Genomic DNA, 206,145 nt, shown 5'->3' on the forward strand with positions numbered 1-206,145 from the left:
TGGTCACTTTGTCTTTCCTGGGCTTGCATGTAGTTCCCCAACAAAATCATGTTCTGGCGAAGTCTGCCCATCAAGTCATGATGGGACCTGTGTCCCAGTCTCTGGTCCTCTGCATACCAACTGGGTGACTTCAGTGTTCATGAGGATGACTCAGCCAACACCTTGGCCTCTTCCAATTCAGAGATCATCATCACAGTTCATAATCTTTTGTACTCAACGGCAATACCCTGGATCATGTCCACCTTAAGAAATGCTCCCTGCTGGAGTCAGATACTCACTTGGCCCATGGACCGCTCTCTCTTCAGACTTCCCACATTAATACTCCATGTATGCTTTTCAACAGTACTGTGAAAAATGTGTGTACTCTGGGCAATGCCACTTCAGGAACTTACTCTAAATAATCAGTGATGTGCCAAAGACATGTACAAAGGTGATGAAAAAATGAACACAACATAATATCCAACAATTAACGTTACATTATTATGGAATAATACACTATCAATAAATTTATTTTGGAAGAACTTTTAATGGCATTGCATATATGATTATAATATTAGCAAATGCTTGTATCACACAATGTGCCAGGGACTATTCTAAATGCTTTACATGTTTTAAATCATTTAGCTTTCACAACAACCCTATGAGGCAGCTGTAGCATTATTCTGTTTTATAAATAAGGAAACTGAAAGCCAGAGAAGGTAGGTAACTTACTCTATAGTGATGGTTCTGACAGTGTGGTCTGTGAACCCCTAAGGGCCCCCAAGACCCTTTCAGGGGGTTTGTGAGGTCAAAACTATTTTCATAATAATACTGTGCTATGATGTTATTCGCTTCTTCCACTGCGTTGACACTGGCACTGATGCCAAAGCAGTGGGGGTAAAAGTGTTGGTGCCTTAGCACAAATCCAAGGCAATGGCACCACACTGTGCTGGCAGTCATTGTGTCCGTCACCCCCATACACTCCTGGCTTGAAAAAACACAAAAACTGTCCGTGATGAAGCAGTAAAACAAATTAATTGTATTAAATCTCAACCCTTGAGTTTACATACTTAATATGTCTGAGGTAAAGTGGGAAATACCCATAGGGCACTTGGCCGCATCCTGGTGTACAGTGATGGACCTGGGGAAGGGTGCCTGTGCGGCTCTTTGAGTTGTGAGATGAACTAGCCACTTTTTCACAGAATAGCATCTTTACTTGAACAACTGCCAGACAAGCTATGGTTACTCAGATTTGGATGTTTGGCAAACACTGTCTCAAAAATAAATGAAGTGAGCCTCACTTCCGGAAAAACAACTACAGTTTTTGTTGTCTGTGATGAAATTTGAGTTCTCGAGCGAAATTTTGAATTTTGGAAAACGTGTGCCACTGTGAACTTGACATTCTCAAAATCTTTTAGATGGATGATATTAATAAATTTCTATTATGTATCAAAATTGTATATTGTAATGTGCCAACATTAGGAAGATCTGCATTATGCAGTGAACCAGTATTCTCCAAATAATCCATTTCAAATGCAAAAAAAAAAAAAAGCAATGGATTCAAATGTAACAGAGTACAAAAAGTTCACTGATATGGTTTTGGATTCCACATTGTGACTAATCTTTTAGAAACTACTGTGTATCAAGGTTTGGTGTAGTATCAAAAATATCCACAGCTGTTGGAAAAGGGGTTTGAAATATTCCTCCCTTTTTTAACAACATATTTGTGAAGCTGGATTTACAGCAACATTTTGCAACAGACTGAATGCAGACACAGATATGAGAATCCAGCTATATTCTGTTAAAGAGACTTGCAAAAATGTAAAACAGTGCATCCTTCTCATTACATTTTTGTTTTGGAAAATATAGTTATTTTTCATGAAAACTGAATTATGTTAACATGTAATAGGCTTATGGTTGCTATTTCTTAATGGATTAATATTTAAAATTTTCTTTTTTAGTTTCTAATATAGTAAATATCAATATATATAATTTACATAAACAAAAGCTCTTGGGAATCTTCCGTTTTTAAGAGGGTAAAGACATCCTAAGACCAAAAAGTCTGAGAACTGTTCTACAGCCTGGGAGTGATGGAGCAGAGGAGAGTACCCAGGAAGTTTGGCTGTAGAATCCATGCTCTTGCGACTGAATTAGACACAAACCTCTCCTCTTGGGGTCCTAGCTGAACCCAAGTCCCCCTGACTATTCAAGGTCTTCTTTCCTGCTCAAATTCGAGTGGCCAATAATGAAACTGAGTTTGGTGCAAGCAAGACAGGCTTTTATGCAATGGACAGAGAACAGAGAAGGGGGGGTTCTAAAAGAACTTTCTCCCTAAAGGGAGGGGTGTAAGGGAATTTTAAGGGTTAGGAGGCAGACAGTCATCAGGGCTCTAGGAAAGGGGTAGGGATTTTCAGGGGCAGCCGTGGCATGTGCAGTCTTCCACATTCCTTTGCACATGGCATAAACTGTTCTGGTAAAGTGCAAATGCCCCCTTTGGGTGGAGATCTTAGCAGGGTAGTGAAGCAAAGGTAACACTCGGACTGCTTCAGGTTTCATCTACGCAGGCGGGTTGCTGAGGTCAATTCAGAGCTGGTTTGGGGAGGCAGTTGACCACTGTGTATCTTGCAAAGTACAGCTGCAAAGCATCTCTGCCAAATACAAGGTACATTTGAAGCAAACACAGATAAATCAGGGCAAGTGTCCTTCAGTTCTCAAGGGTTGGTATGGAAACACAGAGATGAATCAAGGCAAGGAAAGCAGCGACCTTTAGCCTACTTTGTACACCATCTTGGACCTAATCTGTTCAGTATGTTTTTTTCTCTGGCCTTTGTAACCTGTTGATAAAAGAAAAGTAGCCTGTCAGTTTCTGCTCCTGAGGCCTGGCTGCATAGCATGGGTGACACTTAAATGTTTAATTATACCTATTGTTTCCAAGATTAACACGAGGCCTGGCCAAGACAGAGGTGAAAATGTCTTAGTATTTATTTCTGGAGGATAGAAACCAGATTTGCGGGGAGGTGTTGCTTTTATGAATGTTTGAAAATGTTTCAGAATGTTACTTCTGTAGTACAGGGAAACATGTAAAAATAACTTTACTTCTTTGAACTCAATTTCTTTTACTGGTAGCTTCTTCCTTGCTTAGTTTCCATCTCTAATGAGCACGACTCATAACCTATCATTTAAAGCACTATCTTGCCAATAACTTCATCTCCTAAGCTCCGTTTTACCCCACACTTGCCCAGCTAAACCCCAAGCATGGATTGGTTCTCAACCATCTACCTTTTCAGCTTTTTCATCTAGACTTGTCAGGTTCAGAGAGGTTAAGTCATTTGAGCAAGGACACTTAGCTAATTAGGGGTCAGAACCAAGATCAAAACCCAGTCTATCTCACTGGAATGTGAGCCACCACAAAACAGCTATTTCTCATTATCAGCAGCCTTCTCACCGTTTCCCTGCAGCAACGACTTCATCACACCTTCCTTTACTCCCCTATCACTCTCAGCAGAAGATGTCACCATTACAGAGGGAGGCAAGGCCCTCAGGAAGTCTGAACGCCTTCCCTCCCACCTCCTCCAGCCACTCCTGGCAGCAGTTATGTCCTCTCTCCTGTCTCTTCTGTCTTCAGAATCTGCTCTGCCAGTGCTTTCCACTTGGCATGTACACATCAAGCCCATGCTATCAATAACCTTACCTGAGACTTTATACTTTGCTGGTTGACGTTTTATTTTACAATGAATATTTCCTTCATAATAACAAAAATATTATAGGTTATTTATGGAAAGGGAAAATGCTCATGATGTATAAAATGAAACAAGCATCCTTCAAAGTTGCCAATTTTTATTCAAATACATGTTGGTGAATTAAAGGACCATCACATAAGGATGATGTCACCTCTGTCAACTGGGTTTATAGACGAATTGTGTATTCTTTTCACTTTTCTGAGCTTTTTTTTTTAAGGTTTATTATTTATTTATTTTATTTATTTTTGGCTGCATCGGGTCTTAGTTGCGGCACGTGGGCTTCTCTCTAGTTGTGGCGTGTGGGGTTTTCCTTCTCTAGTTGTGGTGTGCAGGCTCCAGAGCACATGGGCTCTGCAGTTGGCGGCATGGCGGACTCTCGAGTTGAGGTGCACGAGCTCGATAGTTGTGACTCAGGGGCTTAGTTGCCTGTGGCATGTGGGATCTTAGTTCCCTGACAAAGGATTGAACCTGCGTCCCCTGCATTGTAAGGTGGATTCTTTACCACTGGACCACCAGGGAAGTCCTTTCTGTGCTTTCTGAGTTGCATGAAAAGAATACGTAACTACTTTTGTAATCAGAAAAGCTCACATGTTGTCTTTCAAAAATAAAATCACCGGGACTTCCCTGGTGACACAATGGTTAGGAATCTGCCTGCCCATGCAGGGGACACCGGTTTGATCCCTGGTCTGGGAGGATCCCACAGGCCATGGAGCAACTAAGCTGGTGCGCCACAACTGCTGAGCCTGCGCTCTAGAGCTCGCAAGACACAATTACTGACCCCTCATGCCACAACTACTGAAGCCTGCACACTTAGAGCCCATGTTCCACAACAAGAGAAGCCACCGCAATGAGAAGCCCCCAAACAGCAATGAAGAGTAGCCCCCACTCACTGCAACTAGAGAAAGCCCACGCGCAGCAACAAAGACCCAATGCAGCCAAAATAAATAAGTAAGTAAATAAATTTTTAAAATTCTTTTAAAAAGATGGAGCTGGAGGAATCAGGCGACCTGACCTCAGACTATACTACAAAGCTACAGTAATCAAAACAGTATGGTACTGGCACAAAAACAGAAATGTAGATCAATGGAACAGGATAGAAAGCCCAGAGATAAAGCCACACACCTATGGTAACCTAATCTATGACAAAGGAGGCAAGAATATACAATGGAGAAAAGACAGTCTCTTCAATAAGTGGTTCTGGGAAAACTGGACAGCTACATGTAAAAGAATGAAATTAGAACACTCCCTAACACAGTACACAAAAATAAACTCAAAATGGATTAAAGACCTAAATGTAAAGCCAAACATTATAAAACTCTTAGAGGAAAACATAGGCAGAACACTCTTTGACGAGATCTTTTTTGACCCACCTCCTAGAGTAATGAAAATAAAAACAAAAATAAACAAATGGGATCTAATTAAACTTAAAAGATTTTGCATAACAAAGGAAACCATAAACAAAACACAAAGACAACCCTCAGAATGGGAGAAAATATTTGCAATTGAAGCAACCAACAAAGGATTAATCTCAAAAATATACAAATAGCTCATGCAGCTCAGTATCAAAAAAACAAACTACCCAATTAAAAAATGGGCAGAAGATCTAAATAGACATTTCTCCAAAGAAGACATACAGATGGTCAAAAGCACATGAAAAGATGCTCTTCATCACTAATTATTAGAGAAATGCAAATCAAAACAACAATGAGGTATCACCTCACACTGGTCAGAATGGCCATCAAAAAATCTACAAACAATAAATGCCAGAGAGGGTGTGGAGAAAAGGGAACCCTCCTACACTGTTGGTGGGAATGTAATTGGTACAGCCACTATGGAGAACAGTGTGGAGTTTCCTTAAAAAACTAAGAACTACCATATGATCCAGCAATCCCACTCCTGGGCGTATACTAGAGAAAACCATAATTCAAAAAGATACATGCACCCCAATGTTCATTGCAGCACTATTTATAATAACCAGGACGTGGAAGCAACCTAAATGTCCATCAGTAGAGGAATGGATAAAGAAGATGTGGTACATATACAATGGAATATTACTCAGCCATAAAAAAGAACAAAAGAATGCCATTTGCAGCAACATGGATGGACCTAGAGATTGTCATACTGAGTGAAGTAAGTCAGACACAGAAAGACAAATATCATAATTTATCGTTTATATGTGGAATCTAAAAAAAGGGTACAACTGAACTTATTTACAAAACAGAAGTAGAGTCAAGGATGTAGAAAACAAACTTATGGTTACCAGGGGATGGTGGGGGAGGGATAAATTGGGAGACTGAGATTGACATATACACACTACTATATATAGAATAGATAACAAATAACCTGCTCTATAGCACAGGGAACTCTACTCAATACCCTGTAATGGCCTATATGGGAAAAGAATCTTTCAAAAAAAAAAGCGGATATATGTATATGTATAACTGATTCACTTTGCTATACACCTGAAACTAACACAACGTTGTAAATCAACTATACTCCAATAAAAATTTTAGAAAAAGAGACAATCAAATCCCCCACTCCTTTTTTCATCCACCACCCTGTCTCTCTCTCTCTCTTTTTTTTTTTTTGCCACGCTGTGAGGCTTGTGGGATCTTAGTTCCCTGACCAGGGATTGAACCCCAGGCCCTTGGCAGTGAAAGCATGGAGTCCTAACCACTGGACTGCCAGCGAATTCCCCCAGTCTCTTTCTTTTTCACATCTCCGCTATTCCAAAGAGCAGTCTTCTCCACCTCCAAACCTTCCGCTCACCCCTCAGCCCATTACAATCGCTCTTCCTCCACCTCCTGCATCCCTGAAGAAACCTCTCTTGCCAAGGTCACCAGTGACATCCTCCTTATCGACTCTAACCGTTATCTTGCTTGCTCTCTCCATAGCATTTGGCCCTGTTAAGCATTTTCTTTTTGAAACTTGTTTCTTCTCCTGGTTTCTGTGATGGCACTCTCTCCACTCTCCACCCCCATTTTTTGGCTCCTCTATTTCAACTTTCTTTTCAGGATTCTCTTTCTCTGCTTTTTCCTTAAACATTAGTATTCCTTGGGAGTTCCATCCTGGGCTTTCTTACTTCTCACTCTATGGCCTCTCTCTCTCAACATCCCCAACATCTCATTCTCTGGATCTCCAACATCCGTCATATTTTTACGCTGCTGACGTCTGCATTTGTAGCTTCAGCCTATAGGTCAAAATGCATTCCAGGGCTTCCCTGGTGGTGCAGTGGTTGAGAATCCACCTGCCGATGCAGGGGACACGGGTTCATGCCCCGGTCCGGGACCGTGGAGCGGCTGGGCCCATGAGCCATGGCCGCTGATCCTGTGCGTCTAGAGCCTGTGCTCTGCAACGGGAGAGGCCACAACAGTGAGAGGCCCGTGTACCACAAAAGAAAAAAAAGAAAAAAAGAAAAGAAATGCATTCCAGAGTTTCAAATCCATAGAGCCATCCAGATACATGAATTTTTAATTAAATGTCCCACAACACCCAACCCATCTTCTTCCACATGCCCTTGCCTGTTCTTGTTTTTGTTTTTTTCTAAGGGGGTGAATCATCTTTTGTTTTTCTCTTTTCTTCCACCCTTACTGCCAAGCAATGTTGAAGTCCTGTCCTTTTTACCTCAAAATACCCCAAATTCATCCTATCTTATCATCCCCCTACACACATTAGAGTCATGAAAAGATAATCTATGAAAGAAAGAAAAGGAAGGAAGGAAGGAAGAAAAGAAAAAGAAAAGAAAAAAAGAAGTTGGACAACAGGCTTCTAATTGGCAACAATAGATACAAAACCACATTGGAATTGTATGTAAAGTCTTGATGGAAAATAAACATCAGCCTGGAATTCTATTATATGCTCCCATTTTTCTATGGGTTTACTCTGCTGTTTTTTTTTAACTTCTTAAATAGGCAATTAGCTCATTATTTTTTAGTCTTTATTGTTTCCTTGTTTGGTCAATTTTCATATAGTTTTATAAAATATATTTTTCCTCAGATTTTATTTTATATTACAATGTCATATTTTGACAATACTTGTGAGATATTCTTTTTTTAAAATAAATTTATTTATTTATTTTTGGCTGCATTGGGCTTCGTTGCTGCGTGCAGGCTTTCTCTAGTTGAGGCGAGCGGGGGCTACTCTTTGTAGTGGTGCGTGGGCTTCTCATTGTGGTGGCTTCTCTTTGTTGTGGAGCACAGGCTTTAGGCGCACGGGCTTTAGTAGTTGCAGCGCGTGGACTCAGTAGTTGTGGTGTGCGGGCTCTAGAGCACAGGCTCAGTAGTTGTGGCACGGGCTTCGTTGCTCTGCAGCATGTGAGATCTTCCCGGACCAGGGCTCGAACCCGTGTCCCCTGCATCGGCAGGAGGTTTCTTAACCACTGCACCACCAGGGAAGTCCCATGAGATATTATTTTACTGACCTTCCTGAGAATGGAATGGAGTTAAAATATGCATAAAACACAAGGCCATTATCTGATGTCAGGATAGAAAAATCAGAGCTATATGACAAATGAGTTAAGACTATAATGATGAAACAACAGAATGAGGTATTGTTTGAAATATTGATAGAATCAACACTATGCACCTCAGAGTTATGAGGAAAGTAACTTCCTATCCTGAGAGGACAAATTTGATGCAAAATAAATTATTATAATGTGAACACACATTAGAGTAATCCAAGATGTGTTTTTCTAATAGATTCCATTAGGACACCTAACAATCGTTGGGGATGTAGTCATATGTCACTTCTGGTTCTCAGAGATATACTGGTTCAGTACATCTTGGGCGGGGTAATTAATCTGCATTTTTAATCACCATCACAAGTAAAACTGACTTAGGCTGTTTCAGAGATAACACTGTTTTCATATTGTGTGAGAGATGAATGACAATTTATACACTTCCTTTTTTTTTTTGGCTGCGAGGCTTCCTGGATCTTATTTTCCTGACCAGGAATTGAACCCGGGCCCTTGGCAGTGAAAGTGTGGAGTCCTAACCACTGGGCGGCCAGCGAATTCCCTATACAATTCTTTTTTTTTTTTTTTTTTTTTTTTTTGCGGTACGCGGGCCTCTCACTGTTGTGGCCTCTCCCATTTCGGAGCACAGGCTCCGGACGCGCAGGCTCAGCGGCCATGGCTCACAGGCCCAGCCGCTCCGCGGCATGTGGAATCTTCCTGGACCGGGGCACGAACCCGCATTACCTGCATCGGCAGGCGGACTCTCAACCACTGCGCCACCAGGGAAGCCCTATCACCTATACAATTCTAATAGCTGCTTTTTAATGTATGTAGAGAGAGACCTCCATGAAATTCTATAATAGATGTAGGAAATTTCAGCATTTTTTGCACATTTTATTTATTTTTTTGGCCATGCTGCTACAGCATGTAGGATCTTAGTTCCCCAAACAGGATTCGAACACGTGCCCCCTGCATTGGAAGGGCAGAGTCTTAACCACTGGACCGCTAGGGAAGCCCATCTGCAGTTTTTTGAGAAAAAAACCCTAAACCTATAGCTCATCAGAAACAAAATAAACCTCTCCAACCTACTGCTTTTAGGAAATGTTGCTTTGCAAATTTTGGTAATGAAAGCAATAAAATCCTTAGTTCACTTAGTACACTTTTTATGATAGAAGATTGGGATTTAGCTCGTTACTGCACATGCAACACTCATTCCCTCTTCCAATAGTAGACAATGATTTTTGGATAAATTGGTATTTACTGTTTGTATAATTATGACTATGTAAACTCTGTTCACTATTAAGCCACTATTAAATTTGACTCTTATGCACAGTTTTGTTTTTCCCAGAATTTATAATTGCCTTGGACTCTTTTGTTTCTTTGTTTCATTTTCATTCCCTCTGTTAGAAGTGTAAACCTCTCAAATTGGTCAAACAAAGTAGGTAGCCTGATGACCTCATGTGCTGGCCTTCTGTTCCAATCTGGCTGGTTGCATGAGGCCTGCTGCAAAAGCTGTCCTGGCTCTTACCTGCACCATCATCCAGGGAATCCCTTTGTTTCTCTTCTGTGTGGATCCTCTGTCTCCTAGATACCATGTTCTGATTTTCCCTGGTTTCATGCTCTGTGTTAGTGGAATTCATCATCCACTAGCTTCCTGAGGAAGGGAGCCCAGAAAGTAAATTTCCTGTCTTTGCATGCCTGAAAACATCTTGGCGGAGTATACAATTTTAGATTAAAAATAATGTTTGTTTAGAATTCGGGGGGCATTGTTTTCTAGTTTTTAGGAGTATTATTAAATCCAATGCCATTCTGAATATGCAACTGAGTATCTTTTGTATGCAACCTGATTTTCTCTCTGGAAGACTTTAGAAGTTGCTCTTAATATTTACTCTAAAATTCCATGATGAAAAACCCTTGGGTGTTTGATTTTTTTAAATTTTTGTTTCTTTGTTATTTTAAATGTAATGTACTAGGCATTTAATGGGCCCTTTCAATCTGGAAACTCATGTCCTTCAGTGCAGGAAATTGTTATTGAATTATTTCTTTAATAATTTTCCCACTGACTATTTTATTTCTTCTCTTTTTCTAAAACTCCTTCTACCCAGATATTCTGTCTCCTAGACTGAACCTCTTATTTTCTTACATTTATTTCATACTTTCTATTTCTTTGTATTTTTATTCTATTCTCCAGGATATTTCTTCAACTTTATCTTAGAATCTTTTTTATTAAATTACTAACTTCTACTTCCATTTTTTTCCCTTTTTTTTCCCCTTCATTTGTTTTGCCAACGCCGCGCATCTTGTGGGAATCTTAGTTACCTGATCAGGGATTGAGCTCAGCCCACGGCAGTGAAAGTGCCACGTCTTAACCACTGGACCGCCAGGGAATTCCCTCCACTTCCATATTTTAATTTTAATTTTATTTATTTATTTATTTATTTTTGGCTGGACGGACATATGGGATCTTAGTTCCCTGACCAGGTATCGAACCCATGACCCCTGCAGTGGGTGGGTGGAGTGTTAACCACTGGACTGCCAGGGAAGTTCCTCACTTCTTATTTTTAATTTCCAAGAAGTCTTTATTATTTTCTTTCTTTTTTTTTTCTTTTTTTTTCTTTTTTTGCGGTACGCGGACCTCTCACTGTTGTGGCCTCCCCTGTTACGGAGCACAGGCTCCGGACATGCAGGCGCAGCGGCCATGGCTCATGGGCCCAGCCGCTCCACGGCATGTGGGATCCCCCCGGACCGGGGCACGAACCCGTGCCCCCTGCATCGGCAGGCGGACACTCTCAACCACTGTGCCACCAGGGAAGCCCTATTATTTTCTTTTTAAAAAAAATTTTGTTGAAGTATAGTTGATTTACAGTGTTGTGTTAGTTTCAGGTGTACAGCAAAGTGAATCAGTTATACAAAAAATATGGAACAGGGACTTCCCTGGTGATGCAGTGGTTAAGAATCCGCCTGCCAATGAAGGGGACACAGGTTTGATCCCTGGTTCTGGAAGATCCCATGTGCCGCGGAGCAACTAAGCCCGTGCACCACGACTAGTGAGCCCACGTGCCACAACTACTGAAGCCCATGTGCCTAGAGCCTGTGCTCCGCAACAAGAGAAGCCACTGCAGTGAGAAGCCCACGAACCACAACGAAGGGTAGCCCCCGCTCGCTGCAACTAGAGAAAGCCCGTGCACAGCAACGAAGACCAAACACAGCCAAAAGAATAAAATAAATAAATAAATAAATAAATAAAATGACATCAGCTAGTGAGAAATGGCAACTACTCCATACCATCAGCCAACCCCAGGCCTTGGGTCCGCTTGCCTCACTTTCTCTTCCTTTAAAAAAAAAAAGAAAAATTTGGAACACCACGAATTTACATGTCATCCTTGTGCAGGGGCCATGCTAATCTTCTCTGTATCGTTCCAACTTTAGTATATGTGCTGCCAAAGCGAGCACAAGTCTTTATTATTTTCTGAATGTTCCTTTTAAAAATAGCATCCTTTCTTTTATCATGGGTGCAATATTTTTTCTTGATTTCTGAAGATATTAATTGCAGTTTTTTGGACATTTTCTTCTGTTCCCTTCATTACCCTCCAGGTTCCTTTTCTTTTGGCTTCTGACTTTTACGTTTGAGGCTGCCTTCAACTCTCTGGCGAGCCTTGGCTGTCTGTTCCAACTTAAGCATGAGGTCCAAAAGAGCTGACTGGAAGCCCTGTAGAGGTGCCAGAGATGGTCAGCTGGGGGTGACTCACTGTGTGGTGAGTGAGGGAGAGATCAGTCTTCTAGCTCCTGTAAACTTTGTCTCCTGGGGCAATCATTATCCCCAAAAAGGAATTTTCAGTCCCCTTGCCCCTGCTTCCAGAGGACAAAGAACTTTTAATCTTTAAAGTCTTTACAAGTTCTGAGACTCCAATTATTTTATTCCTGTTTGGTTTTCCATTCCCTACCTCATGAGTAGAGTGAAAAATATTCAAACTTAATGATTTAAAACTTTACACATATTATGACTTTCCATTTTTCAAAATTATATCTCTCATCTTCTCCTTTATGTTTTAAAATTTCCTTACTCTCATTTTGATGTGGTTTCTGGATGAAGCAGAGATAAATGTGTGTGCTCAATCCACCATGTTTAACCAGAAGTTCCTACCTTCTTACGTCTTAATTACCTTTTTTCTCTAACTCATGACGTGGTTGTAAAAATTAAAGTTGGTAGTGCATGCGTAACATGACGTTCAAAGAGATTTTTTTTGTTGTCTTAGAGTTTGAGTTGAGTCCTCAAGGAGAGAAGAGCATGTAGGTACTCCACATTGTAGAGAAAGACTTTACTGGACAGACAAAAGAGAACAACTCCTCTAACAATGATGGTCCCTTATCATCATCTTCAGCCTCTATAAATGAGAATATTGACAAGGGAATGGAGAGTTACAGAGATAGTGTTTTTGGTCTGTTCTGTAATGCATTGTTATTTCCCCTTCCTCATTATTAGGTAGGTGAGCAGAGGCTACAGACCAACTAAGGAGAGTACCAAGAGATTGCAGGTGCTTGCAGGAAACTCAGTCCTTGGCTGGATGGTTCTTGTGTAATGGAATTATTGTCCTAGTGCTGCTACAGAGCTCAAGCAAAGCACTGTGAGAGAGTTTTGGAAAAACTGACATGAGTGTACTGGCATTTGGGAGATGCATATGAACATAGAGATGAGTATATGCTGATAGTTTGGTGAATGGGGCATATTAGAGATTGACTGGAGCCTGGCCCTGGAACAGCAGTGCTCAAGAGTAGCCTGTACTTCCAGCACCTGGCATGGGAAGGATGTGGGAGTTTCTCATGGGCCAAGAGGACATCATGGAAAGTACCTGGGCTTTAACCATCTAGATGGGACCCTGTCCGAGAGACCCCTGCAGGGCAAGAAGACTCTAAAAGCAAGGTACTGTGGGCTAGAAGCTCAGGGTACTGTGCAAGATGTCAGTTGGAGATGCACTGCAGACATCAAGGGCTATGCAGAGTCGAGGCCCCATGAGTCTCCCCAAATACTGCCACCCAAGAGAAAGCCAGAACTTAGGCACCTGTCATACAGAAGGTTCTAAGAGCCCTGGTCATATAAAATTACCCTTTTTCCTTTCTCCCACCATTCCAGCCCTCTAGAAGCCAGAGGCAGGAAGTGGAGGGAGGGTGGAAGAAGAGCGAAGATAAAGGTACCCCCCATCCTTTGCCATTTCAGGTCTCTGGGCTGTGGGTCCAACCTGAGCTGGGGGTGTGTGTGACCTGGGAATTGAATATAATGAATATGAATAAAAATTGAAATTTTTAAACTGGACTGTTCAAGACTTGTATTCCATGAAAATGACAAGAAAACCATGAGGTGTACTTGAGAAATGTGTTCCAGGGTGGGGAAGGCAGCTGACAGAGCAGGGTTGAAGGCAGCAATTGATGGCAGGATAGGGTGAGGGGAGATTCTTTGCACCTTATCAAACCCAGACTGTTAAATAAATCAGCTGTAACTTAAAGTGCTAGGCATTCATTCAATCAGCATTTATTGAGTGCCTATTCTGTGCCAGATTTTATGTAAGTTTCAGGGAATAAAAATAATGAGTGAAACCAAAGGAGCCCCTGCTTTGGATAATCAAGTGAGGAAGACATACTGTCTAGGGTAGAAACTGCATTTAGCTGCTAATAATGGAGACCAGAAATAAGACTGGAGTTTTATTTTTCTCTTGTGTAAAAAATGTCCATGGGTAAGTGGTTCACAGTAGCTCCATCATCAACAGAGCCCATCTATCTCTATCACATTCTCTAACTCTTTATCTCTATCTCTATCACCATTCTATCTCTCTGTATCACCATTCTCAGGCTGTGGTTTTCATTCTTAAGGTTAACTCATGGTCCAAGGTGACTGAACGGAGCTCCAGCTTTCATATCTGCATTCCAGACAGAAATCAAGAGGAAAGGGGAAAGGGTAGAAGAGGATCAATATCAGCTTTTTTGCCCCCTTTTAAAAAGCCTTCTTGGATGTCTCATCCAACAACTTTGGCTGACATCTCATTGGCCAGAATTTTCTCACATGACCACTCTTAGATGCAAGGGAATGTGGGAAATATAAGAATTGTTTTATTGAGGAAGAAGAGGAGAATGGAGTTTAGATAGATAACTACCAAACTGTGCAGCAGTACATCCCTTCAGCTATTCAAAATCTATCAGTTCCTCACGTGGCTCTTTGTGGTCCAGCAAACTATAAACCAAAGACAGCCCCCAACACACCTGATATACAATGGTGGAACAGGAAAAGTCAACCACAAGCAAAACTCTCATTCAGAAAAGGAAAGCCTAGGAAACACCCAGCAGTCATTAGTCACTAATCTATTGACCATTGAGTGGCTTGTGTATGTTCTCATCCCTTGAACCTGGATGTGCCAGTGGCTGCTTGACCAGTAGAGCATAGAGGAAGTAATGCTCTATAGCCTCTGAGGCTAGGTCCTGAAAGTCAATGCAGCTTCTGCCTCGTTTGCTGGAACACTTATGCTGGGACCCCCTAAGTTAGCACTCCAACTGCCCTGAGGCCACCATCCTGTGAGGAAGCCCAAATTTGCCTACACAGAGAGCCACTGAGAAGCTCCAAGAATATGTGAAGAAAATGTGATGCACACTCAGCCCCTAGCTGCTCCAGCTTCAGCTGTGTAACTATAATTACATGAGATACCCTGAGCCAGAGTGCCCAATGAAGCCCTTTGGAGCCAAAGGAACTGTGGGGATAACAAATAATTGTTATTTTTAGAAATGGAAGTATAGTTGGTTTACAATGTTGTGCCAGTCTCTGCTGAACAGCAAAGTGGCTCAGTTTTATACATATAGACATTCTTTTTTAAAATATTCTTTTCCATTATGGTTTATCCCAGGAGATTGGATATAGTTCCCTGTACTGTACAGTAGGACCTTGTTGTTTTTCCATTCTAAATGTAATGGTTTGCGAGCTTCCCTGGTGGTGCAGTGGTTAAGAATCCCCCTGCCAATGCAGGGGGCACGGGTTCGAGCCCTGGTCTGGGAAGATCCCACATGCCACGGAGCAACTAAGCCTGTGTGCAACAGCTACTGAGCCTGTGCTCTAAAGCCTGTGAGCCACAACTACTGAGCCCACGTGCCACAACTACTGAGCCTGCGTGCCACAACTACTGAAGCCCATGCACCTAGAGCCCGTGCTCTGCAACGAAGAGTAGCCCCCACTCACCACAACTAGAGAAAACCCGCGCGCAGCAAGGAAGACCCAGCGCAGCCAAAAATTAATTAATTAATTAATTTAATTCTTTTAAAATGTAATAGTTTGCATCTACTAATCCCAAATTCCCAGTCCATCTCCCTCCCTCCCTCCCTGCCTTGGCAACAACAAGTCTGATCTCTATGTCTGTGAGTCTGTTCCTGTCTTATAGATAGGTTCATTTGTGCCATATTTTAGATTCCACATGTAAGTGATATGATATGGTATTTGTCTTTCACTTTCTGACTTACTTCACTTAGTATGATAATCTTTAGTTGAATCCGTGTTGCTGCAAATGGCATTATTTTGTTCTTTCTTATGGCTGAGGAGTATTTCATTGTATATATGTACCACATCTTCTTTACCCATTCCTCTGTCGGTGGACATTTAGGTTGTTTCCATGTCTTGGCTATTGTGAATAATGCTGCTATCATCATAGGCATGCATGTATCTTTCTAAATTAAAGTCTTGTTCAGGTATATGCCCAGGAATGGGATTGCTGGATCATATGGTAATTCTATTTTTAGTTTTCTGAGGAACCTCCATACTGTTTTCCATAATGGCTGCACCAAGTTACATTTCCACCAACAGTGTAGGAGGGTTCGCTTTTCTTCACACCCTCTCCAGTATTTGTTATCTGTAGACTTTTTATTTATTTATTTATTTAATTTATTTTTGGCTGTGTTGGGCCTTCGTTGCTGCGTGCAGGCTTTCTATAGTTGCGTCAAGCAGGGACTACTCTTTGTTGCGGTGCGAGGGTTTCTCATTGTGGAGGCTTCTCTTGTTGTGGAGCACGGGCTCTAGGTGCACGGGCTTCAGCAGTCGTGGCACGCAGGCTCAGTAGTTGCGGCTCCCGGGCTCTAGAGTGCAGGCTTAGTAGTTGTGGCGCACAGGCTTAGTTGCTCCATGGCATGTGGGGTTTTCCCGGACCAGGGCTAAAACCTGTGTCCCTTGCATTGGCAGACAGATTCTTAACCACTGAACCACCAGGGAAGTCCCTTGTAGGCTTTTTAATGATGGCCATTCTTACCAGTGTGGGGTGGTACCTCATTGTAGCTCAGATTTGCATTTCTCTAATAATTAGTGACGCTGAGCATCGTTTCATGTGCCTACTGACCATCTGTATGTCTTCTTTGGAGAAATGTCTATTAAGATCTTCTGCCCATTTTTCGATTGGGTTGTTTGTTTGTTTTATTTATTTTATTTTTGGCTGCATTTGGTCTTCGTTGCTGCGCGCTGGCTTTCTCTAGCTGCCTCGAGCAGGCGCTACTCTTCGTTGTGGTACGTGGGCTTCTCATTGTGGTGGCTTCTCTTGTTGCAGAGCATGGGCTCCAGGCATTCAGGCCCCACTAGTTGTTGTGCACGGGCCTAGTTGCTCTGGGGCATGTGGGATCCTCCTGGACCAGGGCTGTAACCCACGTCCCCTGCTTTGGCAGGCGGACTCCCAACCACTCTGCCACCAGGGAAGCCCCGGTTATTTGTTTTTTGTTGTTGAGTTATATAAGCCGTTTGTATATTTTGGAGATTAAGCCCTTGTTCGTTGCATCATTTGCAAATATTCTCTCCCATTCTGCAGGTTGTCTTTTTTTTTTTATGGTTTCCTTTGCTGTGCAAAAGCTTGTAAGTTTGATTAGGTCCCAACAAATGATTGTTATTTTAATCCACTAAATTTTGAGGTAGCAATAGATAACCAGAATAACAGTGTATATCAAATCTGGGGGTCAAGGACCACCTGCCCCAACACAGGAGTAAGTTCCTTGGGTGGTCTATCTGGCTTCCCCTGGTTCTGCCCCTTGGGAAAATCCTCACTGTTTCCCATGGTCCCTTGCTTTGTCCTCAGGGAGGTTGTTTCTTGTCCATCATCCCTCATGGCCCATCTGAACAGGCCCCTGTGGGTGAAACCCTCTTTAAGGGCTACACAGCTTTGGTAGCACCTCTAGAGGGAGCCACTTCTGTGTAGGAGGTTCAGGATGTTTTAGCTTACAGCCATAGCTGTTGCAGGCCAGATATGGGTTTTGTGTGTGTGTTTTTGTTAACATAGCTTCCTAAAATAATTAGTAAGCTTCCAGTCAATTCTTAAGCATGAGTTACTATGGTCAAAGATCTTACACATCATATTAGGCCTAAAAACTCATATTCCGCATGTTGGTTTCTGTGCTCTGACCATCTTCCCTAATTACTCCCCAGGGTTTGAAGGAGAAGATAACATTTTTAATCTGGTCTTTGCTGGGAGTCTTGCACTGGGTAGGCACAGACCTCTTAACAGAAGGTGCTTGAGAAAGGGTTGGGTCCACAGTGTTAGATCCTGGCAGGGTGACTATTTAGCAGCTACCATTCTGAACTGCTTCGATTTGAACCTGTGTCCCCTGCAATGGCAGGCAGATTCTTACCACTGTGCCACCAGGGAAGCCCTTCTTAATGGCTTTCTAAGATACAATGAGCAACCATTTGACCAGGTGGTTTGCAAATACTGAGGGTTGCCAGCTTTCCAGGCTGCAAAGGAGTGGATCCTCCCCACACACTTGCCCAACAAACTTCCCCTAAGCTAATGCCACATTCTAGATACTGTTAAGGCACTACCCCACTTCCAGTACCAACTATGTGTCAACTTGGATTGCATTTATGTCTGTTACAGAGACTGGAAATAGCAGAGACTAAAACTAGATGGAAGTTAGTTTTTCCTGACAGGTGATAAAGTCTGGGTGTAGACAGCTCAGGGCTGACGTAGTGTCCCCAGGGATTTGTCAGGTTCTCAGACTCCCTGTAACTGTCTCTCTACAATCCTTAGCCTGTGGCTTCCATCCTCAGTGTGCCTCCAAATCACAAGATCCTTCAATCATCGCTCTAGACAGGAAACAGAAAGAGGGGAGGTGGGAAAAAAGGACTAAAGAATTAAAGAGAGTTGTATGCCAGATGTCTGACCTTCCTTCAAGGAGTTTTCTGAAAGATCAATCCAGCAAACACTACTCACATCATTTTTATGTTTACATACATAGTTAGAATGTAGTCACATGGTCACAATTAGCTGCAAGAGGTGGTATATGTAATATTTAAGTGGGTTATGCTGCCATCCAAGATAACAAGGGCATGAGTAAACTTTTGGGGTTGATGAGTATGTTCATTATCTTGATGGTGGTGATGGTTTTATGGATGTATACTAAATCAAAACTTATATTGTACGTTTTAAATACGTGCAGCTTATTGTATGTCAGTTATACCTCAATAAATCTGTTAAAAATGTTGTATGTGTGGGGCTTCCCTGGTGGCGTAGTGGTTGAGAGTTCGCCTGCCGATGCTGGGGACACGGGTTCGTGCCCCGGTCCGGGAGGATCCCACATGCCGCAGAGCGGCTATACCCGTGAGCCATGGCCGCTGAGCCTGCGCGTCCGGAGCCTGTGCTCCGCAACGGGAGAGGCCACAACGGTACCGCAAAAAAAAAAAAAAAAAAGTTGTATGTGTACAAGAAAAGAATATGCGATCCCAATTATTGGCTGCAGGGTTTTAGATAAGTTCAATATGCCAAACCTTTAACTGTGCGGTTCAAATCGCCTATATCCTTAGTGAAAAACACTTTTTTTCTTGATCCATCAATTAACTGAGGGAAATATGTTAAAATTTCCCACAATTGTAGTGGATTTGTCAATTTCTCCTGGCAGTTCTGACAGTTTTCTTTTATAAATTTGAAGCTGTATCATTAAGAAATATAGGTTTATAATTATGTCTTCGTTGTGAATTAAAACATAACAATGTGGCGAGTCTTTTTATCTCTAGTTCATACTTTCAGTCATAAATTTTATTTTATCTAATATTAATATATCTACACAAGGTTTTTTTTGTTTGTCTAGTATTTGTCTGGCACATATGTTTTCTGTTCTTTTACTTTTAACCTTTTTTCTTATGTTTTAGTTATTTCTCTTGTAATCGACATATAGCTGGATATTAATTTTTATTTAGTCTAACAAACTTTGTATTTTGAACGGAGAATTTACTCCATTTATATTGATTGTGATATGTTATCACTGGATTCATTCCTACAAAAAAAAATTGGTGCTTTTAACCTGTCCAGATTTTTCTGTTATTTATTCTTCCCCTTTCTTGTCTTCTTTTGGACTATTTGAGGTTTTTCACCCCTTATTCTTTTTTTTTCTTCTTACATGTTTGGAAATTACACACTCTGGTTCCATTAATATTTAAATTAAAATTTTTAACATGAACATTTAACAATCAAAATTAATTAAGGGGCTTCCCTGGTGGCGCAGTGGTTGAGAGTCCGCCTGCCGATGCAGGGGACACGGGTTCGTGCCCCGGTCCGGGAAGATCCCACATGCCGCGGAGCGGCTGGGCCCATGAGCCATGGCCGCTGAGCCTGCGCGTCCGGAGCCTGTGATCCGCAACGGGAGAGGCCACAGAAGTGAGAGGCCCGCGTACCGCAAAAAAACCATAAACAAACAACAAAATTAATTAAGGGAATTCCTTGGCTGTCCAGTGGTTAGGATTCCGTGCTTCCACTGCAGGGTACACAGGTTCAATCCCTGGTCGGGGAACTAAGATCCCGCATGCAGCACTGTGTGGAAAAAAAAAAAATCAATTAATGTATCAAAACAAAAACATTAGAATAACTTTCATCAATCCCTTCCAACCAATATGCAGTTATGCTCAAGATTTTAGTTCTATCTTTTCCTATTTTAATTTTGTTTTTAGTTATACATGCACATAATTTGGAGTTAAACAGTTATAATACTTGTAAACAACACCTCCTGGCCCACACTCCCCATTTCCTCCTACCTAGAAGCAACCACCTTCAAGTCTTGTACCTGCTATTTTATTAATTATCTCTTTTCATGTCTCTATAAAACATACAGTGACTAGATTTTTTACTTAATAGTATTATGCACTGATTTCTAAAATGGAAGATAAGAACTCAGCTGTTTAAATCCTCCTCCTCCCTCCCCCATTTTCCCCGTATAATTATGTAACAATTTTGGTTAAAGGACTATTCATAATTTACATTATTTTGACTATGCAAATGATATTCATAGATGAGTCAATATGATACTTTCTCTTCCTTGAAATGTTTTTTGTTCTCTAGCTATTACTAATTGACCCCAAACTCTTCTCCAGCTGCCTGGATCTCCTGAAAGTATCAGTCAATCTTACTTTCTCCTGTGACCCCCCTTCACTCTCATCCTGGGGATTCTTTGCTGGAGCCTCTCTGGCCTCTTTGCCCTTTCCCCTGTGACCTCACCTGGGATCTCATCCTGGGGATTCTCCTGGCTTCTTCTCTGTGTTGCATCCTATTTCCCATATTCCACTGGACTTCCTTCTTGGTTTACTCTTGCTTTGGTGGACCAAAGCCTCCAGTTTTCTTTGAGAGAGTTGTTCTAGCCCAACCAGCCAATGCCAGGATGGGCTTATTGGCCTGTGGCAGTGAGGGAGATCACAGACCAAGCGAAATGTGAGGATCTCACAAAACAGTGGAAAAGATATGTGTGCTGCAGGATTGGGGGCAAGGGTGAAGCTTAGGTGAAATTTAAAATCAGCAGTTCTTAGAGGTTCAAAATAAATAGGGATCTGTGTAAAGAGGTTAATATCAGGTCTGGACTATGAAGTAAACATTGATGTAGAATACTGTGTCCAGAAATCCCTTGTCTAAAGCTCTGCACCTGGGCTGTAAATCAAGGCTGCTTCTTTGTCTCAATGTGACTTGGATCCTTCAGGCAAAAGAAGAATGATTCATTCTTACTGATATCCTTTCAAAGAGCAATGTTTCTTATAGTTTATGATTTTAGAGAACAAAGTTTTTCAGTGAGTAAGAAAGCAGTAGTCACAAAAAGGGGTCGTTATGAATTTTACTGCTACATAGCTTGGGGAAAATAGTGTTTCTTCTTAACTTTACTGGCTGTCTGTGTCTATTATCTCAGCTTGATGAATGGCAGGCCAGAATTGCACTGTCTCAGTCACAGGTACATTTTACTTTCTCAGGGTATGTGGGAGACAATATTTTTGAGCCTTTTTGGGGAGCTGTTAGCTGTAAGGTTCTCTGTAGGATGATCTGGCCAGGTCTTTTCCTGGGGGAACCCCCAGTGTAAGTATCATTAGATCAGATTCTCCGAAGCAAACCTATTCCAGTCTCCTACTTGGAGACTATAGTTCTGATTGCTAGTGTTCTGGGTACTGAGCTAGGGGAAAGTGCTGGGGTTCTCAGAATATAGGATGTAAATGTTCTTTCAGTCCTCCTGTTTTTAGAATAATATTCCTGCCCTCTCTGGAGTATAAACTTCCAGATTTCTGCTATGGTGGAGAAGGAGAAGTCAAATTGCCATGTGGACCAGGGATACACCCTTCCTTAAACAGATTTTCAAATAATTCTCCTGTTTTTCATCCCACATTTACCATCCCCTTCAGAGGTATCTGGCGTTGCTGATTCCTGATAATCATGGGGGTTCTGCATCTGCAGTGTAATCAGCTTGTTTTTCAGCTTTGCCCACTAACTTAGAATTCAGTTTTCTTTGATCTGTCTAGTCAGTCACACACATTCATCTGCTTTTTTAGCATCTGATATTACACTGCTGTTGTCTTTTCCCTTCTCTTTGTTTTTGGGAGCTTATGTCTTTTAAAAAATCTCTTTATTATCATTTCAGTAGATTTCAGAAAGGAACAAAAATAAATGAGTGTATACAATGTACCCTCTATACTCCCCAAATCTGTCTTGTTTTTAAACCATGTAAATCAGATATTATCACTATTGTCATATATAAGCAGTGTTGATTTAGCTTTACTCATGAATTTACTAATTTTTTTTTCTCACAAATTCTTACTTCGCAGATCTTCTTTCTGGTATAATTTTTATTCTTCCGGAAGAAAGTCCTGCAAATTTTCTTATTGTGAAGATATGTTGGTAGTAAACTCTGTTTTTGTTGATGTAAAATGTCTATATTTCACCCTCATACATGCCAAGGAGTTTGGACTTTATGATACAGGCAATTGGAGAGAGTGAAGCGTTTTAAGCATTTGAATATGATTAGCTTTGTTTGATATAAAAAAATTTCATTTGGGATGGGGCAAGAATGAGGAATCTGTTGCAAACAACCAGGCTAGATGTGATGGTGGCTGGAATAAGGGTTGTGATCTTGGGCTTGGGGGGTGGATTTGAGAGATATTAAAGAGGTGGAATGGACAAGCCTTGGTCATCACAGGGGATAAAGAAGAGGGATGAGTAAAAGACAATGCTCAGGTTTCTGTGTGTGGGTTAGTGGTGGTAAGTTTCCCTGAGATGCAAGTCCAGAACAAGAGAATGTTTGGTATAAAGCAGTGAATTTGGTTCTCATTGTGGGGCCTTGGAAGTGTCTGTGGTATTTCCAGTGGCACTCTGGAACTCAGGTGGAAGATCTGAGTGATGCAGAGTTGTTAGGCCAAGGTGATAAATGTTTGCGGATGAGGTCACACAGGGAGAGGGTGTGGATTGGAGAGGGAGTGTTAGAGTTGGGCGTGTGAGGACTTCTAGTTTCTGAAGAGTAAGTCTACCTGAATGAAAGTTTTGTCTAGTGGGCTGAAGGGACTTTTGGTTGGAGTCTGTACATGCACATATGGTAGTTTCAGTGCCTCGGTTTTCCCTTAGGTAGCAACAATTTAAAATAAACCACAGGAGCTTCCCTGTTGGCGCAGTGGTTAAGAATCCACCTGCCAATGCAGGGACCACAGGTTCAAGCCCTGGTCTGGGAAGATCCCACATACTGCAGAGCAACTAAGCCCGTGCGCCACAACTACTGAGCCTGCTCTCTTGAGCCCACGTGCCACAACTACTGAAGCTTGTGCACCTAGAGCCTGTGCTCTGCAACAAGAGAAACCACCGCAATGAGAAGCCTGCGCACCACAACGAAGAGTAGCCCCCACTCGCTGCAACTAGAGAAAGCCCACATGCAGCAACGAAGACCCAACGCAGCCAAAAATAAATAAATAAAATAAACCACAGGAAAGCTTTTCCCTTCTTTGTTACCACAGTCCCATCTACCTTTAACAAGGCAGCTGCTGGGGAAATAAATAAGATAAATTTAAGCTCCAGGCAATAATATATGCCACCAACAGCACTAAGGACAAAAAACTGTGAGGGCTTGATTGGTCAGGGTTCAGTACCATAAACAACATCCAGTCTAGATATTTTAAGGAGAAAGGAATTTATTGAATTAGATGTTTACAAAGTTGTTAGAAGGGCTGTATGAGAGGAGCTCTACCCTGGACTTCCATGAATAATTCTCAGAACATGGCAGAACCAGTCTGCCTGGTAGGCTGATCTTTGCCACAATTAGAAAGCTGGGAGGCTATCAGGAGGTTACTGGAACTATCCAGTTCAAGAACACAATACTGGGAGTTCCTTGGTGGTCCAGTGGTTAGGACTTTGCACTTCCACTGCAGGGGGCACGGGTTCAATCCCTGGTTGGGGAACTAAGATCCTGCAAGCTGCACGGCATGGCCCTGCAACCCCACCCCCACCCACCCCCACCCCCGCCGCTGCCACACAAAACACAATTTATTTAAAAAGAAAAAGAACAAATACTGCTCCATTGTAATTCAGTGGGGGAGAGGTTGGTCTTTTCAATAAGTGGTGAATATGCACTTCGGGGAAAAATGAACTTTGATCCTTAACCTCACACCATATACAAACATTAATTCACAATACGTCACACAGGGAGATCAACTCAATGCTTCGTGATGACCTAGAGGGGTGGGATAGGGAGGGTAGGAGAAAGGTTCAAGAGGGAGGGGATATGGGGATATATGTATGCATATGACTGATTCACTTTGTTGTACACCAGAAACTAATACAACATTGCAAAGCAATTATACTCCAATGAAAACCAAAAATGTGAAAACAAAAAATAAAAAGCAATAGGTCATAAACCTAAATGTGAAAAGTAAAACAAATAAGGCTTCTGGGGAAAAAAAAGTTTCTTGACCTTAACCAGGACATGAAAAACACTAACCTTAAGAGAAAGGTTGATAAATTGAGCTTTATTAAAATTAAAAACTTCTGGGAATTCCCTGGCCATGGTTAGGACTCTGTGCTTTCACTGCAGGGGACGCGGGGTCAATCCCTGGTCGGGAAGCTAAGCTCTCCCATGCCTGCCAGGCATGGCCCAAAATGACAACAATAACAAGAACAAAATTAAGAACTCCTTGGATGAACTTGGAAAACATTCTGCTAAGTGAAAGAAGCCAGACATAAAAGGTCATATATTGTAAGATTCCATTTGTATGAAATATCTGGATAGTTAAATCTATAGAAACAGAACAGAGGTTGGTGGTTGCCAAGGGCTGGGAGGCTGGGGAATGGGAACAACTGCTTAATGGGTATGGCATGTCCTTCTGGGGTGATGAAAATGTTTTGGAACTAGATAGATGTGGTGGTTACACAACAATATGAATATGCTAAATGTTACTCAGTCGTTCACTTTAAAATGTTAATTTTATATTATGTGAATTTCACCACACCAAAAAAATTAAGAATTTATGTTCACCAAAAAACACCATTAAGAAAGCAGAAAGGCAAGACACAGACTGGAAGAAAATATCTGGAATTAACATTCTTAACAAAGGACTTGTGTCAAGAATATATAAAAAACTACAAATCAATAAGCGAAACAAGATAAAACAAAAACAAACAAAATGGACTTCCCTGGCTTTGTCCAGGGAAGTGGTTAAGACTCTGAGCTTCCAATTCAGGGGGGTGAAGGGTCAATCCCTGGTTGGGGAACTAAGATCTCTCATGCCTGAAAGGTGAGGCCAAACAACAACAACAAAATAACAAAAAATCCTGGACAAAGCACTTTATAAAAGAGATGATACAAATGGCCAATAAGAGTTATGAAAAGGTGCTTAACATCATTTTTCATCAGTGTAATACAAATGAAAACCACAATGAAATACCACAACACACTCACCCAAATACCTAAAACTAAAAGGATTGATAATGCCAAGTGTTGGTGAAGATACTGTAGGACAACTGGAACACTCATAAATTGCTGGTGGGAGTATAAACTGGAATACTTAGGAAAGCTGGTACTACTTAGTCAAAGGAGACATACATATCTAGACCCACTATACTTGAGTATATACTCAGGAAAAATTAGTGCACCTGTCCATCAAAATAGAGATACAAAAATGTTCATAGTAGTTTTTACTTTTTGTTGTTGTTTTTGACCACACCACGTGGCTCGTGGGATCTTATTTCCCCGACCGGGGATTGAACCCGCACCTCCTGCAGTGGAAGCATGGAGCCTTAAGCACTGGACCGCCGGGGAAGTCCCCGTAGTAGTTTTTTTAAATTTATTTATTTTTGGCTGCGTTGGGTCTTCGTTGCTGCGCACAGGCTTTCTCTTGTTGCGCTGAGCGGGGGCTACTCTTCGTTGCAGTGCGTGGGCTTCATATTGCGGTGGCTTCTCTTGTCGCGGAACACAGGCTTTAGGTGTGCGGGCTTCAGTAGTTGTGGCACTCAGGCTCAGTAGTTGTGGCTCTCGGGGTCTAGAGCTCAGTCTCAGTAGTTATGGCGCACGGGCTTAGTTGCTCTGCGGCATGTGGGATCTTCCCAGACCAGGGCTCTAACCCGTGTCCCCTGCATTGGCAGGCAGATTCTTAACCCCTGCGCCACCAGGGAAGTCCCCCATAGTAGTTTTATAACCAAAAACTGGATACAATCAACAGTAGAATGGATAAATTGTGGTTTATTCATAAAATGAAATAATACATAGCAATAATACTGTAACATGATTAGATCTCACAAACAAAATGTTGAAAGAAGCTAGATACACAAAAATTATATATTACAATTTCTTTTATAAGCAGTTCTTGAAGAAGTTCTTGCCTGTTCTTGAAGAACAGGCAAAACAAGTCAATGGTGGTAGAAGCAGAATAGTAGTAACTATTGTGTGGGAAAAGCTAAGAGGGAAGCTCTGCGGAGCTAGGAACGTGCACGCACACATGATTATACCACCCACTGCCACTCCTTGTTGCAGCCATCTACTGCCCTCACCCCACTCTGTCACTCTCTCCTACACAACTCCTGTTATAATTCTTGATTTCAATATCCTTGTAAATGAGCCTTCTAATCCCCTGGCTGCTTGGTCTCCCAGTTCATTCCTCTCTCCCGAATGCCTACTTGCTACTTTCTCTCTCCTCAAATTTCTAGTTCTTTCATCATCCTCATGAGCTCTTAGGGGATGATCTTGTTTCTTTATTTGTGACAATACTGAGAGACCTTCCACAGCTTCCTCACCATGTCCACTTACTCTGCCTTCTGTCCTTTATTATGGGTGAACTATCCATGTTCCTCTATTTGTGAACTAGACCCCACCCTTCACCTTTTTAAGCACTTGGCTCCAGGAAATTTTCTCTGTCTCTTTACTGCAATGTCAGTTTTTCCCCTCTACAGGATCTTTTCTACCAGTGTACTAACATACTGAGATTTCTTCATCTTGAAATAGTCCTTTCCTGTCTTTTTCCTCCAGTTACCACCCCATTTTTCATCTTCCCTCCTTTGAAAATATTGTCTATAGTCACTGTCTCCTTTTTAAAAAAATTTTTTTTGCAACCCCTACTCCATTCTTTTGTACCCACTACAGGAAAGTTTTTGTTGCCCTCAATCCACCTAATCTGTTCTTATCATGATCACCCATGACCTCCATTTGGCTTAATTCATTGGTCAGTTCTTAGGCTTCATCTTATTTGATCTTCTAGTGGCATCTGACAGGTCATTATTCTTTCCTCCTCCTTGAAACATTCTTTATTTGACTTCAAGGACACAACCCTCTCCTGGTTCCCTCCTTCCTCTTTGATCTTTCTCAGTCTCCTTTACTGATTCTGTTCACCTCCCTGACCTTTAAACTTTAGAGTTCCCCATGGCTCAGCCCTTGGACTTTTTCTCTACATTCCCTTGGTAATCTCATCCACTCTGACCCAGATTTTATTTTTTTATTAAAGTATGGTTGATTTACAATGTTGTGTTAGTTTCTGGTGTACAGCAAAGTGCTGCAGTTATATACATATATAGTATTTATATTATATATATATATTCTTTTTCATATTCTTTTCCATTATGGTTTACTACAGGATACTGAATATGGTTCCCTGTGCTATACAGTAAATTCTTGTTGTTTATTTACTTTGTATATAATAGTTTGTATCTGCTAATCCCAAACTCCAGATTTATCCCTCCCCCACTCCCTTTCCCCTTTGATAACCATAACTTTGTTTTCTATGTCTGTGAGTCTGTTTCTGTTTTGTAAATAAGTTCATTTCTGTCATATTTTAGATTCCACATATAAGTGATATCATATGGTATTTGTCTTTCTCTTTTTGGCACTTCACTTAGTATGATAATCTCTAGGTCCATCCGTGTTGCTGCAAATGGCATTATTTCATTATATATATATATATATATATATGTATATATACACCACATCTTCTTTTTTTTAATATCACATCTTCTTTATCCATTTATCTGTCGATGGACATTTAGGTTGCTTCCATGTCTTGGCTATTTTAAATAGTGCTGCTATGAACCCTGGAGTGCATGTATCTTTTCAAGTTATAGTTTTGTCTGGATATATGTCTGGAAGTGAGATTGCTGGATCATATGGCAACTCTATTTTTAGGAACCTCCATACTGCTTTCCATAGTGGCTGCACCAATTTACATTCCGACCAACAGTGTAGGAGGGTTCCCTTTTTTTGCACCCTCTCCATTTGTTATTTGTATACATTTAAAAAATTTTTATTTATTTATTTAGGTTGCGCCAGGTCTTAGTCATGAATCGCCGGCTCCTTAGTTGCAGCACATGGGTTCCTTCGTTGTGGCAGGCAACCTCCTTAGTTGTGGCATGCGGGCTCCTTAGTTGTGGCATGCGAATTCTTAGTTGCGACATGCATGTGGGATCTAGTTCCTCAACCAGGGGTCGAACCCGGGCACCCTGCATTGGGAGTGTGGAATCTTATCCACTGTGCCACCAGGGAAGTCCCTGTAGACTTTTTTTTTTTTGTGGTACGCGGGCCTCTCACTGTTGTGGCCCCTCCCGTTGCGGAGCACAGGCTCCGGACGCGCAGGCTCAGCGGCCATTGCTCACGGGCCCAGCCGCTCCGTAGCATGTGGGATCTTCCCGGACCGGGGCACAAACCCGTGTCCCCTGCCTCGGCAGGCGGACTCTCAACCACTGCGCCACCAGGGAAGCCCATCCCTGTAGACTTTTTAATGACAGCTATTCTGACCAGTGTGAGATGGCAACTCATTATAGCTTTGATTTGCATTTCTGTAATTAGCAATGTTGAGCATCTTTTCAAGTGCCTGTTGGCCATCTGTATGTTTTATTTGGAGAAATGTCTATTTAGGTCTTCCGTCCATTTTTTGGATTGGGGTGTTTGTTTTTTTGTTATTGAGTTGTATGAGCTCTTTGTATATTTTGGAAATTAAAACCCTTGTCAGTTGCATCATTTGCAAATATTTTCTCCCAATCTGTAGGTTGTCTTTTCATTTTGTCTATGGTTTCTTTTGCTGTGCAAAAGCTTATAAGTTTGATTAGGTCCCATTTGTTTATTTTTGCTTTTATTTCTACTGCCTTAGGAGACTGACCTAAGAAAACTTTGGTAAGATTTATGACAGAGAATGTTTTGCCTCTGTTCTCGTCTAGGATTTTTATGGTGTCATGTCTTATATTTAAGTCTTTAAGCCATTTTGAGTTTATTTTTGTGTATGGTATGAGGGTGTGTTTTAACTTCATTGATTTACATGTGGTTGTCCAGCTTTCCCAACACCACTTGCTGAAGAGAAGGTGGTGTTGCATATTGTATACTCTTGACTCCTTTGTGGAAGATTAATTGACTGTAGGTATGTGGGTTTATTGCTGGGCTCTCTATTCTGTTCCATTGATATATATGTCTGTTTTTGTGCCAATACCACGCTGTTTTGATTACTGTAACTTTGTAGTATTGTCTGAAATCTGGGAAGGTTGTACCTCCAGCTCTTTTCTTTTTCCTCAGGATTGCTTTAGCAATTCTGGATCTTTCATGGTTCCATATACATTTTAGGATTGTTTGTTCTAGTTCTATGAAAAATGTCATGCTTAATTTGATAGGGATCGCATTAAATCTGTAGATTGCTTTGGGTAGTTTGGCCATTTTAACAATATTAATTATTCCAATCAAGAGCATGGGATATCTTTCCATTTCTTTGAATCATCTTCAGTTTCCTTTATTAATGTTTTATGGTTCTCAGCATATAAGTCTTTCACCTCCTTGGTCATGTTTATTCTTAAGTATTTTATTTCTATTTTTTTGATGTGACTTTAAAAGGGATTTTTGTTTTTTTACTTTATCTTTCTGATATTTCATTGTTAGTGTAAAGACCCAGATTTTAAATACTTTCTAAAAGCTGATGACACTCAAATTTATATCTCTCATATATATATATATATATATATATATATGTATGTATGTATGTATGTATGTTGAGCTGCTGAACTTACCCCAGAACCTGCTTCTCCTGCAGTCTTCCCAGCTGAGGAAATGGTAACATCATTCTTCTACTCCCTCAGGCCCCAAAGTTTTGAGTTTCTTTTTCTTGTACCCCACATCCTACCCTCTTAAAAGGTAAGTGAGGAGACTTCCCTGGTGGTGCAGTGGTTAAGAATCCACCTGCCAATGCAGGGGTCATGGGTTCCATCCCTGGTCCAGGAATATCCCACATGCCACAGAGCAACTAAGCCCGTGCAACACAACTACTGAGCCTGCACTCTGGAGCCCGCGAGCCACAACTACTGAGCCTGTGTGCCACAACTGCTGAGCCCACATGCCTAGAGCCCGTGCTCCACAACAGGAGAGGCCACTGCAATGAGAAGCCCGCACACTGCACCGCAATGAAGAGTAGCCCCCGCTCGCCACAACTAGAGAGAGCCTGTGCAAAGCAACGAAGACCCAACACAGCCAAAAATAAATAAATAAATTTATTTATTTATTTAAAAAAAGGTAAGTCACGCCACCATGTCATTTGTCACCTTCTTGTCTTACTTTGACAGAAAACCAAAGTCCTTCCATTAACCCCCAAAGTATCCCATGATCTGATCCACTCCTCCCACCCCGTTACCTCTCTGGAAAATGCTCCCACCTCAAAACCCTGTAGTTGTTCCCTCTTCCTGGTATGTTCTTGTCCCAGATACCTGCATGGCTCATTCACAACTTTTCAGCCTTTACTTAAATGCCACCTTCTCAGAAAGGCCTTCACTGTCTACCCTATCTAACATTGCACCCCTCCTCACACGTCTTGTCCTCCTTCCCTGCTTTGCTTTTTCACATTTTAAAAAAATTAATAGACTTTATTTCCTAGAGCAGTTTTAGGTTATAGAAAAGCTGAGCAGAAATTACAGAGTGTTTCCATATGCTTCCTTTCCCCTAGTTTCTCCTGTTATTAACATCTTGTATTAGTGGTACATTTGTTAAAATTAATGAATCAATATTGGTACATTATTAATTAAAGTCCATATCTTACGCTAGGGCTTTTGACAAATGTATAATGTCATGTAACAACTATTACAGTGTCATAAAGAATAGTTTTTTTAAAATTAATAATTTATTTTTGGCTGCCTTGGGTTTTTGCTGCGCGGTTTTTCTAGTTATGAGGGCAGGCTACTCTTCATTGAGGTGCGCGGGCTTCTCATTGCAGTGGTTTCTCTTGTTGTGGACCACGGGCTCTAGGTGCACGAGCCCAGTAGTTGTGGCACATGGGCTTAGTTGCTCCGTGGCATGTGGGATCTTCCTGGACGAGGGATGGAACCCGGGTACCCTGCATTGGCAGGTGGATTCTTAACCACTGCGCCACCAAGGAAGTCCCAAGAATAGTTTTACTACCCTAAAAATCCCCTATACTCTACCCTTTCATCCCTTTCATCCCTCCCTCCATCCAAAAGCTTAGCAACTACTGATCTTTTTTTGTTTCCATAGTTTTCTTTTCCAGAATGACACATAGTTGGAATCATACAGTATATAGCCCTTTCAGATTAGCTTCTTTCACTTAGCAATGTGCATTTAAAGTTCTTCCATGTCTTTTCATGGCTTGATAGCCCTGCTTTATTTTTCTCCTCGGCAATTTCTTACATAGTTCTGTATATTTTTCACTTATCATATTTATTGTCTTGTCCACAGGAATGTATGTGTCACAAGGACAGGGATTCTTGTCTGTTCTGTTCACTGCTGTATCCCCAGTGCCCACAACAGTGTCTTATAGACGGTGCTCAAGAAGTATTAGTTGAACTAAAATATTTCTTAAATACAATTAGTGTATCTAATTGAAGAACAAACCTATCCCGAACCCTCCTGGCAAGGGAATACGTGAAAAAGTGTTTAGCTGTCTGCACTCTAAGAATTTCAACTCCACTGCCTTCGACCTTGGGCAAGTGACCTAACCGAACCTGTCTGTGCCAGTTTCCTGCTCAGTAATATGGAGCTAATAATAGCACTTCCCTCACAGGGTTTTGGTAACGATTAAATGAGTTACTATATCTAAATTCTCATAATAGGTCCCACACATAGTGCGTGTATATGAGTAGTAATTATGGCTCCATACAGGAAGACTCACAGAAGGAGATGAGAATGGAATGCCGGTTGGCTACATCCAGTATGCGATTCTAGTTAGTTGTTCAGAGGTGGACGAGGCGCCGTGAGCTGGAGCAATTGCAGGCAACCTTGAGAAGGACGGCGCCGGAAAGGGGGGCACTAATCCCATTTGCCCATCGCTTTACAAAGCACTTTTACATTCTAAACGCTTGAAATCCTCACAATCATGTCTGGTGGGCATTATGATCCCAATTTTATCCATGAAAAAACTGGTTCGGGGAGCTTGAACGACTTGCCCGATGTAACCATGTGATAAGTGGTGGAGGTTCTGATTCACACCTCAATACAGTCGCTATTACCCACGCAAACTCTCAGGGCGCGCCAGAGTGTCCGGGGTCCAGGGGTCCTGGACAGGGTAACAGAACCACCTTAATAACAACATCCAGGTTGTCAGCGGCTGTGTGCAAGGCAGGATGTGCAGGCTCGCAGGCCGGCTAGGGTGTGCGAGAGCTGGCACGCTGGACTTGCAGACGAATTCTGCAAGCGCTTGCGGATTAGAGAGTATCAAGGTAACTCAAATTTCCTAGCATCCCCTCCCCTTCCCCCTCCTCCAGGGGGCGGGGTAACAAAGCGCGGGAAAACCGGCCTCGACTCCACCCCCTACCCCGTGCTGTGGGCGGGGAAAGGAGACCTCTTAAATGGGTAATGGACACGGGGCGGGTTTCCCCCTCCCCCATCCCCGTGCTTAGGAAGCGTTCCACAATGCCGCTTTAAGACCCCTTTGGAAATGGCCCAGGCCACGCCAGCACACTAACGTCACCTCTCCTCTACTTCCGGTCTGCAAGCCCGTCCCAGGCTTCAGGTGCCTGTGCCTTCCACACTCCAAATCCCGCCCCCACTACAAGCCCTCCTGCAGAGGGAGGAGCAGTGGGTGACGCCATCGCCCAGGAGCTAGCCCGTGCGAGGACCCCATCCATTCAGATTATATGACGACTTAGACAGTGGGAAAACCGCGAGGAAATGGTCAACCAGATGACGTGATGCTTTCGGTGACGTCCTATTCTGTGACTTCTGCACGGCATGACTGACATTTGGGGTTTAGCTTGAGAAAACACCGCAAACGGATCAACACATCCGGGCTCCACTCGGAGCCAACGCGGTTCTCCTCAACCTGCCCAACAAATAGAAGCAGAGTTCTCTAAATTTGCATAAGTGAACTGCAGGCTTCAGGGATCGCGGCCAATAGGGAGTGAGAGGGCGGAGACGCACCTGGGATAGTCACCTCCTCCTGTAGGAAAGCAGGGGATCAGACTGGCTTCTTTTTAAACGACAGTGGCGGAGGCCAATCATTTTTGAGATGCACAGATGGGGCAGTGGGCCCCGGCGTAACCAATGTGAAGAAGCATCTCCAGAAGGACTAGGCTTCTTGCCCAATGAGGCTGGGAAGCCTGTGCGGAGCTGTTTCCGAGCGGCAGTACTTAAGACCAACCCAGTACGGAGCTGGGCGGGGCGTAGTACTGAACGACGGGGGTATTGACCAATGGCGAGTGCGAAAGCGGGCAGCCCAGACCTGGAACGCGAAGGGAGCTGAGGGAGGGGGAGGCTGAACGGGAGAGAAGCAGGAAGTAGCGGCGGTCGTGGGGAGGGCGGCGGCGGCGGCGGCGGCGGCAGCAGCAGCGACTGGAGCTTGGAAGAGACCGCCGGGTCTCGGCCCGCATTGGGAGCGGAACAAGTAAGTGTGCCTGGGGTAAATACCCGCCTTTGTCCCCGCCCCCTGGGGGGGCGGGTTAATACCCCCCGCCCCTCCCCCACTTGGTCAACTACCCCCCTCTCCGCGCCGCCCCCCGGGATGGCTTCTACCGGGGCCCCGACGTCGCCCTCATTCCTTGGGGCCCGTGGGCGAAACTCCTAGCCTATTGAAAGCACAGCCCTTAGCAGGGTAAACGTGGAGAGGGGGTAGGGGTCCCCAACTCCTGGCGCCCCCAGCCCGAGAGGCGTCCGAAGCGCGGCCCGGGGACTGGAAGCTGCGGGATGTCGCGACCTAAAATGGTGTCCGTGTCCGGGGGTGGGGGCAGGGGAACTGGGCCAGGCCGGAGTGGAGCCTGCACCCCGACTGGGCACGGGTCAGCGTCCGGGCCCGGACGGGACCCAGGCTCGTGCCCCAGGCCGCGGCGTGCCTTCCGATTCCTCCCCAGTCTCGAGAGAGCCTCGGGAGCCCTCGGGGGGAGGAGGCTACGCTGCGCAGGGAGGGAGGGGAGGAGGTCGGAGTTGGGACGGACCCCGGCTGGAGAGCTGCGAGTCTGGCAAAAACTGTCCCCTCCCCACTACTCTCTTTCCACGCCTCCCCTGCTCCGGTGTAGTCTTGGGCCGGGAGGTGCTGCGCGGCAGCTCCCCGAGGGCCTGGTCTGGCCAAGGCCCGTCCTTCCCTTAGTACGCTGGTGAGAGCTAGAAAAGCGCGGCGCGCCTCAGTTTACCCTCTGGCTTCTCACGTGTACACCCCGCCCCTTTTCCGCAACCCTGGACATGCTCCCCGCGCCGGTCCTCGGCAGATGGCAGGGACTTAATTCCGGCCGCTGCCCAGCTTGGCGGCAGCCTAATCACCCCCGGCCGCCGGCCCCTCGCCCTCCTCTGCGCAGCAGGCCCCGGGCCAGGGAAAGGGACGCGGAGCCCCCACCCGACCCAGGCCAGTTCACCCTCTTCCTGTTCAGCCCCTTCCTTTGGCTTTGGGGAAGAACAGAGGGAAGGAGGGGGGCTGGAGCCCAAGAGACAGGGCGCAGCAGCCGCAGAAAGGCCTGAGCCGTGGGGCGGGGAAGCCTCTTCGGCCTTGAGCTCCGCTGCTTGATCTACTGTCTGCTCCTGGCTCTCCGATGACCTCTAAGTCACTTGGACGCCAACGGGGGAGTTGCTTGGGGGAGGCAAGTTTGCAGATGTTTTCTCATAGTCCCCACTGATCTGGGCTCCACCAGCCCACTTTTCTGAGGGTTTGAGCGGAAGGTAGCTCTGGTCTCTCGGGGTCGGGAGGGAGCCGGCCAGGGGAGGGCCCTAGCGATCCAGCTGGGCAGAGGCAAGGGGCGGAGGGCTTTGTTTAAACCCAGATCCTGTAAATTAACTAGAGGGGGATGAGAGCAGCACTCCCCTTTCGTTCTTCCTCTAGTTGGTACCCTCTCCCTCCACCCCCATTTTGGTCCCAGCAATGCCAGCTGCCACCTGCTGGGACTATCTCCAGTTACAGTCTAAAGGCTGGAAAGAGGTGAGAGAATTGGCCCTGGGAAATGGCTTGCCTTGTGGGCAGGGAATGTGGAGGGAAAGAGAATCCTTCAGTTGCATTTTCCTAGGTATAGAAACACTTGTGGGGAGAAATGGGTAGGGAACACACCTGGGTCCCCCACAAGCTCTAGGCTGGCCTTCTTGTTGGTTTAGTGCCACATAAGTCCTGTGGGACCTTTTTTTTTTTGTACTGGGACAGATGGGGGTTGGGTGAGACTTCCTGGGCCACTGTTGCCAAGGGAAAATGAAAAGGGTGAGGAGTGTGAGTTGGGGATAAACTGGGGTGAGGAGCTCAGAACAGAAATGACAGGGGTGAGGGGCCTGGCTTTTCCCCATTGTGGCAGCTGTGCTGGATAAGCTCATACCCTGGAGTTTTAGCCCTGAGAGAGCAAGATGGGGAAGGAGGGAGGGAGGGAAGGAGGAGGGGTTGGCTTGGGAAGGGCCAGGCACTCTTGGGAAGGTAGGTGAGCGAGCAGCAGGTGTTTGTGACAGGAGAGGCCTAGGCTGGGGCCCTTGTGACCAGACTGCTGTTATGGTTTTCCTGTTTCTTCTCTTTGTCTCTTTCTGTTCCTGTGTCTTATTCTTTCCATCTTGGTCTCTTGGGTAACTTCCCTGAGCCCACTTCTCCCTGTTAACCAAGCTAGATCTCCAGGTGCCAGTAATGACCCCAAGTGGCCCAGACTTGAGCTTACATGAACCCTGACTCTTGTCTCTGACCCCAGCCCCAGATTTGCAGTGCTTATTCCCTCCCAGCTCCTTTTCGGCCTGGCATATCCTTATTGTCCTAGCTGTAATAATAAATCATACTCTGGGTTCTGGCTCTCACGTTTATGATTCATATCATGCTCAGAACAACCCTGTGATATATAGATTACTTGTCCCCTCTTTCAGACAGCAAAAGTAAGGCGGTGGAGTAACTTGCTTATACAGCAGGCCATTGATAAGGTTGGAACTAGAATCAATTCTTACATCTTGTCTAAAGTCACATGCCCCTTTGTACACATGGCCTTTCAGATCTCTGTGGACCCCCAGAAGATCCATGAAGAATATGAATGGATCCCATGCTGCCATGAATGAGCCCTTAAACCTAGAGCATCATGTACATCCTCCTCCTTAATAGTAGTATTGATTAATTGATTCTGTGCTGGGCACAGGAGGGGTTGAAGTGGTTTCAACTAAGATGCTCACTGAACTCCCCCCGTCTCTACTCCCTTATCTCTTACCTGTATTTTTTTTTAAGATTTTTTTATTATTTATTTATTTTTGGCTGCATCAGGTCTTAGTTGCAGCATGCAGGATCTTCACTGAGGCATGCAGTATCTTTCGTTGCGGTGTGTGGGCTTCTCTCTAGTTGTGGCACGCAGGCTCCAGGGCACATGGGCTCTGTAGTTGTGGTGCGCGGGTTCCAGAAAATGTGGGCTCTGCAGTTTGCAGCCTGCAGGCTCTCTAGTTGAAGCGTACAAGCTCAGCCCCCACGGCATGTGGGATCTTAGTTCCCTGACCAGGGATCAAACCCGTGTCCCCTGCGTTGGAAGGTGGATTCTTTACCACTGGACCACCAGGGAAGTCCCTTTTATCTGTATTTCTGAGAAGTCTCTTTTCCTTTGCTTTCTCCGGATTTTGGTGTCCTCCCTGGAATGTGCATACTACATTCCTTTCAATTTTAGGGTTTGGCAAAACAGGTGCCTCCACCAGCTCTCTAGGATTTGCACTATGGTGGAGGTGTACCCAAGTCAGAGTGTGCATGGGTTCTGAGAGCGGGTGAATTTGGAGACCTTGAGGGAGGAGGTCCAGCGTTCCTGCTTCCAGAGGTCTCAGTTTCTCTCTCTTTTTCCTGTTTTCCTCAGGTCTGGGACCTGTTGCCATGGGGGACATGAAGACCCCTGATTTTGATGACCTCCTTGCTGCCTTTGACATCCCCGACATTGATGCAAATGAAGCCATCCACTCTGGACCAGAAGAAAATGAGGGGCCAGGAGGCCCAGGGAAGCCAGAACCCAGTGTAGGAGGTGAATCTGGAGAAGCAACAGCAGCAGCTGCCGGGGATGGCCCTGATTTGCCCGCCCAGGCTTCTGACCATGGCCTGCCACCGCCGGATGTCTCAGCAGTCAGCGTCATTGTCAAGAACACTGTGTGTCCTGAGCAGTCGGAGTCCCTGGCTGGGAGTTCAGGAGGAGAAGGGGCCCGGGCTGGGGGAGTGACTAAGGAAGGGTCTATTGGACCTCGTCTGATGCAAAATGGTTTTGGGGGCCCTGAGCCATCCCTTCCAGGAACCCCGCACTCTCCAGCTCCTCCCAGTGGGGGTACCTGGAAAGAAAAATCCATGGAAGGCAAAGCTCCCCTGGACCTCTTTGCTCATTTTGGGCCTGAGCCAGGGGAGCACCCTGATCCCCTTCCTCCCTCTGCGCCCTCCCCACCTCGGGAAGGGGCCATGACCCCACCTCCTTTCTCCTCTCCCTTTGAGCTGGCTCGGGAGAATGGCCCAGCCCTGCTGCCCCCTGGTTCTCCCCCACTGCTGGGGGCCTTGAAGCAGGAAAGCTGCAGCCCTCTTCATCCCCAGAGCCTACCAGGCTCAGGCTCAGGCTCTAGCCCTGAGGCCACGGGCATCCCTGCCAGTGTCTCCCCTTCCCGGGTTGCAGGGGTGTCCTTCTTCAAGAAGTCTCCAGGGCACCAGAGCCCTCTTGCCTCCCCTAAAGTGCCCAGTTGTCAGCCCCTAAAGGAAGAAGAGGATGAGGGACCAGTGGACAAGTCTCCCCCAGGAAGTCCCCAGAGTCCCTCTAGTGGAGCCGAGGCTGCAGATGAGGACAGCAATGACTCCCCTGCCTCCTCCAGCTCCTCTAGGCCCCTCAAGGTACGGATTAAGACCATTAAAACATCCTGCGGGAATATCACAAGGACTGTAACCCGGGTCCCCTCAGACCCTGATCCCCCTGCCCCCTTGCCTGAAGGGGGCTTCCTGGCAGAGGCTAGCCTCCTGAAGCTGTCCCCCGCAACCCCGACCCCTGAGGGTCCAAAGGTGGTGAGTGTCCAGCTGGGTGATGGCACGAGGCTAAAGGGCACTGTGCTGCCCGTGGCCACCATCCAGAACGCAAGCACTGCCATGCTGATGGCAGCCAGTGTGGCCCGCAAAGCCGTGGTTCTGCCTGGAGGCACTGCCCCCAGCCCTAAGACAATGGCTAAGAATGTGCTGGGTCTGGTGCCCCAAGCGCTGCCCAAGGCTGAGGGGCGGGCAGGGCTGGGGGCCGGGGGGCAGAAGGTGAATGGTGCCTCGGTGGTGATGGTGCAGCCCTCTAAGCCGGCCACCGGGCCGGGGGCAGGGGGTGGCACGGTGATCTCACGGACCCAGTCTAGCCTGGTGGAGGCCTTCAACAAGATCCTCAACAGCAAGAACCTGCTGCCTGCCTACCGGCCAAACCTGAGTCCACCGGCTGAGGCCGGGCTGGCCCTGCCGCCCACGGGCTACCGCTGCCTCGAGTGTGGGGACGCCTTCTCGTTGGAGAAGAGCCTGGCGCGACACTATGACCGCCGGAGCATGCGCATCGAGGTCACGTGCAACCACTGCGCCCGCCGCCTAGTCTTCTTCAACAAGTGCAGCCTGCTGCTGCATGCCCGTGAGCACAAGGACAAGGGGCTCGTCATGCAGTGCTCACACCTGGTCATGAGGCCGGTGGCCCTGGACCAGATGGTGGGGCAGCCGGACATCACGCCCCTGTTGGCTGTCCCATCTGCCCTCGGACCTCCAGCCTTGCCTACCTTGGGCAAGGGTGACGGGGCCATCACCTCCTCCGCCGTTACTGCAGTTGCCGCTGAGGCCCCTGTGCTGCCACTCTCAGCCGAGCCGCCTGCCGCCCCTGCCACCTCTGCTTACACCTGCTTCCGCTGCCTGGAGTGCAAGGAGCAGTGCCGGGACAAGGCTGGCATGGCTGCCCACTTCCAGCAGCTCGGGCCCCCTGCCCCTGGCGCCACCAGCAATGTGAGTTACTTTTCCCAGCCCCTCCCTGGGACGGGGACAGCCAGATGCCACGGGGACAGGATCTAGGAAGGTGTGGGGGCTTGGTTAGGAGAAGGAATGGGGGACAGGCCACTCCTCACAGACTCACCTGGTTTCAACCCCCTCGACAGGTGTGCCCAACCTGCACCATGATGCTCCCCAATCGCTGCAGCTTCAGTGCCCACCAGCGCATGCATAAGAACCGACCTCCCCATGTCTGCCCTGAGTGCGGGGGCAACTTTCTGCAAGCCAATTTTCAGACCCACCTCCGGGAGGCCTGTCTGCATTTCTCTCGCCGCGTAGGATACAGGTGCCTCCCACCTCTCCTCCCAATAGTCCCTCAACAATATTCCTCCTGTACTTGGTGGTCTCGTGGCTCCTGGGACCAGCCTTTCGGATGGCCTCTCACTGTGGCGAGCCCCATCTCTCCTGTTGAATCACTCAACCCTGGTGTGTTAGCAAACGCAGCCAGAGCGCTCTCTGCCTTGCCTTCATTCCCCACGGAGAGGGAGCAAGTGGGGCCCCCTCCAGAGCATCAGCTCTGCCTCTCTGCCTCCGCAGGCCTCCCTTGGGGAACTGGGTGCTGCAGTTCCCTCCTTCCTCCACTTGCTCGTGTTCCACCGCTGATTAACTCCTTAAGAGTCCACCCAGTCCCCGAGAAATGAGTGTGGGGTTGGAGGTGGCCGTGGAGATGCCCCCAGCTCACCACGGCGCCTCCTACTTACTCCCCAAGGTGCCCCAGCTGTGCAGTGGTCTTTGGGGGTGTGAACTCCATCAAGTCCCACATCCAGACGTCACACTGCGAGGTTTTCCACAAGTGCCCCATCTGCCCCATGGCCTTCAAGTCTGCACCCAGCGCCCACGCCCACCTCTACACCCAGCATCCTAGCTTCCACACGCAGCAGGCCAAGTGAGACCTGGGGAGGGAGCGTGAGGAGGGGCGGGTGGAGGGGGCTGGGCCTCGATGGGGCAGGATGTCTGCACTGTCTTCTCCACCCGCCCAGGATGATCTACAAGTGCGCCATGTGTGACACGGTCTTCACTCACAAACCCCTCCTCTCCTCGCACTTCGACCAGCACTTGCTGCCCCAGCGTGTCAGCGTCTTTAAGTGCCCATCTTGTCCTCTGCTTTTTGCCCAAAAAAGGACTATGCTGGAACATCTCAAGGTACAGGAGTCGAGGGACGGAGGCGGGGTGCTCAGCTGTGTTGACTGGGGACCCCTCCGGAAGTGGGAGCAGGGGAGAAGCCGGGACTCTGGCAAAGCCAGGCCCTCCCCCACACCAGCCATCCCCCCTTGTCTCCCTCTCACAGAACACCCATCAGTCTGGGCGCTCAGGGGAGGAGACTCCTGGGAAAGGGGCCGGGGGTGCCCTTCTGACCCCCAAGACTGAGCCTGAGGAGCTGGCTGTGTCTCGGGGAGGAGCAGCTGCCCCTACTGAGGAATCTTCTTCATCCTCAGAAGAGGAAGAACTGCCCAGCTCCCCTGAGCCCCCTCGCCCAACCAAACGGCCCCGGCGAGAACTGGGGAGCAAAGGCGTCAAGGGCGGGGGTGGGGGCCCTGGAGGCTGGACCTGTGGCCTTTGTCACTCCTGGTTCCCTGAGCGTGACGAGTACGTGGGTCACATGAAGAAGGAGCATGGCAAGGTGAGTGGGTTGCCCCCGAGGAGCAAGATGGGCTGGGGGGGCAGCACTGGGATTGACCTGTGTGGCAGTGGGGCTGGGGTCCTGCATGGAGCCTGGCTCTGAGACCCCCCCAACCCCTGCTCTCCTAGTCAGTGAAAAAGTTTCCCTGTCGCCTGTGTGAGCGCTCCTTCTGCTCCGCCCCCAGCCTGAGGCGCCACGTCAGGGTCAATCACGAGGGCATCAAGCGAGTTTACCCATGCAGGTAACCCTTACCCCCTGACCCGCTTCTTTTCTGTCTGGCAGGGTGCCCCCAACCCTGGTTCCCCAAAATACCTTCCCGCCTGCCTCTTAGGTCTGAGTGGACTGACATTTGAGGCCTCCCTCTGCTCAAGCCACGAGCCTTGGTCTTTGGGCTGTGCCGCTGGAGCCCACCCCGCCCGCTCTCCCCTTTAGGTATTGCACAGAGGGAAAACGCACCTTCAGCAGCCGCCTGATCCTGGAGAAACACGTCCAGGTCCGGCACGGCTTGCCGCTCGGGGCCCAGTCCCCTGGCCGGGGGAGCGCCCTGGCTCGGGGCCCTGGTGCCAGAGCCCAGGTAGGTGGAGGCCCACCCTGCTGCATGAGGGCTGTGGGAGCGGGAGCCTGCGTGGTTGTAGCCAAGGCCTCAGGAAGCTGGGCAGGGGTGCCAGGGACGGTGGGGGGTGACAGGGAGGCCCAGTTGCTTCACTCTCTTCTCCAGGGGCCGGGACGGAAACGCCGACAGTCCTCTGACTCTTGCAGTGAGGAGCCTGACAGCACGACACCTCCAGCCAAGTCCCCCAGGGGCGGCCCTGGGGCGGGAGGCCACGGCCCCCTGCGCTACCGGAGCAGCAGCTCAGCGGAGCAGAGCCTCATGGTGGGGTTGAGGGTGGATGGCGGTGCCCAGCAGTGCCTCGACTGCGGCTTGTGCTTCGCCTCCCCTGGCTCCCTGAGCCGGCACCGTTTCATCAGCCACAAGAAGAAACGGGGTGTGGGGAGTGCCAGTGCCCTGGGCCTGGGGGATGGGGAGGAAGAAGCCCCCCCTCCTTCCAGGTCTGACCTAGAGGGGGGAGATTCACCCTTGCCAGCTTCTGGGGGCCCACTGACATGTAAGGTCTGTGGCAAGAGCTGCGACAGCCCTCTCAACCTCAAGACCCATTTCCGCACACACGGCATGGCGTTCATCAGGGCTCGGCAAGGGGGCAGTGGGGACAACTAGGGCCCAGGCCTGGACTCACTAGCCCCTTCCCTCTTCCTTGGGAGCCTGGTTCACTGCTGCTGCCTGGTCCCTGGGCTGGGGAGTTCCCCATTAGAATTCATGTTTTGTTCAATTCCTCTCCTGCTAACCCCCAGGGACAAGCTTTTGAGAATGGTAGTTATTTGAGGTTCCTGCCTTGGGTTTGGCCCTTGGGTCCTAGTAGAGTGGGTCCTCCATTCCTTCTTTCTGAGCCCAACACTAATTATTTTCTTGCTGCAGTTCCCCATGTGGGACAGGGGGTGGGAGGACGCGAAGGCCCAATGCTGGGGTGGTCAGGGGCACTCTCCTCAACCCCTGTGGGCCCATGGCAGCCCTGGCCTTGCCCTAGTGCCCCCCTCAGACTCCTTGGCACTCAAGCCCTCCACCCCTGCAGTGCCTTTCACTTATCTTTTTTTTTTTTCCCCAGACAGAAATCCGGGGTGGGGGGCGGGGGGGTTGTGGAGACGAGTCCTGTCAAGGGGGTCCCAGGGAGAGGAGGGGACAGGCTCTCAGGAATCCTTTATTCTTGTAGTAATAATAATACTAACAGTGGGGGAAATGGGAAGGAGAAAACCAGACCATTAAAACTGCTTGTGGTTTAATCCCCATTCAAGCTCCTCTTTTTATGTGACTTAGACAATGTGGACGTGTCTGGAATGGGGTGAGTGACAAAGCTGGGAAGGCCCTTCTTCAGGGAAGAGGTGGTATTGACCGGGACAGACAGGGAAAAAGCCATCTTCCTCCACCTCGTTCTGTGTGGTGCCTTTTGTATCCTGGACATTGAGGCATCTGTTCACTCCCTACCCCTGAAAAAAAAAAACTCAGAAATGACACAGGTGGCTAACTAAGGACTTTATTTCAAACAAAAATTAAAAATAAAAAATTGAGAGCTATTTCCCTGGGTGTGGGGAAGGGATAAGGGCAAGGAATTCCCCACGGCTAGGCCAATACCCTCAGACTGAAGGGGCTGTGATCATTCCCTTCCTCACTCCTGGGATGGGGAACCTCAGCAAGTGCAGGACCCTATGCCAAAGCCCACCTACCAAGGGGAACTCGGGCTAGGGGTCAGTCCCTGGGAGGTGACAGAGTCGGGCAGCAGCATGGCCAAAGGCCAACCACAGGATCAAGTCCTTAGTACCAAGAACCTACTCTTTTCTCCTTCCTGGGACCCAGGACACATTAAGAGGATGGCCTGAGGAAAGAACCTCTTGAACCCTAGTGAGGAGAAGAAAGGCCCCGGTGTCCCTCACATTTATCACTTGTGTTCTCTGGAGGGCAGTAAGCCCTGGAGTCTGTCAGGTGGTAATACTGACACAGCTGACGGGGGCGGGGGGGCGGCAGGAAAGCCCCAGCAAGTCGACCCCACGGCTGGTTCTCCCAACCCCCCTGGCAAGCTCTACAGTTACCACATGATCCTCTGTATTTCTTGCCTTCCATTTCCCTTGGTGGATGGCTGGGTGGGTGGGGCTTCCTGGTTTAGGGTTTCTCTGACAAGGGCCTTCCCAGGGAGGGTCCCCTGAATCCCCTATGGCTCCAGGGCCTGAGAAGGAGGATGTCACATGATGCCGTTGGTGAGGTACTGGAAACCATCGTAGAGTTTGGTGGTGATGGACCGCATGCTGCCATCCACCATCTGCTCCACCAGCAGCTGGAGCTGCTCCTCAGTCATGCTCATGTGGAACCTCTCCTTGAGGTTGCGGATGGTACTGGAGCCATGGAAGCAAGGAAGCTGAGAACCTGGGGGCAGCAGCAAGGGAACAGGGTCATGGATGGGAAGGAGGGAGCGGCAGTGGTAACAGCTGCCACAGCCAGTGCAGAGCCGGGCTATCTAAGGTGCCCCTTCCTTCCCACCTCAGAGAGATCCCTGACAGTGTGGATGCAGTGCTGCTTGGGCAGAGACAGGAGAATTGGCAGGAGGCCCTTCTTGAGCCCTTCTTTACCCCACAATCCTAAGCCCCTCTAGGTGAGGGCGCGACGGCAGAGGGCCAACACATCTCCCCCAGTAAGGGCGGAGGGAGCAGCCTTAGGACCCAGAGGGAAGGCTGGGAAGCGTCTAGGGAATGGGCCCTGAACTGGGCACTTATCTGGTTGCAGGCCTCTGCCTATGCTACATCTGACACTCACAGATGACCTGGGCCACCATCATCACGGGGCCAGATGGGGATGCTCCTGAGCCAACAGTGACAACCTGTGGGGTGGGGGCAGGGATGGGGAGGAGGAGACTGGCAGCTCAGACCGGGTGGACACCACAGCCTTGAGGAAACGGGGACGAGGGCCCAGGGATCCTGGACAAAAAGACTGTAGATGGCAAGGCCGTGAGGAAACAGCAGTGAAAGTAGATAAAGATGAGAAAGGAACCCGTCTTGGCTCAGAGCAGAAGGGGTGAGTATCGGGACAGGGAAGGGGTCTGAGGAGAGGGCAATCAGAGGTCAAAGGCCAATAAATGAAAACACCTGAGATGGTGAAGAGCCCAGCAATGGAAGTTAAACAAGGGGTGGGGAGATGAGAAGGGACCAGGAGGCTGGAGATGGGACTGTTCTTTCCCTGAATGCACCTAGGAGGTAGTTTCTGCTGCCTCGCCCTCCCACCCCCAGGACTAGCTCTGTCAGGAATCAGGAATGTGCTGAAGGAGAAACAGGGCACCGGATCAGAGCTGGAAACCCTCTGGGAGGCCCCACCCCCAATCTTGAGGTGTAATCAACTTTCTGGAGGTTCCATGCCCCAGGGCCCCAACGTAAGTGGGAATCCCGGGGCACTATGGGTACCTCCCTATAGCCAAACGCCTGGCTTCTCCCCAGCCCCACCTTGCTGCATGATCTCCACGATCTGCACCACCTTATCCATGTGTTTCCGAGCAGCAATCAGCCCCTGCAGCATCAGCATCTTGTAGTAGTTGAACATGTCGCCATCCAGGCCGCCCATCACCTGGGAGAAGAGGAGAGAGCTGTGTGCGCAAAGGGGCTCAGTGTCAGAACTACCTCCCTTGGGCAAACGTGCCAAACTCCGTTACTTCCCCAACTCTTATCAGGCAGGAAGCCTCCAAGGACATCCAACCTCACCCTGACTTCTTGCCATTTCTGTTGTTTGTCCCCATTTGGGGGAAGCCCATCAGCTCCCCATCCCACGACAGAAAGAACACAGTGAGGCACCTCTCCTTCTTGACTCACGTCTACAAACTCTGTGGTCAGCTTAAAGGCTGATGTCTCAAAGCCCAGGTTTCGGGGTGAGCTGGACAGGATGAAGCCAAAGTCGATGTGGATGATGTGGCCTTCTGCGTCCAACAGGATATTCCCATTGTGTCTGAGGAGGGGGCAGAGGAGAGGAAGAGGCAGTAGTAAGTCCCATTACTGAGGTGGGAGCTTCAAGCTGCAACACACCGGCCACATGACACCAGGCAAGGGCCCTGCCACGTTTCCTTTTGCCTGTAACTCTGGGTCCAACCTCCTAGAACCCAAAGCTAGCAGTGAGAAGAAAGGAAATCAGAAAAGTAAACTGCTAACAAAGCCTGTGGGGTCTCACTTGCTATCATTAACAGCTTAATAAAATAGGTTAAGATTATCCAGATTTCCCAGTAATTGTGTTTCTAAGCACCCAAGCCAATCCCAATCTAGCAGAGAACTGGGAAGCTAGGAAAGAAGGCCTCTGCCCTCCAACCAGCTGTTACAGAGGCCAAGCACTTCGCTTAGGGGGAGGCCTCCAGTCACAACCTAATTACCTGTGTTCTGTTTGTAATTCCTATCGGCCCATTGCAGATCAGAAGCCCCACCCCACCGGAAGGGAGCTGAGATCCCGAGCTGAGTGGAGTTTAAATGTGAAATAGTTTGGGGCTTTGAGGAGTCAGTTTTAAATATCTGGTAAAACCACTTATGTAAAAAAATTCTCAGGAGGCAATTCCTACAGGCTAGCTGCTGGAAGAACAGTTAAAGGGAGATAAATCCTGGGTCTCTGTGATTCCCACATGAATGGCCAGTCAAAAGAGGAACAATTAGCATGCAAAGCGTGTGAGGCCTGGCCCATAACGGACCTCCTCAGTGTCAACAGAGGCTTTGTTAGGCTAAGAGCTGTCTTCGGCCACCTTCTCTGGGGTTGGTCTGACTGGCCAAAAGACAGGGGACAGAGGGAGAAGCCAGTCCCACCCGAGTCCTTCCCCCTCTGGGAAAGCATGACAAATTTAGCAACACATACAATCTTGAAACCTAGAAAGTTTTAGATGTCCTAGTCCAGCCTCTCATTTTACAGGTGAGAGGTGAGGAAACAGAGGCCCTGAGAGGAAAACTGACTGACTTGTCCAAGGTCCCAGGCCAGTGAGAGGCAGTTTCTCTCTCTCCTTAAGTGCTGGAGTTAGCTCCAAACGCAAGTCTACGGGGGACTCATTCTGAAGCAGTTAAGGAGACCTTCAACTGCTTCCAGCTTGGGGCCCCCTTCACTGCTGCCACTTCTCTCCAGTGGATGAGTCCATTCAAGACTTGACTACATCTGCTCTTTTTTGAGTTACGAAAGATTTACCAGCTGCCTGTCCCCCTCGCTCCCTTTTAAAGGATGGACTCCCATCTTCCAAATATATTAGTCTCCTAAGGAAAAGCCCAGAGGCCTGACTAGCACCTGCTTCCCTGCCTCCACTTACTCAACCCAGGGGTTCAGGCTCCAGGCTCTCTGGGCCCTGGGTTCCAAATGCTGACTCTTTAGGGACAGTCTAAAGCTTGCAACCAGATTCCTTATAAATAAGGACATTTCCCTCAGTCCTCAAATGCAAAGCCTCTGCTGGCTTTATCTGTAAGGCTGGCAGGGTGGAAGGAGCACAGGTTCTGAAAGTTCCCTGACCCTTATTTCCCTCCTGAGGAAACACCTGTCTGACAGCATTTTCATCTGGTTTCAATATAAGAATGTCAGGTCAAACAGGCCCGTGAAAAGATACTCAACATTGCTAATTATTAGAGAAATGCAAATCAAAACCAAAATGAGGTAACACCTCATACCAGTCAGAATGGCCATCATCAAAAAGTCTATAAATAATAAATGCTGGAGAGGGTGTGGAGAAAAGGGAATGTAAACTGGTGGAGCCACTACGGAAAACAGTATGGAGGTTCCTTAAAAAACTAAAATTAGGACTTCCCTGGTGGCACAGTGGTTAAGAATCCGCCTGCCAAAGCAGGGGACACAGGTTTGATCCCTGGTCCAGGAAGATCCCACATGCCGTGGAGCAACTAAGCCCGTGCGCCACAACTACTGACCCTGCATGCCACAAATACTGAGCCTGTGTGCCACAACTACTGAAGTCTGCACACCCTAGAGCCCGTGTTCCACAACAGAGAAGCCACCACAATGAGAAGCATGTGCACTGCAGTGACGAGTAGCCCCTGCTCACCACAACTAGAGAAAGCCTGTGTGCAGCAAAGAAGACCCAACACAGCCAAAAATAAGTAAATAAAAAATAAAATAAAATAAAACTATTTAAAAAAACCCCTAAAATTAGAGTTATCATATGATCCAGCAATCCCCCTCCTGGGCTGTATCCGGAAAAGACAAAAACCCTAATTAGAAAAGATACATGCACTGGACTTCCCTGGTTGTGCAGTGGTTGAGAATCTGCCTGCCAATGCAGGGGACATGGGTTCAAGCCCTGATCCGGGAAGATCCCACATGCCGTGGAGCAACTAAGCCCGTGCGCCACAACTACTGAGCCTGAGCTCTAGAGGTGGTGAGTCACAACTACTGAAGCTCGCATGCCTAGACCCCATACTCCACAATGAGAGAAGCCACTGCAATGAGAAGCCCGCGCACCGCAACGAAGAGTAGCCCCCACTCACCGCAACTAGAGAAAGCCCACACTCAGCAGCGAAGGCCCAACACAGCCAAAAATAAATAAATAATTTTTTTTTTAAAAAAAGAAAAGATACATGCACCTCAATATTCACTGCAGCATTATTTACAATAGCCAAGACAAGGAAGCAACCTAAATGTCCATCAACAGATCAATGGATAAGTAAGATGTGGTGTGTATGTGTGCATGTATGTGCGTGCGTGCGCACGTGTGCACGCACACACACACAGAGAAGAATATTACTCAGCCACAAAAAAGAATGAAATAATGCCATTTGCAGCAACAGGGATGGACCTAGAGATCATCATACTAAATGAAGTAAGTCAGAAAGACAAATATTATGTGGTATCACTTCTATGTGGAATCTAAAAAACTAATACAAATGAACTTATTCACAAAACAGAAACAGACTCACAGACACAGAAAACAAATTTATGATTACCAAAGGGGAAGGGGATGATAAATTAGGAGTATGGGATTAACAGATATACACTACCATACATAAAATAAACAGGGGCTTCCCTGGTGGTGCAGTGGTTAAGAATCCCCCTGCCAATGCAGGGGATATGTGTTCGAGCCCTGGTCTGGGAAGATCCCACATGCCACGGAAGCAACTAAGCCCGTGTGCCACAACTACTGAGCCTGCGCTCTAGAGCCTGCCTGCCACAACTACTGAAGCCCACGCACCTAGAGCCCGTGCTCTGCAACAAGAGAAGCCACCACATTGAGAAGCCCACACACTGCAATGAAGAGTAGCCCCTGCGCACTGAAACTAAAAGAAAGCCCGCATGCAGCAATGAGGACCCAATGCAACTAAATGATAAAATAAATAAATTAATTTTAAAAAATAATAATAAAATAAACAACAAGGATTTACTGTATAGCACAGGGAAGTGTAGTCAATATCTCGTATAAACCTATAATGGAAAAGAATCTGAAAAAGAATGTGTGTGTGTGTGTGTGTGTGTGTGTGTGTGTGTGTGTGTACCTGAATCATTTTGTTATACACCTGAAACTAACACTATATTGCAAATCAACTATACTTCAATTAAAAAAAAAAGAATGTTAGGCCATCACAGGCACTTAACAGATGCTAGATTTCTGATAAGCGGCTCTGTTTAGCTGATCTTAATGTGCTGCCGTGTCACTGGAAGCACAGGCCACTGAATTAGTGCTTTCCCAGGACAGCTGCCCTATGCCCTCGGAGAGGCACAACTCACAGGAGCATTCTAGGTATTGACCCTGAGTCACTGTCTGGAGACAGTCTTAAAAAACAGAGCCTCAAGGGTGTAATTATCTTTGTAAGGTATGTTGTTCATCTATATGCAAAGTTGAGCTTCATAAACGTCTCATGATATCGAGAGAAATGACAGCTCTGGGCAAAACAACAGATACTTAAGAGTTTGGGAAATCATATGTTGCAACAAGGAGGAACGTTTAGGGCTGGAAGTTTCAACTCTGTGTCCACCATGTCTCTCACATCCATCTGCTCCTTTCTGCTGTCAGTCACCACCACTGCCCTCAGGTCAGGCCTCACTACCTCTAGCTTCACTGCAAAGGCCCACTTACATCCAACCTCACCCACAGTGCCAAGGGGCACATTCACTCAACACAGACTGGATCATGGCATTCCCTCTGCCTGCAGAATAAAACTCATCATCCTCATAATGAAGGCCCCACTAATCCGGCCTCAACTTATCTGACGTCACTGCTACTACTGTGCCATGCACTGTGGCCCAAGCTTTAATCACCTCGAGCGGTTTCCTCTGCCTGGGACATCCTTCCCCCACAGCTTTCTCTGTCCTCATTCTCATTCGTCCTTCAAGACCCTGCTTGCTCAAACCCTTGCTCCTCCCATAAATCCTTCACTTCTTTGGCCCTTACCCTGGTATTTATCAGTCTGCCTCCTAGCCTTAATGGCACATGAACGTGTCTGTCTCTGCTTAAAATATGTTGTTTGTTTCATCTTTACATTTTGGCAATGGAAGGTTGTGATGAATAAATGAAGGGACAGAGGGAACCCTGAAGAAAAGGTTAGGACAAGGGACAGGAATTCACCTACCTGTCCTTGACTTGCAGCAGGTAGCAGACCAAGCAGTAGCCAGCACAACTCTGCACAAAATTGCGCTGGGCACTGAGGAATGCCTCAGTAGTGTAACTGCCGTGCTCCTGCAGGAAGTAATCGAGCAAGGAGAGCTGTGACTGTTTCTTCACCTGGTGGATAGACACAGCATTGACCACTGGTTCAATCATGCCACTGTCAGCCGAAATCACAAGAATCTTGTATGGCTTGATCCACAGGGGTACTCGCTCCTGTTCCCAAATGGACTGTGAGGAAACACAGAGGCACTGTGACTCTCTCTAAATGGGGGGAGGAGGCTAAAATCCCCTCTGTCCCCAACCTTGGACAGTTCCCATCTTTAGTGGCCTTGAATTCTAGGCCACCAAGTGAGTAAAACCCCCTGATCCCACTGAGAACCAGGAAGTTTTGAAGGAAGTCCAGGGTCTGACAAGACACAGGGTGGCATGTGGGAAAAGGTATCTCATAGAGAGATATCCAAATAAGGGAGGGAGAAGAGGAAACCTCGCTGTCACCTCCCAAGCTGGGTGAGTGGGAGCTATTAACCCAAGTTGAAAGAACAGGGAAAAAGACCAAAAAGGATTTAGGGTCAGCGAAAGTTTCTCCAGAAAATGAAAACATTTATATAAAGAACTGATTAAACAGGTGAAGTTGCTTGTAGGCAACTAACCTGGGGGTCAGGGATTGACATCTCAGCCCACTGCAACCCACTTGCTGCAAATCAGTTGGGAGCTCCGATCAGTGATCAGAACAGGTGCCAGTCACAAAAGGGCCACAAGAGGTCGCTGTGGAGCTGCTCCCGGGGCTGTACTTCCTGGTAGGAGCACCAGCTTAGTTTAACGTAAATCCAACTTAGACCTGGGCAGGAAGATGGTCCCCAGCAGAGCTCCCTGCAGAAGGACCTGTGTGATCACCTCAGGTGGGCTGCAGATGGGCTGAGTTTCTCTTCTTTCTCCCTCCCTTCTCTTACCTGCAGTTGCTTCAACACCTGGAAGGCCAGCAGCTCCTGCCGAAGGTCATCCCCACACTTGACAATGACTGACAGGAGCCGCCAATTGGGGAGATGACCATAGGGGGAGCCCTCTCTAATGCGCCTGTGAAGAGAAGCAAAAAGGTGTCAAAGGGTGATGCCAGGTTGAGGACATAGTAGGCTTCTATCAAAAATCCAAATCAAACTCCTCACGAGGTAAGGACTCAGACCGCCTGGGGGCCTGATGGATTTTGCGGGCGGGTGGTGGGCTGAGAGACAGTATGGATGGTGGACCCCACCCAACTCACCGCACTTTCTCCTGCCAGGGCTCTTTGAGAGCAACTGCAGAAGGGTCTTCTGGGTCTCGTTTGAAGGCTGTGGGGGTGTGAGCCAGCTGCTCCGAAAGGCGCCGTCTAGCAGGAAGAAACTATATCATTTGCTTGGAGGAGTTACCCCAGATCCTCATGTCCCTGTCTATGTCAGCATTTCCTGCACTGTTTCCTCGATTCTGGGCACACAGAGATAGAAACCTGGGCTGAGAGAGACTCATGGAAGGAAACACACCACTGATATCTTTTTGCTAACCTGGTGGTTTGTAATCATGTTCAATGAAGATCACCAGGCCCTGCCCATTCTCCTACCAAGATTCTGCATTCAGAACAGGTGCAGCTCCCGCATCTTCATTTCCAACAAGATCTCCTCCCTCTCCCTGGATTCTGACACGTGTGTCCTCAGACCCACTGTGGGAAACGCTGTTGTAATTCCTTCCTCTGGTGCTTTCATTCCTTTGGAGTCCTTTTAAAATTTAACTTCTCTCTGTATGTAGTAGCCCAGTAATTTCTCAACCCACACCTTCAATGCCTCAAGTTTGGTGGCCTCAGGACAGGACAGAGTAAGGAGAGAGAAGAGGGAAAGATACAGGCTGACAGAGAGGAAGGGGACAAAGAGAAAGGCAGTGCCTAAGAGAGGGATGAAAAATGACAGGCAACATGGTCTGGCCATACCGGATGTCGCCTGCTGCAATGAACACAGGCTCCTTGCTCTCCTGGCTGGTGATGCTGTCCACGGAGAACTGGGAGATGTTGTCACAGCTGTTGGTGTGCACTTCAGGGAGCTGGGGAGAGCAGGGGACTGCAGGTCAGAAGCGCTAAGCACAGGGGTTGCCTCTTTCACCTCCTCCTCAGATCACCCTGCCTGCTGCCATCTCCATGACATGATCAGCTCTCCCTTCCAAACCCGGCTCCAAAAAGACTCCCCTGGTTACGCACCATCCTGACCACTTGGACCCCAAACTGCCTAGGCCACCCACACACAGATCCTCTAGGAGTGTTTTTCAATGTGTCAACTACCTGCATCAGAATCACCTGGAATGCTGCTAAAACGTAGATCCCAAACCCCACCATCAATCTGAATTAGAATTACTGAGAATGGGATCTGGAAGTCTGAATTTCTAACAAGTTCTCCAGAAGACTTCTAACACACTCAAGTTTGCAAACCACTGCCATGACCATCACAAAAAGCTGAACTTTCAGCCTTATATTGAGAGCTCCCAAGGCCAGGGATGCATTCTCCCTTAGGGTCCAGAAAAGACCCTCTCCAGGCTAGGTTCCTCTGAGCAATTTTTTCAACCTAAGTCATTCAGTCTTATCTCCCCATCTCTCTCTAACTATAAAATATTCTACCAGACCCCAAGGTCCATATCAAGTCCCTCCTTTACTCCTTCCTTTGTACAAGTGCATTTCTCCTTAACCCCATTGATCACTTACTGCAAATTGCCTTGTTGTGTATCTTATACATAGATTTTTTTTCTTAAATGTCTGCATCCAGTCTCCCCATTTGGACTGTAAGCTCAAGTACAGAGAGTCTGCCTTTTCACAAAGTGAAATCTGGTTGTGCTACAGCTCTAATAAAATCCTGCTCTGGATCCCTACAACCCCAGAACAAAATCCAAGTTTCTTTCCACAGCTTACAGGCTCCTTCTTACAATCTGGCCCATGACGGCCTCTCCAGCCTCATTCTTCACCACCTCCTCATCTCACGACCACACATCACAGCCACACAAAATTTCTTTCTATTCTTAAAATGGGCCAAGCTCTCTCATGCCTTCCAGTCTTTGCACTTGCTGTCTCCTCTGCCTGGAATACTCTGTACAGCTAATTCCTACCTACCTTCAGGCCTCAGCTGAGATATTATTTCCTCCAGGAAATATTTTGGGGTGTGTCCAACCCCAAGTCTGGAATAAGTACTATCTCCACCCTCAAGGGCTCCCATGACACCCCATCTTCTCCAGCACAACCTGGATCACACCACGCTACATCTACCTGCTGACTGGCCTCATTCTCTCTCCTATTAGGTCATAAGCCCCTTGCAGGGAGGGGCCAAGCCTTGTTTACTAGCACACAGCACTCAGGGCTGGCACAAAGGCCCTCCATAAACATTCCTTGAATGAATGAACGTATGACTGATTCTTCTCTGTGTTCCTAAGACAACTTTATATCGCAGGTGTTCAATATATATTTTGACTAAATTTTTCACTCCCCTGGGCTTAGAAGTTCCTTCTTACAGTAAGCCTGAATTCTTCTTGCAGGAAAACGAGCTCCACCTGAATCTGTTCCAGACCAGAGCTGTTCAGAGCTGTCCCCTCTCACACCTGTCACTACCTACGGCACTCATTTGGGTACTTGCTTCAGCCTGCCTCAGGGTGTGGTGTGTTGTCTCAAATACATTGAAAGTTCCAGAATAGGTGCTGTGCCCTTGGAGCTCCCTCACCTCCACCTGCAGCTCGCCTATGTCATCCACCGACCAGGCCTCATCATCGTTGTCATAGTTGGGCACAGTGCTGAAGCTGCCTGCCCGCTGCTCATGGGTGATGCCGCATTCGGGCAGGTTCTCTACAGACCGGGTGCTACGAATTCGGTTCTCCGGGATCCGGGCGGGGACGTTGGTGGTATCGAAGTTTTCACATTCGAGGACTTCCACATAGATCAGGTAGGGAGCCTGCGGGTAAGTGAGAACAGTATTTGTAACTTACCTCCACCACTGTTCCCCGCAAACCTCAACTCTGCTAACACGGTTCTTCCTGCTGCCCACTCCTGCTCCAACCTGAATCCATCAGTCCCCTGACACCAGGAATGCCATATTTAGGGCAGGAACTTATCCTATGGGTGCTGCTACTTTGTGAGCTCCAATTCTTAGCGTCTTTCAGTTCTCTCCTTAATTAAAAACATACCTGACGTGTTTCCCTCTTCAGCCATGGCTGAAATACTGTAAAATACTAGATTTTTCCCCTGAAGTAATGCTTCTTAAATGTTGGTTTGCATGAGAACCACCTGGGGTGCATGTTGAAAACTGACTTACTTGGGGCCCAACCCAAATCTAGTAACTCAGTCTGGGGCTGGAGCCCAGGAATCTGCATTTTTTAAAAGGCATCCACCTTCCCCAGGTGGTTCTACTACAAGAGGTGTCCCCCAAACTGAACAGGACACAGTCTTGTAAAGCAGTGGTCCACACACTATTCTGCTTATGTACTTCCTAGAAGTATTTTGAAAAATCATGTATCCCCTCAGTTTTAAGTTGACAGCTAAAGCTTTTCATGGGAAGTTAGTTGCCAAAGTATATACTTTCTGATATCATGTAAATACTGATATTTTAAAATAAAACTGTTACATCACTGTCTTAAAAAAAAAGAATTTGGCTGAGAGAGTACACAGGTCTTTAAAATGTTTCAGCTGAGCTTCAAAATGTATAGATGAGGCACCCGGGCAAAACCATTCCAAACCATCAATTATCACCCATTCAGAGAGGCCTGAATGCCTCTGTGGGCTTGTCCTAAAAACAGACAAAAAGACTGGGTAAAAGTTGGGCATCGTTCCAAGCAGGATTCTAATTTTCAATACGTCTTCTGCAAAAAAAATCTGAACCATTAGTGCTCATTTCAACCAGCAGACTAATTTAGCTAATTCTCTCCTTCTCCCTACCCACTGTGATCAGAAAAGGTCTTAGAAACAAAGATTTCTCTACTCTCACTGTTGCTGTACCTGGAAAGCCTAAGAGTTATAGAAAGGCTGGAGAAGAGCCACCAAAAGGACTGTAAGGAGGGGAGGAGAGCGGCTCTCTCCTGAGACATGGCAAGAGGCAAGCTGAAAAGATCAGGCCCTTTGATCCAGAAAAACAAGGCCCAAGAAGGGGGACAGGAGGGCCCTTGGAATCACAACAGTACTCAGGTGAAGTCAAGGCTGACATGTGCACGTGAGCTATGGAGGGAGTCTAGGATGCTGGGGGGGCACCCCTGGGCACATACACACACCCTGGACAACAACAGGAGTAGAGTCAGATGAGGGGTATGGTTTGGGCCAGAGCCCACCTACCTTGTCCTTAGAGTTGAGGACAACAGCTTGGGTGTGGGGCACGCGGACCACGTGGTGGTCAAAGCCAGCAGTGGGCAGCCAGACTCGGGCAGGGAGCTTATGGTTGAGCAGGGAGAGCTCTGAGATCAGCCGCTGTGTTTTCTGTTCCTTGGTGGGGAGTGTGGCCAGCCGCTTGCCAATCGCCATCAGGGACTTGATGAATTCTCGTTCAGGAGCCAGTCTGACAGGCTACAGGGGGTTGGGGTGAAGTAAAAGATGGTGAAGAAACCATAGAAAAAAGTGGCTCAGTCACTCCTGGCCATGCAGGGCAGGAGTCTCAGTGTCTCTAGAACTCCAGGGAAGGAGCTACCTTTAGGCCCTCGTAGGAGATCCCACCCACCCCTGTCAACTTGAACTGGGAACAGGTGGAAAAGCCAGCACAGTCCTTCTCCACAGGCTATTTCTTGAGGGTAAGGGCGGGGGGGGGGTGGGGGGAATGTGTGAATCCAGGTGCACCCCTCTTCTCTTGGACTTGAGTTTCTGAGGAACTGTCCCAAGGCTTCAAGATGGGTGGAGGGATGACATCCAGAGAGGTTAGCCAGGGACCCAGAGAGAAATGCTTACACCTGAAGTGCTTCACCCATCTCACGAACGAGGCTGTCCCTCTCCCCACCTGGAGGCCTGGGCTGGGTCTCCGCCAGGGCCCACAAGGCTAAGGAGGGGAACGGCGAGTCAGTATCTCCCCTTTCAAAGGAGGACTCAATCCTTAAGTGACTTTTGTTGCTTTCCACGGTATCCCCCCACCCCCACAATCTCTCAGAAAGGGTCAATGCACATGCAGGGGATGAGGGAAGGATGAGCTGACTTTGCACTAATGAGTGAACAATCAATGGGGAAAGAAAAAGCAGATGGAAGGAGGTAGGGGTGGGCAGGTGGGTGGAGAAAACAACAGCTCCTTTCAGCCCCTGATGATGGCCCTGAAGACCCGTCTTTTTCAGTGAATCCTCCTTGGATCCTCTTCCCCTACCTCTCAGGGACTAGGCTCCCCATATTAGCTCCCTCTTGTGAGCTTGGCTGCTCACGTTGGGCACTTCATTCTCAGAAAGGGCAAAGTCAGTCTGGGGAGTAAGGCGGGGGTGGGGAAAAAGATGGACTCAGCTAGACAGGAAGAAGGGCTCTTTTCCCAGCCTAAGTCCTTCTACCGTAAGGGGCATTTTATCAGGATAGCCGCCACCCGGTTCCATCTCTCCTCGCCTAGATAAGAACAGTATCTCTTCCTCTTATAGAAACAGTAGTATTTCACTCACCAGCCTTCTCTCCCTGTGTGTCCTGCTTAGTTTCCTAAGTGAGAATTTCTACCCTCACTCCCTCACACTGCAAAAAAGAACTTCTTTTGAAAGCTGGTACCATGCCCACCTCTGCATGTGCACAGAGCCAGGGTTCAAAGGGACAGCTCATCTCTCAGCCTCTACCCCACAGGGGGCTGGCTGAGGTCCCCATACAATAATGAAAAACAGGGTGTCTGAATCAGTCAGGAATGCTTTGGAAGGCAGGGTTGAACAGAGATAAAGACAGGAAGACAGTAGAACTAGACCTCTGTGGTCCCTGGAAATATCCCAGGGGCTTAATAGAGAAAGAGAAAGAAAGGAAAAGGAAATTTGGAGACTCACTCCTTTGTTCATCCTTATCTCCTAATCCATCCACTCAGGTGGCAAATGGTCACGGTCCCAAGGACCCTCCACCCCAAACAATTCATAGTTATCTCAGATTAGAAACAACAGAATTCCTTCCCATCCTCAATTCAGCATTTAGGTCGGGGGCCCCTAAGTTATGTCAGCATGTTGGAAATATGACCCCAGGTCTCCAGAGAGAGGCACTACCACACGGGAGGAGACAGGAATCATGACTGAAAGGGGACCAGCACAGAACAAACTGATTGGGTAGACAAATCAAAAATAAAGTGTAAAAAAATCATCCAAACTCCCAGAGGGTCCAGCATTTCCTCTCACGTCTCTGCCCAGCAACAAGGTCTGAGACCCTGTGGGACCAGAGGGTCAGGGGTTAGTTCAGAGGGAACAAGAAAGGAGAATGAGGATTAAGGAACGTCGTGGGCAGTGAGCTGGGAAAGGGAAGAACTCAGACCTGGAAGAAATGTTGTTGAAGTTAAAAAGAAAACCGGCTGTGGGGAGGCAAAACTTTCCTTCAGGCCAAATCCTGTTTGCTTTTCGGGTCAGCTCACCCAGCACAGGGCCTAGCATTTGGAAGACACTGAATAAGTATTTGATGGTCTGATGGCAGAAGCCATGGGGAAAGGGTTCTGGGTGGGAGAAACAGGATCCTCAGGGTTTCCTGCCAAGCAGTTTTTGGCTCCAATCCAGGGGTAAATTCTACCTCTCTCCCAGCTGTTTGCTCTAGAGACCCAGGAGCTGGGGACTGAGTTGCACTGCATCCCAGCTGTCTCTGGGAGAAGGATCAGCTGAGCCCCATTCAGCCTGGGCTCAGAGCACCAGCAATAAACAGCAGGGGGCTCCTCCAGGTCTGGAAGGCCTGGGAGGGAGGAGCTGATGTCCCAGGAAGAAAAGGCACCTTTTAACTCCAGCCTTGGCCTGGGGACTCAGAAGACCTGGGGACGGAGAGGAAATGCGGCCATGGGGGGAGCCTGCCACCCAGTCCCAGCCTGGCCCCACTTACGGAACTGAATGAAATATCAATACTCTCGGTGCTGGAGGAGAGCTCCTGGGAAAGGGCCGGAGGGCAAGGGGAGAAGAAGGGGGTGGGGAGGGAAGGAAGAGAGACAAAGGCAAAGAATTTAGCTCCAACTTGGATCATAACTGCTTCTCTTGTGTAGCTCTACCTCTCTGCTTTAATGAAAGAAAGTCAACCCACAAATGCCACTTGCCCAGAATCTTGACACTTGTGGAAGATGCTGGAAAGCTAGTGCAAACCTTGAGGTCAGAAGGGTTGAAGAGACACTGTCCTCTGCTTTTCACTTTCTTCCCTTCTATTCTTGCCTGCACAAGTCTTCCTTCTGGGACAAATCCTAAAGCTGGATCCCTCAGGGAGGTATCTGCGCAGCCAAGCTTCCCTGCTTTCTCTTCATCCACTCACATGCTCTCAACCAACCCCTTCTCCATGGAGACCACCATCGAGAGACTGAATTTAACAAGCTTCATGGCCCTCACGCTGGAAATCCCATGTTCCTCCAGCTTCTTGGAAACGTCAAGGAGGAAGCAGAAGAGCTAAACTTTCAGTGCCAGGTACATCTCCTCTCTAATCAGCCTCATTATCACCCTGGGAAACCTAATCCCAACCTTCAATCATGTGACAAGGGATACCATGGACCCATGAGCATGAAACTTCTGGGCTAGATGCTGCTGGGAGTTAAGGATGAATAACTTTCTTACCTACCAAACTTCTGTAGGCTTCCTATCAGGGTATTTCACATGATACTCAATAAATTACAATTTTTTTGACATAAGTTGGGGAGCCAGGTACCAGCTGAATCCATCTGAAAAAGCTGAGTAGCTGAGCAGCAGCAGCTGTCCTAGTCCCAGCCCAGGGGATTTAGCTAAACCTCACCCCATTCCTATGTCTTACTGGTGTGTCTGTAAGCAAAACAGGGGAAAGGGCCGGTACTGAAGCTCATTCAGCGGCTCTGCTGCAGCTCGTGCACAGGCCCATCCTGGGTTCTGTCCACCAAGGTCTCCCAGAGCAGGAAGAAGGGGCAATATGTGTGCACAAATGTGCAGCAAGGGAGGGGCCTGGACTTGAGAGACAAAGTCCCGGGAACTCCCAGGGCAGGAGGGCAGTGGTCACTGAGCTACTCTGCAATCCGCGTTTCAAGCAACTACTTAATTCCAGTGTTTAAGTTCTATTCTAGCTGGAGGTCCTCTAGTCAGGTCTTTGAAGAACCTAGGGAGAGGGGCACTTTGAGGGAGAAGCCAAGCTGAACACTCTCCCAAGGCAACAACTGCTTTGGGCAGGGGTGGGAGGGAGAATTGAGGCAGCGAGGATGCTAGAGGCTATGGTGACTTCCTGGTTCAATTTTTACTCATGAGCTAGGTGGGGAAGGAACAGCAGGCAGGATATTGGTTCCATGAGCCACGCTCCAGCTGACCATCCTACAGACAGGACGGTCCTGATTCATTAACAGCCTTGGGGGAAGGGAGGTATATCATGACCTGCTCCTCTCTCCTACTCTGTGGGCTTGAGTCACTCAAACTGAGTCAGCTCCAAGGAGAAAAGCTTGAGGCCAAGAAGCTGACATCACACTCTATTAGGCTGAAAGGCCTGCTGGGGCTTACAGTGTGATATGCAGCATATTTCTCTGTACAAAGGTTACAGCCTTGAGAAGACAAAGCTGATCTACAAGTGTCATTATGTGGGGTGGGGGGCTAGCAGCTAAATTACTGCCCCCTGCACCCCCAACCTTATTCCAGAATATTTACCATTTGGTTACAACTGCAAAACTGCCTGAACAGGGTTCTCTGACTAGACTGATAGAAACTGCTTTGAAGGAGTGGGCTTGGAGGGGAGGAGAACGGTGGGAGATGGAAGGAATCAGTGCTAGAGCCCTCTGAATGTAGGGGAGAGCGTAAAGGATTCCTCATTAAAAGAAAACAATGAGATCTGGGTAGAGAAGAACTCTGTAGGGGATACCCCAGGAAGGAAGAGACTTGTATGAGCACCTGGGCCTTTTCTTTGAGGCCTCTCTTCACCCTCCTGAGCTTCCCTACTGGTGGCAGGAGGGTAGGATTAAACTCCGAACCCACAGGAAAGTGAGAGATGGGGAGCGGTGTGTCTCTCTTTCTGGAGTCTCTGCTCAGACCTGAGATAATTATGTTTTGTTTTAGGAAGCTGTACACTTCCTCCTCACATGCAGGAATCAACATTTCAAGAGAGTCACGAGCTCCACCAAGAAACTGTTAGAACTAATAAATTCAGTAAAGTTTCAGGATACAAAATCAAGAGTCACAAAGTAAACAATTTCCTAGTTAATGCGATCTCCATACTATCTTGTAAGTTCCTGAAGGACGGCATTTTATCCTACATCCTCCACTGCCTCTAGTGCAGGGCTCCACACAGTATACAAGCTCAAGAGCTATATGCTGAGTGAATAAATGTTGCATGATGGGGAGAAGGAGTATTAGAAAGAAAGAAAAACAATTCCCTTGGTATTTGGGAGACAAAGGCCTTGAAAGATGTATACTCAAAATGCCAAAGTGGTTTGGAGAGCCCTCTGTGCTGAAGGCTCCAGTTCTTAGACTCCTGGTGCCTCTCACTCTCACATTTCCTGAGGAGCCGCAGTGGATTCAGGTGTCTCTTTCTGCCAGCATCAGATAACATGGGAGTGCCTGGGGACATGGTATCTCCTTCCTTTCCTGGATCTATTGACCCAAGATAAAAGGAGTCAGGTTGGGAAGAATGGCAGCTGGAGAAGCCAACCTGGAGGATTTAAGCACTCACGGAATAACTGTGTCTCAGCATCACCCCAAATCCCATCCTAGGCAGGAGTTAGATGCAAGGAAGAGGGACTGAGGACCAACACAGAGTAAGAAAAGCCAGAGGACTCAGTTTTTCTGGTCCTAAGATGAGAACTACAAAATGCCTGCAGAGAAAAGCCAAGAGGCACCAAGGGATTCACCTGCAGCTGCTCCCACTCACACTGATACAGGCTCCCTCTGATACCCCAAGAGGAGGAGCTCCCAAATACTTCACGACCTTAGTCCCACCAGCTCTGGATGATTCTTCTTGCTGTGCAACAGTCTCCCTTCATGACCCTGGGCTGCCCTGCCAAGCTCAACCAGAAATGAAAATGGTCTATTCTGGTTCTGAGAACACTTGGGCTCTGCCTGTGCATGGATGTGGAAACCTTCATGGCTAAGGCCTAGGCTGTTCTTCCCCATACGGACTCTGACAGCTGAGGCCTGGTCTGATATGTACTGGTTGAGAGACCTGGGGCAAATCATCTAACCGCTCTGTTTCCTCAATGGTAAAATAATACCTGTCTCTTACGGTTGTTGTGAGGATTAAATGTAAAGTATTTGACATGATGCTTGGCACGTAGTAAGTGCTCAATAAATGTTAGTTCCTTCAGCTTCACTATTATTCTCATAATAAAATACCGAATTTCCAGAGAGACCAGGCTCTGTAGTCTCCCCTGCTCTTGCCTTTTCCCTTCCCTAGTCACTCTGACTTCTCTCTAGTTGAAAGAAGTCCCATTGTATCAAAAATGTGGGTGGGTTATGTGCCCCACAGAGGCAGATGCCAGCACAACTATATGCATTTTCCAACAACGCAAATTCCTCACTCTTCTCCCTTCTTTTCTAGGCTAGGCTGGCAGCCAGGATGGGGGCATGGCTGGTGATGAGTCGGGGGTGGGGTGGGGACTGGGGCACCATTGTCTGGCTGGGACATCAGGTCACTGATACTACTGGTTGTCCACCGGGCAACTTCCCCTGCTATCTGTCCAGACATGGAATGAAAGGTGGGTATAACCTACTGATGTGCTTATCTCATCCCTGCTCTATATCCTAAATGGGATACCCTGACTGCTGCTTTCTCTTCTTTAGGTTTCAGGTCCTTGACTAGACACTGGGTATGCCCAAGATTTACTCTATTACCAGGACTGCTTCCCTCTTCCTTTTGTGCTTCTCCCAAATGATATGGGAAAAAGACAAGCAAGACATCCTTTCCCCCAAGGAAAGGCAGGCAGGAGGGCATTCTGCAGATGCCTCAATGATAGGGAATGAGCCTTACCCTTATGTCAACAAACAGCAGGATCTTCAGGGAGTGGGGGAGAGGGATTATGAGGAGGAGTGGCTAGGAGAATGAAGCTGAGGTTCTACTTAACATCTCCCCTCCCCCAGCACACACAAAATTCACACACAGGGTCCCTCCTCCTCCCCCATGGTTGCTGCTCTGAAAGGTCCTGGTAGATATCCCAGGTTTCAAGTCAGGCTGGGGAGGGTCTCTGCCACAGTTCTCAGTAAGAGAATGGCAGTGCAGTTTAGTAAAAACACATTGGACAGAGTCAGGAGTATCAGCCTTGCTGTTAGCTATATGACCTGAGGAAAGTCACTTTATCTCTCTGGGTCTCCGAGTTCTTCCTTTGTAAAATGAGGCAGCTGGAATACATGAATTCTAAGGTCTTTTTCCATTCTAACATTCCATGCTTTTATCGGTGAAATGAAACAGAGGGACGGAGAGAAAAGGACAGAGTAACCCTATGTCAGACATCCTGTCTCCATGCCACCTTGCTTACCCCTATCCCTCCCGGGAATTTTACCTCATCCTCATTCTCCACTTTAGGATTGCTGGCTGTTCGTTTCAGGTTGCTGCTGAGACTTATGCTGGCGGTGGCATCTGACTTAGAGCGCTGGTGAGTCCTTTTAGAGGGAGACAGCCCTGTGTCAGGGGCTGGGCTCAAGGAGGGCAGCTCCCTCTTTCGGTGAGCTGGCTTCAGCTCATCTGAGAGGATCAGCTTCCGTAGCTTGGTCCCGCGGGAGTGTCGTTGAGTGGAAATGTGCATGTCTGAAGAGTAGGCCCCCAGCAACAGGGCACACTGGAGAGAAAAGTTAATGCTCTGACGGCAACGGTGGACGATGTAGGGCTTGATGGCATCACCCACGTCCTCATCCATGTGAATGTACATGTTAAGCAACTGGGGCAAATAGAAGTCCACGTCTTCATTACGAAAGCAGAAGAGCCGGTTGCCAATGTATGCTTGCACTCCAGGCTCCTTGGAGTTATACAGGTATGAAATGGCCATGGAGATGTCAAATAGTTTCGACTCAAACAGCCTCAGCAGCCAAGACTGTTTGGCTGAGTTGTTCTGCCGCCGCCTTCTTGCTCCCTTGGCTGTGCCTGAGGCCACCGTGGCCCCCATCTCATCTTCCTCCTCCCTTATCTGGGAGGGTGGATCGTCCAGGCAACGGATCTCACTGTCCACACCATCCCCATTGACCAACTCCAGTGGGGTGCCTCTGCTAGAGATGGCCACGCCTCCATGCAAAAGCTTGACTTTCTCCAGCACCTCCTGGCAGGCCTTCTGGGCCACCTCAGGGTCAATCAGTGATAGTTCCCCGACCCCCTCCGTGATGACACTTAGCAAGGAGCCCCCATTGTTCCCTGATGGGCCAGGAGTGGGCTCAGAAGTTGGCTTCAGCGGGGCAGGCTCCACTACCGTATCTCCCATGGCCACAGCCAGACTTCGAGCTTCCAGGCTACGGAAGGAAGGAGGGAGGGAGAAAGGAACAGAAAGGGAGACACGTACACACACTGGTTAGTGGTGCCATCCTCAGGTCTTCCCTTCACCATGAAACCTTCCCTGGCACCTCCTCTCTTTATGTCTTCCTGGACTCATTCAAAATCAGATGAAAAGTCCTCTCCTCCTAGGAAGCTTTCCCTGACTACCTCTCTCCACTTCTGATTGCTACATTACTCTTCACTCCTTCTGCACTTAGTCACTCAGCTTAGCCTCTATTCTTAACTTGTATTTGCAGAATGCTGCTTTATATGTGTTTTGTTCATATAGGTTTACAAATTCTTCAGGTAGACTGGGAAGCAATTCTGGTTTTAATTCCCTTGTCCCCAACTCTTCAAATGCTTTTCTATCTCCATATCTCCCTTTAAATGCCTGCCAATAACCTTTTCCTTTTCCTCTTTGAACTCTATTTTCTTCCTCATATAACACTCCATACACTGGTCCTGAACATCACACCTTTATTTAGTGTTAAAATCTTTTTTTTTTAAAGAAGATGTTAGGGGTAGGAGTTAATTAATTAATTAATATATTTTTGCTGTGTCGGGTCTTCGTTTCTGTGCGAGGGCTTTCTCTAGTTGTGGCAAGCGGGGGCCACTCTTCATCGCAGTGTGCAGGCCTCTCACTATCGCGGCCTCTCTTGTTGCAGAGCACAGGCTCCAAACGCGCTGGCTCAGTAGTTGTGGCTCACGGGCCTAGGTGCTCCGTGGCATGTGGGATCCTACCAGACCAGGGCTCGAACCCGTGTCCCCTGCATTAGCAGGCAGATTCTCAACCACTGCGCCACCAGGGAAGCCCCTAGTGTTAAAATCTTGATGTATTTTTCTAGTTACAGATAACTTTCTTACCTTCCATTTTATACTCAAAGTTCCCAAGAAATAAGGGCCAGCAAATACCACACCAGGCTTCACTGAGAAGAAAAAGCTCTAAAACAACCATCATCCCTGCTGAAGTGTGCCATTTCTCTGTTCATCTGACTTCATGACATCATTCTCCCTTTCTCAAGTGCTGTGAAAGCTGAAGGATAGTGGAAAAACTCCTGAACTTGGAGTCAAATAGGCTGAGGTTCAAAATCCTGGCTCTGCCATTATGAGATGTGTAAACTTATACAAACCACATATCTTCTGAGTTTCAGTTTCCTCAACTGCAAAATGGGAAAAACATATCTACTTCTTATTGTTGCTGTGTAGAATAAATAACTTATGTGTGTAAAGTGATCTAACACAGTCCCTGGCACACAGTAGTACTTAACAAATGCTAGTTGAATCCTAATCACCTAAAAGGTTAGTAAACAATGTGTGTGCACACACACATGTTTATATGGGAAGTGAATTGCAGTTAATACTCATTACTTGAGACTCTTCCAAAACAATTATCCCAACACTGCTTTCCCCATTCTCATACACACACTCCAAGAACTGGAGGGGCTGTGAGAAGGCAAAAAGATATCAGGCTGGAACTCATGTGTCTAGAATATCCAAAGAACAGGGAGGGGCAGGAATCACATAACCAAGAATCCCTCTCTGGAGGGACTCTCAGAAGGAAAGTCAGTGAGAGAACACTGTTGATAAAAGCCATTGCCTTTCTAAAATGATTCTTCAGAGCCTCACCAAATCCAAATCAGGAGAATCAGTGCAGAACAGGAGGAAATTTCAAAGCAAGGACTGGGAGAGGCACACTGTTAATGTCAGATCAACCCAGCTCTGGACTCAGAGGCCTCTTCACAAAAATACAAATAGAGTGAATCTAAGACACACTCAAGAGCATGAGCAAGAGGAAGGCAGAAGCAACTGTGGAGCTGGAATGCAGGTAATTTCCAACTGATAGTGACACCAGCTTTGACACTAGTGAACGTGGGTGCATATACTTTGGGTAAGTGGAAGGAGGCTCAAGATACAGACTCTCTAGTCACTCTGCAAAGCGCCGGTTTCCACTGCCACTCTTCCAGTGCCTCTTCCTGCACCTCTGACATGTTAAGACTCAAGGTTACCTTCATTTGCCCAACATTATATGGTACAGCTCTCTGACTCCCAGCAGTCAACCACTAAAGTTTTGCAGGAAGACAGATGGGGAACTCAAGTTCTCAGAAAGCATCAAAAATGGCTACTTTGGTTTATCTTTCTCCCAACTCTGTCAAGCAAGAAGTTCATCCCCAAATTTAATTTCTCTGATGCAGTTTTGAGCTTGGGATCAGCAAAAAGGTGGCAACTCTTTCACTATGCTCTGTCCCAAATGAGGCAGTGCCCTCTGAGCAGCAGAACCAGCATGGCTGCCTGTGCGGATCTGTCTCTACTTGCAACTATGGGTTGCACAGGAATAATAAGAAGGAAGCTTTAGTCATTCCCTGCCGCACCTTTGTAGGACACTGCACCAGAGGGTCACTCAAATTCAACTGGGACCACTACCTTTTAGGTCTGCTTAGAAACTCACACAACAGCCTCAATCACTTTATATAACCAACTCTTTTTTCTCAATCTCTCTATGTTTGGCACATTTTTCTCTTTTCCTCTACTCCAGGGACTTCCAAGTCACCAAAAGCTCCTAAAAATCCACTTTTCAAAACTTGCAAGGGAAATGAAGTTCAGACATTCTCCACAAACAGCATCTCAGACTTCACTAGGAAACACAGAAGATTTGGAGATGGTCACAATTGGGATTATTACTGGCACCAGGAAGGAAGGAAAGGAGACCATCATTTCTTTTATTCCAGGGCTCAGTTAGAAATCTCACATCACAGTATTCAGGGGACTTCCCGCTGAATAGAACAGGTCCCAGATTTGGCAGCCTCTACTCTCCAGGGAACAGACAATGTCAAGAGAAGGAGGAAAACCAAACTCCTCTCCGGTATAGGCAGCTCTGCCACTAGAAACTACCAAACTGGAGCTAGGCCTCCCTCCTGGCCTTTCTGAGCCTCAGGAACTGCCTGCATCTGAAGCAAGTCATGGGGAAAAGGAGAAGTTGAAGGAAATTTAGGTTGTTTTGGCAATTTAGGCAATAAGAAATAAGAAATGGATTCTCCCAAACCTAAATCCAGAGATGGTCCTCAACATCAATTCATTCATTTTCAAATGCAAAGAAAATATAGCTTTGGTAAGTAACTATTCTAGAGAGAGTGAAAGGACTAGAAAGCGAAAAAGGAAGAAACAGTTTCTGTATTCACCACCCTTCCCCTTATAAGTCAGAGAACAAGAAAAACACTAGAGAAGGAAATCCAAACCTTTAGGATCAAATGACTCCTATGGCTCTCAAGGACATTCAGACAACTGAGGCTCCATATTTCACCCTGGGAGCCTAAACTGGCCTTCCAGGGAGAGTGGAAGGGAACTGAAGAGGCCGACCCGCCCCAGACTAGCAGCTGGCTTCTAGGAAAGGGGCGTGTGGGGCAGTGTGGGGGGCATGTTGAAAGCTGACTGGCTCCACACATTATGTCTGGGCAATGCAGGGAATCTTCAGCTGAGCATCAGAGGGTTGTTCAGGGCAAAGCAGAGAATAGCAGCAGTGAAACAGGACAGAGAGGGTACATATGCATGTGTTCTGTGACTGAGCATTTAAGTAAATGTCTGCAGAAGATTCTGGGGGGAGGGAATGCTAACACTTAACATGGCTTCCCACCTCTCATCACCTCAAAAGATTCTAGGCAAACAACCCTCCATGGCCTCCGTTAAAGGACTTGGTGGATTGTTCTCTGGTAGGACAGGATATAAAGAGCCCCAAATCAATTTCCTCACTCAGTTAATCACCATTCCCTTCTTAAAATCTTTTTCCATGAACTAGATAAATACAATTGCTTCAGACTAATCCCCACATTTTTATGTTTCTGTATTTTCATAGAATGACCCTTAAGAGATCATCTAATTTAGTGCTCTGCCTCCAAGTGGATAGGTGAGCTCAATTTTCCACTTCCTTTTAAAAGATCCCTTTGAAAAAAAATAAAAAGACCCCTTTGAGATGGATCACGTGAATTGGAAAAAAGAGCAGTGGAGCCAATATCTTCATCCTACAAGGTAGATAGTTAAGAGAGGTTATTAAAAGTGAATGGAAAGAACAGAAGATTCAAATGTTATTTAAAATTACACAGGGGACTTCCCTGGTGGTGCAGTGGTTAAGAATTCGCCTGCCGATGCAGGGGCACGGGTTCAAGCCCTGGTCTGGGAAGATCCCACATGCCGCAGAGCAACTATGCCTGTGCGCCACAACTACTGAGCCTGCACTCTAGAGCCCGTGAACCACAACTACTTACTGAGCCTAAGTGCCACAACTACTAAAGCCCGCACGCCTAGAGCCCATGCTCCGCAACAAGAGAAGCCACCGTGATGAGAAGCCTGTGCACCACAAGAAGAGCAGCCCCAGCTCACTGCAACTAGAGAAAGCCTGAGCGCAGCAACAAAGACCCAATGCAGCCAAAAAAAAAAAAAAAAGTTAAACAGGCTTCCAGTAGAAATAAAAATGACAATATATAAGCAAGAGGTGTGAATCTTCTAAAGTGCAATCTTCTTTTGTAACAATTAATAAACCAAGAAACAAAGGCACAAGCATTTTATCTAAGGCTATGGCAATAACTGTCAGAGAGAAACACTGACAGTTCATCAGAGGCAATGCAACTCTAGGAGTAGGGATGAAGGGAAAGGGAGTGTTGATTTTCATCATAAACTCTTTAAGTACAATTGGATTTGTTCAAATGCATGTATGACTTTAGTAGTAATGTTTAAAAGAAGTTGCTCTTCTAAAGAGACTCCTAATCATCCTAAGCTGCCTGTTTTGTGGTTGAGAATTTCCTCCTCACGTCTCAAGGTTTAACTCAAACCTTTCTTTAAGGAGGTCTGAGCTCATCTTTCCCCCTTAACCTTAACGGTAAAAATGGAGATTGAGTACAACCTTCTCCTTGTAGAAACAAAGAGCCAAGCAGTCAAACAGGCTCAAGCCCTACCAGGAACCAGGTAAACACTTACCCAAGGCCCCAAGGCAGGGTGGCATCAGGGGAGAGGGCATTCTCAAGCTACCAACAGGAGGGTAGGGAGAGCAGTGGTCTCTGGGTAGTTAAGTCAATATTGAATCAAGCTGAGAATTCTGTTCAGGGCTATAGAGCTAGTATATGCAGATTCCAGCCAGACAGCCCAAGCCAGCTCTGGGAGCCCCTGCTGTAACAGACAGATGGCAAAGAAAGCAACCTGTACACTCACCTCTCTCTGAATTGTTCCCTCCTGCTGCAAGCTCCAAATGCACTTGAACTAGGCCCTCTCTTGTCTCATGCCAGTTACTGAGAGGTCCCTCTCAAACTTCTTCCCCAAATCAAAGAATCTCAATTTGCTGCTTTAGATGGCATTCAACAAACATGTTCTTGTGCAGTGTGGACCCAGCTCTGAGAAGGAAGCAGGGAAACTAGAGGAAATATGACTTCTCTTTGGGGGTGCTTCCAAGGAGTGAAGCTGCTCCTAAAAAGTGGAATTATGAGATTGGACACTGGCTAACGAGGAAGGAGACAAAGGGAGAAGTGGGATGAGGCATCATGATTACTTTCAAACAGGCGTGGAGTAGGAAGATGAATGGACCTTCATATGCTCTCTTCGCTATCGCAGGCCAAGAGACATGGCATACAAGGAAGCAACTAGTTTCCTAAGGCCTAATTCACTCCAAGTTTTCTTTTCCAGCCAGTTTCTTCAAAGGACTTTCCCACAAACATACTTTCCATCTACAGAATCTGGAGTTATGGCTCAAGTACAAGAGGAACAGCAAAGGTGGTCAGAAACTTACAGCAGTGGGGGAAAAAGGCAAGGCAGATGAAAGAAGCTGGCCTGGAGCTTGTCTTTCAAACTGATTTACTCCCATGGTTGTAAGACTAGAAAGGCCCAACAGAGAGACCAGAATGAAAGAAAATTCTCAGAACAACTAAATCACTACTCATAAATACCTTGTGTCTGAGGAACCCAGAATGTTTTGTAAACAAATAATTAAGTCTAATTTTTTTCCCCCAACCCACATCCTGCTATAAGCCTCTTACTGCACTGATGCCTACAGAGTGGACCATTTTCCCAAAAAAAGTCACTCTAAAGGTCAAGTGAGGAAGTCACATGCTGAACTCAGGAGTCCTGATTCTGAATATACAAGCTCTTTCCACTGTCTCATGTTCCTTTTCCCAGTTACCCCCTGACCAACCCCACTGCAGGCCTAAACTCTTAAGGAATCAACCAAAACCATTCTAGTGAAGCCAGACAGTAAACTGATTCCTCTTAGGAGTGGGAGGAGACTCTATTCTGTGATCCCTTTAAGACAAGCCTAAAATTAAATAATCCAAAACAAAATTTCTCACAACCTCATTCAGTTTCCATGCAGGACTGTTCGTTCCTCCAACAAAGTGTAATCTGATAGGAACTTCTTTTAAACTTGCTCCATCCTTCAGAAACACCCTTCTGTCCAGAGAAAAGCCTGAGACAGCTGAGGCTCCCCCTCCTCCCAACACATTTTCTTCTTAGCTCAAGGTTTAGCTGATCCAGAAATAAGTGATATGTAAAGGTAAAGACCATAGGGAAAACGGAACCAAGTGTCACAAGGATCAGCAAAACCCTTGAAACTCGAGGGAGGTATCGAAGTTGGAAATCCTGAATGGGAAGGGGCACTGTCAGATCTCTCTTCTACAGGAACAAACCTCCAGAGGTTGGGGGAATTGAGGAAGGGTAGAGGGAAGTTAAAGAAAGTTACAGGAATCATAAAGCACTCCAGAGAAGAAGGGTAAGGCTTAAGGTCAAAGGAGAATGTAAGTAGTACTTTGGGAATGATGATGAGAGCCTAGATCCGTTCAGGAGAAGGGAATAGACAATTCTTGGAAGCCAGGAGCTGGATGGATGGGTGGCAGTGAGGTAACGGAATCAGAAGCAGCAGAGGAAGAGAGGGCCACAATCTTTAGATCAGGGAAAAGGGAACCCAGTGCTGGGGTGGCATATAGACATCGGAGGAAAGGGACAAAATAGGAAAAGGGGTAAAGGCGGAGGCCATGGGAAAGATTCGGGGCTGGGGCACAGATAACGAGGAAAGACAAACAAGGATGGACATTATAAAAGGCGTCGTGATGTGGAAAGGGTTGACGACTTAAAATAATTCGGGACGGAGGCAACAGGGCTAAGAGTGAGGGAGGGGGGAATCCCCGGGCAGAGGGAGGAGCTAAACAGAAGAGGAAGCCAAAAAGCAGAGAAGGACCCCAGACTTGGGAAAAAAGGGTGGAGAAGGAACCCGGGGTGCAGCTGCCACGGGGAGGGCAGTTTTGTAGTCAAACCCAGGTGTGGGGGCGGGGAACGCTGTGCGGGACAGGGTGGGAGAGGGACCCCTTCACACACAGGGCAGGGGGCACTCACGGGGTAGGAGCAGCTCACCTCCGGGGGACCCCGGCGGAGGGGGTGCGGGCGGTCGGGGTCGGGCTGCCGACACCGCCGCCTCAGCAGCAGCGGCGGCTCCCGGGTTCCATTGGCCGCCTGCGCTTCCCTGACAGCGGCCGCGGCTGCACCAGGCCCCGGCTGCCGGGGCTGCCCTCGGCGCCGCCTGAGGGGGCCTTCGCGCTGCCTCACTTTCGACAGGGCCTCACAACTTTCTCTTCCTCCCTTGCACAACCAAGACCAAAAAAAAAATCCCCAGCAGATCTCGATTTTCTTCTGCGTTCAGGCCCTTCTTCGTGGGCTATGCTTTCTTGCTTCTCCGACGCTCAGGACCCTACCGATCCCATAGTAATCTAGGGAGTCGGGTGAGCTGCCTGGAACATGCCTGTTCAGAAATAGAGAAGGGGGCGGGGAAGAGATATTTGGCATCTGGGGAGGGAGGAAAAGACGGAGGGAGGAGTTTACGGGTGGGAGGAGGGGCCAATCTTTGGGAGGCGGACCTAAGAGGCAGCGTTTACGAGGCTAAGGAAGCCGAAAGGGAAGTAAAATTTGCTGGATAAGGGGAAGGGGCTCCCGGGCTACAGCAGAGAGCGGCAGTGTGGCAGGCGGGCATGGGTGCCCTGTTAGAGGAGTGCAGACTTACCGTGTACTTCAGAAAGCACAGGAACATGCAAATTATATGTAAATGAGCCCGTTCGGCTTAGCAACCAAGTTACCGTAATTGCAATCAATGGCTTTCCCCCTCCGTTATTCCACACGACTTCCTTAGTAAATCAGGTCAGGGGATGGACGCTGGGGATCCAGCTGGACAGCAGAAAGACAAAGGGCAGGCGGGGAAGATAGTCACCTTCACTATCCTTTTCCTACTCATCTTTAAGGACGATGCCAAGATTACGCCCCTTATCGCTTGGGGGGAATGGCGCGGTCCAACCGCGTCAGTCTTTCGCAATTAGCGGCGCGACTCGAGGCGGCGGTTCTGCCTCCGAGATCACCACCTGCCTGGGCAGCCTTTGGCCTCCAGCCTCCGGACCTCGATCCAGCCAGGGAGGGGCTGGACAGGGCCAGGTCGGGAGAGGTGAGTGAAATGACAAAAGCTTGGAGGGTATAATCACTCCTTCCAAACGAAACAAAACCCTATAAAACTAAACAAATAAAAAATACGCCCCGCAAATGGACTTCTGGTGTTGGTTTTGTGTATTTATCAGATAGCTTATTGACTAGGAACCCTTTACGTCAGACCTCTGTCCCAACCCTCATAGGGCCTTACTTAATATTCTACATTGGGGCTAGTTGTTTGAGCCCAGATCCTGGATGCCACCTTCCCTGCCACTTAAAGGCTGTTTGATTTGGAATGACTGATTTAACCTCTGTGAACCTCCATTTCTATGTCTGCAAAGTGGATCCAAGAATATTAACACTTTACAGGATTTTGTGACGATTAAAAGAGAATACAGGTTACTACTATACTTAGTACTATATTACTATTACTGGGACAATAATATAGGATAGATGACGGAAGGAAAGAGGGTCACTGCTTCAGTGTTCGGGAGGCGGAATAAAGATTAATAGCTTGAAAATACCTATGTAAAACGTGCAGTATGTACAAAAGTAGAACAAATGGGGTACCTGATTGCTGAAGGAACATATTGTTAATTAATACAGAAGGCCACTCTGTATATGATGAATGAATGAATGAATGAAAGGTTTCTCAGAAATACTGTGAGTCAGCTCAAAGAAGAGTTGCTAGAAATGATCCAGCCAAAGAAAAAAGAGGAGAGAGCATCCTGAAAGGAATTTGCTCATATCATGGGAGGGCAAGTTGATAAGCTAGATTAAATCAGGAGTACAGTAATGAAAGATGAGCAGAGAAAGAGGCCAAGAGTGCCAAAGATAGTTTAAATTTGTCACCGCTCGTCTGGAGTGGGGAATCACCAGTACATCTGTCAGGCCTAGCAGCTCTTGGCCAGCTCCCAGTCAGCTGTCTGTCTGGCAAGTATGGAGAGGTGATGACCCTGCTTTACCCTAGAGTTTAAAATGTCACACATCCATCCCCTCAAGGGATAGGGATCCCAAGGGCTATAAGATGGCTTTTGGAAACATTGTAAAAAGAAATGTGACAAGCTTACTTTTTATAGTAGGAAGTTTTTTATTTTCCAGTAACATCTCTGTTCAAACTAAGTAGGAACTTTTTGTAGCTACAGCACTTATAAGTCCTTTATTAACTGAGACCCACCCCCACCCCATACACACAACACACAGTATTATTAGGTAGAAGATTTTGTTTCAAGTTTTCTGTGTTCATAGCTCTAAGGGCTCTTATGTGTAAATTTCTGTGCATCTCTTTATGACTTTGTCTTTCTGCCTTCTTTTGGAATTTTCTTTGTTTCCCTCTATTTCTGGTTCTCCAACCTCCTCTAGTCTGAGCTCCTCGAGGCAGGAAAGGATTTATCTTTGTATCCTAGCTGTATCCTTAGTTTCTACCACAGGAAAAAATGTTTATATTTGTTGACACAGCAACAGATTGAATGCAGAAGCAGATAGGAGAGAATCCAGTCAAACATTAGAGAGATTTCCAAAAATGCAGAACAGGGCCAATTGTCTGATTGTTTGTTGTCGTAGTTGTTCTGGGAAAATAGTTATCTTTCTTAAATGAATTAATAAAATAAGAATATTTACAAACAAATGTTTTGACTAAATTATTCTCCTCCCTTCCTGTTTGCTTTTCTTCTTTTCTCCTGTCTCCTTAATTGTCAGATTATAAAACTGAATGCTATTCTGTTTCCCATATTTAATTTAAAACCATAACATTTATAACATTCTCTAAAATTCCTCACCACACTGAAACTATTTTTTAGATTCTCTTTCTATAGAAAAAAACACCACTTACCTCTATCTTAGGTCCCAGGGAGCTGCTACAGGTATAGATGGTTGTACATGGATGACCCATGTACATGGTGATTCTATAGGAACCCCATACTGTCCTGTATGCACGTGAAGCCTCTTACTTTGGTGGGAAGGCATGTACGCATGTGGCACCTTGGGGTATGAGGGCAGGAAAGTATCAACAGGGTCAAGTAATGTCATTTATTTATTTAAATGTCATCAAACTGGGGAAAGAAGTTGGCTTCTTCATCTGAAGTTGGTAAAACTAGAGGACCCAGGTCATAATACAGCTCCAGTTATATTTTAAACACCCCTATGGTTAAAGAAATTATAAAGAGTAATTTTTCTCCTGAACCATAGATATTATGGGGTTTTTTTCAGAGAAAAGAAAAAGAAGTTACTAGCAGTTATTGCTTGTGAGCTCCTACTGTGTATGAATACAAACGTTACCTCATTTATTCCTCACTACAACCCTTGAAAGAGATTTTATTTTATGGAGACTGAGCTTCAGAATGGTTAAGTCATTGGTTTTTTTTGTTTGTTTGGTTTTGGGTTTTTTTTGTGGTACGCGGGCCTCTCATTGTTGTGGCCTCTCCCGTTGCGGAGCACAGGCTCCAGACACGCAGGCTCAGCGGCCATGGCTCACGGGCCCAGCCGCTCCGCGGCACGTGGGATCTTCCCGGACCGGGTCACGAACCCGTGTTCCCTCCATTGGCAGGCGGATTCTCAACCACTGCACCACCAGGGAAGGGAAGCCCCTAAGTCATTGTTTTTTGAAACTGTTTTACTTCAACCCACAGTAAGAAATAGATTTTATAATCAGGACCACTGAAGAGCACATAGACATGCCTTCACAGAAATAAAGGTTTCATGAAACAATACTTACCCTTACTATAGTCAATGCATGCTGATATTTTCTATTCTATTTCGCTTTTTAAAAACACTGTTTTGCATCCTGCTAAATCAGTTTCACAACCCACTAATGAGTTGTGATCTATTTTTGATTCCAGTTTGAAAAAACTGGACTAAGTGTTCAAAATCATATGGAGACTGGTAAAGCTAAGATTTGAACTGAATTCATGCTCTTTCCAGTAAGCAAATGCCTGTTCATGAACATTTCTTAAGAAACACTGCATTATATATATATATATATATATGTTAAGATTAGCTTTACCTCATAGGATGCAGCCAGCAGGATGATCCTAGACAAAGAACTTAGGCCTACTGATGAACCACAACATGAGACAAAACACTTAGACAAATATATAATGACATTAATTCCTCCGTTTAGCATGTGGTATTTGCTTTGATTTTATTAAGAAAATTGATTGTTGCCCACAAAAATAAACAATAAATTCATTTATTTGAGGCCATAGACTAAACATATTCAGTTTGACTTGGTTTAATAGCAAAAGATTATTTCAAATTTTAGTAAATTATAAATTACCTCTAACAATTTATGATACGGCTAAAATGAAAAAAAACAATGGGAGTGGGGAACAGGGTATTGGGGAGAGAATAGAGAATGGTAGAGAGGAAGCAGTAGGCAGTCCCCAAAACCTTAGTTTAGCCCTTCATCTAATAAACTGAAGATTGCCTGAACTACAGAAGATTAACTTGTTTCATGTTAGATTTTTAAAATAGGGTAAAGATTTAAAATAGGCGACTTAAAAGCCCCCTAATATTCATGTAAATCTCAAAATCATCCAGTGGTCTTGACTCCCAAAGTGAATGGATACATCCCCAAACCCGAGGGCAATATTTCCTTGGATGCTTCTATCTATTTTAGCACCAGTGGTTTATTTTTCCATATGCCTATGATCTCTAACATGTCAGCAGCCTGGTCCAGTCCCTCATCTCCACCCATGTGGATAATGGCAACAGCTGCCTGGCTGGTTCTATTTGACTTCAGTTCCTCCATCCTCTAATGCAAACTTCATACCTTTCATTCATTCATTCATTCAATCCACGGGTAACTTTCAACCATTCATTCAATGGTTGTGTGTTCTTCTTCCAGTTTATTTCTCACTCTTGTTCAAACACATCCCTTCTGCCAGGTCTCCTTACTGGGTTGTACTGCCATGTCTTTGCTCACGTCCCTTATCCCCAACCCCCTGCTTTTCCTGGAATGCCCTCTTCTTTTTTACCTATTTCAGCTCTACTGACCTTAAAGGCTTAACTCAAGCCTACCTTTTCTATGAAGCCTTCCCAAATTACTCAATCTCTTTGAATTTACACTTCTTATGCAGCAGAGTGAGTATCATGATTTAGCTCTTTTTACCATATGTCTTCTGTCGTTCTGTCCTTGCTTTATGAATTAGACTTGTCCTACCCACCTCTACTAGGAAGTCATTTCTGATCTATATGCTATTCCTCTGGGCTCCCATAGCTCTCTGTGCTTACTGCTAACATAACTCACACTGTGCTATGATCACTATTGACTTGAAGACAGTGCCTGAGTCAACTAGCTTCCAACAAGTGCCTAGGTCTTTAAAAACAAGAAGGGAAATGTCAAACGTCACAGTAATGGACTCCTACTTCTGGCAGCACGGAGAAGAAAAACGGCTCTCCCATTAGAATACAACTGGATCCTGGATAAATTACAGCAGACATAATGTTTAGCACATCGCTGGCCTCATTAGAAAGTAGAAGAGATCACTAGAGGAAGGAAAAATAACATTGAGCTGAAACCTTATGAAGGATGAGTAACGTGCAGTAGAAGCTGGCTTGCCCTGGGGACAACTGCCAGTATCATTATTGTGAACAGAGGCTAAGCCCTGGGCCTGGCCAAAGCAGGGGAGAAAACCTGGGACTCATGAATTAAATCGGGACCCTTTTTTTTTTTTTTAAGAGATTTTATTTTATTTTATTTATTTTTGGCTGCGTTGGGTCTCCATTGCTGCATGTGGGCTTTCTCTAGTTGTGGCGAGTGGGGGCTACTCTTCGTTGTGGTGTGCAGGCTTCTCATCGCGGTGGCTTCTCTTGTTGCGGAGCTCGGGCTCTAGGCGCATGGGCTTCAGTAGCTGTGGCTGGCGGGCTTAGTTGTTCTGCAGCATGTGGGATCTTCGGACCAGGGCTCGAACCCGTGTCCCCTGCATTGGCAGGCAAATTCTTAACCACTGCACCACCAGGGAAGTCCAAATTGGGACCCTTTAAGGAGCTAACACAGTCCCAGGTAAGGAGCACCTTTTGTCTCCTGGCAGAAACAAATGCATATCCTCTCTGGAGGAAAGTACACCCAATTTAGGACTACTGGATTCCCTTAGATTAAGGAATCTTAATCTAAGATTAAGAGCTCAAAATACAAAAATACAAAATATACAAGGAAATAAGCTGCCATGGGCAGGAGTCAGCAGAAAACAAAACAACAGATTTAGACACCCAAGATAAGTTACACAATATAAAATAACACTCCCAACAAATTTCAAAGAATTGGTATCATAGAGACCACATTATCTGAGCACAAATGATTAAACTGAAAATCAGTATCAAAAAGATAAAATTTTAAATATCCAGATTTTGGAAACTTATAAAACTTTTCTAAATCATGAATCAAGTCATAAAGGTAATTTAAATATTCTTAGAACTAAGTAATAATTTAAATACTTTAAACAGAAAAATTTGGAGAATATAGGGAAGTGGGTCTTTAAAAACTTATAATAGAAAAAAGACAGCTTGAAAATTAATTAGATCAAAATTAAAATTAAGATGTTGTAAAAGAACCTAAAATTAAATCTAAAGAAAGCAGAAGGAAATACTATAGATAAGATCCATAATTAATGAAGTGGAAAACAAATATATAAGGCAGAGGATCAACAAAGCCCAAAGTGGCAGCTAAAATCAGACAAGTAAAATAAATTTCTGGTGTAGTTGGTCAAGGGGGGAGAAAAGAAGGCACAAGTAAACAGAAGAAATGAAAAGGAGGACACAACTACCCAGGGAGCAGAGGCAAATAGGAACACGGAATAAATTTCATTTTTAAAAAATGACATAAAATGCACAAAATTCTAGAAAAACATTTTACCTAAATTGACTCAAGAAGAAATAGAAAGCCCAAATAGCCTATAATTATTAAAGAAATTAAATCAATAGTTAAAATATTTCCCACAAAGAAATGCCAGGTTCAGAGGGCTTACCAAGTAAGTTTTATCAAAATTTCAAAGGACAGTTCATTTCAATCTGATGTAAACCCTTTTAGAGAATGAGCAAGAGGGAACAGTCTCCAACTCAGAGGGTGTACAGACCAAAGGAACCATCTTAGAAACCTTAGAAATCTTACTAAAAACAAAGGCACTGGGACTTCCCTGGTGGCACAGTGGTTAAGAATCTGCCTGCCAATGCAGGGGACACAGGTTTGACCCCTGGTCCAGGAAGATCCCACTTGCCGCGGAGCAACTAAGCCCGTGCGCCACAACTACTGAGACTGTGCTCTAGAGCCTGTGAGCCACAACTACTGAGGCTGCATGCCACAACTACTGAAGCCCACGTGCCTAGAGCCCGTGCTCCTCAACGCCACCGCAATGAGAAGGCTGTGCACTGCAACGAAGAGTAGCCCCTGCTCACCACAACTAGAGGAAGCCCGCATGCAGCAATGAAGACCCAACATGGCCAATAAATAAATAAATAAATAAAAATAAAAACAAAGGCACTAACCTGTACAAGAATGTTAGTAGCAGCATCATTTGTAACAGCAAAAAACTGGGAACAACCCAAATGTCCACTGATAGGTGGATGGGTAAATTGTGGTTTATGCACTTGAAATATTATATGGATAAAAACGAACAAATAATAGCTATCTACAACAACATGGACGAATCTTAGAAATAATGTTAAGTGAAATAAAAAAGCAAACCACAGGGGAGTATTAGGGAATAAAATTTTGTAAAGCTAAAAAGCAAAACTGAACAATACATTTTTAAAGAATATATACATACATGGAAAGTATATATATATATATATATATATATATATATATATATATGGCAGGTAATTAATAAACACGAAATTAAGGATAATGGTTACCTCTAGGGAGAAGAAGGATAGGACAGGAGAAGAACACAAGAAATTCAATGGTATTTCTAATGTTTTAATGTACAAACTGGGTGATGGGTCATTTAATTATTATGCTTCATAATTTATCCATTTTAAATATATTCTTTATAGATATCAAACATTACATATTGTAATTTTTAAAAATCTGCAATGGTGGAAATAAATGAACAAATGAATGAAGGCTCCCTGAAAGAAAACTGAGAATCCCTGACAGAAGCTACCCTATGCAGAAGACACAGTAGGTCCTCAAGTAATATCAGCTGGTTTACTGCTTTTTCCAAATACATACCTGGATTCCCTTCCTACTGGTGCTCCCTGATATGCGTAGCTACCCCCTTCCATACACATAGCCTAAGCCCCACAATCCTGGCTAAGTCCTGACACATACATGACAAGAGACTGACACCTGGTGGATACAGAATGAATTTAATAAAACGACTAGGGAGTAAATCTTTCACTCTACATGGTGAAAGAGGCAGTAGGGTGGGGGACAGGGAAGCAGGAATGAGGAGAAACCTAAAATTCGGAAACAGGAAAAGGAAGGCTATCCATCTCTGAGATGTAAAGAAAGGGGACTGTCATCTAAATGAGACTAAAGAGATAGTCCCTAAAGAAGAATGATTTCCCTCTCATTCCTTCTGAGACTGGAACAAAAGGAAAGAGATTATAGCTGCAGTAAGGAAAATGCGAGACTATTTGGAAAAGAGGAAGCAGGTATAGCTGATCTCAGCCTAGCAAGCTAAAACCACAGGTACTTCATAGCAGTGGCTAGGTGTCAGCTGTCTCCCCAGGAACTCCACACTCCCAGTTTCCATTTAGGGATCTATGTGATTCTAAGGAGGCTGATCCTGCCCTTTTTTCGAAAGGTACAGTCCATGATGTAGAATAAATAAGCAAATTAGCATATACCAAACTCCTGGCCACAGTGATTGGTTAGGGGCAGGCATGTGACCCAGGCTGGCCTAACCAGAGTGAATCTTAGGGCTTTTGCTAGGATTCCTGGCACAAAGATGCCCTCTTTTTCTGGCTGGACATAAATGAGGAAAACATGTAATCCTAGGAGTGCTGGCAGCCATGAGGTGGACCAGGCTTGATACTACAGAAGGTAGAACAGTAGGGAAAGAAAATCAATCAGGTATTTAGAGACATACTGAGCCACTGGATCAGCTTTACCTGGAGCCAGCACTACCTCTGGACTTTCCAGTCACGTGAGCCAATAAATTTTTAGTTTTAAGCCAGTTTGAGTTAGGTTTTCTATGATTTAAAATTGAAAGATGCCTAACCTATACATTCATCATACTCCATCCCTATATTTCCACAGGATAGCACAGGGATCCAGGTAAGATGGTCAGTACAGATTTATTAGCGACTCTAAAGCCAAGGGTATTGAGCTGGAAAGGTAAGAGGCAAGAACCAGGCACTATGCAAGACAGGGTGCCTCAGCTGTCTATACAGAAGAGAATGAAGAGCCAAGTGAGAAGCAAGTGCAAAGAAGGACCTCTACTAGGCAGACAGGTAGAGTTAACATAGCACTCCTCCCCACATACCTATCATGGGGGTATTGCTTTGGGGTCTTTTCACTCATGGGATAAGGAGCTTTGAAGCACATGCCCCTTTAAGTCTTTATTACCCTGTGCTGCAGTGTCTACCTCTTCCTTGACCAAATGAAGAGCCTCCTTTTGGCTTCTACTGCCCTTGATGACACTCACTTTCGGGGTGACAGGCGGAATTTTATCTTCTGCTTCTTTGGCATGCCGGGAACTGGGGCCCCTTCCTCCTCTGGAAACAGCACCATCCTCCTGACCTTGGACAAGGTCAGCCTCTCCCATTGGCCCTGGCCTCTCTGACCCTCCAGCTGAGTTGCCTTCCCCTCCAGAGGCCCACGTCTCCAGTGGTAACCTTGAGGACTGGGCAGAGTCCACAGCAGCTGCTGACTTGTCAGGGGTAGAATTCCTTTCCCTACTTCCACCTGATTTTTTTCGAGGGCGCCCCCGTTTTCTTTTGGCATCACTTCCTGTATCCTCTATATCCTGCTTTGTTGCTTTAGCTGGTGGGTCCTGCCCACTGGCCTCACTCACAGGTACTTCAGCTGTCCTCTTCACACCCTTGTCATGGGGTCCCGGGTCACCACCTATGCCCACTTCCCTGTTCTCTGTGCCCCTTGGCTGAGTGAGCCCCCCAGGTGGAGCTTGCCCAGGCCCAGGCCCAGGTCCAGGTCCAGGCAAAGCAGGAACAGTAGGTAAGATCATGTTAATGATGGGCACAGCTGCTTGGGGTCCCCCAGCTCTAGGGGGCAGAGGGAGTGTAGCCATTTTCAGAGTGCTTGAAGAAAGCTTGGGGGCCAGGACGGGTGGAGAGACTCGGATTGGTGGAATAAGTGAGCGAGGGGCCCGAGGGAGAAGCAGAGGCAGCCGGGCCACTAGGGCATTAACCTGTGGGTTATTGGCTGCTGGCGCTGGGCTCTCCACTACACTCTTCTTTCGCTCTCCACGTGCTGGGGGGCCAGCCCCAGCCCGGGGGTCCAGCTCCTTAGGAGGCTAAAAAGTAAAGAGAAGAACATAAAAAGTGGGAAGACTGGACAGCGGAGGAAATACAGACACAGGAGGTGAAAAAGTACTGGACCCAGGGGAGCAAGGTCAAGGACATCAACTTCCTTACCTGGGCCTGTCTCTCTGGTCTCTTATGGGCTCCGCCCTCCAGATTCTCTACACCATTCTTGGATTTAGATGACCGTTCCCGAGGGGCATGTTCATCCTCTTCTGCAGAGGTGCCAGAAAAGGTAACAAGGTGAGGAGGAAACAGAATGGAGGAGGGAGGCGATTCTGACTGACTGACTGGTAGAGGCAGGGAAAAGAAGGTGGTCTAAGGTATGTCCTAGAAGGCTCTCTAGGAATAGAAGGCAAATCCAAGGTGTCTCTATCCTAGATGTGGGAGGGCCTTTGAGGTTGAAAGTGGCTGAGGGTTTCTCAGAACATAAGAGGGGGTCCACTCACCAGCAAGCCCCATAGCCTTGAGCACATTGGCGTGTGCAGATCGGGCAGAGATGAGATGCTGCTGTAGCAGGAAGCGGGCGACCTCAACGATGGAACTGAAGGACCGTTTCAGGATTCGCTCTGCCCAGTCACAGGTCAGGGCACAGGCTGCTTCAACCAGTTCATCCCGAGGTGCTGGGGTTACTTCTGGGCCCATTTCTGGCTGCAGGTGGGAAGGACACGCCCAAACACACTCTGAACAAAGGACCCTCCACACCTCTCAGACAGTGTTGACCATAAGTAAGACCAGACTAGGGATGGTAGTAGCCTCTATCAACCCATCCCAGAAACCCACAAATTCTCTCCCTCCTCTGCCTCAGCTGTAGGGTAGGCAGAAGGGCATGCCCCATATACCCAGAAACTGTGTGCAGAATGACCTAGGCTGTGTCAGGCCTCAAAACATCGCCCAAAGTCCTCTGACTTCTACCTTGGAGAGAAGAGTGCAGTCGGAGGGTTGTTACTTACACTCTCAGAGCCCTTTAGGTCAAGTCCAGGCAAGGGCGGCATAGATACCAAGGTCTTCCTTCGTATGCCACTGTAGCAATATCTGATGTTTAAGTTAAGGGATAACCAACACGTGGGGGTCTCCAAGCCCCTTAGGAAGGTTGTGCTGTTTCCAGTCCTGTCCCTTCACATACTAAGTTTTCCTCCCCGGGTCCTCTAGCACAACCTCTCCAGTCAAGGATACTTGGACTGGCCCCGGCCACCAAGCCTTCGGGCTTTGATGTCAGGGAAGATCTCTCTGATGATTTTGCCAAAGTTGGCTGTGCTGAGTGGGCGGCAACAGGCGAGACTCTCACAGTACTTCCTGAGTGCGTGGGGGACAGAGTGGGAAGATACTCAGAGAAGGAGGTTTGGGAGTGGGTTCAGAGGGTCCCTGGGGTTGAAGGTTGGGAAACCCTTTAAGAAGTCAGGCTCTATCAAGGCAGGGAGCCCTCCAGGGATGAGGGGGTACTCCTGTGCCCACCATCCCACCCACCCCCCATGCACCCACCGATAGGCATCATAAACACTTTGTTTTGGCAGGCAGGTGTCAGTATGCTCTTCTAGGTGGTTGCGGATCCACCTATAAGCATACATGTACTCCTCATTGCTGAGTGTACTTGGCTCTGAGCTGCAAGAGAAGTAAAAGAGACAAGTATTACTAACATCCCAACAGTTGCCCTGGTTCTATCCAGATTATCACCTCAGTAGTGCTGGACTGAATCAGTTCATCCAGAATCCACCTTCCCCTGGTAAACCAAGGCAGGTCAGGGACTTTTCTTCCCCACTAAGGATACTGTTATGAGGATTCCTATTCACCCTGCCCCTTTTTAGGGAGCCTTTCTTGAAGAATCAGAACCTCTGATATCTAAAATTCTAGCACCAAACCTACCTTTTGTCTCCAGTACTGGGCCCTGAGGGGAGCTGAAGGTAGAGATACAGCTTGTCGTTGTCTGAGAATTTCTGTACATCTTGCTGAGGCAGGGAGGAACAGAGGCAGGAGAAATAATAAGGCCAAGAAGGACCCAAGGTAGGACCCTCCGATCATTACTATAAAGTCCAGCTGACTTAGTGACTGGCAGGCTGACAAAGAACCTTAGAAATGATTTGAGGCTGTGCCCTGAGGAGCCCTTAGGGGCTACCAAGGTGAGAAGGGGAGCGGAGGGGATCACCTCTGATTTTATTTCTATTGGGCTTCTACACAAGAGGTCACAGAGATGAAGTGAGATGCTCTAGGTCAAAGTGATAGCAAGTTGCAAGGCCAATTATCTTCTGACAGGGTAGACAACACTGACTCGCATAAACCTTTCTTACCCATATCCTCACCAACCTCATCTCCCACCAATTCTATCTGCCTGTTGCCCTCTTCCCCAAAATACTCACCAGGATTCCCTCTACTTTGTTCTGCACGGCCTTGCTGCGGAGAAGAGGAGAAAGCTGGAGGTCATACACAAGATTTTTCCCCATCCCTATGTCTGACTGCCAGGGAGAGGAAGAGGTCTGAAAAGCCTAGCGGGTGCTCAAGAACTGCTACCATGATGAAGAATCTCCCCTGGTCAGATGCACTTGCTTGGGAGGGGGAGATCATCTACAGAGGAAGTGAAGTGCTACAGGGATCTATCCCCAGGTCCGGAACGAGGTTTAGAGGTGGTGATGAGTACTTACGAAATGGTACCTCGGAGCCTCTGAAGGATGGTGGTGGGTTCCTCTGCCTCAGCACTACCTGAGGGGGCCCTTCCCCCAGTCTTTGGGCTCTTAGCATCAGGTTCATCTTCTGCCATCCCGGCATGAGGGCTGGAGTTGGGAGGAGACAGGACAAGAAGATTTAACTTCCCTCCCCACCCCACCCCGGAGGCCCCAGGGCACTCCTCATCTCTCTAACCAGGAAGACAGAAAAACAGAAAGAAAGCCTCCAAATTTCCCCAGTGGTCTTTTTCTAAAACTCGCCTTCTCCAAAAATTAGAAATTATTCCATTACTTCTCCAGGGCCATATATACCCAGAGATCTTTGCCATCTCCATTCTATCTGCCCCACCTTTCTGCAGTCTCCTAAATGTGGAAAACTGTAAAGGAAGAGATAGGGGGGTTTGGGAATCCACGTTAGAAAGAAAATTTCATTTCTGCCTCTGACCCCATACTGCCCTCCTTCTCCTCAAAAACAACAATAACAACCACAAGACAAAGTTGTTTAATTCTCTAATATGCTCCTCACCACTGAATTTGCCTGGGAGGTCAGAAAGGATACGAACATTTTCTGCCCTTCCAGGCTTGGAAAAAACTGGGCCCAAGTTCTCATTACTTAATCTCGCCACGGCTTCCCCCGCAGCTCCCCCTCCCCACGTCGCCGGCCCCTACGTCATCTCCCTCAACATCCCATCCTGATGCGCGCCCCCACCTCCCTCCCTTCCCCCTCCATTCAATGCCGCGTTGCTGCAAAGTGAGGGGTTCAGGGTAGCGGAACTCCTGGGCTGGGCGTAGGAAACCCGGCTGGGGGAATGGGGTCCCAGATGCGGGGCACGTGCACATGGGTGAAGAAGCAGTTGAAAATACAGCCAAAATCTTTTTCTGCTCTCCTCCCAACTCATATTGCGCCCTCCCTACCTTTGACCAGTCGCCTTCCAACACAAGCAACAATAAAGGTAAGGGAGAAAGAGAAACTACCTCGCAGCCACCTTCACTCCAGCCCAGCCCCACGGTCCTGGCCCAGCGGGCTCGTGCGTTGCTTTATTTTCTTTTTTCTGAATGGCTGGAACAGCCCCGATCTGCCTAGATACTCAGACGGCCTGTTATATCATTGGTTGTTGCTGCCACCCGGAGACAGAAGGCGCCGGGCTCGCACCGGCGGCAGCTAAAGTCTGCCTGGTAACAGAATCTGATTGGTCAATAGGGGAGGGAAAATCCAAAGTTGGTCTTATTTGAGTCAAGAGGGGGAAGTCCGGGTTAGGTTTCGGTTAAAACTGGGGTCGGTTGGGACTGCCGGTCCCAAGAGGTTCTTCTCTTAAAGGGACCGCAGGACGAAAGACCGGGTGCTCGCCTCCTTTTGGAGCTTTCTTTGCTTTTGCTTTCTCCTTCCGTGTTTCAGTTTTGCCTTCGGTCGTCAGAGCTACTGGAAGAAAAGATTCAATGGATGATAAAATAACTAGAAAATTATAGGTAGTAGTGATGGAAGTTCGCTGTAAGCTCACATTATCCCCTTTTGATGAAAAACAAGTTGAACCATTCCTCCCAGCCCTCACCAGCCAACACACATGAAGACACTCAACAACAAACCTGCAAACACGGGCTCACATTCCTCACTGATGGAGGCCGCCAAACCTCAGTAGCTGTACCACATTAAGCTAAAGTGCCCGTAGTGTTCCTAGGTTTATCTCCTTCCAGAGTTGCTAATGCCTTTGCATCCCCAAACTTCTGCAGTCAGTGAACACTGGAATTTTGACTGACTTCTCCAGGGGGTGCCGGATGCCCACATGAATTTCTTCTCCTCAGAGAACATTGTACTGAAAGGTCAAGGGTTCTTCACTCTCTTAGTTGAGGCTTTTTAAGGTCATGAATCAGATGAAAACAATGAACCCTCTGCCATGAAAAATGCAGGAACAGACCAAGTGGTGCATCTAATTTCAGAGGTCACAGACTCAAGGGTAACCACCCTTTGAATGGAGTACAGTATTTTGTTTTGCACAGCAGATATGTTACACCCAAAACTATCAGTATATTTATAGTCCTGACTTATAGTTCTCCAGTCGCATCGTCATTGTGCTTTTGTAAAGAGGACAGCAGTGTTGCCTGATTTCATGACCATTGCCCTTTGCAGCTTCCATTTCCCTACTACCAGCTTCTGTGGGTAGCGGGGGAACCCAGAGGATCGCAGAGTTGGGGAAATAAGAATATACTGGCAGGAAGGTTTTCTAATAACAGCTAAAATTTATTGGTTAACTGTGTGCCAGATACCAGACCAAATGTTAAACACCTCGGTTTTAAGTAGGAGCTATTATTGCCTCCATTTTACAGACAAGGAAACAGATTTGGAGAGGTGAAGAGACTTGTCCACAGTTACATTGTTAATTAGTGCTGGAATCAGGATCCAAAGTCAGACAGTCTGCCTCCGGAGCCCATTCTCTCTCTCTCTCTTTTTAAAATAAACTTATTTATTTTATTTATTTATTTTTGGCTGCGTTGGGTCTTCGTTTCTGCGAGCTGCTGCGCGCAGGCTTTCTCTAGTTGCAGTGAGCAGGGGCTACTCTTTGTTGTGGTGCACAGGCTTCTTATTGCTGTGGCTTCTCTTGTTGCAGAGTACGGGCTTTAGGTGCACGGGCTTCAGTAGTTGAAGCACGTGGGCTCTAAAGCACAGGCTCAGTAGTTGTGGCACACGGGCTTAGTTGTTCCGTGGCATGTGGACTCTTCCCAGGCCAGGTCTTGAACCCGTGTCCCCTGCATTGGCAGGCGGATTCTTAACTACTGAACCACCAGGGAAGTCCCAGAGCCCATTCTCTTGAACACTGCCCTAGATTGCATAGATTTGCAGGTGCTCAGATACAAATATGGGTATAGACTGATGGAAAGATACCCCAAACACCACTGTTTGGTATGAAGGGGAATATAGAGCACTTTAACTGGAAAAAAAATTTGGGGTAAATTATGCTGGCTTAGGAATTTGCAGGTGGCAAAGAATAAGTGGAAGCTTTAGCAAAGGGAGAAAAAGTATCATAGCTATGTAAGGGAGATTATTTTGACAGCACTGTAGAAAGGTGAGGTTGAGTGGGGAGGCTGGGGAGGCTAGAGATGGGAAAAACAGGCAACTGGCTATTCATTTATGCCAGGTGTTATGCTAATAGCTGGGGATACAAAGCTGAATAACCTACAATGGTCCTTGCCCTGAGAAGTAACAATAAAAATTGTCTGATAAGCATCATCATAACAGCAAATATTTATACAGAGCTTAACGTGCTGAGGATTGTTCTAAGGGCCTCACATGTTACCTTTTTATCTTGTAGCAACTCTATCAGATAGGATAATCATCTGATAGATTATCCCCATTTTACAGATAAGGAGACTGAGGCATTGAGAGATTAATAATTTGCCCAAGTTTACACAGTAAGTGATGGAGTTAGGATCTGAACTGGGCTTCCTGGATTCAGAATTTGCTCTTAGGTGCTATTATACATTGCCTACTAATATATATTTTATTTATTTATTTGTTTTTGACTGCATTGGGTCTTTGTTGCTGTGCATGGGCTTTCTCTAGTTGCAGCGAGTGGGGGCTACTCTTTTGTTGATATGTTCAAATCAGTATCAGCAAGGTCCACACATTGCATTGCATTTGGTTTTGGTTGATGTTTCTTTCTTTTTTTTTTTTTTTTTTTTTGCGGTAAGCGGGCCTCTCGCTGTTGTGGCCTCTCCCATTGCAGAGCACAGGCTCCCGACACGCAGGCTCAGCGGCCATGGCTCACGGGCCTAGCAGGTCCGCGGCATGTGGGATCTTCCCAGACCGGGGCATGAACCCGCGTCCCCTGCATTGGCAGGCGGACTCTCAACCACTGTGCCACCAGGGAAGACCCTTGGTTGATGTTTCTTAAGTCTTTCTAATCTATACGCTTTCTCTCTCTCTCTCTCAATGTATTTGTTGAGGAAACTGGTCATTTGCTCTATAGAATTTCCAACATACTGCATTTTTATGATTTCACCTTTATAGTGTTTTTAGGTTTTTAAAACTTGTTCTTCTGTCTCCTGTATTTTCTGTAAACTGATTGTGAGCTCTGCAGGCTTCATCAGATAAATTTTGGCTTTTTGGCAAGAATACTTCATAGGTGGTGCTATGTACTTCCTATTGCGTCACAGGAAGTACTCTTTTCGTGAGGTAAAGATTGAATGGTGTATTCAGGTTTTGTCGCCTGATCTATACATTATGAAGCCCCATTTCAGTCTTTCATTAAATGGTTTTAGCAGCCACTGATGATCATTGCCTGGATCCAGTTGTCATTAGAGGTTACAAATTGGTTCTATCCAAATTCTGTCACTCCTTCTGAATTTACTAGACGAAATTCTTTGTTATTGTTGTTTGGTTGGTTGGCTGTTTTTTTCATTTTATGTTTGCGTCAGGTGGGGGCATCGATTTAGGGGCAGTGGTTGATGTCCCGGGGAATGAGAGGACATGGAATCCAGCTCCCACAGGCTCTCACACACTGGGGGAGCTAATGCCTACCCCTCCCCACAGGGCCAGATCCCCGGGGCCTAACCACCTGGGGTGCTGGGGTGGTGACTCACCAGGACCATGCATTCCTGTCTACTAGCTGAAATTTTGTAAAGGACGTTTCCTCATCAACTATTTGCTTATCCCAAGGCAAATTCTTTCTGAAGAAGTTTGGTTATTGAAAAGGACAGGGTAGAAACCTAGGATTGACTTCTGTTAAGACCCAGTAAAACCCAAGGCTCCCTGTAACTCAATCATCTTTTATAGTCACTTATTCATTAAGGCACACTATGTGCTATTATCCAAGCTGGGTATTGGGAGGAAGCAGGGATTTTCAATATAATGTGACATATGTTCATGCTGAGGTAAAGTGCAGGAGGCCCCTAACCCGGAGCTGTCAGGGAAGAAGGGCTTTCCCAGGGATATGGCAACCTGGCCCAGATGGCAGGTAAGGCAGCGGGAGGGAATCAGGACTCGAGTTGAAGTAGATAGTTCAGGGAGCATGTTTCAAGACCTCAAAGGGGAAAGAAAGTGTAATACATTCTTGTGGGGGCCTGGCCATATCGGGGGTCTTAGACTACTCCAGTGTTTAAAACAAAGACACTTTCGCGGAAGACTGAAAAGAATGTAGATTAATACCTGAATGTTGCTTGGTACTGTCTTGGGTAGAGAGTAAAGGAGTCAATAGAATTACTGCTTGGAGGCTTTGGGGGCTTTGGGGGCTTCCCTGGTGGCGCAGTGGTTAAGAATCTGCCTGTCAATGCAGGGGACATGGGTTCAAGCCCTGGTCCAGGAAGATCCCACATGCCATGGAGCAACTAAGCCCATGCACCACAACTACGGAGCCTGTGCTCTAAAGCCCGCGAGCCACAACTACTGAGCCAGCATGCCAAAACTACTGAAGCCCGTGTGCCCATAGCCCACGCTCCGCAACAAGAGAAGCCACCGCAATGAGAAGCCTGCACACGGCAGCGAAGAGTAGCCCCTGCTCACTGCAACGAGAGAAAGCCCACACACAGCAACGAAGACCCAACACAGCCAAAAATAAATAAATTAAAAAATTTAAAAAATTACCTTAGAATTACTACTGCTTGGCTGCTGTCTCTTAGATTCCTGAAACTTCCATCCCATTCCTCTTATAAACAACTAAAGACTTAGTGCAGAGAAAGGAGGCATCTCTGATTTGGGCAAGGTTCTAAAACACTGTCCAGGTGAGGAAAGAAGAATGCCAGGGCCTAGTGTGTTGGGTTGGTTACCTTGATGTTCCCAGCCCTCCTGCCCCGTCGTGTTCCTGTCTGCCAGGTAGGAGGTGACACACCTAACCTCCTCAGAACAGTGTGTTCAACTGATGACACCATCTACGTCAGGGGTCTAGGGTATCTCCTGTGTGTGAGGGGGCACATTACATTCTCCTGGGGGTGTTGGGTGAGATTTTAGGCTCATTAAAAGAAAGCACGAATTAAAAAAAAAAAAAGTTTAGGAACACTGATTGACAGCTTCCTTCCTGTCAGCTCTCCTTGTGACAACCACCTCCAAAATCTTCAGGTTCTGTCTGGCCATAAAAGTGAGATTCTGGCACCCTTAGCATTGTGCTGTGATCACTGGTATGAACTAGTCATCATAACCATCCCACCCCCTGGTCCTCTTCAGGACTTTCCCGTGCAAGATACAGAGGGTCGGCCGAGGAGGAGTCGTAGGCCCAGTGCCCCCAAAGACAAGGTGATCTCAGGAAAAGTTCCACCAGTTTATTTCTTAGTGAAATAATTTCCAAGAGCTCAGTGAGCAGCTCGCAACAGTTGTGGGTAGATAGAGACACGGCTCAATTCGTTTCAACAGCCTGAGTTTGGCTTTGGGAGGATAAGCTGCTGAGGGTTGGGGACTGAGAGAGCAGAGTGAAGCCGGGTCCCTGCAGAAGTGAGGGTGCAGGATGTGGAGTGGGGCTAGAAGGAGTGGACTTCAGAGCCAGATGTCAGAGCTGCAGTCGCCCCCAGGGTAGCGGAGCTCATGGGCCAGGGCTGGGCCGAGGGGCTCCTTCCCAAAGTCTACCAGGAAGTTGGGGTTCAATTTCAGCCCTCCCTTTACTGTGTCTACATCGATCTGCAGCATCACAGAGCCTTCCCTGGTAGAAACAGGAGGGAGAAGAAAGAGGTCAGAGGGGGCCCGTCCCCTTCCCCCAAGAATTAGGTAAGTGTGAGGGCAGGGAGAGGGGTTCCTGAGGAGGGCGCAGATCTGGAAGTGGAGCCAAGGAGTCTCCAGAAAGCCAAACCCCTCTGGGAGAGGAGGGCTGGGAGGGGAACCCAGGCTGTCCACTCCTTACCTGATGAGATCAGGGTAAAACTGCTTGTCCCAGGCACTGTACAGCGACGTGGTGACATACAGACGCTTCCCATCCAGGCTAAGCTGGATCATCTGAGGGCCTCCAGCCACTTGTTTCCCCTTGGGAAAACCAGGGGTCAGACCCCAGGGTTACATACAGATCCTAGGTGGGAATCGGTGGCACCACCCAAACCCCAAGGATGTGCTCAGCCGCTGCCCAGCCCCCTCCCCCCACACTTCTCCAGCACGGATCTGAGGGGCCCATGAGCAGGCGGAGAGATCCTCACCTTGACCACCAGGGGCTCTGGCTGGGATTTTAGCTCCTGGTCCTCCAGCACCTGCACGGGGCCTCCCTTAACAATGCTGCCCCCTAGGAAGAGCTGGGTGGGGAGGTGCAGAGCATAAAGGAGGACAGTGGTGGGAGGTTAGGACATTGCAGGAAGAGAACCTCATTCCCCACGTCTAGCCACGATTCCCCATGGTCCTGGCCTGAACCATCCCTCAGCCCCCATCTTTGCTTTTCCTGCACCCCCCTTATCATCGCCCAGCCAGTTCATACCCTCCACCTCATACCCAGACTTCTACTTCCTCCCTCCTTTCCTCTCCATCCTGCTAGGGCCCACCTGTCCCGTGAGGCGGGGCCTCTGCGGGTCAGAGATGTCATACTGCCGCAGATCCCCATGCAGCCAGTTGCTGAAGTAGAGGAAGCGGTCGTCCAGGGACAGCAGGATGTCAGTGATCAGGCCTGGGTGGGGGGTTGCAGTTCAGAGGCACCTTAAGGCTCTTGTTCCCCAGCCTGAGAATCAACCTTCCCATTCCCACACTCCCCTGAGCACTCACCTGGCATTTCAGGCAGCATCCAGCCCTTCACTTTCTTGGGGGGCACCTGGATCACCTTCTCCACTGACCAAGTACCTCCCTGCATTGGGGTCAAGAGGCAGAGAGGTGAGCCTGTCAGAGCGGGGCGATGACTGTCAGATCTGGGTCTCCCCAGGGCATACCGTCTAAAGGGAGAGAGTAGATGCAGGGCCTTCTTGCCACTAGGTCTAACCCCCATGCAAACCCCTTAAGGCAGGGATCATGTCTGCTTCACCACTGTATTCCCAGCACCTAACACAGTGCCTGACTCACTAAATATTTTTTGAATGAATGAATAAATAAATATAGCCGGTTAGGGCTTAGGGAGAAATTAGCCTAGGACTGAGAGGAGACAGGCAGGGCAGGTGGCCTTGTTTTTTTATTCCTGGGAAGCCTGGGTTGGTGGAGCCAGGCAGAGGAGGCCTGGATCACTCCTAGGGAGAAGGGAGCGTCATGGCTATGGAAGCCGGGCAGAGTGCTGACAGGACTGCCAGGAGGAGAGGGCCAGAGTGTACGTCACCTCATTCTTATAGAAGCGCTGGATGTTGGAGCTGAGGGCACAGCCCACAAAGCCCTGATCAGCGGCTGGGTTGTGCAGGAAGCGGACCTCCAGGGGGATGAGGCCGTCCTGTAGAGTCAGGGTCTGCACCATCTCATGGCGCTGCCAGTCCCACACATGTAAGTGGCTCCCATACAGCCCTGGGGTGGGGATGCAGCCGGAAGATGGAATCAGGATCAGGGCGGGAGGGCATGGGCCAAGGCCAGGGTACAGCACGGGGGAGAAGGTTGAAAAATGGGTTGGAGGGCTCAGAAGGACACTTGAGCAAGTCAGAGCACTCAGCACATCCTATATCATCACCCCAAGAGTCTGGGGTCCACAAGAGGGAAGTAAGAGGGCTGGAGAGTAGGGGTTTGGAATAGAGAGCAGGGGTTTGTGTGACCAGGCTCCTGCCAGCCCACGGGTAGTGGGGGATTCTCACCCGCCTCAACATCAGCGGGGTTGAAGCCATCTTGTAAGACTTTGGGAGCTGCCCATTCAGTGCTGACCATGACATTGTGTCGAGGCTGGTACCAGAAGTCATAGCCCATAGGCGCAGCGCCTCCAGGCCGCTCCCACGTGCCCTTCACCTCAAACGTCTCTCCGTCCAGCAGCACAAAACCCCCTGAGCAGGGAAGGAAGTAGGGTGGAAGGTAGAGTTAGTGGAGGTGTGACCCGTACGCAGCCCTCACGCCCAGGCCTGTCCAAGAGGCTCCAAGCCCATTGCCTGGTGCCCCTCCTCCCACTGGGTTTGCCAGATCCTTAAATTCAGGAGCTGAATTTGGATACCTGTCCAAAGGGTCCCACCCAGAGGGCCGGGTGAGGTGGGGACTTACTCTAGTGCCCCTACCTCCCATCAAGTTCATCCCTCTCCCAGACCACAGGGTAAATTTTTCCTCCCTTGAGCCAAGATCTTCTGGGACTCTGTACCCTGTGCTTCCTTTGCCTAGCCTCCTACTTTCAGGGTAGGGTTCCTGCCAGAGTCTAGCCTCCATTCTGCTCACTCACTCCATTTTTTTTTAAGAGAGAAAATTATATTTGTAATTCCACATGAATGCCCACTATGTTTTTCCCCAGCTGAGTATGTCATGACACCTTGCCACTTCTTTGCAAATGTAAATAGATGTCTACTCCTAAGTGTTCTTAAATCTAGGAATGTCATGCATCCCATCTCCTGGAAAAAGCAGTTAAATAGAGTCTAATGCAGTAACTTTAACTGGATGACCTTAACTGATATTTCACTCCAAGCCCTTGGATGGGGAACTCTGGTGAAATACGTAAGGCTGGGAGAGAAGCAGCACAGCATGGTGATTAGGACATAGATTCTGGAGCCATGTTGCTGGGTTTGAGTTCCAGCTCTGTGACTTAACAGCTGGCTGACTTTGGGTAAATTACTCAGCCAGTTTGTGCCCCAGCTTCCTAATCTGTAACACAGGGATCACAGTAGCATCTATCTCATAGGTTGTATCTGGCACATAGTAGACATTTTATGTGAAAGCTCTGATCATACCATAAATGAAGAAGTAGCTGTAACAATTAAGGATCTCAAGGACTGTGAGATTTGCTCATGAATTCATGAAGGCCGATATTAAATGCACGTGTTTTCTGGGGCCGTGTCTGTACTTGCTCACATTTCCCACGGCAGACAGTTCTGACTATAACTCGTAAGTGAATTCATCACTCAAGGCTCACCTTCATAAAAATAATTGAAACAACTGAAGTTACTTGACTAGTCAAGTAACTATAGTCAAGTAAATATTGGATGAGACCTCGCCCTCTGGTTCTCCCTGGAAGGTCATTCCATCCCTCCCTCAGTTTGGGATTTGCTTCCCTCACAGATGTGCCTACAATGCTGGCAGGTACCTTTGCCATTGCCCTTGGGGTCTCCCAAGGAACTGATCATCACCTCCCCACTGGCCAGGCAGTGGGTGGTGTGGAGGTAGCCCAGGTCACACTTGGCATGGATGTCCTTGGGCTCAACAACCTGGAGAGGGTAAGGAATGGCGTCAGAATCTTACAGGGCCAGGAGTCCCCACTCCTTACTCCTCCCCTCCCACACTTCTATCTATTGACCCTCCTCTGAAACAGACACAATTTTCCCTGCAGGAATATGGCAAAGCCTGAGTCTGCAGAGCAGCAGGGGCGTCACAGAGACTGATAACTCCCCAGCAGAAAACATGGACTTCTCTCACCCTGCCTGTCTTGAGGGCACTCACAGCCCTTTGAGACCATAAGCTCCTCCCAGGCTGGGAGGATGCCAGTGTCAACTTTGTATCACCAGCCCCCAGCAGTGAGTGCCTGGCACAAAGAAGGCACTCAACAAAGTGTTGAAAGGAAGGATCAGAGGCCTCCGCCTAAGGGAAGCCCTGGGCTCCTAACTGGCTGGGGCAGAAAAGGCTCCTTCTCCAGCTCAGAGTGAAAAAACGAGAGCCTCCTTCCTCCCCTGTGGTGCCCCTGGGTGATGATGACCCAGCACACCTGGTAACTCTCCTCCAAAGTCTAGCCCCACTCGCTGCAGTTGAGCCCAGACCCTGCACAAGAGCTGGAGGGAGCTGCTTTAGGGGCGGCTTCCTTGCCCACAGGCAGCCCTGGGTGGCGGGCACATTAGGGGCCCAGAGCTGGCTAGGGCAGAGGACGTGCCTTGTGCAGCTTCGGAGCGCGGGGCTCGGTGCCCACATCCACCACATAAATTCGGGAGGAGATGAGACTGGGCAGCAGCAGCTTGGTGCGCGACTTGGTGCTGTCCCCGAAGCAGCTGCTGCAGGTGTTCCATCCTGAGTGATGCAGCTCGTCCTTCAGGTGGGGCATGGGCAGCCGGTGGATGACCTAGGATAGGAGAGCGGGCAGGGGTAGTGCTCACCCAGACCACGCCTCTGTGCGCTTTCGGAGAAGGGGCCCTCTGGACCCACTTCATCCTGGCAGAACAGCACAGACTTCATTTTCAGCACTGCCCCCGCCCATGGGTGGGGGGGTGCCCTTGTGCAGTGAACAGCCTGAACAACCATACCCAGGGAGGGTGAAGAAAGATGGAGCAGGGAAAGGGCACTGCCAGGGCCAGGGCTAGAGGAGGGGCCAGAGGGTCCTCTGGTGCCCAAGCCCCACCTCACCTGGCAATACTGGGGAGACTTGGGGTCAACGTCCACAGTGGCCAGATAATCCGGGGCCTCAGTGTTTGTGTTTCGGTAGATACAGGGCAGGTAGACAATCTCCTCCCTGGGTCCTAGAGGGTAGAAAGCATGAGGTGGGGGGGGCAGGGTGGGGACGAGGGCAGGGGCAAGGCAGGGTGTGTGTCAGCAGTGGAATCGGTAGCAGGCACTGGCTTGCCTACTCCTGGGGGTGCTGGCTCTCAGTCTTCGCACACTTACCTTTCATGGCCTCCAGAGGTGAAGGGTAGCCAGGTCCACACTTCCCACATTTCGTAGCTGTGGAAACAATGGGGCATGTTGGCTGCACCGTGCTCTGAAGGACGAAGCCTCCTTCCTTACATACTGCAACCCGAGACCCTCAAAGCCCCGGGCTGCCACTGGCCAAGGCAGAGGCACTGTCTCAGGTCCCCTCCAGACCCTCAAAACCCTGATGAGTATGTGGGTATGGCGGGAAGAGCTGCAGAGCTACGACCTGAAGGTGCACAGACCCTTGAGCAGGACCCAGGGGAGGCAGGAGAAGGGTGAGTGCAGGAGAGGCAGTGTGGTGCAGTGGTTATGACATTGACTTGGGCCCCAATCCCAGCTGGTCACTGACTAGCCATATGGGAGTTTAGGCAAATCACCTAACCTCCCTGGCCTCAGTTCCCACATCATCTGTAAAAAGAGGGTAATAAGAATACCACAATGGGCTTTTATGAGAAATAAACAAGAAGCTGCAGTCAAGTGTGCAGCTTTGTACTTGCCTGCTAGGAGCCCGTAAACCCTGGCTATTCTTAAGGAACAGACATCAGGGAGTGACGGTGGTGCCTGTTCAGCTCCTTTCACTGAAAGGTATCTAAACCAGGAGCTGGAACACTTCCTGCTTCCCTCCCCTCTGGGTCCTGACCCCGGGCTGCTGGCCAGAGCCTGGGTTATATAACCAAGGGTCTGGTAAGGGATAGGAGGCTGAAGTTCAAGGCTGCTGGACTGATAATAACTGAATGTCCTTAGACCAGTTTCTACCACTGGGTGGGCCCCATCCACTTCCTTTATCTGTAAAGCAAGTTGTTTGGCCCAGTCCTGGAAAGCTCAGAGGCCCACCCACCAGAGCTGTAGGAAGTGGCCCTCTTTGTCCCTGGAAGTCTGGCAAGAGAAGCCATGTGGATCTATGGGACCAAAGTCAGGAACCAAAGTCAGTCGCTGAGAAGGAGGGCTGCCACCAGGCATTAAGCATCAGGATTTGGGGCCTAACCAGGAGGAAAGGCTGAGGAATAAACAGAGGGAGCTGTAGGCCAAAAGAAATCCTGGAGTGGAATTCACAGGACTTGACACGGCCTCCCTGCCGGTCCCATGGCCAGTCTGGCTACTGCCCCAGAATCGAGCCTGCACTGGTGTCTGTGCTCAGGCCCTCAGCCAGGGAGCCAGGTCCCCCTACTTGCAGCAGCCAAGTGACTTAGGAGGCTGAGAGGCAGCAACAGCATTTTAGAGTTCAGAAGCGTGGTGTCAAGGTCCAGGTGTGACATCTACTCTCTCCATTTTCTCCCCTTTGTTCACCTAAAAGGGGTAATAATATTTTACCTTCTTCTCTAAGTGGCTATGAAGGCCAAATAAGACAAAGTATTCAGAAGTACTTTTATTAAGTGAGAGGTGTTGTATAAATATGGGTAGCACTGTGCCAGAAATCCCAGGCAGTGCCCAGTGCCCAGAGAGAGAGCTGTGGGCTGGGATGGGACACAGTGAGGTCCAGTCCAAAGGAATTAAGGAGACTTGTTCTGCTATACAACCAAGCTGTATCTGGGTTTGGCACAGGAGGTGAGGCGGAGGGGAAGGAGATTCAAAAGTCCAAGACATCAAGACAGAGATGTAAAATCTGCAAAACCAGAGACTGAGAGAGAAGTAAAGGTATGAAAGAGGTGTGTGAAGGAGGTATTGCCCCTCAGCACCATCTCCCCATCCCAGACCCTAACTGCCACATCCCACACAGCATTTCTGAGAGTCAGGGTCAGGCCCTGCGTGCCAATTAGGCCCCACTGAGCATCAGTCCTCTTTCTGGGGGGACATTCCCCCTGTCTTAAGCATCTCAAGCAAGATCTCTGAACGCCTTTGGGTTTGAGATGAGCCAAGGGAAAGCTCATTGGCTTTTCCCAAGGCCAGGCTGGTTTGTTGGGCATTCTGCCAGAAAAGAGCCAGATCCACAGGGGACAAGGACCTCAATACTCCCAACCAGACCCAGACTCTTCCTCAGCCTGACATCCAGGAGTCAATGGATGGGGGAGTAGGAGGACTTGGCGAACTGAGAGGGTGGGAGGCACTGAAACAGCCCCTCTCCCACCCCGAGAGAGGGGGGCTCCCTGATTTCCCTCCCAAAGTGATTGGTGGGGCAGGGTAGCTAAAGAGCAACCTGGCCACAAAGGCCTGCGTTCCGTACTCCCTGCAGTAAGAAGCTGGCTTTGGGCTGAAATCAGGGTTGTCTGTCTCCTATGGTAACAGACAGAGACATAGAGCTCCTCCTAAGTACCCCTACCCTTATTTTCTCAGCTGCAGAAAGGCTCCCTGGCCTCAGGCTGAAGCTTGGGAGCAGAGGGGGTGGGGAGGCCAAAGTCACCCTTCCCAGCAGTCCCTCTGCCTTCCTTCCCAGACGCCTCCAGTACTTCGGCTAAGCTGGGAAGTGCAGGGGTGGGGCGGGGCCGGGCCGGTAGAGCGGAGCCTGGCGCTCCCTCCCCTAACCAGCTCCCCCTCCAGGTTTTCTGTCATTTCTTGCGGGGCGGGCCATGGGTGGTCAGCGGACGGTTGTCAGAAACCCCCCTCCTTACCCATGCTGCTTGCTGGTGCGCTTTGCTCCCGAAGGGCCTGCCAGGAGCGGGCAGAGACGGAGGGCTGTGCTGGTGTCCGAGGCAGGCTGTGCGGGGAAGGGGCAAAGGGACGGAATTTATACCACCAATTGGGGGTGGGCGGGGCGGGGCAGGGGGAGGGCCCGGCCGCCGCCCGGAGTGGATGATGGATAGCTCCTGGGCCGGGCGCTTTCAAATGGCCTGGGCGGCTGTGTTTGAGTTGCTGGCTGTGCGCTTGTATGTGTGTACAAGTGTGTGCGCTCAGGAGCCTGTGCATGTGCAGATATATGCTGTGCCTGCGCACGTTTCTCTTTAGTGGAGTGGGTGCCTGGGCATGTGCATTTGTGTGTGCTTGCTCCTGTGTACCTGGGTGTTTCCTGTGTGTGTACTTTTATGCATGTGCCTGCATGAGTGTGTATCTGTGTCTGTGTGCCTGTGTGAGGGTGCTCGTGTGTAAAAACCTGTGCTTGTGTATGTATGTGTGCCTGTGCACGTCCGTGTGTTCCTGAGTGTGTGCCTGCCAGAATATATATGCCTGTGAGGGCATGTGCATGTGTGCCTGTGTGTGTGTGTGTGTGTGTGTGTTTGCGTGAGTGTGTATGTGCCAAGTTCCTGGGTCTCTAAATGCTCATCTCTGTACTTGGACCTGTCTCTTGGCATTTAGGGGCACCGAGGGCTGTGGGCCCATTTGCTCCTGCATCCACAGCCAGGGTCAGCCCTCTCCTAAGACTGCCTTCTTATTCCAGACAACCATGTTCCCCAAGGACTGCTCACCCATGTCTTCCTGCCACAGCTGCCCTGACAGGAGCCAGGGCAGGGTCGTGTGTCCAGGTTCCACTTTCTCCAGACCCATCCTCTTGAGCTTTGAAGTGGAAGGAAAGTTGGCAGTGCCATTATTACCCTCTACTACCCTTATAAACCTCAGAAGGTGAAAGTGGAGTGCCTCCTCCTCTTCTCCCAGCCTGGTGCCTCAGTAGCTCCCCAGGGTAGGGTAGCAGGGCCCAAGGGTAGCCCAGCCGGATGCCACGGTCCCTAGCTGACCCTGACAAGCCATAAAACTCAGGTTCTCCATCTATCCAGGAAGAGTCCTCCACCTGGAGGATTCCATGACTGACTGCTGGGCCTGCTCATATAGTGTCCCAGCCCCTCAGGCAAATGACAACTACTTGCTGAAGAGCTGAGGCAGGGTTGAGGCCTGATCCCTTTAACTTTCTCCAGGGCTGCTCTCATCCAGGGAGCGAGGGTTTAGAGAGCTGGACAAGGGGACCCACACAAATTGCTCTCCATCTTGAAGCCGAGGGTCCCCTCTTTCCTCAAAGTTGGCCACCTGACCAGGGTAACCCCTGCCCCACTCTTCTAGGAGCTTTCTGGCTCTGGTCCGCAGAAGCCACTTTCATCTCCTTGGATGAAAGCTCTGGGGTGAAGTTTCTATTGGATAGTGAAAGGAACAAACTTTGGGCTTGAGATTGCCAGTAGAAAAGAGCCACGAGGTTTCCAAACCAGAGTGGAGGGAAGGACAGCAAAACTGGGCTTCAGTGTGATGGGTTTCTGTTCTCCCGGTTCCCATGGATGAGGGATCATTTGCCCACAAAGGAAGATGCCCTGTGGCTGCCCAGGGCAGGGGTCCTCCCTTACGCCCTCATCCCCAGTGTCACTCAACCCCTCTTGGCTCTTTCCTACTTCTATACCCTCGCCATTGTACTGTCAGCCAGGCAGCTGTCAAAGTGAGCCTCATGGGTGCAGCTGCCCCACAGGGGTGGCCCCTGAGGGCTGCTTCTTTGCCTCTGCCAGCTTCCTGCCTCCTGGCTGTCTCCAATCACCCTACCTAACCCCTCTAGCCCTCCTCCTCCTGAGGTCTCTATCACCTACTTCCTCCCTACTCTTCTGCTTTTTGGCTTCAGGTAGCCCAACATCCAAGATCTGAAAGAGAAAGAAACACCATCCCCACCCTCTTATCAAAAGTTCTTAAGTCCAAAGAAGTTGTTATTTCAGAGCTGTTCCAGACTCTGTCACTGACTGCAAGTTCTTTCATGCCCTGTGGCTCTGATCTGGCAGGTCTCTGTGGCTCCTCTTTGGCACCCCTAACCTCCTGCTGTGGCTTTCTTCCAGAATTCTTACTCCAGAGGCTGCCGGGTGCTCAGGGAAAGCTGTCCCAATCCAGGTTGCAGGTGGAGGGAGTCCAGGGTCAGGATTCAGGCTGATAACTGAGAAGCACCCATGGTATACTTGTTTCTTTTGACATGAACAGGGCTTGGGCTTCCACCGTGAATGGCACCCCCATCAGGATGGGTCTCCTGAGCATCCCTGATGCTGCTTCTCAGGAATTTCAGGGCTGCCCTTCCCTAGCCAGAGGCCAACTAGAGTTGGGTGAGTTGGACTTAAGCTCAGATCTGCTAACCAGGGAGGCCCTGCACAGCACCCTGACGCCGGGCACCCCCAGCCTGAAGCAAGGTGCTTGGGAAGGCTGGTGGGGTGGGTGTGGCCCACGTTCCTTCTGTTCCTTTCAAGCCCTAGAGAAGCACAGTAAGTATTAGAGGCAATAGGTTATCGGGTTGACAGTTGGACAGCCAGGCGATTATGTAACCGCTGCCTGAACTTTGGCTGGGCCTCCACGAACAGGAAGTGGGTTCTCATGGCCATGGTGGGTTCTGGAGCCTCAGCTGCACAGGGAGGGCGCAGGGCGCTTATGGTTCCCCCCTTTTCTTCCACCCTCAGCCTCTTTAGACAGGCCCTGAGATCACTGATGGGGAAATGGGGAAGTGAGGGAAGAAGGACTAAACCCAGCAAAGGGAAAGTAGAGGAGATGATGAAGTCAGAGTCTCTAAGAATAACTTGATGTGTTTAAAAAAAAAAAAAAAAAAAGAAAAAAAGAAAAAAATGAAAGAGAGAAAGGAAAAAAAAAACCCTTGGTGTTCTTCATCTCTAGCAAAACAAAAATGACAGGGAAGCAGTCAAAGATCGCCCCAGAGTGATAATGGGGAGAAAGGAAAATTAACTTGTGGAACCACCTCCTGTGCACTAGCCCTTGCCTGCAGCACCCAGTTTAACCCTTGACACCACCCAGTCTTGTAAGTAAAACACCCTGCTTTCACTCACGAAGAAACTGAGGCTCAGAGAGGGCCAAGGCCTCGGACAGATGGCAGAGCAGGATTTCCACCCAGAGCCGCCTGACTCTGGAGCTCACAGTTTTTCCAATCAATCCTTGGCGTTTTTGTGTTTTGTTTCGCTTTGTTTGGTTTCAGGAGGAGGAGGGCGGGGAGTAGAAGAACCAGAAGACACGTGGAAAGCTGTGTTTCATTTCCTGGAAACATCAGAACAGAGAGACTTCTTCTCTGAAAGGGGGAGAGGAGTGAGGAAGCAGATGTCTACAGCTTGGAGCTGTTCAGTCTTGGTAGGGGCAGTGGTGGAGACTCCCCTGTGCTCTGGGAAAGACAGGGAGTGTGTGCAACTAAGTACCAGCCATGGCTACCTCTGGAGAGACGCAATGGAAGGAAGGGTATGATTTTCCATTTTTTCTTTATATACTTCTGGATTTTAAAAGATAAAAAGCATGGGGAATTCCCTGGTGGTCCAGTGGTTAGGACTCTGCACTGTCACTGCAGTGGCCCAGGTTCAAGCCCTGGTCAGGGAACAAAGATCCCACAAGTTCTGTGGCACGGCAAAAAAAAAAAAAAAAAAGCATGTATTACTTCTGTAACAAAACCCCAAATAAAGGTATTAAAACAAAACAAAACATATATATATTGAGAGAGAGAGAGAGGGAAAGAAAGAAATAAAAAGAAAGAAAGAAAGGAAAGGAGGAAGGAAGAGAGGAAGAAAAGAAAAAGCAGGATGGAAGATCAGTGCAGTGCAGTCAGGGCCACAGTGGGAGCCCATGCTAGGGAGAAGGACTGGCCCTGAGCCCTTCACCCAGCAGCTGTCCCACCAACCTCTCTGCCCTCTCCTTTGAAGACACACATGTGCATGGTCATTCATTCATTCAATCTCCACAAACATTTCTGGAGCCCTGTTTTGGTAGACAAAGTGGTGAACAAGACAAAGTTTCTGCCATCAAAGAGATGACATTCTAAGGGAGACAGCCAATAATCAAGCAAATGTATAAATAAATAAGGTTATTTCATATAAGTGCTAGGAAGGAAGGAAGATAATGCAAGGGTGACTGAGAGTACAACATTCGAAAGGGTTGTCTGGTATATACAGGTACAGGTTTGTGTGCAAACGAACAGTGTAAACAAACTAAGAACACAAGAACACACAAACGTATACAAAAATGCCTGTAGTGCATAAGAGAGCAGCTTGCAGTGGCCTGAAGCAGAACTGGCTGGACAGGTTGAAGTTTTGGCCTGCTCAGGATTTCTGAGCCCTGGCCTGTTCATTTCTCCTTGTTTCAATAGACCAACTCCATGCCCTCAGAGGAAGAGAGTAGCGTTTACTGAGAACCAGTTACCAGGCGTGACTGGTGCCAGGCTGGGCACTGCACTCTAGCAAATGGCTCAGGCACGGCCCACAGCACACCTGGAGAGGCAAGAGCTTTTTTCTTCATCTCACCTTAAGAAAACAAAGTTTTACCAATTCATGCAGTTGCTCACTCATCTCACAGCACCTCCCCGTCTCTGAACAATGCTGAATTCAGAGGCTGCTGCTCAGAGCAACAACGAAGCTCAGAGAAGAGAAATAAATCAAAAACAACAATGCCCTCTGCCAGGCCTTCCCACAAAGGGCATCCTTTGAGAGGGCTTCCTCCCCACCTCTAATCCACTCAGAAATATCCTCCCTTCTGGCCTGCCACTGATGCCTGAAACTTCACCACCAGCAGTTTATGTCTTTCTGTTATGTGATGGCCTCTTCTCACCTCTGAGCTGCAGGGATTACCCCTGGGGTGTTAAGCCGCTAGGATTTTAGCAGTGTGGTCAGATGCATGCCTCCCAGTGGCCAGTGCTGAGGAGTGGCTACTGGTCTAAAGGCAAGAGCAAGGGAGACGCTAAAGAGGGGAAAGAAAGTGCTTTAAAAGCAACTGCTACCTTAACTATTTTACACCTATCTCTTGAGAGAGAAGACAAGAATAGAAAGTGAGATAGATCTCCTCTCTCTGTCTCATTCTGGAAAACTTCAATAAATACAAAAGTAGAGTGAATAGTATAACGAACCCACAGGTACACCATCCACCTTCAATAAAAATCAGCTCATAACCCATCTTGTTTCAACTATACCTCCCAGCCTCCCTCTACCTTGGATTTTTTTTGCAGCAAACTCTAGACATTATGTTATTTCTTGAATTAATATTTCAGTATGCATCCCTTCAAGATAAGAATTCTTTTTTAAAAACCACAATACCATAATCACAGCTAAACAAATTAATACATCTTTACTATTATCAAATATTAAATCAGTGTTCAAATTTCCCCTATTGTCTCGTAAGTTTTCGTTTTACAGTTTATTTGCATCAAGATCTAGACGGTCCATAACTGTCCATTGACTTTCTCAATAAATCTCTTAGGGGCTTCTTGGGTGGCACAGTGGTTGAGAATCCGCCTGCCAATGCAGGGGACACAGGTTCGAGCCTGGTCCGGTAAGATCCCACATGCTGCGGAGCAACTAAGCCCGTGCACCACAACTACTGAGCCCACGTGCCACAACTACTGAAGCCCGCCAGCCTAGAGCCTGTGGTCTGCAACAAGAGAAGCCACCGCAATGAGAAGCCCGTGCACCACAACAAAGAGTAGCCCCCACAACTAGAGAAAGCCCTCACGCAGCAATGAAAACCCAAAGCAGCCAAAAATAAATAAATAATTAAAATAAATAAATTTTTAAAATGCTTTAAAAAATAAATCTCTATAACCTAATCTCTTTAACCTCTGCCTACTGAAGACTTGATTTTCTGTTTAAATGAAGAGTCTGACTAGAACAGATATTATGTGTCTTGTAATACATCTAATCTACAAGAAGAAAAGGTGAAGTGGGTTTGAAAACCAGTTATGTAGTCTAGAAAAGGTAATGTCGGTCATAGGGACACAGGTGAAAGTTTGCCATCACGCTCCCCACTCCCCTACAGCCTTCTTCCCGTGCCAGGACTGGCTCTAGAAGAGCTGAGACAAGAGCCATAAAATGGCTTTAATGCAGTCATCTCCACTTTTACAGAGGCCCACTTGGCTTGCACCCTTTCAGTTAAGAGCCTGAGAAGAAAGAATTGCATCATTCTTGGTTAATGGCCCAAATTAAGCAATCAACCCCCCTAATCAAGCCTTCATTTTGGACACGTTACAATACTGTAAATAAAATATCCAAAGGAAAATAAAAGCCCTTCCATTTGAGGCTGGAAGGACCTTTGGTCCCTGGAGTCATATTCCTGAGTCACAGTTTCTCTACTAAGACTCAGGGCAGGCAGGAACAAATCCTCTCCTTCCCTTGGGAGCCCAGGGCCTCTGCTTTCTCACCTTGGCACGAAGATGCTGACTGGGAAGAAGGTAGGGGATACTTCTCCCAGTGCCCCAGAAAGACAGGAGTCCCAAGGTTTGGGGAGAAGTCCTCAGTTCTACTTGGAATCAGAGAGAGGCCTGGGAAAAAGTCTTCATGCATATCCTAGATTCTCTGTCTTCCATACACCATATCTAACCTGCTGTTTCCCCTAGGATCTCCCCAGGGTCACAGCCATATGTAGAAATACTAATAATTGCTATTTGGGAAATGAATACTGTGAGAGTTTGTCTCAGCTTGTCAAAAGTCAACCAAAGTTTAAAAGGCTTAAACTGAAAAACAATGGTTTCTCCCAAGATCCAAAATCTCCAACAAATCAATTGGAAAAAGGCGGTGCAACAGAAAAATGTGCCAAGAATATGAAAATGAAAGATAAATGGCTTTATAAACATAAAACGCGTTACCCAATCTCATTAGTAATCAGAGAAATGCTTGTTAAAACAACAATGTGACACGATTTTCAAAAATAAAAAGACTGATAATATTTAGGGTTGGAAGGAGTGTGGGGAAAAGGTCATGCTTGTATTTTATTGGCAAGAGTATAAAATGGTGAACATTTTAAGAAGGCAATTTAGCAACACCTAGCAACATTTTTTTTTTTTTTTGCGGTACGCGGGCCTCCCACTGCTGTGGCCTCTCCCGTTGCGGAGCACGGGCTCTGGACGCGCAGGCTCAGCGGCCATGGCTCACGGGCCCAGCCGCTCCGCGGCATGTGGGATCCTCCCGGACCGGAGCACGAACCCGTGTCCCCTGCATCGGCATTTGGATTCTTAACCACTGTGCCAGCAGGGAAGCCCTGCTCTGTGTGTTTAATCCTCACAACAACCCTGTGAAATGAGCACTCTCATGTCCACTTGACAGATAAGGGAGTTACACATACCAAAGGGAAGTAACTTGACAAAGTCATACAGGTAGTGAGCGGCAGAGCCCAGGAAGTGAACCCAGGCAGTTGGCGTTAGACTCTGTGCCTGTGACAACTACACTATGATAATGTAGTAAATCATATAATCTTCACAGCTCCTTGGGATAGGTTGTTTTTGTGTTTTATTGTTTGGGTCTGGCCAGCACATACATCTCTTTTTAAGTTTTCTGGGAGACAGAACCCACCAACGACTTCAGGAACCAAAAGGCCAGATACTCACTGTCTCAGGTCCCCTTGCAGCTGCGAGCAAGCATGTGACTCGGTCTTGGACAGCCAGCTGTGCCGAAGGAGGACCATGACACAGAGAAATAGGGGCAGTGGGGAGTGGGCTTTGGTTGATGCGGGGGGCACGCAAGTGTTTGGGCAGGTAGCATGCTACAGAAGCTCCCAGGGTCCCATGATGCTGGTGGTGCCAGGGCTGCACTTGAAATTTGAGAGGCAGAAGCAGCGTTCTGAGAATGGGGTCTCAGACAAGGAAAGGCTCTCTGGCTGCTCCTGGCTGCAGTTCAGGCACATCTGTCACTGGGGCCTTATGACTCAGGGGATCCAGTGGTGCTCGACATACTGGGGTGATCTTAGAGACTGTGGCAAGCAAGTCCCAGAAGGAGAGTCCCTAGGGTGGCCCAAAGCGGTGGTGAGGCCCAGCCAACTTCAGCAAGTAACAGTTCTTCTCCTGATAAATAGCTTCTTGTGAGTTTCTGGATCTCAGTAGAAACCAAACATAGGGCCAAGCCACTTATGAACTGAGGATTATCTGATCCACGGAGCCAACCCAGGGTCTCAGAAGCCCTGGTGCTCCTCATCTTCAAACAGAGCTGGCTGGAGCCTGATAGTATCCTGAAGGCAGAAAGGAGCCACAGAATGCCCTGGTGTGCCTTCTAGCTTGCCATATCTTGCTAAATAACCTCTCCTCCCTCAGTCCACTCCAGTGGCTTCAGGAGAAGTTAGGCATGAAGACACTGGAAACAAAAAAAAAAATTCCAGGGGACTTCACTGGTGGTCCAGTGGTTAAGAATCTGCCTTGTGATGCAGGGGACACGGGTTCAATCCCTGGTCGGGGAACTAAGATCCTACATACTGTGGGGCAACTAAGCTCGTGCGCTGCAACTACTGAGCCCGTGGCTCTGGAGCCCGAGCTCCACAACTAGAGAGAAGCCTGCATGCCGCAACAAAGGATCCCGTGTGCCACAATGAAGATGCTGTGTGCCTCAACTATGACCCAATGCAGCCAAATAAATAAATAAGCATTACCAAAAAAAATTCCAGCTTGGATTGCAGGAGACTGGCTCTGCACCATACGCCATCACCAGCCAGAAGTGGCTTATTATTAAGAGATTAACAGCAAGAATTCTAAATAGATAAACAAGGTGCTACTGTATAGCACAGGGAACTGTATTCAATATCTTGTAATAGCCTATAATGGAAAAGAATCTGAAAAAGAATATATATATATATATTTATTTATTTATATGTAAAACTGAATCACTTTGTTGTATACCTGAAACTAACACAACATTGTAAATTAACTATACTTCAATTTTTAAAAATGGTTAAAAAAAACCACCACAGGGGCTTCCCTGGTGGCTCAGTGGTTGAGAGTCTGACTGCCGATGCAGGGGACACGGGTTTGTGCCCCGGTCTGGGAAGATCCCACATGCCACGGAGCGGCTGGGCCCGTGAGCTATGGCCGCTGGGCCTGCGCATCCAGAGCCTGTGCTCCGCAACGGCAGAGGCCACAACAGGGAGAGGCCCGCGTACCGCAAAAAACAAAAACAAAAACAAAAAACCACCACAGTTAAAAAAAAAAAGATTAATAGCAAGAATTCTAGAACGACACTGCCTGTATTTGAATTCTGGTTCCACTAGTTCCTAGCTATATGAATTTGGGCATGTGTTTTAATCTCTCTGAACCTGTTTCCTTATCTCTAAAAGAGAGATAATAAAAATACCTAACGTCATAGGTTGCTTTAAAAATTAAATAACTTAATGTATGTAAAACTCTTCGAATCGTACATGCACTAAGTGTTCCTGTTATTATTGTGGTAACAAAGCTCTTCTGAGAAAAAGTTCTAGAGATCTATTGCACAACAACATGAATATACTTAACACTATTGAACTGTACATTTAAAAATGGTTAAGACAGTAAATTTAATGTTATAGGTTTTTTACCACAATTAAAAAATGTTTTAACCCTTAGGAAAACAGAAGTTTTTAACATGGAATTTTTTTTTTGATGGAGCTTTATTTATTTATTTATTCATTTATTTATTTTGGCTGAGCCACGTGGCTTGTGGGATCTTATTTCCCCGACTAGGGATGGGACCCGGACCCCCTGCAGTGGAAGTGCGGAGACTTAACCACCGACCACCAAGGAATTCCCTGGAATTTTATATCTACTTTCAAATCCAGAGATTCAGTGGTCTTTTTCTTAAATTGTACATAATTAATAAATGCCTCTTCATTAAAAAAAATAATAATAAAGCCCTTCTGAGAGATGGTCCTGGAAGTTAATGGAGAAAGAAAATCCTCCAATGGGTAAAATTTCAAGTAGTATACATCATTGGCTCTTCTGGGAGAAGACACAGAGGATCTATACTGATTCATGTGCAAGGTCAGTGATTTGGCTGGGTGGACAACCTTAGATGGAACAAAATCAGAGGGTTGGGGAAAAGAGGTTTGGGAAGAAGTCTTGGGAATGGACCTCTTAGGAGGGCCCCAGAACACAAGAATATTTGTGTCTAGTATAGCCACTCACCATCATAAGGCTGTCTCCCTAGAGGCTGCTCCTGGTGGTCAGATGTGTAAGGTGAACATGCTCTATGGATGTCATTCTGTTTCTTCCTGAGACATTCTATGAACCAAACAGCTGTGGTGGCAAGGACACAGGCTATATGTGGCCTTCACAGGATGGACCGCCCCTTACCAAGTCAGACCTAGTGGGGGCTACTGCTGAAGGTCAGCTTGGCCCACAAAAGCTAACAATTCAGCCCACCTACTTGATGAAGGGTGCTTATGTTAGCTCTCTTCCAACAAGGAAGGGGCAGAAATTTGTTCTCTCTGGAAGGCAATTATGTATTTTTAGCCTTGGATAGATTTCCCCTACTCCCATACATCTGCTCCCCCCACCATCTGTGGACATTCCAGATGCCTCATACGCTATCGTGGCTCCCCACATGTGTGGCTTCTGACCAAAATCTCACTGTACAGTGAAAGAGTGTTGACAGTGTCTAGCACGTGTAGTGCTCTGCAAGTATTAGTGTAACCAAAAGTGGGGTCCAGCTGCTCAGTGCTCAAAAGCCCATGAAGAGGCAAGTTGGTGGAAAGGAAAGTTTGCTTTATTTTGGAAGCTGGCAACCGGGGGGTAGGGTGGATTCCCCCTCCCCCTCCCCCTCCCCTCCCCTTCCCCCTCCCCCTCCCCCTCCCCCCCCACCCCCACTGACAGTCAGTGTGCAAGAACTTTTATAGATGTAGGGAGGGGCTACATGCAGAAACAGCACAGTCAGCTCTGACAGTCATCTTGAAATTGGTCATGCGGTGGTCTGACCAGCGTCGCCTTGATTTTTTAAAAAATATTTATTATTTATTTATTATTGTGGCTGTGCCTGGTCTTAGTTATGGCATGTGGGATCTACGTTGTGGCATGCATGCAGCATCTAGTTCCCAGACCAGGGATCAAACCCGGGCTCCCTGCATTGGGAGAGTGGAGTTTTTACCCACTGGACCACCAGGGAAGTCCCTAGATTGTCTTAAGTACAGTTAATCTCAGTTCCAGGGTTGGTTTGTTCCTATTTCCTTGAGGCCAATTCTTGGAATTGTGGCAGCTTATGTCATGGCTACAGTCTGGTCATCATGTAGTTAACTTCTTCCACCTGGTGAGGGTTTCAAGACAGCTCACAGGATATGGCTCTGAATGTTATCTATAGCCTTTGAGAAGGAACTAAAGGTCCTTGACTTTGCTTAGGGACTAAACTATTATTGTTTTGTCCTGTTTGACTGCTTTTCTTTGCTTCTGCATTTTCTCACTTCTCTGATTAAACTTATTCTTTGGTTAAAGATTTTCCACAGACAATAGGCAGGTGGAGGACATGGTGGGGAAGGACCATAGGGTCCTCCTCCTTTTCATTAGCTCATTTAATCTTCACAGAAACCATATTAAGCTAAATACCATTATTATCTCCATTTTACAGATAAGGAAACTGAGTTACAGAGAAGTTTTATAAATGGCTCAAAGTCACAGTAGGTAAGTGAGTGGTGAGGCCAATATATGAATCCAGACAGTTTGGCTCCAGAGTCCATGTTCTTTACCCTGGAAGACCCATGGGAGTCATGGATCTTACGTACTCCATCCCTCAGAAGCAGTTGGCTTTGTAGAGACTGAGTTATGGCAAAACCTGCTGAGAATGGAGTGCTGACCACAGAGTGGAGTGCAGTGTATGCTCTGAACCAGCAGCCATTCTATGGCACCATTTCTCTCTCAGCCAGGATACATGGTGGCCCCAGGAAGAGAGAGATAGAGGTGGGAGTGGGGCCTCTCACTACTACACCAATAACCTATTCACAACATTTTTGCGTGTAGCCCCATGACTCTGGGCTCTGCTAGTTTAGAGGTTTGGTATTCCAAGGAGGTTTGCTTCCACAAAGAGGAGACACCAATAGGCCCATTGCACTGGAACCTGAGACAGAGACCTGGCCATTAGAGGCTTTTTAAGCCATTGAGTAAACAGGCAAAGAAGGGGAATAAGAGGTTAGCTGGGATGATTGATCCTGATGATTTAGAGAAAATAAGGTTACTGTTACACAGCAGGGTCAGAGAGGAGGATGTGTGGAACCCAGCGGCACCCCAGGGATATCTTTTTTTTTTTTTTTTTTTTTTTGTGGTACGCGGGCCTCTCACTGTTGTGGCCTCTCCCGTTGCGGAGCACAGGCTCCGGACACGCAGGCTCATTGGCCATGGCTCACAGGCCCAGCCACTCCGCGGCATGTGGGATCCTCCCAGACCGGGGCACGAACCCGTGTCCCCTGCATCGGCAGGCGGACTCTCAACCACTGCGCCACCAGGGAAGCCCCCAGGGATATCTTATACCATCATGGCCAATGGTTAAAGTTAACAGAAGACTATACCAGCAGAAGCAAGAAAACAGCTAGTTATCCTCCAGGAGTGAAGGTTTAAGTCACTCCATAAGAAAAGAACCCAACCATCTGAAGTCCTGGCTGCATAACATAGTGGTTTAGAGCCTGAGCTCTGGTATCAGACTACCTGGATTTAAATCTGAGTGCTAACACATGCTGGCTGTGTACCTGTGTCTACTTTAGTTTCCACACCTGTAAAATGGGGATAATAATAGTTCATATCTCAAATGGTTATTTTGAGAATTGAGTAATACTTATAAAACACATAGAACAGGGTCTGGCATGTAGTAAACACTATAAATGTTAGCCATTATTAAGACAAAGGAATGAGAAGCAACAGAGGAAAGTCATAAATACCAGTGACAGCCTTGGGCTCAGTTGCAAAAATGAGAACAGTACAGGAATGTTTATACCAGTTTTATTTGTAATAGCCAAAAACTAGTCAGAAACAATCCAGATGTTTGGCAGTATGTGATTAAATAAACTGTGGTACATCCACACCATGGTAGATTGCAGCAGTAAGAAGAAATGACCATCATAATGAAAAGGCAACCTACGGAATGGGAGAAAATACTTGTAAATCATCTATCTGATAAGAGGTTAATGTCCAAAATTTATAAAGAGCTCATACAACTTAACTGCAAAAACCCAATCTGATTAATGGGCAAAGAATTTGAATAGACATTTTTCCAAAGAAGACATACATATGGCGAACAGGCACATGAAAAGGTGCTCAGCATCACTCATCATCAGGGAAACGCAAATCAAAAGCACAAAGAAGCACTGGTGGGGCGCAGCTACAAGTGGAGGCACGCACCACGGTCCCAGGCAGGCAGCCCTCAGCGATGGCACACGGCCTCCAGCTCCTGCTCCTGAGCTGCACTTGCAGTATGGTGTCCCCTGCCTGGGAGGTGAAGGTGGCCTGTTTGGAGGATGTGGACTTGCCCTGCACTGCCAGCTGAGACCCGCAGGTCCCCTACACATTCTCCTGGGCCAAGCTTACAGATGGCTGTGTAGAGAGGATGGGGTCTTCCCAGGAAGACCTGTGGTACTCTCAGCAGAGGGGCTCTTCAGCGGCCCCCAGGGAAAGGCTGTATTCCCTGAGGATCTGAAATACTACTAGCTGCACCTCGGGGACTTGCAGGTACTCTCTGGGAGATCCAGAAAGGCAGAGAAAGTTAAGTGGCACTGTGATCTTGAAAGTGACAGGATGCTCTAAGGGACGCAAAGAAGAGACTTTTAAGAAATACAGAGCTGACACCGTGGGGACAAGGACACTGGCAGCAGAAGTCCTGGGAAGTACTCCTTGGTGTGAGCATTCCCAGAGTCTGTCATTAGCTTCACCAAAGAGCCCAGGAAGGCTTCAGTGTTGGGTTGCCTCAGGCAAAACAACCAACAGGGAGGGAACCCAGCCCCATCCATCAACAGTCAAGTGGATTAAAGTTTTACTGAGCTCTGCCCACCAGAGCAACAGTCAGCTCTACCCACCACCAGTCCCTCCCATCAGGAAACTTACACAAGCCTCTTAGATAGCCTCATCCACCAGAGGGCAGACAGCAGAAGCAAGAAGAACTACAGTCCTGCAGCCTGTGGAACAAAAACCACATTCACAGAAAGATAGACAAGATGAAAAAGCAGAGGGCTATGTACCAGATGAAGGAACAAGATAAAACCCCAGAAAAACAACTAAATGAAGTGGAGATAGGCAACCTTCCAGAAAAGGAATTCAGAATAATGATAGTGAAGATGATCCAGGACCTCGGAAAAAGAATGGAGGCAAAGCTCAAGAAGATGCAAGAAATGTTTAACAAAGACCTAGAAGAATTAAAGAACAAACAGAGATGAACAATACAATAACTGAAATGAAAACTACACTAGAAGGAATCAATAGCAGAATAACTGAGGCAGAAGAACGGATAAGTGACCTGGAAGACAGAATGGTGGAATTCACTGCTACAGAACAGAATAAAGAAAAAAGAATGAAAAGAAATGAAGACAGACTGAGAGACCTCTGGGACAACATTAAATGCAACAACATTTGCATTATAGGGGTCCCAGAAGGAGAAGAGAGAGAGAAAGGACCTGAGAAAATATTTGAGGAGATTATAGTCGAAAACTTCCCTAACATGGGAAAGGAAATAGCCATCCAAGTCCAGGAAGCACAGTGAGTCCCATACAGGATAAAATGAAGGAGAAACACGCCAAGACACATAGTAATCAAATTGGCAAAAATTAAAAACAAAGAAAAATTATTGAAAGCAGCAAGGGAAAAACTACAAATAACATATAAGGGAACTCCCATAATGTTAACAGCTGATTTCTCAGCAGAAACTCTACAAGCCAGAAGGGAGTGGCATGATATACTTAAAGTGATGAAAGGGAAGAACCTACAACCAAGATTACTCTACCCGGAAAGGATCTCATTCAGATTCAATGAAGAAATCAAAAGCTTTACAGACAAGCAAAAGCTAAGAGAATTCAGCACCACCAAACCAGCTCTACAACAAATGCTAAAGGAACTTCTCTAAGTGGGAAACACAAAAGAAGAAAAGGACCTACAAAAACAAACCCAAGGGCTTCCCTGGGGGTGCAGTGGTTGAGAGTCTGCCTGCCGATGCAGGGGACACGGGTTCGTGCCCTGGTCCGGGAAGATCCCACATGCCACGGAGTGGCTAGGCCCGTGATCCATGGCCACTGAGCCTGCGCTCCGCAACGGGAGAGGCCACAACATTGAGAGGCCCATGTACTGCAAAACAACAACAAACAAACAAACCCCAAACAATTAAGACAACGCTCATAGGAACATACATGTTGATAATTACCTTAAACGTGAATGGATTAAATGCTCCAACCAAAAGACACAGGCTTGTTGAATGGATACAAAAATAAGACCCATATATATGCTGTCTACAAGAGACCCACTTCAGACCTAGGGACACATACAGACTGAAAGTGAGGGGATGGAAAAAGATATTCCATGCAAATGGAAATCAAAAGAAAGCTGGAGTAGCTATAGTCATATCAGATAAAATAGACTTTAAAATAAAGACTGTTACAAGAGACAAGGAAGGACACTACATAATGATCAAGGGATCAATCCAACAAGAAGATATAACAATTATAAATATATATGCACCCAACGTAGGAGCACCTCAATACATAGGGCAACTGCTAACAGCTATAAAAGAGGAAATCGGCAGTAACACAATACTAGTGGAGGACTTTAACACCTCACTTACACCAATGGACAGATCATCCAAAATGAAAATAAATAAGGAAACACAAGCTTTAAATGACACAATAGACCAGACAGATGTAACTGATATTTATAGGATATTCCATCACAAAACAGCAAGTTACACTTTCTTCTCAAGTGCACACGGAACATTCTCCAGGACAGATCACATCTTGGGTCACAAATCAAGCCTCAGTAAATTTAAGAAAATTGAAATCATATCAAGCAGCTTTTCTGACCACAACGCTATGAGATTAGAAATGAATTACAGGGAAAAAAATGTAAAAAAACACAAACACATGGAGGCTAAACAATATGTTACTCAACAACGCAAGAGACAAATAACAATGAAAACATGACGATCCAAAGCCTATGGGATGCAGGAAAAGCAGTTCTAAGAGGGAAGTTTATAGCTATACAAGCCTACCTCAAGAAACAAGAAAAATCTCAGGTAAACAATCTAACCTTACACCTAAAGGAACTAGAGAAAGAAGAACAAACAACACCCAAAGTTAGCAGAAGGAAAGAAATCATAAATATCAGAGCAGAAATAAATGAAATAGAAACAAAGAAAACAATAGCAAATATCAATAAAACTAAAAGGTGCTTCTTTGAGAAGATAAACAAAATTGATAAACCATTAGCCAGACTCATCAAAAAAAAGAGGGAGAGGACTCAAATCAATAAAATTAGAAATGAAAAAGAAGTTACAACAGACACCGCAGAAATACAAAGCATCCTAAGAGACTACTACAAGCAACTCTATGCCAATAAAATGGACAAACTCTTAAAAAGGTATAACCTTCCAAGACTGAACCAGGAAGAAACAGAAAATATGAACAGACAAATCCAAGCACTGAAGTTGAAACTGTGATTAAAAATCTTCCAACAAACAAAAGTCCAGAAACAGATGGCTTTACAGGTGAATTCTATCAAACATTTAGAGAAGAGCTAACACCCATCCTTCTCAAACTCTTCCAAAAAACTGCAGAGGAAGGAACACTCCCAAACTCATTCTATGAGGCCAACATCACCCTGATACCAAAACCAGACAAAGATACTACAGAAAAAGAAAATTACAGACCAATATCACTGATGAATACAGATGCAAAAATCCTCAATAAAATACTAGCAAAGAGAATCCAATAACACATTAAAAGGATCATACACCATGATCAAGTGGGATTTATCCCAGGGATGCAAGGATTCTTCAATATATGCAAATCAATCAATGTGATACACCATATTAACAAACTGAAAAATAAAAGCCATATGATCATCTCAATAGATGCAGAAAAAGCTTTTGACAAAATTCAACACCTATTTATGATAAAAACTCTCCAGAAAGTGGGCATAGAGGGAACCTACCTCAACATAATAAAGGCCATATATGACAAACCCACAGCAAACATCATTCTCAATGGTGAAAAACTGAAAGCATTTCCTTTAAGATCAGGAACGAGACAAGGATGTCCACTCTCACCACTATTATTCAACATAGTTTTGGAAGTCCTAGCCACGGCAATCAGAGAAGAAAAAGAAATAAAAGGAAAACAAATTGGAAAAGAAGTAAAACTGTCACTGTTTGCAGATGACATGATACTATACACAGAGAATCCTAAAAATGCCACCAGAAAACCACTAGAGCTAATCAATGAATTTGATAAAGTTGCAGGATACAAAATTAATGCACAGAAATCTCTTGCATTCCTATACACTAATGATGAAAAATGTGAAAGATAAATTATGGAAACACTACCATTTACCATTGCAACAAAAAGAATAGAATACCTAGGAATAAACCTACCTGGGGAGACAAAAGACCTGTATGCAGAAAACTATAAGACACTGATGAAAGAAATTAAAGATGATACCAACAGATGGAGAGATATACCATGTTCCTGGATTGGAAGAATCAATATTGTGAAAATGACTATACTACCCAAAGCAATCTACAGATTCAATGCAATCCCTATCAAATTACCAATGGCAATTTTTAGAACTAGAACAAATCATCTTATAATTTGTATGGAGACACAAAAGACCCCGAATAGCCAAAGCAGTCTTGAGGGAAGAAAACGGAGCTGGAGGAATCAGACTCCCTGACTTCAGACTATACTACAAAGCTACAGTAATCAAGACAATATGGTACTGGCACAAAAACAGAAACATAGATCAATGGAACAAGATAGAAAGCCCAGAGATAAACCCACGCACCTATGGTCAACTAATCTATGACAAAGGAGGCAAAGATATACAATGGAGAATAGACAGTCTCTTCAATAAGTGGTGCTGGGAAAACTGGACAGCTACATGTAAAAGAATGAAATTAGAACACTCCCTAACACCTTACACAAAAATTAACTCAAAATGGATTTGAGACCTAAAATGTAAGACTGGACACTATAAAACTCTTAGAGGAAAACATAGGAAGAACACTCTTTGACATAAATCACCACAAGATCTTTTTTGATCCAACTCCTAGAATAATGGAAATAAAAATAAACAAATGGGACCTAATGAAACTTCAAAGCTTTTGCACAGCAAAGGAAACCATAAACAAGACGAAAAGACAACCCTCAGAATGGGAGAAAATATTTGCAAATGAATTAACGGACAAATGATTAATCTCCAAAATACATAAACAGCTCATGCAGCTCAATATTAAAGAAACAAACAACCCAATCCAAAAATGGGCAGAAGACCTAAATACACATTTCTCCAAAGAAGACATACAGATGGCCAAGAAGTACATGAAAAGCTGCTCAACATCACTAATTATTAGAGAAATGCAAATCAAAACAACAATGAGGTATCACCTCACACCAGTTAGAATGGACAGCATCAGAAAATCTACAAACAACAAATGCTGGAGAGGGTGTGGAGAAAAGGGAACCCTCTTGCACTGTTGGTGGGAATGTAAATTGATACAGTCACTATGGAGAACAGTATGGAGGTTCCTTAAAGAACTAAAAATAGAATTACCATATGACCCAGCAACCCCACTACTGGGCATATACCCAGAGAAAACCATAATTCAAAAAGACACATGCACCCCAATGTTCACTGCAGCACTATTTACAATAGCCAGGTCATGGAAGCAACCTAAATGCCCATCAACAGACAAATGGATAAAGAAGTTGTGGTACATATATACAATGGAATATTACTCAGCTATAAAAAGGCATGAAATTGCATCATTTGTTGAGACGTGGATGGATCTAGAGACTGTCTGACAGAGTGAAGTAAGTCAGAAGGAGAAAAACAAATATCGTATATTAACGCATATATGTGGAACCTAGAAAAATGGTACAGATGAGCTGGTTTGCAGGGCAGAAATTGAGACACAGATGTAGAGAACAAACGTATGGACACCAAGGTGGGAAAGTGGCAGGGTGGTGGGGGTGGTGGTGTGATGAATTGGGCGATTGGGATTGACATGTATATAGTGATATATATAAAATTGATGACTAAAAAAAAAAAAAAAAGACCCAGTGCAGCCAAAAATAAAAAAAATAAATAAATTAAAGAAAAAAAAAAGAAAACCAATTCATGATATATCTGTGTTGTGGAATACTGTGAAGTAATCACAACAAAGAAAGTAGACCATACATGCTGGCATGGAAGGAGAGTCAGGATATTTGAGTGCAAAAGCAGGCTGCCATACTGTCTGTGCAATATGATTCTATTTTTTTTTTTTTTTTTTTTAGTAAACAACCCTTTGTTTGCATGTGGATAAAAGCAGTCTAGAAAGGCACAACAAAATGCAAGTGAAGATTACTTGTCGGGAAGAGTGAAACTAAATAGTTGTTTGTTTTTTTTTAACATCTTTATTGGAGTATAATTGCTTTACAATGGTATGTTAGTTTCTGCTTTATAACAAAGTGAATCAGTTATACGGATACATATGTCCCCATATCTCTTCCCCCCTTGCATCTCCCTCCCTCCCACCCTCCCTATCCCACCCCTCTAGGTGGTCACCGGCTGCTTCCCACTAGCTATCTATTTTACGTTTGGTAGTGTATATATGTCCATGCAACTCTCTAACTTTGTCCCAGCTTTCCATCCCCCCTCTCAGTATCCTCAAGTCCATTCTCTAGTAGGTCTGCGTCTTTATTCTCGTCTTGCCCCTAGGTTCTTCATGACCATTTTTTTCCCCTAGATTCCATATATATGTGCTAGCATACAGTATTTGTTTTTCTCTTTCTGACTTACTTCACTCTGTATGACAGACTCTAGGTCCATCCACCTCACTATGAATAGTTTTTACTTTGTATGTTTGTTTGGTTGGGTTTTTTTGGCCATACCGTGTGGCTTATGGGCATCTTAATTCCCCGACCAGGTATCAAACCTGTGAGCCCTGCAGTGGAAACGCGGAATTCTAACCACTGGACTGGCAGAGAATTCCCTTTACTTTGTATATTTCTGTATTTTTAATTTAATTTTTTTTTTTTTTTTACAATAAACAGGTATGGTTTATATTTTCTAAGACTAATTTTGGGCCCAAGCAGGCCTGAAAAGGGAACATTTCATAAGGTTCATAGAGAGAACTGTCTCAAGGCCAGGGACCCTAAAAAAGAGAGTGACTCAGAAGAGAAGGACAGTCAGTGAAATAAAGCCTAGTAATTAGATCATAAATTATCTTAGTGAGAATGAAAATAGTAAGGCATCACAAGCAACTAATGTAGCTGCAGAGATAAGCTCTCTGAAGTAGGATTTTTGAAGGGCTTGTTCCAAACATGAAAGGAGGAGGGCTGAAGTTTTCCCCTTTGCTCTCCAAAATCTTTGCTTCATTTTACATGACTTTATAAAACAGCTTTATTGAGATATAATTCACATACCATAAAATTAATCCATTTAAAGTGTACAGAGCCCACAAGTTGCAGCCTGCTCACCTCATGCTCGCCCGCCTGCCCAGAATTTCTTTGATCGTATTTGAATAAGTCACTTAGAGAGAGCCCGTAGCTCCATTGCACCATGTGTGGCATTTGGGCCCTCTTTGGCAGTGATGACTGCCTTTCTGTTCAGTGTCTGAGTGCTATGAAGATTGCACACAGAGGTCCAGATGCATTTCTTTTTGAGAATGTCAGTGGATACACCAACTGCTGCTTTGGATTTCACCGGTTGGCGGTGGTTGACCAGCTGTTAGGAATGCAGCCAATTCGAGTGAAGAAATATCCCTACTTGTGGCTCTGTTACAACGGTGAAATCTACAACCACAAGAAGCTGCAACACCATTTTGAATTTGAATACCAGACCAAAGTGGATGGTGAGATAATCTTTCATCTTTATGACAAACGAGGAATTGAGCAAACAGTTTGTATGTTGGATTGGGTATTTGCATTTATTTTACTGGATACTGCCAATAAGAAAGTGTTCTTGGGCAGAGATACCTATGGAGTCAGACCTTTGTTTAAAGCCGGGACAGAAGATGGATTTTTGGTCATGTGTTCAGAAGCTAAAGGTCTCATTACCTTGAAGCACTCTATGACTCCTTTTTAAAAAGTGGAGCCTTTTCTCCCAGGACACTATGAAGTTTTGGATTTAAATCCAAATAGCAAAATAGCATCAGTGGAAATGCTTAAATATAATCACTGTAGAGATGAGCCTCTGCAATGCCCTGTATGACAGCGTGGAGAAACTCTTCCCAGGTTTTGAGATAAAAACTGTGAAGAACAACCTACATTTGACAATGCCATTAAGAAACGTTTGATAATGGACAGGAGGATTGGCTGCCTTTTATCAGGTGGCTTGGTTTCCAGTTTGGTTGCTGCCATCCTGTTGAAGCAGCTAAAAGAGGCCCAAGTACAGTATCCTCTCCAGACATTTGCAATTGGCATGGAAGACAGTCCCGATTTACTACTAGCTGCTAGAAAGATGGCAAATCATATTGGGAGAGAACACCATGAAGTCTTCTTTAACTTTGAGGAAGGCATTGAAGTCCTGGATGAAGTCATATTTTCCTTGATATTACATCAAGGAAATATTACATTTCCGTGATATTTCCTTGATATTATGATGTTACAACAGTCCGTGCTTCAGTAGGTATGTACTTAATTTCGAAGTACATTCGGAAGAACACGGATAGCGTGGTGATCTTCTCTGGAGAAGGTTCAGATGAACTTACACAGGGTTACATATATTTTCACAAGGCTCCTTCCCCTGAGAAGGCCGAGGAGGAGAGTGAGCGGCTTCTTGATGTTCTCTGAGCAGATCGAACTACTGCTGCGCATGGCCTTGAACTGAGAGTCCCCTTCCTGGATCATTGATTTTCTTCCTATTACTTGTCTCTGCCACCAGATATGAGAATCCCCAAGAACGGGATAGAAAAACATCTCCTGAGAGAGACGTTTGAGGACTCCAATCTGATACCTAAAGAGATTCTCTGGCGACCAAAAGAAGCCTTCAGTGATGGAATAACCTCAATTAAGAATTCCTGGTTTAGGATTTTACAGGAATACGTTGACCATCAGGTTGATGATGCAGCGATGGCAAGTGCAGCCCAAAATTTCCCGTCAGTACTCCCAAAACGAAAGAAGGCTATTACTACCGTCAGATCTTTGAACGCCACTACCCGGGCTGTGCCGACTGGCTGCCTCATTACTGGATGCCCAGGTGGACTAGTGCCACTGACCCTTCCGCCCACACTCTGACCCATTACAAGCCTGCTGCCAAAGCTTAGGTACTCCCTGAGCCGTGGAGTGAAAGTAAATATTTCTTCTCATTATGAAGGGTAAGGGGCTTGGGGGCAGGATGGGTCAACTGTCCAGGCTTGCTTGGGTGTGAAAAAATAAAAGTCTTAAATCTGAAATAAATAAAGTGTACAGTTCAGTGGTTTTTAGTATATTCACAGGCGATGCAATCATCAACACAGTTTAATTTTAGAATATTTTCATAATCTCAAAAAGAAAATAATATCCATCAGCAGCCACTTTCCATTCTCCACCCGCAGCCCTAGGCAACCACTCATCTATAGATTTGTTTTTTCTGGACATTTTATATAAATGGAACCATATAATATGTGGCCTTCTGTGTCTGGCTTATTGCACTTTGCATGATGATTTCAAGGTCCACCCACGTTGTAGCATGCATTAGTACTTCATTATATTTCATGGCCAAATAATATTCCATTGTTTGGCTATACCACATTTTGTTTATCCATTCATCAGTTGATTGACATATGGGTTGTTTCCACTCTTTAGCGATTATGAATAACGCTACTATGAACATCTGTGAACTAGTTTTCCTATGAACATATGTTTTCATTTCGCTTGAGTACATATACATAGGAATGGTGAGATATATTTTTCTGTTTGATTGAGAAGGGGTATTTCTTTCTCTTTCATGTTGGAGTCTTTCCTCAAATATCTAGTGATCCCTGGTGATCCTGTTTATATTTAAATCAGAATTTTCAGCACATCCATCTCAGCCCAGCCTTTCAAGGTAGCCGTTGCCTCCAAATTCTAAGATTTTTAGAATAAGACATTCTTGCTTTACCATCTTAAAACCAAAAGTCTTATGTACACCTTAAAAATTAATTACAGAAGCAATAATTATATTCTTTTAAGAAAATTACAGTAAAGCAAAAATCCCATTATAACTTCTTCCAACTCTATTTTCCTCTCCAGGGACCAAGTTATTCCCCTCACTCCAGCAAAGCATACTTTCTGCTTTAATTCCATTTTGATTGGCAGATTTTCTGGATCTTTTTTGTTTGTTTGTTTTTGTTTTTGACTGTGCCACGTGGCTTGTGCGATCTTAATTCCCCATCAGGGATTGAACCCTTGCCCCCTGCAGTGGAAGCGTGGAGTCCTAACCACTGGACCACCAGGGAATTTCCAAATCTTTTATTGCTTGGACATTTTTCAGAGATTCCTTGAATTTTGCCCTGGAGTGTCATTATAAATAGGATTATGTAAGTCACTTTCAACCGCCATCATGAGCTCATTAGCCCATTATATATACATGCCTAGTGTATTTCGTGTGTTTAACATAAATGGTATCACATCATTCATATCATTCTGTGGTTTGCCCTTTTCACACAACAATGTGTTATATGTTAGGTTCTTTCTGTTTAGCCACCTTGTAGTGTTTATTTGTAATAATACATTGTATTTAATTTATTCATTTCCCCTTTGATGGTTTCCAATTCTTTGCTATTACAAATAATGCTTCAATAAACATCCTTGGGGCTTCCCTGGTGGTGCAGTGGTTGAGAGTCTGCCTGCCGATGCAGGGGACATGGGTTCGTGCCCCGGTCTGGGAAGATCCCACATGCCACGGAGCAGCTGGGCCTGTGAGCCATGGCCACTAAGCCTGTGCGTCCGGAGCCTGTGCTCCGCAAAGGGAGAGGCCACAACAGTGAGAGGCCCGCGTACAAAAAATTTTTAAAAAATTAAAATTAAAAAAACAAAAAAACTAAAAAAATAAATAAATAAACATCCTTGAACCTGTTTCCTTGTGCATATGTGTGATTGTCTATAGGTCATACAGTCAGTTAGCATGTATATTTTTCAATTTTATTAGATGCTATCAAGTTGTTTTCAAAGTGCTTGCTTCAATGTACACTCCCATCAGCAGTCTATAAAAGTACCTTTCCCCATACCTTCTCCAACAGTTGATATTGCCAAATAATTCATGTCTGATAATCTAATTGGTGAAAAAATAGTATCTCAATATTTTAACTTGTATTTTGTTAAGTGAGGATCTTTTATATTTTATCATTTGGATGTCTTTCCTATACATTGTTATTTATGTTATTTCCTCATTTTCTTAGGATTTGTTATGTTTTTCCTATTGATATGTAAAAGTTTTCTGAATTCTAGTTCTTTATAGTGTATTTGTTTCCCTGTCACTTATATTTTACTTTGTAATAGTAACTTGGGTCATAAAATTTTTTAAAATTTTGATATCAAATTTATTAATCATTTCCTTTACTGGTTTGAATCATGTTTTAGGAATTTATTTACTATCATAAAATATTAATTCTCCCAAAATTAATGTATATACTTAATGTAATTTCAATTTCAATTAGATTCAATTAGAATCCCAATATGATTTGGTGGGCTTTTTAAAAGTTTTTAAAAATCATTTATTTATTTATTTTTGACTGTGTTGGGTCTTCATTGCTGCGTGTAGGCTTTCTCTAGTTGCGGCAAGCAGGGGCTACCCTTTGTTGTGGTGTGCAGGCTTCTCATTGCTGTGGCTTCTCATTGCAGAGCACGGGCTCTAGGCGCATGGGCTTCAGTAGTTGTGGCACACAGGCTTAGTTGCTCCACAGCATGTGGAATCTTCCCGGACCAGGGCTAGAACCTGTGTCCACTGCATTGGCAGGCAGATTCTTAACCACTGCGCCACCAGGGAAGTCCTGGTATTTTTTTTTAAGTTGGATAAAATGATCCTAAAGAAAGAATAAACAGGGAATTCCCTGGCAGTCCAGTGGTTAGGACTCAGTGGTTTCACTGTCAGGGCCTGGTTCAATCCATGTTGGGAACTAAGATCCTGCAAGCCACACGGCGCGGTCAGAAAGAATGAAAGAATACTCCAAGCAGACAATGGATTAAGATCCATAATATATCAAAAGCTCTTATAAATTAATTCAATATAAGAATGAACAAACAATATAAGTAAACAATGAAGAGAGGAGAACATTTTCTGCCAAGAAATAATGAAAAGTTGCTTAAATTCACCATTAGCCCAGGAAATGCAATTTAAAGTAACAATGAGATATCACACTCCACCTTGTCAGACAGGCAAAAAAGGAAAAAAAGCTATTACAGCTATTGCTGGCTGGGATTTGGAGAAAGGATATTTTCATATTTAACTTTTGACAAAAGGTAACAAATTCAGAGATTTATACACTGAAAAAATCTTTTGTCTATAAATATTTCCTTACAGGCCTCTCATTACACCATTTTGTCTGGATTTATGTTTTACTTTAATTTTCATTTAGTTCTCATAATAATTCTATTCCTCAATATTTTTATGCTCTTCTGAATGGCATTCTATATTTCATTACATATTAATAGCATGTCTCTTTGCATTTAGTCTCTTTGATTTTCTATATAGGCAATCATTTTGCCTCTCCACAATTTTTTCTTCTTTCTCAATTCCTATGTCTCATTTCTTTGTCTTCTCTTTTTCCTTCCTCCCTCCCTCTCTCCATTTTATTTATGAGGCTAATTTTCGTTGCGGTGCACGGGCTTCTCATTGAGTTGGCTTCTCTTGTTGTGGAGCATGGGCTCTAGGCGGGCGGGTTTCAGTAGTTGTGGCACATGGGCTCAGTAAACATGGCTCGTGGGCTTTAGAGTGCAGGCTCGGTAGTTGTAGCAATGGGCTTAGCTGCTCCACGGCATGTGGGATCTTCCTGGACCAGGGCTCAAACCCATGTCCCCTGCATTGGCAGGCGGATTCCTAACAACTCTGCCACCAGGGAAGTCCCAAACCTTTAATTTTTATTTTTCAGTTTTTTATTCTTTTAAATTAATTTTTATTGGGGTAAGTTGATTTACAATGCTGTGTTAGTTTCTGCCATACAGCAAACTGAATCAGTTATACATATACATAAATCCACTCTTTTAGATTCTATTCCCATATAGGTCATTTCAGAGTATTGAGTAGAGTTCCCTGTGCTGAACAGTATGTTCTTATTGCTGTAGTTACCTATTTTACATATAGTAGTGTGTATATGTCAATCCCAATCTCCCAATTTATCCCTCCCCCACCCCTTACCCCCTTGGTAACCGTAAGTTTATTTTCTACATCTGTGACTATATTTTGTAAATAGGTTCATTTGTACCATTTTTTTAGATTCCACATGTAAGTGATAACATATGATATTTGTCTTTCTCTGTCAGACTTACTTCACTCTGTATGACAACCTCTAGGTCCATCCATGTCGCTGCAAATGGCATTATTTCATTCCTTTTTATGGCTGAGTAATATTCCACTGTATATATATATATATATATACACACACACCATATCTTCTTTATTCATTCCTCCATCGATGGACATTTAAGTTGCTTCCATGTTCTGGCTATTGTAAATAATGCTGCAATAAACATTCCAGTACATATATCTTTTCGAATTAGGTTTTCTCTGGGTATATGCCCAGGAGTGGGATTGCTGGATCATATGGTAGCTCTATTTTTAGTTTTTTAAGGAACCTCCACACTGTTCTCCATAGTGGCTGTACTTATTTACCTTCCAACCAACAGTGTAGGAGGGTTCCCTTTTTTCCACACACTCTCCAGCATTCATAGTTTGCAGATTTTTTGGCAATGGCCATTCTGACTGGTGTGAGGTGATACCAGTCAGTTTTGATTTGCATTTCTCTGATAATTAGTGATGTTGAGCATCTTTTCATGTGCCTCTTGGCCATCTGTGTCTTCTTTGGAGAAATGTCTATTTAGATCTTCTGCCCATTTTATGATTGGGTTGTTTTTTTTGATGTTGAGCTGCATGAGCTGTTTGTATATTTTGGAGATTAATCTCTTGTCGGTTGCTTCATTTGCAAATATTTTCTCCCATTCTGTGGGTTGTCTTTTCATTTTGTTTATGGTTTCCTTTGCTGTGCAAAAGCTTTTAAGTTTAATTAGGTCCCATTTGTTTATCTTTGTTTTTATTTTCATTACTTTAGTTGGTGGGAATCTTTTAAAATAACCACCTAGAGTTGAGGCCCACAAAGTTGGTGACCTCTGCCCCTTGCTTGCTACCTTGCTCTCTATGTCTTGCTTGCTTGTGATGTGGGACAGAGAACTGACCTTTCCCTGGTTCATTGTGCATGCCCCTGTTCCCTGCCCCGCCCCGTTTCTGGGAACTGTAAGTAATGTCTTGCGACTCCCTTTGTGTGAGTGGACTGAGACCGTGCCTTCAAACAAAACGACCCCAGGGTTTTACTTCCCCAAATTGTGAGCACGGATGCTGAAGGAGCTACCTGTTAACCTATGTGGGTGGCTTGTGCCGCCTCTTCATTCAGCAGGTCATAGTCTGCATAGTCTTAATTTAATACACAAGGTATGGGCCCCCCAACACAAAGAACAGAGGCAATAGAACTGGATGTGCAAATAGTGGCTTTTCTTCTGGGCACTCCAGGAGATGAGCTTTCACAGCATGAGGGGTGCTATGAATGGGATGGGTCAGGCCGAGTGGTTTGGGGAGAGCATGTGTTGTGAACATCTGCTTGCTCTTTTAAATTTAGGACTCTTAAATACAGTGAATCTGTGAGTATGAATAAAAATACTTCAATAAGTGGGATATTTTAATCATGTCTATTTCACTGGTCATTGCTACTCTCAAAAGCTTGTGTACCTTTATTTTTTATCAGTCAGTTTATTAAATTATCTTATAAATTTTTATAGTTTTTAATTGATTAGGATTTTTAGAAGTACAATCATATTTGAAAGTATAAATAATTTTATCTCTTCTTTTCAAATATTTATGCCACTCTTTCCACTTTATTGTCTCATTGCTTCAGCTATAAGCTCCACAAAGGCAAGAATTTTATTCACTACTCTATAGACTGTTTGCCTAAAACAGTTCATAGCAAACACTCAATAAACATTTGTTGAATGAATAAATCAGGTAAAATCTTCAAAATAACGTTGAATATTTATGATAACAGTAGACTTCCCTCTCTAGTTTTTTTCTTTTTTTTGGCCACGCCCTACAGCATTCGGGATCTTAGTTCCCAGAGCAGGAATTGAACCGGCGCCCCCTGCAGTAGAAGTGTGGAATCTTAACCACTGTACTGCCAGGGAAGTCCCCTGGTCTAGTTCTTAATTTGAATACTTCAGCAGTTAATGTGTTTGTTGCTGGTCTTTGGCAAATAGACAGCTGTTAACGATTGCTATTTATATTCCTATTTTGCATAGTTTTATTAGGAATGGCGGCTGATTTTCACACAGTGCTACTTTGGGGATATCTATTGATACAATCTTATGGGTTCTCTCCCTTATTTTATTGATATAGTGAATTATGTTGACAAAATTAGTAAAAAGTATTAAAGTTCATGTTCTATATAAGGAAAAAGATGAAATCTTACTTTAAAGATCAAGAAATGACTATGGAAAGGTAAACTGTATTTCTAGAAGGGAAAATGTCAATCCTTCTCAACTGATTATTTTCCATTAAGAACCCCATTGAGGGTGTGGCCAGGATGGCAGAGTACGAAGACACTGAGCTCACCTCCTCCAACAAGCACATCAAAACTGCAACATTTACAGAGCAACTATCCATGAAAGTGACCTCAGGACTAGGGGAAAAGATCTTCTACGGCTAAAAATATAAGGAAGGAACCAAAATGAGACAGGAGCGGTAGAGAGGTAGAGATGGGGGTATAGTCAAGACCCATACCCCTGGGTGGGCAACCCACAAACAGGAGGATAATTATAATTGCAGAGGTTTTTCCCAAGAAGCAAGGGGTCCAGGCCCCACGTTGGACTCCCCAGGCCAGGGGGTCCTGCATCAGAAGACAAGCCCCCAGCAGATTTGGCTTTGAAGACCAGCAGGGCTTGCTTTTGGGAGAGCCAGAGGGATGTAGGAAATAGACTCCACTCTTAAAGGGCACACACAAAATCTCACATACTCCGAGACCCAGGGCAGAAGCAGTGATTTGAGAGGGTCAGACCCACTTGCTGATCTCAGAGAGCCTCCCAGAGAGGCAGGAGGCAACTGAAATTCACCCTGGGCAGCAGCTGTTTTGGGGAGTGCATCCCACCACAAGGACACTGGTGGTGCTAAGGACCATTTTGGAATCTTCCCTCCATCTTATTAGTGCCGGCCCTGGCCCTGCCCACCAGCCAGTTGGCACCCATCCTGGGATGTCCCAGGCCAAGCAGTTAGCTGAATGAGGACACAGTCCCACTCACCAGCAGGCTAGTTGCTCTAGGACCCCCTGAGTCCCCAGCTGCCTGGGGACCTGGCCCCATATACCAGGGGGCCCAGGACCCAGACCTTCCCACTAGTGTACCAGCATTAGCCCTGGGCCCCCTTGCAGTTAGCCATCAGACCCAGCCCTGCCCACCAGCAGGCTGGCACTAGCCCTGGGACCTGGTCTCACCCACCAGCAGGCCATCACCAGCTCCAGGTCACTCCAGACCCTGCAGCCAGCCATGTCAGGAATTGGCCCTTCCCACCAGCAGGCCAACAACAGTCCCTGAACCTCCCTCCAGGCTACAGTCCTGCCCATCAGCAGTCTGGCACTAGCTGAGACCCCTGGGCCTGTAGCCAGTCACACCAGGACCTGGCTCCATCCACCTGTGGGCTGGCACCAGGACTGGGATTCCCCTGGCCATGTAGCCAGCTGCAGCCAGGACCCAGCCCCAACCATTAGCAGTTGGCAGCCTCCACACAAGGCAGGGCCTGGCAACTAACCAGACCGGGGACCAGCCATGTCTACCAATGCAACCAAAGTAGTCAGCCAGACACAAAAGAAGGACCCACGCAGCACATGTAGAGAGCAACTCTAAAGTATATAGCTCTGGTGACCAGAGCGGAGTGTGCTGCTGGGCCCCAAAGGACATTTCCTACTTAAGGTCACTTCTTCAAGATTGGGAAACATAAACAACCTACCAAACACATGGAAATAAAAACAGCAAGTTAGGCAAAACGAGGCAACAATGGGGCTTCCCCAGTGGCACAGCGGTTAAGAATCCGCCTGCCAATGCAGGGGACACAGGTTTGAGCCCTGGTCCGGGAAGATCCCACATGCTGCGGAGCAACTAAGCCTGTGCACCACAACTACTGAGCCTGCGCTCTAGAGCCCGCGAGCCACAACTACTGAAGCCCATGTGTCTAGAGCCTGTGCTCTGCAACAAGAGAAGCTACCACAATGAGAAGCCTGAGCCCCACAACAAAGAGTAGCCCCTGCTCACTGCAACTAGAGAAAGCCCGTGTGCACTAGCGAAGACCCAATGCAGCCAAAAATTAAATAAATGAATAAATAAATAAATTTATAAAATAAATAAAAAATGAGGCAACAACGGAATATGTTCCAAATGAAGGAATAAGATGAAATGCTAGAAGAAAAACTAAGTTAAGTGGAGATAAGCAATCTACCAATAAAGAGTTTAAGGCAATACTCATAAAGATTCTCAAAGAACTCAGGAGAAGAATGGATGAACAGAGAAGTTAGAAGTTTTTAACAAAGAGTTAGAAATATAAAGAAGAACCAAACAGAGCTGAAGAATACAATAACTGAAATAAAAAATAACACTAGAAGGAATCAACAGTAGATTAAATGATAGAGGAACAGATCAGCAAACTGGAAGATAGAGTAGTGGAAATCACTCAAGCTGATCAGAAAAAAAGAAAAAAGAATTTTCAAAAATGAAGACAGTTTAAGAGACCTCTGGGAAAACATCAAGCATACTAACATTCACATTATAAAGGTCCCAGAAGGAGAAGAGAGAGAGAAATGTACAGAGAACGTATCTGAAGACATATAGCTGAAAACTTCCCTAACTTGGGAAAGGAAACAGGCATCCAGGTCCAGGAAGCACAGAGAATCCCAAATAAGATCAACCCAAAGAGGACCATACCAAGACACACTGTAATTAAAATAGCCAAAATTAAAGATAAAGAAGGAATATTAAAAACAGCAAGGGAGGACTTCCCTAGTGGCACAGTGGTTAAGAATCTGCCTGCCAATGCAGGGGACATGGGTTTGAGCCCTGGTCCGGGAAGATCCCACATGCCGTGGAACAACTAAGCCCATGCACCACAACTACTGAGCTTGTGCTCTAGAGCCTGTGAGCCACAACTACTGAAGCCCGCGCACCTATAGCCTGTGCTCTGCAACAGAGAATCCACAGCAATGAGAAGCCTGTACAATGCAATGAAGAGTAGCCCCTGTTTGCCACAGCTAGAGAAAACCCACACACAGCAACGAAGACCCAACACAGCCCCCAAATAAATAAATAAATAAATTTTAAAAAATAAAAATAATAAATAAATTAATTTTAAAAAACAGCAAGGGAAAAACAACAAGTTATATACAATGGAAATCCCATAAGGCTATCGGCTGACTTTTCAGCAGAAACTCTGAAGGTCAGAAGGGTGGGGCATGATATAATTAAAGTGATGAAAAGGAAAAAACCTACAACCAGGAATACACTACCCAAAGGCTTTCATTCAGATTTGAAGGTGAGCTCAAGTTTTAAAGATAAGCAAAAGCTAAAAGAGTTTGGCACCATGAAACCAGCTTTACAAAAAATGTTAAAGGGTAGTTACAAGATACAAAATTAATATACAGAAATCTGCTGCATTTCTATACACTAACATGAATTATCAGAAAGAGAAATTAAGAAAACAATCCCATTCACAATCACATCAAATAGAATAAAATACTTGGGAATAAATCTAACTAAGGAAGTAAAAGACCTGTACTCAGGAAACTATAAAACTATAGTTTTAGGGGCTTCCCTGGTGGCGCAGTGGTTGAGCGTCTGCCTGCCAATGCAGGGGACACGGGTTCATGCCCTGGTCTGGGAGGGTCCCACATGCCATGGAGCGGCTGGGCCCATGGGCTGTGGTCGCTGGGCCTGTGCGTCCGGAGCCTGTGCTCCGCAATGGGAGAGGCCACAGCGGTGAGGGGCCCACGTACCGCAAAACAAACAAACAAACAACAAAAAAAACACTACACTACAGTTTTAGAACTATAGAAAAATATAAAGGTACTGATGAAAGAAGTTGAAGATGTTACAGAGAGATGGAGAGATATACTGTGCTCATGAATTGAAAGAATTAATATTGTTAAAATGACCATACTACTCAAGCCAATCTACAGATTCAATGTAATCCCTATCAAAATACCAATGGCATTTTTCACAGAACTAGATCAAACAATTCTAAAATTTGTATGGAAACACAAAAGTCCCCAAATAGCGAAAACAATCCAAGGAAGAACAAAACAAGAGGTATCACACTTCCTAGTTTCAAACTATATTATAAAGCTACAGTAATCAAAACAGTATGGTATCATCACAAAACCAGATCAATGGAACAGAATAGAGAGTCCATCAACCCAAACTTATATGAGCAATTAAACTGCAACAAAGGAATCAAGAATATACAATGGGGAAAAGACAGCCTCTTCAATAAATGGTGATGTGAAAACTGGACAGCTACATGCAAAAGAATCAAACTGGACTACTTTCTCACACCACATACAAAAATGAACTCAAAATGGATTAAAGACTTAAATGTAAGACCTAAAAACATAAAACTTCTAGAAAAAAACGCAGGCAGTACCCTCTTTGACATTGGTCTTAGTAATATTTTTTTTGGATATGTCTCTTCAGGCAAGGGAAACAAAAGCAAAAATAACCAAATGGGACTACATCAAACTAAAAAGCTTTTGCACAGTGAAGGAAACGATCAACAAAACAAAAAGGCTGCCTACTGAATGCAAGAAGATATTTGCAAACAATATATCTGACAAGGGTTAATATCCAAAATACATAAAGAACTACATAAAGCCTACATCAAAAAAACAACCAACCTGATTTAAAAATGGGCAGAGGACCTGAATAGACATTTTTCTGAAGAAGATACACACACACACACACACACACACACACACACACACACACACACAAAGAAGATACACAGATGGCCAATAGGTACATAAAAGGAGGCTCAACATCAGTAATTATCAGGGAAAAGCAAATCAAAACCATAATGAGATATCACCTCATACCTGTCAGAATCGTTATCATCAAAAAGACAATAAGTAATAAGTGTTGGTGAGGATGTGGAGAATAGGGAATCCTCGTGCACTGCTGGTGAATGTAAATTGGTGCAGCCACTGTAGAAAACAGTATGGAGATTCCTCAAAAAATTAAAAATAGAACTACCATACGATCCAGCAATTCTACTTCTGGGTATCTATCCAAAGAAAATGAAAGTACTAACTCAAAAAGATGTATGCACCCTCATGTTCATAGCAGCATTATTCACATTAGCCAAGATATGAAAGCAACTTCAATGTCCATCAATAGGTGAATGGATAAAGAAGATGTGGTGTATATTATATACAATGGAGTATTTTCAGCCATAAAAAAATGAAAATCTTGCCATTTGTAACAACATGGAAGGACCTAGAAGGTATTATGCTAAGTGAAATAAATCAGACAGAGAAAGACAAATACTACATGATTTCACTTATATGTGGAATCTAAAAAACAAAACAAAGGGACAGACATAACTGAACAGAAACAGAGTTACAGATACAGAGAATAAACAGGTAGTTGCCAGAGGGGATGAAGGTCAGGAAAGGAGAGAAATAGGTAAGGAAGATTAAGAGGTACAACCTTTCAGTTACAAAATAAATGAGTCACAGGTATGAAATGTACAGTGAGGGGAATATAGTCAATGATTATGTAATATCTTGGTATGGTGATAGATGACAACTAGACTTAAAGTGATCATTTTGAAACGTATAGAAATATCGAATCACTATTTGTGATTTTTATATTCCTATGAGCATGGAGAAAATAATGGAAATACATCTACCAAATTGCTAACATTGTTTACCTGGGGACAGTGGGATTGGAGAGAAGGAGATTATTAATTTTGCAAAGACATATTTGTATCATTTGACATTTACTTTATCTTTGAAGAAAAAATATTTCCCTAAAATAAACTAATTAACAGTATTGGTAATGTAAAATACACAATCATTGTAGATATCTTGGAAGGAACTATGTCAATATGTTAAGAATGGTTATCTCTGGATAGTGGAGCTAACACTTAAATTTTGTTTTTAACATCTAAAATCAACTTTATTGGGCTTCCCTGGTGGCGCAGTGGTTGAGAGTCTGCCTGCCGATGCAGGGGACGCGGGTTCGTGCCCCAGTCCAGGAAGATCCCACATGCTGTGGACTGGCTAGGCCCGTGAGCCATGGCCATTGAGCCTGCGCGTCCAGAGCCTGTGCTCCGCAACGGGAGTGGCCACAACAGTGAGAGGCCTGCGTACCACAAAAAAAATAAATAAATAAAAAATAAATAAATAAATAAAATAAAATCAACTTTATTGATGTATAATTTACATACACTAAAATTCACTAATGGGTGAGTCTGTTTTCTACTGTACACTTTTCTGTATTTGTATATCATAAAAACAAAGCACAGGATTCTGGAACAACGATGATTACATAGTTTTTGAATCTCACCCAATTCTCTCATAAAAACAGAAAAACTAGACAGTAAAGCCAAAATCCCATCAACAGCATTTCCAACAATTACAAAATGACATGACAAGGTATCCCTGTGAATCCAAAAACAAGTGAGTGGGGACAAACCACCAACAGTTAAAAGACTGGTGTGGTGTCAGCATTTGTGTGGAAGAGAGCAGAGTGAAACACTGGGGCCTCTGACACACCTGAGAACAGCAGACCCCAAAAGAGCCAACAGATATTCACAGGAAAGGACAACAGGGTAATCTGAAAACAGCAGTTCAATCAGAGCAGGGCTTTGCCCAGCCCAATAGCTGACACATGCAAGGAGTCCATGGTAAGGTCTGAAGGGGCTGGAGTAGTCTAAGTCCCAGGAACTCTCCAACTGACCAGCAAGGCTCCTGCTAGTACAGGGTTCCACACTGAGGAGAAACTGATGGAAGTAGAATAAAAATTCATTAAAACAGGACAACAGAGCCACACGAAGAGAAGGAAGCTCTGGATGAAAGTGCAGAAGAAAAACAAAGCTAGGAAATCTTGAGAGAGCAACTGGTCATGTTTTTGAAAATTACACAAAAAGAACAGCAGAGGGAGCGCTGTGAAGTTAGAAAAGCTATCCTGAACCATGTGCCTCCTAAAAGTTCAGGAAAACAAATGTTTCCAAAAGAAAAGGGGGTCAAAGGATCGAGGGCAAATCCCACACAGTTATTACAAAAATAAAGAGAATAAGAAGCAGAATAACATCTCTACTGACAATGAAAGCACGCCAGACAGTCATGTCCACAAGCAGAACAAACCGTAATCCACTATTTCAAAATGAGCTGAAAGATACTGTGAAAATAATGTAAGAAATAAAAAAACAACAGAAGTCAGAATTTGAAAATGCAGCTATTAGGTGACTAAACTCGGGAAAGAACTGGAAATAAAAGAAAAAATCTGGGACTTCCCTGGTGGTCCAGTAGTTTAGAATCCCCCTTCCAATGCAGGGGATGTGGGTTCAATCCCTGGTTGGGGAACTAAGATCCCACATGTTGTGGAGCAACTAAGCCTGCATGCTGCAACTACTGAGCCTGTGCACCACAACTAGACAGAAGCCCAAGAAGCCTGTGTGCCATATGAAGAGCCTGCACACCGCAACTAAGACATGACACAGCCCAAAATAAATAAATAAATATTTTTAAGAAAGGAAAAAAATCTCTTCAGAAATGAAGACTAAATTAGAAGGAATATAAGACTAAGTAAATAGAATAGATAATACCTTAAGAGAAATAGAAGGTAAAATTTTTTTAAGTTGAAAATAAATGAAGTGATATAGAGAATACATACTGAAAGCTAAAATCAAGGGAAAAAAATTTAAACCACTACATATTAAAATAACGTACTGCAAAAAAATTTTAAAAAAATAACGCACTGCATATATAAGATTATCAACTCAGAATGACCAACATAGTCATGTTCTAGCAAAATTATTGAACTTTAAGGAAAAAATTATTATTTCATCATGTAGGCAAAAAGAGCAAGTGACCTAGAAAAGGGGGAAAATTATATTGTCATTATACTGTTTGACAGGAACGATTTATGTCAGAGAAATTAGGGTAACATAACTAAGATATACTTAAGGCAAAAAAAAAGTAAGCTAAGGGCCTTTTTTTGGTTTGTTTTTTGGCCACACCACGAGGCATGAGGGACCTCCTGACCATGGATGGAACCTGTGGCCCCTGCAGTGGAAGCGTGGAGTCTTAACCACTGGACCACCAGGGAAGTCCCAAGGCTAAGGGTTTTAGACCCAGCAAAACTGACTTGGGGGTGTGGAGAAAAGGGTATCCTCTTGCACTGTTGGCGGGAATGTAAATTGATACAGCCACTATGGAGAACAGTATGGAGGTTCCTTAAAAAACTAAAAATAGAATTACCATATGACCCAGCAATCCCACTACTGGGTATGTACCCAGAGAAAACCATAATTCAAAAAGACACATGCACCCCAATGTTCATTGCAGCACTATTTACAATAGCCAGATCATGGAAGCAACCTAAATGCCCATCGACAGACGAATGGATAAAGAAGATGTGGTACATATATACAATGGAATGCTACTCAGCCAAAAAAGGAACGAAACTAGGTCTTTTTTTTTTTTTTTTTTTTTGTGGTACGCGGGCCTCTCACTGTTGTGGCCTCTCCCGTTGCGGAGCACAGGCTCCGGATGCGCAAGCTCAGCGGCCATGGTTCACGGGGCCCAGCCGCTCCGCGGCATGTGGGATCTTCCCCGACCGGGGCACGAACCCGTGTCCCCTGCATTGGCAAGCGGACTCTCAACCACTGCGCCACCAGGGAAGCCCGAAACTGGGTCTTTTGTAGAGACATGGATGGACCTGGAGACTGTCATACAGACTGAAGTTAAGTCAGAAAGAGAAAAACAAATATCATATATTAACGCATATATGTGGTATCTAGAAAAATGGTACAGATGAACCAGTTTGCAAGGCAGAAATAGAGACACAGATGTAGAGACCAAACGTATGGACACCAAGGGGGTAAAGAGGGGGGTGGTGGGGGTGGGATGAATTGGGATATTGGGATTGACATATATACACTAATATGTATAAAACAGATAACTAATAAGAACCTGCTGTATAAAAAAAAATAATAAAATAGAATTTTTTAAAAAATTGACTTGGAAGTTTGAAGGGCACACACAACTGTTACCAGTATTCAATAACTAAGAGAATGTAGATTCCATGAGCCCTCCCTAAAGGATCCAGAAAAAAGCTTTACAAACAAAATGATTAGAGCAACATCAACATAAGGACTGGTGGTAAGCCATAGATAGACAGATAAATAGATAGATAGATATAGATATAAATATATGTATAACTTGTAGAACTAAGAATAAATATATCTGTATGTTTTCCTTTTCCTCTAACCCTTCCTTTTGTGAACAATTTAGTCCAAAGCCATTAGGTGGGACCAAGCAAGGGAGGCAAAGGTGTGAAGCAGAAAATGGTGCAGAGCCACAGTGGCCCAGCATGAGATGTGAGGAAGACATCTAAGCAGGGAGGTGGCAGTGACAGTGACCTGATGTAGGTTGTTGGAGCCACAGTAGGATAAAGGGGGTGTGTACTTGGAGAGATGGCCCATAGTAAGGTATGGAAGCCTGAGTTGGGTACAGAGAAAATCTTCATGAGGGGATGTTGGAGTTGGAGCAGAGTGAGGAGGGCATTGGCGAAGGGATGGATTGGTGGCAGTGATGGGAGATTGGTTATGCATAAGAGAATTGATTTACATATATAGATAGGATAATGGGAGCCAGGTTTCTCACTTTCACTTTCAGCAAAGGGAATAACAAATATGAAAAGGGAGAAAGTTAGAATATGTTATGTCCAGTAGTGTTGGATTGAAATTGGAGATACTGGTGTAAATAAACTTGCAGTTTTCAGTGGATAGGTAGATAGATAACAAATAAGTTATCTACTGACTACTAATAAGTAGATAGATAGATAGATATAGAAATAAATATTGATGTAAATGTATGTGCATAGCTCTCTCCACTGAGAAGTCTTGGGGACAGCAATATCTCAGTAATGAGCTCACCTAGGGACTCAATCTTGGTTTCTAAATGCCAGTCTCAGGAATTCCCTGGCAGTCCAGCAGGGCCCGAGTTCGTTTCCTGGTTGGGGAACTAAAATCCCACAAGCTGCTCGGCCAAAAACAAACAAACAAAAAAACAAATAAAGGAATAAATACCAGTTTCCACTAAAAGGTATCAAGGCCCTTCGGAGAAATGACTGATACCAGGGCTGGTGCAGATAAAGTATGAGCCTGGAACATCCTGTTTTGCCAAAAAGTAACGATGTGCTCAAATAATGATGGGGACATGTTAAAAGGACTCAGAAGCCAGTTTTCTTTAAAATTGATTTTTATTGGAGTATAGTTCATTTACAATGTCTTTAGAAGCCAGTTTGAAAAGGCTCTCACTGGCCAAATCTGGAATAATTTGAGCATCAGAATGAATGTTTAAATCTATGAGTTCATAAAAATACAAAAAAATGCTAACTGGTCACATTTAGATAATGATAGGGGTAAAATCATTTTAAAAGTCTTTAAAGAGAAAGAATAAAGCATTTATCTGACCTTTCTTATATGAGCTTAACACTGGGTAACCAAAAAAGTAGATGAGAAAAGTGTCTCCTTATGGAAATATTCAAGTTAATGAATGAAAACGAAGTTATAGAATTAGAATATCATTATTGTTCAATACCAAATGAATTAACTGAACAGAAGCAATTGCTAACATCACAAGAAAAACAGACAACCAGACACAATGGGCCTCCTGGTGAAAAAACACACCACCATTTACAGTCTTGCCAAAGGCATCAAACCTGAGTCTGAACAGACCTCTGGATTGAGCTGTCCATGTGCAGGAACTGCAGAGAACTGAGGAACATGATGAACTAAACTATTAGTATGCAATCAGCAAAACCCAGACTGTGGGCAGAAAGTAGGGTATACAGATCAAACATCCTGGGGTCTTTAACAGATACACTGTTATGCAAAGAAAGGGCCAGAGGAGGAAATCTGTAGATTAAAAAACTCAAAATACATATAAAATCAAATAAATGGGAAATCTGAAGTATAGTGTCCAGGGAAGCACACTTGAATGATGAAACTATAAAGAAATCCAAGGGGATAATTATCATAAAAGTCAGGATAGTGGCTATTTTCTAGGAGAGGGAAACAATTGTGATCAGAACTGGGCTAGCTGAAGAAGTTCCATTTCTTGATTTAGATGGTAGTTTCAAGGGTGTTGGCCTTAAAATAATTCAAGTCATGTATTTGTTTTGTGTGATTTTCTATATGTGTATTTTATTTTTCAGTTATAAAGGTAAAAAAAACAAATCATGGACTTCTGATTCTAGATGTGATAGGCTGATAATGGCTTCTCAAGATATATCCGCAGCCTAATCCCTGGAACCTGTGAATGTTACCTTTTTTGAAAAAATAAGAAAAAAGGGTTTTTATTTGGAAAAAGAGTGGTTTTCTTTCTCCTCCAGATGTGATTAAACTAAGGATCTTTATTTATTTTTATTTTTTTGCAGTACGCGGGCCTGTCACTGTTGTGGCCTCTCCCGTTGCAGAGCACGGGCTCCGGACGCGCAGGCCCAGTGGCCATGGCTCACGGGCCCAGCCGTTCCGCGGCATGTGGGATCTTCCTGGACTGGGACACAAACCTGTGTCCCCTGCATCAGCAGGCGGACTCTCAACCACTGTGCCATCAGGGAAGCCCCAAACTAAGGATCTTTAAATGAAGAGACTATAATGGATTACCTGGGTGGGCCCTAAATGTAACCACAAGTGTCCTTATAAGAGAAAAGCAGAGGGGGATTTGACCAAGAGGAGAAGGTGAGAAGAAGATGGAGAGATTGGAGTGATGTACCCACATGCCAAAGAACACCAAATAATGCCAGAAGCTAGAAGAGGCAAGGAATGAATCCCCCTCCAGACCCTCCAGAGGGAGTATGGCCCTGATGTTGCCTTGCTTTCAGATTCTGGCCTCTAGAATTGTGAGAGAATAAATTTCTGTTGTTTTAAGCCACTAAGATTGTGGTTATTTGCTATAGCATACACAGGAAACCAATACATCAATACACCAATAAACCAATACAGGTAAGCTGTAGGTCATGGCAAGTCAGTCTTCGTCCTGCAATAAGAAGCTAGAAAAACTACAAAAAATATGTTTTTTAAAGGCAACAAGGGGATGTCAAAGGAATGAGCACTAGATCAAGTAAAATTCCAGAGACAGGAGAATGTTTCTGAAGTGAGCTGAGCACAGGCTGAAGATAAGGCCTAACCTAGACAGAATGCCTCTGCTTGGGGAAAAGAAATCACCAAAGATTTTGGTGGTCATGCAATGTTGGAGTGACAAGTTAAAATTTGAAAGGGCTTCTAATGATGGCTAGTTTTATCTATGGAAAATTTACGGAACTCCTGGAATGTTCATGAGGCTGGAGAGTTGGGTTAAAAGCTTCTAAAAGGCACAATGAATCTCCCACAGTCTGGCATTATTGATTAGGAAGTGAAGACCTGCTGAGGCAGGGAAAGGACAAGAGCCTCAACTACTCAATTGGTCTCCTCCTCAAGATATTTGCCAGATTTTGAGACTCCCTGGAACAGGACCCTGCAGATCTGGCTCAATCTTCTTCAGTACTTCAGAGCTAAGGAGATGAATATCTGCCCAGCTTTCAGTCAAAAGACTGTGAGAAACATGCCTGAAGAATATGGATGAACCAGACTGAAACAGCCACCCAACCCTGAGACAGCCTAATCCTTGACCAGATTGAGGTGAATCAGTCCCTCACCCTATCTGCCTAATAGGAAAAAGTGAGAACCCTCTCTGGTGGAAAAGAACATGATATGGAGCCTTCTGTAGTTATTCATAATTTCTGGCAAACAATAAAAAAGCATGAGACTTGTAAAGAGAAAAAAAATATGAACAAAATGAAAAGAAAAAATATATAAAAAGACTCATAGATGATCCAGATACTAGAATTAGCATACAAGAATGTAAAAATAACAATGATTAACATGTTAAAGAAAATAGCAAAAATTATGGACATATAAATGAAAATGAATTTAAACAGAAAATTGGAATCTATAAAAAACTCAAATGGACATTCTAGAACTGAAAAACAAACAAAAAGCCAAAATCTGAAATGTAATGGTTTAACAGCAGATTGGGCACAGAATTAGTGAACTGGAAGATAGGTCAGTAGAAAACATCCAAACTGAAACACAGAGGTAAAAAAGAATGGAAAACAAAAAGAAAGTATAGGAGACATGCTCAAATATCTAGCACACGTTTAACTGGAATCTTAAAAAAGAGAAGAGAGAATATTGGGAAAAAGCAATATTTAAAGAGATAATGGCTGAGAATTCTCCAAAACTGATGAAAGATATCAAACCACAGATTCAAGCAGCTCAGCAGGGCTTCCCTGGTGGCGCAGTGGTTGAGAGTCCGCCTGCCGATGCAGGGGACATGGGTTCATGCCCCGGTCTGAGAAGATCCCACATGCCACAGAGCAGCTGGGCCCGTGAGCCATGGCCGCTAAGCCTGTGCATCTGGAGCCTGTGCTCCGCAACAGGAGAGGCCACAACAGTGACAGACCCGCGTACCGCAAAAAAAAAGCTCAGCAAACCCAAGCAGGATAGATACAAATAAAACCATGCCTAGGCATATCCTAGTAACACTGTTGAACATCAGAGACACTGTTGGGTATCTTAAAAGAAGTCAGAAGAAAAAAGCCCCATTATCTTCAAAGAAACAACAGTATGACTAACAGATGACTTCTCAACAAAAACAATGGAAGCCAGAAGAAAATGAAATAACATATTTAAAGTTCCAAAAGAAAATAACTGTCAACCTAGAATTCTATACCAAAAGGAAAAAAATGCCATAAAATATAAATTTTAAAGATATCTTTACCAAAACAATCTTGAAAAAGAAGAATAATGTCTTGTACACTCTGATTTCAAAATTTACTACAAAGCTACAGTAATCAAAACAGTGTGGTGCTGTCATAAAGACAGACATATAGACTAATGGAATAAAATAGAGAAACCAGAAATAAACCCTCACATATGATCAATGATTTCAACAAGGGTACCAAGACCATTCAATGAGGAAAAGATGGTCTTTTCAACAAACGATGTTGAGAAAACTGGATACCTACATGTATAAGAATGAAATTAGATCCTTACCTTACACCAGACAAAATTTAACTCAAAATGGATAAGAGATCTAAACATAAGGACTAAAAGTACAAAACTATTAGAGGAAAACATAGTGGAAACACTTCTTAACATTGCATTTGGTAATGATTTCTTGGATATGACATCAAAAGTATGGATATGATATCAAAAGTATGGGCAACAAAAAAAGATAAACAGGACCACATCAAAACCTGAATCTTCTGTGCATCAAAGGACACTGTTGAAAGACAACCTGTTTCTGCTTTTGTGGAACTTTTGCTTTAGCAAGGCAGTCTTTAGACAAGTGTAACACATGCTGCAAGAGAGATATTGCAGAACTGAATTATAAAGGATGTAAAATTACAAAAATCCTCAGGGCATACCCACAGGGTAGTGCAGCCATGGACAAGCTAGACACATTTTCTTTCTCATCTTTCTGTTATAGCCCCCTGGAGCCAGGCCCTGAGCAGGTCGAGAAATGATCCTTAACTCTTTTGGAGTTGAAGTTTCAAATACCACTTCTTCTAAAATATGGAGCAGCGAAAATGTTTGTGAGGTGGTGGTGATGGTGATTATTAATTCCAGTTTAGTCTAGTGTTATTCTTTTCTGAGAATTTCAAGACATTCCCCATAACCAGAGATACCCTGACATGTTACAAAACCAGTCTGGTGATTATTGACTTAAAAGCTTGAACACTGGTGACAGTTAAATACTAATTAAACTCGAAGTAATAGCCAACCATAGAAAACTGGGCAAACTTAAAAATGACTTTCCAGATAATACCAGACCTGCTTTAAAAATAGAAGAAATTTATTATAAGTTTCCCTTGTTTTAGCTTAACTTACTTTTTGTTGTTTTCATCTTAGCACAAAAGACATGCTGGTCACCTTCCTCTGAATATTGCATCATCAAATGTTAGTGGTTTGCTTTCCCTGTCATCCTACTCTCAGGCTGAATGGTTCTATATCCTTTTACTTTTCTTCTTTTAGACTGTGGAATTTGACCACCTGCCTGATCTCTGGAACTGGTACTGGCCCTACCAGAGCCTTAATCTAGGGACCTTGAAAGGAGTGAGAGCTGAAACCAGCAAGCCACCTCAGGCCACTTCTAAACAAGGATATAGCCAATTAATTGATGGCTAATTGCTTTAAAATTCATATGAAGAGGACTCTGGTAGCTATGAAAGTGAAGTATTCAAGCAGTTTTGTAGGAATCCCAGTAAGCCTTTTGTCATCACAAACGACACCTGTTATTTGTCCAGGTAAGCCTCAGAGAGGTCCAAGAGTCACCTGGAATATGGGGTTTGCGAGAAGGTGGCTATTACTTTGAAGAAAAAATCTACTACCTAGTTTTCAAGTCCCAAAGGTGATACAAAGAGCATCATTTGGGTGCCTCTAACACAAGATCTTGACCCTTCCCTTTCCAGGGTTTCATGACCTAATAAAATATTTTATTTCAATTAGGCTAAAATTTTTTGCATTGCTTTGGTTCAAATTAACTCGGAATTTTTAAAAACAAAACTGATTTGGTTTCCTGTTGAGTGAAAAATTTTAAATCTAGTTGTGAAGGGAGTTGTAGCAAAGTAGTGGTTTTAGGTTCACTGTTTGATTCTAGACACTGCTTCCAGCCCTTGCTACAGAACCACATTGAGAAGGGAACGCCTGTAATTTAGTTACACTCCCACTCCCACAGTCAGTGGAATTTTTCTGATGTTTAAGAGGTAGTCAAGAGCCTTTGACAATTAGGAAACTTTCAGAGATTTGTCCAAGGTCCTACAGAGTGAGTGATCCATCTGAGATATCATACACCCCAAGGTACGCGCAACAGTATGATTCCTTTTTTAATTCTGAGTTTGAAGACTCAGATCTTCTACTACTTGCTGTGTGATCGGGTAAATCACTACACAAGTCTTGGTTTCTTATCTATAAAATGGGTCGAATATGCCACATTATCCTGGGTTCACTGTTAGTTTCATGTGGGTTTTTTTGTTTTTGTTTTTCATAAGGATCCAAAAAGGAAAGGAGAATTTCTGCTTCCTCGCTCCGTGTCAGCGTCTTGAAGTGCCCCGCCCCCCCATCCACCCCCGACCCATACCCATCTCCCACACCACCCACCTCTTCCTTGAATTTGTGCGTCAGAATACTGTTCTAGTCCAGACACTACCGCGATGTGATACGACGTCTAGCAACTCCACATCTCTGGGTTTTGGTCGCCAACCAGGACACTGGAACGGTCGTCTCTGACCCTATCAACATGGCAGCTGGAAGTGGCTTGCAGGAAGAAGAAAGGTGTGGCACTGAAGGATCACTTCCGTTTCCGTCAGCGCCAACGCTTTCGTTTCTCGTGCTACGGTGACTAAGATGGAAGCGCTTTTGGAGTCGCGGTGCGGACTTTGGGCCAGCGTTCCGGCCCCTGGGCAGTTTTACCGCATCCCTCCCACTCCCGGTTCCTCTGTGGACCCGGCGTCCGCGCTCTACGGGGGTCCGATTACGCGCACCCAGTAAGCTCTTGGCGCCTTAGCCTGCGCAGGGGGAGGGACCGTGGGGCCTGGTGCGGCCGGCAGGTTCTGGGAGCTGGGGAAGGCGAGGGGGGCACCCCGGGGCGCGCTAACGGCGGAGGAGCTCGGGGAGGAGGGTCCCGGAGAATTAAAGGAGCCGTTGAAAGTCAGAGGCGGAACCGACAACGCGGGAAGCGGGCTCAGGCTCTCCCCCCGCGCCGCTTCTAGTCAAACCACCCTCTCTCTCCAGGAACCCCATGGTGACCGGGACCTCGGTCCTGGGCGTCAAGTTTGAGGGCGGAGTGGTGATTGCAGCAGACATGCTGGGCTCCTACGGCTCCTTGGCTCGTTTCCGCAACATCTCTCGTATTATGCGAGTCAACAACAGCACCATGCTGGGTGCTTCCGGAGACTACGCTGATTTCCAATATTTGAAGCAAGTTCTCGGCCAAATGGTGTAAGTCATCTCGAGAATAGGAGTAGTTTCCAAGTGGGGAGGGGAATCCACTGTTTTTTTATCCCTTCAAGAAGTTCTAGGGTGGAGAAACTTGAAGCTGCAGCAGAGGACAGGGATTGGCGTGGAAGTTGTGAGAATGTTTGCAAATAAGTAGTTTATTTTAGTGGGTTTAAATGGGAAGATTGTGGTAACATCTTTTGGGGGTGGATGGAAACCCCGACTTCTGTTCTCTCCCTTTTTTTCACAACCAATTCTTTTTAAGGATCGATGAGGAGCTGTTGGGAGATGGGCACAGCTATAGCCCTAAAGCTATTCATTCATGGCTGACCAGGGCTACGTACAGCCGGCGCTCCAAGATGAACCCCCTGTGGAACACCATGGTCATTGGAGGCTATGCTGATGGAGAGAGGTTGACTTGAATACAAATAACTCATTTCCTTGACTACCCAATCTCTAGTGCCTGTGTAGTGTCTGTCTCTTCCCCCTGAGTGACTCCCACTTCTACCTCAGACCCCATGGTCCCATCCTTCAGCTAAGATACAGAAACTTAAGATGACCTATTGTGTCCTGTTAGCTTCCTGGGTTACGTGGACATGCTTGGTGTAGCCTATGAAGCCCCTTCGGTGGCCACTGGTTATGGTGCATACTTGGCTCAGGTAAGTAGCCAATTGAGGGATGAGGGATAGGAGAAGACAGAAGGCAGTGGGGGTTAGTGGTTGTATGCTTGTTCTATCCTTGAAATTCTGACATGAGGAACAGGCTAGGATCTGTACTGCTGGGCGGATGGTTTTCTTTTTGGTCCAGAGGCCATAATGACAAGGTGGGTTATGTCCTGGAGGGAGTCAGTATACATGTGCAAAGAGAGGACACCCTAGAATTTCCCCTTCAAGTGGGTCTTAGCACAAGTAAGCAGAGTTCATTTTTGCTGAGGCAGTAGGTGGAATGTCGTCTTTCCACTCATTTATGATTCTTTTCACACCGTGGATTTGCGACAAATTGCCTGGTATTCAGCTTGTGATAACTTCCATGGCCCCCCCCCCCCCCCCCCCCAATATCCCTAGCCTCTGCTGCGAGAAGTTCTGGAGAAGAAGCCAGTGCTGAGCCAGACTGAGGCCCAAGAGCTAGTGGAACGCTGCATGCGAGTGCTGTACTATCGAGATGCCCGTTCTTATAACCGGGTGAGAAGTGTGAATAATAAGTGATGCGGATCTAATTGGCAGGCTTTGCAATCCCCGAGTCTCTAAACTTCGAAGAACAGAGTGCCCCATTTCTGTGTCTCCTGTTTTCACATTTGGGAAAGACCCTCCACTTGACCTTTGACCAGGGACTTCTTTCACATAAGGGTTGGCATTTTCATTGAGAGCTCTGCTTTCTTTCAGTTTCAAGTCGCCACTGTAACTGAAAAAGGTGTTGAAATAGAGGGACCCCTGTCTGCAGAGACCAGCTGGGATATTGCCCACATGATCAGGTGATTGAAATTAAAATTACAGTAGAAAAGATAGTGGGGAGGTCCCTTGGTTGCAGTAAGCTTGGTTTTTCTGGAGGTCTCAACCAAAAAATTCTCTGGGTGGCAAGGGTTTGGGCTGAGGATAGAACTGCTTTTACGAATTGATTCCTCACTCTATGGCTTCACCATTTTATTATGCTCTCTTTTTAGTGGCTTTGAATGAAATACAGAGGCATTACCCAGAACTGAAGTTGTACCCTTTTTCTAACTTTGAACTTGGCTGGTTCAAAGGTCCTGTTCTTTTGTAAAATAAATCCTTTGAAACACTTGCTGAGTGGTTGTACTGTTTGACTAGGTCACACCAGGAGTGAAACTGCTAAGTACTGCTGTGTGCCATCTCCCTCCCTAGTCAGAGAACCCTTTGGTTCTTGGTTCTGGTAGCATATATATAGAATGGTCTGCATGATAATACCAAAGACCCATTACTGTCTTCGTTTGGATCTGTACGGAAGGCTGCTTTGTATAGAAGTCAGGCTTAATCTTTGTGTGGTAACATAATTAGCTTTTGTGTTTAACATTTTTCTTCAATGTTTTCACCCATGCACTAGTCTAAAATAAAATAGACTTTCTCCTTAATGTTGGCTGTATATGTGATTTTAGTTAAAACATCATTTCAAAGATGGAAATGTAACATCTAGTAGAGCTGTATAAGGTTACTCCCAAACTGGAACTAAACAGCCTTGATCCCACACCCATCCAACCTCCTCACCCTTCATGGGGAATACTAAGTAATTTCGACATTGAAGTTAAGTCTTCTACTAATTTCTAGCACTGTCAGAAGACCTCTTACAAGTATTGTGTTCACTAAGTCCTAGGTGTAGTGGTGAGTCAAATCAGTTGGGGTTATTAGCCAGTTTCATCACCAGGATGGCGTTAAACCCGAATTTTAAAAAACACCCTAGTGATTCTGATGCATATCCTTTCTAAACCTCTTTTTTGAGAAACTAGTATAGGCAGTAAACCCCAAAACTATTACAGGCATGTCTTGTTTTTTATGCTTTGCAGATACTGCAGTGTTGTTTTACAAATTGAAGGTCTGTGGCAACCCTGCATTGAGAAAGTCTTGGTGCCATTTTTCCAGTAGCATTTGCTTACTTTGTGTCTGTCACATTTGGTGATTCTTGCAATATTTCAAACTTTTTCATTATTTTATTTGATATGGTGATCAGTGATCTTTGACGTTACTACTGCAAAAAAGATGACAACTTGCTGAAGGCTCAGGGTGGTCAGCATTTTTGGCAATAAAGTATTTTTAAATTAAGGTATGTAATTTTTTAGACATAGTGTTATTGCACATTTAATATACTATAGTATAAACTTATATGCACTGGAAAACCAAAAAGACTGTGACTCGCTTTGCTGTGATAGTTGCTTCACTGCAGTGGTCTGGACCCCAACCCACAGTATCTCCAAGGTATGCCTGTATAGAAATTCAGTGAGAGCTGAGAGAGAAATCAAAACCTCTCCACTTGTATTACCCATGATTACAACTAGTAAATGCAAGCAAAAGAAAACTGTCAGCTTTCAATTTGAATCTTCCACACATTCAGTCTCAACACAAAGTAGTCAATAAATACTTGTTTATTGATTAAACTGAATTATAAAAAAACAAAACAAAAAAAACTTCCTATACTACGAAGCCATGCGGGCAGAATCCACAAAGGTAACTTCCTGGCCAAAACCCAGCTGATCCACTGTTGGTATTATGGCCTTAAAAAAATTACCCATTGAGAAAGTCATACAGTGTGCAGAGGCCAGGAACCCAGCTCTGCGAAATCTGGGGCTGCTGCGGAGACTACCAAAGAGAAGGATTAAGTCACTGCAGATAGAGTTGACCATGGTTCTTGAACTTTCTGAAAGGCAAAGTTTTAACTCAAAAGTCCATATTCTGTCAAAATGGCATCAGGCAAAAAGCTGGGGAAGAGAAGCCCAGGTGGATCCTCAGTTCAGTTTTCAGATGCCATGGGTTCACAAAGCTGGCCAAGCTGTTTATGGAAGGGAATACTCCAGCTCACTATATTATAGTGTGCTGGGAGTTAAAAAACACAAAAAAAACGGATGAGAAGAAATAGGTGGTAACAAATGTCACACCTGTACCACCAGGCCCATCACATCTTGAGCATCTCCCAGTCTGTGAAAGCCTGCTCAAATAGGGTCACCTAGGAAAAAACCACATTGTTTATAAATCCATTTCCCCTCATTTTTTAAAATGTTCCACTTATGTACATTTTAAAGATGAACCATTTACAAGCCTGTGCAGGTTGCCTCCTTGGCTCACAGGAGGGAAACGCTGCAGAAAGCCTCAGGATGGACAGAAGTATAGTATAGTTGTGGGAAAGGTGGACCTGGATTTTTGCTCCTTTTCTCTGTGTGTTACAGTACGTTTCAGTTTATAGCCATTGAGTACATACAATTAAAAAAAAATTCCCTCATGCAAATTGTAGAAAAAATTTTCTTTCCTTGAAGCTGGCAGTGAAAAATAAAGATTCATGTCTTTTTCTTTGTGCACACCCCTATGTGTTTCTTCTTCATGTCAGATTCTTCTCTAAGCATTAAGAGAAATAGGGGAAAGCCACAGGGTAAGCAGAATTTCAACAAGTGGTCTTTTTAAAGTTCAGTACAACTTCTTGCACAATTAGCTGCTGGCTGGCGGACATGTGATCCGTTGAACAGGTATGCTGTCCACTTAACAGGAGGAAGTTCAACAAAGCAGGGACTGCCCCCATGGATTGCAGGATGAAGACCCATACACTGGGAATGGCTTCCACCCTAAGGTTCTGTGTGATCACCTCAGTACCTCTTGCTTGCTAATGACCCATGTATGATCCTTTGTCCAGAGTGACGGTGTGAGAATGGGGAAGGGGGCCAAGGATCACAGGTGCAAAGAATATTGGTTTTGTTGTGTTTTTGTTGGAGGGAGGGTGGTGAGGAAAAATTCTACTCATCATTCTGGACGATTAAAGGTGGTTTCATGCATTTTTAAAGCCACAATTTTATATTTAGAGTTGCTGTAGAAACCAACATCTCTGGAGAGGGAAGGAAAGAAAGGAGAAGGAAGAGTTCAGTGGGATTTTTTTTCCATTTTCATTTTTATATAAAAGTGTTAAGACCACAATGAAAAAAACTTTTTTATCCATATATATATAATAAACCAGTTTGTGAGCTACAATTTTTGTCTTTCCCATCTTCAGAAATGTTCTCACATTGACAATGGTTGGATAGCATCATGCCCAAAGACACTGGCCACACAGTAAAACAAAACCCAGATGTACTACGATACAGTTGAGGTAAAAGGGGAAACAAAAGATTTAACATTCGCCCACGAAAGATTTTTTTTCCTTTTTCTTGATTTTGTCAGAAAAATACCAAGCACAGTGATTTAAATTTTAAAAAAAGTCACAAAAACCTGTTTTTAGCAGAAGTGAATGACCAACGGGGCCAGGGCCAGCTCATCGGCTCAGACGTGATCACTATCAGTTTTCCTAATAATCCACAAATCCACAAGGATGTATAAGTCAACATCAGGGGGGAGTGGTGGCATAAAATTAAAAAATATAACCCAAATACCCCCACCTGGCATACCCCCTTTACCTCTACCCTCCCTAATGCTTTCCCACCCCCACTCCACACCCCCTCATGACCCCAACACTTAAATCTCCATCAGATCTAGGTCAGCTTCTTCAAAGCCATAGAAGGACTCGGTCTCGCTTTCACCCTCAAAGAGCTGGTGAAGGCTTTCAGGCTCAACTGTCTCTTCAGGAGATGACCTGGGTCGGGGAGTGGAAGCTGAGGCCTCCTCAGACTGTTCCCCACTCAGCTTCAGTTGCTCCTCTAGGGAGGCAATTAGCTCCTCCTGCATGTCAGCATTTCTTGTAGGTGAGTTAATGTTGCCATCAGGGCCAGGCAGAACGCTGGCCACAAGGAAGGACCGCTGAACTAGCTCTGGACAGTCCCCAATGACACCAAGCACCTCAGCCAGCCAGACCAGAACCAGTTGAAGCAGGACATCAGAATCACATGCACTATCTGCCATTTCCCGAGCCTGCTCCTTCCACTTTTTGTGCAGGAAGTTCTTGACAGTTCGTTTGATGCATACGTCTAATGGCTGGATTTTGGAGCTACAGCCTGCTGGGACAACTGCAGGCAAAGTGCTAGAGGCACTAAGCATGGCCAGCACCTCTTCTGACAGGTGAGTGCGATGACAGTCCATCACAAGCATGCCTTTGCTGCGCTGGCAAGCTGTGTGCTTCTGCCACACTCGGGTTGACCACAGCTCCATGATCTCATCGTCACTGTAGCCACTCTCCTTCGCCTCTAGCAAGATAGAGTCTGGCACATTAGCAGGCTGATCCATCTGTCCTCGGTAGAAAACCAGGGTAGGGAGGACAGTGCCATCTGCCAGAATGGCCAGCACCACATCACACCAAGGCTCCCCCGTGCCCACTGTCTGCAGGGCATTCTCCTTTCGGTCATCACTGCTCAGTACCTCGGTATCCAGGAACAAGGAAATCTCATCAATAGCCACAATCATAGACAAGGATAAGTCCTGGTTGTGAATCTGCCGTTGTACAAATTCAATGAAGAGTCCTGCATTCTCTGCCACATCCTTAGGTAGAGTGTGGGCCACAGCTCGCCGAGCGTGGGGAGTCAGGTGGTGCCGTAGCATGAAACGCACAGCCCACTCATAAGAGATCTTAAACCCCCCCTCCAAAGAACGTCCTATTTTGGTGGCCTTCTGGAACAAGGTCTCCTCATTTACAGGTAGCTGTTGCTCTCGTTGGGTCAGCACCCACTCAGCCAGTTTCTCTTCTGCCTCTAAGCTCAGATATTTGCCCTCCAGATTCTCCCCCTGTGAGGCCTGGAAGCGCCGAAGCCAACGCCGGATGCGTCGTTGGGGGTTTCGGAAGTGTTCAGCTGCCTGTTCCGTATTGCAGCACAGGGCAAACAGTACCACTCGAAGCTTCTTCACAGAAAGCTGCTCCTTCTTGCCAATCACACTGCTACTACCACCCCCTGATGCTAGCTCAGGCTCCTGGGTGACTGGGCTCCCTTCACCCTGGTCATCGACATTCAGACATTCAGCCCCCTCCGTAGCCAAGGGTGGAAGGGCTAAAGGCTGGGGATGAGTGGGGGTTGGTGGTGGGGTTGCAGTTGAGGCTGGTGATGGGAGTGCCTGGGCCATGGGAGCTGGTAGCTCTTCAGGCTCAGCTGGGGTGGCCCCCGCAGATTTCACAGTGGCAGCTTTAATAGAGGGGAAGGAAGGAGGAGGGTACAAATTCTTCAAGTTCCGGTCGTGCACTCGGTCACGAGTCTGGCCATGCCTAAAGGGTAAGCAACGAGAGGAGGAAAAAGCTCAGTTAAACTAGAAAAATGAAATAATAATAGTAGTAGTAGTAATAATAAAGATCAAACATACTATAAAATAGAAATTAAACCATCAAGCGAGTTTCTGTTACCTTGAGTGAGATATCCAAGTGAGTCCTATGGGAAATAAGACAATAAAAAAATGTTAGTTCAGTGAAGAAACAAACCCTCCAAAGACAGTTCTTTATATTTCAACTAAAAAAGCAAACCTACTGCCTTCCCAGTCTTATATAAACTTCAGGTTAGAATGCTTCCAATTTGGTGAAGTGTATCTAAACAGTGAATGGGTCAGGCCAGGTAGAGATGCACCAGACTCATGGTATGACCTGTATCCTTAGCTTTTTTCCCTAATCCCCATCTCTCCTACTTACCCCGTGGCAGGATGCTACTGGATCTGTGAGAGGGGTTGAATACCAAATGCTTAGCCATGGCATCTCCAACAGAAGTAACAAAGGTACATGAAGTGCAGGCCAGCTTGATTCCACTAAGAAAGAGAGTCAAGAGTATATAAGACAAATGTAGCAGTGACACTAGAGAGAGTTAAGCTTTGAGGCTTAATAAAGAAAAAGAGTGTCCCTCCTTTCTCCTCTCTCTCAAATTAATTCATATATCCACCCCCCAAAATAATAAAAGGGATTTAATGTAAAAACTTGAAAAATTAACAGACCATCAATAAGTTTTTTGTTACCTCACAGAATTTTTAAACAAAGCCAAATACTTGGGGCTCTTCCGTGGAACATGATTGCTGAGAAAGACAAACAAAAAGTGGTATGAGTTACGTAGTTCTGCTTGCTAAACTATAGATCACCAGTGATTGACAATGCCCTAACAAAAGAAATGCCTCTTCACTCAATCCTAACCTCAACCCAAGCCTGTTTTCCTATCACATTAATATTTCCTATTAATAGGCAAACGAATCACGGGGGTGGGGGGAAATCTATTAAAAGGCACATTCTGATTGGGGGTGGCGTGGTGGTGACCAGGGTCAGATGCTACATTTCTAAGAAGCTCCCAATTAGTGTTGCTGGTCCTTGGACCACATTTTGGGTAGCAAGGTCCTACAAAATCAGAGCACAGACCATCAAAGCCAAATGAAGCCAGGTCTGGCCTCTTAACCTGCTAGGACAGGTGGACAAACAGCTCTAAAAGTTGAAGGAGGAAACCCCAGAAGCAGGGGAGGGAATGCACTGAGTTCTGGAGAACCTGAAATCCCAGACAGGAACATTGGTTTAATTGTGACTTACTTGATCATGTGGTTGGCATAAGCTCGAGAACAGCAGGTACTATAGCGACATAGAGAGCAGTGAACATAAGTAGGGAAATGATTAGGGAAATCTGGGATCTCAAAGCTGCACTCCAGACATGTCTGCCGGCCCATGACACTCCTGTCAAGAAACAAGGAAAATTCTTATTACTGCCTCAGGGGTTCCTAAATTGTAGGCGATTTAGACAACAGACACTGCCTAAAAGGCTACCAGATTACACTAGCTATCAGGAATAACTGTGCCCACCCGGCCCCCAGCCTCCAGAAGAAGGCACTGACATTTTCCTAACAGCTCTCTTCTGGACGTTGCGCTGGACAGGGGGATAAAGGAAGACGGGCAGAGGGTCCGCTGAGGAGGCCAGTGGTGCTGCCTCCTGCAAGGTGCTGGGAGGGACATCACTGGAGGGTACAGGAACAGTGCGTGGCTGCCCTCGGGAAGCCCGGATTGTCACCTGTGAGTCAAGGGAAGGGATAATTAGACACTACCCACGTTAAACCTCAGAATACGGAAAATCTCTATTCCTCCCCTTCTTGGATCTGTAAACGGAATGTCAATAAACCCTTTACCTTGGTGCCTGGTTTCAAACCTTCCAGCTGCTTAGGTTTACGGAAGGTTTTATGGTGCTGAAGCTTGTGTTCAATTTTGTCCTTGGCAAAGAGAAACTGCAGCCGGCATTTGTTGCAATGATAAACATTCCTCTTCTGAAGGGGGAATAAAAAGAGACAGAATCCTTTAAAGGTTCCCAATGAATTTTCTTCCCTGAGGAGAAGGTACATCATTGCCAATCATATTCTTCCCACCCTTCTGTTGATAATTTAACAGAGGAAAAAAGAGAAGTACACAACATAACACCAAACCTATTATTTTTTAATCTTTTTATATAACTTTATTTATTTTGAAGTAAAGTTACAAACCTATTATTGGGTGGTGAGAATCATTACCTCCCATGCTCCCAGAGAAAGGCAGACTCAAAGTCAGGATAACTAGGTCCTCAAACCCGCTGACTTGCTTTAACAATTTGGCTGAGTGGCTTGAAGCTTTACTTGTCCCTACTACTTTATCTTTACAGTGTGGATGGACAGTGCTACTACTTCTGGATATTCTTCTTATTTTTTTAAAAATACAATAAATATGTATGTGGTAAAAAAAAAAATCATACTTTTATTCTGTACTCCTTCATGTGGTAAGCTTGCCTTCAACTCCAACCCTCAGTCCCTCTCCACAGAAACAACTTGTTACCAAGTTTCTTGGGTATTCTTTCACAGATAGTCTATGCATATAACCATACAGCAAACACATACGTCTCCAATCACCACCTGTTTTCCTTTCTCTTTCTTTAATAAAAATGATAGTCCTTTCTATACAGTGCTGTTTTTTTCCTCTTAACACATCAATGCATACAGATATGCCTCCCTCCAAGGCCATTTTGAGGATTCAGTCTGCCCAGTATTGAAATACGACACGCCTATAATTTTCTTCCCTAGGATAGCAAGGCTCTGTAACCTCAGCTGAGTTACAGGTCATAATTTCCATGCTACTATATGGAAATGCATTAGTGGTGGATTATCAGCAGTCACTATGTATGAGCCTAAGAAAGTGCCTGCTTACAAGTAAGAGTGAGGGCACGTGTGCACACACGTGGATGCTATGCACAGGTACACCCATTTTGTTCTCTCTTCTGTTCCCTATGTACCTTCACTCTTCTCCAGTGGCTCCTTTCCTGCAGTATTTTAAAACAAAGGCATGCCTATTCCATCTTAAAAACAAAACACAAAAGCAACAACAAACTCTCCCTTGCTACCTCTTTTCCTGGATCTACCACCCTTGGTCCTCCCCTTCATAAACAAATTTATTTATTTATTTTATTTTTATTTTTATTTTTATTTTTAATTTTTTATTTTTTTGTGTGTGGTACGCGGTCCTCTCACTTCTGTGGCCTCTCCCATTGCGGAGCACAGGCTCCGGACGCGCAGGCTCAGCGGCCATGGCTCACAGGCCCAGCCGCTCCACGGCACGCGGGATCCTCCCAGACCGGGGCATGAACCCGCGTCCCCTGCATCGGCAGGCGGACTCTAAACCACTGCACCACCAGGGAAGCCCTATTTTTATTTTTTAAAAAATAAATTTATTTATATTTTTGGCTGTGTTGGGTCTTCATTGTTGTGCATGGGCTTTCTTTAATTGTGGCGAGTGGGGGCTACTCTTTGTTGTGGTGCACGGGCTTCTCATTGTGGCTTCTCTTATTGTGGAGCATGGGCTCTAGGCATGCGGGCGGCTTCAGTAGTTGCAGCACTCGAGCTCAGTAGTTGTGGCTCGTGGGCTCCAGAGTACAGGCTCAGTAGTTGTGGCGCATGGGCTTAGTTGCTCCGCAGCACGTGGAATCTTCCCGGACCAGGGCTCAAACCCGTGGTCCCCTGCATTGGCAGGCGGATTCTCAACCACTGCGCCACCAGGGAAGCCCTAACAAATTTATTTTTTAATTTTTTTTTCCATAAACAAATTTCTTTAAATAAGTTGTCTCCATTTCCTTACCTCTCATCATTTGTCCCGCTGAAATTTGACTTCCACCCTGCTAACCAAAAACGGCTAAATTAAATGCTGGCCTCTAAAGTTTCTACCTTGCTGATACCTTCCTGCAACACTTGACCACACTCTTATCTTCAAAATACTTTTGTCCCCTCAGCTTCCTTGACACCAAGACTCTTCTTGTTTTCCTTCCAGGACTATGGTCCTGGCTTTGTGGATAGAGACTTCAGTGGTCCTAAGCCTTCACCTTATTCTCAATTTGGGGGGTGGGGGATGGGGGTGCAGCATAGCACTTACAAGTTTAAAATCCACTGGATTTATATAATGATGATTCCTAAATACCTTTCACAATCCAGGCTTTTCTCCCAGGCCTCAGACCTGTATATCCAACTACCTATTTAATAGTCAGTTATCCTTGATGTCCATAGATACTGCTAACTCAAGAATATCCAAACTTGGGACTTCCCTGGTGGTCCAGTGGTTAAGACTCCATGCTTCCATTGCAGGGGGCGTGGGTTCGATCCCTGGTCAGGAATGAATAAGATCCCGTGTGCCACATGGCATGGCCAAAAAATAATAGTAAAAAAAAAGAATATCCAAACTTATAATCCTCCCCTCAAAAATTATTTTCTCCAGTGTTCCTATCTCAATAAACAGTCCCACCATTCATCCAATTACTGAAGACAGAATCCTAGGCACTATTCCTAACTACTCTCTCACTACCTTCACCTAAATCCATTTCTAAATCATAGATATCACTTATCGTCTCAATATCTCTCAATTCTATCCTCTTTGTCCTCATTTCAAAAGCCAATAGCCACTATCATCCCTCATCTAAACTACTGAAAAAGCCTCTGGCTTGTCTCCCTAACTCTAGTCTCAACCTCCTTCAATTCATTCTCCTTAGAGCAGCCAGTGCAATCATAACTAAAAGCAAAGTTGAACACATCACTCCAGGACTAAAAATCTCTTTAATGGCTTCCCAACAACTTATAATAAAAGTTGAAATTCCTTTTTTATGGCTTACAAGATTCTCCATGATCTGTTCCCTAACTTCCAACCTCCCCCTGTACCCTACACACGCCAACCACACTGAATTTCAATTCCTTGAATTTCCCTGTCTTTGAGAGCATTCTGTCCTTCTATCCCACTTCATCTGGCTCATCCTTACTCATCCTTCAGGTCTTGAACACCCTTTTCCTAGAAGCCTTACTAGGCTCCCAGAATAGGTACATTCTTTTTTACATCTTGTATTTCCCTTAACACAACATTCTTCTTGCTTTATTGTACTGTTTAATTGTCCTGTTTAACCACTAAATCTCTAGCATCTAGCCCAGTGCCTGGCACACATCATTGGAATTCAATAAATTTTTCAAACACATGTATATTATCTTCTCTACCAAAATTATTTGCTTAGCTCAGTCCTGGCCCCTGTATCCATAATTAAAAAATAAGAACACGGAAATTGCTTGGTGCCTGGTACCTGGTGCCTCATGTAATGCTGTTGGAATGCATTGCCATTTTTGAAGACCTTCAGGCAGTAAGGGCAGAGCAGGTGCCGAGTATCCTCATGGATCATCCGAAAATGGACATCTACCTCAGAGTAGAGTGAGGAGCGATACTGACACACCTGAGTCACACAAGAAGGAAAATAAGCTAAGTGAATTGAACAACTGAGGCCTTAAAAAAGAGGTAGCAACAAAAATGTTAAGATACAAAAAAAAAAATTTTCCTAAATGTATAGAAATCAGATTATTTTTCTGACGTTTATTGCAGGGCTATGTTGGTGATAAATTCAGCCGTGAAATAAGATAAAAATGGGAATGACAGGAAAGTCTAAGAACAGTTCATATTCTGACAAAGAGGAGTAGAGTTTTTTTTCTATCTCCAAAGGCACATTCAGGAGACAGACACTCTCTTAGTACAGGCATATGTTCCCAGACTGGGTTCCTCGGGTGAGTACATGCAGATATTCCTTTATGTTTTTCTCCTGCATGGGAAACCCTGAAAATAGAATCCGTGTTCACTATTTCTTCTGTATTTCCTCAGTGTTCCTAAAACTGAGTGTGTGCAGTAGATACTGGACAATGTTCATTAGTGGATTCTTTGTATTTAGCCTGAGAGCAAAATGGCGAAAGCTTCCTGGAGAAAAAGGCAATACCTGGCAAACATAAGGCATCTCTCCAGGCTTATGAGTATCCTTCATATGCTGGAGAAACAGTGGCTCACTCTCAAACGCCCACTCACAGATCTTGCACTTGGCTGTAAGAAGAAAAATAATCAATAAATCCACCTGAAAATAAGACCAAAGTCCTGCTGACTCATAATCTTTTTCTCTGACTCCTATATCTTCATTTTCAATAGTCAGTAAATTATGAAGTCTCTTCTAGTCTTTCTTTAAAATGGTTCTGTCTCAACATTTGTGCTGATTAAAACTATCCTTCTGTCTCTAGCTCAGACTTCTTTACCAAAGTTCCATTCTAGATTCTGAACTCTCTATGAAACATAATATTCTACCATCTACTCTAACTTAATTCAGCATCCTCCTGCTTCCCATCATTTCCCTTCTCACATCCCACCTCCTCCTGAGCTCAAAACTTAGGCATTATCTGACTCCAAACCCATGTTCTGTCACCATTATTTCAAAATGCATCAAGGAATTGTCACTTCTGCATTCTCACAGGCAGAAACTTGGTAGAAGCCCATATGATTTCCTACTGTTAATCAGCTGGCTTCTAATACCTCCTATCTCTCCAATAAATACAGTATCTATTCTTTATATACCACTGCCAAATGAATTCTTTTAAAATACTACGTTACTTCATCCCTCTGCTCAAGGATAGACAATGATTATCTCCTATGAATAATTGAACATTTATTGAACATTTACTAAATGAGGACAAATACGGATTTGTCCTCAAAAGACTGACGATATGAACAGAACTTCTTGCCTTCTTATGAGTTATTGTGTTATTTCAGTATTAACTAATTTGAGATAATTAAACGTTAAAATTAGCCATTTTATCAAGTTTTTATAAGGCTGCAGTTCTAAATTTTTGGCAAATATTTTAATTGCTACATATTTTGAATTATACAGGTAAAATAGTTATCTGTATTTTTCTTACCATTACTGAAATTATTATCAAGTTTTTGCAAACATGAAAATTGTAAATTTGAAGCTCTAACCGCTTATTTATTGGACAATGTCCAACCCCTGCCCCGCACCCCCCAAATGAGTGAAGCTGAAATAAAAAACAGAAACCAGGGGTCTGAATCTGGGGTCCAGGGAAGAGATCTCAGGGAACCCAGGTATCCCCTGAAATTATCTGCAAAAGAGTAAAATGTCTATTTTTCTGGGAAGTTTTGTCTTTATTCTCAAAGGTGTCTGCAACCCATTTAGGACCACTTCCTAGAGGTACATTAGATACAAGAACAAGATAAAGAAATAAAAAATTCTGCCTAGAATGAGGAAAAGCTGATATATGAACTGAACCTTGAAAGAAGAGTGGTTTGCCAGACAGAGGAGACGAGAAGAACATGAGCAAAGGCATGGTATTGCATGGCATGTTTGGGAAACAGTTACTAGTGGCATGACAACATTTTCTCCCGTTTTCTTCCCCCTTACCTCTCAATTCAATTTGTTAATCTTTTTTTCTTTTCTAGAATACTTTTAAGCACTGGTGTTTCCCAACCTTCTGTCTAGCCTTTTCTTATTCTCTATTTTCCCTGGGTGATCTCATTTACCCTCAAAGGCTTTTCCTACAACCTATACATCCGCTCTCTTCTTATAGTGTCGTCACACATCAATTATAACAACATTAAGCAATTTTTAATGCATAAACACCATGCTAAGATTTATATGTATTATCTCATACAAAGAAAATCAGTGAGAAACGAACGAAAGGCATCAGTGGATTTAAGAGATTTCTAGTAATCTTTCACACCTATTGGAGTTGATGTCAAAAAAGATTTAAGAGGAAGAATTAACTGATTTTCTAAAGTGGCTATCCTAACACTGTCCCTCCCAGCACTATCACTCTCATCTCCCTAACACCTACCACAGTCTCCTGCTTTGAGAAAACAGGCATGAACTACTATAGCTTCTGCTTCCTGTTTTCCAAATTTGGAAAGACAGATTCCTTATGCCTTTCTAAGGCTCATCTGATCTCATCATTCCACATATCCCATGACTTTATCAAGCAAGTGGTTCTCCCTTTCTTCAGTCTTTTTCCACATAGGACCCTCCTGACCCCACAACATGATTAATCACCCTGAAGCATCCTTCCCTCAACCCTACCTCTTCCTTAGTCTATTGTCCTTAAACAAGTGTGAAGAAAAACATAATGCTATTAAAAATTATACTGTTACCATAATTAAATATAATAATCCACTGATGTTTTAGAGACAATTCAGGAAACTTGAAAATGAAGATACATAATATTAAACATTTATGATGAATTCTGTTATGTCTTGACAAACATACTACGGCTATGTATTTTAAAATGTCCTTACTTTTCAGAGATACATAGTGAAGTATTTAGGAGTGAAATATCATTATGTCTATAATTTAGTTTAAAAACACTTCAGGGGGCTTCTCTGGTGGCGCAGTGGTTGAGAATCCGCCTGCCGATGCAGGGGACACGGGTTCGTGCCCCGGTCTGGGAAGATCCCACATGCCGCGGAGCGGCTGGGCCCGTGAGCCATGGCCACTGAGCCTGCGCGTCCGGAGCCTGTGCTCCGCAACGGGAGAGGCCACAACAGTGAGGCCCGCATACCACAAAAAAATAAACAAAAAAAAAAACAAAAACAACAACAACAACAAAAAACACTTCAGAAAATAAAAGGAAAAGAAATTTTCAAAACTAAAAAGAAGACAATTGGTCTCAAAATATTAACACAAAAAAATAAGCTACTTTCACGAAGGATCTGCCATGGATGCAAAAAAAAGGGAGTTATTAAAAAAAAAGGAGAATTATAAAAGAATCCAAGAATAAGATTAATATATACTAAAGTACAGAAACGATATTTACCTGTTTGGATCAACAATTTCTCAGGTTTTTTCATCGGTGTAAATTTTAAGTCATAAGATACTCAAAAATTAATAGTCAAGGATAAAAGAGTGGTAAGCCAAGAGAAAAAGATTGATGAGGTGCTGCACTGTTTCCCATTAGGAAAAACTTATCTTTTTATGTACAGTACATATATAAGTGGAATAACAAAAACACATCCCACCAGATTCTGTATAAAAGTAGATGTTTTCACTGGGGATTCATATGAGTTATTTGGGCTTCCCATGACTGAGTGAAGAATTTTGGGTCCTAACCTAGACCAAGTTGGCTACTTACTCTGCCACTACACTGTAGTGTTATGATGTTTGATTCCAGTATCTACTCTACTCACAAATGATTAGCCCAAAGTTCCACGGTCTTAATATGGTAACCACCAGTAACATGTGGCTGTGAAGACATGAAATGTGGTGAGCCCAAACTGAGATTTGCTGTGGTGTAATAATATACACCAGATTTAAAAACAAAAGAAAAGAAAAGAAAAAAAAAAAGAATGGTAAATATTTCACTAATTTAAAAATTCTGGTTACATGCTGAGATGATTTTATTTTGGCTATTTTGAGTTAAATAAAATACACTACTAAAATTAATTTCACCTTTAAAAAATTTTTATTTCAAATGACTACTAAAAATTTAAAATTACATATGTAACTCATTATATTTCTGTGGACCAGCACTAGTCTGAGCCACTCATGACAACCCCATTTCCCTTGACAATATGACCAAGGCTAAGCAGATATAAAGGGAAAACAATTCTGTCTTATAAGAAACAGACTTAGAAAAGACACAGGAAGATATGGTCTCTTCTTCATCTGCACAATTTTACATCCGACTGTATTCCTGAGACTAACACAGCCATCCTGCTATGAGCCAGAGACAAGATAACTGTTGAAAAGTAGAAGACTCGCATTCTGGGCTTGAAGCTTACTCCACCTTGAGTCTTTTCAGTTAAATCATATAATAATAGATGTCCTTAACATTTAATCCATCTTTATTTAGTCAAGATTTTTAATTTGCAGCAAGAATTTCTGTCTTTATGTGTTTCCTCATGCTGTTTCCCATCGCCTAAAATCTTTTCTTACTACTTTCCATCCATTTAATCCTTCTTGTATTTAAAGACCCTAAAAGTTTATGCATTACTTTCTGTGAAATCCACAAGGATCTTTTCCCTTCTCTGAACTATTTCACCTATCACTGGTATCATACAATGCATATGTTTACAGCAAATATATTGTCTTGTTCTCACATTTTCCTATAGTTAAATTTTTTGTCTCTTCAACAAAACTAGAAATCCCTTAAAGGACAAAGGAAATATTCTAGAAGACTGAACTCAAATCCTCACAATTTCACCTTATTAGAAGTGTATGCTCTTAAGCAAATGACTAAATGTTTCTGGGCCTGTATTCAGCCTGTGTTTCTCATCTGTAAGATGTATAGTGTAGCTAACACTCCAACTCATCTTATATTTCATGAAAGCACTGTCTTAATGGTAAAGTACTCTATAACATTATCTTTTACCCTTCATAAAACCTATGAGGGTACTAACTAAAATGGAGACCCAAATACAGATGCCTGCTTCTTCTATAAAAGGATCTAGGTAATAAACTCTTCACATATACCTCTCTACAGTGGTCCTGAACCAAAGCCCCTTAATTTAGAATCAAGCACTGAACTCGACTCATGCTTGAACAGAATAGAAGTCAGGCTTGTAAGATAACAGGGTAAGTGAAGTAAGAAACTGACTACAAATATGCAAAGAACTTCCTCGACACTGTTACCCACATATAAATAAACATAATGGGCTCCCCCAAGTGCCATTCACTGAATGAAAAGTGAAGCATACCCCTAGAGTTTAAGAATTTCCAAACTTACTAGTTGATTCATAGGGACTATGAACATTTTCCAAGTGGCACTGGAGCTGGAAGGGAGTGGAAAACTGACGATAACAGTGCTGGCAGATAGTATGACCATCCACCTCACCGTTCTGCTGATCAAGTTCTACGTGATGTTTCATATGGTTCATAAATCTGTAGCACAGCACAAAGGAAAAGTACAGACAACATAAAAAATCAGAAGCCTTGGAGAAATGTACCAGCGGAATCACAGAACAGACATTACATGTTTCCCCCTCCACCCTCCCACCCAACTTCCTCATTTGGGGACATCTTCTGAACCCAGAAATTAAGAGAGTTCTTGAAACTTTTCTGGGGAAGGAGATGCACTGGTCTCACTCTACCCAAAGTTATCTTTTAATTATTACTAAAATATCTCCTTCTATAGTACTAGTTATTGATTTAATGATAATCCTTAACAAGAAAGGATAATAATTAGGGCCATTCTCCAAACAGAAAGACTTAAACATGTAAGAAGCTTTCAGACTTCATTTGTCCAAGGTGAGCTCCAAGGCTCTTCAACACTCACCGAATGTTGTTTTTTAGTCTTTTGGTACAATGTGGGCATCGGAAAGATGTGGCGACCTTAGGGAAGTTTGTGAGCTGGGCTACTTTGCCACCATCCCGTCCATAGTAGAAGTCATCTACTAGCATAATGAGCTTGGTTTGGACGGCATCACCCACATTCTCATTTGGCTCTGGTACTTTGGTAGGTGGTGACAGAGCAGGAATAGGTGTAGAAGAGGGAGTGGAAGCAACAGGAGTTGTTTTCTCAGGGGATGGGGGCTTTGCTGCTGATGGGACACTGGGTTCTGAATCCAGAGACTTTCCTTTCTTCTGGTATTCAACCATTTCTGGGCAACAGTACTACAAAGAAAGAAGACATCTGATCATCCTGGTTCTCCTGGGGGCTGAGATGTGCTAACTCCTCAACTTCACTAACATTCCTCGGTAAGTGTGGTTCTAGGTGTTCTCATCCAGCTTTCACCCTGCAGTTTTCTAAAATGCTTCCAGGTTTCACTCTTTTGTGTGTGTGTTTGTGTGTGTGTGTGTCTGTCAGTGTGTGTGTATATTTACAGCCATATGCCACTCCAAACACCATACTTTGTACTTCTTCCTGTCTTAGATCCTTTAACCACTCACTAGCATAACCTGGCTCTGAGCTCCCTGGTAGGAAGAAGTCCCAACCTTTGCATCTGTGCTAATACCAAAAAATGAAAAGACTAGAATTAGCAATTGGTTAATAGCTCCTGATTCATCCAATGACACAATAAATAGAAAATGGACTGAAGCCAACTTGGCCTGTCCTCCTGTGAAGTTCAAAATCTATGAAATAAGGAATTAAGGTCACATATGTTCTGATCTATTTGAGGGTCTTTAAATATATCCTATCACATTTCTGAGTTCATTCTAAAACAGGCCAAAAGAGAGTAACCCTTTAAAAAGCTTCCAAGTCATTTCAGAGTCCTTTCTTCACAAGCTCCCAACACTACACTACAGGAGGCATACAGTGGGTGGTAGCCATTTAAGCTGAATCTCCATCACAGGTGATATCACTTACACACATGTGACCTCTCAAAGCTTCAGTAACACGGAATTGAGCATTACACCGTGGACATATCTTCCGTCCACCATCCTGGAGGTCAAACACTGGGATGGAAGAGGTCACTGGAAGTGAGAACATCAATAAGATTAATAAGATGACACTGGAAAAAGACTACTGGCCTTTTGGAAGAAGGTTAAACACTTCCTGAGGGGTATATCAAGGTTGGTAAGCAAGCATGAGAAACTGCTATGAGGTACATTCCCCCTCTACCATTCTGCTAACTGTAGGCCAGGGATCAGCAAATCACAGCTAGTAGACCAAATCCAGCCAGCTGCCAGTTTCTGTTTGGCTCATGAAATAAAAACGGCTTTTACTTTTTTGTTGTGGTGGTGGTTATATAAGATTTTTCGGGCTTCCCTAGTGGCGCAGTGGTTGCGAGTCTGCCTGCCGATGCAGGGGACATGGGTTCGTGCCCCGATCCAGGAAGATCCCACATGCTGCGGAGTGGCTGGGCCCGTGAGCCATGGCCACTGAGCCTGCGCGTCTGGAGCCTGTGTTCCGCAGCGGGAGAGGCCACAACAGTGAAAGGCCCGCATACCGCAAAAAAAAAAAAAAAATTAAATCAATCCAAGATTTTTCTTTAATTGTGGTAATAGATACTTAACATAGTTTCCTCTTAACCATTTTAAAGTGTTGTTAAGAACATTCCCATTTTTGTGCAAGCAATCTCCAAAACTCTTTTCATCTTGCAAAACTTGAAACTCTACACCCATTAAATAATTCCCCATTGCCCCCTCCTCCTAGACCCTAGCAACCACCATTCTCTCTCGTCTCTGTGAGTCTGACTACTCTAGGTACCTCATATAAGTGGATTCATACAGTATCTGTCCTCTTGTATCTGGCTTATTTCACTTAGCATAATGTCCTCAAGGTTAATCAGTGTTGTAGCATGTGTCAGAATTTCTTTCCTTTTTAAGGCTGAACAATATACCATTGCATGCATATACCATATTTTGTTTATCCATTCATTAGCTGATGGACACCTGGGATACTTCCACCTTTAGGCTATTGTGAAAAATGTTGCTGTGAAAATGGGGGTACAAATACCTGTTTGGGTCCCTGTTTTCAATTCTTCTGGGTATATACTCCAAAGTGGAATGCTGGAACACATGGTAATTTCATGTCTCATTTTCTGAGGGACCATCACCCCATTTTACATTCCCACCAGCAATGTACGAGGGTTCCAATTTCTCTGCATCCTCACCAACACTTATTATTTTCTGTTTTTTGGATAAGAGCTATCCTAATGGGTGTGAAGGGGTATCTTATTGTAATTTTGATGTGCATTTCCATAATGATTAGTGAGTGATGTTTAGCATCTTTTTGGGTGTTTAATGGCCATCTGTGTATCTTGAGAAATCTCTATTCAGCTCCTTGGCCCATTTTTTAACTGGATTGTTTGTTCTTTTGTTGTTGGTTGAGCTGTAGAAGTTCTTTATATATTCTGGATATTAAGCCCTTATCAGATATATGATTTAAAGGTATTTTCTCCCATTTAGTGGGTTGCCTTTTCACTCTCCCTAACGCTAACCCTTTGATGCCCTAAAGTTTTAAATTTTGATGTAGTCCCATTTATCTATTTTTTTCTTTTGCTGCTTATGCTTTTGGTATCATATGCAAGAAAGCACTGCCAAACCCAGTATCATAAAGCTTTTCCCCTATGCTTTCTTCTAAGAGTTTTATGGTTTTAGTTCTTTTGTTTAGGTCTTTAATTCATTGAGTTAGTTTCTGTAATATGGTATATGGTAAAGGGTCCAACTTCATTTTTTTTTGCATGGGGATATCCAGTTTTCTCAACACCATTTGTTAAAGGTTTTCACATTTTTAAAGCGTTGAAATAAAAGCAAAAGAAATGATCTTCTGACACATGAAAATTAAATTCAAAATTCAGAATCCATAAATAGTTTTCGTGGAGTACAGTCAAGCTCAATTATTTACATATTGTCTGTGGCTGCTTTTGTACCACAATGGCACAGTAGTTGTGACAGAGACTATATTGTACATAAAACCTATATTTACTATCTGGTCCTTTACAGAAAAAGTCTGTCAAGCCCTGCTCCAGACCATTGAAAATCCTTATGGTCATATCCTTCTACATCTGAAAACCTCTCTACCAAATCTCAACTTTAAAATCTTGTTCAGGGACTCCCTTGGTGGTGCAGTGGTTAAGAATCTGCCTGCCAATGCAGGGGACATGGGTTCGAGCCCTGGTCTGGGAATATTCCACATGCCGCGGAGCTACTAAGCCTGTGTGCCACAACTACTGAGCGTGCGCTCTAGAGCCCGCAAGCCAAAACTACCGAAGCCCGTGCGCCTAGAGCCCGTGCTCCGCAACAAGAGAAACCACTGCAATGAGAAGCCTGTGCACCGCAATGAAGAGTAGCCCCCGCTTGCCACAGCTAGTGAAAGCCCGAGTGTAGCCATGAAGACCCAATGAGGCCAAAAATAAATAAATTTTAAAATAAATAAATAAAATCTTGTTCAGAAATCCACCTCCTCCATGAACTATCTTTTGATTATCCCACTGATCTCTGATCAACCAATCCATTTTACTAATCTCCAAAGAACAATTAACACAAAATTCCTTCTGGCTGATTCAGTTACACTTTTCACAAGTGGCAATCCTCTTTACTACACTAAAGTTTCTGTGAGAACAGACTGTAGCAACTATACCTTATTTCTCTATTTCATAGTATAGAGTTCTGATACAACAAATACTTTATTAATGTTTTTGAATGGCTGGCTGCCCAGAGTCTTTCTGGTTATCGTACCTTTCATTGAAGACTCAGGCCCGCTGGTTCTCTGGGAGCCATGCGCAGAGCTGTTGTTGGATACCACCACTGGCCCAGGACTCTGGCCCAGGGAAGGGATGGTGTTAAGGGTATTCACCAGTTTGGCCACTTCATTGCTATTTTCACCTGTAACCCCAGGTCGCTTCACAGTGACAAAGCTGGCAATGCTCACTGCAGGTGGAGAGGGGAAGGAGGGAGCTTTGTTGGCCATGTGATAATCATCTGTTCTCCACCCACCACTCATCCCAGCTCTGCCATCTTCTCTTCCCAAGCCTCACCTAGTTTGGGATTCTGAGTCTGGTTGGATTGGCCTGGAGGCTGAACAGCAAGGTGCCCCAGTGAGGTCGGCTGTGTGGCAGTGGGAGTGGTAGAAGTGCTGGGAGTGGACTTGGTCTGCTGGGACTGGGACTGTGGGACGGTGCTTCGAATGGTGAGAGTGGCTGGGATGACGGTGGTGAAGGTGTTGGTGGTGGGCCGCACAGGCATTGTGGAGCCTGGCCTCACAGGAGTCATCTGAGAGAACACTTGTGGGACTCCAACTGTCGGCTTAACAAACTGGGTACCTGGGGCTTCAAAAGAGAGACAAAAATACCAAATCTTGGTCAACGAGCTCACCTATAATACATTCCCCATGTCTTTACTGGAAATACTGGAATAGGAAAAGATTATCTCCCCAAACTGATTGGTGACAGTCAGGTTCCCAAGAGTAGCATAGATTCTAATGTCTAAGACAACAGGTATCACAAACTGATAAAACAAGTTAGCCTCAGTAATCAGCCCTGAAAACATTAAAGTGAAAGAAGAGTCCCATCACCTCCTCCCAAAACACCTTACCACACTGCCTTTTCTATTCCAAGAATACAATCATGAGTAGCTTGACCTTTATTATTGGAAGAGAATAATAGGTATAGAGTGGGAAGCAGTATGGGTATATATAGGCCAAAGGGCAGAGCTGGTTCTGAAAAAAGTGATCTTTCTCAGAATACTAAAGGAGTCTTTCATTCTCTTATACAATCTCAAATAGAAGACAGACTATGCCATTCTACTAGGATGTCCCAAAGGTGAGTCTCCTGGCTCAACTATAGACAATTTCACTGACAAACATTTAAGAAATATCAGAACTAGTTAGGATAAGCTCATGAGACTGAAGGCCAAAAACCCCTATGGGCTCTGAGAACAACAACAAAAACTTAGGAAGACAAGCTACAGAGATACCTTTACTACAACTAAATGAAGATACTCATTTTTGGCCTGAATTGTAGTAAACTTATAGACACTAAATATAGAACTGGGGGAAAATTACAAGATTTTTAATAATTATCTTTCAATTTGGTTTCTTAAAAAAAAAAACTAGTCATTGGCAATATTTATCCTCAAAGGATATGCCATTTGTTTAATTTATATTCCAAATCTATGTTATAAAAGTAAAGCAAAATACGTTTATAATCCCACCATGTAAGTGAGTAGTCTTATAAGGAATACAGAATTTGGGAGTGTGCATTAATAACAGTTCTTCAGGATAACAAACTTAATAGCTGAATAAAACAGCAGAAACAGAAAAATAACTATATAAACCCTGTTTTACTGCCTTGTGAAGGGTGGTAAAAAGTTAAAAAGAAAAATAAATCCACCACCCTGGCCGAAGGTTAGAGAGTTTTTTTAAAATGGGGCTTAAATCAATATGATTTTTGTAGTTTTAGATTTCCCTTAAGTACACTTTTAAAATGACCTTGAGTATTTTGAGACAACAAAAACAAGTCTTCTGGATGCTAGTTTATTCCAAACGGGTAGACATTTTTCCTTACCTGGGACTAGTGTAATTGGTCTAACTGTTTGGCCTTGCTGTACGTTCAGCACAATCCCAACCTGATTCATTGCATTTTGTACAGGCCGGACATTTCTTACAGGAAATCCCTGCATTAAAAAGCAAAATGATCTTTAACATGGAGATCAGCTAACACTAGCAGAGACTGCATTAAGACCTATATCCAAAAAAATGCCCACACCCTTACCTAATGATTCTCTCTCTAGAACTAGAGCTTTTAAATGACTGAGATGGAGAAATTTTGGACTTCTGGCAAACTTTTGAGTGGCAATTATTAAAACTGGAGAATGAGCTTTGGTACATATGAACAAAAATGAAAACCTACTTCTGGTTTTAAGAGAACCTCAGTTTAAAAAAACTCATCCACAAACTGGCCCCTCAATTGCTAAAGGCATAGAATGCAAAAAAATGACACTAACAGTATTCATTGGAGTGATTCAACATACAAACAATTGTAAGAAACTGTGCCCAAAGTCCACTTCAAAGGCCATACACCTCTGGGAAATTTGTTAGACAAGGCAGAAAAAAGCATTTGCCTTTACATTCCATACCAGCGTTAGGCTTTCAACTCCAATTCACATTTATATCAAATAAGTCATCTTCCTTCTCTTCAGATCTCCCGGCACTTCACCAATCTTGCATGTATATTTCCATAAGTCAACTAACTCACCCCATTTTGAGAAAAACAGCGCAAGCAAAAGGGTGATAACACTTGAGGACCAAGTGTTAAGGCTTCCTAATGCAAGCTTCCCACTCTTTCCTGCCTAGACCTCAATCAAATTACTTAATAGCCCTCCAGGGGTATAAAGAGGAGATTATCCAGCTGTATGCTATGTTGGGCTTTCTACTAAAGTCAGCATCAAATTAAAAACTAGCAAATGAGAAAGCCAAATCAAAAGACAGGATTTAGAACCATTTCTAAGGATGCTAAAGACTCTTAAGTCAGAGCCTTCAAAGGTTCCCATAGTCTTTCTCTCCTCTACCTTGTCTGAATTCAGTAGAATTCAGAGTCCTACTTACCTGTGTAGTGATGAATATTGGTTGTGAGGCCACAGGGGAACTAGTCACATGATTGGCATTCTGCATGACCTGGACAGGCCTCAATACTGGTTGAGTAACCATTGTACCCAGACCTGGGGTTGGATTCTGGGTTAGGATGAGCGGCTGTCCACCTTGTTGGACCAAAGAATTGCCAGCTAAAGGGAAGAGGAAAAAAAAAAAACAATTAAGAGAAAACAAACCCACCATTATAAGCAACACAATGGTCTTAGATAAGAAATGGTGTCCCCATATATCAAGATATCCAAGACTGTCACTCACCTGAGGTTTAATGTCACCAAACTTACTAAATATTTAAGCTTCACCCAAAGCTACAACTAACAGAAAAATACATAGGAAGGGAAAGTTCACTAAAATCTCCCCCACATATCTTAACTAGGGATGTCTTAACACACACAGTAAGACTTCTACGTGGCTATCACTTTGATGATTTAAGTGACCACAAATAATCTCCCCATACCAAATCAGCAAAACAAAGTAACATATAAGTTCCTTCCCCATATTTTAACTAGGTAAAAACCTATTTTATCAGCATGTAATTTGTTGTTAGCTAATCCACCTTATCTTTTAAAAGAGGAATATTCATCTACAAACATTAATTCAGCAAGTACACAGAATCTAAAAAATGGGATCTCTTCCTAGCGCGTCAAATCTCAGAAATGCAACAGATTCTCTAAACATCCATTGTCTTTTATAGGTATGGGAACACAGAGACTGACAGGCTACCTTCTTTATGTCATCAGAACTGATAAAAGACCTGGCCAAAACTAATAAACACCAAGTAAAACTGATATGACTTAAGAAGATTCATTCATTAATAAATAGTAACAAATATCATAAATATTAAAAAACTGGCTAATTTTTTTGAAATATTTTAAATTCTTTTTCATATGTGTTAAAAGTAATTTTGTAAGGTTTTTAAGTCCTGTATTTGGTACAACTGGCTAAAAATTGATTTATACTAAGTTTCCTGATTTACAAAAAATACTCCAAAACAGAAATTCTATTTCTGTTTCTATTTCAGAGAGCCAAAACATTGTGTTTGCCAAAAAGCACGTTTTTTTTTCTGTAAGTGGCTCTAGTAGCACTTAGTTGTCTTTAACTTCATTCAAAACAATTTTGTTACATTGTATTGTGACAGCTGTCATATCAGCATGCATTTAAAAAAAACTTATCAAGATCGTTGACTTTTTGTGTAACCATTTTAATACTGAAGATGGAAGAAAAAAATTTACATTTTGGCAATATTATGCTTTATTATTTCAAGAAAGGTAAAAATGCTGATATGCAAAAAAAGATTTGTGCAGTGTATGGAGAAGGTGCCAAATGATCAAACGTGTCAAAAAGTGGTTCACGAAGTTTCATGCTGGAGATTTCTCAGTGGACGATGCTCCACGGCTGGGTAGCCCGCAGTTGAAGTTGACGGCGATCAAAGCCAGACATTAGCTGAGAACAATCAACGTTATACCATGCGGGAGACAGCCGACATACTCAAAATATCTAAATCAAGCACTGAAAATCACTTGCACCAGCTTGGTTATGTTAATCGCTTTGATGTTTGGGTTCCACATAAGTTAGGCAAAAAAAACATTCTTGACCTTATTTCTGCATGCGATTCTCTACTTAAATGCAACAAAAATATTGTTTTTAAAACGGAAAAATTGTGATGGGCGATGAAAAGTGGATACTGTACAATAATGTGGAACGGAAGAGATCGTGGGGCAAGCAAAATGAACCAGCACCAACCACAGCAAAGGCCGGTATTCATCCCAAGAAGGTGATGTTGTATATATGGTGGGATTGGAAGGGAGTCCTCTGTTATGAGCTCCTTCTGGAAATCCAAACGATTAATTCCAACAAGTACTGCTCCCAACTAGACCAACTGAAAGCAGCACTCGACAAAAGGTGTCCAGAATTAGTCAACAGAAAATGCATGATCTTCCATTAGGATAACACAAGACCACATGTTTCTTTGATGACCAGGCAAAAACTGTTACAGCTTGGCTGCGGAGTTGTGATTCATCCACTGTATTCACCAGACATTGCACCTTCGGATTTCCATTTATTTCAGTCTTTACAAAATTCTCTTAATGGAAAAAATTTCAATTCACTGGAAGACTGTAAAAGGCATCTGGAACAGTTCTTTGCTTAAAAAGATAAAAAGTTCTGGGAAGATGGCATTATGAAGTTGCCTGAATAATGGCAGAAGGTAGTAGAACAAAACGGTGAATACGTTGTTCCATAAAGTTCTTGGTGAAAATGAAAAATGTGTCTTTTATTTTTATTTTAAAACCAAAGGAACTTTTTGGCCAACCCAATACCTAAATCAAAGATTCAAGCAAAATACTGCAACTTTTTACCTCAAATCACCAGAATGGGATGGACTCCTCTGAAGCTTTAAGTTCCACCTGACAAATGGTGTCACTAGTTAGCTAAAGGGCTAGACCACCAAAGTGGGTACACAGGTGGCTATTAATGGGCCAACCTTGGATTGCCCCACGTTCTCCCAAAAACTGAGAGTCCATCAGTGGACTAGACCCTCATAGTTACTGCCAGCAGACTAGTAACTATAGATGTTGACAGACAAAAAATTCCAAATTCTAGCTATGCTAATTATACTGGCAATTTATTGACTCTCTCTCTCTATATATTTTTAACTCAAATATTTTATTATGGAGATGTTCAAATACATATAAAAATAGAACACTATAATAAATCTCTATGTACCTATAACAGCTTCAATAATTATCAACTTAAGGTCAATCTTGTTTCATCTATACTTCCCTTTCTCTTACCAGCTCCCATATTATGTTGATACAAGCTTCAGATCATATCATTTCATCTATAAATATTTCAGTATATATCTCTAAAAGATAAGGACTTTAAAAAAGAGGAAATATCAATACCATTATCACTCCTAAAAATATTATAATAATTCTGTAACGATAGTGGATAATACTGTATGATATAATTGAAGTTTGCTGAGAGAACAGAACTTAAATGTTCTCACTACCCCCTATCCCTACCCCCAAAAAAGGATAAATATGTGAGGTGATGGATGTGTTAATTAACCAGATAGTGGGAATCCTTGCACAATGCATACATATACCAAATCACCACAATGTACACATTAAATATCTTACAATTTTATTTGTCAATTATACCTCAATAAAGTTAAATATATACAACAATTCTTGGGAGTTTCCTTGGCAGTCCAGTGGTTAGGACTTTGCACTTCCACTGCAGGGGGCACGGGTTCCATCCCTGGTGGGGGAACTAAGATCCCACATGCCGCACTGTGTGGCAATAAATGAATGAATGAATGAATAATTCTTTAATATCAAATACCCAGTTAGAATTCAAATTGACAATTACATTTTTTTATTTGAATTATGTTACAAAAGGGTTCATAAAGTATAACTGATGACATACCTCTTCAATCTCTTTTAATCTATAGGTTCCCCATCCATCTCTTTTTTACTCCTTTGCAATTTATGGTTGAAAAATACTGACTAAGCAAAAACACGTATTTTCTATTCACTATTTTAACTGCTAGGGTAAAAGAAAATAAATTATCTGTTATTTATCTAAGCCTAAGAATTCTTAAAATGATCACTGACTCAACATCTCAACTAAATATAGGAAGGGAACGATGGAAAATTTTTTGCATTTATGTGAAATCAACCAGCATTAGCAAGTCTCAAAAGACAGGCCTTGTTCCCATGAAATCTACACATACTCTACTACTATAAAGAATGTTAACACAAGCATTTTCTGCAAATATTCTCTCTGACATCAGGGTCATGTTTGAATTTTGGTGGACTGTTAGGACCTTTCCAAAAATAAAGTGCAAACAAAAAAGTAGGTTTCTAAGCCTAGACTAGGTTTACAATTCAATTGAAAGCAAAAACCAGCATACAGCAAGTCACTCTGGGTAAATTAAAGTCACACGGAGTAAATATTTATTTAATGTATTCTATAAATTCATTCTAATAATTCTAATGAATTATAATAATTCCAATTCTAACAAATGAGTTGTTTTTAATGATTTCTGCATTCTTATTAAGTCTTTCCTAAAAGAAATTCTGACAATTCAAAGGTCTTACGAAGTTCTATTTCCAGAGAATGAAAGAGGCAGTTAGAACCCTGAGACTTAAAAAAGCCTTTAAAAGAATTATCTGACCAATCCCCTACCTGTAAGTTTGCTCTCAAATAAACTAGGTACCACAGCCATAAACTGATTAAATAACAGCAGATTCAGCAGCTTCTCTCACAACATGTTCTGTTTGTTTTACAAATCTGAAGGTCTTGATTTTTTTCTCCATTCTTTTAAGTTCACTTACACAGCCTTAAAACCCCAGAGATAAGAGGGCTAAATGGAGTTGAAATGGGCCAAACAGGAATTGAAAATCATAATTACAATAAAAAATTTATAACATTAAATTCATATCATTCACAGCTCAGAATTAAGCAGTGGTTCATTTCACTTAATAATGTTCCTTTCCAATGCAAACATATGATCAGTCAGAACTATAGGAATAATTTCTAAATGCTGAGTGGTGGATTCTGAAGAACAGCAAAAATAATAGTAAAAATGTTCTAAAATTTTATTCCTAACACTTTGTTAAAGAAAAAAGCCCTACTGAGATATAATTCACATACCATACATATTTTATCACCCATTTAAAGTGTACAATTTAGAGGCTCTTAGTATATTCACAAGGTTTGTGCAATCATCACCACTATTTAATTCCAGAACATTTTCATCACCTCAAAAAGAAACCTTATACCCATTAGCAGTTATTCCCCATTCTCCTCCCCCCAGCCCTGGCAACCAACAATCTAACTTTCTGTATCTACAGATTTGTCTATTATGGGTATTTCATAATAATGGGGTCATATATGTGGCCTTTTTGATATCTATCTATCTATCTATTTTTGGCTGCGTTGGGTCTTCGTTGCTGCGCCCGGGCTTTCTTTAGTTGCGGCGAGCGGGGCCTACTCTTCGTTGCGGTGCACGGGTTTCTCATTGCGGTGGCTTCTCTTGTTGCGGAGCACAGGTTCTGGGCACGCGGGCTTCAGTAGTTCTGGCACTTGGGCTCAGTAATTGTGGCTCTCGGGCTCTAGATCACAGGTTCAGTAGTTGTGGTGTACGGGCTTAGTTGCTCCACGGCATGTGGGATCTTCCCGGACCAAAGATCGAACCCGTGTCCCCTGCATTGGCAGGCAGATTCTTAACTACTGCACCACCAGAGAAGTCCCACATTTTGCTTATTCATTCAACATCTTAGGTTGTTTCCAATTCTGGGCTATAATGAATAACTCTGGCACTTCAAGAGTATCTGATTTTAGAAAGTCACACACATAAAAAAAGTTTTGAGCCTTTTTTTTTTTTTTTTTTTTTTTTGGCCGTACTGCATGGCCTATAGGATCTTACCAGGGATTGAACACGGGCCCTCGGCAGTGAAAGCACAGAGTCCTAACCACTGGACCACCGGGAACTCCCAGCATGAAAGAATTTTTGGATGAACACACAAGACATACGTAACTGGCTACGTATTACGTGATTACCAGTCTATACCCCCCCTTTTTTAAAACCATGAACACAGGTTAACATTTTAGTTTGAATACTAGAGCTTTCTAAAGTAAATAAAATCCATTTTCATATTTCAAAAAACTTTTGTACACAGGCCACAGGAATCAAGGGTCCATTCAAAGAGAGTAAGTCACATCAGTGTGTCATTAGATGCTCATCATGGGCCTTGGACTGCTGGGATCAAAGAAAAATTCAGCTAAACTGGCTAATAGCACTTTGACAGCTTATTTTAAGAGAAACATAGGAAAGTAGTATAATACAGTGGGAAGGCCACAAATTTTGCAGTCTAAATAATTCAAATCCAGTTTAGTCACTTACTATTTGACCTTAAGTACATTATTTAGACTCTCCACGCCTTGGTTTCTGCATCTGTAAAAATGAGAAAATCTCTAGATAGAGGTTCCTCATCTTTATATATATATGAGGGTCACTATAAGTTTAAAAAATTCTAAGGATTTTCCATGTGATAAAAATTATTTTTTCAGGGACTTCCCTGGTAGTCCAGTGGTTAAGACTCAGAGCTCCCAATGCAGGGGGCCTGGGTTCAGTCCCTGGTCAGGGAACTAAGATCCCACATACTGCAACTAAGCCTGCGTGACGCAACTACTGAGCCCATGTGCTCTAGAGCCTGCGCATTGCAACTAGGGAGCCCGTGGACCACAACTTCCCACATACCGCAACTAAGCCCGTGAGCTGCAACAGAGACCCAGCACAGCCAAAATAAATAAATAAATAAATTTTTAAAATTTTATTTTTTTAGTATCCACTTATGTAGAGCAATCAATCTATTATGGCAATTTGACACTAACAAATTTTAAATGCCTGACCCAGCAATCTCACTTTATATTACAGATCTGCTTACACAGTGGGCAGATACAATGCCTGAGAATGTTCACTGTTTGTAATCACAAAAAAATGGGATTGTAGTAAATGTCCAACAATAAGGGAGGTAAATGGTTATATCCAACACTAAGAACACCAGGTGCACTTCTAATGGAAATGTAAATGGATACATTTCTAGATGGCCAATCCAGGAAAAATACTGATCAAAATCCTTAAAAACTGTGATAACCTTTGATACAACAATTTGATATTTAGAAACGTATTCTCAGAACTATGGATGTGAGAAAAGACAAGAGACAAGAGAGACAGAGATGTTCACAACAGCCCTTTAAAGTAGTAGTACACCCCTTTAAAACCTATTGCTAATAACAGTTAACCAAACAATGGGAAACAGTCATCAAAATGTTACAAAAAGATTTATTAAAATGAGAAGATATTCACTACATATTGAGGAAAAAAAGCAAGTACAATCTGTATGGATCTATTTTTATAAAAAGTGAATCACTGCACATAGCATATAAATGTACATAAAAGTACATATATGTACAGTATAGATAACTATACTAATAGTTATCTACAGGTAGTGGGATTACAGTTAAAAATTGTTTTTTTTGTTTTGTTTTGTTTTGCGGTACGCCCTCTCCCGTTGCAGAGCACAGGCTCCGGACGCGCAGGCTCAGCGGCCATGGCTCACGGGCCCAGCCACTCCACAGCATGTGGGATCTTCCCAGACCGGGGCACGAACCCGCGTCCCCTGCATTGGCAGGTGGACTCTCAACCACTGTGCCACCAGGGAAGCCCTCTTTTTTTTTTTTTTACTGTCCACTTTTTCTACAATGCACATATTATTCTTGTATTAATAAAGCTAAAGGAAATAAAATAAGTAAAAATAAGTCCTTTATAGCAATGCAATGATTCTATGAAGGTGCTTATTCTACACATGAATCTTGAGACATAACTTGCCAGTAACTCATTTTCAGAATGTAGAAACAGTCATCAGAAATGAAACAGAAACCAAACTATATAACTTCTCTACTCAATAAACTCATAAAAAACACTTCTCTTTCACCATTCCTTCAGGTAGACAACAACCCTATCCTATTTTTCATACCCAGGAACCAATAACCAAATGAATCTGCCAAAGTAAATATGGAACAAAGCTGCCCTCGGAGAATTCTTAGCAGACTAGTGGGGCTCTTCTAATTAAAAAACATAAACAATCAAACAACCCCCCCACACATCTCTTTAATAGTTAGGAATTTGGGGTTTACATTTTCTTTCCTAGAAATTATCAGCGAAAAGACTCAGCTGCCCTCTGACTTGAAACACTAGCATCGATTCAGCACTAACTCAGAAGGAACAGCACCACTTACTTCCATATCAGAGAATCAGTACTAAACTCACTCCAACACCAGCAGAACCAAATCAGTACCTAAAACTGAACAGGTACAGCTGTTCCTAAGACCTTTTTTAGTCTCTTACCCCTCTAGCCCAGGAAGAATTTCCCAATAATCCCACTTACCATTGTTGTTGGCAATTAGTGTGACAAGAGTCTTCTTTGTACTGTCGCTGTTCTGTGCCCCGCTGCTACTAACGGTGGTGGATGTAGAGAGGTGCCCAGCAACAGAAGCATGGGCAGCGATGGGCACTGGAGCCGAGACAGGCTGCTGGCTCACAGAAACTGTGGGGAAGGGGAGGCACAGTCACTTGGAGACAGGGACAGATGACACTAAAGGATACTGTTCTGATCTTCCCTTTTCATCTTACTGTGGGTCTCTATAGCCAAAAACTTTCCTGCTTTATTCGTAAATCCAACTGTTCATCTGATTTCTCCTATGTGTCCCTCACACCACAAATTAGACACAGTGCCTTCTTCTTTGCCTCACATTTCCTGGTTAATTAAGTTAGATTACGAGCTCACTGAACCCGGATTTTACTGTTTTGCTTATATAGCACAAGCAAACCTCTAGAACTCAAAGGCTTATTATCTCCACTACTGGTATTCATAACCAAGCATTAGTAAGCCGTCCACAAGACCCTGAACTGTCCTGTTTCAGCCCAAACCAATGCCATCTTCAGTTCTCAAGGCAGGAAAGATAAAAAAATTAAAAGAGCAACAGATGCAATTTAGAGGGGAAAAGAATTACCACTCAGTTTCTGAATTCAGGGCAATCTAGAATTTGACCCTGCAACATCACCTTTTTGAAAGAGAAGCTAACAAGCCTAAGTTTGTAAACTGTCCATGGAGGCAGACACGAAGCAAATTCTGCTCAGCTCACAGAGGAAACCAAGTTCAAGTAAAACAAACAAAAAATCCCCAAAGACTATGGGAACCTGTTTTTGACTGGGTATATAAATGAGCAGACACACACCTTTACATTCTTGTTCATACATCATTTAGTAAGAGGATTGCTTATGTGTTTGATAAACATTGGTGAATCCAATTCTCAATGTTTTCAATTTATTAAATATAGTGTTTCTAGCTTTATGTACAAGGAAACCAAAGCACTTACAGACCAGAGCATGTGGGAAAAAGGTACCACCAGTGCCACAGTGAAGCAACCCTGGGTTCTTGAAGTCTTCTTCCACTTCACACTTTCTTAACAAAAATGCCATTCAATTCAGTCAATATAACAATGATCTAAGAGCAAAAGAAATTTTGTTACCTGTAGTAGTTTTATCCACTGAATTATAATCCTCAACTACAGAATCCTCAATGACATCACTGATTTTCTGCCATGGCTCCAACTCCTCCTCCTCACATTCCATAAAGAGGTCGGTGTCCGCCATGCTACAAGAAAAAGAAGAAAGATTGAATAAGATATTGACCTCAGAATGGGAGAAACAGTATTACACAAAATATGGAATCAGATTCTTGAATCTATTGGTAACCTATTCCCTTGTGCTCCCTCTACCATTTCCCCTAACTTCCCCCCATTTCCAAGGTTCCAGAAGTATAACTTTTATTCTTGAAAAACAAAAAAATTAATGTGGAAGAGTCCACAGCAAATTATTTAATAATTAGGGTTATGAAAATTTAATCTATAATACCCAGGGCTAGGATTAGGGTGAGGCAAATCATGCAAGTGGAGGGTCAGATCCTGCTTTATTTAAAATTGGTATTTTGCTCATTATGAAATTTTTTGCATTAATATTGAGCTTTAAAAAATGATACATTTGCTGTTTGAGGAAAGTATCCTAGGAACTTATTTGGAAAACCGGGAATTTTTGAAGAAAGCTCTAACCATTCTGTCTCTAGACTGCTGTTATACTGATTCTGGACTTGAGCTGCAACATTTCCAGCCTCCAGCTAACCCTGCTTGCTTCATACTGGCCCCCACAATCTTAACTGGCAAAAGCCAGTTCCTTAATATCTATCCTGTTGTTACTGTTCTGAACTCAGTGGTTTTTGTATACTGATAGACTCCTTGGTTTGTCTCAAGTCTGAAGTCAAGGGGAGATTCTGTCAGCAACCAAGACCTCTCTGTTCAGTCCTTAACGGGTTTTTCCTCAACTGCATGGCTTGTCCCTATATTTGTGCTACTAAATGTATAAAGGTATATAGTTATACCACCCTCTAAATTTTCTCCAATCATTTAATATATTGTGCAATGTTAAATACATGGCATCCTTAAAGCTGTCTGTCCATTTATCTTTATTTCAAAAATCTGAACAAAGGGGCAGGATATACTTGAGCTCTGTGTTTGGTGAAATTTAAATGTAAATAAAATAAAAATAATAGCATAAAAATGATACATTAAAATAGTATTTTAGGGCTTCCCTGGTGGTGCAGTGGTTGAGAATCCGCCTGCCGATGCAGGGGACACGGGTTCGTGCCCCGGTCCGGGAAGATCCCACATGCCGCGGAGCGGCTGGGCCCGTGAGCCATGGCCGCTGGGCCTGTGCGTCTGGAGCCTGTGCCCCGCAATGGGAGAGGCCACAACAGTGAGAGGCCCGCGTACCACAAAAAAAAAAAAAAAAAAAAATAGTATTTTATCTTGATTACTGAGCCTTTTTGCACTTAAGTGAGAACCTCACTTGTCACAATCTAATTCCAACCCTACTACTTCCTTAAACTCCACCATGATTTTGGGAGTCAGGCTTTAGTTTGAAAACACTGCTTAAATTACATTCATCTTTGCAATGCAAACAAAGAGTTATTATTACTATGCTGCTCTCCAGTATTAGTTGACTAAAAGTCAATTTCTTTGTCTTGGAATGGGAGTAGCATTACTGCTCAATGTTCAAACAAAACTTTTAAGGCAAGGACTCTCGGTGCCCTTAGTATCTCAGAAATTTTTTCACCACACCCCGAAAGCAAAACCAAAACAAAACAACCAACCTAACCTTTGTGTTTAAATAGTTAGGTCCCTACAATTTGATAGTATTAGTTTGTAAGATGCCCAACAGATGGCATTGTCCCCTTGAAAATTTAAAATATTCCAGCAATGCTGCAGTAAGTTGGCTAGTCAAGTGCCCACAGTTTTAATGGGTAAAGTCCTTCATTTGATTTTAACTGGTCTCTAATATTCTATTTTAATTATTTCTGTGTTCCCAAACCAAAACCACAAAGGAAAGAAGGCATGAGCAAGGTAAGAAAAAGCTCTAAAGTGTCAACTTAAATTTTCTTAGTTTCGTATTTAATTTACATATACAAAAAAGACAATGCTAGCCAGAAACCAAATTAAAAAGCCGCCAAATCCATATCAAAGGCATTCTTTGAGTCAAGACTACACAACACACTTTTGTATTTTCCAGTCTAGTTCCACTGAAAGAGGTAACATTCTAAACAACTCTTTTCTAACTGCTTAATTTTATACTATTGTCCTTTGCTGTGTAACTTTCTTAGAGCCCACAGCCAACAGACAATTAATACATACTATCAAACATCCAGCAGAATGAATATAAACTGTGGATAACCTCTACAGATGGTTTTCAAGGACCTTCTTTCAGCTGTCACCAGCTGCAAGCAAACTCTCCATACATACGCTGAGCAATCTGTAGAAAACTTTCCTTGGGAATAAGCAGAGCTATCTGAATGCAAATTGCGGTTTTCAACGTCATGCTTATGGATATTTTAATAGCACATCCAAAGGCTTGTCTTCTACCTCTATTTATAGTATCATAAGAGACTGAGTTCATGTTTTATCCTGTCAAACAATGAAGATTAATAAAAATAATGAAAGATTCTTCCACCTGACGGGAGTCAAATTATGTTATTCCTACCATGAACAAGGTATTCTAAGAAACAGAGTGGAAAAGGCAGATGTGAAACGATGGCAAAGAGGAATGTTTATGTCCTAACTACTTTTTACCAAGTGAGAAAGAAAAATAACTCCTCGGATATAAACTCTGCCAAGACAACCAATGTAAATTAAAAGATTCAAAATGGAAAGAAAATTACACTTAGAAAATATTTTTCAAGGTTTTTACAATGGAGAAGACAGTTAACCAACAAGGTCTGACAACTCAGAAAATAATAAATCTGCTGACTGAGCATATTTTATGACTCACACCAAAACATCTCTGAAAGACACTGAAACCAAGTTTTCCAAACAGTCCTTATTTCTGATCTAGACTCTTCTATCTCAGAATGTGATCATTCCTTTCATTTCAGCATCTATAGCTGAGGGTCAAAAAATTAACTCCATTGAAAAGATGGGCCATGCCACAATAGAGGTATCAACCTGAAATAAATTCCTTGTAAACTTTAAAAATGAAAAATGCAAATTTAGCACCCTTCAGTAGTTTTCCAGCTATAAAAAAGGAATCTTCATTAATATAATGAAATGCTGTATTTAATATCTCTACCAAGATGCTCAAGGAACACCATCTTTCTCTGCGGTATTCCAAGTGATCCATGGCCTATAACCACCTTTCAACTATTTTTGATCAAAAAAGACAGGAATTACTAAATATGTAGTACTAAAATATATAAATCTTCCCAAACTATCAGTCTACTCATGTTTAACTTCTTTCTACACCAAATCTTCAACTTAATTTCTCACAAGAAAAATCTGGAATTTTCCCCTCTCTTCCCCATTATTTTGCTATAAAGGATAAATGTACTCATAGGCTTGGAATACATCTCACATGCAAAAACAGTGACTTCCCTGGTGGTCCAGTGGTTAAGAATCCGCCTTCCAGGCTTCCCTGGTGGCACAGTGGTTAAGAATCCGCCTGCCAGGGGCTTCCCTGGTGGCGCAGTGGTTGAGAGTCCGCCTGCTGATGAGGGGGACGCGGGTTCGTGCCCCGGTCCGGGAAGATCCCACATGCCGCGGAGCGGCTGGGCCCGTGAGCCATGGCCGCTGAGCCTGCACGTCCGGAGCCCGTGCCCCGCAACGGGAGAGGCCACAGCAGTGAGAGGCCCGCGTACCACAAAAAAAAAAAAAAAAAAAAAAAAAGAATCCGCCTGCCACTGTAGGGGACATGGGTTTGAGCCCTGGTCTGGGAAGATCCCACATGCCGTGGAGCAACTAAGCCTGTGCCCCTCAACTACTGAGCCTGCGTGCCTAGAGCCTGTGAGCCACAACTACTGAGCCCACGTGCCACAACTACTGAAGCCCGCGTACCTAAAGCCTGTGATCTGCAACAAGAGAAGCCACCGCAATGAGAAGTCCACGCACCACAACGAAGAGTAGCCCCTGCTCACAGAAACTAGAGAAAGCCTGCATGCAGCAACGAAGACCCAACACAGCCAAAAATAAAATGAATAAAATAAATAAATGTATTAAAAAAAAAAAAAAAGAATCCACCTTCCAATGTAGGGGACACGGGTTCGATTCCTGGTCAGGGTACTAAGATCCCACATGCCACAAGGCAACTAAGCCCGCAGCTGCAACTACTAAGCTGGCATGCGCTAGAGCCCATGTGCCACAACTACTGATCCTGCACACTCTAGAGCCTGTGCACCACAACTAGAGAGAAACTTGCAGGCCACAAGGAAAGATCCCACGTACCACAACTAAGACCAGATGCAGCCAAATAAATAAATAAATAAATAGCCCAAAAAACTTACATTGAGCTTGAATCCTTACTCAATTTTGGGACATTTTCATTTCTTCTGAAAAAGTGCCAAGTAAAAACCTGAATTTCAGAAATTAAAGGCCAGCACATAGGGAACACCATGCTACATCAAGAGGAAAACTTGCACAGGTAGTAAATTTGAGAATCATATATTGTAACCCAGTAAATGGGCAAACTTTCATCATATTACAACTATGAATCTCTGAATCAAGACTGTAGTGATTCCTTTTCTGCTATTCTTAACATGAGATATCAATTTTAATTATACACAAGAGGAGGGAATTCCCTGGCAGTCCAGTGGTTAGGACTCCATGCTTCCACTTCAGGGGGCCTGGGTTTGATCCTTGATTGGGGCCAAAAAAAAAAAAATTATATATAAGAGTAGACATGTATCCATAACCCAGCTTCAAAAATTATCAACCAATCTTGTTTCACCTATGCCCCCTCTCCTTCATATTATTTTGAAACTAATCTCTAATATCATAAATTTTTTATTATGTAGCTCTAAAAGATAAGGACTTGACAAGATCATGTACCAAAAAAAAAAAAAAAAAAAGAGAATTCCTTGGTCATCCAGTGATTAGGACACGGTACTTTCACTGCTGGGGCCGGGTCTGATCCCTGGTTGGGGAACTGTGATCCCGCAAGCTGCATGGCCAAATTTTAAAATAAATAAATAAATAAATCATAGTACCATTAATATGCCTAAAAGATTTACAGTCTCTTAATATCAAATATCTAGTCAACACTGAAATCTCAAATTCTCTCAAATGCCATATTTCTTTTAAAATTTATTTTATATTGGAATATAGCTAATTTACAATACTGTGTTTGTTTCAGGTATACAACAGTGGTTCAGTTATACATATTCATATATCCATTTTTTTCAGATTCTTTTCCCACATAGGTTATTACAGAATACTGAGTAGAGTTTCCTGTGCTATATAGTAGGTCTTTGTTGATTATCTGTTTTTTTCTGTTTGTGTTTTTTTTTTTTTTTTGCGTTACGCGGGCCTCTCACTGTTGTGGCCTCTCCCGTTGCGGAGCACAGGCTCCGGACGTGCAGGCTCAGCGGCCATGGCTCACGGGCCCAGCCGCTCCACGGCATGTGGGATCTTCCCAGACCGGGGCACAAACCCGCGTCCCCTGCATCGGCAGGTGGACTCTCAACCACTGCGCCACCAGGGAAGCCCCTGATTATCTGTTTTATATATAGCAGTGTGTATATGTCAATCCCAAACTCTGAATTTATCCCTCCCCCGACCTTTCCCCTTTGGTAATCATAAATTTGTTCTTGAAGTCTGTGAGTCTGCTTTTTGAAAAAAGTCTATTTTGTAAATAAGTTCATTTGTATCATTTTTTAGATTCCACAAATAAGTGATATCACATATTTGTCTTTCTCTGCCTGACTTACTTCACTTAGTATGATAATCTCTAGGTCCACGCATGTTGCTGCAAAAGGCATTATTTCATTCTTTTTTATGGCTGAGTAATATTCCATTGTATATATGTACCACATCTTCTTTATCCATTCCTCTGTTGATAGAAATTTAGGTTGCTTCGATGTCTCAACTAAATACCGTATTTCTTTTTTTTTTTTTTTTTTTTTTTTTTTTTTTTTTTTTTTTTTTTTTTGCGGTATGCGGGCCTCTCACTGTTGTGGCCTCTCCCGTTGCGGAGCACAGGCTCCGGACGCGCAGGCCTATCGGCCATGGCTCACGGGCTTAGTTGCTCCGCGGCATGTGGGATCTTCCCGGACCAGGGCACGAACCCGTGTCTCCTGCATCGGCAGGCGGATTCTCAACCACTGCGCCACCAGGGAAGCCCAATACCGTATTTCTTAAAGTTTGTTTGGTTCAGATTCAAATAAGGTCCATATATTATGGTTATTTGATAAGTTTTTTAGGTCTCTTTTAATTTATAGATCTTCCTTCATCTCCCCTCCCCCCCACCTTGTGGTTTATTTGTTGAAGAACCAGGTCACCTCTTGCAGTTTCTACAGTCTGGATATTGTTGATTACATACACATGGCATTTAATATATGCCTCTGGCCTCTGTATATCCTGAAATTGATAGCTGGATCTAGAGACATGAATAGATACAGGTTTAACATTTTTTTCCCCCAAGACTACTCACAAGGGCAGGATTTTCTTCCATCAGGAATCCTTCCACCCAGGCTCAATGCCTAGATCTAGTCATTCTAAATCTATCATTCCCTTTTTATTTATTAACTGAAACACCTTGATTTTAAAAAAACAAAACATATCTACTATTTGGTTACCCAGTGGTGCGGTTCATATAGTAAAAGTCTCGACTCTTTCCATCTTGCTTCTTTCCCTTTATTTACCAGTTTTCAACATAATGATCTGTTTCACTAGCATTTCCTCAAAGTGACCAATGAGCTTGTTCTTTTTAATTAATTAATTAATTTATTTTATTTTTGGCTATGTTGGGTCTTTGTTGCTGCACGTGGGCTTTCTCTAGTTGCGGTGAGCCAGGTCTACTCTTTGTCATGGTGCACAGACTTCTTTCGGTGGCTTCTCTTGTTGCGGAGCACGGGCTCTAGGTGCACAGGCTTCAGTAGCTGTGGCACGCAGGCTCAGTAGTTGTGGCTCGTGGACTCTAGAGCGCAGGCTCAGCAGTTGTGGCAGACGGGTTTAGTTGCTCCGTGGCACGTGGGATCCTCCCGGACCAGGGCTCGAACCTGTGTCCCCTGCACTGGCAGGCGGATTCTTAACCACTGCACCACCAGGGAAGTCCAATAAGCTTGTTCTTAAACTATCATTATATCACATCATATGACACATCAATTTTTTTTTAATGACACATCAATTTAAACATACTTGATATGTTTTGATCCACTGCAGTTATCCTTATTGATACTCAAAGTGTCCTACTTTAGCTACTGGGAACTTCTTAGTTAGCTCCTGAGTCCTTCTGACACAACCCTTGTGTTTGACAAAATCCTGGCTATAAGTTTCAGGATCATCTCATAGATTCTTGCCCCACACCTAGAATCATCCATTTCTCTAAGGAGCCCTGATTCCTTTTGGTGTGGAATGATATTCTAAGATCACAGTCTAGATGCTAGTGACTTCTCTGTTCATTAAAAAAAAAAAAAAATTTATTTGGCTGCGTCGGGTCTTAGTTGCGGCACGTGGGATCTTTCATAGTGGCACGCAGGCTCTAGAGTGTGTGGGCTCAGTAGCTGCGGCACACAGGCTCTCTAGCTGTGATGCACACAGGCTCTAGAGTGCACAGGCTTAGCTGCTCTGCAGCATGTGGGATCTTAGTTCCCAGACCAGGGATCAAACCCACGTCCCATGCATTGGAAGGTGGACTCTTAACCACTGGACCACCAGGGATGTCCCTCTGCTCATTATAAACATAAAATTATCTCCATATCAACCCCCAACTATTAGTCAGCTACCTTCAATTTCGTTTCTATGTCATTTGGCAGAAAAACTACAAATCTACAAATACGACTTGTCTTAGAAACTTAAAACAAACTTCTATTTTCTCCTGAGATTCTGACTTGAGATGTTTCAATCTTTTTTTTGTTAACTAATTCCCATTGCTTCCACTCTTTTTCCAACCTTTCCCTTCCCCTAACAAGTTGCCTACATCATTTTCCTCACTGGCAGAATTTACATATACTTAAAAAAAATTTTTTTTAAGAACAATCAAAGATTAACAAAGAGGACACAGCATATAGTTTAACCAAGCCCTTTAGCAAGTAACTTTTTTTGAGGCTGCCTTCATTACCTTAACATAATCATCTATGTTTTGTTGCATTTTTCAGTAGTTTGTTCTTTTTTTATTACTCAGTAGTGCTCCATTTATGGATAAACTATCCATCCACATGTTGACAGATAGTTGTTTTCAATTTTTCAGGCTATTATGAATAAACCTGCTATGAACATTTGGGCACAAGTCTTTGTATGTGCATATGTTTTCACTATTTTGGATAAATAACTAGGAGAAGAATTTCTGGGCCACAGGGTAAGTGTATGTTTAACTTCCAAAGAAATGGCGAATTTTCCGAACACTAGCCTACGTAGCTTCTGACTTACTCAGTTTACAAGTCCTGCAGAGATGGTCTTGTAACTTACTATCTATCTATCTATTTACTGACACGCCACAGGGCAGGCGAGATCTTAGTTCCCTGACCAGGGATCGAAACCACGCCCCCTGCATTGGAAGCTTGGAGTCTTAACCACTGGACTGCCAGGGAAGTCCCCATAGCATACTTTATAATGTGGGGTTGCTTAGCTCCTATGACTCTTAGTTTGGGGCCCTCAGCTGATACTCTGAAACAACAGGAACATTCATATTTAACTAACATATAAGATACTCAATTTAACATTCTTCCCTTAACTACTAGACTGAAATATTTGAGAGGGCAGGAACCATGTCTGTCTTATTTATTTATTAAATTGAAGTACAATTGATTTACAATGTTGTGTCAGTAAAGTGATTCAGTTATACATACATATATATAAAATATATAGTATATATGTATGTAATATACATATGTAAATATATATACATTCTTTTTCAGATTCTTTTCCCTTACAGGTTATTACAAAATATTGAATATAGTCCCCAGTAACTATTTTTTTAAAGACTGTCTTTTCTTGAACGCCAAGATATAAACAGATCACCTCAAAGATATCAAATTTCTCAACTACTCCTAACAAAAATTTTACCCATAACACATAGCTAATAAGACAGGTTATTACAAAATATTGAATATAGTCCCCAGTAACTATTTTTTTAAAGACTGTCTTTTCTTGAATGCCAAGATATAAACAGATCACCTCAAAGATATCAAATTTCTCAACTACTCCTAACAAAAATTTTACCCATAACACATAGCTAATAAGGTTCTATTCCAAGCAAACTAGGAGGTGGGAGGGGGATGAGATAAAGCAAAAGACCTACACCTTACAAATGAAGAGCTCATTTCTAGTTTCAATAAAATTTCCAGTAGAGCTAACAAATGTCATCATATTCCAGTGTTCTCCAACATATACTAAGCACAGTCCCAGCTGTGCAGCATATCTGCAGAAGGGAACTGTGTTCAACGTCTGCACATAGGTTATATACAGGGAAACCTAGATCATTAAGGAATCCACATATGCCAGTGGCTTTTATCCAACTCAGTAATACCCAAACAGGGATAATCTGCCCCCAGAAGACATATGGCAATGTCTGGAGACATTTTTGGTAGTCATAACTAGGGGTGGGGTTGGGGAAGGGTGCTACTGGCATCTATCTAGTGGCAAGTGGCCAGGGGTGCTACTAAACATCCTACAATGCACAAGACAGACGGGGACTTATCTGGCACAAAATGTTAATAGCGCCAAGATTGAGAAACCCTGATCAAACTGAATCTATGTTCTGAAGGGGAAAATTTTTTTAAAGAATCATCCCACGTTCTATGCATAAAGAACTCTCATTTCTTTTTTTTTAAATTGAAGTATAGTTGACTTACAATGTTAATTTTCTCATTTCTTTTTAAAATAATTTATCCTCTCTGCAACAGAAAAGATGAGAACAAGATCCCTATGAATTGTTCAAATGGTTACTTTTTTTTTTTTTTTTTTGGTGGCACGCGAGCCTCTCACTGTTGTGGCCTCTCCCGTTGTGGAGCACAGGCTCCGGACACGCAGGCTCAGCAGTCATGGCTCACGTGCCCAGCCGCTCCGCGGCATGTGGGATCTTCCCGGACTGGGGCACGAACCCGTGACCCCTGAATCGGCAGGCGGATTCTCAACCACTGCGCCACCAGGGAAGCCCCAAATAGTTACACCTTAACACAGTAAAAACATTTTTATAAAACTCATATACATCTAGTTTGTTTCACCCTATAATCACCTCTGAAACTTGTTCCTGCCTAAAGTACGTAATTTCTCCTTATAAAACTTTAGCATTATGTTAGTTTTGTAAATTTATGGTTACTATCAGTATTAACTGGTAAATAATCTTTGTGAAAATAATTTCCCAAAGTCCCAAAATCTCCATTTCTAAAATTTCTGGTTTTCACCCCTTTACTATTCCTCTGTGGGTTGCTTTTGCTAAATATATCAGCTCTTATTGCCTCTTCAACTTTCCAATCATTCTCTAAGAGGGCAGTGAACCAAAATGACACGATGCAAACTTATTTCTGTGGTCCTTCTCAAAGTCTTATTGTTATGCTTAAACTTAAAATTACGGAAGTAGCTCTATGTCTCAAAGCCAAAAGTTATGACAGTAATAAGTTTAAATAGAAAAATGTTAGCCAATAATCCAAACTCTACCTGTCATCAGCTGTTTGTTCTGTGGCTTGTTCTTTTGTAAACAAACAAACAAAAGCTTTTGACAATAATGTTTAACCTGAATCAAACCAAGCACTTAAATTTAACTTCCAGCTTTTAGGAAATACAGCAGTAGAAGAATAAGTTAAGTAGCACCTCAAGGAAATGATGAGATAAATCCAAAAAGTGGGACATTTTAAAAGGAAATAATCAGACAAGTGCAGAATATGGAATATTTTATAAAACTACTAACACAGTTTAAAAATGTCAATCTCACACACACATGTATGTGTGCATGCCCACATGCATGTGCGGGCATACATGCATGCCCACACACAGTGAGAAAACTAAACCAGACTGAAAGAAACTAACGCGATGTAACAAAATGCAACATGTAAACCTTTACTGGATTCTGGTTCATAAAAAAGCTATAAATGACATATTGGGGAGAACTGGAACATATGAATATAGACTAGATACAAGATGATATTTGGAAATTATTTTTAATTTTCTTAGAAAGAATAGTGGTATTAGAGTTATGTAGGAGAAATATTTATTCTTAGCAAATGCATGAAATGTTCAGTGGAAGTATCATGACTGTGACTTTCAGGTGGTTCAGCAGATATATATTTTGGCGTTTTCTTACAGACATCAAATATGCCAACATTAAAAATGGTTGTGTCGGGACTTCCCTGGTGGTACAGTGGTTAAGAATCGGCCTGCCAATTCAGGGGATGTGGGTTCGAGCCCTGGTCCGGGAAGATCCCACATGCCGCGGAGCAACTAAGCCCGTGCACAACTACTGAGCTTGTGCCCTAGAGCCTATGAGCCGTAAGTACTGAAGCCCGTGCGCCTAGAGCCTGTGCTCCGCAACGAGATGCCCACGCTCCGCAGTGAAAAGAGTAGCCTCCGCGCACCACAACTAGAGAAAGCCCGCACGCAGCAATGAAGACCCAACGCAGCCAAAAATAAATAAATGGATAAATTTATGAAAAAAAATCGTTCTGTCTAGGTTCATTACTCCTTGTAGTATTCTTTCACCTTTTTTACATGCATGAAATTTTCTTAAAATAAAAAGTTGGGGGGATCAGATGAACAAGGTCTGAGAATCTAACATAAAATATGGTAGCTATAGTTGATAACACTATAATTGATATTTGCTAAAAGAGTAGAATGTTCACATACACACAAGATAAATATGTGAGGTGATGGATGTGTTAATTAACTGAATGGGGGGAATCCTTTCACAATATTTATATATATGAAATCACCATGATGTACAGTTTAACATCCTACAATTTTATATGTCAATTACACCTCAATATAGCTGAAATTTTTTAAAAAAAGAAAAAAGTAACGGGGAAAAACTACCTACTCATATCTTGGTTGTGATATTTTGTTCTACTATATTCTGCCAGTTTCTTTTTGCCATTTACTAAATCAAACTGGTAGCCTCATGGGTTGAATTTTCTGTTAACTTGTTCTCATTTTTAGGAGCAATTTTCACATAGATTATATACACATATTTCTAAAGATGTTGCACAATAATTAAATGTTAGAAAAGATAAATCGAAGTTGAGTTATACAGGTTACCAAGGAGGTACTGTAAGATGAGATGAACACTGCCATCTTCCGTTAATCAACGCATCATGATTATCTGACATCTTGGTAACCTATCTGGTTTCTGTATTTTGTAGCAGTAATTACACTGGTAACATGATTTTCGTGCACTCAATAGGTTTTACTCAACACTGCAACTCACACAGGACTATTAGTGATTCCCACAGTCTTTAAAAAGTCTTTGGCATTCATCTTTCATTCCATAATATGGGTGTACCAGATACATACCTTTCTAGGGAGGGCTGAATTGTATCTTAAATGCTGGCAAATATGGTAGTCTACCTTATACTCAGGTCCTATAAAATCAGCTAGTCTGTAAAAGCCTACATAACTGAAGAGCAAGATACAAAGAGACCCTTTATACAATCTTATTTAAAAGCAGCAAGAAGAATCCCTCAGTAACAACTGTCAGTCTACTTCTGAAGTATTTAATGGGCAGACATGTCTACCTATCTTCACCTCAAATAAGATTAGGAAAATATGTTTTCCACCAAAACTCTCCAGACAGATTTGGCTCTTGAAGTGTTGAATTCCTTTAATTTGTCTGGTTCTTTTATAGCTCTAAAGTAAACTCCAGGAATGAAGAATTCAGTATCTAACATTTTTAATTCCCTGCTAGCGCATACCCACACATAAATAAAGATAAAAAGAACATTTGGAACAGAAAAAATGTCTTAAACAAAAAATTTAAGAATACCACTCTCTTGCTCCTGAGAAATAAATAATAATAATCCTCAAAACAATCTGTATTCAAGTTACTTCCATTTTTGACTTTAAAAGGGATTAATTCCAGAAAACCTACAGGGCTGAATACTTAGTATGGCTATAAAACTAATTATTGTTAAACTTGTAATAAGAAGCGTTTATTTACCCAGTCTTCCGCATGGCCCATTTTGTCCCTCATAGGAACTGCTGTAGAACCTCACATATGATATTCACAATGGGTTCTTAAATAGTCTTAATAATCTGCCTAATATTCTCAAACATAAAATACTTTCCACTTATCTGGCAGCAAATCTCCTATCAAGAAGAACCCACATATATTCATTATGGGCTCTTTACTGAAACAACAACTAAAGTGAGTAGTTAAGTTTCCTATTTTTAAAGGGTACAATATTCAGTTCTTCTCCCAAGAAAAGTTCTTCTTCACTGACAGTTGTATGTTGTCTGAATTCCTTTTCTACTCAATTTCATTTAACTCTGCCAAATACTAGCAAAACATTAGTCCTTTCTCCTGTCCTCAGGAGTTACATGTAAAAATACATTTTTGTGGATATGGCTTATTATCGCAAACCAGATTGCCAAAGAATCTATCAAAGTCTTACCATACTGATATTAAGACAAAGACACCACCAGCTCTAGGTTTTGTAATTTAAATCAGAAATCTCCACTTCCAACAAAAAGACATATATGGAGAATAAAGACTGAAACATTATCTGGAATACATTTTATTTTACTATGATATAACAGGCATTATTATGCACTTTACATTCATTATCACAATTAATTCTCACTATATAACCTAAGTAATACATTTTACAGATGAGGTCAAAACGAGGTTTAGAGAGTTTAAGTAACTTGCCCTAGGTTACAGTTGGTTTGAATTCTGGCTGGGATATTTACTAAGTTTTTGCTCTGGAATTCTTCCCCAAGTCATTGCCTCTTCCATTATTAACTCCAACATTTCTGAATTCTCCGGAAGTTTCTATACGGAGACAGATTTGGATGATCTCAGGAGCAGAAGGATAGGACAGACCCAGTTTTTGGTCTCCGGACCCCTTTACATTCTTAAAATTATCAGGGATCCCAAAGAGCTTTTTTTTTTATGTGGACTTTACATTTTGATATTTACATTAGAAATTAAAACATAAAAAATGTAAATACTTATCAGTATATTCAAAAACAAACCCATTACATGTTAACCTAAATAACATTTTCAATTAAAAATTACTATTTTCCCCCCAAAGAGTGAAATAACATTGTTTTACATTTTTTCAAATCTTTCATGTCTAGGTTAATAGAAGAGTTTGATTCTCGTAACTGCTTCTGCATTCAGTCTGTGGTTCTATATTGTTTTGGTTAAGTATATAATGAAGATCTGGGGCTTCCCTGGTGGCGCAGTGGTTGAGAGTCCGCCTGCCGATGCGGGGGACAAGGGTTCGTGCCCCGGTCCGGGAGGATCCCACATGCCGCGGAGCCGCTGGACCCGGGAGCCATGGCCGCTGGGCCTGCGCGTCCGGAGCCTGTGCTCCGCAACGGGAGAGGCCACAACAGTGAGAGGCCCGCGTAACGCAAAAAAATAAATAAATAAATAAATAAATATAATGAAGATCTGCTGTCACACAGATAGAAAAATGTAAAAGTATTCTAAAAACCTTTTCAGATAGTTTGTATACTGATATAGTACTAAAACTAGACAAATGATAGTTTCTTAAAGGATAATTGCATCTTGGAACCTGAAACCCTATCAATGAATGTTATGTTAAAATCCACGAATGTACCTTAAATTCTGAAATGACTTCTTACTCATGGTGACTTTCAAACATCATGCAATGGTCATTTGGAAAATACAGATTTACTGAATTATGCCTATCTTCCAACTACTGACACATTTCATCATACAATATTAAAAAAAAAAATCATAGTCATTAAAACTAATGTTATAAGTCTTTCAAGTACCAGGAAGTTGTTAAGCTTGAGGTATCAACTTTTAAAAAATTCTAATTTTCACTCTCAAATTTTTATCACTGGGAGCAAATACTGTCAATTGTTTTCCTTGAAGTGACAAGCTCACACTTCTTTCAAGAAAACATCCACAAACACTCAAGTGTTAAAAACTGTAGTTTATCAGTCGTTCTTTCAAGTAAAAATGCTGTTCCAGGTAACAAGCAACACAACTAAATCTCTCAAGATCTACCTCAGCAGGCAGTGTAAAGTGCATCAGGCACACTTCCCATTAGAGCATAGATGCTTATAAATTAAAAAGACATGTACTAAAGGGCTGAAATTTAATAAAACTAATTATTTTTACTGCTTCATCAAAGATATTCTCAAGTAAGTATACAGTTTCCTGCAGTAGTTTTATCAAGTGTTGCTTTTGGATCATAAGTGCAAATGTCAGTGAAAAAGATAAACAGTGTTTCAGTATTATTTTGAAAACAGTTATGACCTCGAAGCTCTCCTGAATGGGCCTGAGGGGATTCCCAGGGGTCAGCAGACCACATTTTGGGAACTGCTTTTCTAGATTATACCACTGGTTCAAGGTGGGGGTGGAAACTAACAAAATTCTGTTCATCCCGAGTCTTCATTCTGTTAGTTCCTTTAGTTTGAGATACACCAGCATAGCTGGTACGTTATAACCATAATATACGAAAGGGGAAGGAAATCAAGTGCATAGATTTCCACTTAATTGTTCGAAGATTATAGTCTGAGCACCTTTATGCTGGATCAATAACTCTCAATATGGTGGTTACCTTAATCAGTCTCAGCTGAAGGACTGCAGATTAAAAATGTAGAGATGATACCCCTCTCCCCATCCCATCCAAAAAAGCTTGGGGATGAGGCCCCCTCAAACCGCACTTTTAGCAATCTGCAAGGTACTTTTTATGCACCCCGAAGTTAAGAACGATTGTGCTAAGTAGTTCAAAGACCAATTCCCAGTTCCAAAAGCAAGGGGTCTCAAAATTCAATGTCGTTCTCCAAGAAGCAGCCCCCAGGCCCCGCCGTTTCCCTTCATCTAGATGAGAAAATTCCTTTGAAAGTAAAATTGTACTTCTGTGGGGTTTTGAGCTGCGGTGGGAGGTCTCTAAAAGAGTGTAGAGGGCTGGGCCACAGTCTGCAACAGAACGACGGCTGTTCCGATAGGACACCTGTATCTCAATTTCCATCTCGAAAAAGAGATCTGGACTAAACGATTTACTCTTTCCAGCTCTACCTTTTTCTGAGCTGAAAATATCAGCTCAGACTGACAATGAGAGAAACGTCCAGTATTATTAACAATTTCAGGGAATCCCGCGTCTGACAGAAGAGGAAATTGGGAAAACTCGCAGAATGGAGAGAAAGCAGGTGGATCAACATCACTCCTTTTCAGAAGGTGCTAAGAATCTAGAGAAAATAGTCCCTGGGATAAACATGGCGCCCACCGCGGCAGGATATAACCATACGAAAATAAAGCTTTTTCCGCCACATCCCATTTTATAAATCACGGCGCCACCCCAAAATTTTAGAGCCGGGGGAGGAGACTTTGTAAACCGCGGTGCACTAAGGCTTCGGGTGTACTATACGACCGAGCGGGGATTACATAACACAAGGGAAAGACTAAGCAATCACTCATTTCCCTCCTCGCGCTCAAAAAGAGCGCCCCACTCGTTCCCCGGCGGGGGTGGCGCGGGGACGGCCGAGCACCATCCCCACCCCCGGGGGACGTCGGCCCACCGCCCCTCCCGCCCGCCTCCCCAGCGCGGCCTCGCCCTCCCCTCCCGCCGCACCCCGCCGTCTCGCCGCCGCCCGCGCCCCCGCCTCTTCCCCAGCGGGCCGACGCCCGCGCCCGCGCCCGCCCACTCCTCCGAGACGCCTCGCGCCGGGTGTGCGTGTGGACGTCGGGTGTGTGCGGGGCCGTGGACCGCGAGTGCGCGCGCGCGCGCGCCGCTGCGGGCGCCGGGGGCGGCCGGCAAGCAGACAAGGGCCTGCCCGGCCCGCCGCGCGGCTCCCGGGGTGCACGCACTCACACACGCGCTCGCGCGCCGCACCCCACGCCCGCCGCCGCCGCCTCAGGCCGCGCCGCCACTCGAGGAGGGCGGGGGCGCGCGCCACCGGGCCCCCGCCCCCACCCCTCGCGCTCCCGCCCCATCCCCCTCTCATTGTCTCGCCTCGGAACGCCTCGCCAAGCGAAAAGATAACGGAACCCCCGGGAGAAGGGGGGTGGGGAGAGAGAAAGCTCGCTCGCTCACTCACCTCCCGTGGTCGTCGCCGCCGGTAGTCTGACCCGAGGAAGGCGCCGTCGCCTTAAAGGGACCTTGCACCCGGCGCCGGGAGAAGGGGGTGGGAGCAAGGGAGGGGACGGGGGCTTGGGGGGAGACGGAGAAGAGGGAACCGTTGAAAGCTCGTCTCCCCGAGGGTGAAAGGAAACCTCCCTCGGGTTCGAGTGATTTGGGGTGGATTTTTTTCCCGAGGGGGGCGGGGGGGGCCCCGAGGGAGGGGGGCGGGGGGGGCCAAGGAATGCGGCTCCGTGTACGGGAGCTGGCGCGGGGGAGAGAGACGCCGACTCCCCCCACCGACCCTCTCGCCCCGCGGAGGGATACGGCTCGTCACTTCCGCCCTCCCCCTTTCGTGGTTTTTCAATTGGTTGGAGCGCGTGGCACGTCATGTGCTCATCCTAACCCCTGCCCGGGCTTCTTTTCTAGTCAAGTTTGTCTGGGCCTGCAAATAAATAAATAAATAAATAAATAATTTTTTTTAATGAAATGAAAAATAATTAGCCCAGGAGCAATATCTAAATTTTGGTGAGAAAGATGGGATTTCCAAAGAAAATACTTCCCTGGACTTTTCAAGGAAATTTTGGGAATCTCCACACTTTCCACTCAAGGCTTATACCTAATCAAAAGGGGAACCTCATGCCACAGGCCAGATGGTGAGGCCCAATGGGACCAACGACTGATATTGGAACAAAGGCATCAAAATGGCACTCGTTCTTCTTCAAGAGACATTGGGTCAGGTAGCTTTAAGTGAAGAACTTTTAAAAGCCATTTTTACCCTGAACCCTTCTGGATTCTGGAAGGAAGTCACACGTGATTGCTTATTAAGGTAGTTCATGTATGGAAACTATTTTGAGATGAATAGACTCAGCAGAGATCTTCAATTCAAAGAAACCGTAGACTCCACAATTGTGCTTTTTGCTCTAATCAAAGCTGAGACGGACTGGCCCAAAGAAATTGCTTTGTCCATTCAAGACTATCCTGTTATTTTTCCTCAAACAAAAACTAACCTCTTTTCCAAGTAACTAAGAAATTTTTTCCTTTATTACCTCCTGAAGTGATGATAACATTTTAGTATTTTCCTTGGGTATTTGAGGATACTGTTGCTCTTTAAGCAATACACAAATATTTGCTCCAAACCAAATGCTAAATCAAAGTACTTGGTGCAAGACTGGGGAGATGCAGAACCACATTTATTCCTTCTCTAGGTGCACACTCCAAACCACCAGACGATGACAATAGGCAGTGGAGGTAAGCATTCCAAATTGTGCACCCATGGGAATGCACGCACTACCACCCATTTTCATCATCCCATTTCATACATCTCAAAGACACGTGAAGGATTTCAACTAGTCATTCTTAGGAAGAACTTTATTACTTGAATTGGAAGAAACACTGAGCCTTCTGAAAATTCTTCTTAAATTGTTCCAGAACTGATCTGGAAAAGCCCATGCTGGGATTATGGAATCAATCATCAAAAGACATTCTGCATGAAGCTCTAATCCTATTTTATGCTTTCTTGCAATAATTCATTTCATTATAATGTCATTTGCCTCTGAAATATTCTTGGTGAAAAATATTTTGCCATGCTCTAAGTGCCAGCTTATGCTCTCTGCCAATGAGGTCTAGCCCAGCAGATTGTACCATCTACCACTGACCAATCACCATTAGCATACCATACTGAAAATGCATCATGCATGTATTTATTTATTCAACAAATATTTATTGCATACTTGGTATGTGCCAGGCACTGTTCTAGATGCTGGGAATGCAACGACAAAAAAAAATCCCTGAATTCATGAAACTTATACTCTAGTGAGGAGAGACATACAATATACACATAAATTGTTCCAATATCTATTACAGAATAACAAATGGTCCCAAAACTTGGTGGGTTAGCACAACAATTTTATTATTATCTCTCACAGTTGTGGGAGATGATTAGACTAAGCTAAACAGTTCTCACTTGGAGTCTCATGCAGCAGCTGAGGCTGAAGTCATCTCAAAAGCTTCCTCAAAAATCCAGAAGTTAGGAGCTTCCCTGGTGGCATAGTGGTTGAGAATCTGCCTGCCAGTGCAGGGGACAGGGGTTTGAGTCCTGGTCTGGGAAGATCCCACATGCCGCGGAGCAACTAAGCCCGTGAGCCACAACTACTGAGCCTGCGTGTCTGGAGCCTGTGCTCCACAACGGGCAAGGCCATGACAGTGAGAGGCCCGTGCACCTCAATGAAGAGTGGCCCCTGCTCTCCGCAACTGGAGAAAGCCCTTGCATAGAAACGAAGACCCAACACCGCCAAAAATAAATAAATAATTTTATTTAAAAAAAAAAAAAAAAGAGGAAGGAGAGGGAATTCCCTGGCAGTCCAGGGGATAAGATTCTGTGATTTCACAGCCAAGGACCCGGGTTTGATCCCTGGTCGGGGAACTAAGGTCCCACAAGCCATTCGGTGTGGCCAAATAAATAAATAAAGTTTTTTTTAAAAAGTCTATAAGTTGATGATGACTGTTGACTTGGACTGAAACTGGGGCTGTTGGTCAAAACAGTGAGCTGTTGGCCTCTCCATGTGGCCTAGGCTTCCTCATATCATAGTGACTGAGTTCCAAGATTTAGTGCCCCAAGCGGACCAGGCAGAAGTTGTCTGGCTTTTTGTGACATAGCCTCAGATGTCACATAGCATCACTTCCACCACAGTTACAAGCCCACTTTGATTCAAGAGGGATGGGAAACATCTCTCAAAGGGAGTAGTAGAAACATCACATTGTAAGAAAAGTATGTGGAATGTGAAATCTTGTTGTGGTCATCTTGGAGAATACAATCTGCCACACGAATAAATGAATATATAATATGTGATATGGTGATAGGTGCTATGGTGGGGAAAAGGGCAGGACAGGGAATTGGGAGTGTGGTACAGGGGTAGAGGGTAGTTGGAGAAGGCTTTGTCATTAAGGTGACATTTGAGCACAGACCTGAAGAAGGTGAAGCCAAGTTCAGGTTTTACTCTTAGTGAAAGTGAAGTCCCTGGAGGATTCTGAGCCAGGGAGTGACATGACCTGAGAAACATCTTTAAAGGAACACTCTGGCCGCTTGGAGAGAATAACTGGTAGGGGCAAGGTTCAAGCTATTGCAATTTTCAGGTGAGAGATGATGGTTGCCTGGACCACAGTGGGAGCCGTGGAGCTGCTGAGTGAGTTCTGCAGTATGTTGTTTATTTCTCCGTGACCTATTTTTCTGTAGTTTAGCTTGTGCCCTGGGAGACAGTTTTGACCCATAATGGCTAACAAAATGTGTGTGAGTGATGGTGCTATGCCTGCCACAAAAAAATAAGGAAGGATATCCTGCTGAATGTTAAAATGGGAGTTTTGCAGGGACTGGAGGCATCTTTGAGGAAAGAATTCAGGAAACAAGGGTAAAGATCAACAGATAATCAGGGAATGGAATAAGTTCTTTGACACTGTAAAAAGGTATCCTAACTATGCCACAGCCTGGGAGGATTGATCAACAGTTGAATGACTGATAGCTGGAAGAAATCGGGGGCAGAGACATCTATAAGTTCAGAGCATTTGAAGAAAACTCTACCACCTTGCAACACCAGAGCAACATCTCAAAAAAGGCTTTATAGTTAGGGTTCCCATTTCCAGAAACGTATTCTCCTAGCTGAAGAGGGAGAGCCTGTATTAATTTGGACAGTCTTGGAACATTTTGTTGTCATCTGCTAACACACAAGTTTCTAGAGTCAAATAATAGAACTGATACTTGTGGTCTCCTGTATTTGAACCATCTTGATGATGATGGGAGAACCAAAGCAGCAGAACAAATAACCTGGATTAAATCCCTATAAATCAATTCACATGTACCTCTATAACATATTGGGGTGGGGTCTGAAAACCAATCCAGTTTGGTATATTGAAGAAATTGGGACCCTAATACTGCTGCTAAAAAGCTACCCAAGTCTTCGGTAGCCAACTTAGAAAAACTGAATCCTCTCCATATGGGTTTCTAAGAAAGAAGGTCAAAAGTTAATGGAAGTCCCAAGTTGGGCATTTCACAGTTAGGTAGCAGGAGAGTGTTTCTTTTCAACAGTTTATAGAAACACTTATTTGCTTCCTTGGCTTATGGTTTCTGCCACGAGCTGAAAATTGGAACCACCTGTAACTTGGAGAGTGTCAAGGCAGAGACACAAATGATTTCAACATGTCTTCTGAAGTAGTGAGCCATGGGTGCTCCTCTGCTGTCACTTTGTTAATGTACAGACCCAATCGCTGACTCCTCAGGTTCAGTGTGAGGCTGAACGGTATGTGTCAGGGTGGGGATTGAAGAGGATTGTAAGGTCAGTCCAGGCAGAAAGCAGCTTCGTGGAGGCCAGTGCCAGGTTCCCTTAAAAATGAGCATCCCGCTCTTACAGAACACACTTAGGGTCATCAAAACCAAGAGCTCAAAGGGACCTACTCACTTTGGAAAAGCTAGAAAAACAGTGGAAACATTTTCACCACCTGAGCATCTCCCAGCTCAAAAAGATTGACAACTGATTGCACTGAACCCGGGAGTCTAAAGAAGTCAACATGTGGAGTGGGAAGGAGACATGGAAATGCCTAGCTTGCAGAAAAATCATCGTGAAATAAAGGACAAGTGAAGATCTACGTTTGACCAGTGCCAAATAAAAAATGGGGAACTTGGAGGCTGTTGTAGATTGTATTTAAGAATATTGTTTGCTAACTCCTTATGTTTAGAGGAGCTGAGGACTCTCCTAGGGGCTCAGAAAATTCTAAGGAGGTGAGACATAGCTGGAGGAAGTTTTCAGCCTGGGTTTCTCAAAGAAGAATTCCTCATTAGCTTTCAGCAAGAAGCAATTGAAGGTCTCTGTCTTCAAAATATATTTTTCAAGAAATGCATGAGCAGCAATCTCATCCGTCATCAAGACTTCTCAGTGAGTTGCTATATGATTTCATGGAAGATAATAATTTAGTTAAACTTTGAATTAAATTAATATTATTTAAGAGATACTCAGAAGCAAAGCTATACTTGTTTCATCTAGGTTGTTGCTCTGGAGTTGAGCAGGTATGATTATCAAGCAATTAAACTGATTCCATAAAACTTCACGGAAAAATGAATTGGATTATTTTATGGACACACTTGTTTATGTGGCTTGTTCATTATAAGAGATTGCAAAGTAAAATTAAATTTTTTTTTGTCTAGGATACATTATTTTTCTAATTTAGCAGTGTTTGTATTTTATTGTAGTCATAAATAATTTCCAGAACACAACTGTGGACATTAAACAACTTGAGTCATTCTTTTGAAGGACTTGAGGATTAATATCATTGTTTTACAGATGAGGAGACTGAGGTATCCTCCAGGATTAAATTTAAAAATTTTCTGGTATAGATAAGTGGTCAGATCCTTTTGGGTCTCTTCTTATTGTTGAGTATGTACAGTAAGAGTTAGAGGTAGCAAGGAGGCCATCACCTGTGACAGCCAAGGATTCATTTTTTTTTTTTTTTAAATTTTTTATTTTTTTGCGGTACGCGGGCCTCTCACTGTTGTGGCCTCTCCCGTTGCGGAGCACAGGCTCCGGACACGCAGGCTCAGCAGCCATGGCTCACGGGCCCAGCCGCTCTGCGGCATGTGGGATCTTCCCGGACCGGGGCACGAACCCACGTCCCCTGCATCGGCAGGCGGACTCTCAACCACTGCGTCACCAGGGAAGCCCCAAGGATTCATTTTTTAATGCCGTTTCTATTGTCTGAAACATAAAGGTAATAAAATCTGCAAATGTGAGAGTGCCAAGATTCACCAACTTAAAATCATTTTATAGGAGGAAAATGATTTAACCTTCATTCATCCAGGAAATAATTCTCGCTTCTAGGTTTGTGTGTAAATGCATTGGTGTGTAAGTACTATGAGTCAAGTGCGAATATGAGTTTCCTCTTTCCTATGCACCTGCTTCCTGGCAGCCTCTGATCTCTGCTTCTCCTATTCAGAGATCTTATTCCTAGTCTAGAGAAGTGAATCTTAACCTTTTCTGCATTATGAACCCCTTGAAAATCTCTATGAAAGCTATGGATAATCTGCCCCAGAAAGATGCACATTTGTGCACATACACAAAATTTTGCAAGCACTTTCAGGCTTATAGCCCATTCATGTGCCTGTGCATGAACCCCAGGGAAAGAACCTCAGGCCTGGGCTCACTGGACAAGATGCTTCACTCCCAGTGTTCCCAAAGAAATGATAGCCTCTCAATAATCATATGAACATGTGTGCCCAGAGAACTAGAGATTCTTCTCATTCTGACAAGTGGCTTATTATTACTTACTATTGTTACTATTATAATTTTATTTCTTCCTTTACCTTTGCCCAAAATATTATTCAATATCTGTGAAAGTCAGAGAACCTCTAAGACCTGAAAGATGATCAGATAGTCTAGCTACCTCAGCCAGTTGAATTGATATCTTTGGAATTGAGGAAGTTATCTCTGATTCTCCAACCCTGCAAATATAGTGACCCTCATGGGATGCCTGGCCCCATTTACCTGATTCATTGGCTGTGACTCATTGAATATTCATGTACTCTCTGCATTTCCCAGCTTTGAGGTAGGGCTTCAAGATTGAGTCCTGACAAATGGGAATATGAGTGTGATTGGTGACTCCCAGCCCACTTAAAGCACTTAAAGGCTGGTGTGGCTCTTCTCTTCCCATTTAGAGAAATGGTAGGACCACAAGATGGAAACAGCCTAGATCCCTGAGTCACCCCAGGGAGGAGAGCTGAACTATTGAGTTTCCCAAAACACATTGGACTTAACCAGAACAACAACAAAAAACCTTTATTGTGCTAAGTCATTGAGATTCCAGGATTAATTTGTTAATTCAGCATGGCCTAACTATACTGACAAATACATTGGTATAAAGATTGGATTTTAAAAAAAGAAAGAAATTACCCCAGAACACTTTTATGGCTAAGAATGGGAATCATTATGGTTAACTGGATAGAGCTTGATATTACCTACATTGCAGGGTTATTGTATAATAGATATGATAGTATATAAAATACCTAGGATGGCACCTGGCTTATATTAGTTACTCCATAAATAGTGGCTTTTATTATTAGTTCTTTTTTAAAAATATTTTATTTATTTATTTATTTATTTGGCTGTGCCGGGTCTCAGTTGTGGCATGCAAACTCTTAGTTGCAGCATGTGGGATCTAGTTCCCTGACCAGGGATTGAACCCGGGCCCCCTGCATTGGGAACGTGGAGTCTTAGCCACTGGATGTCCCTGGTGGGACATCCTTACTATTAGTTCTTAAGATATCCTATAGCATACTATAAGTATTTTATGGGACATGATAAAACTGGACTACACTCATGGATGACAGGCTCCCTACTCTGATTCTTTCCCAGATTCTCCCCTTAAGGTATCTCTCCTAAATAGTTTGGGTGTTGGGCTCAAGCATCTTTTATAAAATTACTGGAACTAATAACTTCCAAGAAATAAGCTGTATATTGTCTTTAATCCACCAACATTGAGTCAAATCCGTTTATTTCTTCCACACGTTAATTAACAAAACAGCATAACAGGTAACATAATATCGCCAAGTGCTAATTCATGTGATCCAGACAATAAAAGAATATGACATATAAAATTATGCTGTGTGAGACAGTACTTTCTGGAAAGAAAAAGGAAAGCTCTATGCAGGCTCAAGTCTTCAGTGAAAACTTCTTGAAAGGAGTAGGGCTCAGATCTTGTCTTGAAGCACAGGTAAGATGTGGATAAGTAAGAGAAAGGAAGAAAAACATTCTAAGTAAGAGAAAGGAAGAAAAACATTCCAAGTGGGCAACAGATTGATCAAGGTACTGATCAAACCCATAAAGGATAAATATCAGGTTGAATCATATAACATTACTGGGGGCTTTTTTGTAGGTAAAAAACAATCAAATATTGGCAATTTCATATTGTTCAACCTAATAAAAGTGGCATTTGTGGAGTGATACACTGGGAATTTTAACTGTATTTGTAATGTTTTATTTTTTGTCCTGAGTGGTAGGTACATAGGTTCCCTATATGACTTCTTAGTTCTTGTGGTTCTTAAGTGTTTCACAATTATTAAAATAATTTAATGAAAAGCAAAAAAGAAAGCTAAGTCTCATCAAATAATTTAAACGACTCCTTTAGGTAACACTCATTCTTTTGATGAAGATAACACTCAGTTTTCTCAGCATTCTCAGATTTCCACCCTCTTCCCCAGCTTTTATCCAAGTATATCAGGGGATAGCATAGGTTATGCAACCACATGACAAAGGAGAGAATCCAGAGATTCCCCCAAGTGTTCTTTGACTCCTCTGGCCTTTGGGGCAATGTCCCTCTCCACCTGGCCACTGCTTGCCCTTGCTGGTGTTTGCAGCTGAAATTTGTGGTTCGAGACCATGTGGATATAAGGGACCTGGCCTCCCTTAGGGTGCTCAGGCCTCGTGGCTCTCCCTCTACTCCCCCTCAGCTCTCTGACTCTACGGGTCCTTCTCCCGTTTGTCTATGAGGCCCATCTGGCCGTGGCCCCAGGGTGGCAGAGGGGGGGTGTTCTCTTTGCAGTCTTCCCTTCAGTGTCACCTTGCCCATTAAGATCACCCCTCCAGCCAGCTCCTCAGTCAGACATTCAGCCACTATGGCTCTCACAGTGGCTTTCCCAGGAAAGCTACACCTCAAGGCCTCCTGCCTGACTACACCTTTACCTGGTGTGACAGAGGAGAATAGAGCATTCTGGGCCTCCTCACAGGGGCCCAAATAGGACCAGTCCCTGTTATTCCCTCCAATTATATGATGCATCTCTGTCCTCTCTGCACAGAAGTCTGGAGAGGAGAAATTGGGACACACATCTGACAGTTTTCCCCTTCCCCCGTTTCTCAATTCCCCTTCTTCTTCCCAGTATCCTCCCAGGGCCCAAAACACAGGCTTGCCAGCCTTCCTCTTCTTCATGTCCTTCTACCACTGAACACAGGCAACATGACCTGGCAGTCATACCCTTTGGGAGAACTCCCTGAGTTAAGTTCCCCAAGCTGGGCTCTTCAGGGAGGTACAGGAATTTTTTTTTAAAGGGAATTTAGGAAATCCTCTTTCAAGCCACTAACCTGGCTTAGAAAGTTCCTGTCTTGCTATAAAATCCTATGTTGAATGTCAGAAGCCAAATATCTCAGTATTTTTTTCCCCATTCCTTCTGTAACAAATCCTTATCTCCCCCAGGTGGATGAATGCCAAGGGCCAACTAAGGATAAAGTCATTTTCTCAGAAAGGGAAAAAGGAAAGCATGCTATTTTTCAAAAGATTACTTTTCTAATTGCACTAAAATTCTTCCCATCCCCTGTTCCTCTCCTTCATAGAGCTCCAACAACTGCCCCATGACCCCGACAGGTCAAACGCCAAGATTTACTGCCAGGGTTGATACTCAGAATGTTGAACAACTAGCTGAATAGCAACCCTGACCCATGATGAACATGTAGAGGAAATAACAACCAGTTAAGTAAGTTCTCAGTGTTTGCTGTTCTTCTCTCCCAAAGCATATCTGTGCACAGCTTTATAAACAATTTACCCAGGAGCTCCCCTTCCTCCATCCACGTTTGCAACGAGCCCCCCTTGCCTGGTAAACAAGGTCTGTGGAGTGTGTCTGGTGCACTTCAGATGCCAGTTAACAAGGCATGACTTCAAGGAACATAAACTATCTCATTGATATCACAATCACCTTTTAGGCAAGAGGTCTTTGGAGGAAAACACTCAGATCCAATATTCAGGGAGTCAGTGAATCAAAATGAAAGGAGAGATGGGCAGCAGGTAAAGAGTCCTGCCAGGCACTAACTAGCACATTACTTACCCTTGTCTAAGCTCAGTTTCTTCAACTATGAGATAGGGTTATTAGGAGAATTCACTGACCTAATGCATGTAATTTGCTTAGCACAGAAAAGTGTTGATAAATAAATGTTGATAAATATAAGTGTTAATAATTATTATTTTTATTATTATTTTATTGTTGTTATTACTGGGCCAGTGGCCCACTATTGACAATGAAAAGTTTCCCTACCATCAGCACCTTCACCTGCATATTCACGTGGGCCTTCTGATACAAATGCTGAACAAATGAAAATGGCAGGAATGAAGTGAGTGTGTGTAATGGGGGCAAAGATAGAAAATTCAGTCACAGCCCTGATTAGCACAAAAGAAAGCTTCCCCTACTGAGAAGGGACAAAGTCAAATTCAATCACTTCAGGCTTTCATATGACCTAAACAGGATGATAAAAAATTTTTAATAAACAATTATGGAAAAGAGAAAAATGTTTATTTTAAAGTAAACATAAATAAAAATAAAATAGATCCACAGGAGTACTTAAGTACATGATATTCCAGGAACCCAAGCTTCCAGGACTGCACAACAGACAGTGCTTTCAGACATGTGGAATGTGTCCATGGCCTTGGGGTCACAGGGTAATAGAGGAGCCATAGAGAAAAGAGGAGCTTGGCAGAATTGCCTTCATATTTTAAGCTATAGCTCTCTTTACTGAAATAATAGCTTTCAAGAAACAAATTATTCGGGCTTCCCTGGTGGCGCAGTGGTTGAGAATCCGCCTGCCGATGCAGGGGATACGGGTTCGTGCTCCGGTCTGGGAAGATCCCACATGCCGCAGAGCGGCTGGGCCCGTGAGCCATGGCCGCTGAGCCTGTGCGCCCGGAGCCTGTGCTCCGCAACGGGAGAGGCCACAACAGTGCGAGGCCCGCATACCACAAACCCCACCCCCCAAAAAAAAAAACAAACAAGAAACAAATTATTCACAAACCATTAATAGCATATGTTGAGATGGGAAGATGATAAGCAAGAGGGATGATTAATTCTGGCCTATTCTTTAAATAAAATACCATCTAAGTATAGAGGAATAAATTAGATGACTTTTCAAACCTTTCTAATCAAAGCCTCCTAA

The 206,145-nt window shown here is 44.1% G+C and overlaps 7 protein-coding genes, 1 long non-coding RNA gene, 2 other non-coding genes and 1 pseudogene across 46 annotated transcripts in view; 6 read left to right on the plus strand and 5 right to left on the minus strand.

The window, feature by feature from the left end:
- Window positions 1-528, plus strand: part of PSMD4 (proteasome 26S subunit ubiquitin receptor, non-ATPase 4) — an 11,997-nt gene extending 11,469 nt beyond the window's left edge. For both annotated transcript variants that reach the window (XM_067035735.1, XM_067035745.1), the window contains exon 10: window positions 34-528. In XM_067035735.1, coding sequence (XP_066891836.1) covers window positions 34-81 — 48 coding nt within the window. In that variant the 3' untranslated portion in view covers window positions 82-528. The remainder of the gene's footprint in view (window positions 1-33) is intronic.
- A 10,992-nt stretch (window positions 529-11,520) lies between these two features.
- Window positions 11,521-11,625, minus strand: LOC131746640 (U6 spliceosomal RNA). The gene has a single exon (XR_009332601.1). It is a non-coding gene; the product is annotated as a U6 spliceosomal RNA (small nuclear RNA).
- Window positions 11,626-33,439: 21,814 nt separating this feature from the next.
- ZNF687 (zinc finger protein 687) lies at window positions 33,440-42,746 on the plus strand. 4 transcript variants are annotated; one of them, XM_059079816.2, is made up of 9 exons: window positions 33,440-33,739; window positions 37,122-39,247; window positions 39,397-39,575; window positions 39,999-40,175; window positions 40,270-40,432; window positions 40,578-40,910; window positions 41,039-41,151; window positions 41,343-41,484; window positions 41,629-42,746. In XM_059079816.2, exons 2-9 carry the CDS (start codon window positions 37,139-37,141, stop codon window positions 42,124-42,126), a joined length of 3,714 nt encoding a protein of 1,237 aa, XP_058935799.1. In that variant the 5' UTR covers window positions 33,440-33,739; window positions 37,122-37,138; the 3' UTR covers window positions 42,127-42,746. The 4 variants fall into 4 exon arrangements, with proteins under 4 accessions (XP_058935799.1, XP_058935809.1, XP_066891867.1 ...); XM_067035766.1 differs by lacking the exon at window positions 33,440-33,739 and adding an exon at window positions 34,852-34,922; XM_067035759.1 differs by lacking the exon at window positions 33,440-33,739 and adding an exon at window positions 35,199-35,257.
- Window positions 42,747-42,981: 235 nt separating this feature from the next.
- Window positions 42,982-71,902, minus strand: PI4KB (phosphatidylinositol 4-kinase beta). 20 transcript variants are annotated; one of them, XM_067035855.1, is made up of 14 exons: window positions 71,836-71,897; window positions 70,989-71,373; window positions 68,805-68,983; window positions 62,650-63,586; window positions 58,053-58,097; window positions 55,383-55,610; window positions 53,785-54,012; window positions 52,020-52,129; window positions 51,324-51,428; window positions 51,016-51,139; window positions 50,028-50,179; window positions 45,312-45,444; window positions 44,949-45,069; window positions 42,982-43,881 (listed from the first exon to the last, which is right to left on the minus strand). In XM_067035855.1, exons 4-14 carry the CDS (start codon window positions 63,556-63,558, stop codon window positions 43,700-43,702), a joined length of 2,337 nt encoding a protein of 778 aa, XP_066891956.1. In that variant the 5' UTR covers window positions 63,559-63,586; window positions 68,805-68,983; window positions 70,989-71,373; window positions 71,836-71,897; the 3' UTR covers window positions 42,982-43,699. The 20 variants fall into 20 exon arrangements, with proteins under 20 accessions (XP_066891956.1, XP_058935951.1, XP_066891890.1 ...); XM_059079968.2 differs by having other exon boundaries at window positions 50,028-50,293; window positions 71,632-71,863; XM_067035789.1 differs by lacking the exon at window positions 68,805-68,983 and having other exon boundaries at window positions 50,028-50,293; window positions 71,836-71,902.
- A 65-nt stretch (window positions 71,903-71,967) lies between these two features.
- LOC131766646 (uncharacterized) lies at window positions 71,968-104,143 on the plus strand. 3 transcript variants are annotated; one of them, XR_010841047.1, is made up of 3 exons: window positions 71,968-72,063; window positions 101,536-101,789; window positions 103,791-104,143. It is a non-coding gene; the product is annotated as an uncharacterized lncRNA (long non-coding RNA). The 3 variants fall into 3 exon arrangements; XR_010841048.1 differs by lacking the exon at window positions 71,968-72,063 and adding an exon at window positions 84,853-85,077; XR_010841046.1 differs by lacking the exons at window positions 101,536-101,789; window positions 103,791-104,143 and adding an exon at window positions 89,392-89,695.
- RFX5 (regulatory factor X5) lies at window positions 79,329-85,195 on the minus strand. 4 transcript variants are annotated; one of them, XM_059080058.2, is made up of 10 exons: window positions 85,100-85,195; window positions 84,104-84,232; window positions 83,822-83,855; window positions 83,331-83,413; window positions 82,950-83,069; window positions 82,644-82,763; window positions 82,421-82,502; window positions 81,917-82,118; window positions 81,582-81,682; window positions 79,329-81,460 (listed from the first exon to the last, which is right to left on the minus strand). In XM_059080058.2, exons 2-10 carry the CDS (start codon window positions 84,217-84,219, stop codon window positions 80,501-80,503), a joined length of 1,818 nt encoding a protein of 605 aa, XP_058936041.1. In that variant the 5' UTR covers window positions 84,220-84,232; window positions 85,100-85,195; the 3' UTR covers window positions 79,329-80,500. The 4 variants fall into 4 exon arrangements, with proteins under 4 accessions (XP_058936041.1, XP_058936042.1, XP_066892076.1 ...); XM_059080059.2 differs by having other exon boundaries at window positions 85,040-85,146; XM_067035975.1 differs by lacking the exon at window positions 85,100-85,195 and adding an exon at window positions 84,651-84,796.
- Window positions 90,356-143,272, minus strand: SELENBP1 (selenium binding protein 1). 5 transcript variants are annotated; one of them, XM_059080255.2, is made up of 14 exons: window positions 143,095-143,233; window positions 100,163-100,213; window positions 98,276-98,361; window positions 95,703-95,759; window positions 95,445-95,557; window positions 94,978-95,163; window positions 94,201-94,321; window positions 92,780-92,962; window positions 92,320-92,498; window positions 91,782-91,860; window positions 91,565-91,686; window positions 91,229-91,321; window positions 90,943-91,061; window positions 90,356-90,744 (listed from the first exon to the last, which is right to left on the minus strand). In XM_059080255.2, the coding sequence occupies exons 2-14, from the start codon at window positions 100,204-100,206 to the stop codon at window positions 90,582-90,584; spliced, it is 1,545 nt and encodes a 514-aa protein (XP_058936238.1). In that variant the 5' UTR covers window positions 100,207-100,213; window positions 143,095-143,233; the 3' UTR covers window positions 90,356-90,581. The 5 variants fall into 5 exon arrangements, with proteins under 5 accessions (XP_058936238.1, XP_066892113.1, XP_066892107.1 ...); XM_067036012.1 differs by lacking the exon at window positions 100,163-100,213; XM_067036006.1 differs by lacking the exons at window positions 100,163-100,213; window positions 143,095-143,233 and adding an exon at window positions 99,068-99,155.
- TRNAD-GUC (transfer RNA aspartic acid (anticodon GUC)) lies at window positions 101,853-101,924 on the plus strand. The gene has a single exon. It is a non-coding gene; the product is annotated as a tRNA-Asp (tRNA).
- On the plus strand, window positions 119,003-120,736 carry LOC131766633 (asparagine synthetase [glutamine-hydrolyzing]-like; annotated as a pseudogene).
- Window positions 142,991-145,710, plus strand: PSMB4 (proteasome 20S subunit beta 4). Its single transcript, XM_059080978.2, has 7 exons — window positions 142,991-143,480; window positions 143,728-143,934; window positions 144,197-144,343; window positions 144,509-144,590; window positions 144,996-145,112; window positions 145,314-145,402; window positions 145,592-145,710. The coding sequence occupies exons 1-7, from the start codon at window positions 143,341-143,343 to the stop codon at window positions 145,602-145,604; spliced, it is 795 nt and encodes a 264-aa protein (XP_058936961.1). The 5' UTR covers window positions 142,991-143,340; the 3' UTR covers window positions 145,605-145,710.
- A 1,296-nt stretch (window positions 145,711-147,006) lies between these two features.
- POGZ (pogo transposable element derived with ZNF domain) lies at window positions 147,007-195,519 on the minus strand. 5 transcript variants are annotated; one of them, XM_059079748.2, is made up of 19 exons: window positions 195,174-195,519; window positions 177,942-178,066; window positions 176,798-176,956; window positions 168,798-168,973; window positions 167,758-167,866; window positions 166,231-166,521; window positions 165,932-166,123; window positions 163,116-163,222; window positions 162,084-162,421; window positions 161,535-161,689; window positions 156,758-156,858; window positions 156,080-156,226; window positions 152,637-152,771; window positions 152,349-152,521; window positions 152,050-152,190; window positions 151,494-151,550; window positions 151,177-151,289; window positions 150,898-150,922; window positions 147,007-150,762 (listed from the first exon to the last, which is right to left on the minus strand). In XM_059079748.2, exons 2-19 carry the CDS (start codon window positions 178,063-178,065, stop codon window positions 149,091-149,093), a joined length of 4,215 nt encoding a protein of 1,404 aa, XP_058935731.1. In that variant the 5' UTR covers window position 178,066; window positions 195,174-195,519; the 3' UTR covers window positions 147,007-149,090. The 5 variants fall into 5 exon arrangements, with proteins under 5 accessions (XP_058935731.1, XP_058935722.1, XP_058935740.1 ...); XM_059079739.2 differs by having other exon boundaries at window positions 165,932-166,150; window positions 195,174-195,497; XM_059079757.2 differs by lacking the exon at window positions 176,798-176,956 and having other exon boundaries at window positions 165,932-166,150; window positions 195,174-195,504.
- Window positions 195,520-206,145: the final 10,626 nt, after the last annotated feature.

The sequence above is a fragment of the Kogia breviceps genome, chromosome 1, assembly GCF_026419965.1.
Source record: "Kogia breviceps isolate mKogBre1 chromosome 1, mKogBre1 haplotype 1, whole genome shotgun sequence".
NCBI lineage: Eukaryota > Metazoa > Chordata > Mammalia > Artiodactyla > Physeteridae > Kogia > Kogia breviceps.

Coding starts and splice junctions, on each gene's coding strand:
- ZNF687 (XM_059079816.2), top strand. CDS start 37,139: ATGGGGGACATGAAGACCCCTGATTTTGATGACCTCCTTGCTGCCTTT. Junction 40,176..40,269: donor TTCCACACGCAGCAGGCCAA/GTGAGACCTGGG, acceptor CCACCCGCCCAG/GATGATCTACAAGTGCGCCA. Junction 40,433..40,577: donor CTATGCTGGAACATCTCAAG/GTACAGGAGTCG, acceptor TCCCTCTCACAG/AACACCCATCAGTCTGGGCG.
- SELENBP1 (XM_059080255.2), bottom strand. CDS start 100,206: ATGTTGGGCTACCTGAAGCCAAAAAGCAGAAGAGTAGGGAGGAA. Junction 92,963..94,200: donor CCCCAAGGGCAATGGCAAAG/GTACCTGCCAGC, acceptor TTCCCTGCTCAG/GGGGTTTTGTGCTGCTGGAC. Junction 91,322..91,564: donor GGCCCCGCCTCACGGGACAG/GTGGGCCCTAGC, acceptor CTCCCCACCCAG/CTCTTCCTAGGGGGCAGCAT.
- POGZ (XM_059079739.2), bottom strand. CDS start 178,065: ATGGCGGACACCGACCTCTTTATGGAATGTGAGGAGGAGGAGTTGGAG. Junction 166,522..167,757: donor ACCAATTACACTAGTCCCAG/GTAAGGAAAAAT, acceptor TCTCTTTTGAAG/CCCCAGGTACCCAGTTTGTT. Junction 150,923..151,176: donor CAGTAGCATCCTGCCACGGG/GTAAGTAGGAGA, acceptor TATTTCCCATAG/GACTCACTTGGATATCTCAC.
- RFX5 (XM_059080058.2), bottom strand. CDS start 84,219: ATGGCAGAAGATGAACCTGATGCTAAGAGCCCAAAGACTGGGGGAAGG. Junction 82,503..82,643: donor GGTGGCCGGGGCCAGTCCAA/GTATCCTTGACT, acceptor CTTAAACATCAG/ATATTGCTACAGTGGCATAC. Junction 81,461..81,581: donor GACCAGAGAGACAGGCCCAG/GTAAGGAAGTTG, acceptor TTTACTTTTTAG/CCTCCTAAGGAGCTGGACCC.
- PI4KB (XM_067035789.1), bottom strand. CDS start 63,558: ATGGGAGATACGGTAGTGGAGCCTGCCCCGCTGAAGCCAACTTCTGAG. Junction 51,140..51,323: donor CCCTGGCAGGAGAAAGTGCG/GTGAGTTGGGTG, acceptor TTCTCTTCACAG/GCGCATTAGAGAGGGCTCCC. Junction 45,070..45,311: donor TGACCACAGAGTTTGTAGAC/GTGAGTCAAGAA, acceptor CTCTTCTCCCAG/GTGATGGGCGGCCTGGATGG.
- PSMB4 (XM_059080978.2), top strand. CDS start 143,341: ATGGAAGCGCTTTTGGAGTCGCGGTGCGGACTTTGGGCCAGCGTTCCG. Junction 143,481..143,727: donor GGTCCGATTACGCGCACCCA/GTAAGCTCTTGG, acceptor CTCTCTCTCCAG/GAACCCCATGGTGACCGGGA. Junction 144,344..144,508: donor GGCTATGCTGATGGAGAGAG/GTTGACTTGAAT, acceptor GTGTCCTGTTAG/CTTCCTGGGTTACGTGGACA.